Source organism: Equus quagga, chromosome 5 (assembly GCF_021613505.1).
Source record: "Equus quagga isolate Etosha38 chromosome 5, UCLA_HA_Equagga_1.0, whole genome shotgun sequence".
Classification (NCBI taxonomy): domain Eukaryota; kingdom Metazoa; phylum Chordata; class Mammalia; order Perissodactyla; family Equidae; genus Equus; species Equus quagga.
In genome coordinates this window covers 119,848,464-120,136,821 of record NC_060271.1, presented here as the reverse complement: position 1 = coordinate 120,136,821, position 288,358 = coordinate 119,848,464, and the positions used below count along the sequence as shown (strand labels likewise).

The 288,358-nt window shown below is 42.0% G+C and overlaps 2 protein-coding genes across 7 annotated transcripts in view; one reads left to right on the top strand and one right to left on the bottom strand.

Annotated features, from left to right (window-relative positions):
- KLHL29 (kelch like family member 29) overlaps positions 1 to 101,918 on the top strand; it is a 311,959-nt gene extending 210,041 nt beyond the window's left edge. For all 4 annotated transcript variants that reach the window (XM_046660074.1, XM_046660075.1, XM_046660076.1 and 1 more), the window contains exons 4-14: positions 34,702 to 34,843; positions 37,576 to 38,088; positions 78,491 to 78,629; positions 86,333 to 86,535; positions 87,878 to 88,137; positions 90,681 to 90,879; positions 91,023 to 91,205; positions 91,412 to 91,592; positions 96,823 to 97,016; positions 97,399 to 97,543; positions 99,663 to 101,918. In XM_046660074.1, the coding sequence (XP_046516030.1) occupies positions 34,702 to 34,843; positions 37,576 to 38,088; positions 78,491 to 78,629; positions 86,333 to 86,535; positions 87,878 to 88,137; positions 90,681 to 90,879; positions 91,023 to 91,205; positions 91,412 to 91,592; positions 96,823 to 97,016; positions 97,399 to 97,543; positions 99,663 to 99,846 (2,343 nt within the window). In that variant the 3' untranslated portion in view covers positions 99,847 to 101,918. The remainder of the gene's footprint in view (positions 1 to 34,701; positions 34,844 to 37,575; positions 38,089 to 78,490; positions 78,630 to 86,332; positions 86,536 to 87,877; positions 88,138 to 90,680; positions 90,880 to 91,022; positions 91,206 to 91,411; positions 91,593 to 96,822; positions 97,017 to 97,398; positions 97,544 to 99,662) is intronic.
- A 22,909-nt stretch (positions 101,919 to 124,827) lies between these two features.
- On the bottom strand, positions 124,828 to 287,130 carry ATAD2B (ATPase family AAA domain containing 2B). Of its 3 annotated transcripts, XM_046661905.1 has the most exons (29): positions 286,786 to 287,130; positions 266,774 to 266,925; positions 261,528 to 261,577; positions 261,016 to 261,169; positions 259,546 to 259,648; positions 258,560 to 258,668; positions 257,601 to 257,642; positions 256,099 to 256,215; positions 253,152 to 253,227; positions 237,593 to 237,691; positions 235,455 to 235,566; positions 229,109 to 229,224; positions 227,003 to 227,177; positions 217,096 to 217,184; positions 209,716 to 209,875; positions 204,941 to 205,031; positions 199,415 to 199,726; positions 196,803 to 196,938; positions 185,295 to 185,481; positions 174,713 to 174,898; positions 157,879 to 158,014; positions 156,166 to 156,347; positions 152,968 to 153,127; positions 140,679 to 140,801; positions 137,690 to 137,827; positions 133,496 to 134,179; positions 130,810 to 130,937; positions 130,347 to 130,475; positions 124,828 to 128,270 (listed from the first exon to the last, which is right to left on the bottom strand). In XM_046661905.1, the coding sequence occupies exons 1-29, from the start codon at positions 286,993 to 286,995 to the stop codon at positions 128,229 to 128,231; spliced, it is 4,398 nt and encodes a 1,465-aa protein (XP_046517861.1). In that variant the 5' UTR covers positions 286,996 to 287,130; the 3' UTR covers positions 124,828 to 128,228. The 3 variants fall into 3 exon arrangements, with proteins under 3 accessions (XP_046517861.1, XP_046517862.1, XP_046517863.1); XM_046661906.1 differs by lacking the exon at positions 257,601 to 257,642 and having other exon boundaries at positions 156,151 to 156,347; XM_046661907.1 differs by lacking the exon at positions 257,601 to 257,642.
- Positions 287,131 to 288,358: the final 1,228 nt, after the last annotated feature.

The following is a 288,358-nucleotide window of genomic DNA, read 5'->3' as shown; positions in this document are numbered from 1 at the left end:
TGTTGAGATATAAAGTAAGTTTTGATCATGTTTTTAGAAAATGTAAATCCTTACTGATTAAACTGCCCATGCAAATTGACACATATCCTAACTTCTGGGCCTGAAAGAAAGGGGAACTGTAATAAAAGCAGAAACATTATACAGAACCCTTCTTCTTCTCAGGTACTTGAGCACTGTGGAATCCTACCAAATCTTCAGGAACGGGGAAACCTTTTCTTGAAGGACAAGTTAGAGTATATGGGGTTGAGGACCAACCTGTGTGTGTGTGTGTGTGTGTGTGCGTGTGTGTGTGTGAAAGGAAGGAGAAAAGAGATTATTTGATTCCAGAACATTCTGTAGATACTCAGGTAGGTGCAAAACCGGACCTTACACACAGTAGGTGCTCAGGGAGGCTAGGAGGACTTTTCCCCTTGCAGGCTGTGCTATGAGGCACAGGGGTCCCTGTGACCTCATTTGTTTAGGGTCCCCTTGTGAGGCTGCCCTTCCTGTGACTTGCTCCGTCATTACCATTACATTAGCTGATTTTCAATTCCGTTTAGCTACTAGATCTAAGATGGCACCACGTTAGGCACTGCCTGAGAGCATCTTAAGGGATCGGCCCAAACTTTGTGTTCAGCCTGACCAATTTAACAATTAAAGTTCACTTTATGAAATTCCTTTTCTTATAAAATGCGTTAGCAGTTTTAACCTCCTGAGGAAACAAACCATTCACTGCCGGATGTGAGTTGGTTTTATCAGTTGTTCTCCTAAAGCTAAACCAGAGTCAGAGCAGAGGGGAAGAGGAGAGTCCCTTGCAGGCGGGCTGGGCCCCCAGGGAGCAGGCACTTGTGGGCACGACAGGGAGGGAAGGAGGGAGCCGGAGACTTGCTGAGCCCGCGCTCAATGGCAGGCATTTTCCTAGTACATTAGACGCCCAAGGAGTAGTTAGGGCAGTGCCACTGGTGTCCTACAGATAGGACATGGTGACCCAGAGCGGGCCAGCCAACTGCCCAGAGCACACAGGGAGTCGGAGATGGGCAGGGGACTTGAAAGGGGGTCCTTCTGACCCCAGAGAAGATTGTTCCCCCAGCCCCCGGCTGGGGGCACCGAGAGGGACGAGGTGGGGTGGTGAAATGATTATGAAGCCCAGGGGGAATGCAGAAAAGGAGGTGGGAGACCACTACTGATCCATTTTGGTTTTTTAGTCTTGGACCAAATGAAAAGGTTATTTTTAATTGAGTATCTGAAATCGAACCCTATCCTATTATACATAGACTTGGTACCTCATTCTTTAAAGGGCCCTGAACATGTTTCTTTCGTAGGCAAGCCTCTGTTGTAGTGTGAGCTGCCCTTCCCCAATTTATGTGTTTAGTCAGCTTAGATTCTCACACACCCGTCTCTTTCTAGGGGCCCTTGGATTGGCCCAGGATGGAGAGGGAGGGGCGGCGAGGCTCCAGCATAGAGGTTATCAGTACTTGGCCAAAAATGTCACCTTTAGGGTCCACAGAATGACAGCAATATCCATCTCTGTTCCTGGTATGATGAGGGAGAAAAAGACAACGCCCAGAAATAATTTGTAAGATGTTACCACATACAGAAGAGAGTAAAACTGTCTGTGAACACTAAAATGGCATTATCTGCTTGTGAATTTTTAGTCTTTTATTTTGTTTTCTCCTAAACCTGTCTGTAGCTATTGTCTGTCCCAGGAACTCCCATAGGCCCTGTGAGGTCTCGCTTCTTCTGCCCCGAATGGCAGTGGAACATTTCGGCTTTGTGTACATCCCTCTTCCCCAGCAAGCCTGCCGTCTCCTTGGAGGTGGGGCCCAGTCTTCCTCTTTGTCTCATCTTCAATGCCCGGAATATCATAGGAGCTCAGAAAATGTTTGTTGTTTTGTGTTTATTCAAAGTTAGAGCTATAATTCACAAAATACACACCTCATATGTACGCTGGTAAATTCTTCCTTTAATTGAAATGCATTCATTTGGAGAAAGCAATGCTGATAGGAACCAGATAACTGGAGAACTGATGCTTTTCTAAGTGCTGTGGGCCCTTCAGGATGTAAATGGCAATATGGAGCATTTAGATACCAAACCCACTGGGGGAGGCATTGAGGATTATCCGTGCTCACACTGAGCGCTCAGTACAAACCCCAACTCATATTAATTAAAAATTCTAAATCACGCAATTGCTTTTTTCTGGAACTACTTTTATGCTCTGTTTTATTTGTCGCCATTAATAATAATGATAATGATAACAATAATAATAAAACTACTATGTGATTAAGGTGCAGATATACAATTAGGAAACACAATATTTACAGGTTTTTAGCGAGCCTTGTGCTAGGAACAGGAGTAGAATAATTACGAAGCAGTTCATATGAGAGCTGGTTCCAGAAAATTCTTAGACTGGGAGTTGAGGTGGATCACAAGGCTCTGTTATGTCTGTGATTCTGTTACCCCGTTCCCCTGCTATCAATCATTTAGTCACTCATTCGTTTGACAGATATGTATGAAGTGTCTCGTATATGCCAGGCAGTGTGATAGATGATGGGGATGTGATGGTAACCAGGACACTCCCCCCTCTTGAGGTCTAGGGGTGGTTACGGACAAGTGTATGTCTGTCACAGCAGAGGTGACATGGCCAGCAATGGCTCTGGTAGGTACTGTGAGCTATGGGGAGCTTTCCCTGTGGGTATTTTGTCTAAGCTGAGACTTACAGGATGAGTTGGAGATTCCAGGTGGAAGTGGGCCAGTAGGGGAGAGAGAGTTCCCTGGAGGCACCCAGTGATGAAAAAGAGCCTCGTGCTTTGGAGGACTGGAAGCAGCTCCATCCTTTTACTGAGAGGGTGGCAGTCAGACCTGGGCTCTTGAGGTCAGTGTGGACCACATTCTGAGGGCAGTGGGGACCGCTGAAGGGTTTGTGGGAATAGTGATCAGCGTGCACATCAGAATGCTCACTCAGGCTGCATTGTGTGGGGGGTGATGAGATGGGAAGTAAGGACACCAGTGCAGCGCCAGATGCAGAAATTCATGATGATGGTGGCCTAGAGGTTGATCATAGCAGGAAGGAAAAGAGAAGTGGGGGCATTAGAGAAATTCAGGACGGGTGATAATAATAACTAGAACAGTATTTAATGGGCTCCTACTATGGGCCAGACCTTGTAGTAAGTGCTTTTTGCATTTATTTGGTATAACCTTTAAACAAAACCTATGAGGTGGTGTTTATTATCCCCATGTTGTAGGTGAGGAGACTGAGACACGAAGAAGTTAAATAATTGGCCCAAGACCATGCCTTTGATCTAAGTGGCAAATGTGAGCCAGACTCCTGTTTGGATCTGAACCCCGATCCCTGTTTGATTTCAGAGATCACGGTTCCGACTACTACGTCCAGTGACTCGGAGTTGGCAGGTCTGCCGCTCAGGTAGGAAGGGTGGGCTGAGCAGATGAGTGTTGGCATGACAAATACAGACAGTCCCTCGGGGCTTACATGGTGCCAGAAGCAGCGGAGAGCCCTCATCCCCTGGTTGGCCTTCACCCTTCCTACACAGCCTATTCTCCCGACGCTTGGAAACACAAGCTCTTCAGCTGGGTGTTAGTGGCCAGGGGTCAGCGTGGCATGGGGGTGGGGGTAGCTCCTCACTCTGCACTCACTGAGCCTGCTAGGCCCATTCCCTGGCCTACACTCTGAACCTGACTCACTGCCCTCCCAGCACCCAATCGCTGTATTTGTTCTGGTGTGGCTTGGAAAACCAATGGATTTCCCGTCTCCATAGCTTGTCATCACCTGAGTGAACTTTTGTGGAGAATCTGCTACTCTCTGAGCAGTTTTATGGACATTTTCTGGCTGGAATAAAGTTCATAAATTGGTGCTTTTGGAGTTGTGGCACAGAATGAGTTGCATGGAATGGCAAGTTAAAAATATGGCCATCGCTTCAATTCCCTGCTTCCCCAAAGGCCTTCTGTTTGCATTTGTCCTGTGAGACTTGCGTGGGGTCTGATCCTGAAAGTCTCACTTTCATCAGTTGTCACCTTGTCACCACTCCAGACTTGTCCTTGGTTCCAGGAGAGGAAAGTAGCCCTGGGTCCTGACTCTGTCTCAACTCACTGCAGAAACCTAGCCCCAGTCACCTTACTTTCTAGACCTCATCTGCTTCGACAAAAATAGAAATGCAAATCCCTGCTTGGTGGGTAAATCTTTGAGGCTATAAAGTCAGATAATAGATTCACACATTCATTCACCACCTCTGTGTGTAGCACCTAATCTATGCCATACGCAGGCTCAAGTGCTCTGGGTAAAGCAGTAAACAAAGCAGACAAAACTTACTGCTCACGTGGAGCTTACCTTCTAGGGAATGGAAAGACAGTAAGCAAATAAGTAACAAAAATATAGAATAGGTTTGATGGTAATAAGTGCTAGTGAGTTCCATGTTCAAAACGTCAACTAGGAAATTCTGACCACCCTGCTGAACACAACTAGAATAGCAGGTAACCAGTACTGACTATTGTCTTGAAGTCCTTGGAGAGTTAACAAGATAGTGAGGAATGACCAGATCAGGGTCTGGGAAGGACAGAGGCCCATGGGGATAAGCCTAGTGTCTTGGGCCAGTTTTCCCTTAGGACTGTTTGCCAGTTCTGAAGCTGAGAGCTGAGCAAGACCTGTGACAATCTTGTGGGATTAGAGGACCAAGATTGAAGTCCAGAGTCTGCCCAGGGCCCATTGGAGACCAGGGACTCCTCCACTTGCTTTTGGTTGGGACTCTGAAGGGCTGGACCCTGGGCCCTGTCAGCTTCAAATCATCTGAATTCTTTAAATATAATTAAGGTGATCTCAGATGGCTAGTGCACCCAAGTGCCCAGCAGGAGCAAACAAATAATCTTGGAAGGAAGATAACCTCATCCTAGGCCTCAAACTTTTTTGAAAACTAATGCACAAAGACAGGATCTAGCACTCAATTAAAAAATAACAAGACACAAGGAGATAACATGAACAAACATCAGTAGAAACAAAAAAAAAAAATAGACAATAGAAACAGAGACCCACGGGGGCTCCCGATACATTGGAGTTACCAGACACAAACTTTGAACTAACTATACTTTATTATGATCACAGCATTAAAAGACAAAATTGGGGGTTTTGGCAGAGAACCAGAAACTGTGCATTTTTTTAAAAGAACCAAATGTAAATAATACCCAAAATTAAGAACTCAATAATGAGTTTAACAGATACAACCAAAAAGAGAATTATGAACTAAAAGATTAGTTAGAAAAAATATTCAACATTAAGTACAGAGAGACAGAGAAAAAAATATCAAAAAAAGAAGGTAAGAGACATTGGAGTTAGAGTGAAAAGTTCTAACATATGTATGACTGGAATTCCAGAGAGAAGGGAGAGAGAAAATGGGTCAGAAGTGATATTTCAAGAGATAATGGGTGACAACATTCCTCAACTGTTAGGAGACAGCAAGTCACAGATTCAAGAAGCACTATAAACTCCAAACAGGATAAATAAAAAGAAATCCACACTGAGGCACTCATAACAAAACTGCTGAAAAGTAAAGGCAAAGAAAAATCCAAAAAGCAGGGAAAAAAGATTACTTTCAAAGGTACAATAATTAAACATATAACTGACTTCTCAACAGGAACACTGGAAGTCAAAAGACAATGGAATGTCTTTAAAGTGCTGAAAGAAACTGCCGGCTTAGAATTGTATACCCAGTGAAATTACCCTTCGAGAACAAAGGTGAGATTAAAAAAATATGCTATCTCAGACAAACAAAAGCTGAGATAATTTGTCACCAAAAAACCCACACTAAAAGAAATACTGAAGTATGCTCTTCAGGCAGAAGGAAATTAATTCAAGATGAAAGCTTGGAGTTTCAGGAAGGAATGAAAAGCAACAAAAAAATGTAAAAATCTAAATAAATATTGGCTTATAAAACAATAAAAAATACTCTCACCTGGAGCTTAATAGAGAGAACGAAAATAGATGCAAAAATGGCATAGAAATGAGGTGGGGGCGTAATGGAGTTAAATAGTTTTAAGCCCCTTGAGCTAACAAGGAAGAGAGTATAACTATCAATTAATATTAGACTTCAGTGAGTCAAGGATGCAGGTTGTAACAACTATGTATATTACAATGAAATAATGCAAAATGTTTAGTCCAAAAGGAAGTGAAGGAAAAAAGAAAAAGGAGAATGTAGAACAAGGGAGACCAATACAAAGCATTTAGCAAAATGATAAGTTTAAACCTAAATACATCATAATTACATCAAACATATATGTTTCAACTAAAAGATAAAGCTTTCAAATTGAATTCGGAAATTTCGACTATATATTGTTTATTAAAAAAACATAAGAGGATAAAAGATACAGAAAGATTGAAAGTAAAAAGGTGAGGAAAAAAAGATATACCATGCAAAAAGCAGTGTAGCTACCTCAGTATCAGACTAAGTAGAGTTTAAGACAAAAAGCAGTACTAGAGTTAAAGGACATCTCATAATTTTTTTTTAAACTCAGTTCCCCAGGAAGATATAGTAGTTGCATGCACCTAAGAACACAGTCTCAAAATGTATAAAGCAAAAATTGATAGAACTACAAGGAAAAAAACAGAAAAAATTCCCAACCACAGTGGGAGATTTTTAACACATTCTCTAACAGACAGAACAAGCAGACCAAAAAAAAAAAAAAAAAAGCAAAAAGAAAGTAAGGGTATAGAAGATTCGAGAATGCAATTATGAAACAGGACTTAATGGACAGATATGGAATATTGTACTCAAAACTAGACAATACACTTTCTTTTGGATCATAGACGTAATATTTATAACTGCAACGGAGAAAAATAAATAAGGAGTGTTGGGTGTGCAATTTTAAATAATAGGGTCAGGGAAGACCTCATTGAGGGTGACACTCGAGCAGAGACCTGAAGGAGCTAGGAGAGTAAGTGACACAGATACCTAAGGGGAAAACACGGCAGGCTGGTCTGTTCATGAAACAGCAAGGAGCCCATATGGCTGCAGCGGAGTGAACCAGGGGGAGAGAAGACGTGGGCTGTACCGTTCCCCACAAGTGAGTGGTGCCTGGGCCCTGGACATCGCTGACAGGAATCAGGGCCCGCTGCTCCTTACAGACTCAGGCCAGCTCTGCCTCCATCAAAGCAAGTTTCCTCCAAAATTCCACTCAAAACATCAGGTTACTTCTATCCACGTCTGCTTAGCCCCCAATCTCCCATCACCTCTGAATCTTGCACCCCCTTTCACAGCTCAGCCCTTCCTCCATGTCTCGTTCAGCCACCTTTTTAGGGAAGGCACTAAACCTGGTGTTTATGGAACACACACTGCACATCTGCAGTGCGTCAGGATGGCAGGTGCTTCTCTCGTCCTCACGGGCCTGGAGGTAGGCATTATTATCCCATTTGACAGATGAGAAAACTGTTTCTGGGACTTTTACTCTTCGTAAACTCAGCCTCCTCACAGATGCTCACTTTCTCCTCCATTTGAACTAAAACTAGTTTCTACTGGTGGCCCAGCTTCCAGAGCAGCCACCTCCAGTGGTCACCACTCTTCCTCCCACCGAGAGAACAAGTCAGGGACCCTCAGAGCTTCCCACAGGCACTTCCAGTTGCCCCTGGACAATACCACCTTCTGCCCCCGGTGGCAGCTCTATAGCCCTTCCCAGGGCAGACTCAGGCACCTGGCCTAATCCTCCTCTCCAAGTCTTGCCATCACCCTGGTCATGCCAAGGGGACAAGAGTCCAGTCAGCCTCCAGTCCAGGGAAGGCAAGAGGAGAAGCCCCCTCTCCTTTCTCCATCCAGCCCTCCAGGCCCAGCTCAGATTCCCCCTCCCCATGGGGCCTCCTCTACCAGCTCTAGTCGTTGGGGATGTGTGGTCCACACTGCTCAGTTTCTCACATGTCATTCAAGGTATCCTACTGCCCTCTGTCTTTCTAACCAGCCTGAGGCTCTCTGGTGGCCTCTGTTCCCATCTCCCACGGCAGAGTCTTCCTCCCAAGGAAGAAGAGAAGTGTTCAGGATTCTGAGGTTAAGAGAGGTTCTAGCCCCAGTCTTGAACACTTTCATTTCAATCTATTAGCACTGGCCAGCATTTTATAGCTCACAATGTGCTCACTGACATTCCTCTATCTGTGCCTCACAAGAACTCTCCGTCCCTGATTCTCAAGCCAGAAACTATAGAGTCATTGTGAACTCTCACATCCCAGGAAATCTAATTGGTTCTACTTTCAATACAGATCCAAAATCCAACTACTTCTCACCTCCTCCACTGCTGCCATTTTGTCCACGCCGCCATCTTGTCCAGCCCACCATCTTGTCGAGGCTGCCATCTTGTCCATGCCACCTTCTCTCTAGCTAGGCTATTTGTATTGCCGCCTAACTGGTTTTCCTGATTCCACGCTTCCCACTCATAGTCACTTCTCCACACAGCAGCCAGAGTGATTCTTTTAAAATATAAATCTCATCATGTCATTATCCTGCTCAAAACCTTCCAGTGGTTCCCTATCCCACTCAGAAAACAATCCAGAGTCCTTTCCTTGACTACAAGATTTGATCCCTGACTACTCTTCTGCTTTCATCTATCACCCTAGTCTTCCTCATTGTGCCTTAGCCTCCTTGGCTTCCTTACTGTCCTTCTCACATGTTGGCGATGCACCCAGCACTTGAACACTGTCCTGAGTCCAGGTGTCTGCAAAGGAAGGCCCAGTGCTCAGCCCAAATGGCAATTCATCAGGAAGGCCTCCCCTGACCACCCTATCTGAAGTTGCTCCCTCTCTTAACAGGGTCTTGGCAAGAAACAGATGGCACAAGCAAAGGGGCCAATCGGAGGCTGCTTATGAAGGGTCTGCTCACAGAGGTATGCTTCTGATTAGGGATGATGAAGCACCCCAGGGCAAGCAACAGCAGGAAGCCAGTACCACCTTTGGCCTGAAGAGGCAAGGGAGGAGAATGTGGTTATCAGAACCCAGAGGGAGAGCCGTAGCGGTAGGAGGGGGCTATGCTGGGAGCTGTGGCCTGCAGTGGAGACAGGCAGCCAACCTCAGCCCAAAGGAGTAAGCCAGGGTAAATACCTCTGCCCGCCCTCCCACCTACTGCGGAGGCTTCCACTGGCCGGACGCACCCGGGAGTCAGAGGGCAGGGGAGCCCAGGGATGCCCTCCTCAGAGGTCACCCTCCCAGGCCACAGAGCAGAGTAGAGAACGGGGAGTGGACCTGGAGGGGCAAAACTGAGCACATGCAGCACTGTGTCCATTACTCTGAAAGCCAGAGCCTGCTTCGTTTTTCTTGAGAGCACTCATCACCACCCGACAGCTCATTGTACATCAAGTCGTCTTGCTTTATTTCTGTCTCTCAACCCCACTAGACAATGAGGATGGGATGGGGTCCTTGTCAGCCTTTGTTTGTTTGTTTTCCATTTTTATTTCCCAGCTACCTAGAATAGTGCTGGCCTGTGGCAGGATCTTAATAAATATTTGGTGAATCAATGACTGAAATGAGGCTGGTATTATTATCCCATTTTATAGTTGGAAAGACCAAGACTCAGAAACATAATCAGTCGGGGTCCTCGGGGGAAGCTGCTGGAGGCATGCCCACCGAGGTCTCCTGACCCCCAGGGCATGCTCCTTTCACCACAGCCCAGGGCACCGAGTGGAGAGGGGTATCTGGTGCTTTGGAAACCACTCTGGGTACAGGTGGCCGCCGGAACATCAATCCTGGCTCTTCCACGCTTGTGAACTTTGCGTAGCATCTCTGACATTGGGTGGCTTTATTCAAAATCGAGCGTGGTTTGAAATCCTGTTATGCCTTAATAAAATTAGCAGAAAAGTCCAAGTATTTTTCTTGGTGCTTCATGTTTGCAGCTAATGTTTCAGCATCCTGATGGTCGGTGCTTGGGGAAGACGCCTACACCTTCCCCTAACCCTGCCTTTGATCTTGGAGCCGTCAGGAGCTGGCAGAGCTGAGGTCAATGTACTCTCAGAGAAGGCCACATCCATGGCCCAAGGCCAGGAGTCCATGTGCCCAGGGGCCTTTCTCTACCGCCTTCTGCTCTGAAAGTTACCTTGTTGGAATGGGCATGGTGCCAGGGAGGAGGTCCCAGGCTCTGTGGAACCAGGCTTCATCTAACAGCGGGCGGGCGTGTGCCCCGGGGCAGCCGCCAAGCTTCTGTACAATACACCAGGCAAGAAGGAACGTTGCTGACACTGCACCTCATTTGAGCTTCCTGCCCCGGCTCCCCAGATCCTCAGAGAAAACCCATTATTCCAGTCTAGGTGGCTTCACACCCACAGGCACTGGCACGCTCCGCATGTGCAGCCGGATGATTACACACCCGTCGGGGTCACTGCGTGGACGCGGCTGGCACTGAGGGTTTGGGATTAAAATGAAGTGGCCACATCAGTCTCGTTCGGCTGCACTGGCCCTTAGCAGAACAATGTCACCGTCCCCCTTGTTCAGCATAAGCCACTGCTCGTTTCTGTCCCGTCAGCAAACGTTCCCACCTCTGCTTCTCTTTTGGGAACCAAGCTCACAGTGGCCTCTGGTGACCTCCATTCCTCCCCATGAGGGATCCCAGGGTCAGTCCCCTCAAGGCTCATGTGAATGACCTCCCTGGGCCTGTGGGTTCCAGCAGGGAGTGTGGCCCTCTCTGCTCCTGTCCACTGAGCCAGGCCTGCTCCTGCCACGCCCCCAGTGGCAGCATGTCCACGAGGCTACACCCCCCTGCAGTCCCACTGCAGCTCCCCCGCTGACCCTCTGCCCCAGGGAGCCCCAGGGAGCAGTCAGCCTTTCTTTTCTGACGCAACTCCTATTCTTCCATTGAGCCCCACGGAAAGCTCACACCCAGCCTGTGTTCGTTGCATTCTTCAGTTCTGTGACCGGAAGGCTATGGAGGGTGTGGAGGCCTCGTAACTCTCATTTTACCTAAACCAACCTTTCTTAAGCTGAAGGAAAGAGCGAAAGATGAAAGGACGAGAAACAAAAGATGGCAATGAAAGTTAAGAGTGAAAGATCTGCCAACTTTCTAAATATTGTCCTCACGACACTCCCTATTCCGCTGAATAAAGAAAATTGAGGTGCCTTCAGGCCTTTTGTAAATCAAGATTTTATTAAAAAGAAACATAGTTTCAATCACCCAGCAAACAATTCACAAAGACATTTTCTGGAATAATGAGAATAATAGCAGCTATCATTTTGAAGAGGCCAAATCCGGGCCAGGCCCTGGGCTGTGGATCTAACATCCATCATTCTTGCCCACCCCGTGAACTGTAAGATTGATACTGTCCCCTTTTTACAGATCAGGAAACAGGTTCAGAGAAGTCCAGTGACCTGTCCAAGGACACAGAGCGCGTGAGACAGGGTTCCGTGGTTTGCACCGAGTGTGGGCGGCTCTGGTGCTGTTCCCAGGGTCGCTCACAATGGAGGACCCCCCAGACCAGGACAGGCAGCCGGAAGGCTAGCCTGGAGCTTCCCTGGGCACCAGCTACAGCCAGAAGCTGCTCTGACTCCCAGTGCTAAGGGAGGACCACGGGGGGATCCTACATTTGGTTTCTGTTTCCCATTTCTGAGCTTCCTCCCTGGATTAGCCCATGGCAGTGTGTTTGCCTAGCCCAGTTTGAACTGTAAGCTGGTGAAATAGAAATATCCTTGTGAAAATATGAACACACTTTTATTTACCAAAGGTAAACGAAACCTTTCACTGGTCTGAAGGGCTTCCATTTTTCTGCCTTCGTCTCCTCCTCTCAGCTCGCTTTGATTGCCCATAACATTAACCTTCAGAAAGAAACGAAGGTAAACAACCTGGAAAATTCACGTATCTAATTTCCCGGCTGCATCCTTCTCGGGCAAGGCAGCTCCACGTGCCGTGGACCCTCGCGGGAGCCACTCGGTCCAGAGGCCTCCGTGAACCTGACGCCCACCCCACACCTGTCCCCGTCCTTTTGGGGGAAGAGAGTCTCTGGCTGGCTTTTGGTCATTGTGAAGCTCGCATACATAACAATTCGTTTAGCGTTCCCTCTGTCCAACTGGCCTTGGCCAGACTCAGCCGCAGCTCCGTGCTCACGGCTCTGTGATGGGAAAAAAAGGAAGGAAAATGCATTCCGTGCAGGACTCATTATTGCTGTAGAAACGGTCAGGATTATTTTCAGGGATGTTGTATTAATAGGGGGAGGCTGTTTCTTGGAAAATATCACCTTCAAGTGCTGTGTCTCTTTTTCTGGTTACATAAAAGGGCATTAGGCAGACACTTGGAAATTCAGCAGCGTCCTTTCTTGGGAGTACGAACAGTGGGTGCACGGACTACAATGCACCTCCAGCAGCAGCCACACAGAATAAGAATTGGCTGCGGTTACCTTCCTAATCAGCCCTCAGTCTGCATAATATCAGCAATACTAAAGGTTACAGCTTTTCCTGTGATACATTGCTTCTTCAGAGAGTATTAAAGATGTTTTGAATCTATTTTTTAGGAATCTTGAAACCGCCAGTGGAACATTTTTGATGTTGTGGGTAATGCATAAAGCAGCAGCTTGGGAAGGCCAGGCCAGCAGAGGTACCCAAGGGTGTTGGCAGCACAGAAGACACTGCCCGTTATAGTCTGAATAGTTAGGAGGCCAGCTAGGTGGAGCAAATCCTGAGACGTGGGAGCACATGTGGTCGGAGTGCGACATTGTTTCTTTCATTTGCTGGGGGTGGAGAAAAGGCAGACGTCCCACCTCTCCTGGGAGCGGGCAGCGTTTGCTGAGAAGGGAAAGCCAGAGGAAAATTCCGTCATCATGGAAGGAATTCTCAAGGCCTGCTTAGAATTCCTGTTGTTCTGGCTTTTTTTTTTTTTTCCTGCCCGGACTCTCCCTACCCAGAGGACAGATTCATATAAAAATAGCAATAAGAGGTGATACAATTGTGGAAGTTGTAGTGCATGTTGTGATGGTTAATTTTATGTGTCAACTTGACTGGGCCAATGAGGGGCCAAGATATTTGGCCAAATATTATTCTGGGTGGTCTATGAGAATAACATTTGAATCCGTGAAATGAGTAAAGCAGATTACCCTCCCTAATGTAGGTGGGCCTTGTCTAATCAGTTGAAGCTCTAAATACCACAGAAATACTGACTCTCCCACGGATGATAGGGAACTCCTCCTGCCTGACCAGTTGAGCTGGGACATTGATTTCGTCTTGCCTTCAGACTCAGACTAAAACATCAGCCCTTCTTGGCCTTCGAGTCTGCCAGCTTTTGGACTAAAATGTACACCATTGGTTCTCTTGGGTCTCCAGCTTGCCGACTGCAGACCTTGGGACTTCTCAGCTTCCATGATCGCATGAGCCCATTCCTTACAATGAGTCTTTCCTCTGTACGTATACATGTCTTCTATTGCTTCTGTTTCTCTGGGGAACCCTGACTAGTACAGGTGGCATTAATAAGGCAGGGACTGAAATATTAAAATCTTTCCTGAATCCATAACCTGACCAGATCCACTGTGTCCTCTATGAGAAAAAAGGGTCCCTGAATCCCCAAAGTGTTCAGAATGAGGCCAGTGGCTCTCTGGCCACACCTCTCTGCTGAGAAAATCAGAGGCTGTGAACTGCTTGAATGGAAATGAGGAGAGGGCGGCATGCGGAGGAGGGAAAGGGCATAGCCCTGGCCTCTCTCACCTGGCACCCACGGGCTCCTCCCACCCAGAGTGCCCGTTGGAAAAGCAAAGGACCCAGGCAGAGGTCCTTTGGAGACCCAGGACTCCAAGCCCCCCACTGCCAGCCTGGCTGGGCTTCCCGTGGCGGGCCTGGCCTCGGGGTCCCCCTGAGCTCCTGGAAGTAAAACCAAACAGGATCTGAGTGCTGTAGACACCCTTTCACTGGGATTGAAACCCCATCCATGCAAGAGTCCCCCCCACACCCTCAGGACTGCTTTGGTAGAAAAACAGAAAACCCTCTGGCCGCCTCTGGCAGCTGTCCTGGCCCTTGCAAACTGCATCTCTCCAGGTGGCCCTCAGCCACCAGAGGTCCTGACCCCTTTTTACCAGCTCAGCCTCTGTTTTTGCCCAGGCAATGGACCCTGGAGCTGGTGGGAGGGGCAGGGAGGGGCCACAGGGCACAGACCCAAGACTGGGAACTGAGAGGAGCTGAGATTCCTGCCTCAGAGGCTGAGTAGCATCTGGCATCCACACCAACGGGCAGCTGTGGTCTGGGGGGTTCGCTTACGGAGTCCACATGGGGTGGGGGCTCCAGTTGGTACAGATTCTATAGCCCACCTAGGCACTGTTATCAAAAATAAAAGTAATCCTAGGCTTTCTGGTCCAGCAGTTAAGCACACAGGTTTCCTAATGAGATCCAGCTTCATGTCTCACTTTGTCAGCTGTGTAACTTTGAGCAGGTTAAGAAACCTCTCTGAGGCTCACCTGTGAACCTTGTTATGAGGAGTAGATTATGTAGTAAAGAATTTAGCTCTGTGCTTTATAATAGAGTTAATGCTCAATAAAATTTTATCATTTTCCTATTTAGATCATCAGCACTTTTCACCAGATATATCAAAACCCACAAGACAACACATGACTTTAGGGTCTCAGCAAATAACGGCATCCCGTCTATGAAAATGGTGCAAAATGAGTCTGAGTGACCCACTGGAGAGTTTTAAAGCATTTCTTGGGGAAAACCCAAGAAGCTGTATGAAGTGACTATTTCATTTGTACTCTCATTCATTTATTCAACACTTATCATGCCGACTATGTCCCAGCCCAGGCCCTCCAGGAACTCACAGCCTGCAGGAGGAAGCAGACAATTACCCTGTAAGGAGTCCCAAGATCAAAATCAGCCACGAGCCCCATCCCAGCCCAGAGAAGGAAGATACAGCCCAGACTTGGGCACAGAGAGTGGTCAGGGAAGGCTTCCTGGAGGAGGTAACGCCTGTGCTGGAGTTTAAGTTCCAGTTAGGCAGGCAAAGAGGTGGTGGCAGAGCACTCCCGGGAGGGCTGTAAATACAAAGGCAGAGAGACAGGAAAAGAACAGGTGGGGACGGAGGAGGAGGGTGCAAGAGTGTGTGAGGAGCGTGGTGAGGCATGAGGCTGGAGACCAGATGGGGGCCTGGTCCTGGAGGGACTCGTGGGCTGCAGGGCAGGGCTCGAGCTTTGTCCTGAGGACAGTGGCGAGCCCCTGAGGAGGTCGAAGCAGGAGTCGCATGACCAGGTTTGCAGTTCTTGAAAGTTTGGGGGACCTGCTAGGCTGCCCACCTCGGGAAGTCACAGCCTGGGATGGGGCAGTGATTCTTCGCTATAAGAACATCACGGGCCCTCCCACCGGGACCTGGGACCCCTCAGGCCAGGGCATGCCCAGGCTTTCACTGGACATGCAGCACGTACCCCATACGAGTGGTGGCTCTCCCTCCCAGGGTGCCCACTAGTCCTTATGCAATAAAGGTGCAATTTCGATAAAGGAGCTTTATTAGTCAGAGTTCTCCAGAGAAACAGAACCAATAGGATGTATAGAGAGAGAGTATTTACTTTAAGGAACTGGCTCGTGTGATTATGAAGGCCGGCAAGTCCAAAATCTGCAGGGTGGGCCATCAGGCTGGAGACCCAGGGAAGAGTCGTAGTTCAAGGCCAAATGCCGTCTGCTAGCAGAATTCCCTCTCGCTCAGAGAGGGTCGGTGTTTTGTTCTATTTAGGCCTTCAACTGATCAGATGAAGCCCACCCACATTAGGGAGGGCCATCTGCTTATTCAAAGTCCACCGATTTAAATGTTAATCTCACCCGAAACACCCTCCCTGAAACATCCAGAATAATGTACGACCACATATCTGGGCACCATGGCCCAGCCAAGTTGACAGGGAAAATTAACCATCACAGGCACCCTCCAGGTGGACGTGAACATTTGCCAGGGCACATAAGCACCACACAACCACATAGATATGGTAGTTCGGCCACACCTGCTGTCCATGGGTCTCTGCTTTCTAGCCTCTTGCCTGCTCCCTGTTCCTGGACCTAACTTGTGGCTGCTGGGAGACGGAGCGGGCAGACACACATCCAGCAGCTGCAGCTCCTCGGCCAGGGGAGGACAGCCTCTCAATTGCATGGGGCAGATTCCAGCCAGAGCCCCTGCTCCTTGGTCCCCAGACTTGCGGACTGCCCCTCTGCTAACCCCCTGCCGGAAGGCAAAGGAAAATGTGCATGAAATGCTTTACAATACCCAGGTCTGTGATTGTCCCCGCGGCAGGTGAGGCTCTGAGCCTAACATGTGACACCTGGGGGCCTCTCCAGGGCTGCCCGGGAGCCAGGGCCCACTTCCCCTATGTGTAAGTGCCTGGTCCTGGCCTGGACCAGTGGGATGTTTTGAGTGCGGTGGGTGCTCTCAGAGGGGTCTGCGGCCTCAAAATGACTGGGGGATGGAGAGAAATGGATTACGGAATTAGGTCCACTCACGCAGGCCTCGGCTGTGGCCCCTCTTGAAGTCTGAGCCGCCCTGTGACAGGAGCCCTGACACTGATTTTAGAAAACCAGGTCCCAGTGGCCCAGAAGCGGGCCATGGTCTGTGATGACAGAAGAGACTGCGCTCTAAAAATATGAACCGACCGCCAGGACGCAGAACGCAGAGGGGAAGCCGACTCCCCTTTGGCGAAAAGTCAGTGCCTCGTGTCAGGGCTCCCTATTGACAGCTTGATTAGAAAGGACTCAAAACTCGCTTCACCCTGGAATTGGAGCAGGAAGAGGGGGTTGGAGGCGTGTCTGGCGCCTCGATGAAGCCAGCAACTGCGTTAAGTGCAGAGCGTCCTGCCCCACCCTCCCAGAGCATCACGGAGAAGCTTCCCTATTAAGGCTTAATTCAGGCCTCAGACTTTCACTCAGCCCCAACTACACGCGGACCCAATCCTGGAGATAAGGCACGGTCTCGCTTCAAGGCACTCATGGTCTAGTGGGGGACAGAGGAGCAAACAGGAATTACAATCCAGTAGCACACACGGGGCTCCATCTCTGTGGGGTGTGTTGGAAAACCAGAGGCAATGCATGTGGCCCTGCCGGGGCCGGGGGCTGTTGAGGGAAGGCTTCTCGGAGGAGATGGTACCCGAGCTGAGTCTTCAAGGATAAGATGGAGTGAGCCTTGGTGAAGGAGAGCCCAGTGGACGTGCGGAGGGGAAGGCTTGGGCCAAGCCATGGAGATAAGAAGTGGCAGCCTGGGAGGGAATACTGGGGAGAATGAAGTGCCAGGTGGGATGGTGAGCAATGGCACCCAGAGGCCAGGTGGCTTTGGGAACCACATCAGGGAGTTTGGACTCGACCCTTTAGATGATGGGACTGGAGGGTTTTAGAAGGAAGAGTGATGTGGTCCTATTTACATTTTAGAAAACTACTCGGCTGCAACACGGAGATCAGAATAGGGTGGACCCCACAGGTGAGAGGGAGGCCAGGCAGAAGGCGGATGGAAGTGGGCAGAGTGGTCAGGGCTGCTAGAGGAATATGGAGAGAGCGTCAGCAAAGCTGATGTGTGGGGATGAGTGGGCTGTTAGAGCTGACTCCCTGTCCCCCTTGGTAACAGGGCGTGGTGGGCCAGCTCCGGGACCGAGCGTACACGGAGGGAGCAGATCCGGGCTGGGGAGGAGGAGGTTGGGAATCCGGTGGAGGACACACTGGGTTTGAGGTGCAGGTGGAACATGCTACTGGAGATGTCCAGAAGGCATTTAAGAATGTGGGGTCAGGAATTTAAAAGTGGCAAAGATTTAGCCATCAGACAGTAAGTCCAGAAGCATGAGCAGGATCCCATCCAGGTATAGGGGAGGAAGTCATGAGAAGAACAATGGTAGAGCCCTGAGAAATACCAACACTTAAAGAGAGAGGCCAAGCCCACAGAGATGGCTGTGTAGAGGCCAACATATGCCACGTGTGCTGAGAACCACCACGTGGGCAAACTGCATGAGACTCCGGGTCACCATCGTGGGACCAGCATCCAGGGAGCTGGTGGGATGTTGTCTTAAATGGTGCTCAGCTCAGCAGCTCCAGGGCACAGACCCACTGCAGGGACCGCCTTGGAGGAGGACCAGAGTGCTCCGAGCCCCAGTGCCCTGGTGGAGAAGAACCAGCGTTTGCCTGTGAAGGGGACTGGTCTTGGAAGCACCCAGGGCATAGCTCTCAGTTTCCACCCCGCGGCAGCAGCAGCAGGGGCACCAGCACTCTGACTGAGAGCCTCAGGCCCCCCTCAGTGCACCAGGGGCGCTCCCCAGGGGAGTGAACAGAAAAGATCATCCAGGCTAAGACACGCTGCTATTTTCCAACTGCCCATTCTTCAAATGAAACCCAGAGCTCTGGGAGAAGGGTCCTGTCCAGGTCGCTCAGAGCCCAGGCCTCCCGACTCCCAGCCTGCATCCCTCCCTCCTGGGAAGCTTGGGAGAGGCCGCATCTGGAGCATCTGTGTGGGGAGGAGCACGCTGGGCCCAGGCACTAACAGGAAAGACTCCTCCAGGCCGGGAAGCGGGCAGACTGAAAAGCATTTGAAAATGCTGAGCCCCCCAGGAGAACAAGTGGGGGCATTAATATGTTTTAAAATAGAAGGAGCTGCCAAAATACTGAGCAGCAGAGAGTCAGCCCTCTCCATTTGGGGAGTGCTTACCAGACAAGCTGCCTGATCTACATTTGTGAGTAACAGGCTCTGGGAGGGGGCGAGGAGGGGGTGAAATATGCCCTCCTCCCCTTCATCCTGGGGCTTCCACAGCCTGCTTCTGCCTGACGCTCAAAATGAGCCCAGAATGATGTCACTCTGTGGTGGTTAAACGCAGCGCGCCGTATCCAGGACCCTGGAATAGGGACAGGCACCGCACATCCCCCGAGGCTAGAGGCTCATCAGAGTCTGGGGGCTGGAGAACCAGGGGTAAGCACGTGTTGGGGCAAAGGGGGAGATATGGGCATCCGTGCGTGCCGACTGGTGTCTCTTTGTACCCTGGATGCAAACACGTGGGAGGGTGCATGTGTATCTTAGCTCGGGCTGCCGTACAAAATGCCATAACCCAGGAGGCTTAGAAACAACAGAAATATGTTTCTCACAGTTCTGGAGGCTGGAAGGCTGGGATCAAGTGCCAGCACAATCGGGTTCCGGTGAGACCCCTCTTCGGGGTTGCCAGCTGCCGCGTCTCCTTGTGTCCTCATGTGCGCAGAGGCGAGGGAGGAAGGAAACTCTCTCGTGTCTTCTCCCTGATCCCTTCCAAGAGGGCCCCACCTTCGGGACCCAATCACTCCCCAACGGCCCCACCGCCTAATACCGTCACTTGGGGCTAGGGTTTCAATGTAAGAGTTCTGGGAGGACACAAACATTCAGTCCACAGCAGCAGGTGAGGACGTTTGTGGTCACTGGTGTGCTGGGAGGGCTCACGCCACGTGAGAGCGTGCGTGTGTAAAGGAGGCTAAGAACGAACGGGACGCATACACGAGGGAGAAAGTCCCGTTTAAAAGGCAGATTCACTAAACTGGTGGTCACCACGCGGGATGGAGTGGGAGGATGGGCGAAATAGGTAAAGGGGATTGAGAGGTACAAACTTCCAGTTATAAAGTAGATGAGTCATGGGGAAGTAACAGACAGCACAGGGGAGACAGGCAATAACACTGTAATAACTGTACAGAGACAGACGGTTACTAGACTCGTCATGGTGATCATCTTGTAATGTATATAAATGTCAAATCACTATGTTGTACACCTGAAACTAATATAATATTGTGTCGACTATACTTCAATAAAAAAAAAGAAGAAACTAGAAAAAGCAAATGAAAATTAGAAAATATCAGGCAGATTCACGGTGGCCCCTGCGGCGAGCACAGCAGCATGCTAGGAGTGGCCAGGCACTCTTGATACACAGCCTTCCTTCGAGGCCCGCTCGGCCAGGGAAGAAGGGGATTATAATTCCCATTATGCAGATGGGGAAACTGAGAGTCAGAGACATTGAATCCTTGCCTGGGGCACTCAGTAATGAAGGAACTGGGACTCAGATCCCTCACTGTGGACACTCTGATGTTCTGACTCCAAAGGCATCAGGCTCCCTGTGCCCAGAACAGTACATCACCCTTCCTTTCACCCCCACACCCCTCCTCCTGTTGCTCAGGACTCAGCCCCCTCCTCCAGGCAGCTCTCCCGGACCCACACAACTGGGGTAGGTGCCCCCGCTCTGTCACAGCACTTGATCTCTCTGGGTCGCACCTGTTTCCTTTCCTGTCTCTCCACCAGTCTGATGTGCTGGAGGGCAAGCCCTTGTCCTACTGGAACCACCAGGGATGGTAGTCTCAGGAGATGGAGGACAGCAAATGGCAGCTCAGGACCCTGGACCTGGCTGTCTGCTCTCAGACCCTCAGGCACGCCACTCCAACAAGGGCTTATCCTCTGAGCCTTGACTTTAGTGCGTGGCTCCCCCTGCCTGGAAGGCCAATCTTTCATGCCCGGCTTAAGACCCACCTCCTCATCCCTCCACTTGACAGGCCTCTACCAATGCTGACTGAGAGCCAGACAAGAAGTCGGCTATCCGCATGGGTAATAACAAGATGGCATCCACATGTAGCCCCACTGTGTGCTAGGCAGAGTTCTAAGGCCTTTGTACTTATTAACTCATAATCCTATGGTGTACGTGCTAGACTTATGTCTATTTTAGGGGTCAGGAAAGGAGGGCACGGAGAGGCCCACCAGCTTGACCCACTCCGCCCCACGTGTAAGTGACAGGACTTGCATTTGAACCCAGCAGCCCAGCTCTGCAATAAGCCCAGACACATGCATTCCACACTCCCACGCGAACCCATGCCTGGCAGTGGGAGGCCTCTGGCCCCCAGAGGGCAGGAGACGCTGGCAGACACCCCCTGCCTGCCCCACAGGATCTATTTTCCTTCAACGGCTCTGAAACACACAGTCCCCCATGGACACTTTGAGCTTCCCACACAGTGGGAAACCTCGTCCTGCCCTCGGGAGCTCACAGTCTGCTGGGTGAGACAGGTTGCTGCTGTCACCGTGGGCCCCGCATGCTGGGGGGGAGGGGGGAGCTGTCCCACTCGGATCTCAGACTTCAGACAGGGCGTCAGAGGTAGTGAGCTAGCCTGGAATGTGCTGGAACAACTGTCCTTTCCTCCCTGGAGAACTGGCAGTTGCCGGGTTCCAGTGGGCCTGCCCTGTGGTGCTCGGAGGCCAGCGCGGCCCCTCCGGTACTGGCCTGTCCCTGCACCCAGATTTACACAGTGGTGGAGGGGGGATGACGCACCATCTAAGGGCAATATGTTCGCCTGCCCCTTATAGTTGGAACGGCTCTGTTTTCTCCCTCCTGTAATTGTTACCATCTGTTTCCCTCCATCGTGTTTGTTGATGTTTTCTTGTTTTAAAACTGAAATGAGTCAGATTGGAAGCTGATTTAGGAAAAAGTGTTGGGGAGGGAAGCTCAAAGTGTCCATGGGGGACTGTGTGTTTCAGAGCCGTTGAAGGAAAATAGATCCTGTGGGGCAGGCAGGGGGTGTCTGCCGGCGTCTCCTGACCTCTGGGGGCCGGAGGCCTCCCACTGCCCAGGCGTGGGTTCGCGTGGGAGTGTGGAATGCATGTGTCTGGGCTTATTGTGTAAGTAGGCGAGTGCCTGTGTGCGACACTTGCGCACGTATGTAAACTCGTGTGCACATGCAAACGTAGGTGTCGTCCAGGGGGCGGAGTTGTACAGCACGGACGGTGTGGGTGGTTGGAGCCTTCTGTTCAGAAGGAGGCAGATACAGAAGGAGAGAGCTGCAGGCTGGCTGTGACCAACGTCTAGGTTTGGAGGGTCCCCCATCTCTGCTCTTGACTTACGTATGTGACCTCAAGTGAACCTATAAATTAACCCTGCCTGAGCACCGTAAGTTGTGATGTCAGTGCTGAACTTGGACGAAGATGAGGGACGGGGCAGGGCTTGTTTAGGAGGTATTTATAGGTGTGATTCCAGGGAGAATAGCCCCCGGTGGTGATTCTCATGAGGGTAAGCTGCACTTGGCTGCCTGGAATGTCCCTCTCTGGGGCACTTATGACCCAGACTATTGTATTGCTCTGCCTGGCCCCACCCCCATCCCAGAGCTAAGCTTAGGGTTTCTCTATAGGGCCAGGAGGCTTCGGTGTCATGCCAAGCACCACAGGGCAAGAATTGGCTTCCTGAGCCAATAAAATGGATGCCTTTCAGCTGCCATTCCTTCGGGAATTTTAAGTCAGTGCCTCGTGCCTCCCTTCCTATTCCCATCCAGCAGCCACCCTAGTCTCTTGGTTCCTAATTGTTATTTAAGCCAAAGAAAGGTGCCCTGCGACTCTGCCCCTGGCTGGCTGGGTCTACAAGCCCAACACAGCTCTAAGACCTTGACCTGCAATTCAGACTAGCTGCCACATCTGTGGGAAGCCCAGCTTCCCAGATCCTGGCATGTGAATCAGGATCCAGCCTGCTCTCCTCCCCTTCGTCCTCTTGATAATCCACAGCCTGTGAGGGATCCTCACGCCCCAGCAGCCCAGAGAAAACTGATGTCAAAGGGACTCTGCCTGGGGCTCAGCATCCCTCTTGCCTTCTTGGGTCCCCTAATAGTAATAATAGGTGCCACCTGCTGAGCCCCCTGCTTTGTCTCAGCTGCTGTGCTTGGCCCTGGAAGTAGGGGGTTTCCAGTAGTCTCTGAAATCAGTCTTGGGAAGAAGGGTTATCATGCCAGTTTTATAGATGAAGAAGCAGGGTCTCCAAAAAGTGAGTTGACTTGTGAGCTCACAAGACAAGTTAGAGGTGGAACAAGCCTCAAACCCAGACCTTCCAGTGGGGCCAGAGCCCTCCGCATAATGGAGAGGAGTAGCACTTCGGGAGAAGAGGTGGGCACCCAGGCTGGCTGGGTCTCCACCAGAAGCTGTCAGATCCTGCTTCTGCCCTTATGCCTTTGATTCCAAGCGTCTCCTTCCTGGGAAGCCACCTGGCGTGTGCTCAGCCTAACTGCATGAGGCAGGGCCTGCAACTCACTCCATTTACTGGGTTGTTTAGGAGCAAGCAAAGGAAACTTCTCGTGTCTGCATATTTAAGCGCTTTTATTAAGTGGAACAAGCTATTTCTGAGCACGAGAGTAGCCAACAGCCTTAGAGGAAATTAAAATGAACCATGACAATGGAAAATTGCACAGGGGCACGGCGGATTCCTCGGAGATAAATACAACAAGGCTTTCAACAGCATTCGGGAAAGACTAGAGATCATGGAGATTATGTGTGAGAGAAAAAAGCAAACCATCAGAAAATTAGAGCTGGTGGGAGGGCCAGCCATACGCTGGTCAGGCCTGTGGGTGTCGCTCCATTAAACACTCCAGGGTCTGGTGGACAAGGTGGAGCAGAGAAACTACAGGCAGATAGAATTTCACTCAATTCAGCAAGCATTTTCTGGACAGCCACTGTGTGCATGCTGTGGGGGTGCAATGGACTGAACTGTGTACCCTCCCCCCAGTTCATATGTTGACTCCTAGCCCCCTTCCTGATGGTACTTTAGATGGGGCCTTTGGGAGATAATTAGGTTTGGAAAAGGTCAAGAGGGTGAGGCCCCTGTGATGAGACTAGTGTTGTTACAAAAGAAGAGACTAGAGCTTTCTCTCTCTCTGCCATGTGAAGACACAGCAAGAAGGCGGCCATCTGTAAACCAGGAAGAGTTCTCACCAGAGCCCAACCATGCTGGCACCCTGATCTCAGACTTGCAGCCCCCAGAACTACAAGAAATAACTGTCTGCTGCTTTGTCACCCAGCCTAGGGTATTTTGTATGACAGCCCGAGCTGACTAACACAGTGGAGAATGGAGATGGACACCCAGACCTTGGCCTCAAACTTTTGGGCCTTAAGGGTTATAAACTGGCACATCTAAGGGTTCAGTAGGCATTGGCTGTCGTAATTATGAGTCTGATTCCTCCATTAGCCTGTGAGCTCCCCTAGGCCACAGGCTATTCATCGTTGTGTCTCCAAAACAGGTTAGCTTCTCAGTAAGTGTGGGGTGAATAAATGAATGAATGATACAGCTGAGCCCATGAGCCTTGGCACAGAAGGGATGGAGCTGTGGCGCCCAGGCAGCACCGCGTGCAGGGGAAGGGGGGAAGCCTTGGCCCAGGCAGTGTGGGCCCCTGCTGAGGAAGGGGCATCAGTAGAGGAGGGTGTTTGTCTGGGACCCTCCTCTCCCTGACCCAGGGATCCACGGCAAGCAGCCCCATCTAGGAAGCCCCCACGCCATCTCCCAACTGTCTCCATGGTGAGCCAGGTCCAGCTGCCCCAGGAGTTGGTACAGCGGTTGCTCCATCCTCTTGCAGAGCAGGGCCAGAGCCTGACACTGCTCTGTCACCCACGACCCTGCTCCTCCTCCAGTGTCACTCCCAAGGGCTGGAAATCTATGTCTACCCCAAGAGGGCCGCCTCCCTGCCTCTCCCTGCCCCTTCCGCCACCTCTTAAGGAAGGACTTTACCACTTGCCCCGCTTGCACCTGGACCTCCAGTGAGTTAAGATAGAATCTGTCTGCCCAGCAAACTTTCCAAAGCCTAGAGAGACACCCTAGTACTGAATGACGCCGTTTCCTTTAAAAAAAATTACTTAAACCACTTCAGTTCTGAACTAAGGGGGCCGAGCTGGACTGTGGCCAGAGGGCATGCCTCTCTCTCTCAGGACCCTGCCTGGCTGCATGCTGCTCTCATGACAGACAGCCTGAGCAGGCAGAAAGCAGAGAGAGCACCTGGGGCTGGGAAAATGTAAACTGAGTCCCTCCTTGAATGCTTCTGGAATATTCTACTGCAGAGCTGATCATTCCCGCCAAACTCCCAACCCCACGCTGCGTCAGAATCTAGGCTGCGGTCCTGAGACACACACTCGGGCGCTGACTTGCTTCAGTGAGTCTTGAAGTCCTGGCAGGAAAACTATTTTAGCTCCTTCAGCTGTGCCGCCCCGTCTGAGGAGCCACCTCACAGCGACATTTGTGCTGCGTTGTTTGTTTCTTTGTCCTGCCTGACCTCGGGGCGACCCTGCCACAATCCTCTCTCTTGTTAGGCCTCTAATGAGGTCGCCGAAGATGTCTGTGTCAGGACCGTCTTGCCGGCGTGAGAGTCAAGCTCTCAGTCGACTTCACGCTCGGCTGTGTGAGTGAGTCGCAAGGCGGAGGCCTTCAGAACTCAGAACTCCCTTCTCGCCGGCGGCCTTTGTCTGGAGTCAAAAACAAGGCATGTTCTGTCAGGCCCATGACTCAAAAGGTGGGCCTTAGGGGTTTTAATGGGAATGTTAGGTGTTTGTTGAAGAAGGGACCCCAGGGGGAGTCACAGACAGTCAGCCTGTACTCATTCTTGGGGTTCTTCCTGCCTCCGGGTGGGGCCTGCACACAAGGAGACTTTAGTTAATCCTAGAGTGCCCTCTGGGAAGGGCCTGGGAGGGCGTCGCGGGGCAGAGGGACCAGGCCAGCCCCTGGCCAAGCCGTTCTGACGAGCCTGCTGATTCCCTTGGGGTGACTGGAAGCCATCTCCAGAAAGGCCTCCCGGTTCAAAGTTAATATTCGGTGCTCAGAGTCTAGGCCTCTAGGGCCAGGCTGGATCAGCACACAGTTCAGTGACAGACCCACACGTATCCACACCCACTCTTGGCTCAGCCACCCTGCACAGAGGACTTTTCCTCACCAGATTCACTGAGGATTTCAAATCAGAGAATAACAAAGGCTCCCGGACACGGCTGTTGTCTGATGTGCATCTGTGAGTCTGCAGCTGACCCTGGGAGGATGGACGTGTCACAAGCTCTGAGGCTGGGAGGTCGAGGGCTGGTCCCAGAGTCACTGCCTGCAGGGCTGGGATTCGGGAAATGTCCCATCAAAGACCGGAGCAGGGCTGCCCTCGCCTTGCCCACCTTCCCGCCCACTTTGGTGACAAGAATGAAGATGGGTCCCCTTGCTCTGGAGGGAGCTGCGTTGTCACCAGTGCGGAGGTGAGCAGGAACAGGCAGGGCGGCTGGGCCTCTGAGCAGGCCAGGCAGGTTACAAGGAACACGACCGTCAGGGGAGCTGTGAGGGCCGACTGAAGGGGGACGATGAAAGGCCCATCCCAGCGCTGCGAGCAGGTGCCCCTCGCTCTCCTCCTCGTCCCCGTCCATCCGTCTGGGCCACTCGCTCCCTCACATCACAGGCGTCTGCTGAGGTCCAGGCCTGCCCTGCACCTTTCAGCAGAATGAAAGGGAAACTGATATCAGAGGGGAGCTGAAGCTCAGGAAAGGGCCTCTTTCTTTTCAAAGACTTTCATTTGTGTTGGGCTTTTTTTTCTAGGTGATCTTATTTCAAAGCCCCTTTGAAAATTTTGTGGGTTTTGTAATGGATGAAAAGTTACTTGGAAATGGGACTAAGAAGTTTTCAGTTGAAAGTTGTTAGAGGAAAGTTAAAAGCTTTGAGTTGTAAGGTTCTGCCAGATTTATCATTTCTTTTGTCCACAAGGCCCATCCATTGGGAGGGGATTTGGAGGAAGGGGCTGGGGGCCTGGACAGGGCACACGAGAGAACACGGTACAGAAAACCAGCCCCAGCCATGGTTGCTGTACGTTTGCAAGGGGGGCCCATCTGAGCTGAACTTTCAGCAAAAATGTCTCCAAGGTATAGACATTGATGTTAGAAATGGAAAGAGCAAATCTCTTTCTAGAATACTATAGGAAGCTGAGTTCTATCAAAGACAATGGCTACCGCACAGATGTTTCATATCAGAAAAATAATTATGAAAGAAGATAGGGCCCAAATGGACCTGAGAGAGGGAGAGGGAGGGCCTGGCATGAGCCCTGGGGCATGTCCACATCGGACACTGACAAGAGAAGAAGCCAGTGAACAGCACAGAGAAGGAGCTCCAGAAGAGGGTTAGGTAGAAAACCAGGAGAAGCATTGTTACAGGAACAGAAGGGAAGGGAGTTCCAGGAAGGAGGAAGCCAGTGTGAGGAATCAGAGAATGAGGATGGGGAAATGCTACTGGATTGGGCGCCAGAGGTGACTGTTCATTTGAAGGGGATGTTTTCACCAAAGCAGGGGCACTGAATCCCATGGAGGGCATGACCACAAAAGAAGGAGAGAGGGTAGATGGATGCTGGAATGTCAGCTGAAGTGGTCACACAACAATTTTTCAGTCCCCGTGTTGGAAAGCCAAGGGGAAGGGGCTGATGAAGACGGAGGGAGAGGAGGGGTAGGGTGCTAAAGACAGAAGGGATGGGAAGAGTAGACCCCACAGCGCATTGCCAACTTTGGAGAGGGGTGGAGGTGTGGTCCATGCCGCCCTGGTCTGAGACTGAAGAACTGGCCCCATTGGAGAGGCCAAGACCACACTGGCAGGGGTTGGGGGCACATATCAGTGGTGGCTTAGGGTCTACGGGGTTTAAAGAGTGGGAGAGATAATGATGGAAGCCCAGTGGACCTGGCTCCCCAGCCCCAGCGCGATATCAGGGTCAGAGCAGGAGGCCCAGTTGGACTGGACATATTGGGGGAAAGGGAGGCCATGGCTGGTGCTCCTGTCGGCTCCAGAGGAGGGGCTCTAAGTGTTACCCCAACAGGACAGTGTGGGCACAGCATTGATATGGCTCAGCCTGTTTATGGGGCCATCAGCCACAGCATGGGTAGGCTGGAGAGAGGTGGCCTGGGAACATTTTGGCCATCAGAAAGCACTTCTGCGGGCCTTAGGATAAAACAGACCAGGGTTAGAGTCCCAAGTCTAGCACACTGTAGCTATTATTGAATTTCTCTGGGCCTCCTTACTCTCTCTGTAAAATGAAGGTGAGAACCCAGAACTCCTCATGAAAGGAAATCACATCATGCCCGTGTCTGGCATGTAGGAGGCGCTCAATAAATGTGAGCGGTTAGGATGGTGGCAGGCCAGGCAGCCCCATCTCATCTGTGTGCCTGCCATCCGTTCATGGTTGTGGCTTGTTGAGTCCTTATGGTGATCCAGTGACACAGAGGGCACAGGAAGTGGTTGGTGGTTTCAACTTAACATACTTGCAGATGACCCTCAGGGCTGGGCACAAAGCCTGGGATCTCAGGGCCAGGTTAGAGGCCGGCCACTGGCCTCTGCGGTTCCATCTCCCACCCCAGCACATGGCTGCTCTCACCAACTGCCCCCTGGGGTCGCTCCCTCCTCACTCAGCTCCCTCACCCCCACCCCTTCACATCCTCTGCCCCCACCCAGGCTCCCGGCAGGAACACTTGCCCTCCAGAGACATCATCATATTCTGTAATATGATTGGAATCTGAATATATATTTAAAATGACAAGATTGAAATTAAAATTTAAATAAAGAATTACTTTTCTGTAAGTTGCTCTGAAAGCAGTAATTTAGCAGCAAATTGATAGAGAAAGGTAAGCACTGGTCCTTTAAACCATCGTGCAGTTCCCCACATGTGAGCCAGAAGTGTCTCAATTTAACACATCATTGGTTAGTGTTATTAGAAATTTCATCGGGCTCCAGAGCACATTATGGCACTGCTCCGAAGGGGAGGCAGAGGGCGCCGGCCCGGGTACACGGGCCAGAGAGGGCAGCCTCATTAATGCGGGCAGGAGGGGCCCCAGAAAGCCTCCCCTGGCCCCAAATGGGGATTTAACTGTGATTATTTTCTTCTGTGTAGTTCAGTAGCAATCATGATATGAGAACGGAGAGACCCGTAAATGTCATTTGCTCTTCCCAGAGGCGATGGATTTATAGCTTTGATGTCTGTCAACACATCCTTCTGACCCCTTGAAACCTGGGCTGGGAACAGGAGTCCATGAAGACAGTGTCACCAAGCAGCTGGCTCCCATGAGCCTCATGAGCAAGACCTGAAAACCTGTCCCCATCAGGACCTGCCCAGAAGCTTCAGCCCCTAGGTTCCCCACGTTCAGGCACAGGGGCCTGCAAACTTGAATGTCAAGACTGTCACTGCTGTCCAAAGTGAGGTTCATGGACACCCTGCATCACCTGATAGGCTTGTTAAAGATACACATTTTGGGGTCCCCCACCCCAAATCTACTGAATCAGAAGCTCTGGGGGTAAGGCCCAGAAATCTGCATTCTTTCCCAAATTAGGTGAGAATTACGGGGAGTCATGAGACAAAAACAAGGCTGCAGATCAAACTCAGAGTCAGCCCCAGGTTACCCACTGCTGGCGTTCCCCCTGTGGCCTCTCAGTTTTCATCCCAGGCCACTTCTCACGCCCCACCCAGCCAGCTGTGCTTGCACTAACTTTAGTTGTAGCAGTTATGTAATTACAGTCCCCACTCTATTTATGCTGCCCCCAATCCGCTGTGGAACACAAAGGGATGCATATAAAACTGTTGCCTTTATATGTCAAGAGCAACACGCAAATGACTTTTTGATCTTTTGCTGGTTTGCAATATACATAGTGGACTGTGTATCCCTTTTTTGTTTTTTTAGTGGCTTGAAACAACATTTTATAATATCTCACAAATTTGTGCATAAGAATTCTGAGAGGGTTTGGCTGAACCATCTGCTGCTTCCATGGTGTTAACTAGAGTCACTCGGTGGCATTCTTCTCTGAGCTGGTCTGGTCTGGAGGGTCCGAGAGACCAAGGCAGAGGCTGTGAGTCCTCTGATAAGGCTAGGCCCAGAGCTGGCAAAGTTTCACCACACTGTGGGGCTGTTCCCAGCCTGTGTCATCCTCGCAGATCCCTGGTGCGGGTATATCCCATCCCGCTGAGTGTAAATTCCTCAAGGGTGGGAACCAAGCCTTGACCATCACTATGCCTCCATGTCCCATGGTGCTTCTCGCCCAGAGTGAGCGTGGAAGCAGTGTCTGACCAATTAAACCAAGGTGAGGGCTGGGGGACTCTGGGCTCCCTGGAAGGGAGGGGCTCACTGCTACGAGGGACAGGGGCCGGCTATACTCAGTGCTGCTCAGCAGAAGGCAGTCCCTGCCAGCCCTTCAGCACGACACAAGTGACAAATGTCAAGTCTTGCAGGTTCTGGTCTGTGGAGGCAGGTCCATCCACGGGAGAGGGACATGGGTGCTGGCATTGTCACTCATCCAAGAGGAAGCCAAAATGAACCACAGAAGTAGACTCTGGAGCCGGATTCCATCAAACATATCTGGGCTAGAAACGTACTAGTTGCTGCGGGGTCCTTCGGTGGCAACCTCGGCCCTAATCTGACTGCCTTATTGAGTCCTGCCTAGCTTCTGTGGCCCAGCACCAGCCCTGTCCGTGCTCGAAGCTCTCCCTAACTTCCAGGCTCCAGCGATATGCCTTCTTCTAACCAACTTGGGCAACAGTGGAAGTGGCTGAGTTCTGGTTTCTCCAGGCAGTCCCCCAACCCCATAGAGGCGGGAGTCAACCTCAGCATCCCACATTTTCCACCGCATTTTGCAGGGACGGGAGAGGACTGATAAGTTCTCGTGATCAGTTGGAGGATTGGGGCGTTATGCCTTCGAGCAGCCTCTGGCAGCATCTGGGGCAATGGTGTTGGAGGTTCCCAGCATACAAGGCTCCCACAGTCTAGAAACCTCATCTCCCCAGTGAGGGGAATTCACTACATCACGTTTCCCCAGCGCACTGAGTATTTCACGTCTCCGTTCTGTTACTCACATTACGCATTCTTCTGAAGCGCGCTCCACACATTCATGCACGCATTGAACCAACAGTGATGAATGCTTCTACTGTTGGCCAACTCTGTAGTTCTGAGATCCTGCCCTCATTCATTCATTTCCTGGGCACCGACACCAGGCCAGCACCAGCTGGGCCCAGCACTGTGCTGGGTCCCTGCCCTCATGGAGGTCGCCCGCCAGTAGCTTCTGGGTAGACAAATTATCAAAAAGCAGCCCCCCTTGGCTGTTGCAGCCTCATGGGTGCACAGCCTGGTGAACAAATGGCGCTCTGTGGGAGGAAGAGTGCCTCTGTGGTGTCAGTCCCCTTACCCCCCTGCCAGGCATCTCGGCACCATGCACCAGCTGCAGCCCCACACACCTTCCCTGAGGGGAGCAGGGCCCCCGCCGCAGCTCTGTGGGTACCGTGTAACTGGTTCTCCCCAAGCGGGTAGAGCACAGCCCAGGGGCCCAGGGAGGCTTGTTGCAGGGTGGAGGGTCCCAGCCCCCAACCAGCAGGCGCGACAGCCCATGCTGCTGCCTCACAGAGAGCTTCATCCATAAAGGATCAGGGTCTTTAGTGTTCTTCAGTCACTGAAAGAAGCAGGATGCTGTCAGCGCCGTAAAAATGTGACCTTTGAAAATTTACAAGAGCTCGGGGTTTAAAAGCTGCTGCGTTAATGATGCATCCCATTAGCATCTCATTAAAAGGAAGCTGAGAGAAGCCTGCTCAGGCCGGATGATGGGCGTATAGGGCCACTCCACGGCGCCGGACAGGAGGAGGGCTCTCCACGTCTGCCTCTCTCTGCTGAGCGCCATCATGTCACAGGAGCAGAAGCATAGCCAGGAACGCTGGGGAAAGGCCAAATGTCTGCTTGGCTTCACTGACATCCCAGACGATGGCAGTGGGAGGGGGCCAGAGAAGGCTCCCTGGGCCCTGCCTTGCTCGCCAGACCTGGGCTGTTCTCCTGGTTGTTTTCTGTGCTGTCTTCGTGTTGGTGGCCCCCTGGCAAGAAGTGGAACTCAGGGAGGCCTGGCATTTGGGCTAGGGGATGCTTGGACAGCCTTTGGTGGAGTCATGGACCTCTGGGGACTCTGGGCAAAGGCAGAAACGCTTAGCAGGAGTTGGGTTCAGAGCCAGAGCCACGGACCCACCCACGGTCCCCCCAGAAGCCTCCAGAACCTGGGCACGGTATATTTACTTTGGGCCTGGAGCCCTTTGCAGGAGGAGGGGCTCTGGTCAGGCCGAGCTGACTCACGGCAGCGGCTGCTCTGTTCCTCACCCTCCTGGGCGCCACGGCGCCTGCAAAGTGCACAAGCCGTGTCCATGTTTTTTCTGGAGGAGGTAGAGGAAGGAATGTTCATTTCATTATTTTAATAAAATAAATAAAAATTCCTGAACTGCAAGTCGCTCGTAGCTTCAAAAGTTGCTAGAGCCGAGAATAAGAGTGGCCTTATTTACCTTTCCTAAAGAAAAAAAAAAAAAAGACTGTTTTTTCTCTCACAACCCAACTGCTTTCTCGTGCATAAGAACTCGCTTGTAATACTCATGAAAGACACAACAGACAGCAGACCTGCTGTAGCCACGCCGAGTCGCCCCCTGGGCCCGCCCCTGCACCCCCAGCACCCCCAGCACCCCCAGCTTCCGTCTGGAGTCTAAGGCGGCTCCGCCCCGCTCCGCCTCCGCCAGGAGCAGCCGGTCGAGGTCAGGCTGAGTCTCTGTCATCGGTCCCCAGTGCCTTGGGCAGGGTCGGGCACAGAGCAGGGGCCCTGTGTTTTTTTGACTGAACGAACAAACTAACAACAAATGCGCAAGCGATCGAGCTGGTAGGAGTGTTTTGGAACCAAGGACCTAAGCAATGTTGGGAAAGTGTGCCGTTTTTCAAGCTCAGAAACTCTCCAATTTTAGGGCAAAAACTGGAAGTCCTGAGGCTTTACAGTTCAGAATCTGGTTACCCACTGTCGAGGAGGAGACCCCCACCTCCTCCATGGTGGCAATGGCTACTGTAGGACCTGAGCCTCCGAGTTTCCAGAGCCCTTCCCTACTCCGTCGAGGTACCAGGCTGGGGCACGCATGCTGATTCCGCAGGGGAGAAACGGCGACAGTAGGAGGCCCCTGAAGACGAAACCTGCTGGTGGCCTGGGAGGCCACCGGGATTCCCGGCAGCAGAGAGGGGCTGCAGCGCCCCCTAATGGCAGGAGGGGTTCTGTTTGTCAGTGAAGGAGATGCTGGTGGAGAGGCTCCGGTCTCAGGGTTCAAACTTCACCCCCAAACGGCCCGGAATGGGACATCGCACAGGCTCCTTCCCCCTCGGATGCCCCGGACCACAGGAGAAGCGACCTCTGCGCCTCTGAGCCCACTAGCACCCCGGAGCACCTGGGATTAGAGGGGCCTGCAGACAGGGCACACGGGAAAGCTGTCTAGTTAGAGCACGCTCTGTAAGCCACGCTATTGTTCCGTAAGTTCCCTAAGACTTGGTAAGTGTGGCTAAATCCCCAATCCCCCTCTCCCACCCTAAGCTCCCATCTGTCCCACAGACAGAAATGGGCAAGGGCCTCTGATGAGGAAGCTTGTCCGTTGAATTGTTCTTTCCTCAGGAGATTGACTCTTTTCCTTTGTTTCCTGCTGTGTTCACAGAAGCGAAGTATCTGAAATGCAGGCCAGAGATAAAGTGCAGCCTGATGCAATTAGCTCAGTGCAGCCTGCCGGTCCTAATGGGGGCGGCTCCCGCTCCTCCCAGCAGGCCCGAATGCAGGCGCTGCTTGTCATCTGCATTCTGCATCAAAGCCCCAATAGGTGCCATCTGCCCTCCCCACCTGCGGGCACCCATAGTGAGCCTGGTGTGGAACCCGGAGAGTCCTGTGATCAGAGACGCCCAGTAGGGGGCGCTTCCCCACCCCCACCGACTGGGTCACTGTGTCAGCTTCCAGGAGAAGTTGGAGGATGGTGGCCCTCACCTGAGAGAGGCCTGTAGATGCCCCTTGAGCCTCCTTTGGCCTCTGACTGTCCCTGGTGGGCAGCCATCTCTGCTCTCTTACCCACCTCACCCTTCATCCCAAACCTGGTTGGGCTCTGGCTGCACTCCTGGGAGCTGCAGAATCTTCCTGAAGCCACCTCTGCTGAGACCCACACTCCTCACATCCCAGTTAGCCCAGTCCCATGCTTTTTGGATTTTTTCTTTTCGCTTATTATAAATAATGATAATGGCCCTAGTAGAAAATTTGGCAAGTACAGAAAAATGTAGACAAAAGAATAAAAGTTACTCATAATCCCCTCACCCAAGAATAACATCCCTGCTAACATTTTGGTTTTTTTCCCTCCTGCACATAGTGTTTTACATGATGAGGTTATATTTGTGTCATTTTATGTCCTGCTTTTCTCATTTAACATTATAGTATAAGCATTTTGCCATCTCATTAAGAATTCTTAGTAAACGTGATTTTTAATGCCTGTATAATATTCCGTCATAAGGCTGTAGCTCAAGGAGACCTATGCTGTCTTGATGTTTGTTTTCACCTTGAGGTCATTTTTTCATTAATCTAAATTAGAGAGTGAGATCCTGGAGGAGAGAGCTACCTCTTCTTGCAACGAGGAGCCAAGGGTCCCAGTGAGGGTGGTCCCTGCTCTGAGCTGTTCTCCCACTCGTGGGTCTCAGTGCCCACCCTCCCCATGCCTCCTCTGTGCAGTGGGACATTTGGGGCCTCAGAGGCTGGTGTTGGGGCAGGATGGGGCCCGATGGTGGAGCTTTAGAGAGCCGTCGTCTCACGTGTCAAAGGGCCGAGCACATGGTGGCACTGAGTCTGGGCTGGGGACACGGTTGGTGCTCAGCACATGCCCATGGATGTTGTTGCAGTTTATTAATGATCCAAGGGCCATTACAGAACACTCTTTCTCACAGCGCAGAACACTTTCTTTTGTAATATAGCTCAGGTGGAGTGAGTGACTGCAGAGGGTGGCTGGGGAGGCACTGGGTTGGGTGTTCCTGGGTGAGAGCTTAGCAGAAGCTGCAGCTGATAGTCCTGTGCCAGAATGCCCTGCAGTTCCCCCGTGGGACTGGCTGTGAGGCTGGGTCTTTGCCTCTGTCCCCACAGCTCAGGCAGCAGGAGCCCGGCTCAGGAGATAGGCCCCAGGACAGCAACCCTTGCCAGGGGTCCTGCCATTGTCCCTCCTTCTCTTGCCACTCACCTTTCTGTTCTGCTTCTCCCCAGGCTCCTGGCATCTCCAAAGCGGACAGTCAGTCCCAGGGACTCACGACCAGCATCCGGTGGGGGCAGACGCCCATCAATCAGTCCACGCCCTGGGACACTGATGAGCCGCCCTCCAAACAGATGAGGGAGAGCGACAATCCAGGTGTGTACTTCGTCGGCAGACAGAGACACCTGCGCCCAGGGCTGGGAGGGGTGTGAGAGGCCTCCTGGGTGCCCCAGCTCCTCAGCAGGTCCTGACCCATGGGCCCGCAGCAGCCAGGACGTCAGGCTGTGTGGGGTGGGGGCCCCGTGTGTAATTCCCTGGGCGGCAGCTGCGTCTCTGCCCCTTTCTCTGCTGCTCAAGAAAGCATTTGGGAGGGCAAGGAGGGGAGAGTGGCTGTGACTGTGGGAGTGACTGTGAATCTGCTTTGTGTTATTCTGAATCGTCACTCCCAAACCTCACTATTCTGATTCACAAATTTCCCGTCACGCCTTCCAGGGAGGTTTTGCCTTGCCAATGGTTACATGAGAACTGGGATGCTCTGCCCCCTGACCTGGGGGTTCACCACCTCCCACAGTGCCCCAGACCTTCTCTGGACACCTCTGAGTATAACCAAAGCTTTCCCTGTGATCTCCCATGGGCCCCAGACCTCCCCTTAGGATACACAGGACACATCCTCTTGGCCCTCCACACCACATCCCTACAGGTACATGCAGACCCCACTCAACCCCACCCCAAGTCTCCTGCAGGATAAACACCCTAAGCCCTTCAGCCACGCCCCAGACCCACGGCTTCCAGTCCCTTTACCTCCCAGGGACTTGCTCCTCTCTCTGCCTCCCTCGGTGCCCAGAACCCAACACGAAAGACCCCTGTGTGGTCTGACCAGCACCTCTTTCCCTCAGCCCCTCTACTCTGATCATTGCAGCCTGGGATCACTTCTGCTCTGCTGGCAGCCACGTCACAGCCTCAACAGTGAGACCCCAAGATTGTCATGGTGGCTACTCTGACCCCTGTCCATCTCCTCAGAATCTGGCTGAGGAAGCTGGGTGTGGGGACCCAAGGGCAAGACCTCATCACTATCTTCCCATATGACTCTCAGGATGTCTTAGAGTCCTGCTTTTATTGCTGACCTGTGCCCAACTTTCCCAGTACTATGTCACCCACCCTGAGCCTCCGTGGACAGCATCTCTGTACCTCCACCGCAGAGTTGTCTGAGAGCTCACCAGCTGTGCTCTCAAGTTCTGATGCATTTTTCCAGGCTCGCTGGCTAATCCTGGAGAGCTGAGTTTAGGAGGACATGCCTTGTCCTTAAGACACCAGGCTGGCTCCCCGTGACATCACCGCCTCTTCTTCAGACTTGGAGACAGTCCCCCTTAGCAGCCCATTCTAGAATCTCGCTGGCACTGCTTCCCCAACATTGGTCAGCTTCTAGTTTTCTCCAACCTCTCTCGTTATCAAAATCAGAACTGTTTGCTGCGTATTTATCATGTGCCTTGTTGAGTGTGTCACCTCGATGCCGGCAGCAACCTATGAAGTTGGTGTTATAACTGTCCCATTGCAGAGGAAGAAACTGACTCATGGAAGGCTTGTGCCTAAGGTCACTGAGCTAGGGAGGGGCAGAGCCAGGACTGAAGTGCTGTCTGTCCGACTGAAGCCCGGCTCTCCACCACCATGCCCACTGACTCTCCCTGTGGCCGACTCCTCAGGGGCAGCACCCGCCGGCAATTTAATAGTCACCCCGCCCTTGGCTGCTGCCCTGCCTCACAGTCTTTATTTATATGAGGGAACTCCCACCCCACTTCTGGCCTCTGAGGCTGGGGATCCTGAGTGGCACCCTGGCCAGCACTCTCCTTCCTCAGTCTCCCCACCCTCAGTCCATACTGCCACTCCAGAGACTTCAAGAAAACCAAGGTGGCATTTGGGTGATGGAGACCTAAACCCAGACTCATGGGGTCAGAGGCGATCCAGACTGTCCTCCCTGTCACAGAATCTTCTGGCTTCACTCAGAGTCCTGCTTAGGTCACCTCAGTGTCAGCTCAGCTCAGGGTCCCTGGGCCCTGCTCTGCTTGGTCTGGGCACAGCTGGCCTTGCATCTTGTATTGGGTCTCAGGAGGTATGTCTTGACCCCCTTGTTCAGCCAAAATGTCCTTAAGGGCCAAAATGGACCTCTCTTGTTTCCCTCAGGGCTGACCATGCAGAGGTTGCTTAGGACAAAGCCTGGCCCCCAGCCAGGCTGTGGAGAGCAGCCCCTGCTGGCCTTCCCCCTCTGCCCCCACCTCCTGCACCACAGGGCCCTTGCACGGCTCCAGACTCTGGTGCTCTCACCTTGTCCAACAAACATCTACTATCCAGCTTTCTCCCCGCCTCCCTCAGATGGCGATTCTCCAGAAAGGAAGGAAAAATACCAACATTTATGGAACATTTAACACATGCCAGACACTCTGCTAATTTTTTTCCCCCAAATACATTTTCCTCATTCTACTCTTCCCAGGAGGTCTATGAGGTAGGTGTTGCTAGTTCCATTTAACAGATGGGAAGAATGAGGCTCAGAGAAAAGCAACTTGCCCAGGGCTCTTAGCTAGTAAGTGGCAGAGTCGAGATTTGAACCCAGATCTCTTTGAAATTCTCCGTTTTTTTCTCTCTGCTTTGCTGCCTCGTGAGCTCTCCCGTGCAGATGGTGCTTCCTCCTCTGAGCCCCAACAGCCGTCTGTTCATAGACCCCACAAGCATTTATCCTGTGCTACAGTCATCACAGGTCTTAATCTGAGGGTTCCTGGACGCAGGTGTCTCGTCCACCTCTGTGACCCCAGCACCCAGTCCAGGGCCTGGGGCAGTCGGTCTTTGTTGAGTGAATGTGTATTCGGCTGATGACATCTCTTCCATCTCCCTTGCAGGCACAGGGCCGTGGGTGACCACAGTGGCCGCCGGGAGCCAGCCTGCCCTGATCGCACACTCCTATGGAGTGGCCCAGCCTCCCACCTTCAGCCCGGCTGTGAACGTCCAGGCCCCGGTCATTGGGGTGACCCCCTCACTGCCTCCCCATGTGGGGCCCCAGCTCCCGCTGATGCCAGGCCATTACTCGCTCCCACAGCCGCCCTCTCAGCCACTGAGCAGCGTGGTGGTCAACATGCCTGCCCAGGCCCTGTATGCCAGCCCGCAGCCCCTGGCCGTGTCCACACTGCCCGGCGTGGGGCAAATGGCCCGCCCAGGACCCACTGCTGTGGGCAACGGCCACATGGCAGGGCCCCTGCTGCCTCCACCACCACCAGCCCAGCCGTCTGCCACCCTGCCCAGCGGTGCCCCTGCCACCAATGGGCCCCCCACGACTGACTCGGCCCACGGGCTGCAGATGCTGCGGACCATTGGTGTGGGGAAGTATGAGTTCACCGACCCCGGGCACCCCAAAGGTAAGTCCTGCTGCCCACATGCTCCCTGTGTGCCCGCGTCTGTGCTTCCCCGCGTGCCACTACAACACAACGCAGACAGGAATGTGGTTCCTGATGTCCTGTGCTCTCCAGCAGCTCCTTTCCTGGCCTCACTCAACCCAGAGGCTGCCATGGGGCCTCCCCCTGCCCAAGACAGCCCAGCCTCAAACAGAGGAGGCAGAGAGCAAGGTGGAGGAAGGAAGGGCAAGGAAGGTGGGGAAATGTGAGTGAGCAAGAAGAGGAGGAGAGGGGACAGCCTGCAAAGTCCAGGTCCTTCCACCTCCAACCCAAGCCCTGGGCCTTTCTCACTTCTGACCCCAAGGCTCAGCCAAGTACAGAATGAGCAGGAATCATCTGCTCCTCTTAGGGCTCCATGGAACACAATTCCCACCCATGAGGACAGTCAGAACACGGCTGTCTGTGTCCCTCCCCAGGAAAGCACCCTCTGCCGGGCCATTGGATGAGAGCACCTCCCAGGCTTTTAGGTGAGGCCCAGGAGACATTCCCACACCATCCTGAGCCAGTTGAATATTTTGTTTCCAGGACCCAAGAGTGGCTCTGTGAGGCTCTGGGAAAGAGCACCTCCAGCCTTGGCCTTCAGTTAACCCCTTCTCCCAGCCCCAGGGCAGTTTTCAGGGCAGAAGCTTGAGAACAGAGCCTGTGGGATCAGCCCCCAGCCTGAGGGGCAGGGCCAAGGGCAACAGCAAATAGACCTCACTCCCCACATCTTTCTGAGGGATCTGTCCAGCAGGATGCAGAAGCAGGTGGGAGGAACAGGGCCCCGCATGTGAGGCTGGTGGGGTTTCTCTGCCCCAGACTTGCCTGTCCCTTAGAGCTCCAGACAGCCACCCCAGCTCCTGCTGAGTGGAGAGGGAAGGCAGCCGGGCCTGCCCCAGGTGCAGGCAGGAGGGTATGTGGTGGGTGGTCTACCCTGCTGGGGTTTCCAGGCCTCCTTTGAAAGGGAACAGTAAATGGTCCTAGGAAACATGGGCCTCTGAGCACAACTCCTCTGCCTCCCTGCCTCCAGCCCCTTGAGATGACCTCTGGAGAGGCCCTGCCTCTTAGCTCAGCAATGACTCCAACTAGCCCTTCCTTCCCACTGGCTTTCATGAATCTCCATCTTTGTCCTTTCAAGCAATTTTCAGGCCTTGTCAAGCATCCCAACAAGGCCATGTCTAGCTCTCCACTGGGTTTAATTTTCAATCTGATTGTGCCCCGACTGCCTTTGTTTTGGAAATCAGCACTAGTTTTAAATGACAAAATTATAGAAAATTACGTCTAAATTCTAGTAAACTCTTGCTTTGTTTAAGATCTTTTTTTAAAAAAATTGACTAAGTTGATTTTTTGTTTGAATTATTTTGGTTAAACTCCCTCTCCCTTTAAAAAAAAAACTTACTCCCAGTTCATATGCCGCCAACTCCGACCCCCTGGGCACCGGGTGTCCCAGCTGCTCCCAAGGCTGTGCCAAAGCCTGAGGCACTGGATGTGCTTCCCGCTCCCCACCACGAGGGATGTAACTCCCCACCCCGGGGTCCTCCCAGAGCTGACGGAAGGTCTTGCTGACTCGCCAAGTTTCAGGCCTGCCTCTAGGAAAAGGAGTTGTTCTGTGCAAAAAGGTAACTGACCCAGATGGGACTGGAGTCCCTGGTTTGGGGCTTAGCACCGAGCTGGGATCCACTTCCCCAAGGCTGCCAGCCACAGGCATATCTGATCACTGTCAAGCACCTGAGCCCATCAGGAGGAAACAGGTGGTGGAGACAGGCCCCCTGCCTGGGCCCCTGGGCCCACTCGGCCAGCAGGCCATTGCAAAGCTGTTCCTGTGACATCTGTGCGGGGCCAGACAGCATGAACTATCCTCTCTGGTGGGCCCAAGCCCAAAGACAGGAAGGGAGAAGAGAGAGGGCCCCTAGCTGGGTTTGTTCTTCCAGCCTCTATAGGGTAGGTTCAGTGCTCGGTGAGGGCCAGGGATGGGGTGAGCCTAGAAAGTGTCCATGGCCCTGCCTTTTGGTGAGCCAGCGAGATCCCTCTAGCTCCAGCCAGTGACACCTGGTGACCCGTCCGTTACACTGATTTCCATAGGTTGCCGGCCAGCTGGCTCTTTCTCAAGAAATTACATTTAACTCGGTTCTTTGTTGACGGCCCTCAGCCGCTGATTTATCCCCTTATATTTGCGGAGAAGAAAGACAATGAAGCATGCACATACAAATGCCTCCCTACCCAAGCCTGGGTGGGTTGGTTTTTTCTTTTTAAGTAATTTCTCCTTTCATTTCTAATCTTAAAAGCCTTTATTGCTAAAGCTATAATTTGTCTGTCAGATCTAATGTCAAACAACTGCATATTTTTTAAAATAAGAAACCTGAATTTTGAAATCAAATCTTTGAAACTTGCCATGTGAGAATCATATTCCTGACAGGACCACGTGGGTTTGGATTTGGGTCACTTTTAATTTTGCCCCTGGGGATTTTACATCTCCGCAGCCCAATTGATTTCACACTCGTAAATGACAGACAGCCGGCTCTGAGCGGGAAGCAGGAGGCCCCGCGTGATGGCATCCACACAAGTCAGAACTCCACTTTAAAAAAAAGAACTTTCCTTTTCTCCTGTTCTCTGTTTGAAAGCTCACCCAGCATTATAATAAGATCACCGCAGAACACCTTGAGATCTAGCTCATTAAAGTCCCGCGATTTTTCCTGCTATGGTCTGACGTGACAACCTGGCCTCTCCCGGGGTTGAGTAATTATGGAGAGATCCCCTCCATGAAGAGCAGGTCTTGCCAGCCAGAGGGATGGGCCACTGGTATTTTTAGACTTCATTAGAGCCCTGATTTAAAATTTCACATTCTGTTTCTTGTAATTATCTTCCAATCGACCGAGCTGAAATTTCAGTTGGGGCTCTGTTAGTCTGCCTTCCCAAAAAGGGTGTTTGGGACCTTAATTTAAAACTTAACCAGTTGAAAAATAAAGGTGGTATGGAAATGCCTTTTGATTTGCAATAGGTCAAGCGATTGTCTCTCATCTGTGACTAGAGAAGCCAGCTTGCATGCGGTTCACTTTAATGAGTGTTATTTAAATGCATTGAGCACATATAGATTTTCTTAAGAAACTTACAAGATAAATCTTTCTTTCTCAAAGAACAATTTTGGGGTGGGAACAATCTCTAGGATTTCTTTCTTTTTTTTAAGATTATATATTGAAAGCTAATTACAATAGATTTCATGTGTGCAACGTGATAAGGGAGGAAAAAAGAATTAGTTCCATTTGAACCCTGTTATAAAATACCTGGGCTGTTTGGATTGGGACCCTGAGCTAATCTATGGGCAGAAGTGGTGGCCAACCTCAGGACTGAGACCCACAACTCTATTGTCACTCACCAGGACCGTGTGAGCCCAGCTGTGTGTGTCACAGCAGAAGCACAGGCTATTGATGTCAGTCTTTCTAGCCCCTACCTTCTTCCACAAAGGATTTTTGGTGGCTAAAAGGGTGGCCAGAGACTTTTCAAAGCCCCAGGCCTATTGGTGAGCTGCAGAAAGACTATTGTATTTTCACCTGCATGTCTGGGGAGAGGGAACCCAGGCTGCACCTGCTCCCACCCACTTCTGGACCAAAAAGCAAAATCCAAGTTAACCTGAAGTAGGGAGGCTTGTCTCTTCTGACTTCAGATTTTTTAGGCCTGGGGTCAGGGGCCATGAGGATCCCCAGGGCTGGGGAGCCATGCAGTGTGGTGTGCGCAGCCCCTTCCTGTGGTTCCACATCTGCTCCCTTCCCATCCTTGCCCCTGGACCTCCACCCTGAGGGGCTCTGTCCTTGTGCCGCCTCCTGCTTGGAGAGCAGCTGCCCCAGTCTCCACTAGTGGCAAAGACAGGAGCTGCTGAAGAGCCTTTGAGGCATAGGGAACAGCTGTGTGACTGGGGCAAGTCTCCTAACCTCTCTGAGCCTTCCTTTCCTCGTCTTTAAAATGGGGTGACAGTACTACCCTCATCAGACATAGAGGACGAGTAAATGAGATCGTGGACGTGATCATACATAGCACTGTGCCCACTTAACACCAAAAACACTAGTCCTGTCGACACAGCCCAGGTCTGGAGAGTTCAGCAGAGAGAGAAGCTAGTGAAGGATTGGAAAGCCAGGGCCCCCCCTCCTCAGGGCAGAAGAGCTGCAAGAAGCCCACACTTGTTCACAGGGCTGGCAGCTTAACAGAACCATGTCCTCATCTCTAAAACGGAGTAGGATGCGTCACCTTCCTGGCAGGGAAATTCAGTACTGTTCTCCGAAGCCACGGAGCCCAGCACAGATCTCATCTCCTTCTGCCCCAGCCTGTGACACACCATGGCACACTGCTCCCTCTGCAAGTTCAGTAAATATTCTGGAAGAGGCTGGGAATGCATGATAAAGCTGTTTGCCCACACATGGTTAGCCCAGAAGCACAAATGTCCAAACTGAAATCCTCTTCCCACAGATCTGCTCTTCCTGTGCCCCTGTCTCAGAAGTGACGTCATGAACCCAACCAGGAGTTCAGGGTGACAGCCTGTGGTGGTCTTTGACCCACCCTTGTCTCTCTATGCACTGAGTCTGAAAACTCCTTTCATTCTACCTCCTCTGGATTGATCCTCTCTCTGTCTGTACCACCACTCTCCTTTCAGGCCACCATCACCTCTGGCCTGCATTGGTGGCCTCCAGGCCCACAGTGTGTCCCTCCAGTGCAGGATCCACAGTGCAGAGTGGTCTTTGCAAAATGCAGGTCTGGTCCAGTCACTCCCCATTGAACACCTCCAACGACCCCTGCTGCTGTCGGGACAGCGCCCAACCCTTGACACGCTGCCTCTGGAGCTGGCTCCCCAGCCTCCCACTTTGTCTCTTGCCATCCTGCTTGCAGGCAGCCGTGTAGCCACTCCAAGACCCGGGTTCTCTCCCATCCAGCTGTGCTCTGTGCCTTGGCGGAGTGCCTGCGAGCCAGTCTGCCCATTCCTGAGTCAGTCTCCCACTAGACCGTGAGCCCCTGGGGTTGGGGCAAAGACTCCATCCCATTCCCATCCTACCCCCAGTATCCCAGCCAGTGGCTGGTGCTAAGAGATGCCCAAGAAGCATTAGATGAATGAAGGTACAAAGCACTGGGCAGGGAATTATCTGCCCAGGCTCTGACTTCTCTCCACCTGCCTGCCTGCCTTGCATGGTGAAAGCAGGTTGGTACGGGAGGCCCCGAGCATAATGGCAAGTGCCCCTGCGAGATTTCATTCTGATGCCAGTCACCCCATACCTGTCCCATGCTTCTGGGAACAGAAGTCCACCTGTTTCACAGTTGCTCTTGTACCCAAGCACCTCAACCAAAATACTTGCCCCAGGGCATATGGGATCTAAAACTCTGCCTCAGCTTCCTCATCTGTAAAAGGGGGATAATAACAGAACTGCCATCTTACAGTTGTGAGAATTAAGCGAGTTATTTTACATAAAGCCCTCAGAATAGTGCCTAGCACATCATAATCACTAGAAATGTGCTGGCTGTTATTATTTTCACTACTGGTACCAGGGCCGTCTTCCAGTGTCCATGGGCTTTTAGGAGCCTGGGGTAATGTGACAAAGCCAAGACCAGTTTGCCCTCCAGGGTCTTAGGAGATTGCGTTAACATCATGATGTTCAAAGCACCTAGTTCCCAGGGGTCCACTTTGAACAGACAATTGCCTTCTCCCATTGTAACATTTTACAGTCCTCCACCATTGCCATAACAACCGGAAAGAACCAGCCTGTTGCTGGGACCTTCCTCCCAATTCCAGAAGCTATTTGTCTTGGGAGGGCTCCTCCGAACTACCCACAGGGGCTCTCAGCATCCTGTGACATTCAGCTTGATATCAGGGTGCCAAGGACACTGCAGGGGTCCTCCTCCATGGCCATATCCATAGATGGGACAAATAAAATTATGTCGCTCCTGCAGACTGACCAACCAAGGCTGCAGATGGAGAGAGTGTGTTAGGAGCATGTGGCTGGCAGCATGGAAGGTGGCCAGGCGTCCAGGGTCTGCACCAGACTGCTTGGGTAGAATTCAAATTCTACTACCCACCAACCCAATGAATTTGTGCTAGAAAACTGGTGTCTCTATCCTCAGTTTCCTTATCTGTAACATGGAGATAATAATAGTGTCATCTGCATAGACATGTCTTAAGAATTTAATAGTGTATGTAAAATCTCAACACAGCGCCTGGCACGTGGTAAGCTCACAATTTTAGCTCTTGTTATGACTACCGCTACTGTACGTTCTAAAGAACCCTGGAGAAGAAATACTGTCTGGAGCAACTTTGGCTCAGGAACGCCATTGTTTTTAAAGCGAGGTTGTCCAAAACAATCTCCCAGATCTGGTTAAGATAACACTCAACACAGACCTGGAACCAAACCCCCTCTGTTACCCGAACTTCCCCTTTCCAGCCCTCACTCCCAACACTCACACCTTCCCCCGGGAAACGTGTCTCAGAGTCTGTGGAATTTGAAACCCCGTCTACACGTCTGTCCTCCTCGCCTGGGCAGAACCTGCCCCAGCCCTGCCTCAGAAAGCCCTCCTCTGCTTCGCGGGGCTCTGTCCTCGAGGGGTTTGTTACTCATTAATTGGAGGCTTGTCCAGGGCTTAACGGTTTTGTTAACAGATCATCTGATGATGAGTGAACCAGGCAAGCGGAAAGATGCAATAAAAATGGCCAGACCACCCAGAGACCATGTCATCCTCAGAGCAGGAGGTGACCCTTGCACCCCAGCTGTGTGCACCCCTCTCAGGGCCCCACTGTTCAACAGGACCCAGGCAGAGCAAGGCGCCCTGGGCCCCTCCTCACTGAGCTGAGCCCATGGGGCTGGGAGGAGCATATGGATTTTCAGCCTCAAATCTCTGCTGAGCATCTTGCAGGTCAGAAATCCTGCTCTGGCCCTAACCGTCTGACAGGCAGAGCCAGAGGAGTCAAGACGCCCATGGGGATGAGAGGGCTCTTCAGGTGGGAGCAAAGGGAGGGAACATTTCCTTCCCAGGGGCTTTAGGAAATGGTGCTGACCCACAATAGGAGGCCAGCTGCCCAGTCCCAAGCCCTGTCTTCTCTCGGGATTGGTGGCCCATGCAGGCACCAGTAGGGATGACCACTAGGTTCTAGATGTCTGACACTCAGAGGCCACTGAGGGGTGTGAGTCATGCCACCCTGCTGCACCACCAAGCATTTATTGAGCAACTAATGTGTGTAGTATTAAGCACCTACTGTGTGCAGAGCCCACGCTTGGCTTCTCTCAGGCAAAAGATACGAGGCAGTGTGCCAGCTGTGTGCCTCACACAGATCTCAGCTCCTACTGGATGTGAGGCCCTGTGGTGGTGACCAGGGTGTTCCAGACACCACGCCAGCCACTGGGAGGGATGGGGGTCTCTGTGGGGGAGACTGCACTCCACCTGGGGAGTCCAGGGGGTGCCAGCAATAAGACCCACAGGGGCGGGAGAAGAGAGGTCAGTGTGGACTGGGCCTTTAAAAGTAGGCAGAATGACGGAGGGGTGCAAGCAGAAGGCAGTAGTTCTAAAAATGCCAAGTCTTAGGGAAGAATGCTTGAGATAAGTGCCAGCGACACGGACTTATGATTTCTCTATAGATTCATCTGTCATAGAGTTACACACACACGCTTCTACTCAAATGGTCCGCAGGGCCTGTCCTGATTTGAGACAGGTCAGCTAGTGATTTATGCTTAAGGGTCTAAGAAGTCCATTCTCAGAACCCTTGGCACACAAAGTCCATTCCTGAAGTTTCCTCAGGCTACCTGGCTGCCTTCTTTACCTCCCCAGCCAGTGGTAAGGATTCAGATAAAGATCTTGGGGAAGAGTCCATTTTCTCAGTCCCTGAGGCCATTCTGGCCTTGCAAGGTAGACTCCTTCGTCTGCAGGGGCTTTCATCTGGGTTGGAAACACTTGGGGGCCATTAACCCCTGACTGGGAAATCGGGGAGCATCCAGGGTCCAGAAATTCTTTGTAAACCTTTCTCTCTCCTCTCGTGACAGAGGTTAATGGCGAGTTTCCTGTTGCCTAATCGCTACCAAACATCCAACACGTGCCGGCTGTGCTAGGAAAGGCATGCCCTGTCAGGCTGACCCCAGCGTTTTTCGGTTTGGGAAGTTGGGAATGAGTTTCGAGAGGAGGAGAGCTGGGCAAAGGGGTGGTGCACCTTCTGCCTGTCCCCAGGTGATGGGGAGGCCAATGGTACGCCCAACCATGAAACAAAATTGGAGAAAACATAGCCCAACACTGGCTTAATGAGAAACAATTTGGTTGAAATTACATTCCATTCAGGAGCACACTCCCTATTCTAGAAATGTACAAGGTACAAATAATACAAGCATAGTAGGTTAAGAACACAAAACACTGTGTAAATTGCTCGAAGAAAACAGTGGCCAAAAGATTGTCATCTGTTGAAATAGTTGTAATTGCCTGTTTTCTTAGTGTAACTCTTGTTTCTTTTAAAAAATGTACCTTAGAGAGAAGCCCACGTGTTTTCAGTGCATCACCAAGAAAATGCTCTTCTTTGCATTCTAGCTCTCCTAGCAGCCTTTTGGATGACCAACCACAGCACTGTGAACTGTCGCTTTGCCCACTGGCCTCTCACTGCCTTTTCCTCCCCTCTTCCTAGTGACCCTGCAATGCTGTCATTGTTCCGTGTCTCAGACCCAGGTCTACTCACATCCCAGGCAAACACGTATTAGTTTCTCACCACCTTCTGCGAGGCCAGTGTCATGGGTTATGTGTTAGTCCACTAGCGCCGCCATAACAGAATACCACAGACAAGGTGGTTTAAACAACAGAAATTTATCTTCTCACAGCTCTGGAGGCTTGAAGTCCAACATCAAGGTGCCAGTAGGGTTGGTTTCTGGTAAGACCTCTCCCCTTTGCTTGAAGATGGCCATCTTCTCACTGTGTCCCATGGCCATTCCTCTGTGCATGGGCTCCTGGTGTCTCTTCCTCTTCTTATAAGAACACCAGTCAAATTGGATTAGAGACTCACCCTTTAGCCCCAACCGTAATTACCTCCTTAAAGGCCCTATCTCCAGATACAGTCAGGTTGGGGATTAGAGTTTCAATATATGAATTTTAGGGGTGACACAAGTCCGTAATGGGCTATGTGTCAGTCTCATTGGCGAATGGAAAGGGTAGCCCCTTACCACAGCATAGTTTACTATATAGTTACAAACAATGCATGAGTTAACTTTGGATATCTTCCATGGTTTAGAATTATTTGAACCTTTTCATAAATGTACTAGTATCATTTTTACTAGTTTACATATAAGCTGCTCATTCTGCTCCCTGTTAACTGGGCACTGACTATATTTTCCATTATTAGAATCATCCATATTTGGGGTTAATTTTTTATTTCCATAGAACCTTCGTGCTGGAAGGGATCTCAGAAGCCATCTAGTAGAAGCAGGAATCTGCCCTCCACCAGTGGGGACTAAGCACGGGTCACCGATTGCTAGAAGGTTTGTCCTGTTAGATGGCCGAGAGCTGTCTTGCTGTAAGTTCCACGGTCCTGCCCTCTGGGGCCATCCAAAGTAAAGCTGGTCCCTGTTCTACATGACAGCACTTCACATTTTTGAAGAGGGCAAAATTTCCTATTCTACAAACTAAATATCTCCAGTGACCTCAGTTGTTCATCCGGTGAAGGGCCCCTTGACCATGCTGGGGTCCTCCCTGGTCATGCTCCAGCTTGTCGAAGTGCCTCTTAAAGGGACACCAGGTGACAGGCTGGGTAGTCCAGGGGAGAAAGGACTGTCACTTCCTTAGTCCTGAGCATCAAATTGCAGATATTCTAACTTTTCTATAATGATCGTGACTTATTTGTATAAAACACATATTCATATACACACAGGCACATGCACACACTCAGACTTCCAAATTAAGAGAAAAAAAAATCTTGCCAAAGTCTTATTGTCGCCTACACTGGTGTCTTTGGGGCATCATCCCTCTTCTTGCTCATCAGGATCAGGATTGTTGATCCTTCCTTTTTATAGAGCTCCCCTTCATTTCTTCACCTTTTTCCTCTACAAAGTCTTGGCCACAGGAGCAAGTTAGGTTGCTCTCTCAGCCCAGCCTACCCCACCCCACCCCCAGCTGTGCTCTCCTAAGGCACTCGTCACCTCTGTTAGTGAGAAGTTACTCCTAAGCAACAATCCTTTCTACCGCTCCCACCCCCTCCTCCACCACTGTAGTGAATGCCTGAGTAGGATATTACCTGAAGGTCATTTAGGACCCCCCCTCATTTTACCAATGGGGAAACTGAGGTTCAGAGGTGTCACCAAGATATCACATTACCCCAAGAACTGTCTCTAGAAAATCCCCTGTGAAACCCCCCACCCCCACTCCCTAGGTGCCCTGGGTAATTACTTCATCTGCTGCCAGGACTCTTCATCCTAGAAGCCTTCCCTCTGCCCGAAGACTGAACACCACAGAGACACAGGGCCAGCATCTGCGGGGCTACACTGGGCCTGTCTCGCCATGCTTCTCCAGGCCCTGACGGTGGGGCACACTGCCAGGCCGCTATGATCAGACCCTATCCCACAGGAGCACGAGTGCTTGCCGGCAGCTCCACAAGGCACAAAGAGTAGGGTCAAGACACCCACACTCCTAAAGGGGGGGGGGGCAGAAGTAAACGGCACCCCTGGGCAAGGTCAGTGATGGCCCGGGGAGTGTGATTTGACTGGGAGGAGACATTATCCAGAAAGGAGAGGGAAAGATGTCAAGGGCAAACTCGCTAAGTCTGGCTCCGGGGCCCTCACCCCATCACTCGCCATGGTTGGAGGCTTGTTCTGGAAGTGCCTGCTCAGTGTGCTCTCCTGAGCAGAGTCCTGCCCTCCAGGTCTCTACAAATATTGGATGTTTTTTGTTTTTGTTTTTTAATTTGAGGCTTTCAAAAGTTGCCGTCCTGTTGTGGTTATTTCAGTAAGTTGAGATCCATTTAAAGGGTCCAGCTCCTTCCTGGAAGCGTAACACCTTTAGTGGTTGACCATGCTTGTCCATTAGAGTCCAAAGCACCTTCAAGAACCAAAACCATGGCCCACTTAGCATACCTGGGATCCCTAGCTCTCCACTCACATCCCAAATAGAACCTGTTGCTGAGGACCTAGGAGGCCCCTAAGTTTAGGAACCGCCATATGGTGATTCTGAAGGCTTTTGGTCCATCTGGCCATTTGAACAGGCAAGTTTCAGAAATTCTGATTGATCCAAAAATAATTCCTATATTTTCGATCTTTCTTCTATGTGGAGACATTTATTACCTCCCTAAACTAAACAACAGTTTTATGAGGCAGGGTTTTCTTGGTGTGAGCAGTGACTCCAGAATTCCTAATTTAATCTTATTTGTCCCAGAGAAGGAGACATGTGGCCTCCCCATGGGTCTCTGCAGTAAAGACACCAACCTGGACCATAAGGCTGGCCCCGCTGGGTGGTCTCAGGCTGTGGGTCAGGAACCGCCATTCCAGGGAAGCTGGCAGCAATGCTGGCCAATGCAGCCCTGTCTTCCAGAAGGGCACAGAGTGGGGAGTGGATGTTTCATATTCATTATATATTCACTCTGTATTTATGTAATCCTTGCAGCTGTCCTGTGAGGCAGATTCATGCGTGGAAAACCAGGGCTTGGGTAAGATGCTTGCCCAGGTGTAAGTGGTAAAGCGGAAGTGGGAGTCATTATCCAAACCACCTGCCCCCAGTGCCCAAACTCTTTCCACCACACCCCTCGTGCAGTTTCTGGTTGCAGCCTATATTGTCACTAGGCATATTTGGGCTAAGAATGGGCAAGTCCCACAGTGGCTGTCTTATATCTGCTAGAGTCATGCATCCGATATTTCTCAATAGAAGTTGGTGATTCTTGGGTTCTTTCCTCATCTCCAGAAGTGATGTGTGATAGATGAGTGGGTGGGTGAACTTAATTCCCAAAGTAAATCCCTGAGGGACACTGGGCCCTTTGAGAAAGCTGCGGCCCGGGCACTGGCCACCACGGAAGCCACTGGAGCCTGGGAGTCAGGCAGCCCTGGAGATTCTTTCCTGTCACTACATCTCCCACGCCTTAAACAAAGTGTTGCCAGTGCAATAAAGTTAATGGAGCCAATCATCCTACGACGGAGCCAATTCCGTGCAAAGATGATACATCTTTGAAGTTAATGAGGTCTATTAATTGAGCTCATGCCCTTTTAAATGAACGAAATTCTTGACATCTACCAAACAGCAGCACGTCCATTTAGAAGTGGTTACTGACATCTTGTATCTCTGTCACCAACCGATGAGGAGCCACCAGGGTAGAGCTCTGAAGATTGGCTGCCTGCTGACATCTAGCACAGCCTTCAACTCCTTGGGAGCTGAGCAGATGCATGTCTGGCTGGCATTCTTGTCTTTTGCAAAGTCTCAGAATCAGCCCATGGGGGTTGGAACCAGAACCAGCCATGGGGACTGGACAACCCTGTGGTAAACAGCTCAAGGGAGAAAGCAATACAACTGAACCGTGGATCTCTTGAAGAGCATCCACCCAGCCCACAGTCCTTAAACCCACCGCAGGATTAGTTGGGAGAGGCGCACAAGAACACAGCGAGACGACCGGCCCTTCCAAAATGGCCATTACACAGGTGGATCTGCGGCTGGGCGGTCCCTGGGCTTGGGGAAGGTGAGCAGACACCATTTCCAGAAAGTGTAGACCGGAACTGGCTGAGCAGAAACGGAGGGTCTGGCTACAGACTGAACAGGGACCATCACGCCATGGCCCCTGGGCCCCCTGAATACGAACCAACGCTCTACCCAATTTCGGTTTCCTCCCCAGTTACCACCACTCACAGTTGCTGAAGAGCACAAAGTGGTACTTGTTGTGCCCACAGAACATCTGCTGAAGGCAAAACTTGTGTTTATAGCTCTTCACTTCAAAAGACTGGCCGTGTTATAAAAAGAAAGGGACCATCTGTCCCTCTTCTGGACCCCAGCGCCTCTTGGAAAAGATTTCTGTGCAAGAAGGCAGTGAGAAGTCAGCACTGACTTCAGGGAACTATTTTGAGGCCGGAAAAGATTGGTGCTTCCCCGTTGAGGGGAAGTCGAGGCGGCAGATGAAAGCTGGCTTTGTGGAGGCCAGGAGATGGCAGGCGCTGGCAGGAAGGAAGCGGGCTGTGGCCTCAGGGCCCTGCCCAGGTGCTCCAGCTGTGCAGAGGACCGGCTGGGAGGACTGAGGGATGGGAGGCAGGCAAAGAGGAAGGGCCAGGAGGCACTGGGGCCCCAGGAGAAGGTGTGGAAAAGGTCGTGGCCCGTTTGCTGTAGCACAAAGTCAAACATCATCCATTTGCATTCCTCCACCCCGGCTATTCTGGCCTTTCTTCTCCGCCAAGCCCCCTAGGACAGTTCTGCATCTTGGGGACAACCTTGGGCTCAATGATTTTCTTTTAGTGGCTGATAGTTGAGGCGTTCTTCCAGAGTGCACAGGGGTCCGACCTGTCGGTGAGGCCTGCTCGGGATTTCTTGGCCACAAGCTCTTTGGCAGCAAGGTAGAAAAGTCACATGAGAGGCCAGGAGAAGCTGGGTGGGCTTTGGGGTGGCACTGAGGTGAGCCTGCACAAGGGGGCACTTTCAGGGGAGGGATTCCCCTGGCTTGCTGGCCACCCTCTCCCAGGCTGGGCACCCACTGACTTCAGCTCCCCAACAAGGCTCTTCCTTCCTGTCTTCACGCTCGTCTCGGCTCACTGGTTCTGAAACAGTGCCGCTCCTTCTTCCTCCCTCTCCCCCAGGAAAAAGTGGGTTTCTGCCAGAATCCATGCAGATTCCAGAAGGCCTTGGTCTATGAACCTCTAGGCTTGAGGCTTATCTCATTTCAGATCAAAACTTGCTTTTCTTCTTAGCTTCTGTCCTGGTGTGGAAATGGAGGAGGGGAGCTAGAGGCCAGAAGTGGGGTCCTCTGAGGACACCCCTTGTTCCCTTTCCCGCTTGTCTCTGACAGAGGCCAGCTCTGAGACACCGGCTCATCCTGGGGTGAATGAATTGAGAGTTCTGTCTCCGTCCTGGGGAGGGTTCACAAGTTTTCATCCCCATTCTTAAACGCATTGAATTCCCCCCACTTGGGTGCATTTAGATTCTGAAGACAAGGCAGTTCCTGGAGTAGCATATTCAAGGCTCCCAGATCCTAAAAGGTCACACTCCTTTTATTCTTGCCTCTTTTCACTTTTTTTCTGTTCTTATTGATTTCTTTGGGTACATAAGAAAACACAGTAGGCAAAGCCTGCTACTTCCATTGAAATAAAATATTCTGTAGTCAAACCACACACCATAAGGAAATAATTGCAGTCTGTATATATTGCTAATGGACATCTCTCAGCAATTCCCTGTCTCATAAGCTTTAAACACAGACATTAGTATAAATATGCAGAAATCCCCATTCGGGCAAATTACTCTGCATTTCTGAACAGAAGGAAGATTAACCATGTGCTGATATCTTTGAAGGAGCTCAGCAGAGCAGGAAAAATTCACTGACCCTCTCTGGGAGGGAGCTGGGGACTCTGTGAGGCCTCGAGGACAGAGCGGGAAGCCTGGCTGGCATCTCCTCCTCCTCTGCACCCAGGGCTCTCCTGGAGCAGAAAGCGTGGCCTCGGGAGAAGAGGACCCCACCCCGAGGGATAAGCCACACCTGAGAAGGCTGTTGGTCACCTGGGTGTCCTGCTTCTGGAGCCTTGCAGGCTCCCAAGGCTCTGGCAGGGGCAAGAGCAGGGAGGCTGAAGATGCATTTTTTTCCCCGGGCCTCTCAGCTGACTGACGGAGCCCTCAGGGATCGCCAGGCCTCTGAGGTAAAAGGCCCACGAGGAGGCCCGGGAGGTTTGTGGAGGCAGCATCAACACTGGGGACCTGCGGCCTACAGTCTCCGTTTCTTGGTGCTTCTCCACGCTTGGTCCCTCCTCCCCCATTCCTCTCCCCTACGTGCTAACTCCCATTGAGGCTCCTGCCCTCCCGCGCAAAGGTCAGCACAGGGGAGAGGGTCTCTCTCTTCCCAGGCTCACCAGCCTGAGCTTCAAGGGTCTGTGAGGAAAGCCCCTCCCTTTCAGGAATCACCTGTGACCCCTGGTCACCAGGATGGGGAAGATGCCCCCGTCAGCACAGGTTGCTGAGTCTGGGGGTGACAGGGCCTGGCCTCCACCCATTGCTGATTAGTGGGGAGGCAGTGGAGGTGGGGAGGGCAGCCTGACTCAGAGCTCCCCACAAAGGGCGCCTCCATGTGCTCAGCACAGGCCACCGAGTCCCCTTTACAGACACCGGCCTCTGCTCCTCTCCCCAGAGGCCAGGGGCTCGGTTTTCCGTGGGCTGACGCAGAGGAGCAGGGGAGGTGGGCCGGCTGGGAGGGCCACCTCAGGCCCTGTGGGCCAGTCATGTCGTCGGATGTGGGAGGTGAATTATGAGCTAGTCACGGTGAAGCCGAGGGAGCCTGGCGTGCAGAGGTCTTCTGGTTATTTATTTTGTATTCGCCTGCCTTTCCCACAGCGGAATTGAAGGCAGAGGGAGAGGAACTCAACATTTACATTCTGAGGAGAGGAAAGGGACTTGGGCCTCGCAGAGCTGGACCTGCAGCCTCATGGCCTTCCTGTCACAGTAGAGTCTGGACAGGACAGTGGAGGGCCTGGGAGCAAGGCTCTCCTCAGCCCCCAGACCACTCTGAGGCCGAGCTTTCTGTAACACCTCGGTTTCAAGTCAGAACTCTGAGGCACCAGTGTCAGCCAGGAACCGAGGAGCGCAGGAGGACGTGATCCTCTCCTCAGCTAACCCGAGCAGACGTGCACAGACTTCACTCACCCAGCTCACCAGCGAGCATCTTGATGGTCTATTTTCATGTCTGTCTCCCCACACTTGACTGTGAATGACTTTAGAACACCCCCGCTGCTGGCCGATTTAGCAACTTTATGTGAAATTTTAAAAGATACCCTTTTCTGAAGACCCTTGCTTGCCACCTACCAGAAAATTGTCACAATAACTAAAGAAATCTATGATGCCTGTGAGGTGAATGGCGCCCCCTGGAGTTGTGCAGTGTGCAACTTGAGCAGCCCGTAAGCAGTGGCCCTGGGGGATTTATGGAGGGTATTACTTTCCAAATGCTCTTCTAAACATGTTACATGTATTGAAGCATTAAATTGTCACAACAACCCTTTGAAGTGACTCCCATTTTACAGATGAGGAAACTTGGGCTCAGAAACATGAAGTAACTTTCCCATGTTTACCTAACTGGTCAGGGCCAGAGTCGGGACAGAAACCTACTGTCTGGCCCCAGAGCCTTGCCCTTAGCCCCATATGCACTGTTACATCTTCAGTACCCAGTTCCGGGTCCAGCCATGAGGATGCTCAGCACGTGTGCTTGGTGTAACAACATAGAAGGGGCCCGGCTGCCGGCTCAATTCAGTCTCCCCAGTGACCCGCCACCACTGAATCTCTGCCTCCCCATTTGCAAAATGAGGAGCTGGACGCAGAGTCTCAGAGCTTTGGGGACACTGAGCCCCCACAAAGGCTGCTGTAGGTTGCCACTAGCTAGACCTGAGGAGGTGCCCACAAGTGGGCCCAAGCTGTGCCCCGGGCCGGGGAGCCCCGAGCCCCCTCACGGACTCTAGGACTGTCAGCTCTTCTTCACTAGGGTTTCAGACTCAGCCCACCTGACCAGCCTCCAGGGCCTCCACACCCCCTCCCTCATTCAGTCCCTCCTTCCCACCCAGTCAGCCTCACTGTGGTCTCAGTTCTCCCTCCTACCCTCTTCTCTGCTGCCAGCCCCTCAGGGCTCCCTCCTCACCTCCTCCTGCCTCCAGGCCTGCCCGGCTCTCCGCACTCTCCACTCCGCAGGCAGAGGAACCTTTCTAAAGCGCCTGTCTGACCAGGCCCTGCCCTAGTCCAAATCTGTCAGTGGGCCTCATTTCCCACTAGGCCATCTCACCTGTCACTCAAAGCTGCTGCCCTCTCCAGCCTCACTGGCAGCTCCTTAGGGCCTCTTCCTAACAACACACTCACTTCGGCTTCTCCACTTTGCTCACCATGCCCCCTCCCCATACCCACCCCTATTCAGACCTGCCTTTAGCCTTGTTCCTCCTCCAGAAAAACTTCCCAGACCCCAAGACCACACGGAACCCTCAGGCCCTAGTGCCAGCCTAGGGCTCACTGACTCATTCTTCTCCCCAGAGCGGGGGCCCTGGGGACTGGGCCTGGGCCAGAGCCCCGCCAGGTGGGGACCCAGCAGTGACCAACCCCCTGAATGGCAGACCATGTGCTGAAGTCACACCCAACTCCACCCAAGGTGTGGCTTGGGTCAGCCCCAGCTCCCATGGCCTCCTCCCTCAGCCCCCATCGTCTCTCCTAATTCCGCAGGGGCTCCCACCCAAGCTGAGGAAGCCTGTCTTCCTTGGAGAAAGTCAGATGTGGCCTCATCAGGCTTCCCCAGCCTCCATCCTCAGACCTACCCCTGCAGCTGCCAAAAGGAACCCAGAGGGCCCTCCTGAGGAACTATAGAAAACAGAGTTACATAGTGCCTGTCAGAGGGGCCTGGGAAGGGGAGAGAACTCCAGGAAAGTGGAACATTCCGTCCCAACAAGAGCTGGTTCTCACAGCCAAAAAAGCAGGGAGGGACTGCAGTAACTGGCCCCCCAGTCCCCAACCCATAAGGCTGTAGCCCCCTGGGAATCCAGCTCCTCCCCTGGGGGCAGATGGCATTTGGGGGTTGATCAGAGGTGTCCAGCCAGCCTCTGCCTCAGTCAGTAAGGAGAGAAGCCAAGCTCTGATTGTTCCATTCATCCAGGAACCCCTCCGAGAAGGCTCCAACTGTCTCCCAGCCCCCAAACAGACAGCACCTGCACATATGCGCACAGCCTCCCTGTGCATTCACCAGGGGGCCAGTTCCCCACCCTCCTAAGCTCTGGCTGGGGCTTGGCTTGGAGCATTGGGGCCGGGGCCGGAGGAACATGAGTGTATAATCCCTCTTCTAGGACTAGGTCATTGATCCAGAAGGACATGGCCTTACCCATCTGGGAGTAGAGATTCCCTCACTGACCCTTGTCCTGGGAAGGATCTCCACAAATCATGAGCAACCCCCAGGCCTCCTAGGAAGCAGAGAAAAGAGATGATGAGTCATGCGCCTTGAGGCTCTGAAAAGCCATTTGCTGGGAGCTGTGGGACCAAGTGCAGCCAAATGCATGACTAGGACAGCTCTGCATGACTGTGCTGCCCAGCCCTCCTGAGCCAGCTGAGCTGCACCTGCCCTTGAGAAGGAAGAGACCCAGACATCACCAAACATCCTCTAGAATCCAAGTTCCTCAGGGCCGGGCTTTTGGACTGCTCTGTTCATCACTGTATCCCCAGTGCCTGGCACATGCAGACGCTCAATGAATATTTGCTGAATGTATGGAGACTGCCCTGTGGCCGAGTGGTTAAGTTCGTGCGCTCCACTTTGGCAGCCCAGGGTTCACGGGTTTGGATCCCAGGCACAGACCCACACATGGCTCATCAGGCCATGCTGCGGTGGTGTCCCACATACAAAACAGAGGAAGAATGGCACAGATGTTAGCTCAGGGTCAAGATTCCTCAGCAAAAAATATATAATTTGCTGAATGTATGAGTGAATGAATGACTATGGCTGAAAGTGTGCCATTCAGCCCATTGTACTGAAGCATAAACCCCACGTGCTGTGGGCTCAGAGCAGGGAGGTGGGAATCCGGGGAGATGGGACAGCTTGAGCAAGGCCATAGAGGTGGCTCCAGCGTTAGGGCGTCTTTAGGCAAAAGCCATCCTGAAGCAAGCTGTCTTCTTCCAGTCATCAGCTTCTATGATTTTGTATAACTCAATTCTAACGTTCTGCCCTCTGTCACATTCTGTTGTCCAGACGCTTTTGCAAAGTTTAACCTTATTATCCTATTATTGCCCACTGACCAGAGGTGACTCTTTTTTTGATGGATCCCTGCTCTCTGCAGGACCACATCATGCTCTTGGGCAGCAAGTAGTATTCCCTTCTCCTAAGGGGCTGTTGTGATCTCCAGGGGTTTTGGCCATATAAGCTCCTGGCCATTTGAGGCCTTAGGAATTTCTAGGGTTGCCTGGGGTAGTGCAGCTTCTGGTCGCTGGCCAGTGAGTTCACCAGCCCCACCCAGCCGAGGGAGGAGGTCCTAGCGCCTCCCACTGAGTCCATCCTGCCTTCCCTCCTTTCCCTGAAAGCCTGAGGTCCCAGTCCACCTAAAGTCCAGTGCCCAGACCCCCAGCTGGCTCCAGATCCAACGCCTGGACTTTGCCTTGGCCCCTCCCACCCAGCCTAGGCCCCTCCCAGGGATCGCCCGCCGCTGGCCCCACTAGCCAGCCCTCCAACCTGCCTCCACAGCCGCCTCTACCCAGCCCCGATCACCTACATGCCCCTTCTTTGTCTGTATCCTGACCATTTATGGTGCTCCTTTCACCCTGGGTCTCACCTTCCCAAGTGACCCCTAAATCTTCTAGGCCCCTGGGCCCGCCCTGCCTGAGGAGGGCGTCTAGGCCAAGGAGAAAGGGAAATATAGGGGTTTAACTATAAAAGCAGGGCTTTGAATTAAGGAGAGCTTGATTCAAATCTTGCTTCGGCTGCTCTGAGTTCAGGGCCAAGTGACTCCCTCGGAGCCGCATTTCCTCATCTGTAAAATGGGGACCATCAGTCATAGAGTCGCCATGAGGATTAAAGAGAGAATGCAATTGGTGGCTCTCGGAGGGCTTGGCATGAAGCCTGCACCCTGGGGGCTTTTCAAAGCGCGGCGCTTCCTTCTCCTCCCCTACCTCCCCCCATCCCTGCAGAGCACCATAGGGGAGGGGCCATGGGGCGTCTATGAATGGTATGGCGTCAGAAAGATGGCTGAGAGCGGTGGATGTAATTAAAGTGGCCCTTGGCCCAGCACCTGACACAAGGTAAACACCCCAGAAAGGCGCTTGTTTCCTCAGCCCATTGGGCTTGCGTGTCGGGATCCTACTCCTCGTCCAGCCCTAAAGTCCAGCCCGAGACCCAGACTCAGCGGGTCCTCCGGCTGGGGCGGAGTGCCCGTGCCAGGGATGGGCGCTCGTCCCCAGGGAGACGGAAGGGTCCGCCCCGGGTGACGTGCGCATGGTCCGCCCCCGCCGCCGCCGCACGTGCCGCCGGGGAGGAGGGGCCTGCGGAGGTTCCCGGGCGCGCGGCGGCGGGGGCGCGTCTGCGAACGCCTATTTGCATATGCGCAGGCTGGATATTTATAACTTCCCTTCAGCCAGTTCCAAGTTATTGATGTCTTAAAGTGACTTTAATCTGAGCCTTCTTTTCTTCAAATGGGCTTTTGATTTCCGGAGTGATATTATACATGGCTGTAAGCTATTGACTGAGCGATCGGCCTTGTGTTCTCAATGTGCTGATGCTGAAAATCTGCGATATAAATAAACTTCCTCTGGTAGAATCATTATAAAGCACAAGCAGCAGAAATTTATGGAAAGAACAGATTAAATGCTTAGACTTAAATTCTTCAGTGTGTTGCTTGCCCTAAACTGCTGTGTCTGGAGTTTGGGCTGCTGATTCAGGTGGAAAAAATCAAACGGACACATCGCTTGTCGGTGCATTTTTACTATGATCTATTGTGTTGCCAAAAGAGAAAGCTCAAAAGCTACCATTGATAATCCTGGTTAAAACTTGGAGCATAAATTATTAAGACGTGTAGTTTCTTTTCGGAGTGGTTAGGGACTGGGGCGTGAAGCACAGTAAAGAAATATAACATCAATATGTGCTTATGCATTGTAATGTGGGACACTTTTATGCCCATAATAAAACATTCCGCCTACAACTATGTTTATGAAAGCAACAGATAGGAAGATCCATAATGCCACTTAATAGAGTTAATCACCTCCCATCGGAACGGTTTAAAAGGCTTTTTATTGCACGTTGCAAAGCTCTGACCATAATTAATACTCCCCACACTGTCAGGTGCCAATCAGAAGGCTGGAGGCAACAAAGGGAATGTTCTAGCACGCGGAGCAGGGAGGGTTCTCAGGACTCAGTCCAGTTGTCTGAGCTCCAGGTTTTTAAATCAGGACTCTAACTTCTGTGTCAAACGTTGGGCTCTGGCTGGGGCGTTAGGTTCTAAATTTTCGGCTCTGGCCTCTAGATGTAAACTCTGAGTTTGTTCTGGTCTCTAGGTTCTGGGCTCTCAACTCCTCAATCTGAGTGAGCCACTCTGGGTCCCTGGGTCTTCAGTCAGATGGTCCCACTCTCCCTCTGCACCCAGTGCCAGGAGAATGGGGGTAGATGTTTCGTCACAGTCTTGGTTTCATTTGCTATCCACTGGGTGGATCCCGTTGACTAAAGAAGGTTACCCCGTGTGCCCTTCCTTCACCTCTCATGGCTCCAGCCAGTTTTCGACAAAGAGGAGGGAGGCATTCGGAATTCCGGCGCTGGCCTGGCGCCGGGGTCAGCGTGTCGTTGAGGGCTGCTGCCTCAAGACAACGGCAGCCCTCCCTCAAGACAACAGCCTGCCGTGGAACAGCTCCCAGACTCATTGGCCAGGCCCACACCACCGACCGTGGAGGCTCTGGGGCTAATCTCTCCCCATTTCCCTCCAAAGGAGATGCTTTTATCTCCTTTGTCCCTTATCACACAGCCACTGAGTGACTGGAGCTACCGGGAATCTCCCAGAAAAGCTGAGGAGGTGAAGGGTCAGGCTGAAATAATTAAATAATAAAATTGCCCTTTAGAAGCTCCATTCAAGCCAGCAAGAGTGAAGCAGGCTGCAGAGAGACGGTGCCCTCCAGGGCCTGCGCCTCTCCCACGTGCTTATGGGCGACTCAGGAGATTGGTAGCTGCGCTGGAAGCTAGTACCCTGGGGAGATTTTACAGAGTGTGAAAGCTCTTTTTCCTCTTGGAAAGTTGGGCCAACAAGGACTGAGTGACCCCTTAGGGCAGTGAGTTGGGGGTGGACAGGCCGTGAGGCCGAGCTCTGTCTCCCAACACAACATGGCGGACTTCTCTCCACTGGATGGAATCCTGGGGTACGTTAGGGCTTGGATGGAGGGGTTGTCACCAGGGGCTCAGATTTTTGTGCTCGATGGAGAAGTTGCTATAACAGGTGTTTGTTGAGACAGAATCATACCTGAACTGACTCCTGGCACCCGACTGGAACACCAGTCACTGAGTTTCCATCACAGCCTGAAAGGATTGATACCCTTTTGCCACCTCCCCACAACCAGCACCATCCAAACTGAGAGCTGCGCTCAGGTGAATTGGCCTTTTCCACTAGGGAGGCTTTTCCTGACGTGGGCTGTGCACTGGGTCCACGGGGGCAAGTCGACAGCTGCCCTCCCAGAGGTGAGCACCTCATGGGGACAGGCCTCGCCTCCCCCACCCCAAGTTGTGCACCAAGTCACAAGGACAGCTGGGGAAGCTAGTGAGGCGTGGTGTTGTGGGGGAAATGCTCACTCATTCCATCAGCCAACAAAAATGTGGTGAGCGCCTGCCGTGTATAGCAAACAGAACTCTACCCTCACGGAGCTCACATCCTGGCTCCCCAAAGCCTCCCCAATGGTTCTGGCCTCCACCTCCTAGATGTGGCAACTAGAGACATAAGAAAGTGTGACCTTTCCAGGGCTATCCAAGGCCGGCTGCCCTGGAATCCCAAAATGCCAGGGCCTGGTTCTCAGTTGGATGTTCAGAGTCACATCCCAGCCTCCCTTGGGGAACTCCCTCCACCCCAGGCAGCCACAGGGGGAGTGTGCCCAGCTCGGAGAGGACCCCCTGGTGAGTGTTGAGCCTGCAGGCAGGGAGCAGTGAGGTTTCAGTTCCTCTCAGTCCTCAGGGAGCAGAGCTGGGGGTCAGCAGGTTGCAGAACTTGTTCATCTTTGAGGCAGCAAAGCAAGGGTGTCTTGAAATTATGGAGGCCATGACTGTTCCACAAGGCCTGGGAGAGGGGTTGCAGACTCGTGCTGGAGCACAGGTAGCAACCACTGAGAGAATGGGGTGGGGGTGACTGGCTCCCACTGGGTTTATGTAAATGAGCTATAGGATCTGCTGTCAAACAGCACACATGGGGCACCCTGTCTGAGCAGAGTTGATGCCCAGGCTTGTGCCAGCCCACGCAGACTGGCACAGAGTTAAAGGCAGTCTGACCCTTGGCAATCAGACCTGTCCTCCAGCAGCTATCAGGCCCTGGGCAGTTACCAGGCCACTACTTTCTCTGCCCACAGCCCTAGTGGCCTTGGAGCACCCCCAAGGCAGCTGCTTCTGATCCCTCCCTGACCTGTGGCCTTGAGTGAGCCCGGAGGCCTGAGCAAGGAGAGAAGGGGGTTGCATGCACGGAGCTGGGCTCAGCAAGCGGTTCCCAAGGGGAACTTCTGGGATGAGTTTGCTAATAGAGTTGTCTGTTCTGGGAGGTCGTGATACCACCTGTCATTAACCTGGGCACCCTGCCCAAGGTTCCCACCAAGAAATCCTAGGCAACTGCTTGCAGGCGGGTGAGTGATTTGCAAGGACCACAAGAATATTTGCATAAACATATGTATGGAAGTGTGTATTTATTTGCATTCATTTGCATAAATTGCTGGCTCTTGGAGCTGTCATTCCTTAATTTTATTTTATTTTTTTCGGTAAATTTCTTTGAGCTCTGAGCGCAGACCTGGACACTTTGGGAATGAGAACAAAAGGGCAAAAACACAACAGTGCTGGGGCGTGGGACCAGAGGCTCTCCACCTTTGCTGCACATGAGAATCTCCTGGGGAGCTTTTAGAAATCCTAGTGCCTCCATCACCCCCGATACTATTGAATCAGAAACTCTAAGGGTGGGATCCGGGCATCAGTATCTTTTTGAAGCTTCCAGGTGAGTCTGATGCACAAGCCAAGATTGAGAACTGATGCCTTAGACAGGGCAGGCCTGTGTCGGATCAAACCAGCCTCGGGCTCCAGCTGAGATGCTGGGCGCCTCACCTCGCCTCTCTGAACCCTCATGTGTACAAGACACTCAAAACTTCAGTGCAGTGAGGTATGTGAAGCTATTTGAGGTATGTGAAGGCCACACCAGCACACAGTGGGCTCTCAGTAGAAGGTCTCCATGCTCTTCCTCATCATCACCATCATTGTACAATGTCATCCCATGCAGAACTAAAGCATCTGGACCCCTGGCTGCTCCTCCTGGCCCTGCCACCCAGGTGGCCCTGGACTCCAGTCAGCCCTAGGAGTAGTGAGGGCTCCAGAGCAGGCCTGGGGTCTGTTGTAGCTGAGGCACATGGTCGTTTCTCCTTCCAGCTCACTTCCGGACTGATGATCCATCACTGCCCAGATGCCTAGGAAGTGGGTACCTGTGAGGGGGAGACCATGTGTTCTGGAGCAAACCCACCCAGCCCTCCCGTCTCCCTCTGCTCCTCTCTCCAGGCTGGGAGAGAGCCAAGTGCTGGGGCTTGCAGGCTTTCTCCTTCCTCGTGGGTGCTGCCTGGGGGAAGAGGATGCTGGAGAGCTGGAAGTGCCTAACGACCCCCCTGGTTGTTTCCCAGGGTTCCTCTGCAGCCTCTCACTCTCCCTGCTTGATGCCATCATTCCACCTGTCCACCCACCTCGCTGGCCCGGACTCTAGAGTCCCTGGTCCCTCGGTACACGTTCCTGCTTCTATGCCTCTGCTTGTGCCATGCACTCTCGGGGCGGCCCTTCCTCCATAGCTGTCAGCTCAAATCCTGTCCTTCAACACCCAGCTCACTGCTTCCTGTTCCACACCTTCTCCAGTCCAGCAAGCACTCATTCATTCCCTCTATCACTCATTCAAACCTTACCTGAGACCTGTTCAGGCCAGAAGCTATGCCAGGCACTGGGGTACAGAGACCAGTCAGATCCAGGCTCTGCTTTTGCGAGCTTTTCTGAGCAGTGATCAAAGTCCATTATGTTCCCTCCCCAGCCCCTACCAGAGAAATGGAAAGCTCCTGTCTCCTCCTGCCGTTCATATGTACCACGTTAATCAGTGCTGCTCAGGGCATGGATACAGGTCATGCTAACAGGAGACAGGCACAGCCAGACCTTGGCCTACAGAGGTCAAGGAAGGAAGTGCTGGTTCCAGAACCTCCAGGAGGCAGAGGGAGCAGATGGGAGCTGAGGGAACAGCTTCTGATGGCAGCCAGGGTGGCCCAGCCCACTCCTCTCCTGGATCCACCTTTGCTGGGACATATGGGGTGATTCCTGTGGCCTCAGGGAGCCCCATGGCTTGTTTTGCAGACTCTCCCAAGCCCAGGTCCCCTGTACTGGGGAAAGCCTTCTCCACAGTCTGCTCCAGGGTCTGGTTGCAGCCCCCTAGGGTCGGGGCCGTAGCTATCCACGCAGACCCTACCATCCCATTGAGGACCCCTCACCTCCACACACCAGAGGCAACACTCACCCCAAGAGGGAGCCAGCCTGGGCTACTGCAGTAGAGTTGGAGAAGCTCAAGGGAGCCTGGGGATGGCTTCTATTCCTGAAAGGAGCTGTGGCACCAAATGGACACCATTATTCACCACCCAGGCAGAGCTGGGCAGGAAGGCCAGCCCACAGGCGGCAGGGACAGCTCCCGAGTCAGGCCCAGCACCGGGCTGGAGGCTGTCGCTGGAGCTAAGGAGGACTCCCTGTCAGACTCTGTGTCTTCACAGGGGCTGCAGACCCAGCTGGTCAGGAACCTCCCACGTGGCCAGGCCCCAGTGTCTCAACACCCCTAAGTCCCAAAGGGACTCTGCTTTCTTTTCCCTTTTGGTCAAAGCCACTCACTCAGTTGGCAAACCCTTTCCTGCACCCCCCTGGTGCTCCTTGCTGGGCGTCCTGCCCTGGAGAAACCCACAGCCCAAGGGCCTGACAGGTGAGGAAGTAACCATGCCAGAGTAGCGAGCCCAGCGCAGGGGGACCAGAGGGTGGCATTTGAACCTGGTCTTACAGGATGGGTGGGCCTTTTCTGGATGAGGAAGGGGAGGGTATTCCAGACGAAGGGAACGGCCTGTGCAAAGAGCAGCCTGGGAGCTGTCCCTCTGCGTTCTCACCACACTCTTCACGTCCCTCCACGGTCATCACCACCCAGTGAGTGTCTAACTGCACATCGTGCCAAGAAAGCCAGATGGTGGGGTCACTTCAGTCGCCTCCCCCGCTGCACACAGCAGTGCTCCATTCATGTCGGGTGGCCCATGCTGGACACAGCCTGTGGGGGCAAAGGGTAGGGCTCAGTTTCTCAGCTATTGTGTCTGCCACCCTCATTCAGCCTCTGAGCACAGTGGTGGGTGCCGGGGTACCAGCCCCCACCTTCCTGTCCAGCCTGCCCAGAGCAGAGGGTCCCTAGAACCCAGGGCTGCAGCCGAGACACAGGCCCGGCCCCACCCGTGCAGGACAGCTCCCCATGGGTAATTACTTCCAATGAGAGCTTGTGAAAACAGTACTCTGGCTTTATTATAGAGTCTAATAGGTTCAGCTTCTCAAGAAAAACTGACTGTCAGGCTAAATACCTGTGGGGAAGTGACCAGGCGGAGAGGGGTGTCATTAAAGCCAGCAGCTCAGCTGAAATAATGGGAACAGTGTGAAAGGTCCTGTGTCGGGGAAATCAGTCCAGAAGGTCAAGGATCACAGGCCCGTGTGCCCAAACAGGCCTGTCCTTCCTGCATCAGGGTCTTGGATGCCTATGTCATCACTTGGAGCCCAGCATCTGTGGGCCACCCGGGACCCATTCCCATGGGTACCAGAGGCTGCGCCTGGCTCTAGGAATTCAGGGAGTGCAAGGCAGCATCTCTACCCACCAGACACAGAATTCAGTAGGCAGAGATCACATACCAAGGAGGGAGGGATTGGCGGGGAGAGGCCTGAGCTGGCAGACAGGAGGTGGAGTTGGAGGAGGATGGGAAGGGAGGATGTCAGGAGACCCCACCCTGTTGACCCTTCCAGGGCCTCCTGGGGCCAGGCCTGGGGTACCTCCTCCACAGGCTGGTGCCCACCCAGGACCCTGCCAGCCAGTGTGATGGGCAAGGCAGATGTGCAAGACATCATGGCTGGTAGACGAGGCACTGAGAGTGGGCCCACCTGAGGCAGGACCAGGAGTTGGCTCCTCCCTGGTGACTGTGGTTTCCCCTGGGGTGTGACACGTGGGCTGGCCCAGGCACTCTAAGTCAAACCTGACCCTCTGACTCTGCCAGAACCTGCAGCTGGTGCCTGATTGCCAGAGTGGACAATCCCACTTTCTTCTTTTTTGCTTATTTTCTAATTTCCTGGAATGATTGTAGGGATCACTTGCATGGTCATTAAAGACTGTTAGCAACATGAAAAACTGAAATGATGCCCAGGCTTTTGCCTCCCCCTGAAATGTCAGGGGGTGATGTATTGCCCCGGACCTGACCGGGGCCAGGCCGGGCTGTAGAGGTGGGCACAGATGGAGACCCAGGGGCAGATGGCCACGGAGAGACACCCCCTCCTGGAGACTGTAGAGGGCACAAGTGGGCGGAGAGGGGTCCCCAGCCCCCACAAATGCACGCAGGGACACACACGGCGGGTCGCTCCTCACCCCAAGTCCTCTCGGGCTGCACGTTCTCTTCTCCTGTGATGTGGTTCGTGCTGCTCTGAGCTGCCATTAGCCCCTGGCGTCTGGGGTTTCCGATTCATTTCTCTCTTTACCTGGGTAACTGAACCGATTGTACTCCCAGCTCCGGTTCACTAATTCTTGCAAATCCTTTAAAACTATTGATTTATTTGCTGGCACCGTGGCTCTCAGAATTCTTGGGAAATACTGGCTTTTGCTAAAGCAGGTGGGAGGGAGGGGGCCATGTTTCCCCCTCCTTGTATCGCTCTCCTGCCTGTCCCCACCTCCTCCCCCACACAGGAGAATTTAGGCTTTGGGGTTGTGTCTGCTTGTTGGGCTCTTCGTCTCTTATTTGAAATATCATTTCCTATCTGGGTCTTTGCTCTTCTATTTCCAAAGCACGCCCTCCTCTTGGGTCTGCAGGGTTGGGTACAGAGCCCTGGGACCCCTCACTTGGCCTCTTCCCCAGCCAGCCCCTTCTCATACCCACACAGCTGTCTCACCAGGCTTCCCAGGACCCAGGGTGGGAGGCAGGTCAGCCAAGGCCTCTGGGTGGAAAGAGGACAGGGGATGATCACGGTGGCCAGTCGAGCCTGAACAGCCCAGCCCCTCTGGAATCCAGGGCAGCGAAGGAGGGAAGCAGGGTTCCCTATGGGCCTCCCTTGCCCCGAGCTGCCCGCAGGCCAGGAATGGGGGCTTGTGAGCACGCCCCGCTTTTGTCCCAGATGAAGAAACCAGACGTGCATGATGGTGCATTTTCAGGCTCTGCATCTGCAGCCCTGTCTTTGCCGCCTGGGGGCTGGGCTGTGTTGGAGGGTGTGGTGGCCGCCGTCAGCTCCCCATCAGCCTTAGTGGAGAGCTCTGTCTTCCGGGTGAAGATGTCTAGAGTTTATGCCTATCTGGGGGCACGCACAGTACTGCTCCACTCAGCCTACATCTTTATTCAAATTCTCTGGCAGGGACCAGCTATAGGTTCTCATGTGTGTTTGGAAATCGGACGTCTTGCTCCTAAACTAACGAATGGTAAAATAGAAAACTGTGGAATGGTAGCAGAGCCAAGGACGGAGTGCAGGCTGGTGGCCCCTCATCACAGGAGGGCCCTGTACTCACAGCCTAAGAGGCAAGGCTCCATCTGTTTGAGGAGCACATCCAGCAATGCTGAAGAGAAGAGAGGCAGCAACCATGCCTGGTTTCTGAATGCCATGCCCCAGGCCCAGCCCAGAGGTGGGTGACGCTAGGTCACCGAAGTCTGGGATGGTGCTCAGAAAATCCTCCACTCACCCCCAGCCCTACGTGGACTCTCGAAGTCCTGTGGTTCAGCTTCCCTATCAGAGCTCAGAGCCCCTTCCACCATCCTCCAGGCTCTAGGCCAGGCCTTGTCCTCACCACTTACCTGCCTAACAGCGGCAGCCCCTAGGGGCAGGGTCTCACTGTCTCCAGACATTTGCCCTCCATCTGTCCCACCCCTCTGTACCCCAGGCAACCTGGGTGACTTTTCTATATTTTCCTCCCAGGCTGCAATCTATAGGTTCCTAACACAGCTTATCATGCATGTCATGGGGACCCTTGCCTACACTCCAGCCTCAGTCCTGCCACCCCCACCCCCTCACTCCAGCCCTACTCCACTGCCCACTGCCCCTGCAGTGGTCTAATGCGTGACTCCAGGCCTGTGCACAGGCAGACCGCTAACAAAAATGCCCTCCTGTCTACTTTAACAAGTCACCTCCCAAGACCAAGCCAAGTCCCCCAGCCCCAGGGGCCTTCCCTCATCCACCTGCACTCCATGCTCCCCAGCACCCTGGGCAGGCTTGCTGCGAGTAGTTTTTACCACGCTGCATATAACACAGTGTAACACAGATGCATTCGTGTGTCTCTACCACTCAGGGTCCTGGGATGCCAACCGCAGACAGAGGCAAGCAGAACAGGTATTTATCTGAGGCTGAGAATTGGGCTGGGAATTGGAGCAGGAACAGAGGCAGTGCAGGCAGATCCGCCACAGGACAGTCTGCTTGGGACCCTACACTGGCATTGTCTCCCCCGGGTGCTCAAGTGCCACTGAGCAATCAGCCAGTTCACTGTAGCCACCGTAGTCATTGCCAGCTGGCCCTGCACCCCTCCCTGGAACTTCAAAGTCCAGGGCACGAGCATCAGACCAGCCGAGCCCAGGTCTCAAGGCTACAGGCCAACTGCCAGCAAACCACCTCTGCTCCACTCCCACAGTGACAGGGCCCAGTTCCCTATCCATCTTGGAGTTCTTGCCAATAGAAAGGGGATTCCAATGCCAAGCAACCAAACTGACTTATGTCCACTGCGGCATCTCCCTCCCCATCTGACTGTGAGCTCCTTGAAGATGGAAACTGGTTTCATATTCATAGTCCATGGCCTGGCACATAGTAGGTCCTCAGTAAGTGTATATGAGGCTATGAGCTAGTATATTAAGAATAATACCCCTGCTCACGTGCATTTGGTTCTCCACTGATGATATAGCTAGCCATTCCCCTGCACCCCTTGCATTTCCTGGTCATCCCACCCCAGCCCCTCCCTCCCTGGCCACCCATCTCTCCCTCCTTAGAAGGCCTTTAACACAACCACTGGCTGTTTATGTAGCTCTTGTCCAGTTTCTCACTGTGGGCACCTTGTGTCCCCACTGAACTGCACCATCCCTTGGGGAGGGGACTGTCTTGCTCATCTATTGTCCCCTCTCCTCTGCAGCTCCCACCCCCACCCCAGCTCTCAGCCCAGTGCCCAACACCTTGAAGGCACCTGACAAATGGGCTGGTTGACTGTGTACCTGGGAAATTCAGAGGAGGGGCATCCGAATGGGTTGGAATAGCAGAGGGGCAGTCTAGAAGAAGGGAGTGCCTGATGGTGTGTGAAGAAGTGTAGTGTGAGGGGGATCAACCTGTATATGCGGGGTGACACTGCTCAAGGTTGATTCTGAGCAGCCTTTTTGAGTGTAAAAGACAAATCTGACTCTCTCACCCTCTCTTATAAAATCCACCATGGGCCCCCAGTCTCCTGAGAGATAAAGACCACGGGTGGGTTTATTTCTTTCACATCCAATATGGCCAATATGGTGCTCTCACACCACATGCTCAAATACACACCTACACACACATATGTTTGTACACATACATACATGCATTCATCCGTGCTCATACACACATCACACGCTCACACATGCCGTATGTTTGTGCCCACAAACTTACACACACTCCACACTCACACACACACATACATATCCATGTGGTTCACACTTTGCCCCTCGGCCCAGCTGGTGAGCTCCTGCTTATCTTTCCACTGTTTCCTTATCCATCCCCCCACCACAGCCCACAGAAGTCTCCCTGTGCTCCACCGACAGCTGGCGGTCCCTCCTCTGCGCGTCCTGCCCGAAGCTTGCCCCACCAAAACTCTTCTCACTCGACGTCACAGTTATTTAGTGTGTCCCCTCTTAAGCTGTGGGCTCCTCAGGTCTGCAAACATGTCCATTCACATATGTCCCGGGGACCCCACCCAGTGCCCAGCACACAGGAGACAAACATCTGTTTAATGAATAAACAAGTAGGCCAACAGACACTAATGTCTGAAGTTCCCAGAGTCTGCCTCTGAAAGGGGATGTCCACGCCTCAGCCTCATTCAGCTGTGGGCTCAGTCGCCTGCTCCAGGGCACCCCCTAACCTCTCTAGAGCCCTCTCTGCTTTCTGCCCTGACCCCTGGGCGCTCAGAGCTCTCCAAGGTGCTGAACGTGGCTCACTCACTTGGCCCCAACAATCTGTCGTGGGCTCTTGACTCTAGTCCCTCTAGCCAAGAACCACCCCCACCTTTTCTACACTCCAATGGAAAAGAAGCAGTGTCCCTAAATATGCTATAGGCAGAACCCAGTTTCACAGAGGCACAGAGCATTATGAGAGCACAGAGGGAGGAGCGAGCTCCCTACCCTCACCTCAGACATCAGATTGAACTCCTTCCTTGGTGCCAGACACCAGTCTCATCCTCCCCCTCCCCCCCATCCTGAGGACCAAGGCCCCTCAGGGCATCTGCCTCACTGGTGCCAAGTTCTAGCCCCTGGAGGGGGCTTCCGCCTCACAGAGGATCTGTAGAGCCACCTTCTCTACAAAACCCCTGATCCCCTGGCTGCTCCCAGCCCATCTGCTTTGGCTTCCCACTTGGCCCCTGTGAACCCCATCTTCAGGCATCTGGTCCCCACAGAGCTCTTCAGGGTTCTGACTTGACTCACCTGGATGATTAATTCATTGCACATTGGCCCTCTCCGACTCCAGCATGTCCCCCTAGAGTCCAGCTCTCTGCAGAGCTCTCTGCACATTGGTCTTGACCTCATTTCTCACTCAGCTTTCCTAAGCTATGGCCTTCTCCCAAAGTCTCTAGCTCTGACCCCCCACGACATCTTCATCCTCTCCTGCTCTGAGCATTCCCATCACCCCCTCAGCCTCCATCCTTGAATCAGGGGAAGGAGCCAGGTGGAAGCTTCTTTACTGGGGGCAGAAAGGACTAGAAACTGCTCATGTCGACCTAACCAGGGCACTTCTCTTCAACTGCAGCCTCAAGGCTTGCCCAGTAGCCTCCCCTACTCAGCCAAGGGTCTGCCTCAACCTCAACAGTGACCACCCTGTGACTTCAGTCCTACAAGTGCATGGAACTTAATTCTGCCACTTGTAACCAGAATGAACCTGGAAGTGGATTCTCCCCCCAAGTCTTCAGAGCCCAGCTCTGGCCAGGCTCCTTGGACTGGTGCTGGGGTCCTAACACTCTGCCCTCTGCCCTCCCCCATCTCTCCACAAACAAAAGGCCATTCCCTTTGATGTCTACTCTGAGGCCACAAGACAAGAGCTGTCAATGGAGGTGACCCATTACCTGCTTGTGTAGGGACAGAACTTACCATTCGGGCATCTGGGAACCTGGAGAGTTGAGAGGGCTGCCTCTCTCTGGCCACTGCATGTGAAGGCCCCTGTTCTGTAGAGTTGCCCAGAGGGCTCCAGGCTGCTCAGTAGAGCTGTTAGGGTGGTCAGTCTTTCCCAGGAGGGCCATTCAGGGCTCTTCAAAGGCATTGGAGCTGAATAGAATAGATAAATCCCTCCCCAAGGAGGACGTGGACAGTGAACATAACCATGCTTTAGCAGCCATAGATTGCCATACAAATTGTGGGATCATTACAGTTGTTATTAATACTGACATCTCCTGAAGCTAGAGGGGGCTTGATTTTTGCATTTTTCCTCTCTGATTCCACAACAATGACATTTCAAATAGTTCTGTTGGACCATGTTTTGGGGAAGCTATTTTTACCACCGAGAACATGTGTGCCTCTGGTCTATAACCCACCCTGAATTCCAATCAGAAAGGAATTTTTGTGCAAAACACGGTGCCAGCAGCACAAGGGGCCAGAGAAACAATCCCTCCAGGAGATCACAGCCTGGAAAGGAGACAGACTGACAGACATTCCTCTGGAATTAGGCAACCAGGGATCTCTGCTGCGATTGAAGCACCAAGAAAGTCTTCTGGGACCACAGGAGAGGTCTGTGACCAGGGGGCCTCAGTAAGAATTCTTATAGGATGGAGTTAAGCTGAGGCCTAAGGGATGGATGGGACCCTAAGAAACAAGTGTGGAAAGACTTGGCCAAAGAGGCAGAATGAGAAACAACCAAAGTAAAGGAACAAGACATAACGGGCATGACTTAGAGAGAGGGTTGAGGGGTATATGGGGACATGAATAGAAGAGGAAGCTATGAACAAATGTAAGAACAGATCAGAGAAGCCTCTGAGAGCCAGTGATGAGGGGGTTGGGAACAAGGGATCAGGCATTCCTTGACTGAGTGGGCCTCCAGATGAGGAAAGCGCCCTTACTCAAGGTCACAGGGGAGGCATCGTGATTCTGTGGCTTGATCTCGGTCTCCCAAGCATGCTGTCCCCAGGCCCAGGCTGGCAGCTGCCTCTAATCAATCCTTGGAATGAAGAGACAGGGGCACAAACCCAGGGGAAGAGAAGGGGATGTTTCTGTTTGTTTTATGAGGGTTTCAAAGTTTTTTAGGGAGAAAAATTTAAATGACTCTTATATCATCTTAGAGAGCAAGAGAATGTTCTGACTGGAAGGTAATCTGTGGTTCTGCTCAGCAAATGCATATTGAGCACCCACGAGTGCACAGCCCTTTGGTGCCAAATTCCCACAGCTTAAGAAATAGGTCTTGCCACTCAGTGTTGGACAACTTAGAAAAAGCAGGCTGATGAGAGGTGATGGCTGTTCTTAGGGCTTTTGTTCCCTTTCAGATAAATGGCAGGAATTTCCATTTGTACAACATACCAGAAGGTTTCCTCACTAAAACTCTAAGTCAGACAAGAGGTCAGAGTCTTTCACGCTTCCTTGTCTACAGGACCCTGTTGCCTGGGCGTGGGGCTGTGGGGCTGGGGCTGGGCTGACTTCCCAGTAGAGGCCCCGCCCCCCTGACTTAGGCTGGATGTGTGGTCCACAGGTGGCTTGACTCGGTCTTACCTGGAAGCTGGAGCCCAGCTGGCCCTCAAGGGCAATTCTGCGCCCAGTTCTTCTTTGGAAAAGGAGAAGGGGAGAGATGTGTATCTCTGGGTAGTTAGGGAGTGAAGGAGAAGGAAGGGCAGCATTCACCTTGGGAGCCCATCTGCTCGGAGGGCTCCCTGACTGCTGTGGCCCAGCCGAATAGCAGCTGCAGGAGACTCTGCTCATGTAAAGCCACCGTTTGTCCCCACGGTGTCTACTCACGTCGGGCTCCTCCGCTCCCAGATGAATTATCCTCTGGGCGTGCATGACACAGTCTTCGCTGGGCTTTCTCAGTATATTTCACAACTGCTCTGAGTTTATAATTTTTTCCGGTCCTTTATCAAATATGTGTCATAAATACCAATGGAATCGGGAGCATTTATCACTTAGCTGGGTTCCTACTTGAGCTCTGAAAAAAATTATTTGGCTGCACAACCTTTCTCAGGGCTCTGATTTAATGGACTTCTCTGCTGCAAAGCCACTGAAATTCGTTGCCTTTTAATATTTGACATCGCTTCCTCTTTATTACCTCCTCAGACAGCCCTTCTAGTCCAGCTGGAACGAGCCCATTAGTCTCTGACAAATAACTTGTGTCGTTTGGTGAAAAATATGCAGAAGTTTGGCTGCAACTTCATCTCCAGTCTTGGTTCTGTTTGTGGCCTCACTCTCCTCTAAACAAATCCTCCAGCCCCAGGCAGTCCGCTCTAGTGTCCCCTTTCCCTCTGATGCCGTTTGCTGCTGGGTCCACAAAGCCAGGTTACCCTGACCGCATACAATGGAGTCTGAGGCGGTATTTAAAGATGTCCATAAGTGGGTGTTAACAGTTAGTCTCATTGCAGCACTATTCACAACAGCCAAAAAAGCAGAAGCAACCCAAGTGTCCATTGACGAAGGAATGGATAAACCAAATGGGGTACATACATGCAATGGGCTAATAGTCAGCCTTAAAAAGGAGGGAAATTCTGACACATGCTACAACATGGATGAACCTTGAGGACATCACGCTAAGTTAAATAAGCCAGCCACAAAAAGACAAATAGTATGATCGCACTTATATGATACCTAGAGTCATCAAATTCATAGAGGCAGAAAGTAGAATGGTGGTTGCCAGGAGCTGGGGGAGGAGAGAGGAATGGGAAGTTGTTGTTTAATGGGTATAGAGTTTCAGTTTCGCAAGATGAAGAGTTCTGGAGATTGATTACACAACACTGTAAATGTGCTTAACACTACTGAGCGCTTAAAAATGGTTAAGATGGTAAATTTTACCACAATTAAAAGACAAAAAGAATTAACTTCAAATGGAACCAGCACAGGAGAAACTGACACAAAAAAAGTTCTCTGAGCACTTGAGTCCATCATTTATTCATGCCTTCTAAACCAGTTGGCTCTTGCTACATAACAAGCAATTCTAAGGTTTAGTGGCTTAAAACAAGAACCACTTATTTAGATTATGATTCTGGTTTGCAATTTGGGTTCGGCTCCACTGATCTGGGTCAGGCTCAGCTGATATTGGCGGGGGCTGGCTGGTGTAAATGGCTCATCTGGATGGCTCATCTTTGCCCTACTGGTCTCTCATCCACTGACAGACCAGCCCAGGCTTGTTCATATGGTGGTGCTGGCAAGGGTCCCAAGAGAGTGAGCAAAAGCAAGCGAAGCTTCCGGAGGCTGTGGCTCACACTCACACTCACACTATGTCCTTTTGACCACATTCTATGGTCCAATGTAAGTCACAGGCCAGTCAAGGTTCAAGGGGTGGGGGGGGATGACCTCCCCCTGATGAGAGGGGCTGCAAAGAATTTTTGCCATCTACCACATCAGCTATTTACATGGCAGGCCTGTGCTAAGTATTGAAGATAAAAATATGAATAAAACAGAGTCTAGTGCAGGAGATATACATGTAAATAAATAATTACAGCACGTAGTGTGCTCTAAAGAAGTAAGCACGGGATGCTATGGGGGATGCGGGAGGAAGAAGGGAAAGAGGCAAAGAGGCCTGGGACAAAAATAACACCTTAACTGGGATTGCAAGATAAAGTGGTAATTAGCCAGAAGAAGAGAGGCAGAAAGATGAGGGCAGAGGGGCAGAGAGGTGAGTGAAGGCTTGAAGGGGAACTGGCCTGGGGTGTGGTGAGGCTTCCATGGGGACTGAAGGGCCCAGCTGGGGGGTGGAGGAGCTGGGCAGTGGGGGGAGGGGCATCAGCCGGGAAGGGTTTAGTTAAGCAGGAATGATGGCTGGGTTGCCACTTGGAGTGGCTTGGAAGGGGACAGCCAGAAACAGGGAGACATCCTCTGAGGCTGCCGCAGTGACTCAAGTGAAGAAGGATGGAGCACCCACGTGAATGAGGCCAGAAGGGAAAGGATGCGGAGATTCTAGGCGGTAAAGGGGTGGCACTTGGTGCAGGGAGGGTTGGAGAGGAGTCAGGCAGGTGGCCTGGTGAATGGGTGGGCAAGTGCTTTCTGCCAGGTGTCAGCAGAGGGGAGCTCCCCTCTGAGGGACAAACTCAAGGGCACAGGGCAGCCACTTGTATGGGTGAGGCAAGGGTGTGGCGTCACACAGGCACAGGTGGGGCATCCCGCTCAGAGACCAGAAAACAATTCCCTGATGCCAGCTAACAGGGAGGGACCCTGAGGGCAAGGCTTTGCTCCTACTTGGTCAGGCAGAGCCCAGCCCTGCCAAGGCTCAGGCTGGCAGACCTGTCATTCACCAGGCCCCACTGCACCTCTCCCTGGAGAGGCCCAAAGGGTCTCTAGGCCATCCCCTCCTCCACAAGCCTAAAGCAGCCAAATTCTGCATTATGCTGAGGTGCTGCCAGAGTTCAGCATGGAGACCCAGCCTGGCCAGGCTCTTCCTGGAGGCCTGCAGAGTGTGCAACCTGGGCACCTGCACCGCTGCTTGGAAGACTGCCCCAGGGACCCACCATCCTCCAAGCCCCTCAGACATTAAGGGATTGTCCTTTGCCAAGACAGGGGGTGGGCAGGAGGGCAGCTTGTGCTGGCTTCCTGCCATAGATCCTGGGTCATGACTTCCAGAAATGCCACGCCGACTGGGCACTCAGCTGGCAGCCATAAGCATGCACCGACTGATCAATACTTTGAATGCGCTTGGGGCCCTGCTGTGAAAAGGAATCCCCTGGTGATCACTTTCATAAATTGAAAAATTCTTCTGAAACTGAGTAATCCTGCCCAGCTAGTAAATCCAGATTTCCAGAAAGTGAGAGTAGAAAGCGCCTATAGTTACAACGATGACCTGGATCTCCAAGCACCTCCCAGATCCAGCCAGAATTCCCAGGGCAGCAAGCATTGCCTCTGGGGCTAGGGCTGGGGTATGATCATTGCTGGGACCTTGGTTGAAGTAAAATCTTCCAAAACAATCAGAATGCTTTGGGCCCAGAGGAGTGGCATTTTGTACATTGCTGTGTTTCCCTGGCCCCCTGAGCGTGGTTAACTCAGCAGGCATGTATGTGGGACCGCATCCATCACTGCTGCAGCGTGACAGCCAGGGGGCCACAGAGCTGGTGCCCTTGGTGCAGAGGGAATTGAGCGCAGAGAGCTGGGCGGCTTGCCCAGGGTCACATGGCCAATTAGTGGCAAAGCTGGAAGGAGAACCAGGACCCAGGTCTTTGGAATTCCAGCCTAGAACTCTTGTTCCTCCCACACGACTTTACTCAAAAAGGTGACATCATCCCCCTGGCTCATGGTTTGGGAATGAATTCAGCTGGTGGCTCTTTTTGGAGCTGATGTATGACATAGCAGTTCAGCCTTAACCCAGCTCGACCCTGCGGGCTCTCCCTGAGTCCTGTGCACGCCCAGCCATGGGCTCATGCTGCAGGTCCCCACCACCTCCCTCCTGCACCTCGCCCCCGAGTGTCTCACAGGCCCCAGCCCTAACCCCAAAACCAAACTCATCATCCCCTCGCTTCCTGACATCCCTCCAGAAACCCAGCAGTGGTCCTCTCACCTCCCTCCAGCTCCATCGTCCCTCCCTCACTGAGGGCCGGAGCACCCACAGCCTAAGTGCTTGTCTCTCTGTCCTGTGACCGTTGTAGCTCAGGCCTCTGTCAGTTCTCACTTGGATTCTGGAGCGGTCACCACCACCAACAGTAACATCGAGCCTCCTACCAGCTGAGGGCTCACCACGAGCCAGGCACGGCTAACAGCCTACCGGGGGCTAGCTTGTTTAAACCTTCAACAGAGGAGGAAGCCGGGGCTTTGGGGACATCAATTAACGTTCCCAAGGTCACACAGCTGAGAGGAGGCAGAGTTCAGGTTCTCCCTCAGGTCCGCCTCTGGGGCCCAGTTCTCCTCAGGTGCTTTCCTGACTCCCATGTGGCCTCTGGCCTCAGCCGGTCTCTGCTGGGCCTGCCTCTAATGTGGAGGCCAGAGTGATTTGTCTGAAATCTGAGTCTCACCTCTTCCCTCCCCTGCACAGAATCCCTGGGGGCTCCCTGGTGCCCACGGAATTAAGCCTGAGCTCCCTCACAAAGCTCTTGAGATCTGGCTCCGCCTGCCCACCCGTCGCACCCCAGCGGGCTCCCACAGCCCTTGTTTCTCTGCATCTGCCCCACACGTGCCCTCTAGGCCTTCCACCTGGCACTTTGTGCCCTGCTGGTCTCCCTTGCTCTGAGTGCACCCGCGGGGGGCCTTCTGGAGGCCCCAGCCAGCACCCCCCACACAGTCCTGCAGGTGCCCTGCTGCGACCGCAGCTCAGCCTGATGTGGGCTGAGTGGGGTCAGTGATTCGGCATTGCCCGTGGCTCCCAGAGGGAGGCCTGCACACCTCAGTCCCCGGATGTGGGGTGTTCTCCAGGACCACCCTTCTCACCATCTTCCTTGGTCTTCAGCGGAGCCAGAGCCAGAACTGGAACCCAGAGTGTCCTCGAAAAGAAGGGCCTGGCTGACCTCAAAGCCCACAAGCCCTTGCCCATCCCTGAGCCTGAGCATTTGATCGTCATCACACTCTGGGACTAGAACAGGAGCCTCCATCGCCAGTTTACAAATGTAGAAACAGAGGCTCTGGGAGCGCAGGGGCTTGTCCACAAACATCCAGGTGTCTGAGGCAGAGCTGGGCTCTGGAGGGCGGCTTGGCAGGCAGCTGATCCTGGCTTCTTGTGGACAGAGATGAAGGATCAGGCTGGAGCAGTGCACGCTGGAGGGTAATTCTAGAACACTAGCCAGGGTTCAACATAGATCTAGAGGGCTCAGGGGTGATGGTGGGGGGCTTGGAGGGTGGGGCGCTCACATTCACCTGCTAAAGGACACAACTCTGCCTAACAACCGTCTAGGTCATCTGGTCCAAGGGTCTGGGCCTCTGATGTCCAGCTACCAGCAATGCTAAGGGCAGGCTCTGTCTAGGGAGTCCAGGGGGCAGGCAGGCAGGGCAAGGCTGGTGGGAGCCTTGGTCCTCTGAAGGCCCTAACTTTTGCAAATGAAAGAGTTTGTATAAACTAAGCAGAGTAACTGGCAGGCTCTCCTCCTTCCCCCTTCTGAGCCTTGAGGTGGGTCTGACGAAACTTCTGACATCCCCAGGTTCAGAGCTCAAAGGCCTGGGACATGCTCTGTGCCAGCCCCAGGTGGCCAAGACACCAGGCCACAAGGTAGGTATGCATCAGAGTGGGAGGGCCCCAGAGGCCATTTCCTGGGACCTGCTGGGGTTGCAAGCTAGGCTCTCCCATGCTGATGCCCCAGGTGAGGGTGGGGGTCTTGAGAGAATGACCCAGGCCTGTGGGGAGGTACAGATCCCTCCCTTGCTTGCTTCCACCATCGGAGGACGGAGGACGATGTGTAAGATGGAGGAAGTGCTTGCCAGGCTCCACTCCACCCCTCCTTTCTCAGGGCCCCTCCCCAAGAATCTCGCCCCACGCCATGACTGTGAATGTCTAACAGAAGGGACGCTGTTTTTGCAGGTTCTGTGGTTTTTATTCCTTTGGACCATATCCAGCCCATCTTACATCACAATGCCATGCTTTACTTGGTATCCAATACATCGGCACTCATTGGCATTTGGAGAACTTGTTCCGTAGCTATATGATGGTTTTTAGTTGTCTGTGATAATGTATTCTCTATGTTTCCAATCGGGAGTATGGGGATCTCTTCCCCGCAACCTTTCGATTTCTGGGTTTGATTTTTTTTATCGCATTTGTTTTTTTGCTTTGGAAAGTTGTTATTCCTTTGGTTGTGTAGCCCCTCCCAGTTGCTGCTTGTTACGCACTGTTTGTGACTTCTTTTGACTGTCAGTGTTGAGCCAGTCTTGCCAAGAAACAGTATCAAGTATTTTCCTATTTCTCTACTTCTTGAAAAAAAATTTAATTAAAAAAAAAAAAACTCTTAATGGGAACCTGGCCCTGTCTGTCTTCTCTGTTCTGCAGAAATGTTGAAGGAATTGAACCAGCAGCGCAGAGCGAAAGCGTTTACAGACCTGAAAATTGTTGTTGAAGGCAGAGAGTTTGAAGTCCACCAAAATGTTCTAGCTTCCTGCAGCTTGTATTTCAAGGACCTGATTCAAAGGTTTGCCTTCCTTCCAGCTGTGGTCGGGTCTGTTCCTTTGTAGGACGCTTTTGTGTCGCTTTTCTCCTCCCCTCTCTTGCAGGTTCCTGAAGCGTGACTCCCTGTCACAGAGCCAGTAGCCATCTCTCCTCCTCCTCCCGCAAGTGCCCTCTCACACACAGCCTCAGAGCAGCCACAGCCCCAGCCCGCCCCACACAGCTTTGCTGGTCACCAGGGGCCTCTGCCAGCCGTAGACAACACCCCTACCCCACCCCAAGGATCCTGCGTTCTCAGTGGCTCACAAGCCCTCCCTGAGATTGAGGACTGTAGACTCCACTTTAAGGGACCATTGCACACTGTGCCCACGGGGTCAGCACGAGGTCCCCAGCACCATCGTCACTGCTGTCGATGGTGAACTTAATGCCAGGAAAGCACATCGACCAGAACATCCCCCTTGAGGACACTTTTCCCCAGCCTGAATCGGGGAGAAGAGACTTGTAGCCAAAGCCCCATTCACGCTGCATGTCTTGAGACCTGTACACTGAGCCTAACCCAGCGTTGTCTGAGCACAGACCAGGTGTGTCCTAAACACGGTCTCTCTCAGCCTTTGCTCCCGACCCCGTCTGCCCTCCGCCCTGAATGAGTCTTAATGGTGCATGAGCATCTTTTTTTTTTTTTTTCCATTATGTTGATTTTTTAATTTGTCTGCTTCATACCCTTGCAAAGAAGTCAGGGGCCACCTTCTAGCTCCTTAGTGAGGGAGAGCAGCCGAGGGGGCCGGCCCAGGGTAACGCTCCTGTTTCTCTCACCATCAGCAGATTAATGCCGCTGCTCATTTTGCCTTGCAGCCTCTCCGGGGCGGACGCTGAGCCGGGACTGTGCTCAGAGTGGGAGGACAGGACCTCTGCTTGCTTCCCAATGCTGTGTTTGGACTTGCCAACTAACCCCAGAGTGACTGTGTTTTGTTTCAGGATGGCACCCTGGCTGGCATCTCCTTTCCAATCCGTCGTGTCCTTTCACTTAGAGCTGAGCTGCCCGGCGTGCGTGCCCCGCCCAGCCACGCTGACCCCAGCCGTGCAGGAAGGGGCAGGCTCTTTGTGACTTCAGTCTCATGGACAGCTCGCGCCCCCCGTCCCCGGTGCCTGGGTTCTCTCTGTCCCAGCACAGGGGTAGGGGGATGAGCTCTGGGGTGAAGGGGCACGTCCAGTGGCTTCTTCAGGCCAAGAGAGGTCTTTGTGCTGCCACTCTTGGCAAATTCTGGAACTGGCAGTGACTGGCACCTGGCTGCTAGATTGCAGATGTGGCATCCTAGGGCCTTGGGCCCTCCTCCAGACCAGCTGGAGAGCACAGAGGGAGCAGGATGCAGGGGCAGGTTGGTACTGAGCAATGGCCCAGCCCTGGGCTAGAAAGATGTGGGCAAGAGGAGCACAGGAGCCCTTTGACTGTCTTCAGAGACCTTGTATGTAAGGCCAGACTCTTGCACACAACAGAGAAGAGGATACCGCTAGGTGGGAACCCAAAGTAGTGAAGCCTTCTTGGACAGGCCAAAAAGAAGGAGGAAGAATATTCTAGGCAAGGGATAGCTTACCTTGAATGCAAGGAATGTTCTAGAATGTTCCAGGGAAAGAATGGGTTGCCTGGAATGAAAAACTGGGGACAGAGACAGTCATAAGCAGTAGAGATGGGGAGATGGCCTTCCCAGAGATGGATGTGAGCTGAGGCGGGATGGGCAGGCAGGCCCCGATGCCTGGGCTAAGGCCCTGGGCTTGGTCTTGAGGGTGTGGGGGGCCATCAGGAGCAGTGGGGAGAGGATTCCCACCTGACGATGGGAGAACTGTAGGATGTGCCTCAGAGACCCTAACTGGAAAGAAGGAGTGCTGGGGCTAAGAGGCAGTCACTGGAGGAGAGAGGGTACTCCCTTGGGAGCTAGGAGATCTGGGTTCTACACCTGACTCTGCCACTTGTCCTATGACCCCAGGCAAGTCACATCTTCTCTCTCAGGCCTCGGCTTTTCTCATCTGTAAAACAGGAGGTTGGTTCAAATGACATCCAGGTTTCCTTCCAGCTCTGACATCCCAGGGTGACGCTAAGGGGATGGGCAGGCCAGCCCTGGAAAGGCTTCTCAAGGACAAGCACCAGGACATGAGAAGGGTGAGGTCACAGAGAGGAAGGCAGGTCCTCAGACCAGCGTCCAGGGAGAGCTGGAGGAAGATGATGAATTGAGCATTTGGCTTGTCAAGTTTTAGCAGCCTGAAGGACATTCAAGTAGAGATGCCTAGGAGGCAGCCAAATGGATGGAGGATCTGAACCCAGAGAGGTCTGGGGTCTGGGGAGACAGAGCTGGGTCTTCAGCTGCAGGAGGGTCACTCAGGGAGGAGGGGAAGCCGAAGCAGAGTCCAGAGGTGCCCCTGCGATTGAAGATCACAATACTAACTTGCAGCCATTTTAAACCTTACTTCCCTCATCCTAAGCACAGGCACACATCTGCCAATAACAGCAAACAAATTCCTTCTGTAGAGAGAAAATCAGAATCTCTATAGGAAATCGTTTCCTTTCTGGCCATGTAAAATCCTCGAAACTTTCCCATTCTTAGTGGTCAGGGAGCAGCTAATGTTGTTACTTACCATGTCATTTCAGTCTCTTGGAGTCCGTGACCCTGGAGGCCTCACGTACAGCAGCCGGGATGGCCCCGCGGGAGAGATGTGGCCCTGCTCCCTGAACCCAAAGCAGGGGTTTCCCTCTCGGGTGGCCACGCTAACGTAAGCAGAGGCAATAAGGACCATCTGTGAGACACAGTGTCCTGGTCCTTAGCTTCCTGAGGGCAGGGGCAGGTACCCACCCTCTCCCATCCCAGGACCCCCAGGCCTGGAGGCTCAGGCTGGGCTCCTTCCCACTTCCAGCCTGGGCTGAGTGACATGTTCGCTGTTCCAGCCCCACTGGGGACACTGTCCCAGCACCCAGGCTCAACCCCAGTGTGGGCCCCTTGGTGAGCCCATAGTCTGATGGGGGAGAAGCTGTGAAGTGGTATGGATGGGAAAGCTGGCTGAGTGCAGAAATGGAGGCTCAGAGTCGGGGAGGGGCGTCCCTTGGAGGACATGGCACCTGGCATGGGTTTTGAAGGGAGACTGAGAATTGGCCAGGTTGGAGGGGGAAACCCAGCAGGGTGGAGTGGAGGAGAGGACAGTGGGCTCAGCCCCAGGAAGGAAGAAGGACATTTGGAGCACACCAGACCTACTGGGGTCCTGGGGTTGCAGCCTCCCAAGTCCAGAGTCACTCCTTAACCCCGGTGAGCAGGACCTAGATCTGCCCTGGACTGCCTTTTTGGGCCCATAGAGGAGAAGTCCCTTCACTTATGCCCTGGGGTCTGAGCCTCTCTCAGGGATGGTTGGGACCACAGGGAGCAGTGGCTGCACTCACTGGCCGGGTGGGCTGCAGGCCCCACCAGAGGGGACAGGGGACTGACTGTTCCTCCTTAGTGAGAGCAGAGGTGCGCCCCGCCGCCAGCACTTCTGAACACACTCCCCAGTCTGGGTGTGGAAGATGCCCAGCCCCAGAGGAGAGCTGCCCCTCATCACACCCAAGGGGACAGAGATGCGGCATTCCACCTTCCAGCCAAAATCCTGTCTTATGAAGCCTGTTGGAGCCAACAACACACAGGAACTATATTCTCTTTCCAGATTGAATGAAAATACATGGACAAATTGATTTGTCCAAGGTGATTTTCACAAGCCCCAGGTATAGGCTCTGGGCTTCTCCCTCCGTCCGCCTCTCCAGGGGAAGAGCGAAGGACCTGCCTGATTGAGCGGCACAGGGTCTGGATGGAGGGGAGCCCAGTCGACTTTAACAGTCAAGCCGTATGCCTTTCCCTTCCTTCCCTGTGAGGCTGCACCTTTGTGGGTGGCCATCTTCCCCCTTTCTGGTAGAAGAGACAGGTGTGGCTAGAAGACCCAGTGACAAAAGGAAAGTCACACATCTCCGATGCTGACATAATGATGTGAGCCAGACCCATCACCAAGTCACCATGGGTGCATCAGGACCTGCCTGAGGTTCTAAAGTCCCCAGGACCCAGTGAGACCTGTGCCTGCCAGTGTTTGTGCCTCAGAGCTGATGACAGGTCCCAGCTCCTATGCATGGGGCAGGGTAGGAATCATATCGGGAGGGCAGGGCCATCCTCCTGAGCAGAACAGCGTACCAGCCACGTTCACCACCTGCTCCCTGAGTGTCCCCTACCCACTGCTGCCCCATGGTTCCCTCCCATTATTCCAGATCCAACTTGCAAAGTGAAAATGTGACCACTGAGGTGTGTGAGGAGTAGAATGAGGGACTCCATCCTGAAGTCTGGAAAGGGCAGGTCTTATCCCAATGGAGTGAATTGCTAACGCTGGGATCTCAGGCATTCTAATGTTGGGGACTAGGCATTCCTGGCACATCCACAGACCCAGGCTTACCAAGCAGAAGCTGTGCCCCATGTCCTGGGCTCTCCCCAGGTCACACTCCCTCTTGGGAGAAGGTGACCCAGGAAGTGTTAGTCTTCTGACAGAACCCGTGAGCCCTGTGTGGGCTAGGCAGCACCAGCCTGCCCCTCCCTCCCATGGTCCCCCTCCCAAGTATCAGGTTCATAGCCCCAACCTGACAAGCTTCCACTTCCTGCCCTGCTCCACCTCCCTCCAAGGTCATATCATGACCTTGATTGCCCAGCAAATTGCCCCACATACTCCATGAGGCTGAGTGAAACAGGAGGCTCAGACCACCAAGAACCAGCTTACGACAAGGACAGAATGGTCATCTGTGGAGGGCACAGCTTTCCATCAGGGACCAGGGCCACCTTTCAGGGGCGATGCCTCCCAGGGGGTCCCTCTCAGAGGGAAGAGGCCCAAGCAGCACCGAGCTCCAGTCCCAACACAGTCTGATGGGAAGGAACAGTGTAACCACTGGCTTCCCTCAGCCCCACAGCTGTCTGGGCCACACAAACGCCTGTGTGGACAAGAAACGTGCGGGTGCAGGTGAGCTGCACAAGGCCTTGCAGGCAGGCCTCGCCTCCTGCAGACCCTAAACTCAGCTGCCTGACAAAGCCCCCATCATGTTCCCCAATATCCTCTGTAGCCAAGTGGAATGGTCCTTCAGCTCCTAGCATCTGGCATCTGGCCCCAGGGGCCTCCAGCCACTCCTTGAAGATCCTTTGCCCAATGGCTCCTTCCTCTCCACGGGGGAACCCCACAGGGGGCCTGGAGGAGCAGAGCCACAGCCATGCATAAAAGGGAAAGCAGTCTTCTCCAACCCTGGACAGCCCCTGTGATGGTAGACATCATGTGTGTTTCCATGCAACCCCTCTTCAGCCATGGGGAACCACCTCGTCCCCAGGACCCGCTTCCTGGCTCAGACTCTGAGCAAGACAAGCCTCTCCCCTCACTGCAGCCACGTTGGTCCCATTGGACCCACCACTCAGGGCTGTGGGTCCCACGGGCCCTCCATCTGCCCAACACCCCTCCTCACTGGCTGATGCCATGGCTCTCAGGGTTACACGTCCCATGAGTTTCAGTGTGTGCATGCATGTGTATGTGTGTGTGTGCGTGTGGGGGTGTGTGTGTGCATCCTGAAGTTCCACCTCAGTTCCTCCCTGGGTTTAAGCTCCTCTGTTGAGGACGTGTGGGTAGACAGGAGCGCTGGCCAGAGGCAGAGGCAGCAGGGACTGGGGCTTTGAGGCAGCCCCACGCTGGCCCCATCAGCCCTGCCCTGGCTGTGGCCCAGCGTGACCTCCACAGAGCATGAGGGACATGAGGAGGAAAGGCCAGACAATGGTGTGGAGGCATAAAGGTGGAGGCAGCAAAGGCATGGAGTGAGAGGTTGACCAGATGGCCCCTGAGGCCTGGGGTGTTTGGAGTTTCTGTGATTTTAAGCGATCACACAATAAACTATTTTTATACTTAACAAAGCCACCCAAGCGTGGAAATCCACCCCGACAGCAGAGGACTGGGTGTGTTAGGTCACTTTAAATCACATGTACTGTGTGTGTCTGTGGGCTGCGAGGGCTCTGGTTGGACCCCACTCAGCCAGCACCTTCCCTCTCAGCTCCCTGGGCCTGCCCCGGGCTTGGAGGCAGAACACCCCTGCGGGCCTGGCTGGGGCCCCAGCATAGCACCCTGGGAAGGGAGCCCTGCACACTTGCCAGGCAGCAGGATCGAAGCTCTCTTGTCTGCTGCCTGGTCGGATTTGTGTTTTAAAGGCCCTGGGAGGCCAATGCCTAACCTGAGAGAATGCTGCTCCAACCATGGTGTTTCAGGACCTGTCATGTAGAGAAGAGTCTCCCGGGAAGGGCATTTTCCAGCCTCTGTCACGTAAACTCTCCGTGGGACTTTAGACCTCATCCAGATCAATCCTCTTGTTTTACAGAAGAGGAGCCAGAGGGCCAGAGAGGCCAAAGCTGTCTGCCTGTCGGTGGCAGAGCTGGGGCACTCAGGGCCCGGGCTCCCTGCCCACACAGGAGTCACCCTCTCTCTGGGGCTAGCCTGCTCCCTTACAGGACACCTCCACACCCCCACTGCCAGCCACAGGTGCACCTAAGGGACAAGTCACAAGAGTCTTGGCCCCAGGGCTCCTCAAGAGTAGAGGGAATGCAGAAGCCATTTCCCAGCCACGTGGCTGAGCCCAGCCCGGGGCAGGACCAGGCTCAGTGCGGGGAGCAAGACCGGTCAGGTCGGCCAAGACGGGGTGCCAAGCTGATCGCCTCTGAGAAGCCTGCCTCCTGACTCCTAACACTCTGGGTGTTTTCCTCCTGGTCACTTTTGTACCGGTGTTATTTTTGCTTCATCGTATCTGTTTCCTTCCAGGTCCAGCTTTAGGGCGCGGCTGCCAGGCCTTAGGAGCCTTTGCAATGGTTTTGTATTTCTGTAGACACCAGATATAAACATATTTATATATTTGTGTCCCTCCCCCGCTCCCCCCAGTTCACAAGCCCGATGCACACTCTACACGCAGGCCACTCTGACCTCTGACCCCGTGTTCCATGTGGCAGGAGGGCCCCGCCCCGGGCCAGGTCCCAGGTCATGGCTGCTGGCTGTCTGTGGCGGAAGTCCTTGGTTGTTCCGCTTCCCCTCCTCCCAGCTCTAACCATTCTGTCCGTCTATCTCGTCTCGTCCTCGGTTTCAAAGCAATGTCATGAAGGGCTTCCTTTCCATGCCTAAAAGGAAACAATATGTTTTCGGAAAGAGGTGGGGTTGGTCGGGGTTCCGGGACAGCACGGGGCCTGCGGTCTTTGGGGCGATCAAAGGAAGTCTCCAGATTGGCTGTGATCGCAGCCCATTGGGAGCCTCAGTCCTGTTGGAGAACCTCCACTTGAGGCAGACGGGCCCTGGAGCCCGGGACCTGCTGGCCTTGTTTGGCGGAGACGCCGGGGCCAGCTCGGGGCTGAACCGTATTGTTTCCCTTTGAGGCCAGTCCTGGTCCTCGTCCCCATCCACGGCTCATGCTTTTTGATTTGCATCTTTTTTTGCATGGACATGCCGAGTAGTGATAAGCAGGGTTTTCTGTTCTTTTGGGCGTCTCTGGTCAGACTCTTCTCTTTCAGATCCCATGTAAGGTGGTTAGGTTCAGGTGTGTCATTGCTGTGTCCCTTGAGTCCTAAAAGGAAGGGCGTGACTGAGGCGTGCAGGGAGATCTAGCCCTGTGAGGAGGCGGCGCTGTGGCCGTGGGGTGGCAGGTAAGGACACTCTGGTCTCTGTGCCTAGGTCCGTGCAAGACGGCAACCAGTGCGGCCGGGAGAAGCTGGAGCTCGTCCTGTCGAACCTGCAGGCCGACGTCCTCGAGCTGCTCCTGGAGTTCGTCTACACCGGCTCCCTGGTCATCGACTCAGCCAACGCCAAGACCCTGCTGGAGGCGGCCAGCAAGTTCCAGTTCCACACCTTCTGCAAAGTCTGTGTGTCTTTCCTCGGTGAGTCCTGAGAGCGTCTGTGTCACCTGGAGGGAACAGTGCAGATGTGCAAAAAATTCGCAAACAGCAAGGAGGGGAGGGCTGTGTGTGCACGCCCAGACCTCCTCGGGTGGAGCTGGCTTTCCCGAAGCAGTTTAAGATGACAATTTGGGTAACTATGCAAAAGGCTTTGCTCGCCGGCATGGAAGAGGGGTCCGCTACAGCACTCTCTGAGGGCAGGGAGGCCACACTGTGACCCAGGCAGCTTTGTGACGACAAGTGGGGCCACAAGGGCCGTATGTCTCGCCGGATCATAGGGAGCCTGGGCCCCGGCCTCACAGCCCTGTTCTCTAAACACTGAACAAAGGAGCCACTGACTTTTTTTCCCCTTTAATTTATGTAATACCTGGGCCACACCAGATGTCCCCACAGGTCTAGACTTGTGAACGGTCCCTCGGATACCCAGACCACGCCCAGGATGGAGATCTGAGTGTCGGGGGCCTCCAGCAGGCCCCCAACTCCGAGAACATGCTTACTTTACTGTTAGGAGCTGCCCAGCTTCGGCGAGAGCAGAGAGAGGGAGGGGCAAAGACGAGAGTCACAAAGAACCCGTGGCCTAGGTGTGGAGTGCAGAGAGAGAGAACCAGGGGCTGCATCTGGGGTTGGGAGCAGGTCAGGCAGGGACAGCCAGGGGTCTGAGATGTGACCTGGGGGAACCGAGTAATCTAGAAGGGTCAGGAACCACAGCTCCAGAGTTGGGCTCACAGAAGTATGGGCCTCCTGGGACCCAGACACATCTACGCTGGAATAACCATTAGTCAGATCTCAGGAGAGCTGGCCAGACTGACCCCAAGTCTAGAGGTCATGTTGGGTGAGGCTGAGGCCCATGGGAGATGATGGGGGAGGGGGGTGTGAGGGGTACTACTGCTCAAATGACTCTAAATTAGGAGATTGTGACCCCAGACATGCCTGTCACAATTAAGGAAGACACTGTAAGTGTTAATGTGACCCTTGACCTCAGCTCCAGTGTGACCCCTGCCCCCAAGCCTCCTTCACTCACAGGCAATGAGGAAGCTCTGAGCCTGGCACTGACACTCTATACATCACAGCCTTGGTCCTCCTGCTGGAACCCATAGGAGAGGAGGGGACCCTGGGAGAGTCAGCATGAGACAGGGCAGAGGAAAACCTGGGAAATGGATCTACAGCTCCACGGACACAGGAAATGGGCTTGCGGGCACTCTGCATGCTGGAGGCAGGTCACAAGGACCTGGGCTCAGGGGGGATCCAGAGTGACAGGTGATGGGAATGGGTGGCAACCCCTTCCAGGGCCCTTCGGTGAGTGGTCCTGTGCTTTCGCTTCCAGAGAAGCAGCTGACCGCCAGCAACTGCCTGGGGGTGCTGGCCATGGCCGAGGCCATGCAGTGCAGCGAGCTCTACCACATGGCCAAGGCCTTTGCGCTGCAGATCTTCCCCGAGGTGGCAGCCCAGGAGGAGATCCTCAGCATCGCTAAGGATGACTTCATTGCTTACATCTCCAATGACAGCCTCAACACCAAGGCCGAGGAGCTAGTATACGAGACTGTCATCAAGTGGATCAAGAAGGACCCCGCATCCCGTGCGCAGGTAGGGCCTTCCCACCTCCCGCCCCAGACTACTCCCGGCGTCGGGGGCACAGTGCAGGGATGGCGTATGGAGCAAGGATGAGGGAAGGTAGAGAAGGCAGGACTGCCTGTCTGACCAGCAGTGGGATGGTATGGGAGCCAGTAGGCCCCGGCACACGGAGGCTGGAACTGCCCCTGGGCAGCAGAGAGGTGAAGGGAAGGAAGAGAGATGAGAAATCAGCCACCAGAGGATTCTCGAGGGCTGGCATCCCACCTGAAGGAGACCCGAGCTGACCTAGAGGCCACAGGGCCTGGTAGACAGCACCAGAGCCTTGCAAGGAGAAGTGTGTGCCTAAGCCAGGGTGCCTTGGGGCTCAAGTGAACTCAGACCCACCAGGAGGAGCCCCATCCATGCTCTGGTTAGGGAGAGGGTGGAATGCACCTGGATCAGACGGAAACCACACTAGAGATGGGAAACTACGGCACGCATGACAGGAGGGAGGGCGAGTCCCTCGGAGGGGACAGCTGGAGAAATCAGAGCCACAATCTAGGGCAGAAAGAAAGGACGGCAGGGTCCCCAGTTGGGACATCTGAGTCACAGGATACCAAGCATGCCCCAGCAGGATCTCCAGGCCAGAAAGCACTGACCAATGGCCTCACTCAGGACCGAACTGCCTTGGTTCTCACGTGTGAGGAGACCCTGGAGTTAGTGCAGCCGCACAGGTAGCTCTCAGGAGAGCTCAGAGTCCACCCAGAGAGCAGCAAATGGGAGGACAGAGTCAGGGAGGCCAGAGGCCAAAATGGGCTGAGGCAGCTGAGTGACGGATGACAAGGGCTACTTTGTTGCATGTGGAGCAAGAGGACGGACAAGAGAGGGAGGGATGGGCCAGCTGCTGAGATCAGTAGCATTGATGGTGGATCCAGTGGTGGATGCAGGATGCAGAGATGGCTCTCCACCCTGCCCCAGCCACTGAGCCCAGCCACCGAGCCACCTCTGATTGATCAGGTGGGGAAAGGCACGATGCATTTTTGAGGAAGGAAGACAATCCACTCCAACTCCCAAATCTAGGTCTCCAGCCCAGACCTCTTTCTTTGATTGTCTACTGGACACCTCCGGCCAGATGTCCCCCAAGCCCCTCTAATTCATAAACCCCAAATCTGTACATCTTCTTGTGCTCCTTATTTCAGTCCTGCCCATCACCCAAGACAGAAACCTAGATTCCTCCCACACCTTCCACCTCCATTTGGCCACACACTGCTGTCACTTCTGCCTCCTTACTCCCTCCTAAGAGAGTCAGCGTCTCCCTCTCCCCACTCAGGCTCCCTAACTTCACCAGGATTGCTGCAGTCATCTCCTGGGTGGTCCCCTGCCTTCTGTCTTCCTCTCTCCAAGTTCATTCCCACCCGGCAGCCTGAGTGGTCTTCCTAAAGAGCACGTTTGATTGTGTAATTTCTCTGTTTAAAACCCCTCATGAGTTCCCCCACACACTCTGCAGGAAAAACTGCACAGTCCTTGGCGAGCAAGGCATGAGGTCAGTCAGGCGCTGGCCCCCACTGGCCTCTCCCATCTCATTTCTCCCTGTCTGCTACACCGCCCCCTAATGAGAATAAACTCCGTAGAATTCCCCAAATGCCCCATTCTCTTTCACGCTTCGATGCCTCTGCATGTGATTTGAACGTCCCCCCTCCTCTCCACCTGTGGCCTGGAGAAGTCTCTGATCCTTCCACACCCAGCTCAGATGTCGTCTACTCTGGGAGCCTCCTATTCTGCAGCCCCCACAACTTCTAACCAGACTCCTCCGTTGGGCCCCTCTAGTGCCTTTTATGTAATGGATCCTCCACTCCTCCCACCGTTAAACTAGTGCACCTGGAAGTCAGACACTGGGTCTTACTGGCCTTTGCACCCTCAATAATGAGCTTAATGCATAGCGCAGAGAGGTCACCAATTATTTGTTGGATGAAACTAAAGTAGAGGGATGAGCAAAGAGTTTGCCAGACAGCAGGAGGGATTCAAGTCAGTCCATGAAAAGCCTTCAGTGCAGGCGAGGGGGTCCAGGTGCCACTTTGAGGCAACGGGACACTACTAAAGGGGTTTCTTGGCATTGGGGAGACACAGGTTGCAACAGTTGTGACTTTCAAACTTAATGATCACCATCAGCTTTCCTGGGCCCTCCCACCTGTTCCTGAGTTCCTGCCCCAGGCACAAGTCTTTGAGGATCAGGATCCTCGTTTCATTCCCCCTGCAGCCTGGTGTGAAGCAGAGGCCCCTGAGCTGAATGGAGGCAGGAACGAGGTGCTGGAGAGACACATGGATGGTCCACCCCAAGATCAGCTGCAGCGTGCCAGACATCCCCCTTCCTTCCTCTCTTCGTCTCTAGATGATGGGGGTTCCCACTATCTCTGTTTAGGCTGGGGGGAGCAGAATGTCTGCACTCCCAAGTCAGACACAGACAAGAATTATCCATTTTGCACAGTACCACACCTCTCTTTTCTTCTCATCGCAACTCATAAGAGGTGGCTCCATCTGTATAACTAAGAAGATCTCATGTCTCCTTGATCCTGCAGTATGCAGCCGAGCTCCTGGCGGTGGTCCGCCTCCCCTTCATCCACCCCAGCTACCTGCTCAACGTGGTGGACAATGAGGAGCTGATCAAGTCATCAGAAGCATGTCGAGACCTGGTCAACGAGGCCAAACGCTACCACATGCTGCCTCACGCCCGCCAGGAGATGCAGACGCCCCGAACCCGGCCCCGTCTCTCAGCAGGTATTGAGGGACATGCCCGGAATCCCCCAAAGGCAGGTGCCGTGGGGTGAGCCCATCCTTGGGTGGTCTCTCAGAGAGGCACCAGGCACAGAGGCTGGCAGTGTCGGTGTGTATCCCATGGGTGCCCATCCATGTCCCTGCAGGTGTGGCTGAGGTCATCGTTTTGGTTGGGGGCCGTCAGATGGTGGGGATGACCCAGCGCTCGCTGGTGGCCGTCACCTGCTGGAACCCGCAGAACAACAAGTGGTACCCCCTGGCCTCACTGCCTTTCTATGACCGCGAGTTCTTCAGTGTAGTGAGTGCCGGGGACAACATCTACCTCTCAGGTGAGGTCCCTCAGGGCTGGGTTGGGGATCGGGCATGGACTTCCCAAGGGGGCTGCTCCCCACCCCAGGGCTAAGGAAGGCCAAGGCCCAGAAGTGCCTACTCTGCAGGTGAAGCCTTCTCCCCCTGACCCTGGGGCTGGGCCTGCCCGGCCATGGGCCCTTCCTCACTCCCTGCCTGCTCTCTGGACCTCCCATACTGCCTACAGGTGGGATGGAATCAGGGGTGACGCTGGCCGATGTCTGGTGCTACATGTCCCTGCTCGATAACTGGAACCTCGTCTCCAGAATGACGGTCCCCCGCTGTCGGCACAATAGCCTTGTCTACGATGGGAAGATTTATACCCTCGGGGGACTTGGCGTGGCAGGCAACGTGGACCACGTGGAGAGGTAATGAGGCCACAGTCATGACAGGGGCATCCTCTGTCATTTACCAAAAGCTAAAAACACATCGCTTCTCCTCCCCAACACCCACCCAATAGAGACCAACTAGAGACTGGACATTCATAAGGCGATAGTCCCAGGCTCTTCAAACTGCAAAAGGGGAGGACTGGGGATGGTGAGGTAGAAACAGAAAGGATAACAGCTGCCTAGTCACTGCGATGGGGCACTCTTGTCCCATTCAGGGCTCAGACAGGCTGGAGGCACAAGACCCAATTATGGAAAGGCACAGGATGGGCTTGGCTGGGCTGACCCGGCAGTTAGGGAACTTAATGGAACTGGAAGCACCAGCCCAGAGACTTACTGGGATGCAGGGCAAAGTTGGAACCAATGGCCCAAATGTGTGCTGTGGCAGTGGCTATGCCTCCATGTCCCTGCCAAGCTGGGGGTTACATACCAGGAAGCTCTCTTCTTCCCTCCATCCCACGTGTCCCAGGAAATCTGCTTGTAACACAGGGAAAAATCATTGCACACAGGTCTGGCCAACTCTCTAGAATTCTCCAGAAGAGAATATGAGCCAGTGGGCCCGAGAACCATGAGTGTAAGCCTGCCCTCTGCTGGAAGTCTCAGGCTGGCTTCCTCACTGAGGCCCTTCAAAACTGGCTGCTCATAGTGTAGGGATCAGGCGTGGGCAAGTTGGGCGTAGGCTGGAGCTGGGCCCTTCTCTGGGTGGAAATACTCGTCTTCCCTTTGAGCGGAGGAGATGGTTCTTACACAGAGCAGACATGGGAGAAGCTGCAGAAAGAGCTCAGGAAGCTTCATGAGTCAGCAGCAAAATGCGGGAGGCTTCAGTGCTTCTGGAGAAACTGGTGCCCCAGAGAGTGACACATTAGGCTGAGTTGGCCCCAAGTTCCAACCCAGGAGGTCACGGCTAAGGTCCCTGGAGCCCTTGTCCCACATTCGTCCCGCACCCTGGCCCAGCAGCCTGCCTGCGTCCTCAGCTGCCGCAGAAAGCACATCTTCCCTTGTGACAGCTTCTTGCCTGTGGAGCCACACACACCCCTCAATTTGTATTTTTCCCTCGATGGCTAATTGGACACTTGACAAATGTTATGGTGGAGATGGTTCCAGAGTGAGACAGGCTCTGGATGTTCACTGTGGGCTTTTAACTCCCCCACGTGGAGCCCAGAGATGGCTCAGTAACAACGTTTAATTGTTATATTGATTTGAAGATAATGGGGAATCCCATGTGATTATGAGGATCTTAATACTGCTGTTGAACCTGGGTCAGCCCTGATGCTGCCAGCCTTCACGGGGACCCACTGCATGGCCATTGCACCCCGAGCCTTCCCAGAACACCAGCTTCCAGTCGTTTGTCATCCACATGAAACACATGAGAAAGGAAACGTTTTTATGTAGGAGTAAACTGAGCTAGATCTGTCATCTTGTCTTGCTTTTTGTCAGCTATTTTTAATCTCCTAAGATGCTGATTACTCATTTTGCAAACTTACACTTGTTGATAAGTACAGGGATTTATTCAAGGATCAAATGCACCAAAATGGGGGACAAGCTCTGCTCCCCTTGGGCCCGAGAGCCATTCTCCAAGGCCCAGGAGCAGCCTGCACTGGCCTTCCCTCGGGGGCTGGGCCTTCGTTCCACCGTGAAACATCACCTCAGACACAGTGGAGGCAAGACCACCCTGGGAACCCCAATAGATGGAGGACAACAGTGTGCCCTGAACCCTTCCTCAGCCCTCTGGGATCTGTCAGCTGTCCTTGTGGGGACAGAATACAGACTTGAAGACCCCTGGGTGGTGTCCTTGTAAGTGGGGTGGAAGGTACGAGAGGAAAGGATGCCCACTGCTTCCCAAGGACCATAGCCGGAGCCCCTTTGGGCAAGTCAGTTTCTGGGCCACATGGTGGCAATGATGAGAATTCAGGGTGACAGGAAGGTCAGGGTAATGGGGACAGACACGATGGTGCTTTGTTCCCCAGGAAGCACTAATGGTACAAATTGCTCTTATATCGATAATGAATGAGATATATGGTACATTATAATTATATTACATTACTGTATTACAGGAATAGAGCAAGATTATATAATTATAGATTCAAACAACAGTGCAATAGACAAACCTGTATTATATCATTATATAAATAACTGGGTCTAATACTTTATAGCAATATATTGCAGTAGCTGTGGTTACTGGATAAATGATAGCGGAGGGGCTCACTCTGCAGGGTCATTTGCATGTCATTAGCATATCCTTCTCAAGCAGGAAGCTGACAGATTGAGCTGACTGAGGGCTTGTGGCTTGGCAATCAGCCACCTGGAATAACAAGCTCTCGGGAAATTCGAATTTGGTGGAATGTGCCATTATATCCAAAGCCTGAAGATTAACAGCCACATAATCTTCCACTGTCTCCCAGCTCCTTCTGCAGGAGCTCTTTGGATCTCTGCCATATTAGCTTAAAAAACAGATATCTGAACTTCTGACACTGTCCAAAAAGACACTAACTCCATCGCCTATTAGCCACATATCATTCGTCTGGGGCTTAATTGAATCAGCCCCTGCTGCTCTTTAGGATACTTCAGCCTCTTCTCAAATCCTGAGTCTTCACAAGCACAGAGCTGGATGTCTCACAGCCATCCCCTCATCCCCGTCTCGGAGCCAGGGTCACACCAGCTAAGAGGGGCCATCGTCCTGGGTCACTGAGCTGTCACCATGTTATGGCTCGTGCCCCAAGCAGACTCACAGGAAAAAGTGGACCCCGTGTGCTTCCCAGGAAAGGTGTGGTGGTGCAGCAGGCCCACAGCAGAGGCTACGCCTTGGGGCCAGAACAAACGACAGAGCGGCGAACAATGTGGTTGAGCAGTAGATGGGCCACTGGATGCAAGGTCCAGAGTGAGTGCTTGTGAGGGCAGCCCTCATGGGACAACTGACAGAGATGCTGAGAACTGAGACCCAAGCTAGCCCAGGAAGAAGGACCACAAAGATCCCAGCTCCTCGGCCAGTCTACTTAATCCCAGTTCTACTCTTCCCGTCAGCTGCTTCCTGTTCTCACTTTCTTCCCTGTCTCGTCAGGAACTCAGGTTCCATCACTTCTCCATCCTCTTACTTTGCCACTTTATCCTGCACCACACATCCAGGAGATTGGTTCAATCCTGTTCAGTCCAACTCTTTATCTTCTCCACACCTACCCCTGGAGGCTGAATGCTGGTGGAGAAAATCCCACCATCTTGTAGACTGGCCCCACTATAAATTGACTCCTCCAACCTCCTCTTGGTCCTTAATGCTGCAGGGCGTCTTTCTGTGTTTCCCTTCTCAGCAATTTCTCCCACTTCAAGAGCACTTGCTTCTCATCTTCACCTCTCTCCTAAAAGGCTCTTGCTCCATAAACACTAATACTTTCGCCAACTCTGACCCTTGCTTCACAGAGAAGATGGAGCCATCAATCAAGAACCCTCTCATCTTCCTGCCATCATTCCTGCATATGTACTTAGACTCATGCCATCCTTGCTTTCCTCTTTCATGGCCAAATGGACACCGCTTCCCCCTCCACTCTGGATCTAGTTTGCATCCACCCATCAGGAGCCTCCCATCATCAGCTCTCCCCTCCCTTTCATATATATTTAATCTTTCCTTATCCAGTTGAGCTCCTTCCTATCAGCATGTAAACACAATTAAACCTTTCCCCCTAAAATTAAAACAAAACCCGTGAAGTATTGGAGCTGGTTCATGCTGGCTCATGAGAGCCAACTGTTAAGTTTCCAGGAGCTCCGCAAGCCAGTTGTTAGTTACAGGTATTATTAAAAATTAAATCATATAAACTTAGACTTAAGTTATATTAAAGATAAAGATAATTGATACTCAGAACTTATCACTACCTAGTTTTTTACTTTATTTTACTGCTCTCTATGCTCTGGAGGTGATACGTGTCTACTGATCTGGATGTGGTGGAGATTCTGTATAATGGTGTGCCACTGTGCATCTCTTCCCTACTCCACACCCAGTGATATCCCATTGGTAGCTTGAAATCAGCCATGGTGAGAGGATTTACATCACAGAAATCAGCAAATGCTACATACCAGGCCTTTTTCCCCTGGAGAGCTGGTTTTTAAACATCTATCAGCATACCACTGAAAAAAATCCTCTCTCAGCTCCATAGTCCTTTCTAGGTCCCACCTTCTCTGCTTCTCTTCCCAGCTAAGTTTTATTCGAGAGAAGTCTCCACCAGCGATCTCCACTGCCTAGCTTCCCCTTCACTCCTTGACATACAAATAGCTCTGTACCTCCCATTCCATGTAGAGTGCCCTTGACAAGACCACCAGTGACCTGTCTGAGACTGCTTGACCTCTCATCACATCCTCCGCGTATGGAGCTTTGCCTTCTGTAGCACTGACACTCCTCTCAGGACTCCTCTCAGCTCCCCTCGTAAAGGCCAGCATTTGCCCGGAATGTGTCCTCAGCCTCATTCTCACCTACACACTCTCCCTTGTGAACCCCTTCATCTTCAGTTCCCATCTAGGTGCCAGTGATCCCTAAGCTGAAGATTGAATCCAGACCCATATATCCAGCTGCCTGCTGCACATCCCCAGTTGTTACCCACAGATACTTTAAACCCCCATGAATGAAACTGAAATTGTCATCCTCCGCCAACCTCCATTCCCTGTCCTGTGAGTTGTGCCCCTCAGTCCAGTTTCCCAAGCCAGAGACCCTGAGCCATCGTAGGCAACTGTATCTCCCTTAACTGCGACTTCAATTAATGACTGAACTCTATCAGTTCACCTCTCCTTCTCTTCCCACTTCCTCACACTCTTGTCCTTGGTCCAAACCACTGTTTCCCCAGTTTCCAGCCCAGAGCCTGGGTATATAGGAGATGCTCAGTGCAGGACTGCTGAATGAAAGGGTAGGGTTGAGGTGGATAGAGAGGGCCAAAAGGGCCCAGAAGCTGGGGAGCTCTATCTGAGCAAAGACATGGAGACAAGAATCTGCATAGAGGTTGTGACCAGAAAAGAGGCCCACTAAGGTTCAGGAGGAAGGCTGAGAGGGCTATATCGGGCCAGATCCTAGGTGGCCATGAGTGACTCATCCCAAGTTCCCCAGCTGTGTAGTCTCTGGCTGCCAGGGGCAGGAACAGATGGTGATGCTCCCCGAAGGCCTGCTGCCTTGGGTGAGGCCCCTGCCCTGCATAAGGCCCGTCTTTGACCCTGGGCTCTCTTTCTCTTCTCACAACAGGTATGACACCATCACCAACCAATGGGAGGCAGTGGCCCCTCTGCCCAAGGCAGTGCACTCTGCAGCAGCCACAGTGTGTGGTGGCAAGATCTATGTGTTTGGTGGCGTGAATGAGGCTGGCCGAGCTGCAGGTGTCCTCCAGTCTTACGTTCCACAGACCAACACATGGAGCTTCATCGAGTCCCCAATGATTGGTGAGAACCAGCTGTCTCCTCAGCCCAGGGCCAGTGCAGCATCCCCACCTCATTGTTTTATTCCATCTCCATATCCTAAGCCCAGAGGGCCGGCGGAACCCAATGGTTCTACAGACCAAGTCCAGATGTGTGTGTGGTCGGGGGGGGGGGGGGGGTGAGCCCCCAGCTCAGGTGCAACTGTGGATCCCACTACCCGGACACAAGGCAAGCTGATCTTTGCACCAGGTACCTCCGGGACCCAGGCCTTGTCCTCAGGCTAACCATTGACATTGGAGGTCTTTCCACCTCCATTCCTCTGGTGGGCCTGCTGGGAATTTCAAGAAGGGAGGGAAGGCCAAAAAGAGAGAGATGCCCTGAACTGCCTGCCCTGCTCTCCCCACAGACAACAAGTACGCTCCTGCCGTCACCCTCAATGGCTTTGTGTTCATCCTGGGTGGCGCTTATGCCAGAGCCACTACCATCTACGACCCGGAGAAAGGGAACATTAAGGCAGGCCCGAATATGAATCACTCTCGCCAGTTCTGCAGGTGAGAGGGCTGCAGTAACTCGGGAGGGAAAGACAACAAGTGGGGTCTGAGCACAGTGATTGGCTCCCATTCGATGACCAAAGCAATTCCCAGGCCCAGAGCAGCATGCCCACCCCACACTGTACAGGTATGGGTACTAGTGCCAGGGCAGAGTGGGAAGCGCCCAAGGGTATCCCCTGGCCCAGAAGCCCAGCCCTGTGGCTCCAGGTGACCCATCTCAAAGCCAGAAATGAAGGGCTTCCTATAGGCACCACCTGCAGGCCCTTCGAGGCCACACCTTCTCTCAGGGAGAGGTGAGGGTGGTGCTGTGAGGTCAGCTGTCCCCCAGGACCACCTGCTCCATACAGACAGGAGACAGCACCAGGCAGAGCTGTGCAATACCCTACATGAGGCAAGCGGCTTCTCGGGGAAAGCTCTGACGGCCCTTGGGAGCTGGACCCAGCCAGGGGCACAAGCACAGCTGCCCTGGAGTCTCGAAGCTGACTGGGCAAAGACACAGGAACCAGCCCGCAAGGAAGAGAGAGGTGGAGGTCAGCGTGTGGCTTGGTTCCCAGTCTGCCTGGCCCTGTGGGCCAGAAAAATTAACACCCTGGGCAGGGAGGCACAGACCCCACTCTTGTAGCCCCATCCTTTCCTGGACTAAGAGGAACAAGGAACACAAAGGAGCCCCCAGACCCCATTTTCAGCATTTCCAGAGCAGATCCTTCCTGGAGACATCTTGTGCCAGTGCAGAGGTAATCACCAAATCCTCAGTATGTGAATAGCATGAAGCACTTATTGAGTGCCCACTGTTAGTGTGGCATGGTTAGAAATGCTGTAACCTACTACTAACATGTCACATGACCTTGGGCAAGGCACTTCCTCTCTCTGGGGAAGTTTTATCTGTGAAACAGGCAGTTGGATTAGAAACTAAGTTCCTGTTGGCAAGAAGATTCCACACTTTTCGAGCTTTGCTTTCATGTCACGTACTCTAAATGGGGGCAGGGGGCAGGGCAACTCTGACTACACTGTCCACTGATAAAGACGACAACTGGAGTTTGAACATCACTGTGGGGAGGACTCCCACACCTCATCTGAGACTAAAAGTGGGTATGGGAAGACTTACGCGTGAGGGGAGAGTTAAGCTGGGTCTTGTAAGAGAAGCAGGGAAAAGATACGCCACAAAGGGAGAAATATGAGGGGCCCAGATGGTTATAAGAGAGAAGGCTGGACCTTCAGTGTCTCATAAGAAGTCTACACTGACATCTTCTGCTTGAGGTTCAGAATTTCAGAAATGGTGGAGCCTTTGAAAGGGTATCTGTTCAATTTCAAGGGATAGCCAAGAAGAAATAGCCATTATCTGAAATGAGGGAGAAATCAAGACTAGAAACGTGGATCTAGCACCTGTGTGATGGGGTAGCTAAAATGTGTTAAGGGAGTAAGTGCAGACAGGAGCAGGATGCGGAGCTCTCAGGACAGGAAGAGCTCACTGAGACCACAGGACCAAGCAATGAGTGTCCCATAGGGAAGGCGTCCCGGGCCGCTGTGCTAACCCTGCAAAGAGCATGCCAGGCCCTTGTAGTCATGGGCGGGCAGTAGCATCAGGTCACATGTGTGAAGGAGTCACAGCAGGAAGCTCTGTCTCAAAGCATCCTGGCAAGGGTGAAATTCCCAGTCAAGTGGCCAGTGCTCAGTTATGACTTAGCTCCTTCTTATCTTGTCTGCTATCATTCTAGTAAGTCGTGTTCCCAACTTGATTTCAGTGGTAGGAAGGCTCTGTATGGGCAACACCAAAAAGATGCTCACTAGAGATGCTGAACTGAGCTGAGCCCCTGTACACAGAGGCTGCTCGTCTCCCAGCCATCTTTAGTAGGTCCGGCAGGTCCTGGGATGCCCAGTACATGTAAGTGCCACCCACAGCCTGGCGAGTAGTATATGTAGCATGGTGTCCTGACTGGCCTTGGAGGAAAGGCATTTTTCTCATATCAGCTTGGACCAGAGGGAAAAGAAGAGCAGTGAGATCCCATAGGACTTTTGCAAAAGGGGAGAGCCAGCCTGCAACAAGATAGGATCTTGAGACTCTATCCCCAGTCCAAGGAGGAAGTTAAAGGGCTAATTCTCTTCCCACTTTTCCTGACAGTGCCGTGGTGCTCGATGGCAAGATATACGCAACTGGAGGCATCGTTAGCAGTGAGGGGCCTGCCCTGGGCAACATGGAAGCCTATGAGCCTGCAACCAACACATGGACTCTCCTACCCCACATGCCCTGCCCTGTGTTCAGACACGGCTGTGTTGTGATAAAGAAATATATTCAAAGCGGCTGACATCAGCAGAAGGCCCACGACGAGACTGTGGACAAGTCTGGCGAGGCAAATGCTACTCACAATGATCAATTTTCAGCAACACCAATAAGAGGGCGACAGACACAATCAAGGAACCCACTGCGCTAAACATTTCGAATACTCTCTACATTGAATGTAGAAATCATCCTCGCCTTTGGGGGAAAACGGGGGCATAGCGCTCCGAGCAGCAGGAACCACGACCACTCGAGCGAGCTGGGTCTTGGGCTCCTGCTCTTGCTCTGAACGGAGGCGCTCACTCTGCCCGGTGCAATAGAGTTTCACATATTTTTCAACTGGGAAAGAGAAGCTGTTTTTTCCTTCCTGCAGAGCAAGCTTGATCCCTAAACAACCATAGATCAGTTATCCTATGACAATATTAGGCATCAGGCTCTCTTGGAATAAAATCAAAGTGTCCTTATCACTTTGATTCCTACTTTTGTTTTTAACCAATCTACACTTTCAGTGGCCAAGAGAAAACAAGGGACAATACTGTGTGGCGCGAGGCCTAGGAGGCTGCTGGTCCCCGCGGGGCCGAAGAGAAGTCCAGCCACCCGCGTTCGCGCAGAGCCAGATGTGGCTGGAGGGGTGCTGCGGGGGCCGCGTAGCACAGCTGGGAGAGCTGTCTGTCCTTCGCAGGTTTTCCTACCAGATTTTTGGTGGAGAAGGACAAGGTGATTGTGCTAGCTTTCTCTTATCCAATATGAATTATTTAGATTTCCAAGGCATTTTCTTGATAAACGAAAGGCTATTTTTAAGTAAGGAAAGGAGGCGGCCACGAGAGGGATAATGCAGGAATCCCCAAAGCTCTTTGTAGGCAGTGCCAGAGTGGGGCATTTGCTCTGATTTTTCTATGTGCAGAATAGAGGATCTCTCCTGGCGGGGTAGATGTCCCCGTTTTATTTTTAGAAAAAGTAACTCCCAGACAGCCCCATAAAAGCTGTGCCTCATGGAGTCATTGTCAAAGAAAGGCTGTTCTAGAAGGAAACCAGTTCTGGCTCGTGACACCTGTCCAGCTCCCTCCATGAGGTAACGCTGAGGACCCAGGCCGGGTGGGGAGGGAAGGAGGGAGGGAGGGAGAATGAATGTCTACAAAGCACAGGAGACTATTTTTGATATTTATAGCTATATATTCAGGCACCTGCCACAAGAGCTCTCAGGATGGGGACGGCCTTCTTAGACGAGCCATGACAGCCAAGGCCTGAGGGGCATGAGCAGAATCACTCTTCTTGTAGCATATTAACCTGCGAAAGGGAAGCCAGGAGGGAGGTCACATCGTGGCTCAAAAGAGAAAGGCCTTCCTGCTAGTCCTCAGACCCTCAAACCTCACGCGGTGATCAGTTTCCATTCCAGGGCAAGAAAAATGCCGCCGCCACTGCGCTGTTTAGTTGAAGTTAGTACCAAATACACATTTACCATTTTTATATCTGGGAAGTCAACTTGCCGTCATTTCACGAAAAAAAACCCCCCATTTATCAGGAGAAAAGGACAGGACCCACCTTCCATCTTTCAGGATTTGATGACACAAAATTCCAATTCTCGTGTCGGGCATCAACTTCTGGCACTACAAGTGCGGCTCCCACTTGGACAGGATACCGAGCTTCGTTATGCAGTTTTTAATATTATTTATTCTTTTAAAAAGTAATAAGCACAAAACTACATACATTGTATGTCATTTAAAGTATTTATGTCAAACAGGGTGCAAGTGTGAACCCAAGGACTGGAGCACAAATTTCTAACTGCCTGGGGCAGGGCTAATGTTAGCGTTGGTGTGCGTCTGCCTCCAAAGGAGGTGTTAGTGGTCAGCAAGACTCAACACAGATGACAGTGAAATTCCGTTCCTCTCCTCATCTATCACACTGGAGCAAAACTGGCTATTTCTGTGAATGATATAAAACAGGGTTCTCTGTAATGGTATTGTACATAGTATATGTTTATTGTTAAGTTCTTGTTATATTATAATAAATATATTTATAGATCTAGACTCAGAAGCCAATGGAATGTCTTTGTGTGCCACCAAAGCCGTCCTTGCCACAGCAATGAGAAACCCCAGTGTAGGCCTGCTCGTCCTCCCACACATCCGCTGACTGGGCTGTATTGTAGACTTGAATGCAGATCTTGATGATTAGAAAGGATAGGACTGGGCCAGCCCTGATGGCCTAGTGGTTACGTTCAGCACACTCTGCTTCAGGGGCCCGGGCTCAGTTCCCAGGTGCAGACCTACACCCCTCATCTGTCAGTGGCCATGCTGTGGTGGCAGCTCACATACAAAACAAATTCGCAGTGGATGTTAGCTCAGGGAAAATCTTCCTTAGCAAAAAAAAAAAAAAAAGCACAGGACTCCTAAAAGGGAGGTATAAAGCTGAAAAGGAAACCAAGAATAAAGGGCAATTAAAGGTCAAAGTTGAAAGAGACTTACAAACACTCTGGACTTAACCCTGAAGATCTTCCTTCGGTTGTAAGCGCTCTTCTTCTTACACTTGTGCAACTGACAGCTTCAGTTAGCTTCCCACTGGTCTAACGCCTGTGCCTAAGACCCCTTTTTAGGGACTGTGCCAAAGCCACATAGTAACTCCAACTTATCAGCCTTATCAGAGAAGAGACACAACACACTTCCTCCAGGAGGAACGACAAGGTGTGATTTCTATCCTAAAATCCAGGCCGGGCGGCCTCCTGTCTTCAGTCACACCTGAGGCTGTGCTCTGTCATACAGATCAACTGTGCTCTGCTAAGGACGCCCACGCAAGGCTTCCCAGGCTGAAAATACAGAACGCCAGACAGGATTGCTCACTCTCTGGCAGGGAAAGAAATTTAGATTTAACAAATTGGTAGGAAAAGGTTGATTTACCAGCATTTCATCCATGTGAAGAGCCCCACAGCCCTTAATCCCCAAATCTCACCAAGACCTAGCGTCTCCTTGAAAGAAAAAATCTGAAGAAGCTGGGTCGGGGTAGGTGGGAGTGGGAGTTCTTCAGAGAACTTGGCTGAGGCCTTATGATGAGTGGACCGCACACTTGCCAAATAAATATCTGCAATGCTATCTCCAGAAACACCAGTTCTAGGGAAAGGATGGAGAATGTCTAGAAGATTGCAATCACGAAGAGCTGAAGTTATAAACTGTTATAAAAACCAAGCCACATGTTGCTAGCTCCTTCCCTGTCACAGAAACATGTTCTCTGGGTCTAAGAATCTGAGCCTTGTGGACTTTAGACTTAACTCTGGGGTGGTAAACAAATTACATTTTACCATAAAAGACATGTGTGCCCACTACAGTAGGAACCCATGTAACCACTGAGGGAGTCTCTCTTGTTACCATCACACCTGGCACAGATGGTGAGAAAGTTCATTGTGACAGCCACAAACAGATGGATCATAGTGTGTGTGTGTGTGTGTGTGTGTGTGTGTATTAATTAAAAATTTAAAAACTCACAGCCAAAATAAAACAGGAAAATATTTGCCATATGTATGACAAAGGATTAATATCTTTATTAAGGAGTTCACGTAAATCAATAAGAAAATGTTAAGTGATTCCAACTATTAAATAGGTCATAAGCAGACCCTACAAAGAGGAAACACTGCTAGTAAACATACAACCAGAAAGTTCAACATTGAGTTATTAAATAATGAAACTTGAAATAATGAGGTAGCATCTTTGACCTATTAAATTAGCTTCCCAAACCTAAAAACAAAGGGGAAGTGTGGACTTCCAGCGCTGATAAGAAGCAGTGACACTCCTGAGTAGTGCCAAGGGCTTTGTAAACTGCACTGGCTTTTAGAAAGCAAGGTGGCAGGTGCCATGTATCAAGAGCCTAAAGAGCACCTGACCCAGTGAATCCACTTCTGGGCATCCACCAGGAAATCATGCAAACTATGGAAAAAGTCATAGAAAAACAACTAGCTCTCGTTTATTGGCACTAACTATATGCCAGACACCATGCTAAACTCTTAAAGCACTGAATCCTCACACATCTACGAGATAGGTACTAAAGACATACAGTGATATAGAAAACATTATAAGAGGGGAAAAAGCAAGATTCATATATGTATATAATTGTGGTTATGTAGGATATGTATATAATGAAATATAAGCTATACATATAAAGATATGTAAAATATGTATATAATAATGACCAGATGTGCAGTCATAAACTACTAATTGTACTGACAGACTTGTGGAAAATTTTCCTTCACTCTTCTCCAAAATGTATATAAAGTGATAACATTACTTTTATAATAAAGATATATATTTTTTATTTTTTTATTTTTATTTTTATTTTTGGGGGGATGAATATTAACCCTGAGCTAACATCTATGCCAGTCGTCCTCCATTTTCTATGTGGGTCGCTGCCACAGCATGGTTGACAAGTGGTGTAGGTCTATGCCCAGGATCCAAACTCAGGAACATGGGCCGCCAAAGCGGAGCACACCAACCTTAACCACTACACCATGGGGCCAGCCCCAAGATACATTTTTGTAAATGGGGAATGAGGAACAGGAAGTAATCTTTCCCCTATATTTTAGTCTGAGAAATTCCCAAAGATCATTTCCTATTTGGGGCACCATAAGTGATGGAGAAGTTAGAAAGGGTTCAGAATAAAGTAACAAAGAATTACAAATAAGAAAATAGATTGCCAGTAATAATCAAGATTTTTTTTTTAAAACCTAAAGGCTAGGGGTGAATGGATTATATCTTTCAAGGCATGAAGACTTTCATGAAAGAAATGAACGTCGATAACCTCTGTGTCCTTTGAAGGCAAGCAAGATGAAAAGGACAATAATAAAGAAGGAAAAATTCTAGTGCAACACAAGGATACACATATTAATGCTAAAACTCTGGAGTGGGTTACAAAGATCCTTGTGAAGGTCTTCTCTAATTAAACCTCAATAATATATTTATATAACATAACTGCATACATTATCTCACTTTATCCTCTCAACTACCCTAAAAGGCGTAGGGCATCATCTTCACTCTTGAAGAGAAAACAACCTTGGAAAAGTTCAGTGACTTGTGCAGTAGTGGTTACGCCACGCCCCAGGCGTTCTCCATATGTTATTGCATTGACTCCTCGGAACAACCCTGCAGAGGATGGTCATCCTTGCTGCACAGGTGAGACCACAGGTTCCAGACATGAAGCAGAGAGATGGTCTAAGGCACGTCAGCGTTCAAATCCAGCTCAGTCTCCAGAGAGCCTGTGCTGCATCGCACGGCCTCTCCAAGGCTGCCTGGAGTTGCATAGCTCTTATGATTCCAAGACTAGGGCTCCTTCCTCCTCCTAAAGCTACCTCAGAAACCTGTACTATGGAAACAGAATTCTGTGAATATGATAGACCTTCAGCTCGGTGTTAGACACAGTCCTCTTTCAAAGCAATCTTTTAAATGCCTGGTAAGAGTCTCAGAAACACACTGGCTTCCTCCACTCAGGGCGTTGGCTTTACACAGGAAACTTGAGTGTGGGAGAAGGAAAGAGTCCACTGACGTAAGCTATCAGACTATCCACTGGTGCCTCACTTGAAACCCCTCCTTTGAGCCTTCTCTCTGCAACGAACTCTTGAGTTCATTGCCGACAATGACTCCTCGCCTGGGAGAGCAAAGGAAAGGGGAACAACATTTTCACTGGCTGCACCATCCTTGGCCCCAGAGGGCATATCGTGACCTTAGCACCTGAAGAGGCGGAAGGTTAAAGTGTTTTCCTACCTGGGTCATGGAGCTGACTAAAATGAGGACTCAGCTCCACGAAGTCTGCCTTTTCCACGAGATGGCAAAAATTAGACAATCTAAAAATCTGTGTTCACTTTCCTAAATTGACAATCCACGTGCTCTGTTGCCCTCTATGTAACATTTGGCAGGTCACTTGAATGTCCTCACGAAAGGTGAGGACAGCCTTTGAGTGGATTATTCTAAGTCAGTAAGACTATGTTCTCTGCAGACAAGGGCCACGTCTTCTTATCTTCCCCCACAGGGCACCTCGACAGCCAGATTACTCAAACTCTATTGGCAGCATGAAACATCTTTTGAGTTAGGAAAAGTTTAACAGCAAGCCTTAGTCTTGGAGTCATAATTTTGTGTACCGCGTTAGCCGTCCCTGTTGTCTACAGATGACTGAGGCGGTGATAGTCCCCGTTAAAGGGTTTTTATATAGTGCGTGTGCGGAATTCCTTCATTCTTGATGAAGCTAGCCACTGCTGGTGCAAGCCTGTGCACCACAGGACCCATCAGCCCTGACTCTTTAGGGTTCCGGCCCTGGGAACTTTGAGGCTCTTCAGTTCACCCCCTACAGCCTCTAGTACCTCTCTCTTGCCACTGCCTTATTTTAAGCCCTTGTCACTTCTTGCCTTAGGTGTTGCAAGAGCCTTTTTTACGGTTATTTTTAAAATAACAGCTTTATTAACATGTAATTCACATATGATGAAATTCATTCCTTTAAAGTGTACAACTCAGTGATGTTTAGTATATTCACAGAATTGAGCAACCATCCCGAATATCTAACTGCAGAATGTTTTCATCATCCCAAAAACAAACCCGTGCCCATTAGTAGTCACTCTCTATTTCCTCCAGCCCCAATGCATGGCAACCACTAATCAATCCACTTTCTCTTTCTATAGATTTGCCTATTATGAACATTTCATATAAACAGAATCATACAATATGTGATCTTTTGTTTCTGGCATTTTTCACTTAGCATAGTGTTCTCAAGATTCACCCATGTTGTAGCATGTATCAGTACTTCATTCCTTTTTATGGCCAAATAATATTCCATTGAACAGATATATTAAATGAATATATATATAAATGGATACATTTTGTTTATCCATTCTTCAGTTGATGGACATCTGGGTTGCTTCCACACTTTAACCATTAAGAATGCTGTTGCTATAGGGGCCGGCCCGGTGGCGCAGCAGTTAAGTTCACACATTCCGCTTCTCAGCGGCCCGGGGTTCACCAGTTCGGATCTCAGGTGCAGACATGGCACCACTTGGCAAAAGCCATACTGTGGTAGGTGTCCCACATATAAAGTAGAGGAAGATGGGCACGGATGTTAGCTCAGGGCCAGTCTTCCACAGCAAAAAGAGGAGGATCGGCGGCAGATGTTAGCTCAGGGCTAATCTTCCTCAATAATAATAATAATAATAATAATGCTATCAACACTCGTATACAAGGTTTTGAGATTAAATTTGGGAAATGCTGTGTTTAACAAAGTTAAACAGATTTCTTTACTACAGAACTTCTTAGAGTCAAAAACAGACTGACATTCTTTCCAATTTTACTAAAGTGGATGCACGAGGTCGCATTTTCCAAACTTATTTGGCCACAAATTGCACCCTCTCCCCAAATCTAGAAAACTTTTCTTCTCTTCCCAATTATGATACAAGCTCAAACAGTCACCAAAGATTCTGGGGTCAATACATTCTGCTCCTCATCTTCGAAAGCAGCACAACAGAAAGCAAAGGTAATACTGTGAAAGATTCAGAAGCAAATTCTAATTTAAAAATCAAAAAATATTTCTTAAGAAAAATTGATACATTTTTATATGACAGAAGAAATAAGATCAGTACTCTTTGAAGTCAACAAAATCCTTTTTCTGAATACAGCAAAATGTTTCACTGCAATTTTCTAAGTTCTAAAAGGACCCTAGCAGGGCTGGGCTGGTGATGCAGCGGTTAAGTTCGCACAGTCTGCTTCGGCGGCCCGGGGTTTGCTACTTCAGATCCCGGGTGCGGACATGGCACCGCTTGGCAAGCCATGCTGTGGCAGGCGTCCCACATATAAAGTAGAGGAAGATGGGCACGGATGTTAGCCCAGGGCCAGTCTTCCTCAGCAAAAAGAGGAGGATTGGTGGCGGATGTTACCTCAGGGCTAATCTTCCTCAAAAAAAAAAAATTAAAAATTAAAAACAAATAAAAAGACTCTGGCATGTCTTACACTGTCACATGAAAAAATTGAAATAAATAATCGCACAATAACCAGTCTATACAACTAAAATACACAACCCACATATCCAATGATAGTTGCAAAAGTGTGACCTGACAATTTCTGGAAAAGACTCTTGGACATGTACTTTGAATGACATGACAATCTTCTCAACAAGTCAGCTACAGCAGAGAACAGAGAAATTAATCATTTGTCTCTTCAATATTTAAAATCCAAAAACTTTCACATTAATGCCAGCCAGTATTCTTTTTAAAACCTATTAAAACATAAAATACTCTAATATTTGTGTTTAGACTAACATTTGTGTTAACAGTGAGACAAAGTTTCATCCAATTCTAGCTATAAAATCTTGAGCATGTGGGGAGAAAAATAACTTTTTGATGATCTTTTGTTCTTTTGTTTCTGTGGATATGTATTTAAGTTCAAATAACGTGGAAATTAGCGTAAAGAAACATTCCAAAGATGTGAGACTGATTTTTTACAGTGTGATAGGCAATTACGCCTTTCTTTGCTACAAACTCCATTTTAAACATAATCTTATTAAAAGAAATTTCTTTATTAAACTATGGTAAACTACAGAACTGACAGTTTACTGATGTTTCCTTTAAATACGTGAAGTAATCTGAGAGTTCCCACCACAAATAACCTTTATTTCTGTAACATATTAAGCATATTGTTACTTGTGGATTGTCACATTTCTTTTTAAAAGGACATTCTGTTGGCAAAGTCTTGTTAAAATACTTTGCACTCATTAAAATGCTAAAATAGAAATTTGTAATTAACTTCTAACATTTTTTCAAGGAACTTTAAGCTGTAAGTAACTATACACAATGTTTAGAAATAATGCTATCTCATATCAAAATTAATTTTCATTTGTTGCCATAGTGAGAACATTAGAAAAGCTCTGTGCTCTATGTAGATAGCCATACGTGCATGACTCAGGCTATTCATGTGTTTTTTATTAATAGTTTCAAAGTTTCTTAAGTCTTTGGTTTTACTTGTGGCTCTTAAGTTCCTGTGACAATACACGATTTTAGAGTAATGCTTACTGATTTATCATTTGTTGAGAAATCAGAAATCCCAGAGCATTTAATAACTTGTTGGGATCAAATATATTAAACTGCACCTGACATTGGACCTTTTTTTCTTTTAACCTCAATCTGTCCTACCTAATAAATCTTAAACTCTATTCTCTGACAAAAGTCTCCATCCAGTACCATCACACGGCTCCTCTCTTTGTATTTGGTCTTTAGTTTCGGTACAGACATTCAGTTCCTGGGTCCTGTCCATTGTCTCCCAGTTTAGCAGCCTCACCCTTGGTTTCACTTCCATTCATACCCAGGAGCAGAATTCCTCTCCCAGAAGTTACCTCAACCACCTAAAATTCTGGCCCTTCAGTTTGAACAAGGCAAAACTACAACCCTAATTGGAATCCTAATCCAACTATCAGCCTCCTCTGAGGCTTCATTTGGGGTGATCCCTGCAAGGGGAAAAAACCCACAGTCACACAGGCTGGCGCCACTACTAATGCATGGTCCTCACCCTCACAGCGCCCTGACCTTATTCTCATCTGCTCCTGGACAGCTCCCTTCCCCATTTCTATCAGTGACTATTATAAGCCTTCACTTTTGCTGCTTAAATTTCCTATGTAGAACCCCTCACTCTTAGCAGAAAAGCACACCTTTTCATCAAAATAACTGAAGTGGAAGATGGTGGCAGTGGCAGCAATCTTCCTGAACTGCCCATTAAAAATGGACAGAGAAACCAGGATGAAAAATTCAGACTCATGGGTAACATCTAAAACAAAACTAAGTAACTAGGAATCTCCAGACTCCAGATCCCAAGCAGGTAGCATCAAACCGCTAACACCTATGACACTGTGGTACATGCGTGAGGACGAAAGGAGAGGAACGTCACTGGCATCTAATGGAACTGAGAATCCCCACAGGTCCTCACCGGGAAGCTCGGGGGCCCGGCTGAGAAGAGCATCCGACACTGAGAGGAGTCGGACACACTCCAGTTCTCAGGGGAGTGCAAGGGTTCTGTGAGCATTGTGAATTCTCCAAACTGATCAGCCAAAGCCCCCATCAGGACCCAGCCCCACGCTAACACAAAACTACTAGGGATAGAATCTAAACTGAACAGCACTGAAAGAGAGATCAGATAAAAGCAGGGGAGGGAACAACGTCAGGAGACTGCAGAAGATAAGCAGTTAGCTTTAAACACTTCACAAAAATAACAGAAGGGAGAGCTCTAGAGCCATGAAATTCAGGCTTCCTTCTAAAAGTTCAAGAAAAGTAATTTCATAGAAAAATGAGCAACAAAAAGATTGAGGGAATATCCCATATATTACAAGAAAAAACTTTAAAAGGAGAAGGCTATCCCTGCAGTCAATAAAAGCCCTCTAGAAAGACATGTCTACAAAATACATGAAAACTATAACTACTATTTCAAAACAAGCAAAGGACACAGAACAATAGTAGAAGAATGAAAGAATAATATAAACCAGAATTAGAAAAACTCACAAAGGAGGTGAAATAACTTAGAAAGAATTAGGAAAAAAAATCATGTTAGAAATGTACACTAAAGTAGAAAGAACGTAAGAGTTAATAAAAAACAGATGGAAAAAAAGGCAGGAAATTTTTTAAAGTAACAAAGAAATGAAGAAACCTCTGGTTGGAGTAAAGACTGAGCAAGCACACTGCCCCCGTCTCTCCCACTGATTACAACTAAAAGCCTGGACAGAAGACATAAAGCAAGTATCTAAGGTCTCTGAAAAATAAATAGAGCAGGCGAACTCCAACAATGACCCACACAGTGCTGAGTTCCCTGATTTGCCTTTTATCTCCTATATGCCCCAGCTTACACTCCAGGGCAGCCAGAATCCCAGCAGAAAAACACTCTCTCTGGACTCTCCAGACCCAAACCCGAGTGAGCTCCAGAATGAACCCGCCTCCTTTTGGTAGCAGTGACAGTGATAACAGGCGTATCCCTGAAGATTCCTTTTTCTCTTTCTAACCAGATCACCAGGAAAGGGGGCTCTTGGGAACGTGAGAGTGTGAGAGATCACAAAGAGCAGGGAGCTGGAGAATGAGGCCCTTTAAATCACTGTATGAAATCCTAGTTGCAAATGTAGAACCGACCAGGAACAACAGAGCAGAGGCTGTGAGACCCAAACTATGATGCAGACCACCCCCCAATCCTACTAGACTGGACCCTGGGTGGTGCACATGGGGTGCTGTATTAGTTTCCTATTGCTGCTGTAAAAAATTACTGCAAACTTACTGGATTAGAACACCACAAATGTATTATCTTACGGTTCTGGAGGTCAGAAGTCTAAAATGAGTCTTATGAGCTAAAATCAAGGTGTCAACAGACTGTGTTCCTTCCTGGAACTATAGGGAAGACTCTTTTTTCCTTTTCTTTTGCAGCTTGTAAGAGGCTGCCTGCATTCCTTGGCTCATGGCCCCTTCCTCCATCTTCAAAGTCCATCACTCCAACCTCTGCTTCCATCATCACATCTCCTTTTTCTGACTCTGATCATCCTGCCTCCCTCTTATAATCACCCTGGTGATTACACTGGGCCCACTCACATAATCCAGGATAATCTCTCCATGTCATAATCCTTGATCATGTCTGCCACATCCCTTTTACCAATAGATATATTAAAATGGAAAACTAAAACATATTTAAGTAACCCAAAATACTCCAAGTAAGGGGAAACAGAGAAATAAAAAAACAGAAAACATATAATAAAATGATGGAGTTAAATCCAAACACATCAATAATTACATTAAATGTAAACCACCTCATACCCATTAGGACAGCTTCTATCAAAAAACCCCAGAAAATAACAAGTGTTAGTGAGGATGGGGAGAAATTAGAACCTTTGTGCACTATTGGTAGAAATGTAAAATTGTGTAACCATGATGAAAAATAGTACGGCAGTTCCTCAAAAAGTTAAAAATGGAATTATCATATGATCCAGCAATTCCACTTCTGAATATATACAAAAAGAATTGAAAGCAGGGACTCAAAGAGACACTTGTACAGCCACATTCATAGCATTATTCACAATAGCCAAAAGATGGAAGCAACCCAAGTGCCCATTAATGGATTAAAAAAAAATGTGGTCTACACATACAATGGAATAATATTCAACCTCAAAAAGGAAGGAAATTCTGACACATGTTATAACATGGATGAGCCTTTAGGATATTAAGCTAAGTAAAACAGGCCAGTCAAAAAAGGACAAATACAACATGACTCCACTTTTATGAGGTACCTGGAGCACTTAGATTCATAGAGACAGAAAGCAGGACGGTGGCTACCAGGGGCTGAGGGGGCACGGGGGAGTTGTTCCTCAATAAATACAGTTTCAGTTTGGCAAGATAGAAAGAGTTCTGGAGATGGACAGTGGTGATAGTTGCACAACAATGTGAGTATACTTAACACCAATGAACTGTACACTTAAAAGTGGTTAAGATGGTGAATTTTATGTGTTTTACCACAATTTTAAAAAATTACGTTAAATGTAAATACTCTAAATACCCCAATTAAAAAACAGAGATTGTTAAATTTTTTTAAAAACTAAAAAGATCCAGGTTTCTTTCTAAAAGACACCTACTTGAAATACAATAATATTGAGAAATTAAAACTAAAGCAACAGAGACCCAGTAAAGAGAATGAAAAGACAAGTCACAGACTGGGAGAAAATATTTGCAAACTCCTATTTGATAAAGGACTGGTATCCAAAGTATACAAAGAACTCTTAAAACTCAACAATATGCAAACAAACAAACCAATTAAAAAATAGACAAAAAATTTAAACAAACCTCTCACCATATACCAATGGCACATAAGCACATGAAAAGATGCTCAACATCATATGTCATTAGGGAATTGCAAATTAAAACAACAATGAGATATCACTACACGCCTCTTAGGCCAAAATTCAAAACACTAACAACATCAAATTCCAGTAAGGATATGGAGCACATTTCCGGTAAGAACATGGAGCAACAGAAACTCTTTATTTGTTGCTGGTGTGAATGTAAAATGGTACAGCCATTTTGGAAGACAGTTTGGCAGTATCTTACAAAACTAAACATACTCTTTGTATATAATCCAGATCACAGTACTTGGTTTTTACCCAATGAGTTGAAAACTTAAGTTTACACAAAAACCTGCAGATGAATATTTATAGCAGCTTTATTCATAATTGCCAAAACTTGGAAAAAACCAAGACGTTCTTCAATAGGCAAATGGATAATAGACTGTAATATATCCATACAATGGAATATTATTCAGTATTAACAAGAAATGAGTTATCAAGCCACAAAAAGACATGAAGGAACTTTAAATGCACATTGCTAAGTGAAAGAAGCCAGTCTGAAAAAGCTACATACTAGCTGATTCTAATTCTATGACATTTTGGAAAAGGCAAAACTATGGAGACAGTAAAAAGATCAGTAGTTGCCACAGGAGGGAGTAAGGAATGAAGAGATGGAGCACAAGAGATTTTTAGGGCAGTGAAATTATTCTTAATGGTACTACAATGATGGATACATGTCATTATACACTTGTCAAAACCCACAGAATGTACCATACAGTGAGCCCTAATGTAAACTATGGACTTCAGTTAATAATAATGTATCAATATTTGCTCATAAATTGTAAGAAATGTACCACAGTAATGTAAGATGTTAATAATAGGGGCAACTAGGGGGGCACATAAGGAGATTAAAGGGAACTCTGTACTTTATGCTCAATTTTTCTGTAAATCTAAAACTGCAAAAAAAAGGTCTATTCATTCTTTTAAAAAGCAGTGTGCAGGGGCTGGCCCCGTGGCCGAGTGGTTAAGTTCCCGCGCTCCGCTGCAGGCGGCCCAGTGTTTCGTTGGTTCGAATCCTGGGCGAGGACATGGCACTGCTCATCAAACCATGCTGAGGCCACGTCCCACATGCCACAACTATGAAGGACCCACAATGAAAAGTGTATACAACTATGTACCGGGGGGCTTTGGGGATAAAAAGGAAAAAATAAAATCTTTAAAAAAAAAAAAAAGCAACGTGCAAACAAGTATGTATAATAACTCCCTTTTGTGTAAGAATAAAGGGGAGAAATAAAATATACATGTAACTGTTTATTTGAGCAAAAGAAACACCAGACAGATAAAGAGAAATTAATGAGACTGATTACCTTCCAATGGTGGAAGGGATGGGGGCAATGACACTTCTCTGGGTCTAGCTATTTTGCATAATTATGACTTTTGTAAATATGCAAATATTTTGTATACTAAAACAAACAAACAAGATTGGGAGGGACCTTAAAAATGAACACAAACAAAAAAACAAAAGAACCTAACTATATTTTATTTTGAAGAATAACACAGCCAGAGTAAATAGGGGGAGACGAGAAGGAGATTAACCAAACTAACTTTTGAAAACCGTATTTAGACTATATGCCCTCAGACTAAAGAAAAAAAGCACTATAAACAGAATTTGAACTCTATTTAGTAGGGTTTTTTTTTTTTTTTTGGTGGTATGGGTTAACTCTTATTTAACTACTTTTTATGTAATTAAGGATTTAGAAAATAAATAAATATGTTTAGGATAATGGGAGCCATATTTCTTCTTGGAGAAAGAAGTTACATATAAGGAAGGATGAAAGGCTAGGGCAAAAGAAAGTAAATGATGGGAAAAGACATACCATGCAAACACTAATTTAAAAAAGAAACACTGAAGTAGCTGTATTAATAACAGACAAAGAAGACTCTGAACAAAGACAACTACCAGGGATAAAGAGGAATATTATGTAATGATAAAAGGTTCAATTCACCATGAAGACATAACTATCTTAAATGTGTTTGCAACTAACAACAGAGCTTCAAGATATAGGAAGCAAAAACTAACTGAACTGAAAGGAAAAATAGATAAACCCATAGTTACGGTTGGGGAGTTCAACACTTGTCTCTTAGTAATTGATATAAGTAGTAGAAAATCAGCAAGGATATAGAAGACCTGAACAACATGAGCAACCAGTGTCACCTAACTGACATTTATAGAACCCTCCACCCAACGACAACAGAATACACAATGTTTGCAGGTCAACATAAAACATTACCCAAGACAGATCACGTGCTAGGTAACAAAACAAACCAGGATAAATTTAAAAGAATTAAAATCCCACAGAGTATGTTCTTCAACTGCAACGAAATTAAATAAGAAATCAATAATACAAAACCTGAGAAATCCCAAATACTTGAAAGTTAAACAATACACATTTAAATAATCCAGGAGTCAAAGAGGAAGTTTCAAGGTAAAGTGGACAATAATCTAATCTTTCAGTTTAAGAAACTAAGCACAAAACAAACAGAAAAAAGGAAATAAAATTAAAAGCAGAAATCAGAAAACTGAAAGACAAAAACAGAATAAATAGGAAAAAAATCCATGAGACCAAAAACTAGTTTTTTGAAAAGATAAATAAAAACAGACTGACCAAGAAAGTAAAAAAAGAAGACGGCAATTGCCAATATCAGGAACAAAAGAGGGGCTATCACTATAGACACAACAGAGATTAAAAGCTAACAGACTAGTAGGCTTGTGTCAAAAGAACTCAGAAACCAACCTGAAAAGGTTCCCACAGGCCAGAGATGGGAACATTTTAGTAGCAATAAGCATAATAATTGCAACACATTGAAATATATCAAATATGTTTAAATCTATGAATTCATAATGATACCAAGAAAGCTAATTCATCACCTTTGGATAGGGAGATCGTTCATTTTTAAAACCAGTTAATAAAGGTCCAGAATCAAGCATTAATCCTACCTTTCCTATATGACTGGGACTACTGGATAACTAGCTAATAAAAGACAAGGCAATAATAAATGAGTAAGGAATGATTTCATTAGAACTCACCATTTTGCAAACTCTAATGAATTAAGATATCTAGACATTGAGTATGAATCATTGCTAACATCACAAAAAGAATGATAACCAGACACTATGTGCCTCCTAACAGAAGATACTCTCACTTATGAAGCAGCTTTGCAAAAAATAATAAAACCAGAATCTGATTCAGCCTCCAGATCAGTGCTGTCCAATAGAAATATAATGCAAGCCTCATAAGTATTTAAGTTTTCTAGTAACCACATTACAAAGAGTAAAAAGAACTAGGTGGAAATTATGTTTTAATAGGTTTAATTTAACCCAATATATCCAAAATATTACTTCAATACACAATCAATGTACAAACCATTAACGAGATATTTCATACTTTTTTTGTAATAAAGCTTTAAAATAGTGTGCTTTTATACTTATAGCGTATCTCAGTTTGGACTAGCCACCTTTCATGTGCTCAACAGCCACACGTGGCTAGTGGCTACCATATTGGACAACACAGCTCCAGATCCAAGTACCAATTTATGGGAAATACAGAGGACAAATGAACATGTTAGCCTCACCAAAGGGGTTCAATCAGCAAAATCCAGACTGTGGGAAATTCAACAGGTCAAAACCTGGTTTCTTCAACAAATTAATGGCAAGGAAAAAGAGAGATTGAGGAGGAATCTGTAGATTAAGAGATTTAAAAGACAAAGGAGAAAAAAGGCAGGGAAAATTTAAATGTAGTACTTAGTAATACACACAGGTGATAAAATTATAAGAAAAGCAAAAACATCATTACCATAAATGTTAGGACAGTGGTTACATTTGGGGAGAAAAAGAGGGTTTTAATTGGAATGGAGCACGGGGGAGAGCTTCTGGATTGGCAGATAAGGTGTTATTTTCTTTACCTGGGTGGTGGTTACACCTTATAATAAATAGTTCATGATAAGCTTTCATTTGCTTTAAGCAGTTTTCCATATCTGTGTTATGTTTTACAATAAAAAGGTATAAATTCAATAAATAAATATTTGATGGAAAAAGTCTGATGTGATCAGGTATTGATTTCCTAAACCTCACAATATCCCATGCCATCCGCAAACTTACCACCTCCATCTGTAACCCCCATTTTCTGGTGTTCAAGAATAAAATATCCTTACTCTTGTTCAAGACCATCACTCCCACCTATATTCCTGAGTTTATCCCCTCTAGTCTTTTCTGGAATCTTGATCCATTAATTCTCACCTCTCTTTCCCACATCTTGAACTTCCACCTTTCTATTGAGGAAATATAGGAGAGTGGTAAATAACTGGGCTACTGTCTCAGAATCTCAGGGTTCAAATTCTGAGTCAGCTCTTTACTAATGGTCAGCCTTGTAACAATCTCTCAGTGATTAATCCTCCTCATTAGTAAAATGAAGAAAACAGTATCTACTTCATAGGCTTGTTGTGAAGAGTAGCGAGTTAATACATGTAAGGCCCTTAGAAGGGGACCTGGAATCTAGTACATTTCCAATAAATGTTAACTGCCATCACCACCTTCACCACCGCTACTTCATCTCCACTCCCTCAGTATATAAACACGCTCAGTCTCTTTCACTTTTATCAAAATCCTTTCCTCAATCCTGTGTACCTCTCTAGTTATGCTCTCACTCCTTTTTTCCTTAAAACAACAAAGATCACTAAATTGTCTTATCTACTAGCAACATGTTAGTATATATTCCATTGGCCTCCACTGGAACATTTGATACTGTTGCCCATTTTGAACATAAAATCGTCTCCTCCTTGAGTTCCGTGACGCCACTCTTTTGGCTGTCCTGCTTTTGAGAAGGTATGATCAGTCTCATCTGTGAGATGTCCTCTATTGCTGCTTAAACATTACCGTTCCTCTATGTAGCATTTTCATTCAGCTTTGAAGCACCACCTAAGTGGGCTGATTCACACTCATGGTTTGAACAACCCTTATGGCAGCTAACCCCAAAAGTCTCCAGTTCTAAACTCTCCCAAGCTTTAGATATATTTATCTAAATCTCTGCTCAATGCGGATGTCAAAATGTCCAACACTGCATTCATACCAGATTTGCCACTCTTTCCTGTTCATTCTAAGTTAATGGCACTAATAATCTACCTCATTATCCAGACAGAAATCTAAGAGCAATTCCAGGATCGCCCTTTATCCTCATCCCCAAAATCCAATCACTTAGTCCTAATGATTTTACCTCTACATTTTCTAGAAACTGTCCCTTTCTCACCATGCCTACCACAAGTTCCCTAGCTCAGGCCTGCAGCATCTCTCACTCGGAATACAAAAAGAGCATATTGTTAACCTCTAAAACTACGTTTTTCTTTACTTTCCTTTAGAATAAAGCAAACCAGAAGTGCCCATAGATCCCTGAACTTAACATGCTTGCCTTTGTTTCTTTGCCTTTGTTATACTGTTCCCTCTGCCTGGAATGTTCTTCCTCAATTTTTTACTGAATTCCTTCATTTTTTGAAATGCTGTCAAGATATATCGACCAAAAAAACCTTCCACAAATTCTTGGGTGGGTTAAGTTCCCTTCTTCTATGCCCCAACAGCACCTCAGCTAAACCATTATCATTGCATTTACCTAATTAAAAAAACCTCTCTCTTAATATGTCTTCTACTGAACAGTTATTTCTAAGGGCAGGGACTGTTTCACCTAGCTTTGTAACTCCAGTGCCTAACACAGACTTGGCATATGGCAGGTAGTCAACATATGTTGTTAAAAGGAAGTAGTTATTTTCCATTTTGTATATTCTTGTCAAATTAATATTTCTAAAATTCCATTTTCATCACGTCCATGGTGCTATTTAAAACATTCAAGATTGTCACATGACAAAGTGCAAATATCTTTAGCCTGGTCCTCCATAACAAGACCCCAAACACCTACACAGCTTTATCTTCCACCATACTTCCTTCTACATGTATCTTTAATTCTAAATTAGTCAACACTCAGTCTTCCAAACCAACTTTTTGATCCCTACCTCCCAAAACCATTAAAACCCATAAAAATGTTGGCCTTTTAAATTCAGTACTTACTTAGCAACTCACTAGCAATTAATCTATAATGCTGTATGATATTTAAAATGTTGTAATGGATACCTGAATGGAATGGTCACATTCCTAACTTCCATATCTCTAGCAGGTGAGTAATAGCGTAAAGGCCAAGATAACTTTTTGTTTAATTTATAAAAGACATCACAGGTGTAAAAAAACACAAAACTTTTGTCTGCTTTACTCACCTTTTTTCCTCCAGTCTAGCCTTCCTGAATCTTTCTCAGCTTGAAGCTCATCAGGGATGAGGGAAGAAGAAAGGGTTAGCTTGTATAGGACTTCTTTCCCTAAAGTTTCTTCTATTAATCAAAACACTAACCTGAAAAAATTCTAGATAGCCAGAATTTCAGAAAGAAATAGAAATTCCAGTAAGAAAATCAAGATGTCTTTTCACTTTTGGCATGTGACCTTTTGGTCCTGCCACATTAGCAATTAATGGTAGGACCATTAACTAAAGTGGTCCTACAGAGATCAATCATTTCTGTTTCTGTAATAAGAGATGCTGTTGGGAAAACAGTTGGCATTAACAGAAGTCAACAAAAGGAGAAAGCCTGACTCCATCACGTCCAAGCACTCTGAAGATAATTGCTGCTACCAAAGTGGAGGAAAGCCATCAGTGCAAAATCTTCCAAAGAACACTTTAATTCCTTCTGAGATCTGGAATCTAACATGCTGGCCTAATGAAAGGAAAATAAGGTTAGGAGGACAAAGGTGGGAACAAACAAAAGGAGTATATATAAATATTCAAAAATCTCAAAATCATTTATAAAAATAATCTAACAACGAAGGCATTCCCGCTAAGAGACTTCTATTGGAATAACCAACCAAATTACAAAGTTTCAGGGTCAGTTCTTAAAAGAATAGAAAATGACATTAAAGTAGACAACATTCACTCAATTTTATATTGATTATTTCTAATCTATACAGCTCTGGCTGGTGATCTGGCTGGCTGGTTTAGTAAGGGAGCCTCCAATATTATTATCTTTAGCCTTTTTCCTGTTGGGCTGATGGTATTTCCCAGAGAAGGCTCTGCTACTCTCCTATCTGGAGATTCCTACCCTATGTTCTGAAAGCAGCTTTTTAGTCCCCAACTCTTAAATATGAGCAGATAGTAAGGAATTACCAAACATTTGAGAAAAAGCTCTAACACTAAACAGGGGCCAAAATGAACAGCAACTCAGAGGAAAGTCTACTCAGAGAGAAGAAAAACTAAGAAAGAAAAAATAATTATTAATATCCACAGAGAGATGAGCTAATTTTGCATTCAGAAAACAGAAACGAAATAATACTTAAAAAATCAAGAGAAGAAAAACATCTCCTAAAACTTAAATATAGAAATAAAAATTAGGAAGGAAATAGAATTTAGAGAACAGTCTGGGATGACCAATATCTGAACAACAGTGATTCTAGAAATGGAGAATGAAGAAAACAAGGTGAGCACATCATAGAGAAATAACTCAGGAAAACTCAGAACTGAAGGACATGAGTTTCTAGAGTGAGGAGGCCCACAGAGTCTAGCATAGACACCCACCCCGACATGGCTGAGACATGTCTCAGAACATCAGAGAAAAAGTGAAGTTCTAAAAGCTTTAGGAAAGGAAAACAAAACTAGGAAAAGGGTCAAGAATCATAGCATTGGACTTCTCAATAGCAACACAGGATACAAATGACAAGAAGAGAAAGGTGAGGGATCATAGTGAAGGGAGGTCCCAAGAAAATGGCTATGCAAGACCTTAGTACATGCCAATGCAAAGCTGGAAAAGGTCAGAACGCTCCAGGAGAAATTTTCTCAAGAAGATGAAATGCTAGAATACCTTATATATTTGAAGACATTAAAAAAAGAGAGTTGGATTGCTGGGGATGAATTTAGGGACAAACTAGCAACTAACACATAGAAAACTACGCAAACAACAACAAAGACTATTATTAACAAAAAAGTGTACGGGAAAGGAAAACTACTCACAGTATACTCAACAGCTCAGCTGTCAACAGTTTTCACATAGTCACAACAACACAAATACTGAATAACGATCTAATGAAAATTATAACCCACTGGGAGGATGAGAAAACAACAAGTGTGGGTGTGTTTTGGGGACAGCTATGGCTATTACCCTCCACGGTGGGAAATCAAAAGATAATGGCAAAAACTGGAAAATTAAAAAGTGGCCACATAAGAATATTATTTAGAAATACACAGACGCATACCAAAATAATTAGTTACAGGTGTTGAAAACAGTTGGCTCTGGGGAGCACATTTCTTTTTGAGGGGAGGAGAGGAAGTCAGGGGGCTCCTGGCTTTTATAACAAGCCTGCTAGTACTACTTCATTCTTTAAACCACATACACGCATTTCCAATTTATAAATATATACATTTTAAAGCAAGATGTAAAATAATTCCATTTATGCACATTTAAAAAAACCCAAATCATTTTTATGAATACGTACAAATATAATAGTTCTAAGAATTAGCGTAGTAATGATTAAAACTTCCTGAACACTTACTCTGTGCCTGCTCCTGCCCTAAGTGCGTAACACATGGTGACTCAAGACATAATCCTCACCGCAACCACCGTGAGCTTGGTGTTTTCATCATCCCCTTACAGACAAACTGATGTCAGCAAGGTTAAATAACTTCCTGCAGGTCACACAGCCAACAAGGGGCATAACTAGGATTCAAACTCAGTTAGTCTGGCTTCAGCACCCAAACTGTTATCTCCTCAAATCATGAATTAAAAACACAGACAGGAAAGATGTTCATCAAAGACATCAGAGTGGCTCCCTCTGGGGAAGAAAAGAAAAGAAATGGGACTTGGGAGGGGTGGAAAGAGGACTTCAACCTTACCCAGAATTTTTTTTTCTTTAGAAAAAGAACTATTATGACAAACTGTTAACATTTAATTCTGGATGATGAGAATACGCACGTTGTATTATTTTCTATAGTATTCTATAGTTTAAAAAATGTTTATTAATAGGGCAGAAAAACCTGAATAAGGGCAAATGAATTTATCATTCACCTCCGTGGTAGACTGGTTAAGAATGCAAGCTCTGAAGGGTCCCAGCTAACACTCATTGGTTGTGCGACCTTGGGCAAGTTGCTTAACCAACTCTCTATTTCACTTTCCTTTTCTGTCAAGTGGAACCAACAACAGTACTTACCTCATATAGATGCTGTGATAATTAAATGGTTAACTCTTAAACTAGTATCCAGCACTAAGATGTTTGCTACAACTATTACTACTACCATATTTATTGTCATCCAAGCATTGGTTACTAATGGATAACATCTTGTTTACTCTTTATCCTCTATATTATAAACTCCAAGAGAACCAGGACCTTGATGTCCTGTCCTCAGCTATAACTCTAATGCCAAGAACTCTGCTCAAATAGACTTGTTAAATAAATGTTGACCTGTGGTGATAGAGACCTACTTGTACTTTCCCCTGCAGCTGTCATGCTAGTTCACTCCTCAGTCTCTGCTTCTGTTGTTCCTTCCGCCTGCAAGGCCTTTCCCGTCTTGATGCCTCAGCTCAGGCATCAGGTTTCCCAAGAAGGCTTCCTTGAGGTTGAGCTACATGCTCCTCCTTTGTACACCTATAGTGCCTTATGCATAACTCACGTGTAACACACATCATATTATACTGAAACGATATGTTTGTGTGTCTGTCTACCACAAGAAGAAATCAAGCACAGCAATTAAGAACATCAACTCAAGCCAGACTGCCTGCATTTGAATCCTGGCTGTATGACCTTAGGTAAATTACTTTATGTCTCAGTTTCCTAGCCTATAAAATGGGGATAATAATAACACCTATCTCCGAAGGTTCTCATAGGATTAAAAGTTTATATTTGTATTTATAAAGTACTCAGAACAGTCCCTAGCACCTAATAAATCTAAGTACGTTAAATTATATTACAAAAATTTCACTGAAGACAGACACAATGTCTTGCTCATGTTTACATTCCTCCAAATCATGACCATTACACTACTCCAAACAAAAGGATTAGTGCCCAAACTAAATCAGCGGCAATAAAGACAGAGAAGGGATGATGGATATAAAACATGTTTAGAGGGGAGAATTCAACAGAACATGCTGCATGATTAGAATGAGATGCACCATAAAGAAGATAAAATTTAGGATGAAGGATTTGGAAACTTCATGGATAGGCATCTATTCAATAAGATGGGGAATATAAGAAAAGCAAAGAGGAAAAAGGAGAGTTCTTGACAAATTTTTAACAAGAAAATGCTTCATTCAAAGCATAAAGAGAGAAGAACACTTCAAAAAAAATAACGTGAACCCTGATCAATCATGACAGAAATCTGGCACATTTCGTCTAAAAGAATTTAAGCTCCAAGAAGACAATGACTTTTTCTGTTTTGTTTGCTGCTTTATTTCCAGCACCTGCAACAGTACCAGGTCCATAGTAGGCACTCACTATATATTTGTTGAATCAATGGAAAGATGACTTAGGTAAATTCCAGCTTTCTATGTTAATTAAGCCAAAAAGAACTAAATAAACATTTACTATGTGTCCAGCATTGTTTTAAATTCCTACATGTGGGAATCCTCTTTCCCACATGAATAAATTACTAAGTTTGCATAATATTAGTAATTTATTGTGCTACATAGCACAAAATACAGCTAAGTTCTGAGGAGGAAGGCTACAGTAAGGGAGATTTGCTGGTGTAGAATCTAAGCCCAGCCCTGAAAGATGTGCAAGATTTCAACAAGCGAAGATAAAGATATTCCAGGGTGAGAGGTATGAATAAAGTGATATGATGTAATACAAAAGGTCACAAGAAACTAAGAAAAAGTTTTGGGACTAGACTCCAGAAAATCCAGATAAAGGCAAAGGACAAATAAAATGCCAACTCTCTCTGAAGCCCTCCCTCATGTTCCCCATTCCTAAACAGAATTAATTGGCTCCCTTCTTAGAACTCTGAACAACTGTGTTCCTTCCGTTACAGCCCTTATCCCACTGAATCATTACTACTGGTATATGCACCAATCTCCCCTAGGAGACTATAACCTACTTAAAGACAGAGAATACATCATCTGGGTATCACATATGCCTAGCATAGTGCCTATGATGAAACAGACATATGATTGTGTGGGTAAGAGAGGGAATTTATATTTTAAAAAATAGCCAGTAGGTAACTCTGCAGGTACTGGGGCACGGGGATAACATGAAGTAGATATTTAAAAGTTAGGCTCTTGCTTTACTGTAGTTTTGAGTCCAATGGAGAGTAAAACTGGATAAATATATCTAACTTGAGCTCCAGAGTGCTAAAAACTTGATTGAGACTCAAATGCAATTATAAACTCCATATCTAAACATTCACATAAATTTTTTTAAGTCGGTTTCCCAGGGTTTACATTACCAGTCTTTTGATATATACAAACAATCAAAAGTAAAAATTATACAATCTATAAAATCACGAAAAACAAAAACAAAGTCTTACTCAAATCTAATCATTTCCTTTTTACTGTGGTTCAAAAAGCAAAAACAAAACAAGAAAATTAAGGATTTATACTGAGGAAGATTAGTATACTCATCTCGGGACATGAAAAGGTATCTCACGGCGGACAGCAGAAAAATGGGCAATCTAAAGCCAAGAACATTCTATTCACTTGAAGCAACAAGCCCTTCAAAATTCTAGTATGAACTCTCTCTCCATATTTAAATTCTATGTACTGTTTCAAGCATACTGACGACTACCTGATCAAAGAGAAAACACTATAAAATAAGTGAACCATACTACCTGATCATCTACTGTACGCAGCACAGTGTTCCAATTGTAAGTAATCCATTTGCTCCAACACAACATATTTTAGACAATCTTCAAATGAAATTAAAACCAGAATTTCTCAACAGAAAAACTTTTAGCTAAAAAGTACTGAAAGTACTGAGGGCTACTAAAATCTAAGAGAATCCTATAACAAGATATTTGGGGTTGCTTAATAAACATCAATATGCCCTACCTGCAAAATAGATAAATTCAGCTAGAAAAGTAGCATTGCAATTGCAGCCAACAGTAATCATAATTAAGCTAAAGAAAGACATGTTTTTCTTGTCATCTTTATTCAAGTATTTCACAGCAGTTATATTACAAATTACAGTAAATGTCCAAAATTCCAGAATTCAAAAATTAAATAATTTACTTCAAACTAATGTAAAATGAAGTCAAATGCAAAACATCAACTTAACACAATTCTAAATTAAACTACAAACCCAAAATAGACCATAGTTGATGAAGTCTACTTAATCTACAAGTAGACATACATGACTGAAACCAAAAAAGGACTCCCAAAGTCTAAATAACCAAATGTACAAAATACAAAAGATGCAAATACAAGCCCAAATTCAAGCTTACAACATGATTACAAATAATAATTATAATAACAATGGTATTCAGCTACGGGACCTGACACTGAAGATACCTACTGAATAGCACCATAGCTGAACCAACTTAATCAAAAAATGGGAAGATAAGATATTACCACCCCAACTCCCTAAAAATAAAATCCAGTAAACCTACAAATACATTGGCATATGAGAAAAATCAAGTCATGAAAGGACATAAAACAAAGCAAAAAAATTAATCACAGGTGAGATTCAAGCTCAAAAACACAATTAACTCCACAGCCATCAGTTTCAACCTTAGTGCAGTTCCATCCTCCTCAAAAAGCTCCCATGGTCCCCACAGTTGAGCATTAACTACTGTTGGGCTGTGCTGTGATACCTATTTTACTGATCTGAGAGCAATGTTTTACACAGGAGCTTATCATTTATAATGCTCACAATAGGAAATAAGAACAGAGGTCAATTTGTACATATTTTTGCCAATGCTATACAGCAAAAATTAAGAACTTACAGAAAGGTAAACAAAATTGAGTCCACTTGGATAATTTCACAAGCTGCTTTAAATTATAGAACCATCAGATATCTGAAAAATAAGCAAAACTGGTATAGTGTGTTTCTCTTTGGGGGGAAAGGAGGCCGGAGGAGTTGGTACAATTTTCAGCTCATTTTTCTCCCCTTAGCATTAGATTGGCTTTCTCTTTAAGACCTAAACTGTTCAAAGTGGCAGTTCCTATCATACTGAGGTTGCATCCTATTTCTCCATCTGTATCAAGGTTAAAATTAAAAAACTTGATCTTTTGGAAGCATTTTAATGCTGAACATAAATAAAATTCCCTTGTCAAACTCACTGATGGCTAAAATCTTAATTAACTTGTACAAATTTAGTAACCTACTAAGAACATGTGCGTTTTTTTTTTTCCTTTCACAAGTGCTGCTGTTACTTGAACAGAATGCTTCTGAATTAGAGTAACTGGAATAAATATTTAAAAAAAAATAGTGCAGCAAGAACCTGAGACTTGCAAAAAATCCTTTTACCAGAAACTTGCTACAAAAAATCTGCTACATCTTATTTCATCAAATCTTTAAATTCTGTAACAATTTCCATCAAAATACAAAATGCTAATGTATTAGACAGTAAAATAGTCTGAACTGGTATGATGGTAATAAATACTAAAGAAAGCATGAAAATCCTCCCAATAATCAAATTAGAGGTTTCAAATAACCTCCCCCTTAAAATGGTTCATCGTTAATCGCACTTGCCCACCTTAAAAATACAGTGTGTCTACACGGGTAGCATCTTGAATTATATGACTGACTATTATGAAAACTTCATAGATTAGGTATAAAGAAAACAAGTGGCATTTAAAAAAAATTAAGCTAGAATTAGAAGGCGTAAATTGTTAATGTAAATGAAAGAAGCACTTAGGATTACTGCAGTAGCCTACGGCCAAGGTGTGCTTTCCGCGCTGGCATCCAGCACACTACAACAGCTAGAGACGAGGGGACAAGTACCTTAGCTTCAGCATGTAAACGGTGGCGAAGTGATTACAGGACTCTGTAAACACTGTTGGTAACTAAAATACAAAAAGCTGAGGTAGCTCAATATCTCTGCAGTAGTCCAAGATCATTTGCTCTAATTAAATCCAAACTACATGTGTTGCATATATTGGAAAGACACACCTGCAGCTAACGGCTATAATGAATAAAGATATCAAGCCAACTTGTCAAAATTTTCTACTTTTTTTGTTTAAAAATCATCTGATAAAAAAATGTCACTGCACTCCCTTTGCCTCTTTGCAACTGCCTAGACTGTGTCTTCAAATTTGTAGAAAGTTATTGTAAAACTAGTAACCCATAATTAATTGTAGATAAGTACAACTCACAGAAACCACTCAACAAGATCCAAAATGAGTTCCAATCAAAATGAATAGTTGCGAAAGTAACCTTAGGGTAAGGGATTTAAACATTAATACTGTTATTCAAGGACCATACCAGAGCTCACTTGCAACTATGCATATAGAAAATGAATTTTATGGAGCTTCTGATTTCTCTCTTTTCTGTCCATTTGGCAAGTCCTGGCTTTAAAACAAAACAGTAACAATTTACTATACATGAAAATCATTCTTCTCTGGGAACTCAAACATGAATAACTATTAAATTGCCACCGAGAAAAGAAAAGAATGCTGCTATCTATTTATTTTCTGGTCATCATTGTCAGCAATACCGAAAAGTGTGTGCATTTATTTGGTGGCCTTTGTACCATTATTTGTTGTTGTTGTTTTACTACATGTTCCTTAAACAGAAACAGACCATACAGGAAAACTTACCATTTTAGTATATTATGTGGCTTAATGAGTGTCTTGACTGAGTTTTGAAAACAAGATAGGCATTTTACACCAAAACACTGGTTGCCTCCTAATGAAACAGAGTATCAAAACTTTTTTCAAGGTCGTGACCAGAGAAAACATTCTAATTCATTTGCTACAAACAAGCCCATCCTTTTGTTTAGCCTTATCTTTCTCAAATGAATAAAAAGGCACATTAAAGGCAGTTCTAAAGAGCCTAATCTAATTTTATCCAGTTTCTTCAGTTTCCCACCAGAATACACCATAGCCAACTCTAAAACAGATTTCAGTACATTACCCAGAGGGAAAAAACCAAAAACAAATATGAAAAAAGGGGTAGAAAAGGAGACAAAAAAAATAACAGGTTGTCCACTTAGTTTAAACAATTCAACACAGTTAGAACTGCCCCATCCAGTTTCCTTGTGTTTGCTGGTCTGCTCCCTAAGAGAGAAGTCTCCAAAAGAGAGTGCACGAAAAGGAGCAGAAGTGAGAGCAGTGTCTGTAGCACCAAAATCTCCAATCTGTGGGGTTGTATTTTTTATTTGCGGAAAATACAACATGTTTCTGAAGTTCTGTTTGGTTCTTGTAGGCTGGTTGGTTTCAGGTACCTGAGACAATAGCACCAAATTCAACAGAGAGAAATGAGTGAGAGAGCACTTTACACGGAGGCTCTGCACATAATTGGTGCAATTTGAAATTGAATGGCTCAGAAGACTGCTCTGTCAGGAGCAGATTGGAGAGGATAAACCACTCATCTTGAAAAGTTCATAGGAATGTCTCAAACATATGAACTGTTCTTTCCATTTCCTGTAAGGGGGAAAAAGGTGCATATTATCTATTAAAGGAAAGACGAAAGTATTATGGGAAAATTCATGTTAAATTAACTTTTTAGAGAAAGAATTTTACATACAAGTTAAGCTTTAAACATTTTTCTGATTACAATAACATAGCTACTCTGTAAGAATACCTGGCAAAGACACTTGCAAATGCCTCCTATTTTATATTTAGGCTAATGAGGATGATGCTAGTAACACTCAATGAGTATTTATTATCCCAGATATTGTGCTAAGAAACTTAGGTATATAAATAATTTATCTGCTAACAAATAGCAGAGTCAGGATTTGAACAGCCTCACTCCAAAGCCTGGGCCCTTCCTTAGTCATTATATTCAACTAACTCCCACAGCAAAATGAATGTATTCAGTACAGCAAAACTTGCACCAAATGTAGAATGCACCCTGTTCCCACTGCATTCACTCCAATTAGAGCTGAAAGAAAAAAGAAAGAAGAAAAGAAAAAGCCAAGAATAGCTGCCATCACCACCACCACCACCAGGAATGCTGCTCACTGGTGATTCTGGCACAGATCCCTTGCCTCCCTAAATGAGTCCCATACTGAAATATGTTTCACTGCTGAAGAGTATTCAATCCATTCAAGCTAACCAAATGTCAACCATCTGAACAAACAAGTTCTAGAATTAAAAAACAAGAACTCTACCCCACACATTCATTCAGATGGGCAAATGTCAAATACGTCTCACACATTTCATTTTCCTTTCCCCCTTTAAACACCTCCGAAGAAATTATATTCTACATCTCTGTAGAACTAATAGGCAACACTAACATATCATCTGGTCAAAACGTGCTTATATATGATCAATCAAAATCACCCCTGCTAAATGCCTCATCATACATTACTGAGTAGGAAAAAAGTCAGGTTATGAAACAGAAGATACAATATGATCCCAATTTTTAAATATATACTCACATACTTACATGTTACATACATCTAGACATTTTAAAGGATAGAAGACATTCCAAAAGATTAACACTGACTAGTTTCCTCTAGATGGTGAGATATGGATGACATTTTTATTTTCTCATTTGTGCTTTCTTGTTATTTCTATATATTGTATAATGACAGTATGGATTCATAAAAATGTGATTACAAAATAACTTTTAAATGCTATTTTGCTTTGATTCAAGTCCAATATTCCTTAACACACAGGAAAAATCACATCCTTTACAAATAAATCTTTAATATACTAGAAATGCTCCTTGAGAGCAGAGACTTTGTCTTACTTTTTGCATCCCAAACACGTAGCACAGTATCTGAAATGGTAGCTACTCAATAAATATTTAATACCTAGCCCCCCAGATAAGCAAACTGACAGGCAAACGAGCAGAGGGAATCTTATGAAGTCACGCAGCCATTTAGTGGGTGGATAAGAGATTACATTTGCTCAGATGACCTCAAAAAGCAGAAGTGTGGCTCAATGATGTAAATTATATGAACAGAGATATAAGCTCATATTTATAAGGAAGAATTTTCTTATGGCCCAAAGTTGTCTAGGAAGGGAGTGGTTCAACTCTAAAGTGTCTAAGCAAAAAGACAAGCACTCCTTCATGTGGCTATTTTACAGGACTAGATCTGAGGACTTAAGTTCTCTTCCAACCAATAGCGAGGTGGCAAACAGGTCTCATTGCTCATGCCAATTCCTTTTAATCAGCAGTGGCTGCGTAGGGAGCAGTGGTAAGAACTGTGAGGCCGTTCAGCAAGCCCAAGTGATATGCTTAGTCAGTGATGTCAGCAGTAAGAAGGAAGGGGAAAATTGTGACATGTTATTCTCTGTATTCACCAACCCAGAATCATGAATTTCTGTACTTTGATAAACAAAGAATCCCAGATTACGTGTGTCCTGAGGCAAAATGGTACAGAGAGGCTTTATTCTTCAAACTGTAACTCTTAATGATTCTTCTAATCTTAAATCTTCAAAACGTTCTTCGGTTACTTAATAAAAGATAGAGACTAAAAGTTTCTTTTTCTCTTTTCTTTGGGACTAAAGTATATAGTTGTTTATTCTACAGATGAACTAAGCACTTACCTCTACAAGTTGTGATTTGTCATAATCTTTACGATGACGATAGATGCACTGACTAAGAAGAGAATATAATCTCTCAAGCTGATCAACTGCCAGATTGTTGCTTTTATCTACCAACAAATCAAGCAATTTCTAAGAAAAATCAGAAGAAAAGAGAGTAAGTTTGATTTCATTGTTCAAACTGAATCAGTTGTATTCAAACAGCTAGGCAACAGATACCATGGGCTATAGCGTAACAGTGACACCTGAGTTTAGAAGATTCCAGAGTTTAATTTATTACCAAGAGCATTCTCATATTTCTAAACCCCTCAAAACATACATAACTCTTTTTTACTAGAATCTCTAAAGCACTTATATTCCTAGGTTAAAGCAAGAGATTATCAAAACTAGTTTTATTCAACTGCCTACAAACATATTCAAATATCTTTCCATTCATTTAAAACTGACTGGGAATAGCTAAATTTACCTTCAATCTCTCACGATCGACTACGAGAGGTGGCACAGGCTCAGATGGCTCTTCTGGAACCAGTTCCAGGCTTGTTGTTTTTGTCTGCTCTAAGATTAACTTACGATACTTCTTTACTTTAGACGCACCTACAATTGAGGGGAAAAAAATGCACTGCAGCAAGTAAAAGTTTAGAAAAATCAGGCTTAAACAACTACAAGTTCTTTTACCCACCACCAATCCTTTTTAGAATAAGGATAATCTTTAAATGATAAATAATTTTTTTGGTAAGAATAAGTAACCCAAATTAAAGAGAACTAAACCACAACTATGAAAGCCAAGTCATACTAGAATATGTATCATCTAATAAACATATCCACTAAAAGGAAGATAAATGCAATCTTCACCTCTAAGCGCTAACTTAACAGCCTTCACTCTCTTTATGATAGCCATCATTTTAAAATTTGGAGCTTTCAATATTGGAAGAAGGGAAGCAACCTAGAAAAGCAGATACCAACACAAAGTGAGGCCAACCTGTGTACATATTTGCCTTCCAATGTAAAACATTTTCCTCAACGTTGCCTGAAATTTCTCATTTTTCCTGTTACACTGCCTAGAATGCTATTAGAAATCAATCTGGGTTCTAACATTTTTTTCTTAAAAATATAAACCCATTAAAAGTGTAATAGAACTAGTGATCTTTCCTACCTTAGAATGAATTAGCATAATCTAATTACTTTCCTCTCAACATCATGCTGAGACCAGACACACTGAAAAAACAGAAATTTTGAGGTGGCTGAGCATGACTTGACAGCAGCAGGCACTTTGAGGAGTGCCCCGGGCAGGCAGACCATCAAGCCTATGCCCCCCTAGGTAGGAGCACTCTAAGAGGAGGCCACCGGGAAGGAACACAAAGACAAACTCGGATGGCTACAGAACTTTATACAGGATCTGGCTCATGTCAGGGACACTAAGGAGAACCTACCTCCTCCCTCCTGCATTAGTCCTCATATTCTCAAGTCTTTAAACAATTTTTTTCTCATCAATGCCTGCTACATAGACAAATAGTAAAAGAACCCAAATGTTGCCTTCAAAAACATACACCATGACATATCAGAGAAATTTTATATTTCAGTCAGCCTTTACAGTGAAAGCCTTTATTTATAATTCAATTAACATATGCTAGGAGTTTTGTTAAGACCATACGATCCTCATTACCACATCCATGGACTTCTAGGGGCCTGAGAACTTGGATTAGGAACCACTGCACTTAGTAACACTGCCCTGACAGTTACAAGTGAAAACTTCAGGCAAAGCTTTTACACAACAAACATCTTTAAAGCTTTTAGATCACCAATTGAACATATTATTAACTTAAACCCTTTCTGTAAGCTTACTAGAATATCATAGTAAAATAGCATTAAAAAAGACTCCTCCCCCTGCATCCATTCTGCCTCACAACACAGATCTCCCCCTTTTTCCCACTCTGTCCCACTCATTACCTAACCCTGGCTTCAACACATTTTTTAAGTTCTGTCTATATGATAACACAGAATAAATACTGCTCTCAAAACTACTAAATACTGAAGAAAAAAAATTCTCTACAGGTGGCATCTAAGAACAGTACCTCTCTCTTTATTCATTAAAAGAATTCTAAGACTTTGAATAATACCTTCCTACTTCCTACTTCTGCTAGAGGGCTCAAAAAACTGGCAGCAGAAAACTTTTGCCACCTAGCCCAAACCCCAGGCTAAAGCTATATACAGCACACAATTTCGAGAGCATGAAAAAATTTCAAGATAGCCTAGTATAAGGAAGGAAATGTATACTGAACAGGGTAGATCTCTAACTCACTCCATCTCACTATGGGCTAAAAAACATGATAAACAAAGCGGAGCTAGAAACCCTCAACCCTGTCTTCTTGCTTCTCTGAAGACAATCACATAGCCAGCCACAGGAAGTCAGGAGCCGGCGGAGCTCTGATTCTGTGAGAGTGACGTACATTTGACAGTGAGGGTTCTGCTGCTTTTCTCCACCACTGGGCTTACAAAGCAATGGAGCATCTTAGACTACACATCCCTTAGATTCAACTAACAGTGACTGCCTGGAATGAATACACCTCAGTATGTGCCAGGTACCAAGGGAGACGATTGATAGACATGACTTATTTCATCCCTGCAGTGATACCATTCTCAAATTTAATTTAGAGGATGAAAAACAGAGTTGGAGAACGTAAGTAACTAGTTCAAAGTCACATGATTATAACGAACAGAAGGGGTAATTTAATGTGGATCTACATGACTCTCATATACCATACTGCTATAGTATCCAAATCTTCTCAGCCATGCCAATCCCCACCCCACCCCACCCCAATAATTCTTCTGTTAGAATTCCATCTTCTTAACACCTGTGGATGTACTCAGCTTTTAGTCATAAATCCATTAGGACAGGGATGATAATCAGGTGGGAGGCAGAAGAGTAAGCAGCCAGGAAAGAAATGCATTCTGGACCATAAATCCTCTGAAACTTTCACCAAAATTTAGTACATATGTGTATACTTTCCTAGGGAAAGGGATGAAAACTTTAACAGATTCTCAAAGGGGTACCATTATTTATCAACTATTCCTACTGGGATCCAGACAAAATATGCAATTAATTAACTCTGGAGTTTGAACTTTCAGAAGATTTTTTAAAATATTAGCTCTACCTTCTTTATCCAGTTCTGCATCTTTCGCCTCCACATCGGGGCCAGGTTCTAACTTCTCATTATTGCTACATTCCAGCGTCTCTAGTTTCTCAGGATCATCTCCATGATTTTCATTCGAAGTTTCTGGTTTCTCTTTTGACTGGTCCTCCAGAAGAATCTTTTGTTCAGAACTACATTTATCTCCACTACCACAGAAAGAAACTACTTCAGCTTTACCATTCTGACACTCCAGAACTGGTATTCCTTCAAAACTGTCAGTGGAAGCCTCACCATTTAGACAGCTTCCTTTAAGGAAAGGCTCTTTCCTAGATGTCTGTTGTGGATTTAAGGAACTGCTGCTGTTGATGAGTAGAGACTCATTTGAACTTTCCTCTTCAGTGGATGCAAAGCTCTCTTTTGCGCCTGCTCCATTGTTAAGCCTCTGCCCCTGGTCCATGTCCATGATGTCACACGATGATTCATCATTGGTCATAGACAAGTCTCCAGTTTCTTCTCCATTTTCTTCATGGCAGTCAGTGCTTACCTCAAACTCTCCATTCTCTAGCAATTTCCTGTCCTCTGTATGGTTCTCATAGTCTGCAAATTTGGTGTCCTCTTCATCTTTTTTTAAATTATTGACTTTCCTTTTCTTAATAATTCCTTTACCCCACTGTGATCGCCGCCTCGATTTTCTCCGAACTCGAACTATTTTACAAGGAAGGAAAAAAGATATGTAGAACTTGGAGTGCAGTACTTGTTTTACAAATGTTTACTAAATAAGATCCAAAAGAAAGTAAACCCATACCAGTGTAACATACAAACAAAAACCACTTGGCTCCTGACATCCATACTGATTAATCCTCACAACCTACAGGTGGAATGGATGTGAAGTCAGGGATGAACTCTGAAGAATGACATTTTTTAAAAATTTATTTCCTGTATGAGCTTACTCAGCATTAATTTTTTCTATTACCACAGGTTCTACTTCATAGCTGTTCCTAATTCCTAACATCCAGGGGCCAAGCATATAATATTTAGGGAATGACCACATTACCAGGCTGCCTGGAAGGTTTGGGATGACAGCCCTGGATTGCCTACCAGGAAGGTGAGTGCTTTGCCACCAAGATCACCCAAAAGTGCCTAAACCATGACAAGAAAGGCGTGATCCAGTATACCAAGAATCCCCACAAAGTAATCTCCACTGCCTCCCTTTCCAGAAGAAGCAGTAACCCGCAGTAACACAGGAAGTGTGGTCACGGACAGAAGCCCTATGAAGGTTACATGGACAATTTGGTTAGCCCACTGTTAACTTCCTTTACCGCAAACAGTTCACCTAGCAGGACCGATTTACTGCAAAGTTGTTATTTGAAAATATGTAGAAAAATTAAGCCCTCTGCTATCAAGGTGACAATGACAACATTAACAAAACATTTAAAATAAATATTTGGTCAGTTATGTGAAAAGGGAGACCTACAAAAGTTGTAAGGACAATCTTCTTAGATGCTGGAAACTATCATGAGCTTTCTGAGTAGACAGCTGGTACTTCCAGGTAATGATGGACCCAGGAATCTTTAATTTCTTATACAAGTACCAAAGGTAGTTGGTTATGAAAATCTACCCATTTTCATACCCACCCCCTGTCCTTTAATAAGCAAAAAGTTTTGTTTTGCAATTTGGGACACTTGCATAAAGAAATTTAAATACAAAAGTTACTAAAGCAAATGAGTTAAGCTAGAGATCTATCATTTCTGGTATCTAACACCAAATTCTAAATATTAGTTTGTTGAAAGGCATTGGAGTAAAAGAAATTCATTTTTTCCAAGGATATAAAAGTAATGTCAGACAATTTTTAAAAAGACAACATATATTTTTAATATGTCAAAGTTGAAAAGCTTCCTGACTAAAGACATTTTAAAAAGAAAATACAAATATGAGATCACTAAGTGTAGACTGTTTGACCCACAGCTTAAAAATTGCATTTCAAAGACAAATAGAAGGGAATACAGTCTTATGACAACTCTTGTTTCTTATATTCCACTGCTTCATATGAACTTGTGATCTATCAACAACAATGTACAGTGTGTTTATATACTTTTTCATCCTTTCATCTTTAATCCTTATGGAGTCTCTGTAAAGATACAAAGGTATTCACAAGAAATGGAAAACTTTTGTTATAAATATTACTCTTCTAAGAATAAATCTACTAAATGTTTCTAAAATTGTTTCCAAAATTCAAGTTATTTAGTCACTTGGCTCAAAATGTATTTTGCCCTCAAAACTGTAATATCATTAGAATCACTTCTCCATTCCTTTTTCCCCTATAATTTCAATTTTTACAATTTACAGTTACAGAGTAACTGGAGAAAAAATTTCTGTATTAGTCTACTGTTAAAAGCTGGCTAAAGTGATGGACATTTATAAGCATTCCATTGACTATATGAAAAACTAATCCAGTCCACATTAAAAATGAAAACAAAAAATTCAGTTTGCTCTTTCTCTAAAAGGTGGAGCTGTTAGCTTTTGACTACCTGACAAGTCACTCCTGACATTGTAACCTCACTTATTCGCCAATCATGTAACCAAAAATACAAGAGGTTCCCTTTTTCTTTTCCTCTCTAAGCCATGAAACTTGAGAGCAAGAAGAACCTGAACTCTGCTCAATCAAGGGCAAGCTCAATTATTTGATATGTAGCACACTAAGCAAAGGCTAGGAGCCCTAGTGAAGCAAGTTTACTTCTAATACCTTCATCCTGGCTAAGAATAGAGAAAATGTTCTCATTTCAGAGGAGGTCAAACCAGAGATATTCCCCTCACCCCTTATATAATTATTTCTAAGGGTTAGTATAATTTTGGTAAAATAAGAGAAATTGATCATATAAGCTCCACCAGAATAGGGATTTTTGTTTTCGTCCCTGCTGTATCTCCACAGCCCCTGGCCCCTGGCACGTAGTGGAGTATATATTTATGGAACTAATCTTTAATAAACCACTTCCTTCTTCAGGGGTGCTTTGTCTGAAAAGCCCATTTAGAGGCACAATCTTTAGAGCCAATTTTTATAGCATCTCTGAGCTTGTTTCCAAAACTAAGACCTTAGGAAAACAACTCTCCCTTAGGGGCATTTAGATTTATGATTTAAGTCAGACAATGTAAAACAGACAAACGATGAGTCACATATGCCATCTACTGGTAAGAGAAAACAAAATTCACATTTGTAGATTAAAGTAACATTTTAATATTTAAAGGAACTTAAACCACCTAAAGCCAATATTCAATGTGTTTTAGTTAGTAAATATTTGTATCAGGTGCAGAGTATGTAAAGGCTTTCAAGGTTTACATTAGAATACTGTGTTACATAATCCAGGTCACGATCCGAGGTGCAACTAGGCCAAATAGCTTTAATCAGTTTCACGGAACTAAATGCACCATTAAGTCCTTCAAATTTTCTCACATATGAATGCCACTTATCACAAAGAGGACAAGCAAAAAACAATGACTATGGTTCATTCATTCAAATTCAATGTCATTGGTGAAAGAACATATTATGGCCAGCTTTACTGACAGAGCAGTATTATCACCTTTATACCAGAAGAGCAGCATATATCTTGCAAAGATGGCTATCTTCAGTGAAACACAGGAACTGTACTACGAAGATGCTACGTTTATTAACATTTGTCTTTTAGAAATTTTATAGATCACCATGAATGAGAAAAAATGAAGAAAATCTAGAACACTGAATTTTCCCTCTCTAAATACATCTCACTTAAACAAAACTAGATAAAGAAGGCTATACAGATTTTTCAAACTGAGCACAAAATATTCTGTCAGAAAAATCAAGTTCCTACTGTCAAATCAGCCACTCTGTTAAGCCAGAGTTTCCATTTCCTACCATAAAGACAACATCCTGCATACAGAAGGGTTGGGGTGGGAGGCAGGGGTGGATAAAGTCTATTGGCTCCATGTATCTATCCAAAAACCAAAGTTTAAAACTGAAAATATTCAAACTTAGTTCAATTATAACAGCAAGTACTGAATGGGGATAGAAAAGAGCAAATAAGTTTAAAGAAATACATTTCTGATTCAGCATCTTACCCCACAAGCTCTTCACCTCTGAAAACAGAGGAGATTAAAAGAGCTGTTTTGTGTACCCAATTCCTAACAAATCTGCATCATTCTCAGTTGTTCCCACTACTGGATAATAGGATCTCAAATACTCACACGCACATTTATTTGTAGAGTTGTGCCAGACATCCATTGGATTTCTTTGTTTGTGCCGAAATCCCTCTTCAACTCTAGTTTCTGTCTTTCGAGCTCCAGTACCATGAAGATTTATTTGTTCTGCTGTTACCGATAAGCCTGCAAGCAGAAGATAAGTAATACCTACTTAAATATTCCCAGCTACATAAACCAACAAGGTTTAAAAAAAAAAGTGTGAAATACAGAACTGAGTTTTAAAGTCATTAATCATACTTGGACAGTTTGTAATTTGGATGTAAATAGTATCTTTTGTTTTAAGTTGGGAAAGAAACTAGATATAAAACCATAAAAATAAAATAACTCAGCAGGCCATGCTTACACTTAATCCTCAAAGAGGCTCTATGTTTACTCATTTTAATTTGCAAAGGGACACATTTCACATTTTTATGACTGTGGGACAATAAGATTATACACTGTCTAAAAGTCATGATTTCTGCCATCTTAGAATGTACAAGATTTTATTGGGCCACTAAATCCCATTCACATGAACTGTTTCCATTTGATATTAGCTGCCTGTCACACCACACTGCAGTAAGTTTGGTATTCCTGCAATGATCTTTGTAAGAGTAACCATTCCATTTCAATCTTCTTCACTAGATTTCTTTCTTCTATGTGGTCCCTAAATGTTGATGTTTCCCAGGGTTGTCTTAGGAATCCCTTTTTTTCTCACTTTAATGTACACCTTCCACTATGAGCTTCTACTGCCATAATAATTCTCAATTCTACACCTTTAGCCCAAACATCCCTGGAGCTTCTGACTCATATATCCAACTGCCTCTTTGATATCTCTAACTGGATATCCTAAAGATAGGTCAAATTAAAGATAAGTAGTTTATCTTTTCCCACAAAAAATCTGTTCATCCTTAAATATTCCCTATCTCTACTGGTGGAATTAGCAACTGCTAAATCATTAAATCAATAATGTGGTAGCCAACTTTGACTCTTCCTTTCTTTCACAAATTCCTCCACCCCTGTAGTCACATCTCTCTTATATTAATCCTATCTCCATTCCCATTTCATTAATGGAAACTCTGGACTACTCCAACAGCTCTTTTCCCCCCTACATCTTTACTGAGGTACAATTTATATAACATAAAAATCACTCATTTTAAGCATATGATTAAATGATTTTCAGTAAATTTACAGAGCTGTGCAATCACCACAGCAATCCAATTTTAGGTAACTATCCCAGGCAACCACTAATCTACTTTTTATCTCTGTAAACTTGCCTTTTGTGAGCAGTTAATATAAATGGAATTGTACAATATGTGGTCTTTCGTGACTGGATTCTTTCATTTGGCATGTTTCTGAAGTTCATCCACATTGTACCATGATCAGTACCTTGTTTCTTTTTATGGCTGAGCAGTATGCCATTGGACGATAGACCCTGTTAGGCATACCCATTCACCAGTTAACGGACATGTGGGTTGTTTTCAGTTCAGTTGTCTAGTTGTTGTGAATAATGCTGCTACGAACATTCATGTACAAGTCTTTATATGGGTATGTGTTTTCATTTTTCGTGGGTAGATTCCTTGGAGGAAAATCACTGGGTCGTATGGTAAATGTTATGTTTAAATTTTTGAAACTTCCAAACTGGCTCCCAATAGTCTTTTAACTGTTCTCTCATTTTCCTATTCTGCCACATTGAAACTTCGTTATTTCCTGCTGCCAAAGCACTTTACCAATTCATCCCACTGCTGAAAATACTTCAGTGACTCCTACTGACTATGGCAATGGTTCTTAAACTTTAGTGTACATAAAAACCACTTGAAGAGACTGTTAAAGTGCAGATTTCCTGGCCTTACTACTCTCAGAGAATCTAATTCACCGGGTCTAAGCTGATGTGGGTAACAGGCACACACATCCTGAAAACCAGTGACTTACAGGATAAGCCTTAGCATGGCATCGATTCATTCAAATATTTATAGAAAACCTGTTGTATACTAAACACAGTTCTAAGGACTGCAGCAGAGCTATAAACAAGACATTCACAGCACTTACATTCTAAATAAGGAAGAGAGAGACACCAAAAAACACAAAATGCCAACTGCTATGGTGACCAGAGCCTGTATTAGATTAGGGGGCCAGGGAAGGCCTCTCTAACGAAGTAGAAGAAAAGCTTCTTCATAATTTCAATGTCCTGGACCCAGCTTACCTCTTGAGCTCTATTTCCCACTATTCTGCATATCTTTAGCAACACCCGTTTGCAGTTTTTCCAATATACCACATTGTTTCACATTTCTGTGCCTTTATACATGCTATTGTTTGCTGTGGTGCTTACAAATATCTCCTCCTCCTCTGTCACTGCCTCCTCCCCGTACTCCACTGGAGACAACACTCCTATATTCATTCCCCAAACTCTGATCACAATGCTGGGTTCACTAGCAGGAGGTCTCTGTGCTCTAAACAAGCTTCAACCAGTGCATATATCACACTACTGGATTTGTTTTACATTTCCCTCTCTCTCCTACTAAAGTGTGAGTTCCTCAAGGACAGGATATATTGAACGTACCACATTTGCTAATTCTGTGTTTATATTAAGAAAATCGCACATAAACTTCAACAGGGAAAAAAAAAAAACCAGTATTCCTAAAAACTTTTAAAAAGTACCAGTATTGGATGTAAACTGAAGTAAACCCTCTTCAGATATGAAAGCCTATTTAAATCTTATAAGAGTAGGAATCATTAATTAACAAAGATATACTAACGCAAAAGAAATTTCACTACGAAGCACTTTATTTCTATAATTTGCACTGCCGCAATAAAACTTTCACAGAAAGTTTTAAAATGTCTTTTTGAGAATTTACATGACACATACTAGTATCAGAAATCAAGTAAGGCTGTGCCTCAAAATACATTCTTTCATAATACCAGCAACCCTAAAGCAACACCATTCAGTAACATTCAATGCCTCTCGGTCTTCACTAGCAAGTTCATTTCTATAACTTACCTCTTTTTATTCTTGCTTCTTTAATTTCTTCACAGAGTTTATTAAATTCTGGATCCAATTCAGCTGCAATGATGGCATGTGCAGTATCCTTCAGAGTACAAGCCCGGTGCCTAATTATTTTATCTGTCAAAAGGTTGGTATACAATTATTATACATACAAATGAAATAACATGAACAAAGGGCATCTTAAAGAGAGAAGTAAAATAATACATTTAAATAAAACCGCAATAGCATTTTTAGGTGAGAAACAAGTGCATTTAAATGATCAGTAAAAAATAAGTATAATAAGCTACTTAAGTTGATAATTCTGAGAACTGTACTTTTAGAATGTCAAAGTACTAAGCTACGTACCAAATCATTACCGCAAAGATATGACTTTTATATTTTTGAAAACAAAAATGTATGATTTTCAATAAAAATTTTTTAAAGATTTAGAGGATATTCACTATATGCCTAGCACCAGACTTGCCAGAGACAGATACTGAGAATTGAGAAACTCTTACATAATTTCCTCCACAAGTGAAAAGAGGTCAAAACTGTGGTGAAGAATATAATATATCCTAAGTAAAAGTGACCTATTAAAAACTATGACAGAAACAGACAAATGCAGCAAAACACTCTAAGCTAAAGAATGCAAGATGGTATATAAATTCTAGGTAGATCCAGGAGGGAAGTGCAGACTCCCTAGGAAACTACACCTGAAATTGGTACTAAAAGCAGAGTTTCTGCTTTACATGGATCCAGAAGTCCTTATTCATAAATACCACAATGTAAACAGTGACCCCTAGAGCTGTGCAACTCTGAGATATTCAGAGCCAGGTAAATATATCAAAGTCACTTATTTTGTAACAGTATCAAGAACTACAACCCAAAGTCTCAAAATAATACCTGCTTTTTCATCTCTAGTAAAGGCAAAAAGTATAAAGATATATTTTATTTTATTTATAATTTTTCTTATTAGAAAGTCATAACAGTTCACTGTGGAAATCTTACAAAAACAAACATGCAGCACCACTGGTATATTTCCTTCCAATATATTTTCTCTTAACATTCATTCAATCAATATTGATTGTCAACTGTACCAGGAGCTGAGCCAGGAGATGGCTACAGCGCAGTGAACAAAATACACGTCTCCACTTTCAAGAAGCTTTTTGGACTACTATAGGAAAGAGATATTAACCAAATGATCTTTCATACACACATTTAATACCTCTCCCACCCACTCCCTACCCCCAAAAACCTATGAATAACAGCTTGATGAAAACCTACAGGGTAATGGTGTGGGTGCCAATTTAGATTGGGCAAGTCAGGAAAGGCCTCTCTGAAGAAGTGGCATTTAAACTAAGACATGAAGCATGAATTGGAGTAGCCACTGAAAGAGTAGGGAAAGACCAATGCAGGTTCAGAAAATACCATGTGAGAAAGTTCTGGAGTAAAAAGATCTTGGAGATTTCGAGAAACTGAAAGGTACCCTGTGTGGTTAGAACACAATAAGCAATAGGCAAACGGGAATCTGATTGTATTTAAAGAATTTTAGATTTTATCCTAAGAGCAATGAAAAGTCGCTGAAAAGATTTGAGCAAGGAAGTAACAAGATTTAAATGAACATCTTTATAAAAGATCACTTCTGGCCATTATCTGGAGATTGGATTGAGGTGGTCAAAAATAAAACCAGGGAGCATAATCAGAAGGCTCTTTTTTTCAATGAGAGAGGATAGCAAATTGAACCAGGGTAATGGTATGGCGGTGAAGGAAGATTACAGGAGTGACATGTGTTCTATATGACACAACTTGGTCATGAAGCAGGGGATGAGATAAGCATCAAGGATAATTCCCTAGCGTCTTGCATGAAAAGTAGGGGGATGGAAGCACCACTCATAAAGATGCAAAAAACTAGAGAATAAATAGAAAAGGAGGAAAAGAAGTTAGATGTCAGTGCTGGTTTAGAGTTTGATATGCCTAAAAGATATCCAAACAGAGATATCATGTAGAGAAAGGAATACAGGTCTCAACAATTTATGACCAAAAACCACGACTGCATAATCTGAATTTATTATTTAACATACTGCACTTCCCTAAGTATTTTTTTAAAAAACTGATTACAATATAACAGACATGTAATAAACTGCACATATTTAAAGTATACATTTTGATACTTTTCACATAAGTACACATCCATATCAGCTTCACTATAATCAAGATAATAAATATATCCACTGGCACCAAGTTTCCTGGTATCCCTCCCTTCACCCTTTCCTACAACCCTCTGTTCTCAGGCAACTACAGATCTGCTTTCTGTTACTATACATTAGATCATATTTTCTACAGTTATCTAGTTATATATAGAAGCATATATTCTATATAAACAACATAGTATATATATAATTCTAATATATTTGTAAATATATATATATATACACACACACATAAATGGAACTATAAAGAAGGTATTTTTTTTTGTCTGGATTCTTTCACTCAGTATAACTGAGATTCATACCTATTGTTGCATGTCTTGACACTTCTTTCCTTTCTATTGCTGAGTAGTATTCCACTATTCAGTATAATACAATTTGTTTATCCATTCACATGTTGATCGACATTAGAGGTAGTTCTGAGTTTTGGGTATTATAGACAATGTCACTATAAATATTCAAGAACAAGTCTTTGTACGGACATATGCTTTCATTTCCCTTGTGTTAATACTTAAGAGTGGGAGGGCTAAGTCATACAAGAGGTGTATATTTAACATTCTAAGAAACTTCCAAGCTGTTTTCCAAAGTTGCACCATTTCATACGCCTACCAGCATCATAGTTCTAGTTCTCCACATTCTTTCATCATTTGGTATGGTCAGTCTCTTTAATTTTAGACATTTTAATAGGTGTTTAGTGGTATCTTATTGTGGTTTTAATTTGCATTTCATTAAAGATAACAAGGATGAGTATATTTTCGTGTGCTGATGTGCCCCCTGTATATGATTTTTGGTGAAGTGTCTTTAAATCTTTTCCCTATTTTTAAATTTGGGTCATTTTCTTATTATTAAATTTTGAGAGTTCTTTTAATATTCTGGATACAAGACAGCTTTTATATTTAAGCTGTATTATCTACTTTGAGTTTTTTGTATATAGATAAAGGTAATTTTTTTGCATACTGATATCCATTTGTTCCAGCACTGTTTGTTGAAAAGACTATACTTTCTCTACTGAACTAACTTTGTACCTTTGTCAAAAAGCAATTGACTCTACATATGTGGGTGGATTTCAGGACTCTATGCTGCTCGATTGCTTATTTTTCAGTCTTTATGCCAATATTACACTGTCTAGGTTGCTGTAACTTTGTGTCTTGAGATAAGGTGGTATTAAGTCTTCCAACTCTGTTTTTACTTTTCAAAGCTGTTTTCACTATTCCAGGGCCTTGCCATTTTCGTATGAATTTCAGAATCACCTTGTCACTTTCTATAAAATGCCTGCCAGGATTTGGATTGGGATGGTATATTGAATTTATGGTTCAATTTGGGAGAAAGGACATCTTCACAATATTGAGTCTTTCAATGCATAAATACAACATATCTCTCCAATTTATTCAGGTCCTCTTTAATATTTTTTAGCAATGATTTGTAGTTTTCAATGTACAGGTCTGGTTTATCTTTTGTCAGATTTATATATATTTCATGTTTTTGCAGGTTACTTTAAATAGTAATTTTTTATTTCAATTTCCTATTGTTTGCTGCTAGTATATACAAATACAACTTAATTTTGTATATTGATCTTGTATCCTGCAACCTCACTAAACTCACTTATTAGTTCTAATAGAGTCTTTGAAAGTTCCACAGGATTTTCTACATAGACATCATGCTGTCTACAAATAAAGACAGTTTTACTTCTTCCTTCCCAAACTGGATGCCTTTTATTTCTTTTTCTTACCTTATTGCACAGACTGCAACCTTCAGTATAATGTTGGGTAGAAGTGGTAAAAGTGGACATCTTTGCCATGTTCTTGATCTTAAGGGGAAGTGTTTAGTCTTCCATCATTAAGTATGATGTGAAGTCTAAGCTTTTTGCAGATGTCCTTTAATCAGAGCAAGGATGGTACTTTCTACTCCTAGTTTGCTTACACTTTGTAATTAGAAGTGGATATTGGATTTATCAAATGCTTTTCTGCAATGATTGAGATAATCATATGCTTTTTCTTTCTTAGTCTGTTAAGACAGTAAATGACGTTGGTTTTCAAAATTTTAAACCAATCTTGTAATTCCTGCAACAAATTCCACTTTGTGAAAATTTTGTTTATGTTCATGAGGGACGTTGGCCTGTAGTTTGTTTGGTCTTTTTTTCCCTTGTAGTATCTTTTTCCAGTACCAATATCAGAGTAATGTTGTCCTTACAGAATAAGTTGGGAAGAATTCTCTCCCCTTCAATTTTCTGAAAGAATTTGTGTAGAATTGGTATTATTTCTTCTTTAAATGTTCAGTAAAATTAACCAGTGAAGTCTTCTGAGCCTGATGTTTTCTTAATGGGAAGGTTTTTAACTACAAACTCATTTTATTTAATAAATAAAAGCATTATCTATTCACAATATCCATTTCTTCATGAGCTTATTTTGCCTCTTTCAAAGAATTTGTCTAATTTACCTAAGCTGTCAAATATATTGGCATAAAGCTGTTCATAATGTTCCCGTATTGTTTTCTGCGTATCTGTATAATATGTAGTAAGGTCATATCCTTCATTCCTGTAATTGGTAATTTGTGATTTCTCATTATCCTGATCAGTTCTACTAGAGGTTTACCAACTACTGATCTTCTAAAAGAACCAGCCTCTGGATTCACTGGTTTTCTCAATTTTTTTCTGCTTTCTATTCCATTAATTTCTGCACAGATCTTTATTATTTCCTTTCTTCTAATTACTTTGGATTTCATTTGTTCTTCATTTCCTAGTTTCTCAAGTTGGGAGCTGAATTCATTGATTTGAGACCTTTCTTGTTTTCTTTTTTTAAAGATTTTATTTTTCCTTTTTCTCCCCAAAGCCCCCCGGTACATAGTTGCATATTGTTAGTTGTGGGTCCTTCTAGTTGTGGCATGTGGGACGCTGCCTCAGCGTGACCTGATGAGCGGTGCCATGTCTGCGCCCAGGATCCAAACTGGCAAAACCCTGGGCCGCCAAAGCAGAGCACACAAACTTAACCACTTGGCCATTGGGCCAGCCCCACTTTCTTGTTTTCTAATTTAAGTATTTAGTGCTAAAATTTCCCCATAAGTACTGTGTTAGCTGCATCCATAAATTTTGATGTTATTCAATTCAAAAACTTTTACACTTGTCTTTTGATTTCTTCCTTGATCCAAAGGTTATTTAGAAGTGTGATATTTAGTTGCCAAATATTTTTTTCCACATAACCTTTAGTTATTGATTTCTAATTTAATTCTATTTTCATCAAAGAACATACTTGGTATGACTTGAATCCTGATATACTTAAGGAAACTTGTTTTATGACCAGAACATAGTCTATCTTGGTAAACATTCCAGTGCACTCGAAAAGGTAGTGTATATCTGCTGTCATTGGGAAAAGTGTTCTATAAGTATGATCTACTCAAGTTGGTGGATAGGGCTGTTCAGTGTTGTTACTGATTTTCTGTGTACTAGTTCTATCTAGTTTTAAGAGAGGGGTATTGAAATCTCTGAGCTTTATAATTATAAATTTCTCTATTTCTCCATGCAGTTCTATCAGTTTCTGGTTCACAAATTTTGAAGCTCTGTTATCAGAGGCATAAATGTTTAGAATTGTATGTCTACTTGATGCTTATGAAATAACCCTCTTTATCTCAGGTAACATTCTTTGGTCTGAAATCTACTTTGAGAGAGTGACATCAGCATCATGGTGGCGTGAGCTATTCCCTTAGACTCTCCCTGCTAAGATACAACAAAAATGACATTCATATATCAACAGAGGACATTCACACAACACAAAAGATGTCTGAGGGATCCACACATCCATACATCTGAAGGTGGAGGTGCTGGACCCCTGGAGGAAGTAAGGGGATCTCCACTTCCTCCCTCAATGGCAGCAACCCAAGGTGTGGGACCAGGCGCAACTCTGAGAGGAGAGCGGGGAGGGGTGGCCCTCAACAGGGATCACCTTCACTCTCCAAATTCCCTCACAGCCCGTGGGAAAGCCCCACAGAGAGGTGACTAAGCTACTGTGGTGGTGTCTTCATCAAGCCAGCACCCCAGGAGAGCAGATAGCGAAGTAAAGTGAGAATGCCTCCGGGATTGTACAGGCAAAAGAAAACACCCCTCCTCCTGCGCTACACTGTAGCTCAGCTGGTCAGCCAGAGTGCCTGTGCATACAATAGAAAAGTAGCAGCTGTGAGTGAGTGAGGAGGGAACATGGCAGGCTCAGAATACACAGCTCTTGACACTCCAGACATTGGCAGCAGGTGGAAGCTGTGATCAGATACTATCACTATGCAGAGGTACAAATCCAAGCCATCAAACAGTATGAAAAACTATACTGATACCCCAGACAAGAAGGAAAATGACAAGCACCCAGAAGTCAACCCTGAAGGCACAGAAATTTATAATCTAAATTACAGAAAATCCAAAAAAGCGATCATAAAAAAGCTCAATGAGTTACAAGTGAATACAGCTAGACAGTTCAATGAAATCAGGAACTTCTTGACAAAACAGATGAACTATAAATAAAAACCAATCAGAAAACAAACTAGGATCAAAACAAAGAGACAACCCAACAATTGGGAGAAAATATTTGCAAACCACAAATCTGACAAGGGGTTAATCTCCATAATATATAAGGAACTCATACAACTGAACAATAAAAAAACAAACAGCCTGATCAAAAAATGGGCAGGGGATATGAACAGCTATTTTTCCAAAGAAGATATACAGATGGCCAATAAACACATGAAAAGATGTTCAACATCACTACTCATCAGGGAAATGCAAATCAAAACTACACTAAGATACCACCTTACGCCTGTTAAAATGGCTATAATCACTAAGACTAAAAATAACAAATGTTGGAGAGGGTGTGGAGAGAAGGGAATCCTCATACACTGCTGGTGGGAATGCACTATGGAAAACAGTATGGAGATTCCTCAAAACTAAAAATAGAACTACCATATGACCCAGCTATCCCACTACTGGGTATCTACCCAAACAACTAATGTACAACTGAAATCTCACATTGATGTAAACTACTATGAACTCAATAAGAAACAAACAAAAAAAAATCAGAAATGTTGGATAGGCAAAACACAATAGGTGAAATAAAGAAAAATCTAGACTCCCTGAATAACAGAGCTGATATTATGGAGGAGAGAATCAGCACTCTGGAGGACAGAAATACAGAAATGCTGCAGATGGAGGAGGAGAGAGAACTAGGACTAAAAGGATATGAAGAAATTCTCCGAGAAATATCCAACTCAATTAGGAAATGTAACATAAGGGTTACAGGTACTCCAGAGAGAGAAGAGAAGAAGAATGGAGCAGAAAGCTTGTTCAAAGAAACAATAGCTGAGAACTTCCCAAACCTAGGGAAGGAGCTGGAAATACCAGTGAAAGAAGCTAACAGATCTCCTAATTATATCAATGTAAAAAGATCTTCTCCAAGGCATATAGCAGAAAAGCTGGTGAAAGTCAATGATAAAGAAAAAATATTAAGGGCAGCAAGGCAGAAGAAAATAACTTACAAAGGAACCCCTATCATGCTTTCAGCAGACTTCTCAGCAGAAACCTTACAGGTTGGGAGAGAATGGAATGATATATTCAAAATTCTGAAAGACAAAAACTTTCAGCCAAGAATACTCTATCCAGGGAAAATATCCTTCAGATATGATGGAGAAATAAAAAACTTTCCCAGATAAACAAAAGCTAAGGGAGTTCATCACCACAAGACCCTTCCCACAAGAAATGCTCAACGCAGCCCTCATACATGAAGAAAAAAGAAACGGTTTCAGAAGGCTTGAGCAAGGAGATAGACAGGTAGACAAAATGAAAAACTTGCAGCTCTCTGTCAGAATAGGTTAGCAAACAATTATATAACATTAAAGATAAAGGGAAGGAAAACAACAAAAAAATGTAATCTCGTCATTTTAACCAAAAATTCACAATACAAGATGGAATAAGTTGTGATAATAATAACTTAGAAGTAGAAGAGGAAAAGGATGGAATCCACTTAGTCTAAGGAAATAAGAGGCTATCAGAAAATGGACTATTTCATCTACAAGATTTTTTATACAAACATCATGGTAACCACTAAACAAACAATCAGAACAGAGACACAAATGACAAATAAAAAGAAAACCATCATAGAGAACTACAAAACTGAATTAGGGCTCCAAAGGCTAAAGTGAATCTGTAGCTTTATTCCTAAGCAATTGGTACAAAACAGAAGATTTTGAGAAGACTACAAGAATAGAGCTGAAACTTCAGTAAAATTAGCTAAATGATGGTAAGTATATGAATGCGCATAAGGGCTAGAGGTGGGATGCACTACAAGATAAAGAAGGGAGAAGTTAAACACAATATATCACATATCTATAAGATAATAATTAGGGTCAAATATCTGACATGGGTCACATTTAGTACCTACAAGTTAAAATTTTTCCGGCTAGTAAATTTAATTTCTGTCCACATCATCCTCAAGGGAGAGAATCTGGGTAAACACTTAGGCAACATGTATAGCTTTCAAAATGTGGCTTTTGTCTTCTATGTCTATATTAGTTTTTTCCCCAAATGGCCAAGTGTGTGCAAAACAGAACATAGTAAGCTTTCAAATACTCATGGGAGCTTGTAAAAGTAATACAACATTCACGTAATTTCCACTTGCTACACAACAGACCCTGGGGTTGTTTTCTAATACATAACAAGTGGTTCTGTTGCTAAGAAAAAAAACAAGCTTCTTGACTAAAAACATGACATAATCTGAACAGAGCCGAAATCATGCTTTTGAATTATATCACACTTTATGCATCTAAAACAGTGAAGGAGGAAAGTTACAAGTGTACCATATCAACTCTAACTATGAGACAGAAACATATTTTTTTTGATTATATAACAGCATTCTGTAGTAAAAGGTTATTATGCACCAAAAACCATTGCTTCTTTCTTAAAAGTAATATCATTTCAATGTGGTTATAATTAAGTTACAAAAGGGGAAAAAAATCTGGATTGATCTTCTCAACTGGCTTTCTCTAATCACTCAAATTCATTTTTCACTATCAATTCCTAGATTATTTCCAAAATAAGATTAACTTTTAAATATGGTTGAGGGAATATAATAAGCACAAAGAACAAGGGGTCATTCTAAAGCAAACACACAGGTGTCCACTAAAGAACCAATTTATGAAAAATTAAAGCACAATTTAAATAATAATGATGATAATGAGAATAAAAATATGAACAACTACCTTATGGAATGCTTACCACATCCCAGGCACTATGTTAAGGGCTTAATCTATTTAGGTTGAACCATATAAAAATGGCAATTTCATAAGATTTAATCTAACACATTTTCTCCTTTAATCCCTACAACCACCCAAAGAGAAGAGTACAACAATTATCCCTATTTTGCAGAAAGAAAACTAAAATTTAGAGGATTTAACTTGATCAAGTTAAAGAACTAGGAAATAGTTGAAGTGGGACTAAAGCCTAGGTGTAAATCCACAGCCCAAGTTCTCATTACCTACTATAGTTTCAGCAACCTCTCTGTCTTGAAAAACTAAGAGAATGAAGCTGTAGGTACTCAGGTACTCTCATACATTGCTCAAAGCCACTATAGAGACACTTGTACAGGTTGTACCTTCACCAAGGACCCAACAAGGGAATCCTAAATGAGGCTGAGAGCAAGCCCATTCTTCACTACCCAAACTGTGGCCCTGCTGCAGAATGCCATCTACACTGAAAAAGAAGATTCCTTCACTCACACAACATTGCTATATTGGCTGACAGTGGCCCTGATGCTGTTGGCATTAAAAACCTTAAAAGAGATATATATTCTTTGATCCAGAAATTCCACTCTGAGGAACTTATTCTAAGAAAATAATTAAGGATGTATATAAAATTTCTGCTATGAAGATATTCATCAGTGTTATAACAGAGGAAAAAACTAAAAATTCTAATACGTCCAACAATAAGGTATTAGCTACTTTGGACATCTATATGATTAAAATAATGTGGTAGAAATATATTAACTCACAACCTTTTCACACAATACTACATGAATGATAAAGTTTATGAAAACTATATTTTCATTTTAAAAAAATACTATGCATGTAATACATTTATGTGTGTAAGAGAACACTAGGTAATAGGATTATAGGTTACTTTAATTTTCTTGCTTGTTTTTATCTTCATAAATGTTTGTATATGACATACGTAATAAAAAGTCAAAAGAAGCTAAACAACAAAAGCTACAAGAGGCAAATGTCCTAATACAAAGCTTAAGAACAGTTAGATACCAAGTACAGCAACATAAAATTGTATTCTGTCTCTCAACTGGGAATTAGGATATGTGATTTGCTGTGGTCTAAATCTAGACAAGAATACCTAATTTTGTGTGGACATGAGAAATCCAGATCATTCTAACATGTGGCCTGAGTTGACGAACCACTGCCCATAAATACAGACAGAAAGGAAAAACTGTATTCTAAATATCTTTAGATAAATGAAACTTAAATGAACTTTTTAAAAATAAAAAGCATCTTCCTTGTATATCACCTGTTGAAGAAACAGAATTCTCAATAGAATGAGAAAGAGAATAATGGCCCCTGTCAGCTGGGAACTGGCCTGGCACTATCAGCTAGGCCTTGGTGTGCTCATGTTGAACATAAACAATTTTATAGAATACCAATTTCAGAAAAGGCCACTCTGTGACCACGATGAACCAAAATGAAAACAACCACTCTGGAATCATGTCTGAACACAGATAAAAGCATGCACATTGTCTTGACCACAAAAATAGGCAAATATAATCCCATCCTGGATAATATGAATGACTGCTGCTTTACCAATGACAGCTTTAGCCTTGCTCCATTCTTCTTGCCTTCCAGGTTCTTAAAATACCTAATCACAAAATTATTCCCACTTCCTAAGAGCATCCAACCTACTGCAAAGCCCTACTTCCTTAACTCCTCCACAAAATCACTTAACACAAGCTCAAATTCTATATGGTGCCCCATGACATTAAAGGGGTTCAGAACAGGCCTCCCAGGATGTGCCACTTTGGCATGTGGATATTTTGAGCTAAAGGCAATCAAGACCCTGTGGGCTCAAGAAACTTTTACCTCTCCTTTAAAAACTTTAAATTGGGGGTCTTGCCCATAATAAGAGTTATTACCAGAAATAAATTTTTATGACTTATCTGCATGGCAGAGCAAACCTCTAATCACTGAATATCTGCTCTTCCTATCATCCTGTAAATTACCCTACTACCCTCTGAAGCCTCAGGCTCCTATCCCATTCCTTAGCTCAAGGTGGCATACATGCCTCATTTTACCTTTTTGTCTCTGATGCTCTCATTTATGTGGGGTCCCTGTACATATGCAATTAAATTTGATTTTTTTCTATTAATCTGTCTCGTGTCAATTTTATTCTTAGACCAGCCGGAAGAACCTAGTAGGGTAGAGGAAAATTTCTTCCTCCCCCACAATATATATTCTCCCTTGTTATAATCAATCAATAAATGCATCTTGTTTAACTACAGCTATATTCCTGGCAGTCTTCCCTGGAGGGCACTGAAAAAGGTGGGACTACAGACTTGAGTACAGGGTGGGATTAGGAGTGAAAAAAAATAAAATTACATAAAAATGTCTACAATGTATAGAACAGATAACTTGTACCTAAAGGGGTCTTTTGATAAGTAAACTTATCCTATAATGAGTTCCTACAAATTCAAAATTCCCAGTGTTTAGCAGCACTAGTGATGTTGACTAAATAAATAAATTTTAAATTAAATTCTCAATTACTCAGTTTTCCATATTACCTGAACAAAATAAGAAGTATAAAAAGTAAAAGGTAAATGAAGAAACTAAACCCTAAACATAATACCTAGGATAATAAAATCCTCCAATTAAAGTATATTATTTAATTTAATAAATTAACTTAATAATTATATTTAATATTTAAGTATATTATTAGTTCCTCATCAAGAAGATTCTAAATACAATAATACATCATTAAAATTAATTTCTCTGTCTGAAACATGTGCACACTTTAGCATTCACACTTTAAACTATCTTTTCATTGGTCACCAAAGTGAACCTGCCGAGTGCATCCTTACCTCCTGGGTCCTTATCTGGATTGTACTCTAAAGCATTGCTACAGATGAGGTCAATATCTTTCAGGAAATCCTTAGCAGTCAGGTAATTATGCTTATCAATTTTAGTTATTACTGTTGATAAATCCATTGGTTCCTTGATCACTTCAAGATAATCTGAAACCTAAAATAAACAGGATATTTTAATGAAAATTACTTCTGGTATTTCATATGATCTATTCATAAAAACACAAAATGAAACCATACAGTTATTTAAAAATTAAATCTAAATATCTAAGAAATAATTACAGATAAGGATAAAATTATAGAGCAATTTATGCTACTAAAGTTACTATGTCATAATTTCCATGAAAAGCTTCAGTTTCAAGACATATCCAAATCAACTATGAAATGTTTCTCATCTTGAAATACGAAACCAATTGTGCCAGGTTTTTTAAAATTCTTTAGACATACCTGAGAGAGAGTGTGTGGGTAAAAGCACCCAATTAGCATCAATAAATGTTACTGCAAGAAGATTTTTTTTTTAAAGGAATATGTTCTCTGGTGAATCTCTTTAAAACATTTAAACAAAAATTTTCTTTCTTTTTGAGTTTTACAGAGTGAATCGTTTCATGGAAAGTGTTTTCTGCTCCTTTGGAGTCATTACAAACATTTTGAGCCAATTACATAACAAAAATAAGTACTGCTTTCATGACTAGTAAAAGATTTGCTGGACTTGTCCCTAAATAAATCTACAAGCAAAAAATACACTTTGCTCTATGTGCTGATTTTCTGGGAGATAATCCAAAATAGGATACAATAGTCATGATTTGCCCAATAAATTGTATGTTTTATACTGCTTGACCAGGAAGAAAGCTCTATCATCCTATATATCCATTGCTTTCTCCAATGCAAACTCAAATCAAATAATTAGGTCTGATATAAAGGCATGCCTTAGAAACATCTAATTAGTTCAGGACCAAATTCTGGGGATAAGGTAACTTCTGCTTTATGACACTAAAGGGTAGTTCTCTCCACTGCTAATGGCACTGGCGCTTTGATAGTTTTTAGTTTACATACATAAATGCACATATATATTTATATATATCTTATATATGTTTTTAAAATTTTAGGTAGGTGTGTGTACATGTTTTAGTTTATTTTTCAACCTCCAGGAGCTGAGAAGCCAGTCTACTCCTTATAGGGGAAGTAGTGGAGCTATACTGAACAAGCAATAGTTCAAAAGATACTGGTTGGATCCTTGGCTCTGGCACTTGGCCCACCTTGTATTATACGTGGAAAATGTTTTATAAACTATAATGCACTATAAAAATTTATATTATTAAAGACTATAAAATTTTTGCACCTACGCTTAATTTTAAATTCAACATTCATTTTCTAAACTTTTGTTTTCTTTGCAATCTGCTTTGGAATTTGATAAGGTTTTTAGTCATTTCAAATTCATTATTTGAATATAAATTTCTGCGTTTTAGGTTATCTAAATGTTATCTTGCTGTCCCCTCTCAATCCTTCCCAGAGAACCCTATGTTTTCAGCTTTAAGAGCAGACAAAGAACCAGTAGCAGGATGAACCTGAGAAGAAAGAACAAAGGAGGAAACAAGAGAAAACATAACTCTTAAATAAAAGTTTTACCTGACCAACATCTTCTATCCCCTTCCACTGCCTTACCATCATTTATAAAACTTTTACTCTTAGCACAGATGGCATTTGAAATCTGACAATGTCTTCTGGTTAGAAAGAAAAAGAGTCTTCCCAGGCAAAGGGAAAATTGGTTTACTCCCAGCATGGGAGGTTGACTTGGGGGCAAGCCCTTATCAATTAAGTGTCAGTCCCATATCCAATTTGAAATAAGCATTTAAAACAATCTTTAAAATAAGCTGACAGTTTTAAGATTATCTGAAAACACTATGAGGAAAAAAAATGCCCCACAAATATAAAATGATATATATTAATTGCAAAAGCAAACTAGGCAAGTCCTGTCATTCCAGTGGGAAAAGATATAAGGTAGTCATGATGTAATGTAAAGAACGTGGGCTTTGAATTTTTAAAAAATTTTTGAGTCTTGGCTATGTCACTTGCCAACAAGCCTCAGTTCCCTCAGCTGCAACTAAGAAGAATAATAATGACCTTGTGAGGTTGTTAAAAGGATCAAATGGACAAAACTATGTATTGTAGATGAATAAACAAATAAAAGTATAGATAGTCCCTTTATTCCAAAAAAAAAGGCGGAAAGAGATATTTTCAGACTTGCCCAGGCAAAAAACTGTATTGCTAGCTCATTCTTCCCAGTTATAGATGAGGTAATGGTTCCAAAGGAATCTGCTCAGGTCCAAAAGTACAGATTTCACAATGAGGACACAACATTAAACTCTGAATCATTTCATAATTCAAATTTTTTTAAAAGATGAAGAAAAAAATTAAAACTAAAAACATCAAAGTTGTTCAAACATGGAGTCTGAACTATAACAAGAAAGCCAGAAAGACTGCATTGTGTTCATCCACACACTATATTATCCCAGGATAAAAAAAGCAATAACAAAAAAATGTAATCTACAGTATTATAGTAGATTCCAAATGGAAAATTTCTTTTCTCATCATCACAAATCATGCTCCCACAAGGACACAAAACAATACACATAGAAAGCGAGAAATTTTCCACTGGGAGCAGAGAAAACCCTTGAAGAGAAAAATCATTTTAGCTGCATAGGATGTGCTTAACTTCAAATAGCATCTTAGTATAGGCATTCTCAAAATATGAAAGACAATTTCATGTTTCTTAATCACCTCTTTCAATAAGGTATACATAATTTGAAAAATGCCAATATTAATTGGTATTGATTGGTTAATACCAATATACTTTTTGACAGCAGGATTTATCCTGGAATAAAAATAGTCTAGTACGGATATCTCACTAACGTAACTTTTAATTCTCTTCTTAAACTGAAGAGTAAGAGATCACAAAGATCAATACTAATTAAGAGGACTTATACAAATTGGACACTACTTCATCCAAAAGTCACCAGATGTTTGCTGATGACATTGGTAGTTATCACATGGATTAAAATTTTACAGGCTAGGGGTAATATTCATCCATGCCTTTGCTTTTTTTCCTTCCAAAAAAAGATGTCAATATTTTTTTCTTTTAGCCAGTTCAACTTCACTGTTTGCACACTACTGAAACAAGACCTCTTCAATATCCACCGGTTTGCTGAAGATGTGAAAGCGTTTATCTGTGGCCAGCCTCTTGGTTACATCCCTGAGAAACAATCGCAACTCTCTTAAAGTGTTTTCCTCCTGGTCCTCCATCCGGATTTTTTCTGATTCTGATAATTGACGAGGTGGAGAAGGTAGTGCAAGAGGAAGTACTTCCATGGCACAAAGACCTAAAGAAAATGGAGGAAAATGTTAAGCTTCCAACATGGCAGGGCCAGGACCTCAATTACTTTTCTGGCATTCTCTCAAAATGTTCTTTTAAGAAAAGAAGAACTCTAAATATATGTGAACCACACAAATCCAGCAAGTAAAAATTTGAATGGAAACCAAAAGTATGTTAGAGAACAGCTTTACTTTATAAAATAACTCACAATTGGACTCCTTTAAAGGGCAAATGATATGATTTTAAATAATCTGATTTTGAAATATTATTTACATGCAACTTATGAGAAATATTTCAAATCAAACATAAATATCTTCAGGCGAAGTAGTGTATACCGATTTGCTTAAGTCAACCATGCTTAAAAACTGCTTCTCAAAACAGAGTTGCTTTTATATAAATGAAAGTGAAATGGGAAAGTAACTATTCTTTGATCCTTCCCATTTCCAAAAGAATTCTGATTTTAGTCAAGTCTCCTACCCTCGTATTCTTAGTACAACACAGTAGGGACAGTGAATGGCACTTGCAGGGAGCAAAAAAAAGTAGGAACTAAAAAAAGAATCCCCAAAACATGGAAAAGATGGAAAATCCAGTCAAAAATGTTACATATAAAATCTATGGTGTTCACTATCTACCCTAAAACAAACAAAAAAATCTTCTTAAAAGGTAAAGAATGAGTATGGAAAAGCAAGGACATGGCAGGGATGGGAAATGTTAACATTCGACAAGAACAGCTACAAGAAATGTACAAGACAGAATGAGGGGAAAGAGGCTTAAAATTTTGTAACAAACAGGACTGCCATTTTCTAGAAAAGGCTGAAAGATTAAGCAAGGGGATCTCACCTTCTATGAATCTTCAAGATTAGGAAAAGAAACTCTCTTTTGAATGACTTAGAAATGCAGACCTTACTTAAGCCAGGGGACTGAAATCTGACAAATTTTGAGGCTCCTCTTATTGCTATGCACCCAAATCCAAGAAAACTCTAATGCTTAAAACAAAGCCATGATAGATTTCCAAGTGCCTAGCATAAGATATCTAACATAATAGATGCTCAATAAATATTTGAAAAATTAATCAATAAATAAAATAAACCAGAAAAGGCAAATATGTTCTAATCAGCTCTCGGTCCATGAAACCTACCGAGCCCACAACGCAGTCAGCACAGCACCTGGTGTTCACAATGACTGTTCAATCCTCAGTACCTACAGTGACCAAAACAGCAGGAAGAAGGCTTTTGTCCTTTGACTTTTTGAGCCTCAGAATGTGAAATCTACCAGAGCACTTGAATTGAAGTGATAAGAATACTTCATTGACAGTCACCTATTAGTAAAGCTTTAACAATGAGGCTGTACTTCCCAATCTCCTAGAGTCAGGTGAACACAATGGCCACTTCCAAATGAGTCCATCTAAAGATAAATAGAACCTGAAAAACTGTCGTCACTTCCACAAAGAAATGGAAAAGAAAAAAAAAAGACTCCAAGAAAGGGCATTTCTTAACTCCCCCTAGCCCCCATTTTGCTAAATGCTTTAGGTACTTTACCAGTGTGTTTCCTTCGTGGTGGAGCCATTGATGCCTGATTGAGAATCAATTCTTGGAAAAATTTTCTTCTGTCTTCTTCAATAGGCCTTTGAATATACAAGACCTCTTCATACTGTATTCTAAAGATACATTTAACCTGCACACAGACACACACACAAAGACATTAAATATATAGAGAATTAAAAGCTTATATTTATACCAAATTACAATTTCTTCAACCTCCAGTACCATTTTCAATGTTCACTGAACATTAATGCAGGATAAGGGTTAACCCAGTCCTAGGCTATGATTTGAGAGATTCAACTTCATGGACTAAACAAAAATGGAGGGGCTGGCCCCACAGCTGAGTGGTTAAAGTCCCGCACGCTCCACTTTGGCGGCCCAGGGTTCACAGGTTCGAATTCCAAGTGTGGACGTACTCCACTCATCAGCCATGTTGTAGAGGCATCCTACATACAAACTTGAGGAAGACTGGCACAAATGTTAGCTCAGGGTGAATCTTCCTCAAGCAAAAAACTAAAGAGGAAGATGGGCAATGGATGTTAGCTCAGGGTGAATCTTCCTCAAAAAAAACACAAAAAACAAAAAAAAGCCACAAGAATGGAAGAATGATCCAGTTGCCCAAGTCATTAATAAACTACACTATATCTGGGACAGCCAGCAGATAATAACAAAAAGGAGAGTTGATTCTAATAATCAGATGGTACTAATCTCAAAGAACTTTTGCAAAAGAGCTGAAAAATAATTACCTAGAATCTACTAGAGAGACCTGGAAGGACGCTAAAAACACTGCTTTCTCTTACGCTTTTCTGTGTACTTCCTATCCACTGACTTCCTTTCCTGGGCTATTTCCATACCAAGTCTATACCACTGTAGCCTCTGGAATCCTGGTTTCACTGCAGATAAACTATACCTTCAGTCTCTTCACAGAATGCTCCAGAATGACACCACCTTCCAAGCAAAACTCCCAAGCAAAACTAAGCCATTCATGCTCATATCCTTCAGTTCCTTCCAGGTAGTGATTACCTACCTCTATAAATTCACCTGCTCTATAAAGACTTTCACCCTAGATGTCCCCCTTGCAAGATATGCTGTTTAAACACTTTTAAACCATCCACATTTGTCTACACATTTTATTTAATTTACGTTTTTCTAGAAGTTCTATTTTCCACCTCTAGACCCCAAACTCCCAGAGAACAGAGACCATTTCTTATTCATTTGTTCTCCGATACCTACCACCATGCCTGGTACATAGTAATGCTTAATAAGCATGTATTGAATGAGTAAAGTTTGTGATTTTGTTCCCCAGCCCATATCAAATTGGAAACTGCAAATAAAATAGGGAAAAGGTCACTAATATGGAAAGAAGTACCAACCATAACAGTGTGGAAATACTGGATTAAAATTCAAGACATCAGATTTCTGGCCCAAATCGAGCCACACATTTGTGGGAAACTTTGGGTAATCCATTAAATTTGTCATGTCTAACCACTTACTGAATTGAAGACTATGAATTGAAGACTACAAATTGTATAAATATCATTTCAATCAATCAATATAACAATGAGGTACTGTAGGAATCCCTCACTTTACAGGCGAGGAAACTTGGGCTTGGAAAGGTTTAAGTAATTGGCTTAAGTCACAAAGTGAATAAATAGATTAGACTAGATTATATAATCTCTAATGGTCTTTTCTAGATCTAAAATTTTAAGATAGAAAAGAAACAATTACTGAAAAATAGACATCAGAATTCAAAATTTGGATGGGGAATTACTTACCTCCCCTCAAAGCCAAATCCTTTAAGAATTTATAAAATTTTGTGTCCTTTTTTTTTTTTTTTTTTTTTGCTGAGGAAGATCCACCCTGAGTTAACATCTGTTGCTTCTTCCTCTTCCTCTTGTATTTATTTTTTTCACTTGAGAAAGATTAGCCCTGAACTAACATCCATGCCAATCTTTCTTCAGTTTTATATGTGGCTCACCACCACAGCACAGCTGATGAGTGGCATAAGTCCACGCCTGGGATCCAAACCCACAAACCCAGGCTGCTGAAGTGGAGCACACCAAACTTAATCACTAGGTCACGGGGCCAGCCTCTGTGTAATTTTTTAGTAGACTACCTTCATGTACAATTCCCTCCACTCCTTTGATCTACACTTCACTGGCCCTTCTTCGAAAGTTCTGGCAAGCAAATTTACCACTAACACCCTCTATGTGCTAAATACCATGTCAGACACTGCAGTTATAAACCTGAAGAAAATAGGCGTACTTCCTGCCATCAAGGATCTTAAGGTTCTCAGAGGGAAGCATTAAGATACCAGGTCAAAAGTGTCATAACAGAGGTATAGAGAAACATAGAGGAGATCTTCCAAGGGGTATGGGTGAAGACACATTAGATGAGATATAGCAGAAACAGCTAACATTAACTGGGTCTTGAAAAATCAACAGAACGCAATACCCTACAAGTATCAGGATTTTATTCAAAAGTAGCAAAACATTTAATTTCAGTTTTAAATACTCTTCCTTCTGATCATTTTTCAACATTGTATTGAACTTGTGAGTATAAAAGCATACCAAGAGTAAATCTACAATAGTCTCAACAGTCCTGCCAGATTATTACCAACAGCTTGGAATCCGTCATTTTATAAGTAGGCTAAATTATTTTTCTTTAAATTTACTCCTAACGTTATCTTCTGACATTCCCAGCCTCAAACTTCACGCTGCAACAAGACATGCCTTGTATAATTCCCCGAACAAACTGCTCTTTCACACTGGTCTTTATACATGCTATTCACTCTTTCCTAAGCCATTTTTTAACTCTCTACTCAAGCGAATGTTTTCTGGGTGACGCTTTCTCTTACTTTCCCAGATACACTTCAGGCATACCTTCTGATCTCTCATTAAACTTGATCTCTCATTAAACTTATTTTAAGTTCAATGATTTTTAGTAATTCAGTTGTGAAACCATCACAAGTCAGTTTTAGAACATTTCCACTGCCTCCAGAAAGTTCCCTCATGTCAATGTGCAATCAATCCCCACTTAGACTCCCAGCCCAACAACCACTGCTGTCTCTAGAGACTTGCTGCTTCTAGATATAGGATATCATACAACAGAAGCCTTTTGTGTCTAGCTTCTCTCACTTAACATAATATATTGAAGTTCATCCACATGGGAGAATATCAGTAGTTCATTCCATTTATTGCTAACTAGTATTTCACTGTATGTACATACACCATTTTGTTTCACTCATCATCAAATAATGAATATTTAGGCTGTTTCCATATTATGAATAATACTAGTAGGAACATTCGCATACAAGTCTTTGTGTGAACATATGGTTGTAGTTCTCTTCTGTAGTTACCTAGAAGTGGAAATGCTGAGCCATATCCTAAGTTTATGTCTAATATTTTAAGAACTGCCAACTTTTTCAAAATGGCTACAACATTTTACAATTCCACCAGCAATATACAAAGACTCCAGTTTCCCTACATCCTTGTCAACAGTTGGTATGTCTGTCCTCTTGGTTGGTTTTTTTTTTTTTTTTTTTTTTTTTGAGGAAGATTAGCCTTGAGCTAACATCTGCTGCCAATCCTCCTCTTTTTGCTGAGGAAGACTGGACCTGAGCTAACATCCATGCCCATCTTCCTCTACTTTGTATGTGGGATGCCTACCACAGCATGGCTTGCCAAGCGGTGCCATGTCCACATCTGGGATCGAATCAGCGAATCCCGGGCCGCTGAAGCAGAACATGTGAACTTAACTGCTGCACCACCAGGCCCGCCCCCTGTCTTTTTGATTATAGCTATTCTAGTGGTGTGCAGTGTTATCTCATTCCTGAATGACTAATGATATTGAGAATCTTTTCTCATGCTTATTAGCCTGAGAATATATATACTCTTTGGTGAAATGTCTATTCAAATCTTTAGCCCATTTTTAAATTGTAGTCTTCTTTTTTAATTTAATTGTGGTAAAATAAATAACATAAAATTTGCCATTTTAACTACTTTAATTATACAGCATGTGACATTAAGTATATTCACATTGTTGTGTAACCATCACTATCATCTATCTCTAGAACTTTTTCATCCTTCCCAACTGAAACTCTGTACCCATTAAACACAAACTGCCCACTCTCTCCCTTTCCCTAGGCCCTGGCAACCACCCTTCTACTTTCTATCTCTGTGAATCTGACTACACTAGGGACCTCATATAAGAGGAATCATATAATATTTGTCCTTTTATGACTGGCTTATTTCACTTAGCATAAAGACTTCAAGGTTTATCTTTGTTGTAGCATATGTCAAATTTTCCTTCCTTTTAAAGCTAAATAATGTTACACTGTATGTGTTGCCACATTTTGTTTATCCATTCATCTGTTGAGAGAGATTTATATTGCTTCCACCTTTGGCTATCGTGAACAACGCTGCTGTGAAGACGAGTATACAACTATCTGTTCGAATCCCTGCTTGCACTTCTTTTGGGTATAGACTCGGAAGTGGAATTGCTGGATTATGTGGTAATTCTGTTTAATTTTCTAAAGAATCACCATACCATTTATTTTCGACAGAGGTCAATTTTTCATTTCCACCAGCAACACACAAGGGTTCCAATTTCTTCACATTCTGACCAACACCTGTTATTTTCTGTTTTTATGATAAGAGCCATCCTAACAGGTATGAACCTGTATCTCATTGTGGTTTTGATCTCCATTTCCCTAATGATTAGTGATGTTCAGGATCTTTTCATTCTCTTTTCGGCCATCTGAGTATCTTATTTGGAGAAAAGTCTATTCAAGTACTGTCCATTTTTGAATGGGGTTATTTGTTGTGTTGTTGTTGTTTAGTTGTAGGAGTTCTTTATATAATCTGGATATCAATCCCTCATCAGATAAATGCTTTGCCAATTTTTTATCCAATTCTGTGGGTTGTCTTTTCACTCTATTGATAGTGCCCTTTGATGCATAAAAGTTTTTAATTTTGATGAAGTCCAATTTATCTATTTTTTCTTTTGTTGCCTGTACTTTTGGTGTCATAGCCAGGAAATCATTGCCAAATCCAACGTTATGGAGCTTTCCCCCTATGTTTTCTTCTAAAGGTTTATAGTTTTAGGTCTTATGTTTAGTTCTTTGATCCATTTTGAGTTAATTTTTGCACATGGTGTAAGATAAGGATCCAACTTCATTTTTTTGAATGTAGATATCCTGTTTTCCCAGCACCACTTGCTGAAACAACTATCCTTTCCCCAATGAATGGTCTTCACCTTCTTGTTGAAAATCATTTGATGTAGTCTTATTATTATGTTGAAAGAGTTCTTAATATATTCTGGATATCAGTCTTACCAGATATGTAATTTGATATATTTGAAATATTTTTTTCCCAGTCTGTGGCTTGTTTTCCCATTTTCTTAATGGTGTCTTTTAAATAAAACAGTTTTTAATTTTGATAAAATTCACTTTATCAATTTTTTTCTTTTATGGATCATGCTTTTATATATTATACAACTACAGCACTTCTGATAGTGTATTATTTTTTCCAGGTCTCTTTTCCCTCTAAACTTTAAATTCTTGGAGAACAGTGGCTATCTTTTTGTTTTTCACCTGTGTTTTTTTTAAGGGAGGATTCATTTTTAATGCTATCTTTTTAAAAAAGATTTGCCCTGAGCTAACATCTCCTGCCAATCTTCCTCTTTTTGTCTATTGTCTCTTCTCCCCAAAGCCCCCCAGTACACAGCTGTGTATTCTAGTTGTAGGTCCTTCTAGTTCTGCTATGTGGGACACTGCCTCAGCATGGCTTGATGAGTAGTGCCATGTCCATGTCCAGGATCCGAACCAGTGAAACCCTGGGCCACCAAAGCTGAGCCACAAACTTAACCACTTGGCCATGGGGCTGGCCCCTGTTTTCACCTGCTTTATTCATTCGTTCATTCAACAAAGATTTACTGTACTAGAAAAGTGTACGTGTATATATGTATCTATGTATGAGTATTGTGTGTATGTATACATACAGAAACTGTGTTAGGCAGTTAACACACTGTGAATTGAAGAGTGAAGAAAACAGACACTGATCTGCTGTAAACAAATGCAGACTTACTAGTTACACTACACTGTAGAGAACAGGCACTTAATAAATTTTTGATGAATGAACAATGGTCTTAACTTGATGAACATAAAACTCCATTTCCCTGATCACTCATCAGCCTAAGCATCACAATATCCAGAAACCATCTCTCCACAGTCTGAGAGAGTATAGGGTATTATAAGTGCATGACCTGTGGAATCAGACAAACCTGGATTCAAATCCTTGCTTTGCCATACTAGCCATGAGACCTTAGGCAAGTTATTTTACCCCTGTTGGCCTTGGTTTCTTCACGTGTCAAACGGGAAAATAATAATAATACTTATCTTATTGTACAGTTAAAAAACTTATGTTAGATAATATTATAATTGGCTTATATAGGGCCTGGCACATAGTTGCATAAATGGCAGCAATTCTTTTCTTAGCAAAATCTTTTTGTTTCACCTCATCTATTAAAATGTTCGAGTTGTTAGTTCCCAGTTTTGCAGGTAGAGTTCATGCAACCTCTGTAATAGGGAAAATTAATGGTTCAAGAACTCAAGATCTCAAAGAGAAAAGGTGTGGAAAACAAGGTCAGAAATGAACCTAAGATAGCTTTCACGAGTAAAATTTGCTTTCCTCAAAGCAAAATGGGTAAAAAATTCATTAATAAAAATAAACATTAACATTTTATATATGTTAAAATAATTAATGTTCATTTACTATCCCTGTTTTAACTAAAAAAAGACTTGCAAGGATCTCCTTCCTCTTAAATTTTAAGAATCATCTAACTGTTTTTATGACCAAAAAATTAATACTAAGATATTTATCTTGTATATATGATCATTCTTCTGAGTTTTCAATACCCCTACTTGATTTTTCTACTTAAGTTATTGACTTTTACCTCCCAGGTCTCACCATAAACTGAGAGACACAAAATGACATGAAAGCAAGAAGACAAAATCCTATATGTAATCTTTACTTTCATCAGCATGGCTGAGGAGCTATTTCTTCAGAATTCATTTCCAATATACTACATTATATCATCTTGAGCCTGCCCGTAATAACTTAATACCAAAGCGTATACTATGAATCTCTTCAGAAATATAAGCGCAATTCTTTCTGACCAAAATTTGCTTTCCTTCCTGTAAATATTTCTACTTCTGCTTCCTCATTTAAATGTTTCTTTTCTATGCTCAACCCTCAATTCTTTATCTAACTCTCCTGAAGAGAAGTAACTTGCAATTCTCATATATCTCAACTAAAATTCTCCAACTATTCTCAGGAAGGGTCTACAGGGTCCACAGAAGTAAATTTACTTACACTAGATGCAAAAAAAGGAATTAGGCTGGGCAGGAGTTACTCAAGGCCTACATGGTGACTCAACGGTTAATTCCTTTTTTCATGCAACATTTACTAAGCAATTCCAGTGTGTCAAGACGCGAAAAAGTGAAGGCCAGTAAGACAGTCCCCTTCTCTCCAAGAGCGTGTGGTCCAGGTCAGAGACTCTCAAATGATTTTGTCTTGAGACTTTACCAAATTCTTAAAGATTACTGAGGAACCCAAACAAGCTTTTGTTTATGTGGGTTCTATCTGTCAATTCTTATGTATTAAAAATTAAAACTGAGACGGGGTGGAGCAAAATGGCGGGGTGAGCTGACCTGGGATTCTCTCCCCTCCAAAATACAACAAAAGATTGGAAGAACTGAATTTCAGAGAATAAACATAATGCCAGCTCGTTAGAGACCTACAATACCAAGAAGGCGGAGATCATAAACCTTGCTTACACCCTCGGAGGCGCTGGAACGGTAGGAGAGAACATCGCTCCCTCCCCTAGAGTCTGCGATCGCTGCGGCGCGGGTTGGGAAGGAGCAGGGGAGGGTTCCTGCGATGGGGGATCATCCAGGACCCCTGCCGCTGATTCAGTGGAGACCCGCTGATGGGGGGAAATCTTCTGTCCGTGGGGACCCTATAAATCAAGGGCCTTGGGAGACCAGAGAACAGAACTGATCTGAACCTAGACCGGCGAGTGTGAGTAACACCCCCTCCCCCCCCCCAGCAAAGCCAGTGGGCGCAGCCATCTTGCCCCAAGGCGGAGAGCTAACACGCTGCTCTCGACCCCCATCTAGTGGCGACAGGCTGTAACGGCAACTGAATTCTACCACCATGAGAAAAAACTGCTCCGCTACCATCCACCAATTTATAAAAGCCCCAGACCAGAAGGAAAACAATAAAAACATAGAATTAAGTCCTGAGGACTTGGAATTAGGTAAACTAAATGAAAATGAGTTCAGAGAAGCTATAATCAAAAAACTCAATGAGGTAGAGAGAAAGATAGAGAAACAAGCCGAGTTCTGGAGTTACTTCACAAAAGCGCTTGAAATCATAAAGAAGAATCAAACAGAATTACTTGAGATGAAAAACACAATGGACCAGATAAAACAGAATACGGATTCCCTGAATGCCCGTGTAGACAACATAGAGGAGAAAATTAGCATAATCGAAGATAGACAGGCTGAATGGCTCCAGACAGAGGAAGAAAGAGAACTAAGAATTTAAAAAAATGAGGAAAATCTCCTAGAGATAATGGATTCAATGAGGAGTAAGAACATAAGGATCATAGGAATTCCCGAGAATACGGAAAAGGAAAATGGAGCAGAAAGTGTGCTTAACAAAATTATTGAAGAGAACTTCCCAAATCTAAGGATTGACAGAGAAATGTGTGTAGAGGAGGGTTTTAGATCTCCTAGATTTGTCAATGTAAAAAGAGCTACCCCATGGCACATACTAGTAAAGCTGGCAAAAAGGAGTGATAAGGAAAGAATACTCAGGGAAGTAAGGAAAAAAAAGAGAATAACCTATAAAGGAGCCCCTATCAGACTGTCAGCGGATTTCTCTACAGAAACCCTACAAGCTAGGAGAGAATGGAGTGACATATTCAAAGCTTTAAAGGATAAAAATCTTCAGCCAAGAATACTCTATCCAGCAAGAATTTCCTTCAGATATGAGGGAGAAATTAAATCTTTTCCAGACAAACAAAAGTTAAGGGAATTTGTAACCAAAAGCCCTCCATTACAAGAAATCCTCAAGAAGGCTCTCATACCTGAAAAAAGAAAAAAGGGAGAAAGGGGACACAATCCACAGACTAGGGAGACCGATGGATAGAACCAGAACAGGATAGCAAATATTCAACTATAGCATTAGGGTAAAGGTAAGGAAACTACCAAAGCAAGGACGATCTTAGCACTCTAACTACAAATTAATAAGACAAGTTGGAATAAAAAATGAAAATTATTTAGGAGGGGAAGAGCAAAGGGTCTAAATCAGTATTGGTCAAGTAAGTAAGAGACCACCAGAGAATAGACTATATTATACACGAGATTCTAAATACAAACTTCAAGGTAGACACTAAAATAAAGTACAGAACAGAGTCACAAATCATGAATAAGGAAAAATCTAAGAAACCCAGCATAAGAAATTGCAGTATTAAATGGGTAGTCTAAAGGAAATAGGAAAAGAAATGCAGGAAAACAAGATAATGAGCGACAGATTAACAGCACTAAGTCCACATGCATCAATAATCACTCTCAATGTGAACGGATTGAACTCTCCAATAAAAAGACACAGAGTGGCAAAATGGATTAAAGAACACGATCCAACAATTTGTTGCCTCCAGGAAACACACCTCAGCCCCAAGGACAAACACAGACTCAGGGTGAAGGGGTGGAGGACAATATTTCAAGCAAATAGCAAGGAAAAAAAGGCAGGTGTTGCAATACTCATATCAGACCAAGTGGATTTCAAAATAAGACAGGTAAAGAGAGACACAGAGGGACAATATATAATGATCAAAGGGACACTTCATCAAGAAGAAATAACGCTTATAAATATCTATGCACTCAACACAGGAGCACCAAGATTCATAAAGCAACTATTAACAGACCTAAAAGGAAGATGTTAAAAACAACACAATAATACTAGGGGACCTCAACACCCCACTCACATCAATGGACAGATCATCCAGACAGAAAATCAACAAGGAAATAGTGGAGCTAAATGAAAAACTAAAACAATTGGACTTAATAGACATATATAGATCACTCCACCCTGAAAGAGCTGAATACACATTCTTCTCAAGTGCACATGGAACATTCTCTAGGATAGACCATATGTTGGGAAACAAGGCAAGCCTCTACAAATTTTAAAAAATTGAAATAATAACAAGCATCTTCTCAGATCATAGTGCTATAAGGCTAGAAATTAATTACAAGAAAAAAGCTGAGATAGGCACAAGGATGTGGAGACTAAACAACACACTACTGAACAAGCAATGGATCATTGAAGAAATTAGAGAAGAAATAAAAAATACCTGGAAACCAACGAAAATGATAGCATGCCATACCAACTCATATGGGATACAGCAAAAGCTGTATTAAGAGGAAAACTCATCGCAATACAGGCATATCTTAACAAACAAGAAAAATCCCAAATAAGCAACCTTAAAGCACACCTAACTGAACTAGAGAAAAAAGAACAAATGAAGCCCAAAGTCAGCAGAAGGAGAGAAATAATAAAAATCAGAGCAGAAATAAATACTATTGAAACGAAAAAGGCAGTAGAAAGGATCAATGAGACAAAGAGCTGGTTTTTTGAGAAGATAAATAAAATTGACAAACCACTAGCCAGACTTACAAAGAAAAAAAGGGAGAAAGCTCAAATAAACAAAATCGGAAATGAGCGAGGAGAAATAACAACAGACTCTGCAGAAATACAACAGATTATAAGAGAATACTACAAAAAACTATATGCCAACAGAATGGATAACCTAGAGGAAATGGATAAACTCTTGGACTCCTACAATCTCCCAAAGCTCACTCAAGAAGAGGCAGACAATTTGAACAGACCTATCACAAGGAAAGAGATTGAAACAGCAATCAAAAACATCCCAAAGAATAAAACCCCAGGACCAGATGGCTTTCCTGGGGAATTCTACCAAACTTTCAGAGAGGATTTAATACCTATCCTTTTCAAGCTATTCCAAAAAATTAGGGAGGATGGAACACTTCCTAACACATTCTATGAAGCCAACATCATGCTGATACCAAAACCTGACAAGGACACCACGAAAAAAGAGAACTACAGGCTAATATCACTGGTGAACATAGATGCAAAAATTCTAAACAAAATTTTGGCAACCAGAATTCAGCAATTCATCAAAAGAATCATACATCAGGATCAGGTGGGATTCATACCAGGGACACAGGGATGGTTCAACATCCGCAAATCAATCAACGTGATACACCACATCAACAAACTGAGGAATAAAAACCACATGATCACCTCAATAGATGCAGAGAAGGCATTTGACAAGATCCAACAGCCATTTATGATAAAAACTCTGAACAAAATGGGCATAGAAGGAAACTACCTCAACATAATAAAGGCCATACATGACAAACCCATAGCCAACATCATACTCAATGGGTGAAAACTGAACGCCATCCCCCTTAAAACAGGAACAAGACAAGGATGCCCTCTATCACCACTCTTATTTAACATAGTACTGGAGGTCCTGGCCAGAGCAATCAGGCAAGAAAAAGGAATAAAAGGAATCCAAATAGGGAGGGAAGAAGTGAAACTCTCACTGTTTGCAGACGACATGATCTTATATATAGAAAACCCTAAAGAATCCATTGGAAAACTGTTAGAAGTAATCAACAACTACAGCAAAGTTGCAGGGTATAAAATCAATTTGCATAAATCAGTAGCATTTCTATACTCCAGTAATGAACCAACAGAAAAAGAACTCAAGAATACAATACCATTCACAATCGCAACAAAAAGAATAAAATACCTTGGGGTAAATTTAACTAAGGAAGTGAAGGACCTATATAATGAAAATTTCAAGGCCTTTCTGAGAGAACTGGATGACGACATAAGGAGATGGAAAGACATTCCATGTACATGGATTGGAAGAATAAACATAGTTAAAATGTCCGTTCTACCTAAAGCAATCTACAGATTCAACGCCATCCCAATCAGAATCCCAATGACATTCTTTACAGAATTAGAACAAAGAATCCTAAAATTCATATGGGGCAACAAAAGACCCCGAATTTCTAAAGCAATCCTGAGAAAAAAGAACAAAACGGGAGGCATCACAATCCCTGACTTCAAAACATACTACAAAGCTACAGTAATCAAAACAGCATGGTACTGGTACAAAAACAGGTGCATAGATCAATGGAACAGAATTGAAAGCCCGGAAATAAAACCACACATCTATGGACAGCTTATCTTTGACAAAGGAGCTGAGGGCATACAATGGAGAAAAGAAAGTCTTTTCAACAAATGGTGCTGGGAAAACTGGAAAGCCACACGTAAAAGAATGAAAATTGACCATTCTTTTTCACCATTCACCAAAATAAACTCAAAATGGATCAAAGACCTAAAGCTGAGACCTGAAACCATAAGGCTTCTGGAAGAAAACGTAGGCAGTACACTCTTTGACATCAGTATTAAAAGGATCTTTTCGGACACCATGCCTTCTCAGAGAAGGGAAACAATAGAAAGAATAAACAAACAGGACTTCATCAGATTAAAGAGCTTCTTCAAGGCAAATGAAAACAGGATTGAAACAAAAAGACAACCCACTAACTGGGAAAAAATATTTGCAAGTCATATATCTGACAAAGGCTTAATATCCATAATATATAAAGAACTTTCACAACTCAACAACAAAACATCAAACAACCCAATCAAAAAATGGGCTGGAGACATGAACAGACATTTCTCCAAAGAAGATATACTGATGGCCAATAGGCACATGAAACGATGCTCATCATCGCTGATCATCAGGGAAATGCAAATCAAAACTACACTAAGATATCACCTTACACCCGTTAGAATGACAAAAATATCTAAAACTAATAGCAACAAATGTTGGAGAGGTTGCGGAGAAAAAGGAACCCTCATACACTGCTGGTGGGAATGCAAACTGGTACAGCCACTATGGAAAACAGTATGGAGATTCCTCAAAAAATTAAAAATTGAACTACCATACGATCCAGCCATCCCACTACTGGGTATTTATCCAAAGAGCTTGAAGTCAGAAATCCCAAAAGTCCTATGCACCCCAATGTTTATTGCAGCACTGTTTACAATAGCCAAGACGTGGAAGCAACCTAAGTGTCCAGCAACAGACGAATTGACAAAGAAGATGTGGTACATATATACAATGGAATACTACTCAGCTGCAAAACAGAACAAAATCATTCCATTTGCAATAACATGGATGGACCTTGAGAGAATTATGTTAAGTGAAATAAGCCAGTGAGAGAAGGATAATCTGTGTATGACTCCACTCATATGAGGAATTTAAAATTATGGACTAAGAACAGTTTAGTGGATGCCAGGGGAAATGTGGGGTGGGGGGTAGGTAGAAAGGGTGAAGTGGTGCACCTACAACATGACTGACAAACATTAATGTACAACTGAAATTTCACAAGATTGTAACCTATCAATAACTCAATAAAAAAAAAATTAAAACTAAGAATATTCCAAATTATATATTCATTAAAAACCCATTACATTAGGGGCCGGCCCCGTGGCCAAGTGGTTAAGTTCGCGCACTCTGCTGCAGGCGGCCCAGTGTTTCGTTGGTTCGAATCCTGGCCACAGACATGGCACTGCTCATCAAACCACGCTGAGGCAGCGTCCCATATGCCACAACTAGAAGGACCCACAACGAAGAATATGCAACTATGTACCGGGGGGCTTTGGGGAGAAAAAGAAAAAATAAAATCTTTAAAAAAAAAAAGTGTTTAAAAAAACCCATTACATTAAAAAACATATTCCTTTGAAAAATATATTTTTCAAAATATATATAAAATAAAATGTAGAGAGAAAGGTGGCATTCATTGTTTTACATTTCTTCAAATCTTTTTAATGTCTGGCTTAATGAAAGACAACTGGATTCTCATTTCTGCTTCTGCATTCAATCTGTTACAATATGTTGTTCTGACTGAAGTACATGTGGAAAAAAACCTATATTCAAGCAGATATATGGTTGGAAAAAACAGGAATGTGACAAGCCCCTGAAAGTCTTTGAAAACAGCTGATCTAGAACAACGATTTCCAAATGTTTTTGATCAAATACTTTATCAGTAAGAAACTTGAAAATATCCCCTCCAGTATACACATATTTATTTAAATATACTATTCTACTAATATTATTTCTATTATAAAACACACACAAAATATTTAAGATAATATGAAAAATAAAAATGAACAGAAGTTCTAATGTTTTTCTCAATATCCCACTGCATTGTCTTGAGTATAAAGTTACTCTGGGGACTAGTGGATTAGGAGAGAGATATACAAAGAAACATTTACAAGAGAATGTTAAAAGGGCTCTATAAGATGGGGTTGTCATTTTGTCCCACAGAAACAAAGTGGCTTTATACTCCTAATAAAATATCTGTCTCATGGTGACGAATTCTTTTTGGTTTTGTCCTACTTTTAAAAACTGAGTAGAGAACATTTTCTTTTCATTTCCGAGTTTATTTTCTAATAAGAACAGTAGCGTTTATTACAGAAGATTTAGAAAATATAGATAAAATGAAAATTACTACAATCTTAATGTCCTGAGATAATTACTATTAACATTTCTGTTATTAGTTATATATATATAAAATATATAATATATACTTATTTCTATATAAACTTGGGTAATACCATACATACTGATTTATTACCTGCATTTTTAACAATATATGCAAACATCTTTTCATGACATCAAATATTTTCTACATCACTATTTTTAATGGTCTCACTGTGTTTCATAGAAGGAATCTACTATAAGTTAACCAACCCCCTACAATAAGACTATTACAGTTTCTATTCTATGGAGAAAGGCTATGATAAACACTCTCGTATGTTTTGTGTTCTTTCTTCTGCATATCTTCATGTTTGTCCATGAAAAACACTTTGGATAATTACCTATAAATACTGAGCTAAAATGTATATACATATTTAAATGTATTACTATGGTTTTCCCTGGAGAGAGTTTATCCAACCATTTTTTATATTTGCCTATTTGATAGGTTAAAATATGCACCTTACCGTTAACTCATTCATCATATTCTCTTAAATACATTGTAGTAACTAGCCATTTCTTTCTTTCAGAATCACTTGGCTTTCTGCCACCCCTGTCCCCATTTCTTCCCTAGATCTGGCACCGTGCTTACCTACAGTTACTTGGTTTGCTACTCTCTATGCTTTTCATTCATTCACCAAATGTTTATCAATATGTGCTAAGTATTATTCACTATTATCTCGGTTTGTGACCTAAACAAAGCAAGCATTCTAATGGCAAAGCTGAAATTAAAACAAAAGGCTTGGGGACCGGCCAGGTGGCGCAGCAGTTAAGTTTGTACATTCCGCTTCTCAGCGGCCCGGGGTTCATGGGTTACCCCAGGTGCGGACATGGCACTACTTGCCACACCATGCTGTGGTAGGCGTCCCACGTATAAAGTAGAGGAAGATGGGCACGGATGTTAGCTGAGGGCCAGTCTTCCTCAGCAAAAAGAGGAGGACCTGCAGTAGTTAGCTCAGGGCTAATCTTCCCCCCCAAAAAAAACCAAAAGGTTTAGGGGTAGAGGAGGATTTCTTAAGAAAAATTATCGTAAAACATGTTATGTAATCAGTAGTCTGAGAGAATTTCCATAATCTTCACCCCACAAATGTGAATATCCATGATACCTTTAGTAACTACTTGGTAAATAAAGGCAAAGAAGAAAGAAGAAAAAGGGGGGAAAAAGAGCTGAAATTTCAGGATTCAATGTTAGTAAATTTCTATTATTTTAACTACTAATTAACACAGCATTCTACCAAACCTTATTGCGCCAATGATAAAAAACATTCTGATTAATAGTCGCCAAATAATATCACCTTCTGATTAACTAAAAATGAATTATCCTACATTTAATACACTTTTCTTACAAGAGTAGTAAGTTGTACAAATCCACTTTAGCAAGATAGCTAACAAGCTTTAAAACAGAACAAAAGAACTCAGTAAACAGATATCTTAATCACAAAATTCTACACAGTCAAGATTTATATTATAAAATTTAAAACGTGACTCTTTTATATGAACTATGTTGTGTGGGTAAAATATTTCTAAGCATTTCTAAAGGAGATTACTAAGCTCAGGGTATTAAAACAATTTTTTAAAAATCAATTTCATTCACATGAGTTGATCTACTACTTTTTTCTGAAAACAACTGTGATTTTACCTTTAATTCTAATATATTAAATATGAGTTGGATTGGACTTAAAAGCTAAATATCAGATTTGAAAAATATGCACAATACTAATAATATTCACTTAACATGATGCTACCAATGAAAGAACTGAAAGGTCAAATCCCACCAGATAATCTAGCAGACGATAAGGATGAGAATGACAACTATAATGTAACCAACAATGACACAGCTACAACCTTCTTAGTAGGTACTATATATATATCAGGTTCTGGTCTAAGCGTGAATTATCTAAATCTTCACAAGAAGACTGAGGAATATATCACTATTATACCAAAAAAGAAACTGAAGCTTCAAACATTAATTAACTATAGTGAGTCACACAGCTAATAAGTGGTACAACCAAGGCATGAACCTTGACAGTACTGATTTTATAGTAATTAAAATGTGTAAAATTGACAAGGTCAACTATTTTAAAACAATATAATACGGAAAGATAAATATTGAATCAGTTCTTACCTCTTCAGGCAGTTCACTGTACATGGTTTCAGAGGTAGACAATAAAAATATAGGTGAAAATGATGGTATATCTTGTAGCAATGTCAGAAAAGTTGCTCTCACAGTTTCACTGACAGCTTCCCACCAATCACCAATGTGAGGCATGTAAACAATACTAGGTACTGTTCTTCGAGCTTCACGAAAAATCTAATTAAGGAAAGAACTGGTATTAAAAATCCAAATTGATGTTATTCTAAAGTCTATCCAGTAACCCCCAAATACATGAAATACGTCAGGCCTGTTACTGTAATTGTTTTCAGCCCAGATATTAAGTTGTTCAAGATATGATGCATAAGGCTTACATACAGCTTCTATCTACCCTTGCTCCACCTAAAAAAAAGAATTTTCTTGCCATTTATTATTCCTATTCAGTATATATTAACAGTATAAAGGTAGCAAATTGCTCCACTTACATATCACATAAAGATAATAAAGCAAAACATCACTATAAAATTGCTGCAGATAAAGAGATAAACATGCACCCATATGTCACCCATATCAGAGTAATATGAGTAAGCACAAAGAAGAAGAAAAGACACAGTTTACATGTTTGTGCACAGTGCCTAAAATCACTCAACATACGGATTAATAAATATTTTAACCAAGATGTACCACTCTAGAGCTTAAAATTAATGAACTAACTGTTGCACCACTTGTTTACCTCCCATTACCTTAAGTCAATCTTCCATAAAATAGTCACAAAATACCCTTTCATCTCTAAAAAGCAATAAATAAATTAGCAAAAAGCTATGAGACACTCCCATTGTCAGAAAATACGAAATAAAGTTTCCTCAGGTGTTAAAAAAAAAGAGTCCTAACCACAGCTTCAGTCGCACTCTGCCAACACACGCCAATAAGGAGTAGGTTGGCTATTAGTAAGCTGCTAAGCAGAACTCCTGCCCTTTACATACACATCAACAACAGCTCAAAAGGCCATCAACAAATTCTCGCAGATTAACAGGACATCTCTTCAATACTCTTAACAAGTATAGGAATAAGTACAAAAATCTGACTATCTATCTTCACCTTAGTTTGAGAATTCTATTTCTAAAATTCTCTATTTTCCCTTATTCTAAACACATTTCAATTAACCTGTGTAATGTGCAAGATACAGAATTAAGAATCTAATATTTTAAATGATTAGGATTATCACAACGCTCCTAAGAATCAAAAGGATTATTTTTCTTTAAGGAGTAAGCCTACCACTTGCATGAATTTTTCAAATACTGCATCTGATACAGCTTTAAACCTCCTGTGTAAAATAAAGTGCATTGCCAATTTAACAATAAACCAGATCAAAGATGTGCAAATAAAACGTTTCCCCAAAATTGGAAATGTAGATGTTATGATCACTCACATCAAAAGTAATATTTGCTCCTTCCCTTTAATATTTGCATATCCACCAATCCAGAACAGTTGTACAGTACAACTCCTTCAGGATTCTCAAATTTTGACCTTTTCTGCAAACACGCACCCTCTTATCCTGGATCTTGAAAATCCAAGGATTATTGTTTTCCAAAGTTCTTGCAGAAGATTCATAAGAGAAAAATAAGCATAAATATTGGCAAAGGAAGGAACCACACAGGAGCACAAAGGCAAGTGAGGCATTTTATTCCAAAAACAAAAATTATTACATGCCACCTAAATCAGGCATGGTACGTGGAAGACAGTGACCGGCGCCTTTTGTCGCTTTCCAACTCCCACTTCGTGCTGGCAAAACTAAGGAGAGTCAGCAAGGAGAGAAAGGTGATTATATGGAAAAGACTAACAAGCTATTTAGCTTACTGAGAAACCTCACAAAACTAACCACCTAATTCAGCCATGCAAGTTACCACATGCCCAGGGAGAAATGAGAAATCATGCCTTTAAAAAAATGAAATTTTGCCTTTTATTCTAGTACTTCTAGGTTAGGTTTTCTAGGAATATGTGCTGAGAAGATCTAGCTGCTAATGAGTATCAAAGAGTATGGGCAAAGCAAGAGAAGGTTAAATGATAACAAAAACTTAGAGCCAAAAGTTAAAGAATACAGTACTGTAGGTGTTTTAAACTTATTTGCAAGGCTGAACTAGATATATAAGCATCACCAACTCTAAAAAGAGTTGAGGATCTTTTCCTATTTCTCTCCTCTTTTCATCCAATCCCCTCAAAATTAATGAATTGAACATGATATTCTATTGACCTTTTTACTTCCAAAGACTTTAGAAAAATATCTTTATTAGTAGAATTTTTTTAATTATACCTTAAAACCTAGAGGAGAAAAAAAAACAGAAAAAAAGAAAAAGTATAAGACAACATAGAAAAATAAAAAGGCTTAGGCTTTCTGGTCCATGAATATCTAACTACCCAAGTGAGAATTAACCTAACTTTACGCAATACGAATATCCAGGGAATATTTTCAAAATTTTTCTCCTAAGCCTTTAAAGGAAAAACATCCTTAATGTCTACAAAAATTTAAAAGCATTACTAAAACCAGTTTTATTTTTAATGCCTTATTCCATGTTATCTCAGAATACTAAAACAAACTTTCATATTTTCTTTAAATAAACAGTCAAGCTGTTCTACTTCTCCAGTTTTTGTAATGAAAATTCTAAAAGAATAGAGTCTGAGAATAGCATTTAAAAATTCAGAAAAAAGTTTAATCCTATTGTGATTTTTCTATAAGGTAAAAACAGCTCTTCAGCAGTTTGCTGGTAAACTTTTAAAGTTGAAGAATAAGATAACACTCTGTGAAATCAATTAATCAGATAATTCAGAGTAGAAAAATAAAGCCTAGTTTTAGTGAAGCGGCAACTGTCTTGGGAACAAGTGATGCCATTTGATAACTAGAAAAATACTCACCTACAGGGTGTCTTGGATTGGTGGATGTGCAAGGTGTAGTAGAAAACAGAAAAACTGTTATAGAGAAAAAAAGACAGTAGGCCAAATTACTGAACCAACCGTTTCAGAATACCACTGACATGACCAGCACTCTTGCACAAATAAAATGAACAAACACCAATGTATGTGAACTGTTCATTTTGATTCTTTAAACAATATAGTCTATTTCCTCTGACCTCTTCTTGCCCCAGACATCATGGTCTCTTATACAACTAAAATTTTGTTTTAAGTTTCCTTATTTAAAAAGAAAACCACAAACTACTTCCTCTGAATATTAAAGATATGAAAGGCAAAAATCAGGCCACTGAAGTTAGAAGTATCCACACAAGGAAGCACTAATAATATAAATTGTACCTACATTTACAAGAATTCTTATCATCTCTGTCAAGTCAGTACTTTAGCTGCCAAATTAAAATGTTCAGTGCATGAACATTTACTATATTTTAAAAGTTAAGAATATACAGCCACAACAAGCCATTCTCTTTAGAAACTGAAAACAAGAATAATTTTAAGTGCAAATGTGAATGAAGCAGAAAGCTCCAAGCAGTACAGCTTTCACTTTCCTGAAAGGGGCTATACAAGAAAAAGGGAAATGACTTTTGTCATTAATAAACTTCTAGCATTTGTCTTGGTCATGTTACAGTATTATGAATGTGCTAAAATTATAAAACATAGGTCAAAGAAAAATCTTGGGGGCTAAAATATTCTCAACTTTTATAAAAGTTAAAAAGCACTATTAAAATAAGCTTAATTCCTTACACCATGCTAACACAAAATATTAAAATAATATATCCGCCTTACTGATAAACTTATTTCCATATACATCACTATACTCCATTTACATTCTATTTACCTAGGATTTATTGAGCATCTCTGTGAAAAGGCTGCACTGTCTGGGATCTGAGGATTCAGGATTCAAGAAACAAGGTGTCCAATTTCTTTTCAAGCATATAAAATCAGCCTATTATAAAACACAACTATACTAGAGTTTCTGAACGATGGTTGTAATACAAATTAACATTTTATGAAAATTAACTCATCCGAATTCCTTTTCTGATATCTTCACTGCCTAAAAACTTCAAGAATTTCAGTAAAGGTGATACACTCTGGACCACGATAATTTAATTTGCTTACAACTTAAAAAAAAAATTTTTGTTGTTTGTGATAAAACACAAACCCATGTGCAAAAACACAAGAGCATCCCAAGTATACACAGACTATCGTGGAGAAATCCAAAAATCCTTATGTGCAAACACAAGAGCATCCAAAATACACACACAGGTAAGTAAATTATTGCCTTAATGCTACTTAACCAAAAAGGATTTCCCCTGAGAATTTCCAGATATAATTTCTTTCTGGGCAAACAAAAATACTTAAATTTTCACCAAAGAAAACAAACAAACAAACAAAACCATCTTATTGACCATTTGAAATTATTCATAACACCCTATAGTACCCAAACTCCAAAGCTTTTAACAGACAAATTTATCTTTTCAATCATACTTCTGTATTAATGAAAGATATAAAATACAACACATGCCTCAATCCTTTTTTTCCTAAATCAATGGCAGAAATAATACAAGAGGCAAAAACATACATTTGAAGATGTCAGAAACGGGGAATCATAGTTCTTTTTTTTTTTTTTAAGAATGTTAATAGATCCGTTTTCTACTACAGATACTAATAGCTCCTGCCTTGTTGTGGGGCTCAATAATTACTTGTGACCCTAATGGAGAAACTATAAATCTTTCAGGCTACACCAGGGTTTTCCATTCTCCTTCCAAGACCTTTAGAAGTCTATGAAATGCTCAGTAACATACATACATACATACACACACACACACACACACACACACACACTCACTTTATGAACTCTGGCATTTGTTTCAGCAATAAATGTCTTAGCTAGTAGTGTCCAGGGATCAGCTAAAGCACTACATCTCAAAGTGTGATCTCCTAAAGAGCTAGAATAGGCACATCTGGGATGCACGTTTAAAGAGCAGATTCCTGGGGCTCATCCCAAATTTAATGAATCAGAATCTCTGGCTGTGGAACTAGGGAAGCAGAAATTTTAATAAGCACCCCCCAGGGGATTCTTATGCACATTAATCTTAAGAAACAATGAGAAAACCCTACAGTAGACACTAACTCCTCTACCATTTTTCTCCCAATTATTAATCAATAGCTAAGTCAATCTCAGAAGGAGAAAAGGAAGTTTCATCATTTATATGCTTGTGTGTGGATATGCTTTAAAGAACAGACATACAATAAACATCGTCTCCACAGTATAAAGAAGTAACAAGTAGGGCTCTTCCACCATTCCAGCTTCTCACACATATAAATACAGCCCTGTAGATGTGATTTAAGACTTCTTTCCTTTAAGACTGACTTTCATGTTCATGTTACACTATTAAATATCCCAATTTAATTTATATTAAGTATTTTAGAGGCTGGGGAAAAGAGAAATGCACAGAGGAATAATTTGCCACAGACTGAACCCTTATATTCCCCATCTATTTAAAGATAATCCTGCCTACAGGAGGATCAACTCTCAAGAGAAGTAAGGCAAAAGGAAAGAAAAGAAAGGGAAGAACAGAAGCAGAGAGAGAATGCTTTCCAGCATTTTGGCACCTGACTTGTGTGCTCTCTTCCCTAGGACTTCTACACCTACTTAGACTCAAATTAAGAAAAAAATTTCTCAGTTTCATTATATAATAGCCCCTTTTTGGAGGTTTTCTTTTAGAAATCACAGTATTATATTTATGAATTTAAAATAATTTTAAATACGCACGTAAAATACAAACAATCAAGGATTAACCAGGACAGTTTATCTGGTCTCTGGTCAGCGCACAGAGAAAAGCTGGGCTTCAGCTACCAGGACTGCAAAATCCTGACTCAGATCCCGGGCAGACTGGTGGTGGTCACTCAAGAATAAGCTCTACTTCTAACCCAAAAGCTCACAGGCAAAAGCAGAGAAGAGGAGATGTCTTGACGTACTAGATGTAGCTAAGACAACCAAAACAACAAATGGTGGGTTTTTGTTTTCCACTACCAAGTGACATCTCTCTCCACTCTCCCCACCAACACGACAAAAAAGTAGTAAAAGCCAAGAAATGTGAAAAAGACCAAAGAGTATGCAGTTAGAATTCAAATTTAGCCCAATGATGCCAAGTAGAATTCAGAAAAAAATCCTAGGATCTCAGTAACATCAATGTAGTTTACTACAAAACTTCCTAAGTTATTTCCTCGCCTAACATTAAGCCAGTAATGTGTTTGTGAATTTTTACACATATTAGCCATAAAGAAAAACTGTAGTCACAATACCCTCTCACTTTGAAAAGGTTCCTCTTTCAAAGCGGTTTTATCCTTACTTTACTTGATACTGTCAAATATACATTAAAAAGAAAAAAAAATTCCAAACAGTACAGCAGAGTATCAACTAAAATGAGAAACTTTATCCATTCCCCAATCCTCCAAATTCCTTCCCCCAAGCCAAAGCAACAATTATTAACAGTTTTGGGGGGTATTCTTGGATAAAATTCCTACTTATATATAAGCATGAATATATATTTTTAATTTTTTTATTAAAGATCACCTTAGATAGACTGATGTACAACTTGCCTTTTTCACTTATATCTCCTTCATCTTCCTTATCAGCCTACATAAATCTACATCATTCTTATTGATGGTTTCATAGTATTCCTTTGTATGTGGATATACCATAATTTATTCGAGCTGGTACACCACTAAAGGACATTTAGTTTGTTTCTTTTTGTCTTATTTTGTTTGGCAATTCTGCACAATGCTGTGATGAATATCCTTGTACACTCAGCAGTGAATACTGATAACTAACATATCTTTAGGAAAAAATTCCTTAATGTAAAATTCCTGGGTCAAAAGCTTATATGTACTTGAAACTTTAAAAGACAGTGACAAACTACACTCCAAAATCATTAAATAAATTTAAATTTCTATCAGTCAAGTGTGAGTATCATACATCTCCAACACTAGGCATTATCAAGCTTTTATTTTTACAAACTCGACAGCTGTTTTAAAATGGCATCTTGTTGCTTTAATTTGCATTTTTTTCACTTATAAGTGAGGTTAAGAATCTTTTCAAATTTTTATTGGTTGCGTTTTCTATTTTTTTTCTCCCTAAAAATGGCATGTTCCTATTTTATATTAGGTTGCTATTCCTTCTTCTTATTGATTTTAACATATTTTTGTATGTTCAGGAAGCTTGTCCTTGACATGTGTGTTACAAATATACTTTTTACCAGGTTATGCCTATTACTTGTATTTAAAGAATGTTTTTTGCCAGGTATAGTTTAAAATTTTATAAAGTAGAACTTAATCATATCTTTATATTTTCTGGCTTTTGTTCACTGCTTAGAAATTACTTTCTCATATCCAAGATAATTAATATACTGACCTTGTGAATGCTCCTAACACTTTTATAGTCCCACTGACAATCCAGAATTTATTTTGGGGCTACAGAAAAAGGTTAGGAAATGCAATTTTGTTTTGTTTTTCTTTTTCCCCTCATAGAGCCAGCCAGTTTTCCAAGACTATCTATTAAATAATCCATTTATACTATCTACTGTGATTATCAAATGTCATCATCACCACCACCACCACCATCATCATCACCAGCATCATCATCATTGAATATGAAATTCTCATTTCTACACAGGCCTAAGTGTGAATTCTCACTTTTGTTCTATTACTTAGCCTATCCCTGTACAGGTACAAATTCTTGTTTGGTTTTTTTTGCTGGGAAAGATTTGCCCCGAGCTAACATCTGTTGCCAATCTTCTCTTTTCTTTTTTTTTTTCCCTCCCTAAAGCCCCAGGACACAGTTGTATATTCTAGTTGTAAGTACTTCTGGCTCTTCTGTGTGAGCCTCCACCACAGCCTGGCTACTGACAGATGAGTGGTGTGGTTCTGCACCTGGGAACTGAACTTGGGCTGCTGAGTGGGGCACACAGAACTTTAACCACAAGGTCATCAGGATTGGCTCACAAATTCTTTATTACTGTAGTAATATTATATCTTTAAAAATCTGGTAGGGCTCCCTCATCACACATTTTCCTCTAGAATTCTCCTTGCTATGTTCATACTTATTTTCTAGAGGATACATAGAGCCCTTTTTTGACTTCTCTTAAATTTACGAGGATTATAATGGAGATTACACTGAATTTATACATTAATTCAGGAAAAAATTCACAGTTTTCCAATTTTGAGTCTTACCAGCCATTAGTTGTGAAAGGAGCTACAGCATCAGTGATAAACATGATGACAGCTAACACTTGTTGGGTATTGTATGCCAAGTCTAGGATGAGTTTATTTTCATAATCACAACAACCTTATGTGGTATTATTATCTTCATTTCAAAGATGAGAAAATTAAGGTTCAAAGAGGTTAGGCAACTTTTCTAAGGCTACAATCAATAAGCAAAGTAACTAAGATTTTCTTTTTTTTTCTTTCTCTTTTCCCCCAAGCCCCTCAGTACATAGTTGTATATTCTAGTTGTACGTCCTTCTGGTTGTGCTATGTGGGACATCGCCCCAGCATGGCTTGATGAGCAGTGTCATGTCCGCACCCAAGATCTGAACTGGCAAAACCCTGGGCCACTGAAGCAGAGCACGTGGCGACTCAACCACTCGGCCATGGGGCGAGCCCCAGCAACTAAGACTTTAATTTGTGCAATTTGCCTGAGTCCACACTTTGAACTGGAGTATAGTAACTAAAAGCAAGGTGGGTCTTTCATTTATTCAACTGAATTTTTAGTTTTCTTCTTTTAGGCCCTGCAAGCTAATTGTTTAAATTAATTCCTAGGTAAACTTAGACGCTATTTTAAATGAAACCTTTTTTCATTATATTTCTAACTTGTTATCATAAAAGAAAACTATTGATTTTACAACATTAACTTTGAAAGTGTCCACCTTATGGATTTCTCTTATTGTCCCTACTAGTTTTTCAGTTGATACTATAAGTTTTCCAAATATACAATCATATCACAGGCAATTATCTATTACTTCAATGTGTCCATTCCAATATTTATATCTCTCAATGTCTAACTAAATGAATGTAATAATAACGCCTTAATAATGGTATAATACTCATTTGATGTGCTACTAGATTCCATTTGTAATATTTACTTCATGACCATTGTCTAAGTTAGATTAGTCTTTTGTTTTCTTCGTATTTTTTCAAACGTTTATCATCACTGTTTTTGTTGATTTCATAGCCTTCCTTCTTTTGTTATGCTTTGGAACAGTTTAACTAGCATCAAAATGATCTTATCCTTTAAAATTAAAAGAAGTCACCTCTGAAACTGTCTGGATTTAGTGATTTTTTTTGATACTCAATTTCTTCTTCCACAGCTAGTGTCCGTTTGGATTCTCTCTCGGGTCAATTTTGCTAATTTATATGTTCCTAGTAAATCACTTGGATTTATTTTAAATGGTACTGAGTAATTCTCTTGAATACAAACTGCAATAATTCTGTCTCATTAAAAAGGAAAAATATGAGCAAACACATAAATCAACAGTAGTGGAAAATATTCACAGCCAGGATGAGTTCAATGTATAAAACTTGGAGCAAATTACTGGTATACAGCTTTTCATTCAGGCCACAGGTTTTAGAAAAAAATTTTTACAGAGGGCTTTATAAGTATTAAAGTGCTGCTAGGATGTTCATACCCAAAGAACAATAAGTAAAAGACAAATGATATTGACACTGCGAACTGTTTAAAATATATATAGTTCTTGCTACAAGGTACAAAAGGCGTTTTCAATTAGATAGTATACGTATTAAACATTTATAAAATGTCACTGAAAAAAACAACAAAATTGTGTGCAATGCTCTTAAGTGTTACTACACCAGTCATCTAATCCCTAAAAGTAGGGCAAATATCAAAGTACAAACTAACATTCCTCTATCTAATTTATTTGTAAGAAACATTACTCAAAATTTAATGAGCACTTATTATGAGCTAGGTACTGTGTAAGAGAGACGGAAATGGTGGAGATATGGTCCCTTGGCTAAAAAAACTTATTCCCCTGACTCCTAGTTCCAACATGACACACTCAGAATAAATTCATAGTTATATATTAAAACCTCAAGAAATATAATCAGCCCCACTAGAACTTTGCTTCACAAACCAGCAAATATAAAAGAGCTGAAAATCAACTATCAAATACACTTGACTGTTGATACAAATACATATAATTTTAAAATTACTATCACTTTTCTATATTAATTTTAAATTCTGGCATCTCAAATTGTATATAATTTCCCTTCTTATGATAAGGCTGTAAGTACAGACAAAAGTCTAGAAAGGCTCTGAAACCACAGCTTTGAAAAGAGGGTCAGAAAAAAGCAAAAGAAACTCCTTTTCTACACTGTTTAATGAAACTTTAATACAAGAAATAGGATACTAAAATTTCAGAAAAGAATGAAGTATCACGGGAAAAACAATGAGCTCACTTTAAAAAATGTTACACATCAAAGGGATTCTTTGCCTTAATATTAGAATGTTAATGAATAACCAACAAAAAGTTAACACTCGTATTACTGTTTCTTGAAAGCATTTTATCTATAAACACTACTGAGCTATTAACAATAAGAAAGTTGGAAGTACTCTGATGTGGTACAAACCTACCTGTGCACAGGATTCTTCAGGTGTTTTGGCACTAACTGAATAAAGTGCTGGGAGATCTAGTCTGTGCACAGAGAACTTTTCTAGAGTGTGCAAAAGAGCTGGAGCAAGGTGAGTAGTTTGACCTGAGCCTCGTTCTCCAGACAGTAATAATCTTGGCCTGTAAGAGGTTGGTTGATGATATGGTGACCTGCAATACATGTGAGACATAATTAATTATTTCAAAACTATACACTCTGGAGATCAATATGAAACATTAGGCAAAATATTTACATTAAAAGAACGTTAAGTCTAAATTAATAGAACTTTCTTCTTTTTTAAGTAATGAATCATTTTTTTACTAATTACAGTCTTAAATTTTGATCTCTCTGACCATATCAATGACCAAAATGTAAAAACATAAAAATCCATTTTAAAAGAAAATAAAAATAGCTGGGTATTCATCTTATCATACTACATATACTAACTCGGAAAATGCTTCAGACACTAAGTGTCATTTTGTTATTAATTATCCAAGGTCAAATGATAAGAATCCCTCTTCTCCAACAAAGAGGTACATTTGAAGAGTACCCAAAATGTAGGACTTTTTTTAAAAAACTGGTTCAAGTGGTAAATTTTATATATATTTTACCACAATTTTTAGAATGGAAAAAAAAACGTAGGGCTTTTTCAGTGACAGCAATTTTGTTTCTGGGCCAATAAAAACTAACTTTCTTGCCCTAACCCATGACATCTAAAACCCTACACTAGAGAAGGCAAATTAAAGAAAATATATTAAACCAAACTCGAGAGGGCGGGAGGGGGACAGAAACAAACTCAATCAGTATTCTCAAGATTCTATAGCATCATTAAAATGATAAATGAAACAAGTTTATCTACTATCACTATAGAAAATGCAGGAAATTCTAAACAATGCAATAAGAACAAAGCATATTAAAAATGGAACTAATGGAAAGAAATAAGGAAAATACTTTTACTTGTAAAGAATATGAATAGAAAATCCAAGAGAATTGACTAGTAACTGTCAGAGTCTACCAGCAAAGTAATATGACAGAAGATAGAAATTAAAAAGTCAAAAGATTTCCTAAATACCATCAATAACCAACATAAAGAAGGAAAGAAGATCCTATTCATAGCTGCAAAAACAAAAATGATAAAACAAACAATATTAAATAACTTAGCAAGAAAAGTGTGACACTATATAGAATACATCACGAGCCTGAATATGTCAATTCTTCTCAACGCATTTACAGTTAACTACATTTATACAGCTTATAGCATTTTATTTTATATATTTAAAAATTCAGATTAAGGGGCTGGCCCCATGGCATGGTGGCGAAGTTTGGCACGCTCCACTTTGGCAGCCTGGGTTTGGATCCCAGGCCCAGACCTACACCACTGTCAGCCATGCTGTGGCGGTGACCCACATACAAAACAGAGGAAGACTGGCACAGATGTCAGCTCAGGGTAAATCTTCCTCAGAGGTAAAAAAAAAATTCAAATCCAAATTCCAAAAGAATTTCGGGGGGGAGGGAGATTTAAAACTAATTTGCAATGTTATCTGAAGGAATAATCAAATAACATCAAGAAAACTTTGGAAAAGTGTGTTAGCTCCAATCTGAGAACATGTAAACCTGTTTTGGTAACAAGCACTTCTCACAGGTTTCTTGTTTAATTTCTTAACTATTCTATGAAATACATAGTTTCCTCTTATTAAACAAATGAAGAAACCAAGACACAGGGAGGTTAGGTTTAAGACTGTACAAGTGGGTGGGAACAGAGTTCAAATTCTCATTCAAGTCAATATAATTGCAAAGCCCAGGTTCTGAACCACTATGTTAAGATGTGTCCTACTTTATAATGAAACTTATTACAGAATAGAATAATAGAAAAGAATGTAGAATACACCCCCAAAAGAGAAGGAAAAAACCCACAGATCAGTGGAACATAATAGGCAGCCCAGGAAACAAGTTACAGTAATTGAAAGAATTTTATAGAAGATAACAAGCATAAAAAATAAACGGAACAGAGATGGATTACAAAATAAATGCTTTAAAATACAGAGGATTCAGAGCCTGATTTCACAGAATAAACAAAATTAATCCTAACACAGAAACTAAGCAAAAAATGAAAGATTCATAAATTTTTAATTTATAAAAATCTAAACTTTTTTTTCTGCTTTTTTCTCCCCAAATCCCCCCAGTACATAGTTGTATATTCTAGGTGTGGGTCCTTCTAGTTGCGGCATGTGGGACGCCACCTCACCATGGCCTGATGAGCAGTGCCATGTTCCTGTCCAGGATCCAAACCAGCGAAACCCTGGGCCGCCAAAGCAGAGCGTGCAAACTTAACCACTTGGACACTGGGGCCGGCCCAAAAGATCTGCACACTTTGATAACTCAAAAATTACAATCTGCACCAAATGGCAAACATCCAAATGAAACAAAGAATTTGCCATTATCAGGAATGGTTCTCAATGTATAAAGAGCTTATATGCATACTATTTTAACAAAAAAACATCTTCGTGGGCAAAGGACATAGACAATTCAAAAAGAAAATAGAAAAAGATAACGTTTTTTAAAATGTTCATTCAAGACTGGCTTGCTGGCTCAGCAGTTAAGTGTGCACGTTCCACTTCGGTGGCCCAGGGTTCACCAATTCGGATCCCAGGTACAGATATGGCACCACTCAGCTAAGCCGTGTTGTGGTAGGCGTCCCACATATAAAGCAGAGGAAGATGGGTACAGATGTTAGCTCAGGACCAGTCTTCCTCAGCAAAAAGAGGAAGATTGGCAGCTGATGTTAGCTCAGGGCTAATCCTCCTCCTCAAAAAAAAAAAAAGTTCATTCATTTAACAATTGTAGAATGCTTCCTATGCTGAAAGCCTCGGCCCTAGGTATCTAACAATACCACTGTTATCACAGAGCTAATCATTGAGAGGTATTCAACGGAAAAAGAAAATACACAAACTACTATAATTCAGTGTTATTAATAACTGGTACTGTTTAAGTAGAGAGTGCTATGAGAGACCCCAATTCGAGACTCATAGAAATTTTCCTGAAAAAGTGTTACCAAAGCAGAAACACAACAGATTGGAAGCAGAAAGGATGAATTCCAAGAAATAAAAATAGGATGTGCAAAGGACCAGAGACTAAAAAGCACTTGGCCATGTGGGGTGACTAACGTACTTCATACATCCAGTTTCTTTCAACTATTTAGGGCAATGCAGGTGTATAGGTACTAGGGACGAAGGAAGGAGAATCAGACTAGGAAGGGTTTTGTAAGCCATGATAAAAGTTTGGAATGTATGCTGAAGACAGTGAAGAAGCATCAATGCTTAAGCAAGCTTAACATAATCATATACAGGCATACCTCATTTTATTATGCTTTGCTTTATTATGCGTCGCTTATAATAAAGCAGATATGCTTCCCAAATACAGCATTTTTTACCAATTGAAGGTTTGTAGCAGCCCTGAGTTGAGCAAGTCTATCCATTTCTCCAACAGCATTTGCTCGCTTCATATCTTTGTAACACATTTTGGTAATTCTCACAATATTTCAAGCTTTTTCATTATTACTATATTTGTTATGGTGGTCTGTGACCAGCAAACTTGGATGTTACTATTGTAACTGTTTTGGGGTGCCACGAACTACACCCATATAAGATGGCAAACTTAATCCATAAATGTGTGTTCTGACAGCTGCACTGGCCAGCTGTTCCCCCACCTCTTTCCCTCTCCTCTGGCCTCCCTGTTCCCTGAGAACACAATGTTGAAATTAGGCCAATTCATAACATTACAATGGCCTCTAAGCGTGTCATAACATTACAATGGCCTCTAAGCGTGCCAGTGAAAGGAAGAGTAACAAGTCTCTCCCTTTAAATCAAAAGTTGGAAATGATTAAACTTAGTGAGGAAGGCATGTCGAAGGCCAAGACAGACAGAAAGCTAGGCCTATTACACCAAAAGAGTTAGTCAAGTTGTGAATGGAAAGGAAAAGTTCTTGAGGGAAATTTGTTTTTCTTTTTTTTTCCCCTTCCCAAAGCCCCAGTGTATGTTGGTATACCCTAGTTATAAGTCCTTACAGTTTTTCTACGTCAGCTGCCACCACAGCATGACAACTGACAGATGGGTGGTGTTCTGAGATCGGGAAACGAACCTGGGCTGCCAAAGCAGTGAGAGGGCCAAACGTTAACCACCAGGCCATCAGAAGCGGTTCCTTGAAGGAAATTAAAAGTGCTACTCTAGTGAACACACAAATGATAACAAAGTGAAAAACGCTTATTGCTGATATGGAGAAAGTTTTAGTGGTCTGGATAGATCAAACCAGCCAGAACATTCCCTTAAGCCAAAGCCTAATCCAGAGCAAGGCTCTAACTTTTTTCAATTCTATGAAGGCTGAGAGAGGTGAGGAAGATGCAGAAGAAAATTCTGAAGCCAGCAGAGGTTGGTTCATGAGGTTTAAGGAAAGAAGCCATCTCCATGACATAAAAGTGCAACACGAGGCAGTAAGTACTGATGTAAAAGCTGCAGCAAGGGGCTGGCCACGTGGTGCAGCAGTTAAGTGCACACGTTCCACTTCAGCCTGGGTTCGGATCCCGGGTGTGGACACAGCACCGCTCGGCTAAGCCATGCTGTGGTAGGCATCCCACATGTAGGGTGGAGGAAGATGGGCATGGATGTTAGCTCAGGGCCGGTCTTCCTCAACAAAAAGAGGAGGATTAGCAGCAGATGTTAGCTCAGGGCTAATCTTCCTCAAAAAAAAAACAAAAAAGCTGCAGCAAGTTATCCAGAAGATCTAGCTAAGATAATTAATGAAAGTGGTTACACTAAACTACAGATTTTCAATGTAGATGAAACAGCCTTATAACGGAAGAAGGTGCCATCTAAGACTTTCACAGCTAGAGAGGAGAAGTCAGTGCCTGGCTTCAAAGCATCAAAAGACAGGCTGACTCTCCTGTTAGGGGCTAATGCAGCTGGTGACTTAAAGCTGAAGTCAGTGTTCATTTAGCATTCCCAAAATCCTAGAGCCTTTACACATTATGCTAAGTCTGTTTTGCCTGTGCTCTATAAATGCAACAACAAAGCCTGGAGGACAGCACATCAGTTTACAACATGGTTTACTGAATATTTTAAGCCCACTGTTGAGACCTACTGCTCAGGAAAAAAAATTCCTTTCAAAAAATTACTGCTCATTGACAATCACCTGGTCACCCAAGGGCTCTGACAGAGACATACAACAAGATTAATGTTGTTTTCACGCCTGCTAATACAACATCTGCAGCCCATGGATCAAGGAATAATTTGACTTTCAAGTCTTATTATTTAAAAAATATATTTTGTAAGGCTATGGTGCCACAGACAGTGATTCTTCTGATGGATCTGGGCAAAGTCAACTAAAACCTTCTGGAAAGAATTCACCATTCTAGATGCCATTAAGAACACCTATGATTCATGGGAAGAAGTCAAAATATCAACATTAACCAGAGTTTGTAAGAAGTTGATTTCAATCCTCATGGGTTTTTGACTTTGAGGGGATCCAGACTTCAGTGGAGGAAGTAACTGCAGATGTGGTGGAAATAGAACCAGATTAGATGTGGAGCCTGAAGCTGTGACTGAATTACTGCAATCTCATGATAAAACTTGAATGGATGAGGAGTTGTTTCTTGCGGGTGAGTAAAGAAAGTGGTTTGTTGAGGTGGAATCTATTCCTGGTGAAGATGCTCTGAAGGTTGTTGAAATAACAAGAAAGGATTTAGAATATTACATAAACTTAGTTGATAAAGCAACAGCAGGGTCTGAGAGGATTAACTCCAGTTTTGAAAGAAGTTCTGCTGTAGGTAAAATGCTATCAAATAGCACTGCATGCTACAGAGAAATCGTTTGTGAAAGAAAGGGTCAAATCAACGAGGCAAACTTCATTTTTGTCTTGTCTTAAGAAATTGCCACAGCCACCCCAACCTTCAGCAACCACCACCCTGATCAGTCAGCAGCCATGAACATTGAGGCAAGACCCTCTACCAGCAGAGATTACAACTCACTGAAGTCTCAGATGATGATTAGCATTTTTTTGGCAATAAAGTATTTTTTAATTAGGGTATGTATACTGTTTTTATAGACATAATGCTATTGCACACTTAGACTATAGTATAGTGTAGTCTTTTATATATATAACTTTTATATGTACTGGGAAACCAGAAAGTTCCTGTGACTCGCTTTATTGCAGTTGTCTGGAACCCAATACACAATATCTCTTAGGTGTGCCTCTACATGTTTTTGGAAGATAACGCCAGCTCAGTAAGTCAGTATAGAAAAGGGTTTTGAAAGAAGGCAAAACAGGAGGAAAGATGATCAGTTTAGGGTCTGCTATAACAACTCGAGCATGACATGTTAATGAAAGTCTAGAAAAGAATAAAGAATACAGTCATGCATCGCTTAATGACACAGATATGTTTGGAGAAATGTGTTGTTAGGCAATTTTGTCATTGTGTAATCATAGAGTGTACTTACACAAACCTAGGTGGCACAGCCTACTACACATCTAGGCTATATGGTACTAATCTTATGAGACCACCATCGTATATGCAGTTCATCATTGACAGAAACATCATCGTGCGGCATATTACTGTGGTGTCAGAAGAGGTGAGAAGGAACAGCCTGAGACGAGATATTTTGAGTAAGGAAAATCAACAGGACTTGGTCATTGACTAAATATAGAAAGGAAGAAAAAGGAAGGAGGTGAGAATGATGTCCAATTCTAGTCGGGACAACAGAATGGATGGTGCTTCACAGGAAGAGAAGGGGAGACACAGTCCAGTATATACTGAAAGATCTGTGGCACAACAAAGAGAGATCGGCAGCTCGACAGGGTCTGAAGCTCAAGAGTGATCTAGACTGGAGAAAGATTTGGCAGTTATTAACAGAGATAAAAAATTAAGAAAATATAAATAAAAATAATGAGAAACTTTTTATCTAGTAGATTGATAAACTAAAAATTACTTTAATAACCATTATTAGTGACTAATGGGAAAATTGGTATTCTCATAACTAGTGGGCATGGAAAAAAGTACAATTTTCCGAAACTATATTTGGCAAGTATGTCAAATATATGCCAAAATGACCCCACTCCCAAGGACTCTCTTATTTCTTAGCATTCTCTACAATCTTTTTTTTTTTTTTTTTTAAGATTTCGTTTTTCCTTTTCCTCCCCAAAGCTTCCCAGTACATAGTTGCATATTTTCCTTTTTAGTTGTGGGTCCTTCTAGTTGTGGCATATGGGATCCTGCCTCAGCATGGCTTGATGAGCAGTACCATGTCCGCGCCCAGGATCCTAACTGGCACAACCCTGGCCCACCAAAGCTGAGCACGTGAACTTAACCACTCGGCCACAGAGCTGGCCCCTACAATCTTTTTCATAATACTTATCTTCTAACATTTTACTACTACACTTATTGTTTTATTGTCTGTCTCCATCTAAAATGTAAGCTGAATGAGGGCAGGAAACTGTGTCTATTTTGTTCATTGTTATATTCCAAATACCTAGGACAACATCTGGCACATGATAGGCACTTAAAAAAATATTTGAATGAGTGAATGAATATATGAAAGATAAAATGAATGATTCAAACAAACAAGAAGATATTATTTTCACCTATCTTGTTGGTAAAGATTTAAAAAGACAAACAGTGCTCAGAATTGACAAAGATACAGGAAAAAAAATTCTCATACATTAGTGATGAAAATGTAAACTGGTACAACCTTTCTGGAAGGCAATTTAACAATCTGTACAGTAGTTCTCCCTTATCTGCAGTTTCGTTTTCCATGGTTTCAGGTACCTGCAGTCAACTATGGTCCAAAAATATTTCATGAAAAATTCCAGAAATAAACAATTCATAAGTTTTAAATTGCACGTCATTCTGGGTAGCGTGATGAAATCTTAGGCTGTTCTGCTCCCACTCAGGATGTGAATCATCCCTTTGTATCCCACACTGTATACACTTACCTACTCATTAGTTACTTAGTAACCCTCAGTGACCAGATCGACTGTCACTGTACTGCAGTGCTTGTGTTCAAGTAAACCCTTATTTTATTTAATAATGGCCCCAAAGCACACAAGTAGTGATGCTGGTAATTCAGATATGCCAAAGAGAAGTTATTGTTGTTAATCTTTTACTGTGCCTAATTTGTAAATTAAACTTTATCATAGGTATGTATGTTTGTAGAGGAAAAAACATACGGTTTGGTACTACACACAGTTTCAGGCATCCACGGGGGGTCTTGGAATGAATTCCCCACGGGTAAGGGGGACTACTGTATCAAGTTTTTAAATATATATCCTTTGACATAGCAATCACAGTTTTTAAAATTTACCCAAAGCTCTGAATCAGATAATGGTGCAAAGATGGATACTTAGAAATATGTCTATCACAGCACTGTTTATAAAAGAGAAAAATTGGAAACTTCAATTTTTATCAATAAGGTTATATTATGGAACATCCAAAAAATAAAATACTATGCAGCTATTTTTTTTTTATTTTTGAGGAACATTAGCCCTGAGCTAACTACTGCCAGTCCTCCTCTTCTTTGCTGAGGAAGCCTGGCCCTGAGCTAACATCCGTGCCCATCTTCCTCTACTTTATACGTGGGACGCGTACCACAGCATGGCGTGCCAATCGGTGCCATGTCTGCACCCGGGATCCAAACTGGCGAACCCAGGGCCACCGAGAAGTGGAACGTGCGAACTTAACCGCTGCACCACCAGGCCAGCCCCTATGCAGCTATTTTAAAAAAATGACATTAAACATATACTGACATTAAATAAGATTCCCAACATAGTGGATACAAAAGCAAGTTACACTAACAGCCTTATAAGTGGACATAATTTACATAAAATAATATATAGGTCTGTCTGTATGCATAGAGAGAATATAGAAATGTGGTCACCAAAACCTTAACAAATACTACCTTCAGGTGCTCCAGCTTTAATTTTTACTTTCTTCTTTACGCTCTTCTTTATTACCTGAATTTTCTACAGAGCATATCACCTTTCTGATCAGTAAAAACAAAGCTATTTTCATCTGGAAAAACCTCAGAAAGCTGTTTCTATCCCCTTATGGTAAAACACAGTAAGAAAGAAAACGTATTTTCCATCATAAGGGTTCTCTACCAGACTGATGGACCTTAAATATCTTGACTTCTATTTCATCTAAAATCTAAATAAAAGGTTTCAAAATTGTTTTAGGAGACTATTTCCAGAAACAGAAACCCACCAGCATGCCCAAACTAGTGATACTGGAAACCAGCATTAAAGTCATGCTTTTTGCTTATCTAGCACCTTTTTTGTATTGATCTGGCATGTTAACACATATTCTTTAAACAGAAAGTCAAACCAAACCAACAAAAAAATCACGTGTAGCCCTTATTAAAGGCCTATAATCTAAAGTGTACATTTCTTAGATGCTGTCCAACCTACTCAGAAAAGCAATAAAATTCCCTATCTACCTCTTAAGCTCAGAAATCAGTCTAGAAACTGCATAGTATAACAGAAAGAACATGATCCCAAGAAACAAAGAGTACAGAGCCTGGCTCTGCCACCCGCTAGTAGCATGATCATGGACAATTTACTTAACTTCTTATGCTTCAGTTTGCTTGTCTATAAAATGATGATACCACAAATGCTATAATTTGTTGAGAAGCCTGTATGTACTGCTATAAATAAAGCCCCAAGCTTTATATACCTACCGCATGTCTAGTTTGTAATGAGCATCAGACAATAACTCCTAACTCAAAAGGACAGTAAATGTCATTATTTCTTCTGAGAAGACTTCCTGGACTTCCCAATGGAAGCTTTTTAGTTCTGCCTTCATAGCACTTCAGCCGCATTGCAATGCTTGTCACCCCCAACAACAAGAACTTCTCCAGAGTAAGAACTATGTTATATCTTATTCATGCTTATGTTTTCAGTACCTAGTATAGTGCCTGGTATAGAGTAAACACATAAACATTGGCAGAATGGGTGGGAGAAAAAAGAAATAAATGAATGGAATTTATCTAAACATCTAAAACAACAAAAAGTTTATTCTAGGATATAGCTGTCTCACTATTAACTCAAAGTCAAATCAATGAACTAGAAAAGCTTATGTAAATGGAGCTAAAATTAAGCTAATTCCTTCAGAAAGGCTAAACTAAACAAAATGAGCCATACCAGTGATACACACTGAATCACTGGCAGAAAATGTTCTTAATAAAAAGTCAGACTCAAACCTGCACTTGAAGTTTTCTAATATCAAAATCTATTTCTGTATCACTTTACTGACAACAGAGCTATCTTATAAAATTAGAACACGCGTCTTTTGATAGTTTCTTAGCTCCTGCTATCATACATTTCAAATCCAAATAACTAAAATTGTCAAAACAAATCACACACACACACACAGGCTAGCCAGGTAAAAGGCAGGAAAAAATGATTATTTGTTTTTCCCCTAGTCATCAAAAAAACAGATCTGTAAAATTGCTGAAATAGTCTAAGAAAACTTTCCTGAGAGCATAAAAGAAAGGATCTGGAGCAGAAGGAAAAAATTTCTAATAGAAAAGCTTGCTGTTGAGAAAACATCAAGAAAAAAAGAGTAAATGAAAGTAATTTAGTCTCATTTTAAAAAATGAAAAACAAGAAAAGGTTATTAATGAAAATAATCAAATTAACATTTTACCAAAATTTACATGGGAGAAACTTCAAGTTGAAGACTTAAATTTGTTCAAAACATCTCTAAAGAAAAATTACTTAAAAGTACACACAATCCAGCCCCTTTTAACAAAAGTGCTAAAAGACCTACCTGACTGGAGCATTACAGTCCTTTAACTATTGTGCCAATTACGTAAATGCAAGTGATAATGCTGTTAGTATTTGAAAACTATTTGGTCTCTTAATTTAAAAATTACATTAGCACTAAAATTTTTTACTCATTAAAGGGCAGAGCAAAAGCTGCTTTAATATAGATCAAGGTAAAAGTAAATAGAAAAACCATAAAATGTAAATTAAGAAAGTGTAAACTGAGGTTTTGGAGAACCAGAGAGTTATTGGTTTAATTACTGGGCAATTTCTAATTCAAAATCTCTTCAGTACCCTTGGAGTCCCTAAATTATCATCTGAAACTTACTACAAATTAAAATATTCTACAACACGGTAAAACGAAATATGTTCTTTTTAGTTCAAATAAAAAGCAATACAATTGGGGACACGAGATGACTTTCTAAAGGTAATCCTTCCTTCCACCCTGGTTTAAAAAAATAAAAAATCACACAGTCAGTTTGGGGAAAAAGTCTTTAGTTGACTAACAAACCAATTTATTACCACATAAAAAGTATATACAATAAAAGTTTTGCAGAATTGTGTCTGAACAACAGAAAAACAAAGTTCTCAAGGTTACAACCATAAGTAAAAATATACTAAAATACTAATCATAAAGTAGTAAATATCACTCTAAATTGAAACAAACTTGATATAAATTACTCACATTGTAAAATGAAGGTAGGGTTTATGTACAGCAGCAGCTGATGACTGTTTCTTTGGTGATCCTGAGTGACAACTGGTCTCAAAAATTGATAAAGCATTCTCATCTTCACTATCATCTAAAATTAGAGTTTCTATATCTGTTCAGAAAAAAAATTATAAGGCTCATAAAATCATTTAATATTAGTGCCCTACCAGGCTAAGGAAAATTGGTTTAAAAATCAAGTGGCATTAATTAAGAAGTCATCTATCAAATAATACAGATCAAACAGGCAAATTGACCAACTACAGTATTTCGAATATTTTATAAATGGAATTAAGGTAATTCTTTCATCTTGATAGACTACTTAAGTGTTATAAGATGTAATTTGGGAGACTTCATTGACTAACTACAAGAATTCTGGAAAAGAAATGGCACTCTCATAAAATACCCACCTAATTACTAAAAATTACTAAGTTAATTTTTGACCAAAATCAGAATATTTCATGTAAGATATCTGGTTTACACAGAAACTGAAATATAGTGATGTACACCTGAAATCTACACAATGTTTAACGCCAATATGACCCCAATAAAATAAATTTTTAAAAAGAGATATTTGGTTTAATTAATAGAGTAACTTGAGTTAATTAACAGGGTAACTAGTTCCTGCAAAAGCAACAAAGAACAACCTGACCCTCATTTTTTCACAAGGCATACACACACATATATATCTTTTCAAGGAAAACCTAGTCTAGTTAAGATGGGAGTCTGGAATTCAGTGGAAACAAAGCCAATCTTAAAAATGCACTCATTCAAGTAACATTAGTCTCTTTATGGGTCTTAAGTTACTGCTCAATGGATTAACTGGAACTAAAATCCTTACTGAGATTACAATACTTTAAAATTTACCTGCACTACAATCTGAAGTATTAAAGCTAGACTTTGCGCACACTTATCAAAAGTGTTCATTCATTTAGTAAAAAGCAATGCTACATGTGTAAGAGACATGGGAGAGAATTAAGATTGACAGAAATCATACTCTTCCCCCAAAAAAGACAGAGGAAAAAAAGACATATGCTTCTAAAACGAGACACTGAATAGTGCTCGTGGATATAGATCTCAGTGACTTTTAAAAGCTAAATATTTAGTACAACTAATACTGTAAACGCTAATCTGAAAAATATTTGAGAACCTTTTGAGTGATAATTGCATGCACAAGGAAAGGATATACTTATCTAGGAAAATATCGAAGATCAAAACAAACCAGAATAATATACCTAAATAACTAAAAAAATAATGAAATAAAATTTGGTTTCTCTTCTCCACTGGTACATGAAGAAAAACCAGAACTAAAACATAATTTATAATTATGAAAAAAATTCTAAGAAAACACAGATAATAATGCCATAAAAAATTCTCAAATGGAAATAATGTGGCATTCATCATCTCTCAAAAGGGAAGTTAAGATTTTTATGATTTCCCAAGGGTGACGTAAATGTTTTAAAAATTGGGGGAAAAGATACATATCCTCAGTTATGAAAATCAGAGATAAGAAATGTACAAATGTACATAGCACCTGGCTTATACATAATATTTATTCCCCTCCCTATTTGATAAATTTAAGAAATCAAGTAATCCACAATATTTCATGAGAATCTATCCCTAAAAAATACAGTATCTGAAAAACATATTTAAATGACAGCAAACTTCAGTGAATATTGATGATTCTTACTGGTTATAGTATTTTTAATGTTAGTATAATCCATTGAACAATTTTCTATTTGGTGCAGGTGACATTGCAAAGAAGGTAACTGGGGAAATTAAGATAATTAAAACACATTACTTTCTCTTTGAAGTTCATGAGCCTTACTTTGATTAGCATACGAACCTAAAGTTTTCCTGTAAATGAGTGACATTTTTAAAGGTAGCTTTCTGTTTTTATCTCAGGTCCAAACCACCATCTTGAAGCTAGAATTCAAGACCTTCCACAATCAGGTTCTAATTTACTCCCTTACTAATGATTTACACTCCAATTAGCAAAACACACTGCAGAGTGACTTGCTGACAACAAGAAAATTTGCCTGATGAGTTGCATCGGAAGGGGCATTATAGCAACACAGTTCAGAGCATGGTCTCTGGAGTCAGGCTCTCTGGGATGGAGTAGATCCCCGGAACTTGCTGAGTGACCCTATATAAATGAGTACCTTCCTAAGTCTCCAGTCTCCTCCTTCATAGAACAAGAGTACCTACCCCACAGGATTGTTATGAGAATTAATAAATGACAATTTATGTAAGGGCTTTATAATAAAACAAATGCAAGTCATTATTATTATAGTCAACTTTTCTAAAGACAGAAACACTCCTACATTAAGGTAGTCAGAATGCCCCAAGAGCGAACAATCACAACAAACCTTTGTTCATTTGTTTTATAAACATTCACTAGGCAACTATTAGATATGCTAGGCAATATGCCAGGTCTGGAATATACAGTGGTGAGTGAAACAGCTACATTTTCTCTATGTATGGCAAACATAAAAGAGTAACAAATAAATAATCTTATGAGGAAACAAAATGTATTTATCTATGCCTGTACTTGTTTCATTTTAACAATATGAAAAATTAATTTACAGTACCTTCTTTCTTGTCACTCTGGCTAATTTCCGCATGAGGAAATACTTTTTGCAAGACTGTTAGGATGCTGTTGAAGCTTCTTTCCAACAGTGGTCTTATGATGGGGGATAGTGCATGTCCCGAAGACATGACCGCACGCTGGGAAGCAGGCACAATGTTCTGCATTGCATGGTAAAAATCCTGGGCGTTGAGCACTATTGAGGAAACGTCTAGCTGCAGTTTATGACTGCTAGCGTAGATCTGAGGGTAACGCCTCCGCAGGGCAATGAGGGCAGCTTCAGTGCACAGGGCCTTGATATCAGCTCCACAATAGCCTAATGCACAAAAGGAAAAGGATAACAAAGGTAAGTTCATTCTTCCAAGTACCAACTATGTTTTGCAAATGTTCACATCTTTATCTAAGGAAATAAATAATACTAAATCAATAATTACATGCAATTTTATCAGCAAAATGAAAACTGACCATTTAAAATCACCTAATAAAAATGTTTACAAAGCTAAAAATGTTTTAAATATTTTAATTAACAAAAACATGAACTAATGATATTAAAACGAAACAAGTCATGTATTTTGTGCCAAAACCACTGATTATAATGTGAAACTTTCTTTAGGAAAGGTTTTAAAAGAATAATAGTTTCCTCTCAATCCTTTATCAACATTTCCAATCATTAGTTCAGTTCTCATGACATTACACTTACCTATACATTTTTCTAATATTACTAACTTCCAAACAGCTATAAAAAACTAGTACAAAGTAGTACATAAGCAGAAACTTCAAAAACAGAGCTACTCTACTACCAACTCTGAGTGCAACCCACAAGCAAGGTAGTATCTAATTACCCCAAAAACTATACTTTAAAGCAGTGATCACCTCTGATAGTTCCAAAAGTATTAAAGAGAATAAGAATCCATTAATTTTCCACATTAACTTCTTTTTTATGCATATTTTTAGCTTCAAATGACTGATAATCTAGTTCTAAGGTCTATACCAATATGAGGTAGTAACCATTACTCATATTTAACTAATTACCTGGTCAAACAAAAGATCATGCCCCCAGTGCTTTAAAGTAATTTCTTTCATTTGAGCAACAAATACATACAAAAGCACATGAACTGTTAAGTCTTTACCACAAGAGGAAAAACTCAAACTATCCATAGTGTTTTCAATATCAGCAATTAAACTTGCATTTGGCCATCTTTATCGGTTCTGCCAGCAGGGGGAACCACCTGAACTAGCTATAGAACATGAGTCCCTAAACTCTTCAAAGGGTGACACCAGGTTTATTTATCTTTTACACCTCACAATGACCTAGTGGAACACTTAAATACTGAAATAAAAATGATTAAACAAGAAAACTACGAGCAGAGAAGAAACAGTCCCCCAACTAACTGGCAGAAAAAGAAAATTAAGGGACAAAAACATATCAATCAAACTGTAAATGACTCTCACGTCTATAAGGAACTATATCCCTATTATTAATAGGGCACATGATCCTGTTAATCAAGTCCTACAAATAACAGAAAAATCCTCCTAACCCTGCTTTCTTTTTTCCATAGCACTAACCACCTTATCATTTTTCTATGAGGTTTATTGTCTGCCTTCCCCAAATAGATTGTGAGCCCTGAGCGAGCAGGGAATACTGTCTGCTCTGTTCACTAATTTATCTCAAATACCAAGAACAATGCCTGGCCTGGCATTCAGTAGATATCCAATAAGTATTTCTTGAGTGAAAGAGTGAATTAAAAGAGAAAAGAGTAACTCCAAGCTTATAGTTTGGGAAGGTAAAACAATCAGGTTATCATGTACTCCCAGGAAAAGTGGACGAATTCTATCTACTGGGCTTTTGGTTTTTTCCCTAAGAAAGCTAAATTCTTTTATTATTAAACCAACTTACTCATTGTGAGTAAAAATGTCAATGAAAATTATGGAAAAACATAGGAAAGGACTGAAATTCTTAAAGAAACACTTATTTAGAGTTAGGGGAAAACTTAATATGACCTGTGAGAATTTAGCAAACTATAAGCAGACTAAGCATTAACACTGTCCCATGACAGCAGTCTCCCAAATAATTCTTCAGAATAACCAAATTTATCATTAGTCTTTCATTTTATTTTCTATTTCTCAATAAATAAATCTGAAAAAAAAGTATCTTTCCTTATGCCATACATATCTGTTATATCAGTTCAACAAAATAACTGTAGAACACCAGCCAAGTTACAAACAGGTAACGAAATAATCCATTTCAGAGGAAGTAAGGAATAAACTACCCTCTTCAAACAATATAAACAACCATATTTTCTTTTTCTTCTTTAAAAGTATATACACAGTTAGTAAACATAGTCTATGGTCCTATTTTTAAGTGCAAAAGCCTAAGCTAAAAAAGAAAAGAAGCAAGAAACAATGCAAAACAGAAGGAAAAGCAACTATAAGGTATTTTATGTAGTAAATGTTGCCCATAAAATTTGTTTGACATAACAGTTAATAACATACATAAAAGCAATGTACTGCTTATTTTTTCTTAATTTATTAAAGATAATTTAAGTTTATCAACAATAATAGATCCCACTTAAAAAAAGTAAATTTTCAGATGGATTATCATAACCAATAGACTATAAAAGATAGATTTATCTCCTTTACATTTGCTTGTAAATGAGAATTACTGGTTTATATCTCTGGTTCTCAACTTTGACTACTCATCTGAATAAACAATGAAACTGAAATAAAAGTAGATTCTCAACAAACAGTGAATCAGAATCTCTGGGGGTTTAGTATCATAAATGTATATTTTGAGAAAGCTTTGCAAGTGATTCTGATATACAAAAAATTGAGAACTACTGAATTAATAATATACTTCCTCTGCTAGAATCTAAAACAGAATTAAAAGTACATCATAACCATGGCTAAATAGGTTATATTTAGGGTGACCACATGTCTCGGTTTAGGCCTCTTGTTTTGTCATAATTAATAGCATATTTTCTCACTCTCAAAAGGGTCCTGGTTTAGAAATATTGATATGATCATTCTAGAAATACTGAAAATATACTACAGGCTTTTGAAAGTAAAAAGATGATGTTAAAGAAAAATCAACATCCCTTTCATAAGACTGCATAACCATACTAACCCTACCATTATAATTCCATATGAACACAAGCAACTCTGCAATTCTCATGAACACGAATATCTAGATACCAAAAAAAGCATTCGCGAATATTGTTATTAAGATGAAAATTTGTCTGAAAGACTGAAAACACAAGCTATCCAAAGAGGTTAGAGACTAGAAAAGGGTAATCAAATTTTATGAAGTTACTTTTTAAATAAAACAGTAAACATTAACAAAGGCCTACAAGATAGACGCCTCACTGATACACTGTCACTTTTTAGCCCTCTTAGTGAAAATGAATAGAGAAATATGATTAGGTTTGAGCTCCTCATTAACCTTAAGCTTCCACAATGTGTACACATGTTCTGGATACCAAAATTATTTGAAGACTACTTAAAATCACACCTGTTACGCATGCAAACATCTCCCAGTACTAGAGAATTTATTTCAAGGTAAAAGTTACCAAATCCATAACCTCTAACAGGAGGTCTGATACCTTTGCAGTTGTTCATCAAGACTGCATACTGTGGTGAGGCATAAATTTCACTGAACTGAACCCATACATGTTAAAATACATTTGGAGTACATAAAGTGCTAAGTTCATAATGAATTTAAAATTTATTACTATTTCATTCTTGTTTAAAGACCTATATTTGATTTTTTAAAGTGTGAACTGCTTTCTTAAATGGAATAATGATCACAATCAAAAACAGAAGTCATTTAATTATAACGGATTTTTATGTCACTCTCCAGGAAGAAAAGGGTGTACATATAAGCAGATTCTAAGCCACCACAACCACCTCCCCAAAAAAGGCAAGAGAAGTTTTTCAATCCTATAAGAAACTATGTTTTAAAAGTTTTTAAACTTAAGAAACTGACTAAAAGCTAAAATAAATCACTTGGAAAAATGAGAGGTAGTAGCTTTTGGAAATGAAAAAGGAAACTAAGATTCTAATATTTAGGATGAAGAATTAAATTAGAGTGTATAATTTTTCAGATGGTAGATAGGGTAATAGAAAGTAATTTTAAAATACCTATCTTTTAGGGAATTTCCAAAATTATTTGAAGACTTCTGCTTATTTCAGTTAAGGATCATTCTGTGACAAATTCACAGAAGAATCTACAAAGATTTCCCAGTCTGATATATACTCTAATACAATAATATCATAAAAGTAGCAGGAAATAAAAGGGGTCAAATTTCAAAAAGGGAAAAGACTGGATTTTGTACCAAATACCACCCTCTCCCAAAAAGCAGCACAAGGCTTTGCAAAGGTCAAGCCAAATTTACATGAAATGGGTTTGGCGCATGCTCTCTTATACCAGGCAAAGCTTAAACTGGAGTAGTGCTGGAGAGATTTACGTTTTCTCCTCACCAGAAGATGTCGAGGTCTTTGTGGTTCAAAAGCTGAGGGATGCTGCTTCGGAGATGGAGGTCCCTGTGGATGAAGAGGATAATTCGGATGTAGCTAACTGAATGGACTAATGTTCTATTTAAGTTTTAATTATTTGATGGTGGATCACAATGATTTTTTTAACTAAGTTGTTCTTTTTGGTTTTGGTAACTTGAAAGTTTTCCCAGGTAGACAGCTGACTGCTAATGGACTTATTTTGGAGATTTCTTCATAATGCTTAAAAAGTTCATGGAGAGAGATTTTTTAATTTATGTTTTTGAGAGACTGAAAGGAAAATAGACAAAAGGTGGAAAGAGAATGAAGGAAAAACACCTGTGTGTATATTCAATTGCTTATTGAATGAACTAAATCAACACTGTACTGATTTTTATTTCAGACCTAATTAGAGCCCAAACCCTGAATTCCATCTCCTATGTATGATCATGTAAGTACATAAAATACTCTCACTACATCCTTTTAGGACGGTAGTGTTCACTCACACTGTGGGTAGACCTTCTGCTCTGTGAATAATTTAACATTAAATTGGAAAGTTTTATATTTTGGGAAATACTAGCAGATGCCATTAAGTATTTTCTTCGAAGACATCTCTCACTCAAATTCTTTCTAGACCCCAGGCCTGAAGATGAGCCCATCATGTAATCTGCAAAGTAAGAGACTACAGTCCTGCCTTTGACATGGATCTTTATCTCTCAAATTTAAGCTTACATTTTTTAGTAAAATGTCTCAGGGGACAATTCCTAAAAGAAGACAATGTAGTAATATTATGGAAATCCAGCACTCAATGAAAGGCATATTACTACTGAGCTTTGTTAATCAAACACCTAATGGCAGCTAAAATCCTAATTTAGACATGTTCAAACTTCGTGTGAAATGTTTAAAATAATTTTTACATTAAAGGCAGAGCCATCTATTGCACAAAGACATAACTATACTCATCCACATTCCAAACATAGAGGAAAGGGAGGCTGAGCAGAACAAACAATGACAATCAAAGAATTCAAATAATAGCACTTACCAACACATTTTTCAGCCAATTCACCTAAAAAAGCATCTGACAATTTTGGATTCCAGTCCCTGGTATGGATCTGTAAAATATGTTTTCTTGCCTAAGAAGAAAAACACAGATAAATAAAATGTTGTCTAAGAAGAAAAGTACAAATAAATAAAATATCATAAATCCATCAAATGTATTAGCTAGAACAAATATATGGACTAGCCATATGCCAGAAAAGCAATTTTTTATTTTACAAGAAATTTAAACACCCTGGCATCCACATCAACTCTGATTCCCATAATAACTCTGTGAGATATGTAGTAGAGATCTTGTCTCTGTTTGACACAAACTAAGACATTTAATATTCTGAGAAGTGAAGGAACTTGAGTAGCAGCACATATGACCAAGTGACTGATCTAAGACTAGAATTCAAAACAAAATTTCACTTTTCCACATCGTTTTTACCATTTGAAAATATATGACAAGAAACTTTAATGTGTTATAATAATCATAACGTTTAAACAAACTTTTAGATTTAGATTTCACAGAACTTTTGATTCTATCATATGCACGAAGTATTATAACTGACAGAGCTAAATGACAAATTTAAAACTTGAAAAAAGTTTTAAGTTGAAAAAGTTTTCAATTAAGTAAAGAAATATAATGCATATTATTATCTTGTAAGTTAGTTGAAGCTTTGGCATCTACTATATAGCAAGGTAATTTCAGTAAATGTTAATTGAATTCATTGAAAAAAATCAAAAGTTTAAACAATTTTTTTTAATTTTTTTTCAAAATAGTATTCTCTACCTAAATCTGACTGTATAACAATCAAAATTTTAACATCTTGGTTCCAAATTTAACAAAATCCTTTTTCTCCCACAGTAAAAAAGAAACATTGAAGTATAAGAATCCATAATCAGCAAATACTATCACCACGAAGAGTCACATCTGATTTTTTATTTTCCACGTTTGACTTCTTTCAGGGGACAAACAACCCTTTTTAAAACTTGAATTCATCTGTTCCCTCAACACCGCTACTTGAACTTCTTGAGACTATAAAAAGCCTACTATAAACCAAGATGATAACCTTACTGGCTTGTTGAGAAATCTGGGGTCCATCACCAAAACTAAAATAACAACTTCAAAGTAGTCGAGATAAATTTTGCTCAAAAAGTTGGCAAAATCTGGAATCAACAGTTATTGCTTCAATTCCAAGTTCTAAGTTAGGCATCCAGCTACCAAAAATAAAGCAAAGATGTGACACTTATTTTCTTCCAGCTTGAAACATGTGCCTGAAGAGATACTTAAAAAGTATAAAATTAAAGTCCAAAAAAAAATTATCCTGAGAGCCTATATGTTCTAGAAGATGACATTAAGAATCTATATAGACTTCATTAGCAGCACAGGTGCCACTTGTGCAAGACCCTTAGAGAATCAGAAACACATCAAAAAAAATTTAAGCTGGAAGCTATCTCAAAAAAAGATCTGTTGTCCCCTCATTTTACAAAATAAATAAGTTAAGGTTTAGAGAAATGAAATTAATTACCTAAGGTCAAAAGTTATTATCTGGTCTCTAAGACATTTAAGTGCCTTGCTCTTTCTCTATATAACCAATAAGAGACATATTTCTTTATCATAAAAGCAAGAAATAGAATGAATAAGAAATTATTTAAATCAAAAAGTATTTATTACGCACTTTACCCTGGACGGCACAGAGCATAGTAAGTCATATAGCTGCGCCTAATAGAAAGTAGCTTCCTCTACTATTACGAGTCAAAGGCAAATTCAACTCCCTCATTTTTCAGGAGTCATAAGTACACATGTAACACTTTTAATAATCATAGTGTTAATGATAATAATAAAGGAAAAGAAACAAAAGAAATTAAGAGGCATCACTGCATAAAGAAGATATGTGCTATTTTATGCTAATAGTTAATCCTTTAAATTTGGAACCAAGTCTTACTTTTACTTTCTTTTCTTTTTTTAAAATTTTTACTTGGTCAAATAGCAAGAGTCAGGATATTCCACTGTACAAACTACAGCACTAATGTGAGACACTGACTGTTATTACTTTAAATTAATAACCCAAATGGATCCTTACTACTCCCCTAACCCTTCCCTAGGCCATTCATTAGGCCTATCTCCTAGCAGACTAACTTAGTTTCTCTGTCTTCACACTTAGCTTCTCATTCAGACCTTGCTTCCTAATTCACTGAGAACACTTAAGCAATCAGAAGAAAACGTCCAAAGATGCCCCACGACAAATCTGTCCACCTCTCAGCATACATACTCACAATATTGTCCTCTCCTTATTATCACAGTTGAACTAATTCCTATCTAAAGTCATGCTCGCCATTCATAAACTAAATCCTACTTCCCCTCTTGCCTATTAAGGACACATTCTGATAATTCTTCTTTCTCAATTTCATCACCAAAATTTCCTTCTCTACTGGATATTTCTCCCATCTTAAAAATAACAAAACACTTTCTCTTGTCTCTCACTCCCTCAACATCTATCACCTCAATTCTTTACTTCTGTTTACAACAAAATTCTTTGAAAAATGTATCTTCATTCACTGTCTCCAATTCCTCCCACTTCTATTTTCTGTTAAACTAACCATATTCCAGTCAAGCTTTTTGTACACACCACTAACTGAAATTGCTCCCATCAGGTTCACCAATGACCTACATAATGCTAAACACAATGGCCAGTTTTCTGTCATCATCTGATTTAATTTAGCAACATCTGACAGTCAATCACACCCTCCTCATTGATGCACTTTCTTCACTTAACTTCCAGAATCCCACTCTCCTAGTTTTCCTCTTACTTTACTGACCGCTCCTTAAGAGAGGGGACTTGGTAATCTCATCAAGTCTCATGACCTTAAACATTATCTAAGGAAAAAAGGTGAACAGTCAGTCCAGGCCTCTTCCACAGACCCAGGCCAAGAAAAGTGACCTTAGATTTAGGTCTCATGGCAGTTTCCTGGAAAATAGAAAGTTAAAATTAACGTGGGAAACTAACTATGTTCGAGATCCATGCTGTACAATATAGTGAGCCACTAGCCACATAATGCACTTTTATTTAAATTTATAAATTAAATGAAATTAAAATTCAGTTCCTTAGTCACAGTGGCGACATTTCAAGTGCTCAACAGCCACATGTGACTAGTGGCTACCATACTGGATGTTCCTCAGTGGACAACACAAATACAGAACAGTTCCATCATAGAAAATTTGAATGGACAGTGCTGTTCTAAACTTTGTTTAATGTTAAATCTCTGATTTGTGTGGAGTCTACCTTAATTGTGAGGACTGTGACTGACATACAGACTCTGAGGCCTACACAACTAGACCAAAATAGAAGCTAATTGGGAAATCAAGGTAAGAGCTTTCCTGTGCCGAAATGAACACTGGCTAAGTCCCTTAGAACTAAGCACCTTCCTCATGTACTTGGGAGAGCCTAAAAGATGTGCTTGGACTGTTGTAAGACGTCCCAAACAAGAGAGCTGATGCTTCCAGGTGCTGAAGTCAACTGCACTCCCTCCAGCCTTGTCTCCTACAACTAAGCACACCTCTATGCACTGGTACAGTCCTTCAAGCTAAACTTTGGTAACGAAAATGATCCTCTATATGCTATGTCTCCTATCCTGACAAAGCTAAGCAAACTTGGTGCCAAATTAAAGCCTATAAGGTCAATTGTCAATCCAACATTTTTCAACATCTGACAGAGTTAATCACACCCTCCTCACTGATATACTTTCTTCACTTGGCTTCCACAGTGAAGACACAGTGAGACAACTACTTTGCCTGTACAGACTGAGGTCAAATTGAGATATTAACTGCTCTACACAGTGAAGCCATTGCCTTCATTCCTCTATAATCTTCTATACTGTCCTAATCACTAAGCCTTTTCATCTATGTATGTAAATAGGCATTTTACATAGAGATCTAAAATCAAAGCCATATAACAAGTGTGTGTGTGTCTATATATATGTCTGTGTGTGTGAATATTTTATATTCATATATAGTATCTTCTCTGCTTTCTTTAGGTTATATTTGAATGAGTATATGTAATAAATGTTCTAATTAGGCTTATCTGATATGATAAAATACATGAGCAGCATTGTCCAATATAGCATCTTCTCTGCATCTCTCCCTCTCAAATTCGAGTTCCCAGTGAAGAGAAAGTCAATGATTAAACTGGTCAAACCAAGACTAACAGAAAAATTTCAAGTTTCCTAATTAGAATTAGGAAAAAAGAACTTCGTATAATATATTAAATAACATTTTACATACTCAACGACTATGCATTGCTCTGTTTTAACTATAGATTCCTTTAAAAACTACATTATAATGAATAACATTTGCTGCTTTTAATTAAATACAATGTTATGATCATTTCCACAAAAATTTGCATCTTGGTCTCTTATTCATAAACCTGCCAATACTCTAAAATTATGTTACTTTTATGAGAACAAAGCCACTTTGGCTAACTAGAGACAAATAACCTGCCATGTGAGATAATTACTACAATCTGGAGAAGTAAAGAGTAAGTATACAAAGTAACCTAAACAAGGCTTTTTTCCTCTTCCCAAAATCATAAACTTTCTGATAATTAACAAAAAGACTAAATTATTCAATAATTGCTGGGTGGTTTTAAGTATTAACTAAGATATCTCATCAGCACAAAATTTTAAAAACGAAAATTCATAAAATACCACTCTCAAACTGTACATTTATGCTTCAAAATCAAATCACAAATTAATATATCTAAAAACAGAAACTCTTACCTTTTGATCAGGCAGGTTGAAAAGGAATTCTCTGTCAAAACGACCAGGCCTCCTGAGAGCAGGATCTATAGAATCAAGTCTGTTTGTAGCACCAATAACAACAATTTCACCCCTATTGTCTAATCCATCCATAAGAGCAAGGAGGGTTGACACTATAGAGCTGTAACAAAATTTTCAGACAAAATTATAACTTAAAAAGGGACAAAAGAAAAAATTATAAAACTACTGCTTATACTACTCAGTTAAATGTTTATAAAATGGATTTTTATATCCACGGTCACAAGTGAAAATGGCATCCAATTAACTTTCTAAATACTATTCCAAACAGTTTTTAAAACAAACAAAAAACCCTTTGAAAATATAACTGACATACAATACACTGAACATATTTAAATTACACAATTTGATAAGCTCTGAAGTATGTATTCACTTGTGGAACTATCACCACAATCAAAATAAGTAAGACATCCATCCTGCTCTTCCTCATGCCCCTTGGTAAACCATCCCTACTGCTCCTCCTTGACCTCCAGCCAGTCCCCAGGCAACCACTGACCTGTGTTCTGTCACTATAGGTTAGCTTGCACTACCTAAAATTTTATATACATGGGATTATACAATAAGTACTCTTTTTTTCCTGGATTCTTTCACTTGGCATAATTATTCTGAGATTCACCATATTGTTAGTTTAATAATAGTTTACTCCTTTTTATTGCTATGCTATATTCTACTATATGGACATACCACAATTTGTTTACCGATTCACATGTTGACGGCCATTCGGATTGTTTCCAGTTTTTGGTATTACAGAAAAAGCTAGAACATTCACATACAAGTCATGAAGATTTTCCCATACGTTTTTTCCTAAAAGTTTTATACTCCTACCTCTTAAGTTTAGGTCTTCATTTTCTTAACCTTTAATGTTTACAGAATCTGAAACACTGTATTTTGCATTCCTAATATTGCTTATCAGTGTCTTCTCTTTATCATGACCAATCTTGCCAGAGGTTTATCAGTTTTTTCCAAGATGCAACTTTTGGATTTCTTGATTTCTGTATATCTCTTTGCAGTTCATATATTGTTTGCTATATTTTTTTGCTTTACTAGTAAGATAGGTTATTTAGAATTAGAGAAATAGTTCTTAATAACGAATATAAAATTCTCTGCTTATCTTTTTGTTGTTTCTTGTATTTTTATACTACTAAACTTTGGAAATTCGCTGTGATTTAAGGCACAATACATGATCAATTTTTGTAAATACTGTCTCTGAAAATAGTGTTCATTCTCTATTTTCCTTAGATAAACATGCCCACCAGATCAGATTCATAAAATACGATTGTTCAAATCATCTATAAGGAATTAACTTACTTTTTCGCTTGTTTGGTCTATCAGTTCCTAAGAGGTACATGATCTCTTTCACAATGATTATCAATTTGACTCTTACTTCGCAGTTCTGTCAATTTTTGTTTTATATAGTTTGAAAGGTAGTTACTAGGGAATTATAAGTGTTAAATTGTTACATCTTCTAATAAATTGAAGCTTTTATCATTATAAGTTGATCCTATTTATATGTATAATAATGCTTTCTGCCTGACAGTCTATTTTGTCTAATACTAACATAGCTACAGGAGTTTTCTGTTAGCATTTAGTTGATATATTTTTATACCATTTTATGAATTTGACCCTTCTGGACATTTTATATAAATAAAATAGTACAATATTTGACGTTTTGTGCCTGGTTTGTTTCACTTAGCCTGAAGTCTTCGAAGTTCATCCATGTTACACGTACAAAGAACACTCATGCAGCGTGTGCTAGAATTTCATTCCTTTTTAAGGCTGAATGATATTCCACTACATTGATATTCCACATTTATTTATCCATTCATCAGCTGGTGGACATTTGGGTTATTTCCATGTTTGGGCTGTTACGAATAACACTGCTATGAATATCTGTGACTAAGTTTTTGCTCTTTTTTTCCACCATTTTACTTGGAACTTTTCTGTATCCTTATACGTACCTGTGTCTGTTGTAAATGACACATCATTGTATTTTATTTTTCCCCAGTCTGACAATCTTTGTCATTTAAAAAGAACATTTAGTCCCTTTACATCTCATGTAATTCTTGATATATTTGGATTTAAATCTACAATTGTATTTTGTGTTGTTTCTCTCATTGGTTCTATGATTTCCCTCCCCTTCTTTTGCTTTTGGTTTGATTTTTTTTTAATTATTCTATTTCCCTGCACTAATAGTTTAAAAATTACACAATATGTTTCTATTTTATTAGTGATTACTCTAGAAACTAAAACCTGCATACTTGGTACTCAAAGGTTCCCCTTCCAGGTATGACAGATGAAGACCATGCCAGATAACACCTTGCTCTCCTTCAGAAAATACCTATAAAACCTGTACATAATAATATATAAGCATACACCTGAAGGAGGTAGTAAATTCACAAATAGTGAGACAGATTCCGGTGAGAATTCCTTGTCACACGGAGAAAGAGACTTACAGATAGTAAGTTCTCCCCTCTCTTGCTTGTAGCATGGGGCTAAGTACAGAGAGGCAAGAGAGGAAGATTATGTGGGGAAATCCCTTTTCAGTCCTAGTATCCAGAAAACATAAGGTGGAAAACCATTAACACTAAAGAATGTGAAGGATCCCACAAGGGCAAGAGCCAGTGAGAACAACCCCAAACTCGATGTACCCACATCTCTGAAGGATCTCTAAGCAGAAAGCACGCAAAGGATCCAGCTAAAGACAAAAGATTTGAAAGGAGATCAAAGCTGCCAGCCAAGAAACAGTCTGCATTTCAAGCCTAACTCAGAAAATTATCTGCTAAAACAAAGGAAATACTACTCACCAAAAATAATAATAGAATCCACAGCCTCTACAAACTAAGATGAATAATGTTCAGGATGCAATGCAAAATTGCCGAAAAAGTGAAGAACCAAAGCAATAGAACATATTTTCCCGAGAAAAGAGAATCAAGCAGGCCTAACAGTGAGAGATGAACCAGATGTTGAAACTAACACATTGAGCGAAACTCACTGAAGTAAACGTATGTTTAAACGCATGAAATCACGGTGGAAAAATATAAATAATGAAAAAAGAATCAAATGTAAGTTCTACAACTGAAAAATATAATTTCTAAAACAAAAAATGTGTTGGCTGGACATAACAGCAAAATTGACATGATAAAAAAAAGTAAGTAAAGATTGAATGAAGATAGATCAATAATTATCTAAGTTAAAGAGAGAAAAAGATTGAAAAAAGACAAACATGCAGACACATGATAAACACCAACCAGAATAAACACAAAGTCCACACTGAGGCATATCATAGCAAAGCTGTTAAAAACCAAACATATAGAGCAAATATTGAAAGTTGCAAGAGAAAAAACACGTATAATAAAGCATGGGAACAACGATCCAATTAAGGGCTTTCTGCTTCGAGGCTGCAAAGTAGGGGAGATGGAATCCTGGCGGGGATCTGCTGACTCTGTAAGTGGAAGGGACAGAGCTGAGACTCCAGGGAGAGCAAGATGACCAGAGTTCACAGAAAAGAGTACCAGAGAGAAGACCACCGCACACAGAGAGAACTTAGGAAATATTCATAGGGCCCCTCAAGACTTCAGATAAACACTCATAAGCATATGCACGTGAGGAAATTACTCAAGGCTTATGGGAAAAAACACTCAGAAGGACTAGAAGCACCAATATTTTACACTCAGAGAGTGAGGAATATTGCTACATTCCCACAAGCCAGACTGGTAAACCTCATGATTCATGGGTCATTGCATAGAATACACAGAAGGACTCTTCTTCCTTAGTGGGAAAAAATCAGCCCTCCACTGAAGACTACTCCAGATCCACAGAACAAATCCTAACAGCAAGACTCAAAAGAATCAAACTGTTTTCAAGTAAGTTAAATGTGTCCCAGAAAGAAAACACAAGCATATTTATTTATAATAGCATATTGAGCATTCAACAAGGCAAAATTTATAATGTCTAGCATCCAATAAAAATTGCCAGGTACACAAAGAAGCAGGAAAATACAGTCCATAATGAGAAAAATCAACCAAATAAGAACAACTCAGAACTAAGAGAATTAGCAGAGAAGGATATTAAAGTAGTTATTATAACTATATTCCATATGTTGAAAAGTTCCTTATATCTTTATATGGAAGATACAAAACAGATCCAAACAGACCTTCTAGAGATAAAAATAAAAACACAAATACAGGCATACCTCAGAGATATTGTGAGTTTGGTTCTAGACCACTGCAATAAAGCGAATATTGCAATAAATCGAGTCACAGGAATTTTTTGGTTTCCGAGTGCATATAAAAGTTATGTTTACACTATACCATGGTCTATTAAGTGTGCCATAGCATTATGTCTACAAATACAATGTACATCTGTTAATTAAAAAATACTTTATTGCCAAAAAATTGCTAACCATATCTGAACCTTCAGTGAGTTGTAATCTTTGCTGGTGGAGGGTCTTGCCTCGATGTTCATGGCTGCTGACTGATCAGGGTGGTGGTTGCTGAAGGTTGGGGTGGCTGTGGCAATTTCTTAAGACAAGACAAAAATGAAGTTTGCCTCGTTGATTTGACCCTTTCTTTCACAAACGATTTCTCTGTAGCATGCAATGCTATTTGATAGCATTTTACCTACAGCAGAACTTTCAAAACTGGAGTTCACCCTCTCAGACCCTGCCTTTATCAACTAAGTTTATGCAATATTCTAAATCCTTTCTTGTCATTTCAACAATCTTCAGAGCATCTTCACCAGGAATAGATTCCACCTCAACAAACCACTTTCTTTACTCACCCGCAAGAAACAACTCCTCATCCATTCAAGTTTTATCATGAGATTGCAGTAATTCAGTCACAGCTTCAGGCTCCACTTCTAATCTGGTTCTATTTCCACCACATCTGCAGTTACTTCCTCCACTGAAGTCTGGATCTCCTCAAAGTCATCCATGAGGGTTGAAATCAACTTCTTACAAATTTCTGTTAATGCTGATATTCTGACCTCCTCCCATGAATCACGAAGGTTCCTCTTTTTTTGTTTATTTGTTTGTTTTGTTGTTTTGTGAGGAAGACTGGCCCTGAGTTACATCTGTGCCAGTCTTCCTCTTTTTTGTATATGGGACACCACCACAGCATGGCTTGAAGAGCCATGTGTAGGTCTGTGCCTGGGAGCTGAACCCACGAACCCTGGGCCACTGAAGCAGAGCACGTGAATTTAACCACTATGCCACCAGGCTAGCCCCACAAATGTTATCAATGGCATCTAGAATGGTGACTTCTTTCCAGAAGGTTATCAATTGACTTTGTCCAGATCCATCAGAGGACTCACTATCTAGGACAGCTAAAGCCTTATAAAATCTATTTCTTAAATAATAAGACTTGAGGGTCGAACTTACTCCTTGATCCATAAACTGCAGAATGGATGTTGTATTAGCAGGCGTGAAAACAACACTAATCTTGTTGTATATCTCCATCAGAGCCCTTGGGTGACCAGGTGATTGTCAATGAGCAGTAATTTTTTGAAAGGAATTTTTTTTCCTGAGCAGTAGGTCTCAAAAGTGGGCTTAAAATATTCAGTAAATCATGTTGTAAACTGATGTGCTGTCCTCCAGGCTTTGTTGCATTTATAGAGCACAGGCAAAACAGACAGCGTAATTTGTAAAGGCCCTAGGATTTTGGGAATGCTAAATGAACACTGACTTCAGCTTTAAGTCACCAGCTGCATTAGCCCCTAACAGGAGAGTCAGCCTGTCCTTCGATGCTTTGAACACAGGCATTGACTTCTTTTCTCTAGCTATGAAAGTCCTAGATGGCATCTTCTTCCATTATAAGGCTGTTTTGTTCACATTGATAATCTATTGTTTAGCGTAGTCACCTTCATTACTTATCTGAGCTAGATCTTCTGGATAACTTGCTGTAGCTTCTGCATCACCACTTGCTCCCTCACCTTGCACTTTTATGTTATGGAGATGGCTTCTTTCCTTAAATCTCATGAATCAACCTCTACTGGCTTCAGACTTTTCTTCTGCAGCTTCCTCATCTCTCTCAGCCTTCATAGAACTGAAGAAAAGTTAGTCTTGCTCTGGATTAGGTTTTGGCTTAAGGGAATGTTGTGACTGGTTTGCTCTTCTATCCAGACCACAAACTTTCTCCATATCAACAATAAGGCTTTTTCACTTTCTTATCATTCACGTGTTCACTGGAGTAGCACTTTTAACTTCCTTCAAGAACTTTTCCTTTGTGCATTCACAACTTGGTTAACTGCTTGGTGAAAGAGGCCTAGCTTTTGGCCTCTCTTAGCTTTCGACATGCCTTCCTCACTAAGCTTAATCATTTCTAGGTTTTGATTTAAAGGGAGAGATGTGCGACTCTTCCTTTCACTTCAACACTTAGAGGCCATCGTAGGTTATTAATCGGCCTAATCTCATTAGTGTGGTGTCTCAGGGAACAGGGAGGCCTGACAGGAGGGAGATGGGGGAACAGGTGGTCGCTAGAACAGTCAGAACACACACATTTATCCAGTAAGTTCACCATCTTACATGGGTGCAGTTCATGGCACCCCAAATAATTACAATAGCAATATCAAAGATCACTGATCACAGAGCACCATAACAAATAAAATAACGAAAATTTTGTAATATTGCAAGAATTACCAAAATGCAACACAGAGACATGAAGTGAGCAAATGCTGTCAGAAAAATGGATAGACTCGCTCAATGCAGGGTTGCCACAAACCTTCTATTTATAAAACATGCAATATCTGAGAAGCTCAAGAATACGAGCTATGCCTGTATGCAAATGTTCTTAGTAGCATTTAGTAGTAACCAAAAATAGAAGCAAACCAAATCTCCATCAGATGGATTAACAAATAAACAGTGGTATATACACATATTCCACAAAGGAATACTACTCAGAAATGAAAAGGAACAAAATATTAGTATAAACAACATGGATAAATTTCAAAAACACTATGCTCACTCAAGATTAGGCAATGTTTTCTGTAAAGTGTCAAAAAGCAAATGTTTTAGGCTTTGCAAGCCATACAATCTTTCTCTCAAAGCTACTCACTCAACTTTGCTCTTGTAGTGCAAAAGCAGCTATACATAATGCAAAAAGGAGTAAACATGGCTATGTTCCAAGAAAACTTCATTTACAAAAACAGGCAGAAGGCTGGATTTGGCCCACAGGTCATGGTTTGCTGCCCCCCATGCTAAGTGAAAGAAGTCTTCCTCAAGGACACAGATCACATTTTATAAGCCCCATAGCACTTATCCAAGGGCTAAGGCTAAATACTACATCAATGAGTGAAAAGAATCCAACATAACCAGATAGGAAAAATTACCTGTGGATCTGATCTTGTCTGCTAGAGCGAACTGGAGCTAATCCATCTATTTCATCAAAAAATATTATAGAAGGTCTCATCAAATATGCCTATCATAAAAAGAAAAAATATATTTATTGTATTAGTTTTCATTTTTTTAATTTAATTATTGTGTTTTCTTAACAGGTAATATACGCAAATAGTACATGCAGCAGGTACGAAAGATCATCCAATGAAAAGGAAATCTCCTTACCACCCCTGTCTCCACCCACAAGGTCTTCTCCCAGCAACTACCGTTTTTAGTTTGTTTATTCTTCCATATACATCATTTATACACATACACAAAAACGTACTTTTAAACACACTATTTTTATTTAATGCATTTTAAACACACTATACATATTGCTTTTATCATATAACACAGACTATTTTAAGTAACAATCTATTTTAATTAGCTTCCATATAAGTGCGTAAAGATCTGCCTCATTCTTTTTTAACTGCTACACAATGACCCATATGGATGTGGGCATAATTAAACTAGTCCCCTACTCATGGACATTTAGGCTGTTTTCAATTCTTTCTTATTATCAACAATGCTTGAATAAATATTTGTGTACATTTAACATTTCATATGAGTATAAACATATCAAAATAATAAATTCTAAAAGTGGAACTACTGGTTCAAAAGACATGTGTCATTTCTAATTCAGTTAGATATTTGCAAACTGTCTTCCACTGATGTACCAATTTACTTTCTCAGTAGCAATATTTAAGATCACCAACAACGTATTGTCAAACTACTTTTTTTTTTTAAAGATTTTATTTTTCCTTTTTCTCCCCAAAGCCCCCAGTACACAGTTGTATATATTTTAGTTGTGGGTCTTTCCAGTTGGGGTACATGGGATGCCACCTCAGCATGGCCTGATGAGCAGTGCCACATCTGCGCCCAGGATTTGAACCAGTGAAACCTGGGCCGTTGAAGCGGAGTGCACAAACTTAACCACTCAGCCACGGGGCCAGCCCCTGTCAAACTTCTAGATCTTGACTCATTTTTTAGGATAAAGAATTTTATCTCATTTTAATTTTTATTCCTATTATCAATGAAGATGAGCACTTTCCATATCTTTAAGTCATTAATATTGCTTTTTCTATGAAAGTTCTGCTCATATCCTTTGCCATTTTTCTGTTGGATCCTTGGTCTTTTGCTTACTGATTCTTACAAGCTATTTATTTTAAAACTTAGAGCTCTCTCTGTGAAAATATTTTTCCGCAAAGGGTATCACTTATATTTTGGTTTTGCTTACAACATTTTGTTCTATCCAGAATCTAAAAAAATGTTCTATAGTGGATCTTTTCTTCCATAGTTAGACTCTTCATGCTCTGAGATAAGAAACAAGATTCTCCTGCATTTTCCTCTAGTTCTTTCACAGTGTCATTTTTCTCACTTAAATCTTAGATCTACCAGGAACTTAATCTCACTTAAGGTAAATTAATATTAGATTACAAATGAAAAGTCTCTATTATATAATTCATTCAAATTAGTATTGTTTATTTATGTTTCAATATAACTTATACCCAATCCTTATTTCAAAGGAAGGTCAGCTTACTAAAGAATGGATACAAATTTTTCATTTCTCCCTGACTGATACAATACACATTAAATTTTCAGTTTTCTCTAATAATTTGAAATGAAAAACAATTCAACCACAAAAATTGAGTTTCAGAAAAAAACTTCAGGGGCCAGCCCCTTGGCTGAGTGGTTGAGTTCGCAGGGTCCGCTTCAGAGGCCCAGGGTTTCACTGGTTCGGATCCTGGGCACGGACATGACACCGCTCATCAGGCCATGCTGATGCAGCATCCCACATGCCACAACTAGAAAGATGCACAACTAAAAAAATACACAACTATGTACCAGGGGGCTTTGGGGAGAAAAAGGAAAACTAAAATCTTAGGGAAAAAAAAAGAAAAAACTTTATAAGACTAGAATTATGTACTAAGAGAAAAAGAGTAAAGATTTGATAACTACTACTTTTATATACATAAAACACACAGCTCTTTTTAAGAACTATAACCCCATAGAATTGAAAAAACAAAGTTCAGTACGTTATATGCCAGTCACTGTAAGAAGCACCTTACATACTTCCTTTCGGTGAAATCTCACAGTAGTCCATTGAGATAGGTATTATTTCCCTCATTTTATAGAAGAGGCAACTAAGGATCAGATGTTTTCACTTACTTAAAGTTATATACTTAATAGTAAAGCCAGATACAAACTAACATTTTTCTGACACAAAAGGCCAACCTCTTAGCCAATACATTACACCTCCTTCATTTCATTTAGTGCATAGATCATGTCACAAATTTAGGAATGTAAACTCTTTTATTTAAAAAGATAATGATGGGAAGATCCAAGATGGCGCCGTGAGTAGTCCTCTTTGTCTCTCCCCCTTCGAGTCTACAATTATTTGGACACTTATCGCTTGACAAAGGATATCCAGACAGCATCTCAGGACGTCTGAGACACCCACGCGACTATACATCGGAAGGCGGACGGACTTTCCTCCGGGAGGATGTGGAAATAGGTGAAAACTCTCCGACCCCGACGAGCAGCCTAGTACCCGCAAGCGGCTTTCTTCCAACGGATGCCCCCAGAGGATCTACACACATCTAGGGCAGGAGCGAGCACACAACAGAGGAGCGACGGTGGAAACAGGTGACCAGAACCCTACCTAAACCCCCCGCAATTACTCCTAAACGCAGAGGGAAACTTTGGAGTTGCACACCTGAGCCCGCGAGGAGAGTCTCTCCCTGCCATTGGCGGGGAGACCCTGCCTGGTGCTCGCGGCGCCCGGAGGGTCCCACAGAGAGTCGCGGAGGGTACGGAGGTCTCCCAGCTGCCGCTGCCCGCCCTGTGGGAGTAGGGATTGCCGGAGATCTAGGAGAGGACCGGGTCTGGGGGAACTTTCACAGGCCGGCTCTGCGACCCGGAGGGGAAGCGCCAGAGTTCCGCCCGGGCAGCAGACAAAACTCTCTGTCTGCCATTAGCAGAGGGGCCACACCCAGCATTCAGGGCTCCAGGAGAGGCCCGGAGAGAACCCCAGAGGGCGGGGCGACCCCCAGCTGCCGTTGCCCGCCCCGTGGGACGAGGGATTGCCGGAGATCTCGGAGAGGACCGGGGCTGAGGGAACTGTCAAAGGCCGGCTCTGCAACCCGGAGGTGAAGCGCCGGAGTTCCGCCCGGGCAGCAGACAAAACTCTCTGTCTGCCATTAGCAGAGGGGCCACGCCGAGCATTCACGGCTCCGGGAGAGGCCCGAAGAGAATCCCAGAGGGCGGGGCGACCCCCAGCTGCCGTTGCCCGCCCCGTGGGACTAGGGATAGCCGGAGATCTCAGAGAGGACTGGGGCTGGGGGGAGTTCCACAGACCCAGCTTCGTAGCCTAGGGGGAAACCCTACAGGCTCACATCAGCCTTAGGGAAAGCCTCTGCACAGCACCAGTAGAAGGCACCCAGCCGCCAGCCACAAGGCTGGAAGACCCCAGGGCAAAAGCAGCATAGCTAGGTGAACTAACCACAGACTGTAGAAGATGCCAATAGCTATCCTGCGACCTATAGAGGACAAGTGAGATTTGGTGGGTGCCGACAGCAACGGAGCGACAAATATAAGTGATCCCACCCCTGGCTGCTGGAAAAGCCCATAACACCGTTGCAGACCCCAAGGAGAGAGCACATCTAGGTGGGCTGCAACAGTAGGCACCAGCAGCCTGAAGCCCCCCTGTGACGGCCCCCACGGCAGAGGAGGGAATCCAAAGGGCCACTGTGGCTACGAAGAGGGGCCCAGGCCCAGTTAGCAACTGCGGACAGGGTTCCTGGTTGGTGCAGTATAAACAGCTGCTCCCCCACCGCAGCAGCTGAAACAAGTGAAAGGAGCAACTAAACTCTATCTCCATGCGGAGGCACAAATCAACAACATCAAGCAATATGAAAAAATACATTAAATCTCCAGAACAGAAAGAAAGTAACAAATACACAGAAAACAATCCCAAAGAAAATGAGATATATAACCTAAATGATGATGACTTCAAAACAGCCATCATTAAGATTCTCAATGAGTTAAGAGAGAATTCTGACCGACAACTCAATGAGTTCAGGAGCTATGTCACAAAAGAGTTTGATACGATAAAGAAGAACCAAACAGAAATATTGGAAATGAAGAACACAATAGAGGAGATTAAGAAAAATCTAGATGCTCTGAACAGTAGGGTCGATAATATGGAGGAAAGAATTAGCAATTTGGAAGATGGCAATATAGAATTGCTACAGGCAGAGGAGGAGAGAGAAGCAAGACTAAAAAGAAATGAAGAAACTCTCCGAGAATTATCAGACAAAATTAGGAGATGCAACATAAGGATTATAGGTATACCAGAGGGAGAAGAGAAGGAGAAAGGGGCAGAAAGCCTATTCAAAGAAATAATGGCTGAGAACTTCCCAAATCTGGTGAAGGAGATGGATCTTCAGGTGACAGAAGCCAATAGATCTCCAAACTTTATCAATGCAAGAAGACCAACTCCACGGCATATAGTAGTGAAGCTAGCAAAAGTCAACGACAAGGAGAAAATACTAAGGACAGCCAGGCAAAAGAAACTAACCTACAAAGGAACCCCCATCAGGCTATCAGCAGATTTCTCAGCAGAAACTTTACAGGCTAGAAGAGAGTGGAATGATATATTCAAAAATCTGAAGGACAAAAATCTACAGCCGAGAATTCTCTACCCAGCGAAAATATCCTTCAAATACGATGAAGAAATAAAAACTTTCCCAGATAAACAAAAATTAAGGGAGTTCATTGCCACAAAACTTCCTCTTCAGGAAATCTTCAGGAAAACCCTCATTCCTGAAAAATCCAAAAAAGGAAAGGGGCTACAAAACCAAGAGCAGAGGAGATAAGTAGAAGGACAACAACAGAGAGTAGCAGCTCTACATCAGAACAGATTAAACCATGGGACGAGAAACAAAGGAAACTGAAGAAAACCGGAAAACAAGACACAAAATGGTAGTGGTAGGCCCCACATCTCAATAATCACTCTAAATGTAAATGGATTGAACTCCCCAATCAAAAGACACAGAGTGGCAGGATGGATCAAAGAACAAGATCCAACAATATGCTGCCTCCAGGAAACACACCTCAGCCCCAAAGACAAACACAGACTCAGAGTGAAGGGATGGAGAACAATACTCCAAGCTAATAATGAACAAAAGAAAGCAGGTGTCACTATACTAATATCAGACAAGGTAGATTTCAAAGCAAAACAGATAAAGAAAGATAAAGAGGGACAGTATATAATGATAAAATGGACTCTCCACAAAGAAGACATAACACTTATAAATATATACGCACCCAACAGAGGAGCACCAAAATTTGTAAAGCAACTCTTAATAGAACAAAAAGAAGACATCAACAACAATACAATAATAGTAGGGGACCTCAACCACCATTAACACCAATGGACAGAACATCCAGACAGAAAATCAACAAGGAAATGATAGAATTAAATGAAAAATTAGACCAGATGGACTTAATAGATATATATAGAACACTTCATCCAAAAACAGCAGGTTACACATTCTTCTCAAGTGCACATGGAACATTCTCAAGGATTGACCATATTTTGGGAACCAAAGCAAACATCAATAAATACAAGAGAGTTGAAATAATATCAAGCATCTTTTCTGATCACCATGCTATTAAACTAGAAATCAACTACAAGAAAAAAGCAGAGAAAGGTGCAAAAATGTGGAGACTAAACAACACGCTTCTCAACAAACAATGGATCATTGAACAAATTAAAGAAGAAATCAAATTTTATCTGGAGACTAATGAAAATGAGAACACGACATACCAAATCATTTGGGATGCAGCAAAAGCAGTCCTAAGAGGGAAATTCATCGCAATACAGGCTCACCTCACTAAACAAGAAAAAGCTCACATAAGCAACCTCAAACGACACCTAAGAGAACTAGAAAAAGAAGAACAAACAAAGCCCAGAGTCAGTAGAAGGAGGGAAATAATAAAAATAAGAGCAGAAATAAACGATATTGAAACAAAAAAGACAATAGAAAGGATCAATGAAACAAAGAGTTGGTTCTTCGAAAGAATTAACAAAATTGACAAACCCCTAGCCAGACTCACCAAGAAAAGAAGAGAGAAATCGCAAATTAATAAAATTAGGAATGACAGAGGAGAAATCACAACAGATACCAATGAAATACAAGAGATCATAAGAGAATACTATGAAAAACTATATGCCAACAAATTGAACAACCTGGAAGAAATGGACAAATTCCTACACTCCTACAATCTCCCCAAACTGAATCAGGAAGAAATGGAGAATCTGAATAGGCCAATCACAAGTAAGGAAATAGAAACGGTAATCAAAAACCTCCTCAAAAATAAGAGTCCAGGACCAGACGGCTTCTCTGGAGAATTCTACCAAACATTCAAAGAAGACTTAATACCTATTCTCCTCAAACTCTTCCAGAAAATTGAGAAAGATGGAGAACTCCCTAACACATTCTATGAAGCCAACATCACTCTGATCCCCAAACCTGACAAGGACAACACAAAGAAGGAGAACTACAGGCCGATATCACTGATGAACATAGATGCAAAAATCCTCAACAAAATTTTGGCAAACCGATTACAGCAATACATCAAAAAGATTATACACCATGATCAAGTGGGATTTATACCAGGGACACAGGGATGGTTCAACATCCGCAAGTCAATCAACGTGATACACTACATCAACAAAATGAAAAACAAAAACCACATGATCAACTGAATAGATGCAGAGAAAGCATTCGACAAGATCCAACACCCATTTATGATAAAAACCCTCAATAAAATGGGTATAGAAGGAAAGTACCTCAACATAATAAAGGCCATATATGATAGACCCACAGCCAACATCATACTCAATGGACAAAAACTGAAAGCCATCCCTCTGAGGAAAGGAACAAGACAAGGGTGCCCACTTTCACCACTCCTATTCAACATAGTACTGGAGGTGCTGGCCAGAGCAATTCGGCAGGAAAAAGAAATAAAAGGAATCCAAATAGGTAACGAAGAAGTAAAACTCTCGTTGTTTGCAGATGACATGATCTTATATATAGAAAACCCCAAAGAATCCACAGAAAAACTTAGAAATAATCAACAACTACAGCAAAGTAGCAGGGTATAAAATTAATGTGCATATATCAGTAGCATTTCTATACACTAACAATGAACTAACAGAAAAAGAACTCAAGAACTCAATCCCATTCACAATCGCAACGAAAAGAATAAAATACCTTGGGATAAACTTAAGGAAGTGAAGGATCTATACAATGAAAACTACAAGACTTTCTTGAAAGAAATTGGCGATGACATAAAGAGATGGAAAGACATTCCTTGCACATGGATTGGAAGAATAAACATAGTTAAAATGTCCATACTACCTAAAGCAATATACAGATTCAATGCTATCCCAATCAGAATCCCAAGAACATTCTTCACAGAAATTGAACAAAGAATCCTAAAATTCATATGGGGCAACAAAAGACCGCGAATTGCTAAAGCAATCCTGAGCAAGAAAAACAAAGCCGGCGGAATCACAATCCCCGATTTCAAAACATACTACAAAGCTACAGTGATCAAAACAGCATGGTACTGGTACAAAAACAGGTCCACAGATCAATGGAACAGAATTGAAAGCCCAGAGATAAAACCACACATCTATGGACAGCTAATCTTCGACAAAGGAGCAGAGGGCCTACAATGGAGCAAAGAAAGTCTCTTCAACAAATGGTGCTGGGAAAACTGGACAGCCACATGCAAAAGATTGAAAATTGACCAGTCTTTTTCACCACACACCAAAATAAACTCAAAATGGATCAAAGACCTAAAGATTAGGCCTGAGACAATAAGTCTTTTGGAAGAGAACATAGGCAGTACACTCTTTGACATCAGTTTCAAAAGAATCTTTTCGGACACTGTAACTCCTCAGCTGAGGGAAACAATAGAAAGAATAAACAAATGGGACTTCATCAGACTAAAGAGCTTCTTCAAGGCAAGGGAAAGCAGGATTGAAACAAAAAAACAGCTCACTAATTGGGAAAAAATATTTACAAGCCACTTATCCGACAAAGGGTTAATCTCCATAATATACAAAGAACTCACACGGCTTAACAACAAAAAAACAAACAACCCGATCAAAAAATGGGCAGAGGACATGAACAGACATTTCTCAAAAGAAGATATGAATATGGCCAATAGACACATGAAAAGATGTTCATCATTGCTAATCATCAGGGAAATGCAAATCAAAACTACACTAAGATATCACCTTACACCTGTTAGATTGGCAAAAACATCCAAAACAAGAGTGACAAATGTTGGAGAGGTTGTGGAGAAAAAGGAACCCTCATACACTGTTGGTGGGAATGCAAACTGGTACAGCCACTATGGAAAACAGTATGGAGATTTCTCAAAAAGTTAAAAATAGAAATACCCTATGACCCAGCCATCCCATTACTGGGTATCTATCCTAAGAACCTGATATCAGAAATCTCAAGAGTCCGTTGCACCCCTATGTTCATCGCAGCATTATTTACAATAGCCAAGACGTGGAACCAGCCTACATGCCCAGAAACTGATGATTGGATAAAGAAGATGTGGTATATATACACAATAGAATACTACTCAGCCATACAAAATGACAAAATTGGCCCATTCACAACAACGTGGATGGACCTCGAGGGTATCATGTTAAGCGAAATAAGCCAGTCAGAGAAAGACGAACTCTATATGACTCCACTCATAGGTGGAAATTAGTATACTGATAAGGAGATCTGATCGGTGGTTACCAGGGAAAAGGGGGGCGTGGGGGGAGGGCACAGAGGGGGAAGTGGTGTACCCACAACATGACTAACAAAAATGTACAACTGAAATCTCACAAGGTTGTAATCCATCATAACATTAATAATAAAAAAAATAATAAAAAAATAAAAAAATAAAAAAAATAAAAAGATAATGACTATCAGCATAATTTTAAAAAGAGAACAAACATTTCAACTACTCTTACCCACAAAGAAAACTATGAAACAGAAATAAAGTAAATTTACATGTAAAAAGAAGCATGGTTTATACTATGGTTTTGAATGAAACCAAGAAACATTCCTCCTCCCAGCACGAAGTGGCTAAAAAGTATAACTCTGTCGAAAATTTTAAATTGAGTCATTGAACAATATGCCAGCATTCCAAAGCTAATTCTTCCCTCATCTACCAATGCTATTTTATATTTATATTTTTTAATTATTATTAAATTCTCTTGAAGCATGCAGACTACCTATGTTTGACTTCCTCACAGACACTGAGCACCTGGAAGGCTGGAATTTTACCTTATTCCTCTCACTAGATCCATTACCTAGAACATGGTAGTTTTTAATATTAATCATAACTAAAAACAATATTGAAGTGCTTTACTAATTACAAAGGACTTTAATACACATCAACTCAGTAAGAGGTGCTCAACGAATGCCTGTTGAAAGCATATTTTTTATTTTTTGTGAATTTCCTTAGACATAATGAAATATAAGTTGCATTGCCAAATATGAATGACTTCCTTCACTAGATCAAATAATCAAAAGTGAATTTATGTCAGGACTAATTTTTATAAGCATTAAGAGATAATATTTTTAAAGTTACAGTTAAATATAAATAGTAAAGACAGCTTACATGATATTCATTCACCGTACTCTGCCTTTTAAAAGCATCCTAAATTTAACATACTTATTGGAAAATATGCCTCATCATGAAGAGTTCATATTTACAGACTAAATCTGTTAAATATTCTAAAGTACGTCTATTCTCATATTAGATGATTTCACTTACCTGATCAAAAAGAAGCCTAAGTTGTCGTTCGGATTCACCAACCCACTTGCTCAAACAGTCTGCTCCTTTTCGCATAAAAAAAGCCACCTTTTTGTCTCCTTGACTGCACTCGTTAGCCAAGGCTCTGGCGACCAAGGTCTTCCCCGTGCCGGGAGGGCCGTAAAACAAACAGCCCCTGGAGGGATGGAAAGTCCACGAAAGCTAATGTTACCACCAACACTAATAACTAATAGAAAAGTATGCACCTCCCATATAATTTTGTATTGGGGTATAATTATTAGACACTGATAAAGTTTTTTGTGGCATATAGACAAAAGTTTTATCCTCAAGGATGTTCTCAAAGCTTTGGTAAGCAAGAAATAGTTAAATCAGAGTAGAGAGTAATTTGGCGAGCTACATCAAAATTGTAAATGTGCTTTCCCCCTGACTCAGGAATTTAACATCTTAGAATGCATCATACAGTAATACTCAAAAGAATGTTATAAAGATAGATTTTAAGTGGATGTTCAAACAGTGTTGTTTCTCATTGTGAAAAGCTAAAAAAAATCTAAATGCTATCTATTAATAAGGAACAGATAAACTGTTAAATCTGTAAAATAAAGCACTAGTATGATGTCAAAAAGAATAATATACACATTATTGATATGGGAAGATGTCTAGAATTTATTATAGAGTGAAAAACAAAAAGTTACATAAGGGCATTACTGAATAATCTCATTTATATCAAATGTTTGTACTGCACAATATAGGCAAAACAAACTCAATAGCATATGTGTATTTAAAAAATCTGTAAAGAATATACAAAATTGTTCATCCCTAACAAGTAGGATTACTTTCTGCTTATAACTCTCTATTTTGTTTAAGTTTTTCCCAAGGCTATATTACTTTAATGGCTTTGAAAGAATAATTATTTTTAAAATTCAAATTACATCATATAAAAAACAAATTGCCATTATGATTTTTAAAAGCCACTGTAGAATTATAAGCCAAGTTTTTAATCCACTCACATAGAAGGTGACTCTGTAATAAAATTTTCTACATCTTTAAACACATAGAAAATTAGAACCTAATCTGAATAAAAAGTACCTCCTAAATGAAAAAGCACATACAGTAATTTAAATCTAACAGCCTATATGTACATCTTCACAATATTTTATTCTGCCCAGTTTCCTTTAACATAATTTCTCAGCCTTTTCTGATCAAACACAAATTAATCTGATCATAAAGATAAATTACCAAGCTTACCATTCCAAAAATATCCCGTCATCAAGAAAAAGAAACACCTTATTGAAACTGTGCTTCCAAAGACCAAACTACATCTAACATCAAATTCAATGCTATTAGGAGTCCAGATTAAGGAAAATCCATCTGAACAATCCACTTTATATTCAAGGCCTGCATAAAGAATCTCATCTTGTGCCTGACTCTTAAATGCTGAAATGTAAACCTGAAGAACACACTCAGGGGCCGGCCCAGTGGCACAGCAGTTAAGTTCACACGTTCAGCTTCTCAGCGGCCCGGGGTTCACCGGTTCAGATCCTGGGTGCAGACATAGCACCGCTTGGCAAAAGCCATGCTGTGGCAGGCGTCCGATGTATAAAGTAGAGGAAGATGGGATATGGATGCTAGCTCAGGGCCAGTCTTCCTCAGCAAAAAGAGGAAGATTGGCAGTAGTTACCTCAGGGCTAATCTTCCTCAAAAAAAAAAAAAGAACACACTTAGTACCCCAGCCTTTGAGCCCTAAATAATAAAATTTCACTCCTAATTCTCATTGCTAGAACACATCAAATAAATACATACAATATGTGAGGGGCCGGCCTCGTGGCCAAATGGTTAAGTTTGCATGCTCCACTTCAGTGGCCCAGGGTTTTGCCTGTTCAGATCCTGGGCACCGACATGGCACGGCTCATCAAGCCATGCTGAGACGGCATCCCACATGCCACAACTAGAAGGACCCACAACTAAAATATACAACTATGTACTGGGGGGATTTGGAAAGAAAAAGGAAAAATAAATCTTTAAAATATGTATATTTACAATCATTTACTAAAAGAAATTTAATAATTAACAGTAATAACAATAATAAACATCTAGGACATTACTTACCTTGGAGGCTGAATTTTAAATTTTTCAAAAATTTCTGGATATAAAAGTGGGAACACTACCATTTCCTTTAGTGCATGAATATGATGGCTCAATCCGCCTATGCTATCAAACCGCACCTTGGAAAGAAGGGAAAAAGTTTAATAGAAAATAATTTTAACTGTTTATAGGTTTTTAAAAATTTATGAGATAGTCTTACGATTCAGAAATACATGCCTTCAGCAGGAACTGTGGAACATAAAGTTCAACAACTTACACTTGAAATAAGTGTAGAAAAATAAAGTCAGTAGCAAAATTCAAGTTTACGTCAGTTCAGTTAAATAAAGCTACCATTCTTTAGTCTCCTAGTAACTAAAGACCAAGATTAACACCCAATCTCACACTTTAATGGGTACCTCTAGGAGATGTTTATATTGCATTCACACTCTAATAATTTAAATGCCTTTCAAAATATCATCTATCCCATGCATTCTCAGTAGAGGCAATATTGTCCCCAAAAGGGGCAAAAATTGGTTCAGGAGTAGGGTGAAAAAATCTTAGCCACCCATAACAGTTTAAATATAAACAGTTTAAAAAGCTTTGTAAAGTAAAAATTTGTATACAAAAAAGTGCTTGAAGGAAATATTGCCAAAATTTTAATAGTGATTGACTCTTAACTATTGTGTTATGAGAAATTTCTTTCCCTGCTTCTTTATTCTGTTATGGTACTTGAAAATGTTTTACACTGAATATATTACTATGATAGGAAAAAACTTAAGTAATCTAGAAAAATAAATATACAGCTTAAATAACAAAACATTCTAAGAATAATATGTTGGTAAACCAAATAAGCAAAGATCATTAAGTAAGGCTCTTTGAGAAGATGAACTATTTGACATGAGATTCTGAATTCAATACTCTGAAATTTCCTTAGGTCCTCTTTAATAAAATAAATATTTTCCCCTATGAATTCAGATTGGAAATAGCTAACATTTCATTTTGATAACTTAAGTCACTCATATGAGGATTAGTTAAATTACATTGTATAGAAAGGTTTATGGGAACAAAGAAAGAAATATCAAATATGTTCTTGGTTATACAATAACCGTATTCCAAAGTATCCCCCTAAAGAAGATTCTACCAACAGTAAGAAATCTACCATGTCCTCTAAATCTTGTCTCTCTTTTCATGCTACATACTTTCCCTAGGTACTAGTATCCATTTTTCATAGTCATCTTAACTATCCTTATATTAGTGACTTATATCTGAATTTCTAGCTCAGATATTTCTCCTTAATGCCAAACCTAACTAACCAATTTCCTACAAGTTACTTCCATTTGTGATGTGCCAGAGATACCTAAACACGTCTACAACTAACTAAATCATCTTCAGACCTCAAACGCATATTCCTACTCATACATTCTCTTCCTCAGAGTAGAGCCATCCATTATTGTGCTCACTCACTTAAGCCAAAAACCTGGGTACTATGTTCACCTTGTTTCTCTCTCTCATTCCCCAAAAGCAATCAATTCACCAAATTCTGTCATATCTGAATTTTGTCAAACCTATCTACTACATCCTTCCATCATTACCCTACTTTCTACTATGACCATTACTCCAGATTACAGCTATGTTCAAACCAGTCTCCCTATCTCCAGCCTTGCTTCCCTCAAGTCATTAACTACATTATAGACAGAGTGATCAATCTAAAATGCAAATCTGGGGCCGGCCCTGTTGCCGAGTGATTAAGTTCATGTGCTCCACTTCAGCAGCCCGCAGTTTCGCCAGTTCGGATCCTGCACGCAGACATGGCACTGCTCATCTGGCCATGCTGAGGTAGTGTCCTACATAGCACAACTAGAAGGACCTGCAACTAGATTATACAACTATGTACTAGGGGGCTTTGAGGAGAAGAAGAAGGAGGAAAAAAAGAAAGATTGGCAACAGATGTTAGCTCAGGACCAATCTTAAAAAATAAGAAGAAGAAAAATTAAAAAATAAAACACAAATCCGATCATGAAATCTAAGCAGCTTCAGGGGCCAGCCCAGTGGCACAGTGGTTAAGTTCACATGCTCCACTTTGGTGGCCCAGAATTCACAGGCTGAGATCCCAAGCGGGGACCTATATCACTGCTCATCAAGCCATGCTGTGGTGGCATCCCACATACAAGATAGATGACGAGTGGTGCAGATGTTAGCTTAAGGCTAATCTTCCTCACCAAAATAAAAACAAAGATACACAATACTCCAAGCTAACAGCAAAGAAAAGAAAGTAGGTGTTGCCATACTTATATCAGACAAAGTAGACTTCAAGATTAAACAGGTAAAGAGACACAAAGAGAAGCAGTATATAATGATAAAAGGGACTCTCCAGCAAGAAGACATAACACTTACAAATATATATGCACCAAACACAGGAGCACCAAAGTACATAAAGCAACTATTAACAAACCTAAAAGGAGATATTACCAACAACACAAGAATAGTAGGGGACCTCAACATCCCACTTACTTCAATGGATAGATCATCTAGACAAAAAGTCAACAAGGAGATAGCGGAATTAAATGAAAAACTAGACCAGATGAACTTAATAGATATATAGAGAGTACTCCATCCAAAAACAGCAGAGTGTACATTCTTCTTAAGTGTGCATGGAACATTCTCAAGGACAGACCATATATTGGGAAACAAGGCAAAACTCAATAAATTTAAGAAGATTGAAATCATATCTACTATCTTCTCCAACCATAATCCTATGAAACTAGAAAACAACTAAAACAAAAAAGAAGGGGGAAAAGAGAGAAAAGGGGAAAGGAAAAAAGATGTGGAGACCAAACAACATGCTACTGAACAACCAATGGATTGTCAAAGAAATAAAAGGAGAAATCAAAAAATATTTGGAGACAAATGAGAACGAAAACACACCATACCAACTCACATGGGATGCAGCAAAAGCAGTCCTAAGAGGGCAATTTATAGCAATACGGGCCCATGTTAACAAACAAGAAAAAGCTCAAATAAACAAACTACACCCAAGAGAATTAGACAAAGAACAAAGCCCAGACTCAGTAGAAGGAGGGAAATAATAAAAATTAGAGCAGAAATAAATTAAATTGAAATAAAAAAGACTATAAAAAGGATCAATGAAACAAGGAGCTGGTTCTTTGAGAAGATAAACAAAGTTGACAAACCCTTAGCCAGACTCACTAAGAAAAAAAGAGAGAAGTCTCAAATAAATAAAATTAGAAATGAAAGAGGAGAAATTACAATGGATACCACTGAAATACAAAAGATTATAAGAGAATATTATGAAAAACTATATGTCAAAAAACTGGACAATCTAGAAGAAATGGATAAATTCTTAGACTCTCACAACCTCCCAAGACTGAATGAAGAAGAAATAGAATATCTGAATAGACCAATCACAAGTAAAGAGATTGAAACAGTTATCAAAAACCTCCCCAAAAATAAAAGTCCAGGACCAGATGGCTTCTCAGGAGAATTCTAGCAAACATTCAAAGATTTATTACCCATTCTTCTCAAACTATTACAAAAAATTGAGGACGATGGAAATATTCCTAACAAGATTCTATGAGGCCAACATCACCCTGATGCCAAAACCAGATAAGGACAACACAAATCAGGAAAATTACAGGCCAATATTGCTGATGAACATAGATGCAAAAATCCTGAACAAAACATTGGCAAACCAAATACAGCAATACATTAAAAAGATCATACACAATGATTAGGAGGGATTCATACCAGGGACACAAGGATGGTTCAACATCCGCAAACCCAACATGATTCACAACATTAACAAAACGAGAAACAAAAACCACATGATAATCTCCATAGATGCAGAGAAGGCATTTGACAAGATCCAACATCCATTCATGATAAAAACTCTCAATAAAATGGGTATAGAAGGAAAGTACCTCAACATGATAAAGGCCATATATGACAAACCCACAGCCAACATCATACTCCATGATGAAAAACTGAAAGCCATCCCTCTGAGAACAGGAACAAGACAAGGGTGCCCACTCTCACCAGTCTTATTCAACACAGTACTAGAGGTTCTGGCCAAAGTAATAAGGCAAAAAAAAAGAAATAAAAGGAATTCAAACAGGCACTGAAGAAGTGAAACTCTCACTGTTTGCAGACATGATTTTATATGTAGAAAACCCTAAAGAATCCATCGGAAAACTATTAGAAATAATCAACAATTACAATAAAGTTGCAAGGTACAAAATCAACTTACAAAAATCAGTAGCATTTCTATACTGAAATAACGAACTAACAGAACAAGAACTCGAGAATACAACTCCATTTACAATCGCAACAAAAAGAATAAAATACCTAGGAATAAATTTAACCAAGGAGGTGAAAGACCTCTACAATGAAAACTACAAGACATTACTGAAAGAAATCACTAATGACATAAAGAAATGAAAAGATATTCCATGCACATGGATTGGAAGAATAAACATAGTTCAAATGTCCATACCACCTAAAGCAATCTACAGATTCAATGCAATCCCAATCAGAATCCCAATGACATTCTTCACAGAAACAGAACAAAGAATCTTAAAATTCATCTGGGGCAACAAAAGACACCAAATAGCCAAAGCAAGACTGAAAAGCAAGAACAAAGCTGATGGCATCGCAATCCCTGACTTAAAAATATCTTACAAAGCTATAGTAATCAAAACAGCATGGTACTGGTACAAGAACAGACACACAGATCAATGGAGCAGAAGTGAAGGCCCAGAAACAAAACCAGACATCTATGGACAGCTAATCTTCGACAAAGGAGCCAAGAACATACACTAGAGTAAGGAAAGACTCTTTAATAAGTGGTGCTGGGAAAACTGGACAGCCACATGCAAAAGAACAAAAGTAGACCATTATCTTTCCCCATGCACCAAAACAGACTCGAAAGGGACCAAAGACTTGAAGGTAAGACCTGAAACCATAAAACTTTTGGAAGACAATACAGGCAGTACACTCTGATATCAGACTTAAAAGGATCTTTTTGAATACCATGTCTACTCAGACAAGGGACACAAAAGAAAAAATAAACAAGTAGGACTTCATCAGACTAAAGAGCTTCTGGAAGGCAAAGGAAACCAAGATCCAAAATGAAAAAGCCCACCAACTGGGAGAAAATATTTGCAAACCATATATCCAATAAGGGGTTAACCTCCGTAATATATAAACAGCTCACACAAATGAACTGCAAAAAGACAAAAAACTCAATCAAAAAGTGGGCAGCAGACAGGAACAGATATTTTTCCAAAGAAGACATACAGATGGCCAACAGGCACATAAAAAGATGCTCCAAATCACTAATCATCAGGGAAATGCAAATCAAAACTACACTTAGATACCATCATATACCCAGTAGAATGGCTTTAATAATCAAGACAAATAACAACAAATGTTGGAGAGGGTGTGGAGAAAAGGGAATCCTCATACACTGCTGGTGGGAATGCAAACTGGTGCAGCCACTGTGGAAAACAGTATGGAGCTTTCTCAAAAAATTAAAAATAGAAATACCATTATGACCCAGCTATCTCACTACTGGGTATTTACCCAAAGAACTGGAAATCAACAATTCAGAGACTTACACACCTCTGTGTTCATTGCAGCATTATTCACAATAGCCAAGAAGTGGAAGCAACCTAAGTGTCCATCAACGGATGATCGGATAAAGAAGATGTGGTATATATATACAAAACACTACTCAGCCATAAAAAAAGATAAAATCATGCCATTTGCAACCACATGGATGAAGCTTGAAGGGATCATATTAAGCGAAATAAGCCAGACAGAGAAAGACAAACACCATATGATTTCACTTATATGTGGAATATAAACAAACTTACGGACAAAGAGAATAAATTAGTGGTTACCAGGGGAAGGGGGGTGGAGGGTGGGCTCAGTGGATGAAGGGGCATACTTATGTGGTATATGACAAACAATAATGTACAACTGAAATCTCACTATGTTATAAGCTACTATGACCACAGTAAAAAAAAAAAAAAAAAAAAAAGAATGAAGAAGAAATCTAAGCAGCTTCAACTATACCCCATTGCTTATAATGGTTTATGGGGCCTTGCCATATTTTTCAGCTTCATTTCCTACCCATTTTTCATTATATAATCCAGTAATATTGAAATGGAAAAAAAGGAAAAACTTGAGTAAGCATCACATGTGACCAGAGTGCTAGGTTCCAAGATACGTACGCTAAAACACTAATAACGGTAATATCTGGATTTTCCACTTTTATTGTGTGTTGCCTAGAAACAAAGAATAATCTTTAAAAAAAAAAAGCTACTTCTAGAAAAACATTTACAAAACTTACTGATTTGTCAATGTTCATTGGATCAACATCAGCCAAGCTCGCACCCACTTTGACACGTTCTCGGAGAATTCCACTAGCTAAGTCTTCTGCTCTTAAGTTCATAGGCAAACATCTGAAATTCATAAAAATTCAAGTATATAGCATTAAAAGTTTCAGATTTTTAATGTCAACGTAAGTTTAAATCTTTGACACATTTTCATCTTTCTCCTTTTTATAATAACCAGAAAATAACATCAAAGGATTTCCCTATTTTAAACTTTTCCTAAATTCTTTACAACAGACCAAAAATAAATTTATTCACTAGATAAAGCAAACACAACCATTAATCTATTTGTCCAAAGAGCCTAATCTATTCCTGATCTATTCTAGCAAACAAAACATACCTGATATTCCATATTATACAAGTATAAAATAAAAATAGATCCACTATATGTACTATAACATATAACATGAACTCAGGTTTTATTATAATATTTCAATTTATCCTCAGATATTGCATGGGTATGTCTACTCAGTTTACATGACTGAAGAAATTTCTTCCCCTTTTTTTCAAAGGAGACCACTTCTAGATCACATTTTGAGAACTAAGCTTTGTCTTTTTTATAACTACCTTAAAATAGATCTTTAGCTACCTAAAATCCTATATTATTTAATTGTATTACCCCTTAGAAAATATAATCTGCTTTCCCTTTTAACCTTAGGTAACATCAAAAGATGACATAAACAGCCTCAAAAAAGTGTAGTTTCTATAATGAATGTACTTTCACTGACATTTCTGAATCCTAACCTACCTTAAAAAGATATTTCCAAAGCAGTATTAGAATAGTTCAGGTTAAATAGGCATTAAATTCTTTTACTTAAACTTAGATTTTTCTCTTACATTTTCTTTCCATCATCCACATGAGAAATTGTTTTCAACATACAACCTACACCAATTCAAACTTGTTTCCAAGACCTGCTAATTGAAAACTTGGTATTTCTACAATAGATATATAATGCCAAATGCTTTGCTAAATGTAAATTTTCTAAATACAAATTATCTTTAGTATTATAAATATAAGCTAGAAAACTAACTTAAATTTTAAGGAATGATTACAATTTGATGCTTTTTTTTGTTTTAAGATTTTATTTTTCCTTTTTCTCCCCAAAGCTCCTCCCCCGTACATAGTTGTATATTTTTAGTTGTGGATCCTTCTAGTTGTGGCATGTGGGACGCCGTCTCAGCATGGCTTGATGAGGGGTGCCATATCTACACCCAGGATCTGAACCAGCGAAATCCTGGGCCACCGAAGCGGAGAAGGCAAACTTAACTACTCAGCCACGGGGCTGGCCTTAATTTGATGCTTTAATTACTCACTAGACAAAATACTGATTCTCTCTCCCAGTGAAACCTCTTGAGGTTTTAATGAGCCATGTAGCAATCAGAGACATTCACCCAAGTTAGGCAAAGACCAGAAGAGGCACTCATTCAAGCAAAAAAACCCAACAAATTTTCCAATAAAAATCCAAGGGCTTCTGAGATAATTCTACTAGAAACCAAATCTTAGTCTGAGTGCTGTAATTATTTTAAGCATCTAAAATCAGCCTCTTTAAAGAGATCTGGATGAAAGGAGAGGCGTGGAGGAAAAGACTGCCATAGATGTTGGTCTCTTCCCTTCGGCTGTTCTTCCTTTACCTTCTCACACACTATTTGATTGAGTACTTACACAGTAAATAATTTATGGGAAGTTTCACAAGGTTACATTTCTACTCTAATAATTACTAAACAAAAACCTAGTCAGTACATTAGTCTAAAACACATGTTGAATATCAGTGTTACTAGCAAAATGCTAGTACAGGTAAGAATCCTACTCAAAAAATAAAAACTGAGGGCGGGCCCAGAGGCATAGTGGTTTGCACACTCTGCTTTGGCAGCCCAGGGTTCATGGGTTCAGATACCGGGAACAGACCTACACACCACACATTAAGCCATGCTTTGGTGACATCCAACATACAGAAGAGAGGAAGATTGGCATTAGATGTAGGGACAATCTTTCTCAACCAAAAAGAGGAAGATTGGCAACAGATGTTAGCTCAGGGCCAATGAAAACTATTCTTCCTTTTCTCTTCTAGGGAAATAATAGAAAAAGTTTACTAACCTATTTCTTGCTCTTGCCATGCTCTTTGATTTCCTTCTTTCAAAGCGTTCTTCATCAGAAGAAGTTGTGTCACTACTATGAATGGCATGCTTCTTTCTCCTATTTAAAGAGAGTAAAATCTTTAAAATCATTACAGAAGCAGACAGCTTTTAAAAACACATTTGTAAGCATCATATCTACAATTAGCTCAGCAGAAAATACATACACTCAATCATTGAACAAATATTTATTAAGATCCTTACACTCATGCAGTTTACATGAAATGAAGTATAAACATGGTAAGTTCTACAGAGAAAAAGAAAAAAAGGAGGATAGGAAGCCTACAATTTTTTAAATAGGGTACTTTGGAAAGGTAGTCAAGCAACAAATTTAATTTGCATCCAAATTTAGGGAGTATCTATCATTGATTTATAAATAACATTAGAATCTTATTAAAAAGAAAGTTTGTCTTTTTCTCTTATTCTCCTTTTCCCAAATAATCAGAAACATTTCCGACACTAAAGAAAATAATACACTGGCTTACAGGCAGACAAAGGTTTTTACTTCTTCCTTAAACTTATACCCTGTTTGAATTTCTCATAAAATGCATAAAGTATTTTTGAAGGAAAAAAACAAAGAAATGGTTTATAATAAGAACTACTATGGAATGATTAGACAATGTATCACGCTAAATTCATCCACAAGGAGAAATAACAATGAATGCAACATTATTAACATAAGTGATGACATCTCTAAGACACCTAAAAAATATGGTCATCATACAAGCTGGAATCACCGTAAATTAGTTTACTTCCATCTCAAACTGGCCTTCAAGGATGTGCCACAGCCTCTGCACCCCACTCTGCTCCAACTCCAAATCACCTCAGCAGCAAACCCAGATTCTCCCGAACTCTCAAGATCCTTAATCCATCTAATATTCCTTCTCCTGATTAATAAATCCTCTCATTTCATCCTGCCTAAGTTTTTAATGCCTGTCAACACTTTCAGGAAGATTGTTGCAATAGTTACCTACTCCATCTTTTATCCTATCTCCTACTTCTTTTATCCTATTTCCTACTTCTTTCTCTTCAACAGGTAAATGCCTGTTTGCAAGTTTCCTACTTTGTGTTTGTGTGTACATTGGGTCTAACACATAGAAACGTAATATATCTGCCAAGAGCAGCACAAATGATGTTCGTGGAAGCAAAGGTGTAGTGGACTAAGGAAACAACTCCAGATGGTAACTCAAATGCAAAAAAACAAATGAAGAGGACCAAAAATGATAAAAAGGTTAATATAACATGAGCTATAAACATGTACTTGCTTGCCTTTCTTCCCTCAGCTTTATAAAAATACATAAAATTATATAAACAATTCTAATAATGTATTGCTAGGTTTGTAAAATTTATAGATATAATATGTTTAACAATAAAATCACAAAAAGCAGAACAGGGTATGCAATTTCCCAAAACAGTCCTTTAAAAGACAAGGGGTCACAGCATACACAAAAATTAACTCAAAATAGATTGAAGACCTAAACACAGAGCTAAAAATACAAAACTTGCAGGAGGAAACACAGGAGTAAATCTCCACAACCTCAGATTTGACAATGGACCTTAGGACACCAAAAGCACAAGCAACAACAAAATAATAGATAAACTGAACTTCAGCAAAATTAAAATCTTTTGTACTTCAAAAGACACCATCAAGAAAGTGACAAGACAGCTCACAAAATAGGATAAAATATTTGCAAATCATATATCTGATAAGAAAATTGAATCTAGAATATTTAAAGAACTCTTATAAGTCAATGATAAAAAGACAGGCCAATCTTAGAACAGGCACAGGACATGAAGAGACACTTCTCAAAGAAAAATAGAAAAATGGCCAATGAGCACATGAAAAGATGCTCAACTTCATTTAGTCATCAGGGAAATACTATCAGAATCATGAGATTCACTTTACATCCAATAGGATGGCTAGAATCAAAAAGTCAGCTAAAAGGGGCCGGCCACGGCATAGCAGTTAAGTTTGTGCGCTCCACTTTGGCAGCCCAGGGTTTGCTGGTTCAGATCCCAGCCACAGACCTACACACCACTTATTGGGTCATGCTGTGACAGCCGTCCCACATATAAAATGGAGGAAGATGGGCACGTATTTAGCTCAGGGCCAATCTTCCTCAGCAAAAAAGAGGAGGATTGGTGGCAGATGTTAGCTCAGTGCTAATCTTCCTCAAAAAAAAAAAAAAGGCCAGCTAATAATAAGTGTCGGGCAGGATGTGACAAACTGGAACCCTCATACAATGCTGGTGGGAACGTAAAATGGCGTGGCCACCTTGGAAAAACAGGCAGGCAGTTTGCAAAGGAGTAACCATAGAGTTACCACATGACCCAGTAATTCCACCCCTAGGTATATACTCAGGAGAAATGAAAATATATGTCTACGTTAAACTTGTACATGAATTTTTATAGCATCATTTTTCATAAATGCCAAAAGCTAAAAACAACCCAAATGTCCATCAACTGACAAGCAGATAAACTACATGTGGTATTATCCCTACAACGGAACATTATTGGACCAGAATAAGGAATGAAGTACTGATACATGCCTCGACATGTATGAACCTAGAAAACATTATGCAAACTGAAAGAAGCCAGTCACAAAAGACCACACGTTATATGATCTCATTTTTATGAAATGCCCAGAAGACGCAAACCTGGGAAGAAAGAAAGCAGATTAGTGGTCACTTAGGACTGAGAGGACAGGGGAAGTGGTAGGGAGGTTCGAGCTGGGTTTCCTTCTAAGGAGATGAAAATAATTTAAGACTGTCTATACCAATAGTTCCACGTATCTGTGAATATACAAAAAACCACTGAATTGTATGATATGTGTATTGTACCCTAACAAAGCTGTTTTTAAAAAAAGCTAGGTAAAATATCAGTGATGCTATTTCAGCTCTTTGTGGCTTGAGCACGGCTTTTACTGGATAAGAAACTGTCATTTGGATATATAACTATCTGAAAGCTAATTATATTTTTTATTTCATTTTATTTATTCACAACAAATGTTTACCAAAAATATCCTGAAAGACATTCAAGATGATATGAAATAAATACAGAATGCTATGAAAAGGAACAGCCAGAGAACAAGAAAGCTATCCAAAATAAAAAGCATGTTTGTCTAAATAAAACTGCAAGAATGGAAGATAAAAAGAATGAAATCGGAGCTGGCCTCGAGGCCAAGTGGTTAAGTTCACGTGCTCCACTTCGGTGGCCCAGGGTTTCACCGGTTCGGAACCTGGGCATGGACATGGCACTGCTCATCAGGCCATGGTGAGGCGACATCCCACATGCCACAACTAAAAGGACCCACAACTAGAATACACAACTACGTACTGGGGGCTTTGGGGAGAAGAAGGAAAAATAAAAAATAAAAATAAAAATTTTTCAAAAGAAAAGAATGAAACCTCTCTCAAAAAAAAAAGGGAGGGCAAAAAAGACAAAGAGTAATGAAAAATGAGAGAAAAGGTTAAGTGCTACAGGGGACCATCAGGTGGCCCAATGTTGGACTAATAGTAGTTACTGAAATAAACGAGAAAAAAATGAAGAGAAGAAAACTAGCACAAAAATAATACAAGAAAATTTCCCAATGCTAAAAAAAGAAAAAACACTCCAAACCAATAGGGCCATCAAGAGGCTCAAAAAAATGAACGGGAAAAAATATATATATACACACATACGTATATATATTTATGTGCATCTACAAAGAAACATGAAATTAAATCAGACTGACTTCTCATCAGTAACAATATAACACAAAATACAGTGAAGCAAGGGGCCAGCCCAGTGGCACAGCAGTTAAGTTTGCACGTTCCGCTTTGGTGGCCCAGGGTTCACCGGTTTGGATGCTGGGTGTAGACCTACCCACTGCTCATCAAGCCATGCTGTGGCAGGCGTCCCACATATAAAATAGAGGAAGATGGGCACAGATGTTAGCTCAGGGCCAGTCTTCCTCAGCAAAAAGAGTAGGATTGGTGGCAGCTGTTAGCTCAGGGCTAATCTTCCTCAAAAAAAAAAGACAGTGAAGCAAGAACTTTAAAGGTTTACAGGAAACTATTTGGATTCAGAATTCTCAATTCACAAAACTATTAGTCAACAAGAAAATAAAAGACATTTTCAAATATGCAAAGATGCAAAATTTACCTTCCACACATTCATTCTTAGTAAATTACTTGAGATTATATTCTTGCAAAAATGAAACAGTAAAGTGAAAAGAGAAAGACCTGGGATCCAACCAATGAAAGCAATGTTAAGTTCTAGAGTACTCACTTTGCAGCAGGCCTAGAAAACCATGCCCTCAAAGTGAAACAGGAAGATGACACTAGGAGAGAGGTCATCTGACAAAAAGAATATGAACATTTTAGTATAATCAGAAGCTTCGAGAAACTTGAGACTATCTGAATTTAAAAAAAAATAAGAACTCTTGAAATCACTTTTCTCCATTTATATCAATCACTATAAGAAGCCACACATACATTCCTGTCAGGCTAAGCAGAAAGGAATATAATCTCCCCCATGGTTGAGGGACAACATTCTTTGAACTCTATGTTCCTTTTCACTGCTCTATTTTCTTCCAAGCATTTGTCACCATCTGACATAGTATGTATTTTATATATCCACTAGTTTATCTCCCACTATTAGAATGTAAGCTCCAGGAGAGCAGGGATTTTTATATTTTTAAATTCTGAACGTCCAAAGCTTTGAATGATATTTGGTACATATACAAGGTAAGCCACATATATTTGTCGAACGCATGAATAAATTTAATTTCAGGAGCATTTCCCATTAAGTGGCCAGAGGTAGTGATAAAACATCCACAGAAGAGGAAATTTAATTCTAGGACCCTACTTAGCTCTATGGTGAAAAACACTGTCATCAGTCTAGAACTGTAAAAACGATTAATCAGTTTTCAACTTTTAGAATTAACCTAGAAATAAATCAAATAAGACTTAATAACTGTCACAGAACAAAATATAAATGTTATCTGCCTTGGGAATATAAAAAGGTAGAAGTTAGAAGGAGTGGAGTGGAGGGAAGTGGATATTAATGTCCTAATCTTAAAAATGAGGAGTCAAAAGATACTGTCCACAGTAGACGAAACAAAAATGGATATTCAAATATAATGATCAAACTGCATAAGACCAAAGAATTAAGGTTAGTGCGATAACTATATGAGAATGAGGAAGAAATCAGAAGACAATGTTTAAAGCTAATAAATCATTATGAACTCAATTAAAAAAAAGCTAATGAATTAAGAAACAGAATGTCATTTATATATACAGAAGTAGGTATCAAAATAACCAAAAGCAGAAATGTTAAAAGTGATTGCTAACTGATAGCAGGACTGGTGGTGAGGAAAAGTGGGTTAACGGAATACTACTTTTATTATACCCATTCTATTTACTATTTTAACCATGTGTATGCATTACTTTAATTAATAAGAAAAATTAAGTAAGAAAAAAGTCCCTCAAGACCCACAACTAAAATAAACAACTATGTACTGGGGGTCTTTGGGGAGTAGAAGGAAAAATTTTAAAAAATTAAAAAATTTAAAAAAAAAAATTTTAACTTTTTTAAAAGGTCCCTCAGAAACGAAGCTTAAATACTAAAGGAAAAATGGCCCAAAAGCTGGTTGAGGTGCAACATCCTTAATCAAAACAAAAATCTTCTAAGACCTATGGCAAGATTATTAACACCCACACACCTTCAAAGCTATAATGCTATTACCACAAATCTTTACAAACCAAAAGGCAATACAGTAAAACGACATGAGTTTTGAGGAAAAAATACCTATGTTTAACTTCCAGCCCACTCATTTAACAGCTGTGAGATACTGGGCAAATGACTTAATCTTTCTAAATTTCAATTTTATGTTGTAAATTAATAATAAATTCATCCCTCATAATGTCACTGTAAAGAATAAATGGATTCATTATGTTAAAGCTTTGATACCAGGGCCAGCCCGGTCACGCACCGGTTAAGTACGCATATTCAGCTTTGGTGGCCCGGGGTTCACCAGTTCGGATCCTGGGTATGGACATGGCACCACTTTGCAGGCCATGCTGTGGTAGGCATCCCACATATAAAGTAGAGGAAGATGGGCACAGATGTTAGCTCAGGGCCAGTCTTCCTCAGCAAAAAGAGGAGGATTGGCAGCAGATGTTAGTTCAGGGCTAATCTTCCTCAAAAAAAAAAAAAAAAAGCTTTTATACCAAGGCTGGAACATAGTAGGTAATTAAAGAATACAAATTCCCTCCATCCTGGACTACTCACTTATAAAAATACCCAGAAGGTTTCCACACAGCAGACTTAAATAGAAAAACTGAAATCAACCACAAGAGATGAGTACTTCAGAATGAATTTGAATTTTATTTGAACACAGCCATGCTCATTCATTTATGGGTTGTCTATGGATGCTTTAAATCTACAGCCACAGAGATGAGTAATTACAAAACAGACTGTATGGCTCACAAGCCTAAAATATCTAGCCTTTTAGGAAAAACTTTGCTGACCTTGGTCTAGGAAAATCCAACTCATTTAATGATGAGTAATAAAAAAGGAAAGGAAAAGGAAAGATTGTCAGTGTTAAAACAAAAATACTCTAAGAAAACAGTATTTTCTTTTTTTAAAATGAGCAGCAAAGCTTAGAAACCGTTGAAAAACACTCATGAGAACAATGATGCCACAGAGGAGATGAAAACTATAAAGAAAGAGTTCACCACAAACTTTTAAAACATAATTAAGCAATAGTTTCCATGAAGAAAAACTATAGAGGAAAAATATAAGAACTTAGGGAAGACACAGTGAGAAAACAGGAGGAGACAAAATCTATGCTACTGAAACTTCAAAACATGCAGGAAAAACTCAACAAAGAAATGAAGATAAACAATGAAACACTAGGCACACAAAAACTACAAGATATCTAAAGGGACCTAGAGGACAGACACAAAAACAGGCAACAACATGAAACAAAAAATTTTAAAATGGTAACAAAGAAAATAATGGATATAAGAGACAAAGAAAATACAACATGAGAATAACTGGAATCCCCACATAAGAAATTCAGAATAATTTTTAAAAAAGCAAATATTTAAAAATAATTCAAGAAAACTGTACTGAAATAAAAGATATGATTATTCACTTGAAAGGGCACAATGTGTAACAGGGTAAAGTGACTCAGAATGGTCAACTCCAAGATATATGCTACTAATTAAGTTATTGGTCTTTAAGATAAAAAAAGAATCCTTGGGAAGCCACCCAAATGGACCAAGAGACTTGTAAAAAAAAAATTACCCTCAGATTTCAACATAGCAGTATTCAATGCCACAACGCAGTGAAGAAATACCTGCAAGATACTCAAGAAAAGTATATATAAGCCAAAATATTTATACCCAGCCAAATTTTCCTTCAAGTACAAAGAGTACAGGTAAACAGTTTAGAACTATGCAAGAATTCAAGGAATATTGAAAACATGAAGCACAGAAACTGCTATGGGGCAAACTTTAGCTAATGAAGATATATATAGGGAAAATGGAGCTACAAGAATAGGCTATAAGCACAATATATTTACCTATAGTTCTAAAATGGAAGCAACGAAATAAGGTGACAGTAGAATGTACATGGCACTTTACAAAGACCAAAAAACAAATGAGAGGCAAGGACAGTGACGTAAAAAAAGGTAAGTAAGTTAAGTACCTCAATTATCATTAAAAACTTACAAATAAAACTTTTTTTAAATGTTCATTTAGAAAGACAATAGTAAACACTAAAAAGAGTAATATTGAAAATGGGTGTAGAAAACACAGGGGAAGAGACAGAAAAGAATGCTCAGCATAGGACCATGCTCAGAGAAGAAACCAATATGTACTAACAAAAAAAGCAAGATCATTATAAAAACTTATGGGTATAAAGTAAAAACCACTATAAAATGCATGCCTTCCTAAAAAAAACCCCACAATAACTAGGTATAAAAATAATAAAAAACAAACACAACAATAAAGAACCACCTAGGGAAATACTTTTTGTATTCATTATCAAACACCTTCCCACACAGCAAGATCCACTAAAATTAATGGATGAAAAGAGAAAAAGACATTTGCATAGTCTCAGAGTATCTCTCCCAACCTACTTCCCCAGTGTTGAGTTCTATCAAACATTTAAGGAAGAAATAACACTAATCTTATACAAACTCTTTCAGAAAGCAAAAGAGGGAAACACTCCCCAACTCCATGAGATAAACATAACTCTAACACCAAAACCTGACGAAGACATGACAAAAAAAGAAAATTAGAAACCAATATCCCTCATGAACAGACACCAAAAAAATCTCAAGAAAACATTAACAAATTATATCCAGCAAACAATAAAAATTATATACATCAGGTATCCAGGGAATGCAATCAATGCAACTCACAATATTAATAATAAAAGAGAAATATTATGATCTGTTTAACTGAGGAACAAAAAACATTTACCAAAATTCAATACCCTTTTATGTTAAAAATTCTCAATAAACTACAGGAGGAAACATTCCATTAGAAAAGGGCATGTTTAAAAAGAAAAATCTTCAGCTAATACTCCACTTACTGGAGAAATCATGAACATTTCCCCCAAACATCAAGTATGACACAAAGATACCCACTCTCACAACTTCTACTCACCACTGCACCAGGGATCCTGGCCATTACAATAAAGAAAGAAAAAGCAATAAAACTCATACAGATCAAAACTGTCTCTATTTGCAGATGATACTGTTTACGCAGAAAATAGTAATCTACAAAACTACTATTAGAATAACAGAATTTGGCAAGGTCGCAGGAAACAAAGTTAATATATAAAACAATTCCATTTTTATATTCTGGTAGCAAACAACTGGAAAAAAAGTTTCTAAAAACAATTCCACAGAAGCATAAAACATAAAATACTTAGGAATAAAACCTTTTAAAAACATGAAAAACCTCTACACTGTAAACTACAAATCGTTGCTGAAAGAAATGTCGAAAGACTTAAATAAATGCAATGATATATCGTGGTCATGGATTGGCAGACTAAACATTATTATAATATCAATTCTCTCCACATTGACCTACAGCTTCAACACAATCCCACACAAAATCCCAGGAGGCTTATATTGCAGAAACTAATAAGCTGATTATAAAACTTAAATGAAAATGCAAAGGACCTGGAACATCTAAAGTAATCCTAAAAAAGAAGACCACAGCTGGAGGACGTGCAGCACCTGATCTCAAGATGTCCTGTAACGCTGCAGTAATCGAGAGAGTGTGGTAATCCTCGACCAGCAGAACAGGATCCATAACTAGACCCACACGTATACACACAAAAATGTTTGACAGAAGCACCAAGCTAACTCAATAAGGAAAGAGCCTTTCCAAAAATGATGCTTGAAAAACTGGATACTCATGTACAAAAAAAGAACCACAACTTTTATGTCACATAATACACAAAAAGCTAAAACTAAAAAACTTCTAGTAAAATACACAGGATAAAAATCTTTGTGACCTTGTGGTGGACAAAAGATTCAAAAAAGCACAAACTATAAAAGAAAAAATGGATTTTCTGACCTTCATAAAAATTTGAAACAACCAATATGTAAACGGATAGTAAGTAGATAGTGGCAATCAGGTTTCTCAATGTCTGAAAGTTACAGATAAACAAGACAGGACAGTTAGCATGAACCCTGTGATACTGGATTAGAATAGTAGACATGAGCATGAATTCATGTTTAGCTTAATAGAGATACAAATGGGTACAGAAACAATTATAAACGTGTCTGTATACTGCATTAGTGTATACATACATATATTACCAAGCTATCTGCTGAGAGGGCCCAGAAGTAATGATGCCCCAGTAGAAATATACATACACAGTATCTAAATATTGGTTTTGAAATATCATTCTCCAATAAAACCAACCAAAGGTCCTTAGAGACATGGCTTATCCCAGCCCTAGGATATGAAATATACAAAATGAGCCTGGAGTACATTGTAATGACAGAAAGTAAAGAAGCACTCAAAAAACAAAAGGATGGAAGCACGTAAAAGGGACACAGGAGACAAACTGAAAAAATTTCCAATGGCCAAAGCAGGCAAATTTGAGCAACAAAATAACACAGTAGTGCATTATAACCCAAAGTATAAAACATTGATATAAATGGTTGAATAAAGATTTTTAATGGGGTGGCAATTTCCTTAATTTCAAGCAATACGTATAGATACTCCCCACTCCAGGAGATGGAGCTTAATTGCCAAACCACTACTCTCCCTTGAAGGTATGCTAGACCTAGTGACTTGTTTATATAGACTATGAAAATGGAAAAACAGTACCTTTACAGTGGAGAAACTTGACAAATACTACTCTAACCAAGTGATGAAGGTTAACTTAATGCTATCAGTAATATCATGTGGATATCATTTTCTCCTTGATATGACATAAACGAAGGACACTTCACCTCCTTGGTAATCTTTCCAAAAACCCTTAATCCCAGTCTAATCATGGGAAAAACATGATTACACAGATTGAGGGACATTCTACAAGATAGAGGGACAGGAGTCCCCAAGACTATCAAGATCATGAAAAACAACGAAGACTGAGAAACTGTCACAGGCCAGAGGAGACTGGGGAGGCATTACAACTAAATGCAATGTGATACCCTCAATTGGATTCTGCAGCAGAAAAAGAACATTAATGGAAAAAATGGTAAAACCCAAATAAACTTTGGTGGTTGGTAAGTAGTAAGGTACCAATGCCAGTTCTTGGTTTTAACAAACGTACCACAATAATATGTTAACAACAGAGGAAACTGGGTGAGAGGTATAAGGGAACTCTCTATACTATCTTTGCAACTTTTCTGCAAAGCTAAAATTATTCCAAAATAAAAAGTTCGTTTAAAAGAAATTTTAAACATTTGCTCTTCAAAAGACGTTATGAGAACAAATGGCAAGTCATAGGATGGAAGAAACACTTGCAACACATATATCAAACAAGAGATTTGTATCTAGAACATACAAAAAACTCTTGAAATTCAATAATAAGAAGGCAAACAATTTGATCTTAAGATGAGCAAAAATATTTAAACAGAAACTTTACAAAGGAGATATTAAGAACGGCCAATAAGCAAATAAAACTAATGATTAAAGACATCAGGCACAAGCAAAGCAAAACTACAAGGAAACATTACCATATATTCATCAGACTGGCTAAAATTAAAAAGGCTGACCACTCCAAGTGCTGACAAGGACATGAAGCAAACGGAACCCAAACACAGTGCTAGTGAAAATGCGAAATGGTTACAACAATTTGAACACTGCTTGGTAGTTTCTTAAAAAGTTAAATATCACCCACCAAAAGATCTACACATCCACTCATAGGTATTTACCCAAGAGAATTAAAATATATATCCATCCAAAGATTTATACAGGAATGCTCACAGCTGCTTTATTCACAATAGTCAAAAGCAGGAAACAACTCAAATTTCCATCAACAAGTGACAAATTTGGTACATCCACACAACAGAATACCAATAAAAAGGAACAATCTACTGCTACACATAACATAGATGAATCTCAAAAACCACTACACTGAGTGAAAGAAGAAGAAATAGAAGAGCACCATATTGCACGATTCCCTTTATATAAAATTCTAGAAAACGCAAACTAACCTACAGTAACAAAAAGAACAGTGGTTGCCTAGGGCCAAGGGCTTTGAGGAACAGAATGAAAAGGGGCAAAAATGAAATTTTTGAGGGTAATGGAAATGCTCTACACCTTGACTGCGGCAGTGATATCCGCACAGCATACATCTGTCAAAACGTACCTAACCCAACACTTTAAATTACTTTATATAAACTATGCCTCGATGAAGCTGACTAAAAAAATACAAGAGGAGCCTAACGTGACATGACTACTAAATGTAATGTCATATTCTGGACAGACTCCTGAAACAGAAAAAGGACATCAGGTAAAAACTAAGGAAATCTGAATAAAGTATGGACTTCAGTACACAATTATGCATCCAGATTAGTTCATTAATTATAACGAAAGAACCATATTAATGTTAGCTGTTAATGATAGGGGAGACTGGGTACAGGCTATATGAAAACTCTCTGTACTAGCTTCACAATTTTTCTGTGAATTTAAAACTAATCTTTTTTTTTTTCCTGAAAAGTAATCTTAAATAAAAAGTTCACTTTTAAAAAAATACCAAAAGTACACTTAAGATTTGTGTATTTCTCTGCATGTAAATTTTACCTCAAAAGTTAAAAACCTAAACAAATACTGAACTTTCAGTTAACGATATATGTGCTGAAGAACTTAAGAAAGAAGTCTACTAATGTCTACAATTTACTTAGAAACGTATCTAAAAAATAAGATGGACTGACATATGGCTAGACAGATATTTGATAAAGAAAGTACAGTATAACAAAACTGTGGAATCTATGTGGTGGGTTTTCCAGTATTCACTGTAAAATTCTTCCAATTCTCCTAGATTCTTGAGCATTTTCACGGTAAAATGTTGGGGAAAGACCACAGAGTGATATACTTCTTAAGACTATAAAAACAGGAGAAAAGGTAAGATAAAATAATAGAACTAAAAACAAACGTATCAGTCACATCAACAAATGCAAATTAAGATAATTATAAAAATAAGATGTTTGGACTGAATCTCAAATCAGAACATGGCTTTATGCTGAATACAACAGACATACTTAAAACAATGTGATTCAGAGAGATGGGAAATAAAAGAAGGAGCAAAAGTATACAAGTAAATGTAAACCAAATGAAAATATGGGTTAAAATTTAACATCAGAGTAGGTGGAACTCAAGTAAAAAAGAAATAAATGAGACAAAGAAGAATATTTTCAAAGGCAAAAAGGCACGATTCATAATAAAGTTATCAATTATAAGTAGCTATGGACAACAGAACACAGCAACAACATCCATAAAGCAAAATTTATAGCAGACAAAAGGAGAAATGGATATAGACATCCTAGTACTAGGGAGACTTTAATTCACCTTTTCTATCCCTATCAAAAGTGAACAAAAAAGTAAGAACACAGAAATGAACAAAAGTGTAATGATATAGGCAACCTAAAAAGATAGAATAACATACTGAATCGATTTCAACCTGTATCCTAAAAATAGAGATTACTTCATTCTTTTCAAATGCCTATAAAACATTCATGAAAACAGACTGCATATTCAACCAAAAGGAAAAGCTCAATAAGTAGAACATTGCAAACAACACTCTCTAATCACAATGCAAAAAATATAGAGATTAATTACAAAATCAGAAAAAAAGACAATCTCATCTAAAAGAACCAACATTAGGAAACCAATTAATATAATAAATTATTCCTATTAATAGATCTAAGAGGAAGCATCTCCACTAACCTTGACAATTTACTTGAAAACATTCAATCACAATTCTTGGGTTTTTTAGAAAATTCAATGATAAAAAAATACGTAAATCTTTAACATGATAAAACATTATCTTTCTTAAGCATCACCTTAATGGGAACATGCTAGGGGCATTCCCAATAAAGTGAGGTACAAAATTAATATACAGAAATTAACTGCTCACATATTACAAACAACTACCTGAGAGAAAATATAACAAAAGAATGAAGGAGGAGAAAAAAAAGGATGGGGGCATCATTTACAAAAGCAACAGCAAAGGTAAGCTACTCAAGAAAAAAATTAACAATAAATGTGCAAGAATCACAGAAAGAACTTTAAAACACAACTGAAGAACATTAAAAATAAAAAGACCTTAAATAATGGAAAATGATATTCAAAGGAAAATTTAAGGGGACCACAAATATTACAATATATTAAAAAGCCTCAATGACTTAAAATAGTACTCAATAGATGAATGGAACAAACATCCAGGAGCAAACCAAAATGTATAATTTGATATACGATAAAGGTGGCAACTGGAATCAATGGAGAAATCATAGACTCATTCAATAAATGAGGGTGAGACAACTCATTTTCTATCTGGGAAAAAGATTTGGATCCGTACAACAAATCTTACACCAGGATAAAATTATAATGGACCAAAATTTAAGAGTAAAAAATGAAACCAAAGAAATAAACAAAGGTGAACTCCTTTAAAATTTTGGCTTTGAGAAGGCTTTTCTAACTATGATTCAAAATCTAAAAGCCTTAAAAGAACAGACTGATAAATTTGACTACAAAAAAACAAAAACTTCCTGGTAAATAAGACCAAAAGCAAAGTTAAAAGACAAACTATGAACTGAGGAAAAATACTGCAATTTATGACAAAGGACTAATCTATTATATAAAGAACTACTAAAAATAAATAAAAGAGCAACATCCTATTAGAAAAATAGGCAAGTTTTATGAACAAACATTTCAGAAAAAAGTTTTTCCTTGGCTTTTAAACATATGAAAAAAATACTCTCATAAAAAATACAGAAATTAAAATAAACCAAGATCTCATTTTCAACTCTCAGACTGGCAAAAATTCAAAAGTTTGAGAATAACATTTTGTTGGAAGAAATATGAGGAAAGGTACTCTCATACATTGCTGGGTGGGTTGCAAACTGACTCAAAACTACTGAAAGTATCAAAATTACAAACTTATATTCTCTTTAAATCAGAGATTCCAATTCTGTGAATTTATCCTACAAATATACTTGTACACATGTAAAATGATGACTATGCAAGAGTATTCATTATATGGTATTTTGCAATAGCAAAAGACTGAAAACAACCTCTCAATAAAAGACTAGCTTGAAAATTATAGTTTATCTACGAATATAATATTATGCAACTATAAACATAAGTGTGAAATTTCTCTATAACAAAATGAAAAAACAGTTAAAATTAATAAAGTGAAAAACCAAGGTGGAGGACAATGTGCACAGTACATTTTATGTAAAAAGAAAGGGTAACAATCGACATACGTATTTGCACATATATACATACACATATGAACATGTTCTCTGAGAATACACAAATAAGGACGTTACTATGGGAAAGTGAGAGTTACGGAGGTTAGAAGAAAGCTTTTTATGTTCATTTTTTACTTTTTATTTTTGAGCCATTGGGAAACTATTACTTCTTCAGAAAACATAACAGATGAGATAAAGTTTCAAAAACAAAAAATCTCCTTTATACCTACACGTAAAAGAGAGGGCAAAAGGGGAAAAAAAGTAGCAAAGACTAATTGAACTAATGCTTCAAATGAAAGCAATATGAGTTGCTTAGATTCAACTCTACTAAGAGACCAGAGAGCTGAGTAGCTTTAGGGAACAAAATTTTTAAAACAATAACTACTCCAGGCAAACTGAAGCAGGATAATAATTATTAGTCACTAATTAAAGAAAGAAAGATGCTACTTAGTCCCTCATTGGCATTATCATTAACACGATCAATGCCTACATTCTGATTATAATGTAATCCCTATGTATTACTTAAAGAATATATCTAAATGACAGCTGTAAATATTTCCTCCTTTCAAAAACCAAGAAAACATACCTGATATGGCTTCTTCTTGCTGGAGATCTGTGAATATCAAACAGTGTGTTTTCCCTCTTTTTTTGATGAGCTGGTACTTAAAGAAAAAAAAAAAGAATAACTAATTAGAAATTGATAAACTGATGCATTAAAGGAACAGACTTCTGTTAACTTCCTGAATAAGAAGCTAGTCATAAGTCTTCAAGTTCCGAATGCTGTCTAGAAAGAGCACAACAAAAATTAAAACTGTGATAATACTATAATTTGCAAATAAACATTCTAAAAAGATTTTAACTCTTTGCGACTTTTGGCTAAAGACTTCTCAGATACAACATCAAAAGCATAATGCATTAAAAAAATTGATAAATTGGAGTTCATTAAAATTACAAATTCTGGGGCTGGCCCTGTGGCCAAGTGGTTAAGTTCACATGCTCCACTTCGGTGGCCCAGGGTTTAGCTGGTTTGGATCCTGGGCACGGACATGGTACTGCTCATCAGGCCATGTGGAGGTGGCATCCCACATGCCACACCTAGAAGGACCTACAACTAAACTACACAACTACGCACTGCGGGGATTTAGGGAGAAAAAGCAAAAAAAAAAAGGATTGGCAACAGTTGTTAGGTACCAATCTAAAAAATAAATTGCAAATTCGCTCTTTAAAAGACATTATTAAGAGAATAAAAAAACAAAAACAAGCTATAGACTGATAAAGTATTTGCAAATCATATATCTGATGGACTGATATCTAAATAACATGAGGAACTCTCAAAACTGAATAAGAAGAACACAAACAACTCAACTGAAAAATTGGGCAAGAAATGTGAACAGACACTTTACCAGAGACAACGTTAGCAAATCAGCACATAAAAAGATGCTCAACATCATTAGTCATTAGGGAAACATAAATCAAAACCATAACAGATACATAATAAAATTAATTTTAAAAACTGAGCAAGTGTTGCCAAGCAAAGGCAGCAAACGCAACCCTCACACACTCGTAGTGAGAAAGTAAGTGCTACAATCACTTCAGAAAACAGTTTGGCAATTTCTAGAAAGTTAAACATACACCTAATCACAAAACCCAGCCATTCTACTTCTAAATGTTTATAAGAAAAATGAAAACATATGTCCAAAGATTTGAATATGAACATTCATAACAACTTTATTTATAATATCCAAACACTAGAAATGTCAGCAATCCAAATGTCCATCAAATAATGAATGGCTAAACAAATAGTGATACATTCAAACAATGGAATGCCACTCAGCAATAAAAAGGAAGATACTATTATTATATTCAACATCATGGATGAGTCAGAATAATTATGCTGAGTGAAAGAAGTCAGACAAAAAAAGTATACACTGTATATAAAATTCAAGAAAATGTAAACTAATCCACAATGACAGCAGATCAGATCAGTCGCTGCCTGAGGATTAGGAGGGGGGAGGCACAAGAAGGTTAGGAGTGGATTACAAACAGTCAGGGTGAAATTTGGGAGGTTGATGAACATGTTCATTATCCTGATTGTGGTGACGGCTTCACACGCACACAGTCATCCCTTGGCATCTGCAGGGGATTGGTTCCAGGACCCCCGTGGATACAAAAATCCACGGATGCTCAAGTTCCTTATATAAAATGGTTTAGTATTTGCATATAACCTACATACATCCTCCTATATACTTTAAATCATCTCTATTTATAATACCTAATACAATGTAAATGCTATGTAAATAGTTATTGTATTGATCAGAGAATAATGACAAGAAAAAAAAGTCTGTACATGTTTAGTACAGATGCAACCATCATAGACCTTTCAATCTGCAAGTAGTTGAATCCCAAAAAGCAGAATCTGCGGATACAGAGGGCCGACTGTATACTTAAGGTATTTCAAACTTGCCAAATTGTACATGTTAAATATGTGCAATGGCAATGGACTATATTTCAATTATACCTCAATAAAGCTTTTTTCAAAAAAAAAGTATCTGGAAAAATGGTTCACAATCTTTTTTATGAACAGACCTCTCCCATTTTTAACAGGGCTATCTGTGACAGTGACTCCTAATTAGAGTAGAAGAATGTCTGCAGACTTGGGCAAGCTTCTAGTGAGAGAACTCTGATACACCCCTTCCAGAGAATCAATCATTGTCTTAGAGCACCAGAGTTGGAGTAATAAGACCTAGGTTCTTTCCTGAAAACACTATGCTAAGTGAAGGAAGCTAGACCCAAAAGGTAACATTTAGGTAGGTCTACAGAGACACAAAGTACATCAGTGGTTGTCCTGGGTTGGGTGGATGGGAGTAGAGAAGTAACAAAATGTTCTGGAATTAGACAGTGGTGATAGCTGCACACTCTTGGGAATATACTAAAAACCAATAAAGTGTACAAATTAAAAATCAGCAAAATAGTGAATTTCATGATATGTGAATCATCTCTCAAAAAAAAACTGGAGGAGTTCAATAGTGATGAGATTTCCCAAGTGCTGGAAAAAAGTCAATAAAACAGTACTTGTGGAGCTGATTACTTGACATTAGATTTAACAGCATTAAGATAAACTTTTTCCTTCTCAAAAAGAAAAAAAACCTAGGTTATTGGCCAAGCCGCAGCCTTGGATCACTTTTGTGACTTTGGCTAAATTACTTTACCACTCGGAACATAGAGATACCTACCCTAAAGAACTGCTGTAAATCAAAGTGATCAATAAAATATAAAGTAATACAAAAGTATGAGCAATATTTATTATTACAGTTCTTTAAATAAAATGTACATGTTCTATGTAATCCTATATTGCAACTACGTACTTCAACTTTTTTTCAGTTGTGTATGTGAATAGAAGCATATATAGGAAAAGATGTATGGAACCTACAAGAGATTTCATTCTTTTAAATTCAGCAACATTAATTTTTTAAAAGGGTGGAGCAGAATAAGCTAGTCAACTACAAAAAGGAAAGTTATTTAGAGTCTCCTACCTATTGGAGGTGCCTGGTATCGATCCACTGTTTTTCTTTGTCTCAAATTATATGGTCTATCATTTTCTTCTCCTTCTGCCTCTTCAACTTCTATATCTCCATCTTCCTCTTGAGATTCTAGTTTCCCCCAAACAAAAGAAAAAAAGCACTGTTTTAATCCACAAGAATTGGTCCACTCTGGAAGTGAATATTTACATTTTATCTTTTATTCTTTCTGCACAGGTGACATTTAAAAGTGTCAACATTTTATAATACGGCGTAAGTAATATAATTAAAAATCAACCTGGGTAGATGTAAAAGCAAATGCCTTTTCTACAAATAATCAATATAGTTCTCTGTTAAACAAATCAATGACCATATTTGATCTCTTGATTTACTTATGATCTTTTCGATCTCTTTGGTCATACAAAGCAATAATAGAAGATGATTCAAAACATTACTATAGCAAAATTAATTCAATGCCCAATTAACCACTGAATAAGGTTAGTTATTCAAATACCATTTGGTAGTTCAAAAAAATATCTTACAAGATAAACACTAATGTTACAGCAAGAGCAATTTTTGTTGGCAGTACAATATTTGTTAGGCTTCTTGACAACAGGTAAGCACGAATTAGTTAAGTTTTGGTAAGAAAATGCAGGTAGGAATTAGGAGGGAGCATGAAGCAAATTTTTGGGGTGTTGATAACAATTTCTTGACATAAGTGATCACTTTACAATAATTCACCCAGTTACACACTTAAAAAATAAATTATAAAGTACATAAATCCTAAAAGTTTATTTTTAAAAAGTGGTTTGGCTGTAGCTATGATGTGACATCTATTCACAGCTTAACATAAAACTCTGATGAAAATTTATCAGCTTATGGTCCCCAAACGCAATATACTTTTTTTTTTTCTTTGCTGAGGAAGACTGGCCCTGAGCTAACATCCATGCCCATCTTCCTCTACTTTATATGTGGGATGCCTACCACAGCATGGCTTGCCAAGCGGTGCCATGGCTGCACTTGGCATCCGAAACGATGAACCCCAGGCCACCGAAGCAGAACATGCGAACTTAGCTGCTGCACCACCAGGCTGGCCCCAAATTATACTTTATGATTAACTTTTTAACCACAAAAATTGTCAATATAACACAATCATATTAAGACATAGAAAAAAAATTTTAAACTACCAGTAATGCTGAAATAGGAGACTAATAACGCAAAAGACTTTACATTTTACTAGTGACATCTGAAAGTTTATGCTGAGTTTTTAAAAATCTTTATTACTAGGTTATAGAGAAAATCAAGAAATACAATATTACTTATCTACATAATAATATAAATTACTTGCACCCAAATAAGTTGCTTTAAACCTTCAAAAAAGTTACTTTTTGAAAAACACCTGCACAATAACATATTATTACGGAAAGAAATTTTATACATGGCAAATCTACTTTGGAAACTCTACAAAGGTGTCCAGTTAATGAAAAGGCAAAAATCACATCATAAATCTGTCTCACCTATACTGATTTTCTCCAAAGGAAGCAACATAGAGGTTCTAGCTGTAACAACAATAATATTTGCTCAATAAAGTACCTTCATTAGAAATATTGGCTCTTCAAAACTTGCTAACAATGTATTAATTACAGAATTTGGGAAATAAACCCATTCTTCTCCATCTAAGCTATATAAATAGTGCGAACTAGTAAGATTTCCTGGTAAAAGATAACTACCCTGTATTTACAAAGCACCAAATCTTCTGACAATCCACTTTAATAAAGAAGATGAACGCCTACAGAATTACATCCTCCAGATGTACTGGTCAACAATTTATAATGCTTGGGGGAAATGTGCTTTCATCGAGTTCCCAGCTCCAACCCTACAAACTCACTGGGGCTTCTTCAGTTCAGAACACAGACAGGCCTCAGAAAAGAATACTACACCTCCTTTCACTAGTATTAGCACTCCCTCCTTCTCTAAACGTGACTATTTGCTCCTCAGTCCATCACTAGATTCGTGACCCAAATAATCAGAGATTTAGAGGCCATAGATAAGGAGACTATGGATAGAGGCTTTTGGTTAGAAGATACCTAAATACAAAAGAGGCCTCACCTAACAAGCAAGGCAGCCCATGGTAAAATGCCACATCAGATTAGGTCGCCTAAGGACTAACGATAGGACTAATAAGGACTAACGATAGGACTAATAAGACACACTGAGTAATAATGTCTAGTGTACAATAAAGGTATTTTTCCAAATGAAGGAAATGAAAACTCAGAAAACCGATCAAATAAAAATTATTCCAAATTATACAATATAGACCTCTAAAGACAAAAATCAATATATACAAATACAGACCAATATATACAATATAGACCTGTAAAGCCAAAAATCAATATAGATAACTATTACTTGTATATCTTTTTCTTCCCTCCCATCTGAACTTTCTACTGTTTATTTCATAAGGTGCTTTACAAACCTTCTTCTTCACCCTCAGTAGAGACTTCATGATGATTCTGTATCCCGTAACTATTTCTTCTTAATGACTTTCTTCGCCTTTTCACTCTTGAATACATATCCATGTTTTCCTTTTAAAGAGAAAAATCTGTCAAATATTAACATAGAATTTAGTCCCGGCTATAAATATTGTTAACCTGATGGGATATGCCCACTCAATAAAATTTACTGAGTACCTATGGGCAAGGCACAGATTTGTGAAAATGGAGTTTCCTGAATTCAATAAATGTAAAGAAGAAGAGGAAAAATAAAATTTATAAAATATTTGAAATTTAAAACTACAATGCCACAGACATACTTTTTCCCTCGATCAAATTACACCCTAGTAGGACGGAATAAGATAAATCACAGATGACTATAAAAGAAAGTGAAACAAATGCCATAAAGAAAGGTACACAGCACTCTAGAATACAAAGAGATGACCCTCCTCTTGCTAAAAGTGGGCAGGGGAAGGAAAGCAGCATTTGAAATGAACCTTGAAACAGGAAGGATTCCGTTAGCCCCTAACCAGAAGTCTATACGGGAACAAGGATTTGTTTATATTTGGGCAACAATGTGTGAGAAGATAAAGTTGAAACCAGATTATGACAGTCAAAGCATTTTTAATTAATTCAGTACAAAATGAAAAACCATTAAAGGTTCAGATCAGAAAAGTGACAGCATCAAAGCTGTACTTTAAGAAGACTCTCTGTCAAGTCCCAGTGGAGTTGCCCAAAAAAACAAATAAATAAAATAGGAAGACTCTTCTGGCAAAAGTGTAGAGGGTCTTTTGGGAAGGTTGTGGCAAGTAGAGTATGGATAAAAGAAGAAAGCAAGCAATAAAATTCCAAACTAAATTAGAAATGAAGAAGGAGGATCCAGAAAATCCAAATGCTGCTCACTCTCCCTTTGAATTCCTCAATAAAAATAAAAAATACTCACAAAGGTTGTTAAAGTTAATACACTCACAAATTCTGTATCTGTCCACATTCGAAGTCGTTCTACTTCTCCTGATCGACGATTCCGTCTGATGTTAATGTTGTCCATTTCTTGTAACACAGCTTCAGCAGTACTACAATCATACAATAAAACTAGGGTTTAGACAATTGTGGGACCATACACTGTGACATACATGTAAAAGAGCTCTTCATCAATGCATAATTAAATCATCTCTGATAGGTATATATAACATCCCAATTAAATATCTCTTTCTGAACTAGCATCCATCAGAAGATGATGCCCAAAAAGAAGATCGAACCAGGATATCTTCTACCTTAATATATTCTACAAAGCAGAAGGCTTGTTTATAAGGCTCCAAATTTTTAAATCCATGATGCCACTACAAATAACTGACTACCAGATACAAGGCACTGAAAAAAAAGCAACCAATTCTTTTTATTTGAAGATGGTGTTATATAGGATAAAAGATCTGTGAAAAGTTTAAAGCCAATATAAGGTTAACTGAAGAGATATTTTTAGAAATTAGAGAACATGACATTCACAAAACACATGCTGACATTAGCACATTTTATTTTTTAAATTTTTTAAATTTTTCTTTCTGCTTTTTCTCCCCAAATCCCCCCAGTACATAGTTGTATGTCCTAGTTGTGGGTCCTTCTAGTTGTGGCATGTGGGATGCCTCCTCAGCGTGGCCTGATGAGCAATGCCATGTCTGCGCCCAGGATCCGAACCAGCAAGACCCTGGGCCGTGGAAGCAGAGGACGAGAACTTAACCACTCATCCACGGGGCCGGCCCCCAGCACATTTTATCCTTTAAACACACTTACCTAGCACTTACCATATGTTCTGATACTGATCTAAGTACTTAACAAATAATAACTAATACTCAAATTTGACATTACCACTACAGAATATAATTTCACCTCCTGTCGAATAGGGATTATAGTGACCTCCCTTCTCCAAGTCATTGCAAGGATTAAGTAAGACGGTTTATTATCTGAGAAGAATGAAGTTTCACTGCATGTAGATGCTGAACAGTCACCTAGTCTCACTCACTAGCTACATCCCACATACCCAGTCTCAAAAGACCTTCCATTCAAAATCTGGACTAAGCAAAACTATACTTACTACATATATCAATCATGGAACTTAATGTTATTTAAAAATTGTCAAAAACACAAATGTTAAACGAGTAAATAGTAAAGGACTATAGTAGTGAAGATAGAATAAAATTACTTTTTATATTATCCAACTATGCACAAGAGCTTAAAAAGGATGAGAAAAATTTAACTGTTACATAAACTGTATTAAATCTGGTAAACTGACCAGAAACACAATCATTGCTAACCACTGTTAATTAGAATTAAGTTTGACAATAATTGTACTTATTGCTAAGTCAGTGCTTAAGTTATTTTAAAACATAGCTGGTGTAAAAATCAAATAATTAAATGAAACTGCTTATTGCATAAGCATTCATACCTATTTACTAGTTGATCAAATAACAAACTCTGGTTCACGCTTTCAAATCTGTTTTTCCTGGAACGACAACTTTTTCTGACTTCCATGTCACCATTTATACAAGAAAGGTCCCCATCTCCCTTCTTTTCCCCTCGAAGGGGATGGCTTCGAAGGGCTACAACAAGAAAGAGATTTCCATTTCAAAGTACAAAGTATAAGAAGGAGAAAAAAAATCAAAAAATTACTTTTAAAAGACTACAAAAAGTTTAATATAACGTCTTAAATGGCATTAATATCCAAAAATCTAAAATTTTCTATAACTACAATCTGTCATAATAATTTAAATTATTCCAGTTGCACTGATTTCTCAACATTTAACAATTACATATGTATTTACTATGACTGAAATCCAGTCACTTCCAATTGTATTCTGAGCATACCAGTAAAACTCTCTATTTTATCCCACTTTAACGCTTACTCTAACAACATTATAAGAATTTTAATACTAACCAGTTTCATAACAGAATACTCACATAAGCTACTATGTCCGTTTGGTAATGTAGCACCAGGCTGAGAAGTTAACCTAGAACACAATTATATTTAATATGCAAACACATCAACATTCATTTAAAGAAGCAAGAAATGCAATACTGGTGGAATCATTTTAATCCTTAAATCATCAATAATATGATATTACTTTTTTAAGAGTAAAAACAACATTTTTTACTCTAAGCTTGGTAATGTACTAACTAATAAAATATACTAGCTAAAAGTCACTTCGTTACTTCAAGAAAAGCTTTAATAGCAGATTATAAACTGAATTTACTCTTCAACTCTATAAATTAAAATTCAACGAAAAGGCTTAAGTTTTACATGTACCATGAAGTTAACTGATGCCATAAGTAGCAATGGTCACAGACATTTACTATTGGTTTTAGTTGATAAAATAAAACTCAAACAATGACAAATTTATTTAAACAGTAAATTTAAGAATTTTAAGAAATTTAAGAAAAAAGTACCATTTAATAATTTCTTCAAAATGTTTTACTACACATTCTAAACTGACAAATGAAAACTTAACTAAATTCTCAAAATAGTCATTGTACAATTCTTCCTTTGAGGTGGAGGAAGAGAAATGTTCAGTCACTAGGAAGATAGTTATCAAAACGTGAAGACGAAAAATGTCAGAGTGTGCCTTAGTAAAATTACAAAGTTCAAAAACAAAAACTAAATTGTTACATAACAAAAGAGCTGTCAACACAAACTTACTAAGGTATTTTTGAAATACCCAATAATTACTATTTTTGCTAAAGATAAAAAAAACAAGGGGAAGAACATTCAGAAAATAGTAAATACACACGATTGTCTTTTCTTCCACTGCCCATGTGGTTTGCACAAATTTGTTAACTAAAATATTTTTAACTAAAATAGTCTAACGTTTTTGGTAACTCCAGCACTCTTCATGTTAAATTATAAATGTTAAACGTTATAAACATTAATTATAAATGCCTCTGTCTAAGAAAGGTCACAGCTAGGATAACTAAGGATATGAACAAAAAATTCAAATTATTATGTCTTCAGACTGTCAAAAACACAAAAACAAAAAACTCCAGTCCTCCTTTCCCCTAGAAAACAACAAAACTATCTTGTTCTAATGCACTACCTCTTGGAAAGTATTTCATTTTTAGCACCTTTCTATACAAAGCACACAATTCTCCTGACTATGAGTTTGACCTCAAAGTAACAAAACCGATGTATTAACAGGTCATTTCTTAGAAGATCAGACATGTGAAATTCTCTAGAAGCACTCTCAAAACCCATATAAACCACAGAAAAAAACAATTTTTTTACTTCATAGCCATACTTTGGCTTTGGACCCAACATAACATTAACTTAGTTCGATCAGTTCACAAGTCTTGGCTCCAAATGAATTTTAGCTGTACACAAAACCAAAAGTTTGAAACTTTTCATACTTAAATTTTTGAAAAGAATAAGATGCTAATCCTAAAATCATTCTACAAAAGAAATTTAAAACTTTTCCAAACAGCAATATCATCAGAAAAAAAGCACAATAAGCTTTTTGTCCATCTGAAGAAGATAATGATTACTTGGCTTTCATTTTGTTGTTAATGAAAGATCTGTTTTAGGCTGGGGGGGTCTTCAATCAATGCAACTATCTTACAATCATAGATTACTGTTATCACTTTATCATTATCATTTCTCTTTATAAAAAGGAGAAAGAAAAAAAGGAGACAGAATATGAACGACTTGGGTATATAGAGAGAATACTGGGATTTTTAAGGGTTGGCCTGCCTATACAATAATATATGTGGCTTAAAAGTCTCTTGAATTGGGGCTGGCCCAGTGGGGCAGAGGTTAAGTTTGATGTTCAGCTTCTCGGCGGCCCAGGGTTTGCCGGTTCGGATCCTGGGTGCGGACATGGCACCGCTTGGCAAGCCATGCTATGGTAGGTGTCCCACACATAAAGTAGAGGAAGATGGGCATGGATGTTAGCTCAGGGCCAGTCTTCCTCAGCAAAAAGAGGAGGATTGGCAGTGGTTAGCTCAGGGCTAATCTTCCTCAAAAAAAGAAAAAAAAAGTCTCGAATCAATGTTCCCAAAAGTTAATCAGTTCAAATGTAACCAGGTGGGTTCACTGCTTAAATGAATCTTCCATTAAATCCTTTATGATTATGAAGTCTCCCTTGTTTTTTAATTTTTTATTTTTTCCTTCGCCCCATAAGCCCCCCACAGTACATAATTGTATATTTTAGTTGTGGGTCCTTCTAGTTGTGGCATGTGGGACCCTGCCTCAGCATGGCTTGATGAGCAATGGTAAGTCCCTGCCAAGGATTGGAACCAGCAAAACCCTGGGCAATGGAAGCAGAGCTCTCGAACTTAACCACTCTTAACCACCTCGGCCAAGGAGCCAGCCCCGCCCTTCTTTATCTTTAAAAAGTGGAGTGGGTGGGGGATACTTCCCTATATCTCTGTTTCCTAAATGTTTTTAAATGGAGACTGTATCACTTTACATTAGATGATTATTACATTAGCATTTTGCATACCTTTAATTACCTAGAGTAAACTACCAATGCAATACCAGACTTAAAAATCATTACTTATTCTCCCTTTCCCATATAAATTCAAGGCATTTATTGATTTATGAGGGTTTGAAACCTCAATTCAGCAAAAGTCTCAGTTTGGAAAGACCATAACCACTACCACCTTTCAACTCTCATGTGCCTAAGCAGTCTAACATAGGTGGCTACAATTCTGCCTAACCTCACTTTTCCCTCATCATCTGACCACAAAACAAAATTGTCACAGGTTACATTTACATGTACAGTTAGTCTTAGCAAAGATTTAATTTTGTCTGTATCTTAGAGTATGTCTTTCTATTATTCAAATACATGCCACATTCTCCAGGTTGCCTCCTCCAACACACACGCATGCACGCATGCATGCACACATACACACATAGCCTCCAAGTTAAATAAACGTCTAATAGCTAAATAAATGTCAGGTGATAAAAGTCAATAAAATGGGATTCCGTACTCAAAATATTTGTAAGCTACAACATCTATCTAGGTTAGCATGTATATTTGTGAATTTCTACATATAAGATAAAGAAGAATACATAGTAAAGAATTTTGGGCAAAAAAAGTTCCTCATTTTACAAATCATTATCATCATTGTATATGCTGATAAACTTGACCCTTCAAATATATAAGCCCAGATTTCTCCCCAAAAGAAAACTCATAATCTATCTCAAATCATTTATGAAGACTTCGCAGTTCCAGTTCCACTCTTACCTCTATTTTTATCCAATTATCTATCTCTAAAAGAAAAGTTACTTCACCAATCAACAGTAATTTCTTTAAAGAATTTAGTGGTGGTGACAAAGTCCTTTAGGATTCATTATTTTTCATAGCTAACAGTATTCATAAAGAATTAGTAATTCTTATCTATATTCAATTTCCCTCTAAATGAATTATATTTGTAATCTGTAACAAAATTATTTTAGTGAAGAAACTTTATTAATTTTACCTTAGATGCTCATAATTACCTTAGATTACCAAAATAAAGAAAAATAAATCAGGATTCTCAGGTTCACAACATAAAGACAAACATAAGCCCTCAAATAAATCCTGAATTTTGTATTTATAATATCTCAAAATCTAAAATATTTTTAACAGAAGTTTTCCTTAAAATTCAATTCTGTTGAATCTAATAAGTCAAACAGCATTTTCTTTTCAGGTCATCTAAAACACTAAAAGATTCTAACAGTGTATCACACTCCTAGATGAAAGTTTAACTAAAAAAAATTTTGAAATTGTGTTAACTGCTAAACATTATTCTTCTGCCAAAAGAGAAACAATAAATTTTGTTAGTGCTCATTATTTCTTAAGCTTTTAATTCCAAATGTACTTAGTATTTTTTTAAAAGGAGCATGACACTCTAAGGTACCTAAATGGAAGGAAAACTCTCTCTCTCCCACCAAAATCTTTTGAGCCCTTTTTATATGAAGAACATGATCAAGACCAATTTCCATAAAGGCCTTATGAGTGGATAAGATGTGGGAAATCTAGTGCATTATACACTTATACTTGAATTAAACTGTTACAATTATCTTACAGTTAAAGGTCAAACTTTAACACTAAAAGAATATTTTTTAGAAACATTCATCTAGAAAAAGAAGTGTAACTCACTCATTTAATAAATACAGGATACAGATTATAACAGGTAGATCAAGTTTAGAAGTGTAATTAAAGGGCAGTGTTCATTTTAAGTAATGTCTTTACAGTGATCTGTATCTGCTTCATCTCACAGATGAATGAGCATGGGAAAGGAAAAAAAAAAAGTGAACAGACTATGATTCACAAATTTTTCTACTCAGTGCCCAAACAACACAAAAGAAATAATTTAAAATAAAGTGGTACCTTTTCTGGAACATACTGAAATAGGTACAGACTCTCTAGGGACTAGTAAATGTACACTGCCTGTCAAAGTCTATAACCCCAAAGATTTTTTCATTAAAGAGCAAGAGTATCCATTTTGATATAGAATCAAAATATTTTTAAATACTTCAAGGAGGAAAGAAACCAAAGGATTTCCCTTTTACTTTTGTTTGCAGTCGGCACATCATTAGCATTTCTACATCAAAGACTCCGGAGAAAAAAGAAACTAAAGACTCTGAGATCAAAGTTTAAATCTTTTCTCTGTGTGCGCCTACCCTCTCTACATTAAATTATTGCCACTTACTTTAGTGAGTAAAATTAAGTTTTCCTGATACATATTGAACTCGACACAAAGCAAATTTAAGCTGAAAACAAGCAGACAGATGAAAAGATTTCTTTAAAAATTAATTTAGATTTTATTATATTTTAGTATATCAATTCAAGTGGAACATTTAATAATTTTAGAAACGGGAGATTTTTATCTTATTTTCAAATAAAAAATATAGTTCTAATCATCTGTTTTTATTTAAATTTTCAGGACTATAAACATGAATGCATATTCAGGACCTACCTATCAAAACCCTTACTGTTTTAGTAATAATAGTTTCTATTACATACTATATATTTTTATAAAACAAATATATTTTATGACATATTTAGAGGTAATAAAATTACATACAAAAAGTACAAAATAAGTTTAATACAATTTATAAGTATTTCTAGACTAGTGGCTTTACAATTTAAGAAAATTAGCATTAGTATCAGCCCTGAATCACATCAAATAATTCATGAAAAAATAATCAATGAGCCACCACTTCTCACCTGGCCTGTCCAGTTGATATGTTCCATTCCTCTCGCTGACCAGTACTTCGTGATTTTGATTTGTCTTTGCAAACAGAATCAGGTTGTTTCAAAGTGCGTTTGGCTGGAGGAGACACTTGGCTATCACTTAGACTACCATCAACTTCAGCTTTCTGAAAGATAAAGTTAAAAATATATTTATTACTCCTATTGCAACACATAGAATTCTTCAATTCTTGGATAAAGTACAGTATTTATTCAACGAATAAATATTTACTGAATGAATCACTCTACAAGTGTAGCAAAATGCAATAATTTGTACACAAAAAAGAGAGAAAGATTAAATTTATAATTAGAAAGGTATATTTTGTTTCCTGTTTTTATTTTAAAATAGTTTCAAGCCTACAGAAAAGGTGTGTGTACCTATCTTTTTATGACACGATTCTTCATTTCTCTCCTAAATATTCCAGTGTGTACCTCCCAAAACAAGGGCACTTTGCTAATTAGCATCATATAACTCTCCCAATCAGGAAATCAACACTGAAGTAACACAGAGCCAATCCACAGATGCAGTCAAATTTTATCAAACGTCCCAACGATGTCTCCCTTTCCTTTCTGGTTCAAGATCCTATCCAGTAAGACATACTGTATTTAGTTATCAGATCTCCTCTGTCTGCTTCAATGTGAAAGTTATTTAGTCTTTCCCTATCTTTGATGTCCTCGACTGTAAAGAAAGAGTACAGGTCTTTCATTTTCAAGGATGACCCTCAATCTAGGTCTACCTGATGTTCCTCATAACCAGATTCAGGCCATACATTCTTGGAAAGAATGTACAGAAATGATATTGTATCTACTATAACCTATCCATTATTAGGTATAATATTGATCACTTGGTCAAACTGGTGTCTGCCAGGTTTCTCCACTGTAAAATCACTATTTTTCCCTTGGTATTTGATTAGATTTTACGTGAAATTATTCTCATAATTCAACCAATACCCCGTTCCTCATCAAACCTCCACCCACCAGTTGTAGCATTCATTTACTACTCTGGCCTTTATCCAATACCATTATGATGGTGATTATCTAATCCCCTCATTCCCTCTACATTTTTTAGTTGCCATTCTACTTTAAAGAGCTTTCCCTCCCCACCAACCCAATTCATTTACTCACTTATTTATATCAGTATGGACTAGTGGATCCTTATTTTATTCTATGGGTTATAATCCATTATTCTATTTACTTTCTCGCTCAAATTAGACAAGATTTGGCCATCAGCAGTCCTTTCAAAGCGGTTCCTGTAATCTTCTGTCATGTCCCTATCATTTTGAGTAGCTCCTTACCTCCTGGCACAAAAGAAATCTCTAGGCTCATCTTGTACTTTCCCTCTCTGACCCTAGAATTAGTGATTTCTCCAAGGAGCTCTGGTTCCTTTTAGTCTAGGATAGTATTTAGAAACCAAGATCTGGACACTAAGTGTGCTTACTGTTACTGGGGTTTCACTGCTATTGAGTCCTCTCAGCAGAGAGAGCTGGGAAATACATGAATATATAAACATACACATCTATATCTATTTATCTGTGAATAATAAAAGTCAAATGTGTGTACACCAATGATTCTAATTCTAATTCCATACCTTAAGTTTCTTTCTAGAATTTCCCCCTTTATGTTTGTAAGCCCTTCTCAGAGAGAAACCTGGCTTCCACATCTTCAATATATTTATTTATTTGCTCTTTCAGTTAATCTGTTTAACTTAACCAATCTCTCAACCAGAGACCTCCATCCATCACACTTCCATCATTCTCCCCCCAGCTGAATGTCCTCAAACTACAGGAAGGTCACAGTCTCTGCAAAGCAGCTCTCCTCTTCACCACTCAATTCCTGAGATACTGGGGTGTTGGGGGAGATTAAACTTTTCTTTAAAGAAGATTTAATTCATGTGTTAATACTTTATCACTTGACATTATAGATCAATATTTCAAAGGTATATATGATCATTTTCAATATGCTGCCATATGAGTTTTGTTTCCTTTTATGCTACAAATTTCTTTTAAGAAAATATATAAAAACTGTCCAATTCATAAATGCACATTTCTATATATTTTCCCAAAGCAAGACAACTACATTACAGAAACAGTCAAAATGTAGTCACTAGCACACCTATCATAAGACTGACAAACAACAATGTACAACTGAAATTTCTCAAGGAGGTAAACTATCATAACCTCAATAAAAAAAAAATGTAGTCACTAGCAAACAAACATAAGAAATACTTGCAATATATGTTTAAATGTATACAAGCATAACCTATAGAACTGACATTCACTTACTAAAAATTTTTTCACAAAAAGACTAATTTCTAATTTTGTGCTAGAATACAATTTATCATGAGCTAGTTTTCAAGTCACAAGACCAGACTTGCACTAAAAGACACAAAGGCAAAAACAATTAGAAATTCAAACATCAGAGTGTCTATAAGTGGGAATAATAAACATGTTAGTGTATAACATACACCACCACATACTAGTTTAAGTTCCCAAGAAAAACTGGTTAGCTACTTCCAAACCATCCTCAGCAAAGGAGGAAAAGCCACTTAAGATGTAATTCAATCATGTAATAGTACTTTATCAATAAACATGCTTACTGTACTCAACAAATGAGTGCTTCTTAAAATTGTATTATTTTACCTCCCCAGGCCCTTGTCTTCTCCAACCTACCCTTTAACAGAGTAAATACTGAAGCTCAGAGATAAGTTAACTAACTAGCCCAAGGTCACATAGCTAACAAATGACTGACAGAAATATAGCAAAAAAAACTGGACTTTAGGGCATTCCATTCCTAATACAGTTCTCTTTCTACCACCTCAGACACTCCACCCTAGGATACTGACAAAATACCAAGGTTATAGTATGCCTTAAGGGTCATCTAACGCACCTACTCATCCAAGATGTAATTACTCTCTCGTTTGTCACTCCAAATGTGCTCCACGCCAGACTTGTCCAATCAGAAACCATTCTGACAAGATCCCCAAGTGATTCTTGTGCACATTAGGGTTTGAAACACATTATTATACAACAGATTCAACAAGCAGTCACTGAGGAAGCAATGCCATATGTTCTAAGCTAAGGTATATTTGTGAATACAGAAACTGATACCTGTAAACTACTTTACCAATTTAGACAGTCCAGGCCAGCACTACTCCTCCTACTCAAATCCCGCCACTCACCCTTGAAGACCTATCCCTCCTGTGAACATGCATCTGAAGAATCTAACCTAAATTCGCCTTATCTCTCTACCAGCTGCAACTCTACTCAACATTTTGGTGCTTGATTATACTCAACTTAGCAATATGTATTTACCATCTCTAAAGTGTCATGTGCAAATCTTGAGATTCCAGCAAGATTTTAAGATCTTTAATTACAAAAAATACCCTATTTCAATTCCACAAAATACCACGCAAAAAAAAAAAAAAGCTAAATGTCCCCAAGTTTGTTCAATAAATTATTAATAGGAATTATTAGGGGAAACAAAAGAAGGCTCATGGTCAAATAAATCTGAGAAACAATGAGGTCCAAGGTTTTTTGCTGTAGGACTTCTAAGAGTCTTTAATATATTAACATGCAGTGTAAATCTCTAAGCATGGAAGATAGTATATAACATTTCACAAACCTAGTTAATCAGGCTTTTTTCATGGAGCATCTGTAGGTACTGAAGTTTCACAAACATATTCTGGGAATAAGTACTACATACTTACAGAATTAAAGACAAAGTCAAATATTGAAGCCTAGTCATTTTTTAAATAATCTGAGTTATTATAACTCTGAATATCAATTCAAATTAGTTGGTATTTTTATTTATTGGTCATTCTCTCATATTCTACTGGCTGTTTCAGTTCCATTCAGAAGTGTCTCTCAAAGTATTGTCCACATACTTACTGAATCAAAAATCACCTGGATTTCTCATTAAAGAAACACAACTTGCTAAATTAGAATCTCTGGAGGTGGGATATTTTTAATGAGGGCCTCCAAACGATTCTTAGTACACACAAGTTTGAGGATCTCTGGCATATAATACAGTTTAAGTATAATACAGGCACATCACCCTAACTGCGGCACCATACTATTGTACTTGGGTTTCAATCTTGCCTTGGCTCTGTGGCAAGACACCTCAGAATAAATAGCATATTTACAAAAGGCTCCTTCCCTCCAAAGAAATATAGGGACTTAAGTAAAGCAAATAACCAAGATGTAAATACATACAAAACACTTACTTCAGCACCATTTAATTAACTTCAAGCTTTGGGAAAGCGATTACCTACAAACGTGATACCAACAGTTCACTTTTAATAAGATGATCATAATGTTCAACCTTAACTTTTTCATCTTCAAAGCATTTTACTAGTTAATTATAACCTAGCCCTTTGAGGGAAGGTGTTGCCAGTTTCAGGACAAAGACATTTAAGAGAGATTATGCAATCTACCCACAGTCATTTAGCAATCTGTGTCAGAGTGTTACAATCCATGAGTGGAAAAGGCATCTCAGACTAAGGGAATAATTTCATTTAACAAACATTTATTGAGGACCTACTGTGTACATAAGACATGGGAGGAGCAATGGTAAAAAAAGATTAAGACCTACTTGAACTCAATATGCAATCTATTGGGTAGACAAATGGTCACAATGATGATATAGCACATATTATATATTAAGTACACAATTCTCAAAGTAAAAAAACAAAAAATAGTAACTGCTAGTAGAGATGAAGAAAGACATCACAAATTATATGGACCTTATTTCATAACAACATAATAATGGAGTACGCAGAATGGTCAGAGTAACATGACTCAAGGATGAGATAACTTCCAAGAGAAGTATAGTAGTAACAGTGTCAAATGCTACAGAAAGTAAAAGTACAATGAAAAGATAGTTATCCCCACCTCAATGACTTTTTTCTCTAAACTCTAACCTTCTGAAATAGATACTTTTTCCGATTTTCAAAATTCATTTTATCCTCAAGTCTTAGAGTCTCTTAAACCATACTCATCAGCTACCACAAATATTGACCACTATTCTACTATAAATCTTGTAAAATTCGACAAAAGAACTTGAGAATAACGAAGGACAGAAGAATTTATACTGCTCTGGTTTTCAGGGATGGTTTCCTGTCCATATCAGAATTGGTCAGAAATCTAGGACCTGGATTTTAATGTAAAGGCAAAAAGAATGTATCCAACTATAGTATTAAAAACTGAGAAATTCAAGGAAATAATTGAATCAGCACACAACTAGATTAATTCAAGACCTGATGATGGCCTCATCTAGAATTGTAAAAGTAGAAAATAAGAAATTGATTCCAAAAAGCAGAATGAATAACTAAGAGATCAGTGGTACCAGTATTCAAAATAAAGACAATAAGGACAGGTGTAAAAAGTGGTTGTTGCTGTTTAGGGGTGTGGGGGAAGTGTAGTGCTGAATTCTGACTTTGAAAGTTAAGCTTAGAATTCTAGCCAGAAATCTAGGGAGATGTCTATCAGGCTATGGGAAGTGCAGCTCTGAGAAAGCATGAAGTGACCACCAGAGATAGATATGCAACAGTAATAAAAAGATCATGGCTAACATAATGTAAAAACAAGAGGGCATAAGTCAAAACCTTAAAAAATGCCTACATTAAAGGGATGAGCAGAAAGGATCTCATATAAACTAAATAAAAATATAGTGTCTAAAACGGGGAGAAATTGTTTGTTCCAAACGAATAAACAGGAGGAAAGCTGATAAACCTGCAGACTGGTAAGTCGGTCACTGTAACTTCTGACAGGGCAACTTCTGAGAAATGCTCAGTAGAAATCACTAGACAAAGAACTGAGTGAGAGGTGAGAAACTTTCCTCACAGGTGATGACTACAGAGCTACTTATAAGAAGTACCAGCTTCAGGAAGGGGATGCACACGGAGCTGTGAGGGAGAAAGGGAACACCCACCTAGCCAGCCAGAACAGCTGAATCTTGCAATTTGTGACAACATGGATGAACCTTGAGAGTATTAGGCTTAGTGAAATAAGTCAGACGGAGAAAGCCAAATACTGTATGATTTCACTCATACATAGAAGATACAACAACAACAACAAACACACACACAGATTCAGAGAACAAATTGCTGGTTATCAGCAGGGAAAGGGGGCGGGGGAGAGCTAAAGGGGCACGTGTGTATGGTGACAATGGAAACCAGACTTTTGGTAGTGAACACGATGTAGTCTATACGGAAGTTGAAATATAATGATGTACACCTTAAATTTATATGTTATAAACCATGTGACCTCAATTTTTTTTAAAAAGTGTCAGAATTAAGAAAAAAATAAGATGGGGCCAGCCCAGTGGCACAGGGGTTAAGTTCGCATGTTTCGCTTCTCAGGCGGCCCAGGGTTCGTAGGTTCGGATCCCGGCTGCGGACATGGCACTGCTTGGCAAATGCCATTCTGTGGTAGGCGTCCCACATATAAAATAGAGGAAGATGGGAACGGATGTTAGCTCAGGGCCAGTCTTCCTCAGCAAAAAGAGGAGGATTGGCAGTAGTTAGCTCAGGGCTGATCTTCCTCAAAAAAAAAAGAAAGAAAAAGAAAAAAGAAGATAATAGGTGACAAAGTCAGAGAAGTCAGGGAAGGGTCTTTTTTTAAAAGACAACCTGGTTTCTTGTACACAGAAGAAAAGGAACCATAGAAAGAATAAAAATTTTCAAGAGTAAGGCAACTGATGAGAAAAAGATCCTCAAAGAGACAGGGAAAACAGAATAGAAACATTACCCCCCAGGTTACATCACAAAGTGTATGGGTACAATCAATCTTTTCCAATTTCCTTTACATGAAACTTTTTTTCCTACCTTTTTTTAAAATAAGCACTCCTATTTTTATGAGAAAGCTTAGAGTGCAGTCAATTTCTTTTTTTTTTTTCGTTTCTAAAAAGAATGTACAGGGACAGAAGTTACCATGACTGCAGAAAACAAAACTCACACTGCTATTTATTTACTTAGGGTCAACACTATTGCACAAAGTTCTAAAACGTCAGATACACAAAATAACCTAAATTTTCCTCAAATATCTCAAGAGCAATGGCTTACTAGTTTAATATTCCTAAACAATCATCATGAAACAATATAGAAGGGGAAAAAAATAAAGAAGCGAGCTGAGGAGTTGTAAAAAGATAAAAATAACCTGTTACAATTTACAATGCATTTCTCTTTCTGGAAAAGAATTTTTTTTTTCTTGCTGAGGAAGATTCGCCCTGAGCTAACATCTGTTGCCAATCTTCCTTTTTTTTTTTCCTTTCATGTGAGCCAGCACCACAGCATGGCCACTGATAGACGAGTGATGTAGATGCACGCCCAGGAGCAGAACTTGCACTGCCAAAGTGGAACACACCAAACTTAACCACTAGGCCAACAGGGCCGGCCCAAGATAACTGTTTTAATCTGAAAATATTACATTACTTAATACAAGAAAGAGACAACACGGGTACTGAAAAATGGCACAGACTTAAAAGTTGGATGGAACCATGTTAAACTGCAGCACTACCACTGTAATTCAAAAACTACTATTTACTTCATAAGATTGTTAGAAGAATCAAGTAAGGTAGTATAAGCAATAAATATGACACCTACAGCCTCACCATGAACACAGTCTCCAGTAACGATACTTCTCTGGCTCTGTAGGATTAATATAACTTTGTAAGCTTATTGAATATCCTTAGTGATTCACTCCATCCACAAACAAAATTTATTAAGCACCCATTATTGTGTTAAATATTAAAGATACTTGATGATCAGACAATCTCTGCCATTTAAGGAAGTTAAAGCCCACTGTTAAATACTTAACAGTAGAGTACTGGGGAGTGGGGTACACATTGATTTAGCCTGTTTACAGGACAATTTGGCAAAACCTGTAAAAATTTAAAATACATGTACCTCTGACCCAGTAATTCCATTTCACCTAAAAAAGAAAGGTCATTTTCTGCTACTTTATTTATAACATTAAAAACATGGATGCGGGCCAGCCTGGTGGCATAGTGGTTAACTCTGCATGCTCCACTTCAGCGGCCAGGTTCATGGGTTTAGATCCCAGGTGTAGACCTACACACCGCACATCAAGCCATGCTGTGCTGGCATCCCACATACAAAATAGAGGAAGACTGGCACAGATGTTAGCTCAGTGACAATCTTTCTCAAGCAAAAAGAAGATTGGCAACAGATGTAGCTCAGGGCCAATCTTCCTCACCAAAAAAAAAAAAAAAAAAAAAGGAGACAACTCAACTGTGTACCAAGAGGGAACAGTTAAATAAGTGATGGCATAAGGATACAACAAAAATATTAGAAAGCCATCAAGTAGAACGGATAGGAAAGAATGTACATGATACACAGCTAAGTAGAAAATTAACTATTATAGGGGCCAGGCCGGTGGCTGAGTGGTTAAGTTTGTGCACTCCACTTTGACAGCCCAGGGTTTCACTGGTTCGAATCCTGGGCGCGGACATGGCACCAGTCGTCAGACCACCCTGAGGCAGCGTCCCACATGCCACAACTAGAAGGACCCAAAACTAAAATATGCAAATATGTGCTGGGGGAATTTGGGGAGAAAAACCAGAAAAAAAATTAAAAAACAAAGAAAATTAACTATCATAAATAGTATATAGGGTATGATTCCGTTTCTGTTAAAAATATACACACATAAACAACCCATATATACACATGCAATGATCTGGAAAGATGTACACCAGCTTGAGTGGTCATCCCCAGGAAAAATAAACTGGAGGAATTAGTGGGGCAGGGAAAAGCCCTTTATTTTTTTCGGCACACTTCCATATCATACGAAATAATTATTTCATAGTTTTTAAATAAAAATAAAACATTTTGCCAAAGAGCTGAGATCAAGAGTCTTGCATACTCCTTTGTCTTCAGTGTCTGGCACATAGACTTACTCAAAGATATTAAAGAATTAAAGAAAGATACTTGCATTTCAAGTTGAACTGCCACTTCTAAATAATCGTATGGCCTTGGGCAACTATCACTTCCCCCCAATTCTCCCATCTAATAAATCTGGAAACTGAATTAGAATACCAAAAGCTAAGAAATTAAAATTTTAACTTTAAAATTAATTTAAAAGGGGCTAGCCCCATGGCTGAATGGTTAAGTTCGCACACTTCACTTCCACGGCCCAGGGTTTCACCAGTTCGGATCCACGGCACCTCTCATCAAACCATATTGAGGCAGCGTGCCATATGCCACAACTAGAAGGACCCACACTAAAATACATAACTATGTACTGGGGGATTTGGGGAGATAAAGCAGAAAAAAAAAAGATTGGCAATAGTTGTTAGCTCAGGTGCCAATCTAAAAAAAAATTTAATTTAAAATATTTTCAAAATTTTAACATAGAAACCACCCACCAGCTCATGAATTTGTGCTGCCAGTTTCTCTGGTTTGTGCACATTTCTTAATGAAGGTTCTGCTTCTGGTTCTATACATACATTTAAATTTCTTATAAATGTGTCACTGATTAAGAGGGTATGGCTCTGCAATGCAGTTTGGTTTTGTTTTTTAAAAGCAGATTCCCTTAACTTGCATAATCAAAGTACCCAACTACAACACTCACCCTACGTGTGAGCACTGGAGTATGCTCTAGTTAAAGGGTATTTATTAGTAAGCTGTTAAAGGAAATGAACTTTCATCAAGCAACTTCAAGGCTTTACCCCCTGACAAGTGGGCCTCTTAAAACATGGGCATGAAAATGGTCAAGAGAGGTCTGCTACAAGATGTACCAAGTCTTGTTTACTCAAGGAACTGTCAGTAAATTTCTCCAGCATGCCATCAAAAGTGCTTAAAATCAGTTTGCCGTGGCCAAGTGGTTAGGTTTGCACGCTCTGCTTTGGGGGCCAAGGGTTCTGCCAGGTCGGATCCTGGCCGAGGACATCAGGCCACACTGGGGCGGCATCCCACATAGCACAACCAGAAGAACCTACAACTAGAATATACAACTATGTACTGGGGGGCTTTGGGGAGAAGAAGAAGAAAAAAAAGGAGATTGCCAGCAGATGTTAGATCAGGTGCCAATTTAAAAAAAAAAGTTTGCCTAAATATCAGTTTACAGACAAAATTTTTCTACGTGCCAACATCTGAATATAAGTTCCAGAAGGAATGAAAAAGAGAGAGAAGTAATACTTGAAGAAATGATAATTTTAGACTATCATTATTAAGAAATAATGACAAATTTACCACAGTCAAAAGAAGATGAAAAACCACAGACTGAAAGGTCTAAAATTGCCAAACAAGAGAGTGAAGGAAAAACCCATGCCTAAAATATGGTAAAATTTATGAAGACTAACAAAATTCTATAAACTTCAAATGAGAAAGAAGAGAACACCTACAAAAGAAAAAGAATCAGACCAACTTCAAGAGTAACACTGGATACAAGACAACAACAAAGTAATATTCTTAAAGTATCCAGCCAGTTTTTCACTGAAATGAAAGAGCATAATGAAAATATTCTCAGGCACGTAATGCCTCAGAAAGTTTGTCACAAAAAGTCCCAGACTGAAAATATTCTTGGAGGAACTACTCACAAAAAAGAGAAACAGAGTAAAAATGCAAGATATAAAAAGTAAGATAATCATACTGGAAACAGTGAAATTTACTGTTGCTGGAAAAAAAATCCCAAAGAAAAAAAAAGTACTTATATCCATACAAAGGCAGAACTAAAATTCTACACAATACAGAGTAAGCAGGGAGGTGGAACATTAGAAAACCATGCTAAAGAATATGTAGTTAGAACGTAATGTTTTCAAAGAAAACAACAAGAGTTAAACATAGTTCAGGTCTTAAGAGCAATCACAAATATATGTTATTTATTTACATGTATATACATACAACTTTAAAATCAGCAGAAGATACACAAATATAATCTAACAGACATATCTGCAACACTGCACCTCGAACTGCAGAATTCACATTGTTTTCAAGTGTACATGGAACGCTTACCAAAACTAGCAGGGTGACAAAAATAAATCAGAACAAATTTCAAAGGATCAAAATCATATGGAGTATGTTCTCTGAACATAGTGGTATTAAACTAGAAGCAAATAACTAAAAGATAATTAGAAAAGAAATGCCCACCTGTTTGGCAATGTAAGCAACATACTTCTAGATAACCAATGAATCAAACAAAGCAAGAAGGAAATTAGAAACTATTCTAAAATAAAGTTTATTTTAAAGACATATAGGACCAGCCCAGTGGCACAGTGGTTAAGTTCCTGCACTCTGCTTCAGTGGCCTGGTGTCCACAAGTTCAGATCCCCAGGCACAGATCTACCATCAGCCATGCTGTGGCAGCGTCCCACATATAAAATAGAGGAAGATTGGCACAGATGGTAGCTCAGGGCCAATCTTCCTCAGCAATAAATAAATAAATAAATAGAAATAAAAGACATATATACCAGGAGAATCTAAACAATAACAAAAATAATTTGACTTAAAATATTAGGTAGAATCAATATGGGATAAAATAGGAGATTTGATATCTAAATAATCAACAAATTCATACTATGATATTTTCCATCTCTTAATGTTTTCCACAATATGTACAATATTTGAATTTTTCCATAGCTAACAGAAAAATATGCATTTCTTCCAAGAACATAAAGAACATTTACCAAAACTGAAAACATATCAAGTCATAAAGAAAGCATCAAATTCCACAAGAGAAATATACAAACTATGTTATGCGAGACACGTTCCTTGTTCTTGGATAACTTATTATGAAGGTGTCAATTCTCCACAAATTAATCTATGAATTCAGATATATTCCCAGTCAAAATTCTAGTTGGATCTTTTGAGGAACTTCATAATCTTAATTGGAAATACATATGAGAGAAATAAAGATCTTTGAACATCTAAGTCAATCTGAAAAATAACAAAGAGGAGGATCTTGCCTTTTAAGATATTAAAAGATACCTCGAAACCACACTCATAGAAATAGTATGGTACTGCCACAAAAATAAACAGACCAAGAAAAAAGAATAGAGAGAATCAAACAGTACATATATGGGGACTTGGTGTATAATAAAGTGGTACTACAAAGGAAAGGTTGTCTAGTAGAATGAATAAAAGAAAACAAAGAACTTTAGGTCTTTGCTTTAGGTCTTTCCTGTTTACAGGAAAGGTAAAACTATATGTACAGAGCCACAAAATAAACAGTATTCCTTACTGTGGGACAATAAAAGGTTAAAAGCCACTGATTTATAATACTCTTGGAAAACAAGAAAAAATTAACTCTAGGAGAAAATAGAAAAATGGGCAAAAGATATTAACAAGTATTTAAGAGATGAGAAAATAAAAAAAAAATTACTATGAACATAAAGAGTTGCTCATACTCAGGAGTAATCAAAGACAAACAATTAAAAAGCTACATATTGGGGCTGGCCCAGTGGCGCAGTGGTTAAGTTCCTATATTCCACTCCAGCAGCTCAGGGTTCGCCAGTTCGGATCCCAGGTGTGGACCTGCACACTGCTTATCAAGGCATGCAGTGGCAGACATCCCACATATAAAGTAGAGGAAGATGGGCATGGATGTTAGCTCAGGGCCAGTCTTCCTCAGCAAAAAAAGGACTGGCAGTAGATGTCAGCTCAGGGCTAATCTTCCTCAAAAAAAAAAAGCCACATATTGCCAAACATTGGCAGGAGTATGGGGATATAAGAACCCCTATACATTTCCTAGAAGTGGAGAGTAGAGCAGCAAATCTGGAGATAATATTTAAGTATATATATACTTATTCCACTCCTGGGTTATCTCAAAGAAATTCCCACACCAAATCCTCAAAGGACATTGTATGAGGATGTTAAGTGTAGCATACAACGTACAAGAAGCGCACTAACAACTCCAGAGAGTGCCATTCACATAGACTAATGTGAATGGTGCCTCCTTGACTTTTGCTACACGGGAGCCCTATTATAACAGTGAACCAAAGAGACCAAAATGCTTGCCCACATGGCACTTATATTTTAATGTAGTAGCTGCTTAATAAATATTTATTGATTGAATAAAAAGAACCAAAGAATAAGCAAGCTTCACCACCAAAAGTTACGTTCAATTCCCTCCAAGTTCCTATCTGGCAAGATTATAGAACACGATATGGGTATCTGAAGCATCAATGCTTCCGAGATCCTAATTTGGGTCCTAGAACACAGACACAAACGAATAACGCTAAACATGTTTAATTCCTTAGCATGTATCTAAATATACAAATATACCATAGAACGTCTTTTCAAGAGGTTTCAAGTATAAAGCATTTTTTTAACTGGAAAACACTTATCTACTCCAAAGATAAAAGGAATTCCAGAGCATAAAAGAAAATGTACACACTGATAAATCAGTATCGCCAAGCAGAGGGAATGATGGAAGCACAAGTACATGTCTATTGGAGCCCACAAGGCCCCAGACTTAGTCTCTTTATAGGGATTTTTTTTTTCCCCAAGCCATCTTTAAAATATTGGGAAGCAAAAATATTGCAAAAATGATACAATATGACTGCTCCTCTCCCTACACCCACCCTGTGAAATAAGGCAGCAAGCAATTACTGAAAATTGCCGGCCTATATTTCATATCCCTACAGGCTACTGTTCCCACTCTCAGTCCCAATACAACCCTAGACACCACAACTCCAGAGAGTCTAGTAAAAATCTGTCCATACACAGAATGTACAGTATTTCCTGACTGTACAACAGCTGCCTCCTTCACTTTTTCCGATATTGGTGAAAACTGCTAATTGAACAGCATCAAAAAGCAGTGATAAATACAGATGAGACAATGAGATATGTAAGTGGAGAAGACAGAACTAGATTTAAATATTACCCCTACTACTTATTACCTGTTTGGGCTTCTACAGGCCATTTAACTTCTTTGGCAACCCAATTTCCTCAGCTATAAAACGGGAGTACCATCACCTGCTTTCCAGGATTGTTGCAGGAATTAAACAAGATAACATTAAACACCTGGCACGAGATGCTAACTAAACCTTAGTTTACTCCTCTCCTTCTTATTAGGCCAACACCAAATGGGCAGAGGGGCAAAATACAACAAGTAAATATAGCAAAAGTGAAGATTGTGAGGGCTGGCCCCGTGGCCGAGTGGTTAAGTTCACCGGCTCCGCTGCAGGCGGCCCAGTGTTTCGTCTGTTCGAATCCTGGGTGCGGACATGGCACTGCTCATCGAACCACGCTAAGGCGGCGTCCCACATGCCACAACTAGGAGGACCCACAACTAAGAATATATAACTATGTACCGCGGGGCTTTGGGGAGAAAAAGGAAAAAATAAAATTAAAAAAAAAAAGTGAAGATTGTGAATAAGAAAATAATTTAAAATGTGACATACTTTCCATTCATTCATTCAAAAAATTGAGCACCATGTTTGGCAGGCACTGTTGTAGGCCCTCAGGACACAGCCATGAACACGATAATCTCTGTCTTTAAAGAACATCAAAGAGTCTCACTCACAGCATTCAGCGAGCAAAGGATGAGAACTCTCATTGCACTGAGTATCTATGTCATTCATTTGGCCCCTACCTTGAACTGATTTATCCTGTTAATAATTATTTATATATACATACCATGTGCATACTTACAGTCCTGAAGGTAGGGACTGTGTTTTATTTATCGTCTATTCTCAAAGTCTGATCATCATGATTTCCAAGAAATAGATCAGTTCCTTAATACACTATTCATTCATTCATTCAACAGATATTCCTTAAGCATCTTCTATGTGCTAGATGCTGCACTAGGCCCTGGAATGCAGCAGCTGGGGGAAAGTAAGATATAGTGCCTGCCCTCAAGGAGCTTATAGCCCACATAATAGAAGACTCTAGGGGAGCAAGACTTTAACCAAAGGAATATATCCTACTTCCAAACACAACTACAATACTGATCAAAAAACGAAAAAAAAGGGACCAGCCTCATGACCAAGTGGTTAAGTTCACGCGCCCTGCTTCGGTGGCCCAGGGTTTCGCCAGTTCGGATCCTGGGCGCAGATATGGCACTGCTCCCCAAGCCACGCTGAGGTGGCATCCTGCATGCCACAACTAGAAGGACCCACAACTAAAACTACACAACTATGTACCGGGGGGCTTTGGGAGAAAAAGGAAAAATAAAATCTTTAAAAAAAAAAAACTTAATACCAAAATACAGTTCAAAAACATCTGAAGTTTAGAATCTGACAGCATATACTAGTATCTAATACTAGTATATGATACTATATGAAAAGTATCTAAGAGCTAACACAAATTATAGCCTATTGACTTTAATGCAGACATCTTTTCTATTGTTGTAAGCCACATACAATACCTACCTCTCTAAAAATGTCCAGCTTATGTTTAAATAAAATTAACACATTTTACATAGGGTCTTTTCCCCTAACTTTGTGCTTCCACAGAACATCTTTATCCAAAAATCCCAAATGCTTTTTACTCAGTAACTCATTTTTCACAAAATCCTCCCCCAGTGGGAAAGCACAACAGAAATATAAAATATTTCTAGTAAAAGACCAAAAGCCCAAATATCTAGAAATCAACTCAGTAATGCACACAAATGATACTTCATTGTGTAAGTCCAAAAAAAAATGCCAAATATACAATTCAAAGTAATATAGCACTTTTCCGAAGCAGATCCTTGAAGACAGGACCACTCTCCATTCAGGTGCAGACACCAGTTGGGCTCCTTAGTTCTCACAACAGTTGGTAATCCTACCACTGTCCAGCTGGTTTCCAGAGGTTATAGGTTTATCTATAATTAGGTATTCAGCAGACGTGCAATCAAGGACTTATCAAAGGATGGTGCAAAAAGACTTGCCAGGGAAAATGATTTAAAGAATATGCATTCACTTCTACAAGTGTTGTAAGTTTCTTCCATGACCTAAAAAACTGCAAGTTTGTATATGTGGACTACAGAAATGGCCAGTAATTTAATTTTTTTTAAGTTACATTTTCAGTTGGCTACTAGAGATAATCCTATGAACTCCACAGCTGCTTTGGTTCAAACCTGTCTTGAGGACATTTGCCACATTATTCAATATCACCTATATGGTTCTCCAGGTGAATGTGATATAAGGAAAAAGTTGCTCTACTCTGAGGAACTCGTATTTTTCCCTACTCATCTGAGAGTTATATACATTATTACATTTCCCTCTCAGACTTTCCTTCCATGTTTAACCCCCAATGTCAGCCCCTCTGCTTGTGTTATGTTGGCAAACCCATGAGTGTTGGAAAAGAAGTACAGAGTGATAGGGGCCAGCCCAGTGGCACAGCTGTTAGGTTCGCCAGTTCAGATCCCAGACACAGACCTATACACCACTTATCAAGCCATGCTGTGGCAGGCGTCCCACATATAAAATAGAGGAAGATGGGCACAGATGTTAGCTGAGGGCCAATCTTCCCCAGCAAAGACTGGCAGCAGATGTCAGCGCAGGGCTAATCTTCCTCAAAAAAAAAAAAAAAAAAAGGAGGACAGGATGATAAAAGAATACATTAAAGAAGGACCCAAAGATTTTTTAAAATAAAATTAAAGCAAGTTTACCTATAAAGTTATTCAAAATATTTTGATCTTCTCAACTAAGAGGTGGACTTAGAGTCAATGACCATCTCAAAAAGCACAAAAAGCTAGTGATGAAGCCAATACCACCCAACAGGCCTAACAGAGGTAGAAAGAGTTGAAATATTTTTCAAAGACTGCTTTCCAATTCTGTGAATACAGCATTAATTTGTTTGCTGAGTGACTCTTAGGTGGAGCAAATAAATGCTAATTACTGATGGTCAGATTAACTGACCTAAAGAGGTCAAGCTTTATACCCACTAAACAAAACAAAAAAAGCCAAGTATACAGGAGTAATTACAACTAACTACACAGCACAAGTCAACTTGACATTAAAAAAGCATGGACACAAGAAAATGGTTCTGGGGTGGGCCCGGTGGCGCAGCAGTTAAGTGCACACGTTCCACTTTGGAGGCCCAGGGTTCGCCGGTTCGGATCCTGGGTGCAGACATGGCACTGCTTGGCAAGCCATGCTGTGGTAGGTGTCCCACGTATAAAGTAGAGGAAGATAGGCACAGATGTTAGCTCAGGGGCAGTCTTCCTCAGCAAAAAGAGGAGGAGTGGCAGCAGATGTTAGCTCAGGGCTAATCTTCCCCCCCTCCCCCCAAAAAAAAGAAAAAAAAGAAAATTATTCCAATAATCTACAGAATGGATCATATGCATATTTCCCCATGCCATACATACTGGGGGAAAAGGCAAAACTGCAGGCACAGCTCATGGTCCTATGGCTCTTTAGCAAATGAAATGTCTCTGGACCAGTGGATGAAACAATCCAAAAAGAGAGGGGGAAGTAGGGGGGAAAATCAGCATAAAGTGAAGAAGACAACACAAAAGTAGAAAAAGGGGAACCATCTCAATTACGTATCTCATAGAGAGGAATACATTTCTTCCTACAAAAATAAGGGTCTCCTGGGGGCTTGCATGGTGGGGTAGTGGTTGGGGTTCGTGTGCCCCGCTTCAGTGGCCCAGGGTTTGCCAGTTTGGCTCCTGGGTGCAGACTGATCATCAAGCCATGCTGAGGCAGCACGCCACAAAGAGGAACAAGAAGGACCTACAACTAAGATATACAACTAAGTACTGGGGCCTTGGGGACAAAAATAATAACAACAACAATAAGGGTCTCCTAAAGCAACAGCATGAGCAATCCCATTTTCCATCAAATATGTCTTTAAAGACACTAGCAAACATCTAGGACTCCAGAAAAAGGATGCCTTTAATTACACCAGAAGGGGAAAACCAAGGAGTGCTCAATCTTGTAACATAAAACCAACTTGAGAAGAGCTTACCAGACTCAAATCAACCCACTTCAGGAATAGCAAAGAAATATACAACCTGCTTCATAAATATAGAGTCCACAAAACTTTAAATCCAGAATTATAACTTATCCTCTTTTAAAGGACCAATCACAACATAGGATTAGTAAATCTCTTAAACTTCTCAAAGAAAGCAATCATTCCATCATCTACTAGAGCCAGAATACAAATCTTCTTACAACTGAAAAACAAATATTTCAAATTAAACTTCATTAGCCTGTTATTTATAGTCTTTTAAAACATTTTAAAAGGCTCCTTGAAACAAAGTTTCATTAGCATCCTTCTAGAAGGAGCTCTAATATCTTTCAATCTTCTAGCAATTTAAAAGCTACCAAATGTTCATTTCTACATTAGATTATTGATTCCTTGCCTTTTAACATCTCCATAACAGCTGCTTGACAAATTACCGCACCTTATTCCTCAGGGGGTAAAGACAGCATGATATCCATGCATTCAAAAATGGGACCACAAACTGATCAGTGACAGATGAGCTAATTGCTTCAGAAGAATTAGACACTGCTCTAATAGACTCGGCATTCATAGCACTATACAATTAGATGCTTAGACTCTAAATATTCTTTTTGTACTTAAGCGTGGAGGACAGCCCTTTCTTAAACTTACTTTTATTTGAAAATATGTTAGCTTTGGAAAGTCAATAAGCTTGTATATGTCTGGAATAATTTCTACAGAAAGCCTACTTTTCAGAATAACTATTCTAAATAGTTCGCACAACTTTCAGATTTAGCTCTCTTATTTCAACCTAAGAAATCTGTAAGCCTCAAAATAGTCTATTAAATAAGATACTTTCTAAAATGTTTTCCAGATTTTTAGCAAAATAAAAACCAAATATATTTTGAAAGATACAATAAATATATTTCAGAGTAGTACAGTAAAATATTTGTTTTATTTGCCTGGGTTCATTCAAATTAGTGTCAGAATAGGAGACAGAGAAAAACCACACACAAACCATAATCTTGTAGACCACTACAGAATACAAAATATTGCTTTCCTCCCATAAGAATAACAAAACGGTGTAGGCTTAAAGGAGCATTTTAAATGAACAGCAATTTCCAGCCAAATTACTCTTGGTAAGTTAGCCTCTTTCTATACCGAAGCAATACTCTTTTCTGAATTTAACCAATCTCCTAACACAAACTTATTATTCCTTCAAAGTGATAAAATATCTGTGCTAGCTTAGAGTTTTACACTGTAATAAAACTTCAAGATCTTTCCATCACTTTTTTAAAAAAACTAAATCATCACTCGCCTTCTTCAAATGTCACTTTTGCAGTAGTGCCACAACGACGGCGTTAATTCATCTTTTACAAAGTATCCCCATAACAGAAATGCAGACGTCCAAGAAACCATACAATTTGGAGATGATAGTGCCTACTATCCAAAACATTCCACCTGTCTCTTTCGACATGCCCCTTTTGTGACCTGAAAGCTCTACTAGAAAGCTCCACTAGGTCCCTACTGGAACCCCGGTTAGCTAGCTGGCTGACTCTCCAGCTATAACATCATGTTTCATCTCTCCTGCCTGGAGAGGCGAGAGCGTGGATTTTGTTTTTAAAGTTGGTGTCAGAGCAGCTACAAACTTTTTTCAGCATCCCTGCCTGGCTGCCAACTGGAGCTCTCCGTTCACTTCCTCACCAACTTGAACCACCCCCAACAGTTTGCGAGTATGCTGGAGTTAGACACCGGCAGGAGCTGACACACTTCACAAGAAGGGTTTGACACCGCAGAAAACTTTCACTTCTCTTCTCCAGCCCTTCCACCCGGGGACTCCGGCCCTTCGCGCTTGCTCCCCTAGAATGCCCCTCTAAGGCGGGACAAGGACAGGGGAAGCACAAGGTTCTAAGGTCCCCGCAAAGACCCCCAAAGCCCTCTCCCCTGGACTCAAGTCCCGTTCTTTACACAAAAGAGCCGGGCCAGCAAAGCTGTCGCGGCCCTCCCCAGCCGGGTGCCATCCTCCACCGCACCCGCAGACCCGGGCTCCGGCCGCCCGAGCAGTCTCTACTGGAGGCTTCCTGCCCCAACCGGGCCAGACAAAGCCCCGGCGGCCGGGCCGGCACTCGGCAGCCCCCGGGCTCGGGCCGCCCGCTCTTACCCGGGCCTCCTCCAGAGCGGCGCCGGCGCCACCGCTTCCCCCGGCCTTGGCGGCGGGGCAGCTGGCAGCGCGGGTCTTGGAGGAGCGGGTCCGAGAGGAGATGAAATGGCTGCTGCCTCCGGTCGCCCCAGGCTCTGCTCCGGCCCCAGGCCCGGGCCCGGGCGACTTGGACCCGAGAAGGCGCAGAGAGCTCTTCCGGGTGTTCACCATGGTCCAGCCAGGAGGACGGGGTCCACACCGCGCCCGCCGCGCCCGGGAGAGCCGAGGAAAGCCGGCCCGCCGGCAGGGCAGTCGGGGCCAGCGGAGCCGGGCCGGGAGAGCCGAGCCGCCCCGGACTCCGCGGAGCGCAGACGAGGACAGGCGAGAGCAGGGCAAAGGAAGGGAAGTTGGCGCGAGAAGGCAGGCAGCGGGAGGCGGGAGCGATGCTCCAGGCCGACAGCGCAGAGCCTCCGCCGGCTTCGCCCTCCTCAGCGGGAGCCGAGCGGAGCCGCCATTTCTGCCCCTTTCTCTCCCGTTCTCGCTCTCCAGCTCCGTGCGTCAGGGCTCCAGCGCCGCAGGGCCGACGAGCCCGCTGCCGGCCGTGACCGCTGCGGGGCGCTGCAAGGCCGGCCAGCGCTTCCTCGGCAGCCTTCTCCCTCCGCCTTCCCTCCAGGAGGCCCCGCCCAGCGGCGCGGCGTCAGCGCTCGGCGGCCGGGAAGGGCCGCTCTGGGTGGTGTCAGCTCTATGGTTTCCCGGTGTGGCCGGCATTCTGGGACCGGAGGGGAAAAACCAGAAAGGGCGCGGGACGGGCCGGCGCGCTGGAGCCGTTCCCCGAGCCTTCACAACCTGCAGGGCCCGACACCCCAGCACCCCCACCATCACCCCAGGTGGCCTGCACGGAGCCAGCAACGACCGGCAGAGGCGGGGGATTGAGGGGACCAGTGGTGACCAGGGCGCGGTGACCTCAGGTGGCATCCCAGAGATACCCAAGGCAAGTCACCGAACTTGAGTCGCAATTTTCATGGCTGTAAAGATGGGAATGATAACTGTGATAAAATAAATCTGTGTGCTATCTGGCACACGGTAAGCTTAAGAAAGAAAACAAACGCTAGAACTCTGCATCTTTAAACAAAGCGAGGCAGGGTCGTTTTCTCTAACCTTAGCCAGATCTGAGGCAGACTCACAAAGGATGAATTCTTCCTACTTAGAGCCTCCGTTATCACTGCTGCCCCCGCCAGCGCAGGAATGAATACAAAAACTGAACCCAAACATATAAACTTTGTGATTTAACTTTCAAAGAAAAAGATTAAGGCACACGATTAATACGAAAAGTTCTGCCATAAAGCAAAAATTATGTTCGTTCCAAAAATTCCCGGTACTGTAGCGATAGAGAGCCTACTGTTTACTGGGCAGAAGTTCTTCCTGTTTACTACACTACGAAAAATTGAAGACCCGAGAAAAGTCCTGTAAAAATCTCCAAGCTACATCAAAATTAGAGCATTCTAGCCATCCAAGCTCCCAATCGTTCAACAAAACCGCGTTACAGCACTAGGAATGGAAAACAGGACGGATTCCAGGAAAGCGGGCAAATCCC

Coding starts and splice junctions, on each gene's coding strand:
- ATAD2B (XM_046661905.1), bottom strand. CDS start 286,995: ATGGTGAACACCCGGAAGAGCTCTCTGCGCCTTCTCGGGTCCAAGTCG. Junction 235,567..237,592: donor ATGGCAAGAGCAAGAAATAG/GTTAGTAAACTT, acceptor TATGAATTTCAG/ATGTTTGCCTATGAACTTAA. Junction 156,348..157,878: donor ACCACGAAGGAAACACACTG/GTAAAGTACCTA, acceptor CATTTTCTTTAG/GTCTTTGTGCCATGGAAGTA.